Source organism: Canis lupus, chromosome 18, assembly GCF_003254725.2.
Source record: "Canis lupus dingo isolate Sandy chromosome 18, ASM325472v2, whole genome shotgun sequence".
Lineage (NCBI taxonomy): Eukaryota > Metazoa > Chordata > Mammalia > Carnivora > Canidae > Canis > Canis lupus.
Genome location: NC_064260.1, coordinates 39,302,570 through 39,590,927, shown reverse-complemented (window position 1 = coordinate 39,590,927; position 288,358 = coordinate 39,302,570). Strand labels below are relative to the sequence as shown.

Here is a 288,358-nt window from a genome sequence, read left to right as displayed (position 1 = left end):
TATTAAGAATGAATGCATTATATATTTTTATGTATACGGATGCTAAGAAATACTGTATTAAAAAATCCCAGATGAAAAGGATCTCACTATGGCAATATATATGTAAATAACTCTCACTAATCCAAAACTCAAGCCTAGGGGTCTTGACTGAGGAATTCCACTAAGTTTCTGGGAAAATGAGTTATATACATTTTCTTCCAGAATATTGAATTAAATACTCAATTCAATTTAATTGAAGTAAATACTCAACACTGAGTGGCACTTCCCCCAATATCAAATGCAAAAGCATCATAAGTAAACAACAGAGAAATAAATATCAGTCATGAACGCTTACTCAAAAATTGTAATAAGAATTTAAAAAATGGAATCTAGCAGTATGTAAAAGCAATGATGCACCATATTAGGCTTGCCCCAGAAACATACAGATGATTTAACATTTAAAAATAAAATCACCGTATTAAAAACTAAAATAAGGTGCACCTGGGTGGCTCATTGACAGAAAATGAAATTACGGTGTGCCTGGGTGGCTCATTGGTTAAGTGCCTGCCTTCAGCTCAGATCATCATCCCAGGGTCCTGGGATCAAGCCCTCTGCTCAATGGGGAGTCTGCTTCTCCCCCTCCCTCTGCCCGTCCCCCTGCTATGTGTACTCTCTCTCTCTCTCAAATAAATAAATAAAATATTATTTTTTAAAAAGAAAGAAAACTAAATTGCCATCTTAAAAAAGCCCTCCTTATCAGAAGGAAAAAAAAAATTCTCAGCACCATAGATTTGAGACTAAGCCAAAAGAAACCTATACAAACAGAGCTTATTAAAATAACTCTTATCTGTCTTTAGTTTCACCAAATATTTTAGTTACTTTTCTACAATTGTCACTCTTTCTTCAACCTAGTATATAAACACTTAGGCCTAGCCAATTCTTTGGGTCCATGTTCTTGGGAGGACTCCCACATATATGTAAAAAATGACAAAATAAAATCTATATGCTTTTGTCCTGTTAATCTCTTGTGTCAGTTTAAATCGCAGGCCTAAGTGTAAACATTAAGACAGTAAACGAGGATTTTTTTTTCTTCCCCTTCAATTTTATTGAAGTTTTATTTGTGATGGCCCCAAACTGGAAACAAATGAAATATTCATCCAATTGAGAATGGACTGTAGGGTATCCAAGGAAGTGAATGCCACTAGCAATGAAAAATAATGAATTATTGGTACATCCCAAAATGGGGATAATCTCAAAATAATTCTGCTGAGTAAAGGATGCCAGAACAACAACAACAACAACAAAAGACTAATTAATTTATAATTACATTACAGGGGCTGGCGGGGTGCCGGAGCAGGAAGGGTCTGCGCCGGCTGCCGGGACTGTATTAGGAATTTTGGAAGCACTGCCAACATGTCTGATGTTCAGGAAGCCACTAACCAACTCCTGGATGTGAGCCTTCATGAGCACCAGAAGTCTATACCAGTTACAGGAAGTGGTCCCAGAAGTGAGTCTCAGCACCTCCAAGTCACTATTGGAGCCACTGTGCCTACTGGTTTTGAGCAAACAGCTGCAGATGAAGTGAGAGAGAAATTGGGGTCATCATGCAAAATCAGCAAAGACCGGGGCAAGATATATTTTGACATTTCAGTGGAAAGTCTGGCTCAGGTTCATTGTCTGAGATCAGTTGATAACTTATTTGTGGTCGTTAAGGAATTTAAAGATTACCCGTTCAAAGAAACAAAGGAAGAAGTTCTAAAGGATTTTGAAGAATTGGCTGGGAAGCTTCCATGGTCAGACCCTTTAAAAGTATGGAAAATTAATACCAGCTTCAAGAAAAAAAAAACAAAACGCAAAAAGATAAATCAGAATTCAAGTAAAGAGAAGACTAATAATGGACAAGGAGACAAAACAGACGAGAGAGATGATAAAAAAGGATTCATTAACAATACCTTAGATTCCCATATCTTAGACTATTATGAAAATCCAGCCATCAAAGAAGAGGTCTCAACATTAGTAGGTGATGATTTGGCATCTTGTAAAGATGAGAAGGATGAAAGCTCAAAAGAAGAAACTCAACCTGAATTGTTGAAGTTTAGGGTCACGTGCAACAGGGCAGGAGAGAAACACTGCTTTTCCTCAAATGAGGCCGCAAGAGATTTTGGAGGTGCTATTCAAGATTACTTTAAGTGGAAGGCTGACATGACCAACTTTGATGTGGAGGTTCTTTTGAACATCCATGATAAAGAAATTGTTGTGGGCATTGCATTGACAGAAGAGAGTCTCCACCGAAGAAATATTACACATTTTGGACCTACAACTCTTAGATCTACTCTTGCCTATGGGATGCTCAGGCTCTGTGCTCCTCAACCTACTGATATAATAGTTGATCCAATGTGTGGAACAGGAACAATACCAATAGAGGGGGCTACTGAATGGTCTAACTGTTATCATATTGCTGGTGATAATAATCCGTTGGCTGTGAATAGAGCAGCAAATAACATCTCATCTTTATTGACCAAGAGCCAAATTAAAGAAGGCAAAGTGTCCTGGGGCTTGCCCATAGATGCTGTTCAGTGGGATATCTGCAATCTGCCATTGAGAACTGGCTCTGTGGACATTATTGTAACAGACATGCCATTTGGAAAAAGGATGGGCTCCAAAAAGAGAAACTGGAACCTTTATCCAGCTTGCCTACGGGAGATGAGCCGTGTCTGTAGACCAGGGACAGGCCGAGCTGCACTACTTACTCAGGACAAGAAATGCTTTGCCAAGGCATTATCTGGAATGGGACATGTTTGGCGGAAGATACATACTGTCTGGGTGAATATAGGGGGTCTTCACGCAGCAGTTTATCTTCTGAAACGTACACCTCAAGCTTTTATTCATCCTTCAGAACAAGATGGGGAAAGAACTCCTTGGTGATGCAAATAATGAAGACGGTTAATGGTATCTGTACCTCCCAACACAGGGAATGTCAGCATGATGAACTTGGTTTAAGAGAAAAATAGTGTTAATAAAATTGCAGCTTGCAGTTTAAAAAAAAAAAAAAATTACATTACAAAAAAATCTAAAAATGCAACATCACCGATAGTTAAACAAAGCCGACCAATAGGATTTCCCAGAAAGTGCAAGAAAAGGACATAAGATATGTACAACTTGGGAAGAAAATAATGCCACCATTCTTACATGCAAGTGATATGTCATCTAATAGAAAATTTCCACAAATCTGAAAAACGAAAGTGTAAAACAAAAATGTGAGTTTGGCAAGGTGACATGATACATGATTAACAAACAAATATCGTTCTATATATACATATAGAAATGAAATTTTAAAAATTCATAATCCCCTACATATACTGAAATATGTAGGTAGAAGCAAGCAAATAATGTACAGGAACTGTAGGCAGAAAAGTACAAAATAGTGATTGAAGAAATCAGAAAGGATCTGAACAAACTAATAAACATATTGAGTTCATTGAAAGACTCAATACACTCAGAATATCAATTCTTTATGAACTGATCTATAGATTTAGTGCAAACCCAGCAAATTTTTGTAAAGGCAACTTTATACTGAAATTTACATGAAAGTTCAAGAAACTAGTAGAGATAAAACACATTTTAAAGTGTAGCATAATGAGGAACGAAATGAAAAGTGATAGTAACTAACTTCTGTCCCTGAAGGAAAAGTAAAAACAATTTGAGCAACAAATCAAGGAAGTAGCACCTTGAATTTGCATAATGTAGTGTTATAATTCCCTAAAAAGTTTAAAATACTGTAATAGGACAGTGTTTAAACACTTCTACACTACACCATTCCTTTGAGAAGACCACTTTGGAAATGCAGATTCTTGATGAGTGTCCTATAGATAGGATATTTTAATCAAGAGCCCCTTGTGCTACAAGAGGAAAGTTAACCAAGAGAAAAAAAAATAAGAAAAAAGGAAGGAAGGAAGGAAGGAAGAGAGGGGGGTAAGGAAGAGAGGGAGAAAAAGCAGAGGGAGGAAGAGGGGCAAGGAAGGAGGGAAGGAGGAAGAGAGGAGGGGAGTAAGGATGGAAGTCAGGAAGGAATTCAGGAAGTCAAAAAGAAAAATGAAAGAAAAGACAGTAAATGCAATTTTCTTGGACAATTATAGCACAACCTCCAGACATTTTGTTACGCTCCGAAATACTTTAGGGATAATCAGCAAATTGCTTGGAATCTCCTCAGGGAGAGTCTCAAAAGGTGAAAAGAAATCCATAAATTGTTCTCACTATGCCATGTAAGAAACACATGCGGGAGTCAAGACAGGCTTCATTACAGGTAAAATGATAGAATATTTCATGGGTGATCTTATGTTACAACACCAACAATGATCAAGTGACATAAGCAAAGTTCTGCTTTAATTCAATTGCAAACCTCTAGCAAAAAGTTGCCATTTATGATTTAGTTTTGGGGTATTTTTTTGTGTTTAGTGTTTGGTTTTGTTCCTTTTTATTACTCCATAATGTCTCAGCAGGAATAGGACACCTAACCTTTCCTATTCACATTATCCTTTTTTTTTTTCTATTATTTTCATCTGGATCGACAGACTAAATATTCAAAAACATCTTTGAAGTATCATCATGTTATTGCTTGCAAGCTATTCATTTTATATAAATAATTTCATCTCCAATGCAGGCCAAAACTGAGAGCAAATGAAGCATAACTAAACAGATATTCATTTTTTTTAATTGGCAAAATTAAGAAGTGGCCAGTATTCAGTCTTGCATTTTGATGTCCTTCCAAATTCTTAGTTATTTAGTGACTCCATGCTCTTTTTGTGTGAACTTCTCAATATAATTTAAGATTTAATGATTATTTAAATAAAAATATACGTATGATTCTTTCCAGATCACTTGTTGAGACAAAAGGGGAATTCTATTTCACACTAGGATGTGAAAAGCATTATTTGGATATTAGCAGAATTTTAAGTACACAGTTTTATGGTAATGGTACAGTGTTCAGTATGTTCTTCAATTTTAGTTAGGATCCGATAAGAAGCAGATATAATTATCTAAAAGAATGTAGCTTTAAAAAAATAACAATTGATTTTCAACAAAGATGTTAAACAGTGAAAAAGCAATTTGGTTCTTCCCTGGAACTCTAAAGCTCAGAGGAAAAAAGAAATAGATGTTTGCTTTTCCTTATCTAACGGGAAAATTGGAACTTATCAGTATGATTTTTCGCAGCTTTTCATATTTGCAAAAAAAAAAAAAAACCCAAAAAACAGAAAACAAGGTTTATACCACTTCTTGTTGCATTTGCTAAAGACAAGCTTTAAAAATATTTTATTTATTTATTCATGAGAGACACACAGAGAGAGGCAGAGACATAGGCAGAGGGAGAAGCAGGCTCCTCACAGGAAGCCTGGTGTGGGACTTGATCCCCTAACTGGGATCACACCCTGAGCTAAAGGCCGACGTTCAACTGCTGAGCCACCCAGGTGTCCCTGAAGATACTTTTCTAAAATTACTATCTACTGATACACTTTTCCATCTTTCTAATATAAGAAAGTTGCATGCATCAAGGCAGGGTAGGTGATCAGGAGGTCACAACATTAGAAGCAGTATTTTAAGTGAGTTAAATGAAAATTTTATGTAATCACTCTTATATTTAATATATTAAATTATATATTTCTATTTTTTTGTGGCACAGAGACTGCTGTGACTATGTAATGTAAGTATATTGTAATGTCCCTATTATCTCCTAATGTAACCATGAGTTTTCATTGTAACCAGTATCACTTCTATTTCTTTTTTTCTTAAGGAAGGGTTCATGCTTGGATATTTTAAATTTAATAATTCTCTTGCCTTAATCTGCCATCCGCTTCTTAGTGGTATAATCTGTATATTATTAGGGATAGTCAGATATATTTTTATTTGATCATAATCTATATCTGCATTCTGTATTATATTATAGTTTGGAGAAGTTCCTGTGGCCCTTAAGTATAGAAGAATTTAAAGTAATATCAAGAATCCATGAATATCTCATCTTTAGTATATTTTATTTCACCTCTATAGTATTGTCTAATATAGTGACTTTAAATGGTTTTTAAAGTACAGTACCCAAAGGAATTTTTAAATGAATCTTTATCATATTCATATACATACGAAAGCAATGCCAGTGACTGCTCATTCTCCCAATTTCTTAAAATATTTTATTTATTTATTTGAGAGAGAGAGAGAGAGAGAGAGAGAGAGCAGGAGCTAGGGGAGGGGCAGGGGGAAAAGGACAACCAGACTCCACATTAAGCCAGGAGCTGGACGGGGGGCTTGATCTCAGAACCCTCTGATCCAAACACTTAACCAATGGAGCCACCCTCATTCTCCCAATTTGCCCAGACTTCCTCATTCTCTCCTGGGTTATTGCATGATGAAGTGTATTAGATTTGTCACATACACGTTAGTACATGTCAATTATAATGAAAATGCCCCTAGGGAAAATTAATGTTCTAAGAAAAGTCATATCCAAATAAACTTATAGTATTTAAAAAAAATAGTTAAGAATATTAAAAGATAAATAATTAAAAGAATAGCATGTTGATGGTTCAAGTTAGTTATGGAAAAGGGGTCAGGGGTAGCACCTGCATTAAGTTGCATTCCATCTTACTTGACCTATTCCTTACCTGTTCATCATCATAACCTGAATAAAGAAGTTATGTCACAGTCCGTAAGAATTTACATACAAATATGTAAATAAATCTGCATTGAGCTAAGTTACTATCACCATTAAACCAAAAAACAAAAACAAAAAATCCATTATATACATGATTTCCAGGCATGCTGAATCATTTGACCTTCATTCATCTCTCTTAATCGCCCTATGTAAGGAAGTATTGTTTTGTATATGAGAATAAAGAGATTCAGATAAGTAAATTATTGGCCCAAAGTGACCCTCATATATGCCATAAATAAAGGTATAACAGAGACTATATCTACATAAATATATCTTATATATTTATGCAATAAAGATGAATGATTCTCAACTGCAATCTGTGATAGTTTTCTTATTAATTCACTTGTGCAATATCTGTCAGGTGTGTCAACTGTTTCAGTCTATATCACCTGTGGGTGTAAAAGATTTTACAGGACTATGTGCTGAAGTAGTGTATATTTTTGGACTCTGTGGCTTTAATTTTTTTGTAGTCATTACATAATTGTATAATACAATTTATTATATATTGAAATATGTATTAAGTCATATTATTAAATGCAATTTATAAGTGTCACTGTGTAATTGCAATTACACAAATGACTAATAGAAAACTTTAAGATATGACACAGTATAGTTTATGTATTATACCCAAATTTTTAAATGTTTTGATTTTTAAAAATTTTTCCTATATACATATTTATGTCTATATCTGTATCTTTATTTACATACATAGATGTGTCTACCTATGTATTCATTTCTCTCTCTCTCTCTCTTCGTCTAGATTATTTATCTATCAATACCATCTTGGTTTCTCAAACTTGGCACGATTGATATTTTGGACTGAATATTGGGTCTGGTAGGATGTTTAGAAACATAACTGACCTCTAACCATCATAAACCAGTAGAACCCCACCTCCTGGTTGTAACAACTAAAATGTCTTCTAGACATTGATAAAGTGTTATCTGGTTAGTAAAATCACTTCCAGTTGAGAACCACTGACTATTTTTGTTTATGATATTAGTCTTTGTGGGAGAGGAGTTTATGTTCAAATATCTGAAATTGGAAAGTTTGGATGTATTTTATTTATACTAGATTTGCATACTAAAAATCATTCAGGTGATAATACATGAAATCTGTTGACCATGTGGATGTCTTTATCCAGAATAGGTGTCCTGATAAACTTGCATGGAAACTCAAAATCTAACAGTGCTCAATGAGTTCATTCTCATGGGAATCACAGACAAACCTGAGCTGCAGGCTCCACTATTTGGGCTCTTCCTCATCATCTATTTGATCTCAGTGGTGGCCAATCTGGGCATGATCATCCTCACCAAGGTGGACACCAGACTACAAACACCCATGTACTTCTTCCTCAGACACCTGGCCTTCACTGATCTTGGTTATTCAACAACTGTGGGACCCAAAATGTTAGTAAATTTTGTTGTGGATCAAAATACAATCTCTTATTATTTTTGTGCTGTACAACTAGCCTTCTTTCTTGTGTTCATTGTTAGTGAACTTTTTATTCTAACAGCTATGTCCTACGACCGCTACGTGGCCATCTGCAACCCTCTGCTCTACCCCATCATCATGTCACAAAGGGTGTGTCAGGTGCTGGTGGCAATCCCTTATCTCTACAGCACATTTGTGTCTCTTATAGTCACCATAAAGATTTTTAATTTATCCTTCTGTGGCTACAATGTCATCAGTCATTTCTACTGTGACAGTCTCCCCTTATTGTCTTTGCTCTGCTCAAATACACATGAAACTGAAATGATTATTCTTATCTTAGCTGGTTTTGATTTGATTTCATCCCTTCTGGTAGTTCTTGTGTCTTACCTACTGATCCTAGTAGCCATCATCAAGATGAACTCAGCTGAGGGTAGGCTCAAGGCTTTTTCCACCTGTGGTTCCCACCTGACAGTGGCCACAGTGTTCTATGGGACTTTGATATTTATGTATGTGCAACCTGAGTCCAGTCATTCCTTTGACACTGATAAAGTGGCGTCCATATTTTACACCCTCGTTATCCCCATGCTGAATCCCTTGATCTATAGCTTGAGGAACAAAGATGTAAAATATGCAAGACAAAGGATGTGGAAAAAAATATGTAATATCTTTTCTTAAAATTCACTGTCTGAATATGATTCCTATAAACTAGGTTATGGACTTGAATTTTTGTTCCATGTGCCTTCAAGGAAAATAGCAAACACAAATGAGTTCAACACATATTATATATTTATAAATTGTCTTATGTATGCTAAGTACTTCTAACTGCTGTATATTGATTTGTCAACAAAATAGCAAAAAGATGCCTTTCTATAAGAATTGCCTTTCTTCAGAGAGAAAGGTGGGTGGAATACATAAATCAAGTAAATATTGTAGTACAGTGGAATGTGTTAGATGGATACACACACACACACACACACCACACACACACACACACACACACACACACACACAAAGCTGTCAAGGATTCTGGTGTTTTTCCTCACCTATTGGAATAAAATTGCAGTCTCCTTTTATGTGTGTGTGTGAATGTGTAAATCCTTTCCTTCTGTTTTAGCCTTCATACTCTTCCTGGTATGTCTTAGAAGTATAGTTAATACTGGTTGTTTCTGTGATACCTAATGATTAAAGTCATATTAGCTTGTTCAAACACCCTTATTATAAGCATTGAGATCATATATTTTCCTCATCAATGTATGAGTCTATTGGCTGAACATACTTTGTAATCCAGCAATCTGATTGGCATCTGGTTTGTCTCCAAAAAGTCCATTTTGTTGATATCAGAGGATATTCAAATTAGGGTAATATTCTAAGGACTCCCCAGTTTGTGCTTTTTCCTCAACTAGTTGCTCTTTCTTTAAAAAAAAAATTATTTATTTATTTGAAGGGCAGAGGAACAGAGGGAGAGAATCTTCAAGCAGACTCTCCACTAAGCATGGAAGCAGATGTGGGGCTTGATCTCATGACCCATGAGATCATGACCTGAGCCAAAACAAAAAGTCATATGCTTAACCCATTGAGCCATCCAGGTAATCTTGTTCTTTTTTAATAACTGGTTCTTTGGTTTGGGATATTATAATATTTCCTTAGCTTTTCAAAAATGAGTAATTATCTGTGTTTAAAAATTATGTCCCAGTTGTTTTTGTATCTTGGGTAAGAGAACTATTTTACAATGCATTAATTGCATTGCCTCTCTTTCCTCAGATTGAGGTTTCCAAATATTTATCAATATTGATTGTATACTACATTTTAATTGACTGTCATCTTTTAATTGCATCAATTGATTGTCCTTCTTATGGGAAGCCAAGGAAAATAATCCTGTTGTCTGCACTATGCCACATTTCTAAGGCAAATGAGGACTGATACGTGGTAAAGACATACTGATCTTGCCTTTTGTGCATAGGTGCTCTATGTCACTCCACATTTTCCCATGTACTTTTTTATTTTTTGTTTCCCCTTTGCTTATTTTTATTCTTGATAGTTCTGGGATTTTACCAACATTATTTATAATTCATAATATTTGCTTTGTTCACCATCATGCAATAAAATTCTCTGTTTAGCCAATGAACATTTAGTAAAAGGAATTCATTTGAATATAATATTAAAAGTGCATGATGCAAAGTAACCAAGATGCCCTTCAGTTGGCGTATGGGTCAATAAACTAGGAGACATCCAGACAATGAAATAGTATTCAGCAGTAAAAAGAAAGGAGCTACCAAGCCATGAAAAGATATGGTGCATACAGTCTAATTCCAACTATGCTACACTCTGAAAAAGGAAAAACTATGGGGATAATACAAAGACCAGTGGTTGGCAGCAGTTAGAGAAGAGGAGGGGATGAATGGAGGAACGAAGAAAATTTTTAGGGTATTAAAATACTTTGTGTGAAATGAAAATGGTGGACACAAGTCATTATATATTTGTCCGAAGCAATAGGAAGTACAACTCCGAGGAGGAACACTGATGTAAATGATGGAGTTTCAGTGAAAATGATGTAACAGTGTAGGTTCATCGATTGTAACAAATCTACCACTCTAGTGGGGAATGTGAATAATGAAAAGTGGGGGCTATGCATTGGTTGGGGCAGAGAACACATGGAAAATCTCTTTACCTTCTTCTTAAATTTGCAGTGAACCTAAAACTTCCTAAAAAAATAAACTCTCAAAATAAGAAAAAAAATGATATAGTGTTGTGTAAGTATAAATATTATCAAACTGTTGATGTATTAAAAAGAATCTTTGTGATGGTCATAAAGACTACTAGGTAATAATATCTCATTTTTGGGTACCATATGACAGGCATCCTTCACGTCTGGATTAATCTTCCTCACAACAGCTATCTGAGATTTTTAAAATTTAAATTTTAAAAAATTAAAAAATTTAATTTTTAATATAAAATGGTGATTCAGAGAGGTTAACTTGTCAGAGCACACACCAATGCATTAGGTATTAGAACTAGGTTTCAAAACCAGGTGATCTAGTTCATACTTGGGACCTCATGCCCTTAAGAAATACCCTATATTGTCTCTTAATGTCATTTTTATGCTGCACTGATGTCATCCCGGAGATGACAGAGAGTCAAATTTCACTTTGGCAGACTGTCAGATTAGAAGAGGAGGAACAACAGATTCATAAAATAGTGAAAGTTGTGTATGTCTGCACCAAAAAAGAATTTGAGGAAGATAAAATTAGTTAATTAAAAATAAATAAATTGACTCACAGTAATGAACTAATCAGGCACTTTATATGAGTGATTTCACACTCAAACAGAACGCCATAACAAAGAGAATGCAGGACAAAGCCTGAATAAATCTGTAATAAATTGGAGGAGGGACAAGAAATATCATTAAGTTGTCAGAAACATCCAAAAAATAAACAAACAAGGTGGTTTCTATTTCAAGAAATGATTTCTGTTCTAAGATGTTTGGCTACCTTTGAGAAATGAAGGGTAAGGAGAAGCAGAATTCCCAAAAATGCCAAAAATCTATTGCTAATGATTTGTAGTAAGAATTCTGCTGAGAACACCATAAGAGATAGATATTCTTTCCTCTCAAAAAAAACATAGACCTGTAAGGGGAATATTTATTCCCATCACCCTCTGCTCCTTAAGCTTTGCAGAAATTTCTTCTGAGCTTCAGCAATTTGGGAAATTAACTTAAGGACGTAAGAATATATTTACTCTGATACTGTTGTACTGTGGAGCTGGTGAAAGCCATGAAGCTCAACAGTCCATAACTTTAAAACAAAACAAAACAAAACAACAACAACAAAAAAAGTGAAGCCCTTTTTGTTGAGCCAATATTTATTGAGTGACCCATTACATGCATGACACAGTGGCGAAAAGCAGAGCATCACATGCCATTATGAAGGTTGGCCACTATGTTATTTTAGAGTGTACAATTTATTTAGGCTAAGATGTGAAAAGCACCTCCCCAAAGAAGAGCAATATATTGAATATTGCCCTGATTCATGTAAGCGTCCAAAGGCTGCCCACCAGAGTGATTACACAAGTAAAAAGAACAAGTTATAATTCTATCAACCTCATAAAAAACTTTATTAATCAACCTATAGGTTGTCATTGAAAGAAAGAGCTCCTGAAAATATGAGAGAGAATACAGATTGATAAGGTTAGGTATGAAAGTTAAGGTATTTATTTAGATAAATATTTATATATTTAGAGTAAGGAATGATCTGTGATTCATCAAATATTTAATAACCCACAATAATCATAATATTCCCAGATGTCAAATTGCATCTGCTTATGATTTCTTAATTAGAGAAGGGCACCATTGGGAAAGAAGAAGGCTATGGGAAATGCCAACCGGTACCACATACATCTCAGAATTCCCTGGAGAAAAAGGAACTATTGGAGAGCTGAATAGAAATGCTGTGAGGTAGAGAAGTCCCAGAAGTCATGTTACCCGAGGAAAGAAATATCATTAAGTTGTCAGAAACATCCAAAAAATAAACAAACAAGGTGGTTTCTATTTCAAGAAATGATTTCTGTTCTAAGAGCTACCTTTGAGAAATGAAGGGTAAGGAGAAGCAGGCTATTGCTAATGATTTGTAGTAAGAATTCTGCTGAACACCATAAGAGATAGAACATAGACCTGTATATTTATTCCCATCACCCTCTGCTCCTTAAGCTTTGCAGAAATTTCTTCTGAGCTTCAGCAATTTGGGAAATTAACTTAAGGACGTAAGAATATATTTACTCTGATACTGTTGTACTGTGGAGCTGGTGAAAGCCATGAAGCTCAACAGTCCATAACTTTTGAAGAGCCAATATTTATTGAGTGACCCATTACATGCATGACACAGTGGCGAAAAGCAGAGCATCACATGCCATTATGAAGGTTGGCCACTATGTTATTTTAGAGTGTACAATTTATTTAGGCTAAGATGTGAAAAGCACCTAGCAATATATTGAATATTGCCCTGATTCATGTAAGCGTCCAAAGGCTGCCCACCAGAGTGATTACACAAGTAAAAGAACAAGTTATAATTCTATCAACCTCATAAAAAACTTTATTAATCAACCTATAGGTGTCATTGAAAGAAAGAGCTCCTGAAAATATGAGAGAGAATACAGATTGATAAGGTTAGGTATGAAAGTTAAGGTATTTATTTAGATAAATATTTATATATTTAGAGTAAGGAATGATCTGTGATTCATCAAATATTTAATAACCCACAATAATCATAATATTCCCAGATGTCATATTGCATCTGCTTATGATTTCTTAATTAGAGAAGGGCACCATTGGGAAAGAAGAAGGCTATGGGAAATGCCAACCGGTACCACATATATCTCAGAATTCCCTGGAGAAAAAGGAACTATTGGAGAGCTGAATAGAAATGCTGTGAGGTAGAGAAGTCCCAGAAGTCATGTTACCCGAGGAAGTCTATTCAAATTTCTAGGATGTGTGAGTGATACATCCTAGAACTATTAAGGCACGCCTTCCCATTCCTTACTGTGTCATATTTGAGTAGAAGTTATTGTTATATTTATAGTCTTTATTGTCTCCTTGATGATAAGGATTAAAATATTTTGTATGATCATCTCTAAATCCCAACAAACTTACATGGCATAATTCATGAAAGAATAGCAAGACATGGTCAGAGGGATCTGCCTATTTATATAATTCATAGCTCAATATATTGCTCTATAACTTCAGATAATAGAAATCAATTAACCATAGAGTAGAAAAAGGAAAAATTCAGTTTTTATTCTGCATAGAGAATATTGGCATTTTAAAAACTTACTTCTTCATAGAATTTTCCCTTGGCCATCACAGTGCATGCACATTGATTCCATAGAAATTATAGACTTATTTCCAAAACAGTGATTTAGAAAGGCATCTTTCAGAGCTTTATTTTTTTCAAAGTCATTAAACTTCACATATTTTTGTCTAGCCATAAAGAACTTAATACCTATTAAATAAATGTGGTTTCTCTCTCTTGGAGGGTGAATTATATAGATTAACCTCCTGATTTCATATCTACTAATAGTCACATAAGTTGACTTTTTTTCCCGTTGCTGTTTATTTTTATAGCAGTTTTATTGAGATATAGTTTAGAAGCGATATCATTCACCCATTATGAGTGTACAATTCAATGATTACAGTATATTCATAGAATTGTACAACCAACACCACAATCAATTTTAGGAAATTTTCATTACCCCAGAAAGAGATCTTGTGTCTCCTAGTAGTTAGTCCTCATTTCCTGTCAACACCTCCAAACCCCAGCCTCATGCAACAATTTCTTTCCTACCTCTATGATTTCATCCATCGGGACATTTCATGGAAACGTACTTATACAATATTTGTACCTTCGTGTCTGGTGTCTTTAACAGATCTGAAACATGAACATTTTTATATTATAAGACATTGGATTTTATTTTATTTTTTAGAGAGACAGAGAGAGTGTGTGGAGGGAGAGAAGCAGAGGGAGAGAGAGAGAGAATCTTGAACATGGAGCCCAACACAGGACCCTGAGATCAAGACCTGAGCCAAAACCAAGAGTCCAAGACAAATAAAAGGAACAAGGTATGACTCAGGAATGTCTATTAACCACATGAAAAGACACTTCATGAATCAACCATTGAAAGAGCTACTGAAAACCAGAGGTGTCAACAGAAACCAAGTCGGGAATCTGTACTGCTTTCTCCATGTGGCAGTCATGAGGCAGTTCCCTCTTCCCTCCTGCTGGCACATTGTCAAAGAAAGCCAGTTAAACAGACAATATAAAATATAATCCAAGGGCTCCTGGATGGTTTAGTCAGTTAAGCCTTGAGCAAATGCTATTGGAATATTGGTGCTAATACACTTGCTTGATGCAGAGTTGCCACAAACTTTCCATTTGTAAAAAAACAACAAAAAACGAAAAACAACATCTGTGAAGTGCAATAAAGTAAAGCACAATAAAATGAGTTATGCATGTATTCTGTATATATATTGACATGCATTATTAATAATATTATAATTATGATGACTTATTTTATTGTTGGAAGTCATTTTATGGCATTAGCCATAAATATTTTAAATTGATTCCTATCCATATCATATATATTCCAAATCTATTTGTAAATACAGTCATTTTACAACTGTATTTTTATCACAGGAATGTCTAAAACTGCCTTTTCCATTTCACATAGAGAAATTTTTGTTGATCAATTGAATATGCTTGGCCTGTGCATTATAAACCAGCTACAGTAAAATCACTTGAATATTTCTTCAACTGACTCACAGGATTTGAGAATCCCAGATTGTGTCTACTGACCTTAACAGTTCAAAAATACAGAAAAAAAATGTATTTAATTCAATTTAGTTTAATGTTAATGCAAACATGTTTCCCTCAAATTTATTTCTGTTTGCTAATGGTAAAGGTTGGCATTATTAAAAGAAGGAAAACTAACAAGTCACTGAGTACTTACAGAATTAAGGCAATAAGTTTGTGTTAGCTTACATAGTCTGATTTTTAAATGTATTCAATGGAATTTTTGTAAATGATAAGTTTTCAGTGTATGTTCTTGGCATTTTTTGTTTTAGATCTTGAACAAGAGGGACACCTGAGTGGCTCAGTGGTTGATTGTCTGCCTTTGGTTCAGGTTATGATCCTGGTGTCCTGGGATCAAATTCTGCATCAAGCTCCCCATAAGGAGTCTGCTTCCCCTCTGCCTATGTCTCTGCCTCTCTTTCTGTGTCTCTCATGAAGAAATAAATAAATCCTTAAAATAATAATAATAATAAATCTTGAACAGGAGACTTAAAAGGAAAGAAGGTCTTGAATTTTACTGCAAAATTACTCTTTAAGAAATTACTCTTTAAGAACTAGAACTGAAACATTTGAAGTAGAAATCTTGAAGCTCCTGTTATACTCTCAAAAGTACTCAGAGGGCAACCTTGCTCCCTCTTCAGAGATTAAGACCTAGAAAAGCAGGAAATACGGATCAAATAACAAGTGTTTGAAAAAGCTGAGGTGGAATGATTCTATACCCAAACTCCAGTGTGTGTGTGTGTGTGTGTGTGTGTGTGTGTGTAGTTTTCCCACATTTTTATCCACAGTTAAATCTTTATGTAATTTTCAGCCAGAACATTACATCCTAGTGGTCAGAACTGAAGGCTTCTGACATTGCCCAGGCAGCCTGAGAGATCTCCCTCTTCAGTCCAATTCTGTTGATGTTAGTGGTAAGAAATGTCCACTTACAATTCAACTCAACCCAAGACCAGGTGTTACTTGTGCTTCTGACCAACTGAGTCCAAACTAGAGGTTTCAGTGACCCCATTCCTTGCCTTGATACATTTGCTATAGCAACTCTCAGAACTCAGGTAACCAGTTTACTCACTAGATTACTGGTATATTACAAAGAATGTCAAAGGATACAAATCAACAGCCAGATGAAGAGCTACAAAGAGTAAGATCCAGAAGAATGGAGCTTCTGTCTTCATTGAATTTTAGGCCTGGCTGGGACAGTCACTTTGGAAGTGTTCTGGTTCACCAATCTTGAAGGTTTCTAAACACATTCCTTTTGAGTATTTATGGAGGCTTCATTGCACAGCAAGATTACTTAAATCGCTGGCCATTGATAATTGATTTGATCTCCAGCCCCTCTTCCATCCCCAGAAATCAGGTGGTAGAACTGAAATCTTCATCCATGTATTCAAGGTCATTCCTCGGGCAACAGCCCCCAACCTGAGGTACTTCCAAAAGTTACCTCATTGACATCTTTTTTTCTCTTACCACTTGCCAAATTCCAAGAATTTTTGAAGCTCTGTGCCAGATGTTGGATAAAGACCAAATATATATTTCTTGTTACAAGTCACAATACCACAATCACTCTTTAGATTAAAATATAAGCCAACAAAGGTAAAAGTCAGCTATACAATTATATCTATATTCTGGGAATTTTGAGAAAAAAATTATTTTTTAGTAACTACTCTATTTTTATGTTCTTAATTGCAAGTGTTATTATACAATTATTTTCTCTAAATCATGGAAAAATAGAAATATAATACTGTATTTTGCATTGATTCAATGATTTACATCCTAGAATAGAGGATCTATATGATAGGTTACTGTTTTTGTGATACAACTATATGAATTAAATAGCTTGCCTTTTCCGCTTACCTCCATATATGACAAATAAGTGTGTAGAATGAAAAGATCTATACAATCTTTAAAAGCTTTAACATTCATGAAATTGACAGAAGTAAGAACTGACTGGCAGACACTGTTGTAGGGTTAGCAGGGACTTGAAATTAACAAGGGAAATGTGTCATTTCGATGGCCCTTTTGACAGCATCCTTTACTCTTTGTTCCTCAGACTGTAAATAAGTGGGTTTAACATGGGAATCACTAGTGTATAGAACACAGACACCACCTTCTCCTGCTCCACAGAATACTGGGAACTTGGCTGGATGTAGCTAAAGCTTAAAGTACCATAGAATATGGTCACAGCAGTCAGGTGGGAGGCACACGTGGAGAAGGCTTTCTGTCTGCCTGTTGCTGAGCGGATCCTCAGAATAGCAACAGCAATAAACACGTAGGAAATGATCACAATCAAGAAGGTGGCCATGGCAATGACTCCAGAGAAAGTTAAGAGCAACAATTCATTCATGGTAGTATCAGAACATGATAGCTTTAGGAGTGAGGGAATATCACAGAAGAAGTGGCTGACAACATTGGACCCACAGAAGGACAGTCTGCCTAAACTTACTGTGTGTGTCAATGAGTTAATCATTCCACCTATGAATGACCCAATGACCAACCCTACACATGTTCTCTTAGACATGGCTACACTGTAAAGCAAAGAGTTGACAATGGCCACATAACGGTCATATGCCATCACTGACAACAAGAAGCCTTCTGTGGTAATAAACACCCCAAAAAACAAATGTTGCACAATGCAGGCAGAGAATGAGATGGTTTCCTTCACAACCAAGAAGCTGTTCAGCATTTTCGGTGCAATAACAGATGAATAGCAGGCATCCACAAATGAAAGGCAGCTGAGGAAAAAATACATGGGTGTGTGGAGCTTGGGAGTTATTTGGATTATGAAGATCATACCCAGATTCCCCAGCAAGGTAATCGCATAAATCACCAAGAACAACACAAAAAGTATAATTTTCAGGTCAAGGTGGTCTGTCAGTCCCAAAAGAATAAATTCAGTTACAGCTGTGAAATTCTTTGGCCATTTGGTAATTCCTTGTCTTGAAATCTGAGATGGAAAAATAAGGAGATTAGAAGGGACAGGACAATCTGGTATTTATTAAAGACAAATACAAACATGTATAGAGTTGTGCCCTTGAATAAATCATTATTTTGCTGAACCTAAGTCACTTCATTTATTTATTTGTTTTTAAATATTTTATTTATTTGAGAGAGAGTGAGCATGAGCGGGGGCAAGGGTCAGAGGGAAAGGGACAAGCAGACTTCCCGCTAAGCAGGGAGCCTTATGTGGGGTTCTATCCCAGAACCCAGATATCATGACCTGAGCCCAAGGCAGATGCTTAACCAACTGAGCCACCCATGCACCTCAAAGTCTCCTCATTTATAATAGTAGAAGCTTGATTAGATTCTTGACTTTATTTCAGGGCTACTTATGATTCTATCCCACAAGGAAATATGTGAAAAAGCACCGATGCTCTCAAAAGTTTCAGTTGTCTTCATCATACCTCTATAGGAAGTTGATACCAGCATGAGGAACGATAATGGCAAGTGAAGGGAATTTGCAAAGTTCAATTTAAGCTCTGTTTTCAACTCTTCATTTTTAGATATAAAAGGAGTAAATTACAAGAAGTTCTAAAATCAGTTGTCCTGTTAACTATTTAGTTAACCCACACCAGCACTATGATATAACCAGAGAACTGGCAAAGATTATAAGGCAGGGGTTTACCTTCAAGATGATGCCATGCTCTTGACCTTCAAGATGATGCTCTTAAATTGCATCTCTGGATCTCCTAAATGGGATCTCTGGCCTATTCTGATGCCTCTTGATGAGTAGCACAGATGGAATCATCTTCTCTGAGATCCAGAGCACTGAAAACTACATCTTGCCTAAATAGAACAGTTAGAAGATTTCATAAGCTATCTGAGGCCCAAATGAATAAATTATGTTATTTCTGTTATTAACTTGTCATTATACAAATGCTTACCTACAGATAATGTGTGTAATATTCAATGTACTTAATTACTTGCTATATACATGTATATATAAATATAGGTCTAATTTTATATAAGTTCTCGTACACAATATATAGAGAAAGGATAAAATGTAAAATGTATGTAGCCATGATCATCTATCACTCTCTGGAGCACTTTTTTCATTTCCTCTATATAATGATAAATGTATATGAACATTATGGTTTTCTAAATCCAATTTCCATTAGTTTGGTTATATATACATTTTATTCAGCTTGTATTGTGTTTCTGTAAGAATTAATATATCTGTAATAGAATAGAACTCTCTCCCATATTCTACATTTAATAGTTAAGAGTGTGGGATGCCTGGTTGGCTCAGCGTTGAGTGTCTGCCTTCAGCCCAGGGCGTGATCCTGGTCCTGGGATCCAGTCCCACATCAGGCTCCTTGTGAGGAGCCTGCTTCTCTCTCAGCCTGTGTCTCTGCCTCTCTCTCTGTGATTCTCATGAATAAATAAATAAAATCTTAAAAAAAAAAGACTTAAGAGTGTATTTTTAGAAGTAAAATAATAAAATTTGGCTTATCTATATTCTATTGACTTATTTTAATTAATATATTTTAGGTAGTACAAAAGAGAAGTGGTTAACATTAACCCAATGATTTACATATGTTGCTATCACATACTGACTTACTGACTTGGGCAGACTCATTTATCTTCTTTCAGACTGTATACAATTACACCTATATCACATGATTACTGAAAAAAATAAGAGATATTACAAGCAAAATGCTATATATTTTAGGCGTATAAATACTCAAATTATAGATAAGATAGTAAGATATAATAGAAAGATAGATGATAGAGATAGATGCATGGATAGGTAATAGGTGATAGATAAGTAAGTAGATAAGAAATATATTGATAGGTAATCGCTATGTGAGATTTTTTAAAGGAAGATGTGGATGAATATAAATCATGAAAAAAAGTACTTTAGTCAACCAATTTACCTTTCCCCCATTTTAAATCTCTTGTTTATTTATTTAAAATGTATTTAAATGTAAATGCAATTGAATGATTTATTTCCTTTGATAAATTACTACCCCATAAATTTTCACAATTTCTCATATGCTAATTAAAAACTACCAAAACACTTACCAAATACATGCAAATAATGTTAACCCCAGACTTTTCAAAACTGAATATAACATTTGTCCATCATATTCTGAACTATCTTATGCAGTAGCTATTCATGTGACTATTTGCATAGAAACTGAAATTGAACAAAATTTCAATTCTGTGATCTATTCCCCATTCAAATGCTCAATATCTATATATGACTAGTAATCATTATCCTGGACAGAACAAATTATAGAAATGTCTATCACTGCAGAAAGTTGTATTGGTTAGAGTTATGTAACTATCCGACTCATCTTTTCGGAACACCAGTTGAAAAACATTTCCTCAAGGAAGGATTATGTATTGTACACAGGTTTTGTTGTAAACATAGAAATGGCATTTCCAAATGGAATTTAGAAATTCAATTATATCATGTTTTCAGGGATGCCATCCTCTGCAAAATTTAAGGTGATATTAAAGTAGAATGGGATGATAGGATGTGGAGTTAGATGAAATGACCTCTAACACTTTTAACACTCATATGATTCTATTAGATTTAAAACAAATTTTCTGACTAATCAGCTCAATATGAGGAAATTTAAATAAAAAAAGAAAAAAATTACAAAATAAATTGAACTTACCAAAAAAAATATTTTAAACCTTTAGCTTTAAAACTTCATTCCCTTTCCCTGGCTTTCCACTCTTTCTTTAGTCAAAAACAATTGAAGTTAATGATTATATGATATACAGAGCTATTACATTAATAGTATGTATCTGAAGATAACCCTAAGTAAAGTAATCGAAATCAAATCTTATCTATTAATGAACAACAAACAGAATAGCAAACTAATAAATAGTTTTAACATATTTCATTCTTTTCCTCTAAGAGGACAACTTTGGATACAAGTGTGAATATATGTATATATACACTTTACATGGGCCTCTAAGGAGCTCTAGTATTGCTTCCACATTATAGCATAACTGATGAAACCTTAGGAAACACGGTTTCTCAAGGGACTTTACATTTTCCTATGATTCATATATCTCCCTAACGTGCATAATTAACTAAAATGCTATAAAGAACTTAAGGAAATATCAAACAAAAGATGGGGAGATTTTTGAAAATCAGTAAAATATAATAGGAACAATAATGAATATAATCAGTTCAATAAAAAAGTGAATTAACTAAGTGATAAATAGATGTTTCTAGACTTGTTACAAACTTCATAAATACAAACTGTATTTAAGATGAGGAAACTGACAAATGTTACTGCTTTAAAAGCAACACATACACACACTAAACAAGCAAATTCTGATGGTGATAAAACACCTATCTCTATTTTCAATCTAACATGCAGAATGGGTTGGGAAAAATCTTGCTAGAAATCCAGTTTAGAGTTAGTGCTTATGATGTAGGGAGGATATTGGTGATCAGAGCCAACAGTTAAGAAATAATTCTTAAGATGTTTTTGGTGCAAAGAGGTGGTTTTATTAAAACAGGACCCTTGGACAGGAAGAACTGTACTGAGATCATGAGGAGTGGCTGATTATATTTTCTAGTGGGGAGGGGGTTAAGGACAGGTGTTTTGGAAAAAATGTTTTCAGGACCTTGAGAGGGCTAGCTATTGTTAGGAAAAGATCATTTATTACCGGTTAGTAAAAACTCAGTCCTGAGACCTTTCAGAGGTAGATCAGTTGATTATATCCTTAGAAGATGATTGCTAACATATATCTTGGGGGAATAGAGATAAAGGAAGTTTCCAGAGGAATCTTTTTATGTTAAAGTAGACTTATGGGATCATGGGGCATTGGGATAATGTTAAACTAAGACTACCTTTTGCCCTTAGCAAAGTATTAACATCAAGGCAGCTGAGCTCCCAGAGGAAGGTTACTCTGTTTGTTTCAAGAGTTTGTCAATGAACTATAGGTAGTAAGGAAATTTTGTTTCTTTTGCCTTTGCTTCCCACATCACTTACACTCATCAAACTAATATTTACTGTTGGATGATATATTCTAGGCATTACACAGTAGAAATAAGGGGTTATAAAAAATAATGAAATACTCATTTTTAAAAAGTTTGGAGAATAAATACCATCCCAAAGACACTTGCATCAGAATGTATAGAAATCTGGAAAATCTGGGAAAAAAGTGGATAATGATCATGGAGGATAATGAGAAGGATGTTAAAAATCAGACTGATAAGGGATAATTGCTAGCATGTGTTTCCTGAGGGCTCTTGTCAATCTGTGTAACTGGAATCTTGGATTTTAATAACTCTGCTCCTGAAAACAACTGGCAAATAGGACAACACATATGTAACAAATGTTTTCAGATATTTGACGAATGGCAGTTCAGGACTATGATCTGAGACAGAAAGGGCAAGTTTACTAATTTCTGACATGGGGCAGTGATTGGGGCACATGGAGGACACATTAGTCAAGTTGAAGTGAAAGCACAAAATCAGATCAGGAAGGGCTGAGGTGCCCAGAATGTGCAAGCTGAGTACTGAGGCTCAGTACTGAGTGCGAAGACCTAAGAAAAGTGATTAAGATGTTAGCATGGAATTTGAGACTTTGAATGACTCTAAAGTATACGTATTAAGGTGAGACCCCATAAGCCCAGATCAGGAGCAACTACCAGGGATCTGTATGATGAAAACTAGTGATTCACCCAGGGTGGGATACATTCAAATTCTGTCAAGCCTTAGTGAGGAAGCTGAATATCTCAGGCTTCCAGTGGAGACAGCAAAAGAGAGAACTTGCCCCAGAGGAAAGGATTCCCTATACTTCTAACAGAGCTCAATATTAAGTCTCAAAACGATTAAGTAGATTTGCAAGTAAATAAAAGTAAATAAACTCCCTGCCAAAATAAAACAACACTGTTTAAAGAAAGATTTAAAAATTTCCCACTCAACTGTAGAATGTTTGTTGTTTAGCATCCAAAGTTCTATTTCTGGGATCCCTGGGTGGCGCAGCGGTTTGGCGCCTGCCTTTGGCCCAGGGCGTGATCCTGGAGACCCGGGATCGAATCCCACGTCGGCTCCCAGTGCATGGAGACTGCTTCTCCCTCTGCCTATGTCTCTGCCTCTCTCTCTCTCTCTCTGTGACTATCATAAATAAATAAAAATTTTAAAAAAAGAACATAAACATCTTTAAAAAAAAAAACAAAGTTCTATTTCTCAGCAGGTTGAAGAAGTAGGAAAATGGTATTCATAATCCCAGGAAAAACAAATCATCAGTACTAGACCTAGGAATAACAGATATAGTAGAATTAGCAGAAAGGGACTTTAAAACAGTTGCAAATATTTGCAAGAATTTAAATGCAAATATGTACATTAAAAAGAGAAACAGGAATTATGATTGAGAGCCTGAATGAGTTTCTATGGGCAGGAGGTACTATTAGACATGAATAGTTTGTGTTCACTTTTTTAACAGCAGACTAGACACTGCAGTAAAAGAACTAGTGAATTTGAAAACAGGACAATAGATCTTACCCTTAATGAGATTGCACTAAACATCTAAGGTTGGTGGAAATATCCAAGGTTGATTGGATCTGAGCTCAGGAAACACTGTAGTTGAGCCAGTCATTATAGTAACTCATTGCATTACAATAATTGTTACAGATTTGCCATATGAAAGGACAAGGCATGTATATCAGTCATTTAAAGATGAGGGTTTTAATATCAAATCTTCTACTTGTCAACTGTGCGACTTTGAGCAAATCATCTAAGCTTGGTGTCCTCTGAATATAAGAATAGTAATATCTAACTTACTGAAGTTAAATGATATATTTTAACCCAGTGGCCACTAATATATTTGTATGTGAATAATAAATTCAAAGAAAAATCCTTTCTGATTATGATACTATTTTCAAATTTATCCATGATTTTTGGAACTATTCCAATTTTACTGGGATAAGGCCATGTCAAAGTATTTTCCATTGTTACTGTAATCATTGACTGTGCAAATGAGTGCATTTATATCACGTAAGTCTCTGTGGAACTGTACAGAGCATTTATGTTGTTTTGTTCCTTTCCTTAAATTGTCCCTTACAGTTTTTCACTAGGGAATATGTAGGATGTCCTGGATAATTAGTAGGAAACACAAAGCAATTTTTAAAAATCTCTCAGATGATTTGGGCATCATCATCTGAATGAATTACATATGGCTTTCTCAGGGAGCATCATAAGGAGAAGAGAAGCATAAATTCTCCCAACCCAAAGAAAAAATAAAAGTAATCTAGAAGAAGAAAACCCAATTGTTGAACGGTGAGTGTATAAGACTTGTTCATTTTGATTATCACCTGGGTGTTGGTAATTTCCCATGATTCCTGGCTTCTGACAATGGATGCTATTATGGTCTGTGACAGCTGATTCTTCTTACTACACCACAAAAATTCATTATATTTTTTTTAATTGGAGTTTTCCTGGAATGGAATGGTCTTTTGGGGGCTCTAAATTCTATGAATTGGAACACCTGGGTGGCTCAGAGATTGAGCATCTGCCTTTGGCTCAGGTCATGATCCTGAAGTCCTGGGATCGAGTGCTGCATCAGGCTCCCCGCAGGAAACCTGCCTCTCCCTCTGCCTATGTCTCTGCCTCTCTCTGTGTGTGTATCTCATGAATAAATAAACAAAATCTTTTTAAAAAATTATATGAATTGACTAGATATCATAGATCCATTTGCTTTGTGATAATCAACAGTGGAATTTGGATATTAGAAGTGAGGAGGACGTTATCTGAAAAAAAGCATCACTGGTCTCATCAATTAGAAACTATTAAGGTTAGGATTTCTAAGTAAAATACAGAATGCCAAGTTACAAATGACTTTCAGATAAACAACAAATAATTTTTAGTATATGTCTTATGTGGTTTAATAATTCTCTTTCAGATAAATATATCCAGAGAAATATTTGAAAAAGAATATTTTAAGATATATATTTCCCATGCAGTATTTTATAAACTACATATAATTTTAATATAAGGACTCACAGTCATGAGCTTGTAGATATTTTAAGTTGTTCATTTGTTTTCTCAACTAGATGCTTACTACTTGTTCATTTGTGCAGAATGGGCTTTACAAACTGATTGAGTAGCCTGGCAAAATATAGAATGACTTCTAAGAGTTATGGAGAAAGCTCAGAACCTCATATAACTCCTTACTAATATTACCATGTCTAAAGATTGAAAAGTCATCCCTTTGCATATGTTTTATATACTGCCTTCTCTAATGGAAGTATTTAAAACATTTACATCATGATGTTCAAAACTCTCCAGAAATCCACTTCAACATAAGAAGAATGGACAGGGCATTAATATCTATTTAAAATCTTGATAGTAATTCTTTTGATAAATACTCAGAAGTAGGGTTCCTAGATCACATGGAGAATTACTAATCAACAGGTATAAAGTTCCAGTTAACACAAGATGAATAAGATGTAGAGATGTGTTATACAACATTGTGCCTATAGTTAGCAATACTCTATTGTACATTTAAACACCTTTTAATGAGGTAGATCTCTTGTGAAATATTCTTACCATAATAAAATAAAAATTAATATGAAAAAAAGAATAGGCAGGGTAAAAGAATCCAGAAGTCTTCAGAGGGAGGTAATAACTGATACCGAAAAGGGAAATGAAATCAACAAACACTAGAATAATTATTAGCAATACATTAAAGACTTCAAAGTGTTAGGACCAGTACTGGGATTCTGAATCCCTTTGTTGGCTCAGGGCATTTTTCATTCTGCAGGAATATCCATCCTAGCATCTCCTGCAACACTTGGTGCTTATTTGTGAAAAACAAAATGCCCTGAAAGGAAGGTGGGACCCAATGGAAAAACAGCAGACAATATCTGTCAAAATGGGGTAGAAGTGGCTCACCAATCTCCAGTATTCCCTCACTTCTCCGTCCCCATTCCTGGAATCAAATTGGCTCACTTGACACTAAAAACTAGCAGATTCTGAGAGTTCTGACAACTGCCACCAAGTAGCTTCAGGCTCTAGCTGACCTTGTGGTAGGCTCCCGGGAGTTCCCTTTGATTGGCAGAAGTGTGTACATTGACTCATTCGGACTGACCGTTGTGCAGGCTAAAGCTAGACATCTCATTACATTATAGTAATTCTATTCTTTTTATCTGTTCAACTCCAATTATTTCTCTAGTGGAAAGTCATGCTTACAGAGTTCCATGTGTTCACTGAGAAACTGAGTGTGAAAGGAAGGAATCCAGGTGGGTTAAGCTAAAGCAGTTTCACTGTCTTCAATCACTTTGTTTTATTGACTTCCTGTGTAAATTTTATGAAATGATAAAGGAAAGACAGCACTGAAAGTTTTGCAAATGACAGTGCTATACTCACACTATACCATTTTACAGTTCAAGAAATAAGCTAATAAGTGCTCAAATAAATATGTTAAATGCTTCATCATATCCACAGTGGAAGGATTAATCTATGCATATAAATAATCATAGTAGAGGAAATATAGTATATAAAATTCAATATTCAAAATTCCTGAATATTGATATAAACTGTATATTTTAGCAGGAAGGGATCCCAGTCTGTTTTGTTTTTTTTTTTTTTAAGATTTATTTATTGGAGTGCCTGGGTGGCTCAGGCAGTTAAATGTTTGCCTTTGGCTCAGGTCATGATCCCAATCATGATCCCAGGGTCCTGGGATAGAGCCCTACCTCTTGGCTCCCTGCTCAGAGGGGAGCATGCTTCTCTCTCTTCCTCTGCCCCTTGCCCCACTCATGCACATATGTGTGTTCACTCTATCTCAGTCAAATAAATAGATAAAATAATTAAAAAAAAAAAACACCTTATTTGGTATGCCTGGGTGGCTCAGTGGTTGAGTGCCTGCCTTCAGCTCAGGGTGTGATCCCAGAGTTGTGGGATGGAGTGCCACATCGGGTCCCTGCATGGAGCCTGCTTCTCCTTCTGCCTATGTCTCTGCCTCTCTGTGTCTCTCATGAATAAATAAACAAATAAATCTTTAAAAAATAAAAAAAGAATAAAATTAAAAAGACTTATTTATTTATTTGACGAGGGGGGATGAGCAGAGAAAGAAGGAGAGAGAGTCTTAAGCAGACCCCTGCTGAGCCCAGAGCCTGACACTGGGCCAGATTTCATGACCCCGAGATGACAACCTAAACCAAAACTGAGAGTCAGATGCTTAATCAAATTCACCACCGGGCACCCCAGGAATGGATCCAAATCTTCTGCATTTTGAAGCTTATAGTAATTTGAGATTTTGTTTTATTTTTTTTAAAAGGAAATAAAAATGATACATGTAAGTTGTAATATAAATGTAAATATTTACTTAGAGTGGAAAAGTAATCTTAAAAGTTTAGTTGTAAACAAATCAATAGTCAAAAGCATCATAAAATCTATCAATATGCTTTTATTAATGAAATTCTATATATATCTCAGTCTTTTGGGTGGTAGAGGTGTTCTTAGAAGCTGTTCTTACACCAGAATGGATAACACTATTCTGTGATAAATATCGTTGATTTTTGAAACATATAGATATACTCACTAACCATCAAATAAAGTATTATTTACTCAATCTCCCCTTAAATGGATCCCACAAATTCCTGCAGACATGCCAATGCAACTTGATATTAGCTGAAGTATGATGTAGCAGAGGTTGGAATGGAGAGAGAAAGTGGGCTTAATTGACCAAGGCAAAAATATTTTACATTTTTAACTTTTATAAAGGTATATCACTTTATTAGTCATTGTTAAGTCCCCACCCAGGGGAAAATGCTACTGAGGAAACTTAAATCTCAAACTTCATTAGCTCCATATTACTTCTGCTTCTTTCTTTAAGAATATCAAAATGTCACTGGAATTCTCATACAAAATTGGAAGTGTATTAAAGAAAAATTGTGATATAATTGCGTAGATGAAATAGTCAAATAAATCTATATCAGTGTTATTTTAAAATCGGTGGGTATAAAAATATATAAATAAATAAACAAATAAAATCGGTGGGTATGCTGACTCTATTTAGAGTTTAATCATCCATATCAGTGCATGGGTTTCATATGGATCCTTCCTGCTGAGAAGTAAAAGATTCTATCATTTATTTTAGTTCGAAATCAGATGTGGGATTTATTTTTCTATCCCTATTACAAAGAAAAATCTACATTCTGTCTACAAATATTATAATTTGTTTAAATGATACTACATGAAAGCTGATAGCAACCTGTTTCTTCCCAGAATAGCTAACTGGACTCAATGGGTAAACAGAACCTAACGTCAGTGACTGAGTTCATTCTGATGGGAGTCACACGGCAGCCTGAGCTTCAAGTTCCTCTTTTTGGGGTCTTCCTCATCATCTACATGATCACAGTGGTGGGAAATTTGGGCATGATCACCTTGATCCAGGTGGACTCCCGCCTCCACACACCTATGTATTTTTTTATCAAACACCTGGCTTTCATTGACCTTGGTAATTCTACTGTCATCTGTCCCAAGATGCTGGTAAATTTTGTTGTGGACCAAAATATCATTTCTTATTATGCATGTGCCACACAGTTGGCTTTCTTCCTTATGTTCATTATCAGTGAATTTTTCATCTTGTCAGCTATGGCCTATGACCGCTATTTGGCCATCTGTAACCCTTTGCTCTACAACGTTATTATGTCCCAGAGACTTTGCTACATGCTGGTGGGCATTCCATACCTTTACAGTACCTTTCAGGCTCTACTGTTCACTATTAAGATTTTCACACTGACCTTCTGTGGATCTAATGTTATCAATCATTTCTATTGTGATGATGTTCCCTTGTTACTTATACTCTGCTCAAATGCACAAGAAATAGGATTGTTGATCATACTATTTTCAGCATTGAATTTGATCTCTTCTCTCCTGGTAGTCCTAGTGTCCTACATACTAATTCTGACATGCATATTTCAAATCCATTCTACAGAGAGCAGGAAAAAAGCTTTCTCCACATGTGGTTCTCATCTGACAGTGGTAGTTGTATTCTATGGGTCTCTGCTATTTATGTACATGCAGCCCAAATCTGCCCATTCTTTTGAAACTGACAAAATGGCCTCCGTATTTTACACTTTAGTGATCCCCATGCTTAACCCCTTAATCTACAGCCTAAGGAACAAAGAGGTAAAAAATGCTTTCCGCAGGTTCTTTAATAATCAATGCAAACTTCGTATCTAATATTCTATGGAATATTGTTCTAATAAACTATGATAAAGGCAAATGTCACTTAATAATCTATCTAATCAATATAATTACATACTTTGTGGCTCCAGAACAAAGACAATGCACAAATTGTTTCTCTTAGATTTAGCCAATATATTTATATATATTTAGTTTGGATCTTAATTAAATGAACTTACCCAAAACATTCTTTGCCTTTGGTTCAAAGTTTCTTTTAGTTATCCCATTGGACCTCACATTTGTCCCACTGAAAATCTTTATTAAATACAGCATCAGTAAACCAAGTGTGTATTTGTTTCTGTCAGTTTTGTTGTTGTTGTATTTATTTTTATTTTTTGGTTGGGAGGATGTAGGTATCTTCTGAATCTTGTTTTCACTGCATTTTCTGAACCCACAACAAGGTATAAACAAAGTGAGTCTCCTGCAGATAATGTATAGTGGTATCATAATATTTTAATCCATTCTGTCAATCCCTACCTTTGGATAATTTAACTTATTTACATTTAAAGTAATTACATTAAAAGGTCTTCTTGAGTTTGTGGCTCAACACTAACTTAGGCATGCCTACAGTGAAAAACCACAAGGTGGTTAAAAGAAGAAGCATGGAATTGTAAACTGAACAATTCCAGAGTTCACACAGGGCACGAAGACATGAGAAAACTAGAGTGTAGAGCCCATGTTCAACACGCAAGCATCCAATAGAAGTCTCAGAGGTAAAAGCTGCTTTAGATTCCTACTCACATAGTTTGAAAATAAGTCTCAAAAAGTCAGGTAATCCTTGTTTATAACATTATTAACATTGTTTAACATGGTTTATAACTTAATAATATCTTAGGAAGACAAAAAAATTATACTACTCATTAATATAAAATTCACAATATTCAGTATCCAATCACAAATACTGCACATATATGAAGGCAGAAATAAATGACCTCACCAGGAGATGATTTAAATAGGTCCTGAAATGACAGTGATGATAGAATTATTAGGCAAGGATTTAAAACATATTATAAATATGTCTAATATACTGAATGATTGGATAAAAGCACTCACATTTTGAGGACACAAATAAAACATTTTTAAATGACCAAATGGAACTTCTATAAATAAAAATACAATATTAGGTGCAAACAAATATATATTGGATGAGAGTAACAGGAGCTGAAAAAAAATGACAACTATACTTTTTTTTTACTTTAATAATATATTTTATTTAACCCTATATTTCCAAAATACAATTTCAATATATAATTGAATGGAAAATATTAACAAAATAGTTTCCATTTTCTTTCTTTTTGTGCTAAGTCTTCAAAATTGAATACTTTACACTTAGAGAACATTCCAGTTTTCACAGGAACATTTAGTTTTCAGGGGAAATCCTTAATCTGTATTTTGATCTTATAAAATTTATAGTTGAGGAGCACCTGAGTGGCTCAGTTTGTTAAGTGTCCAATTCTTGATTTTGGCTCAGGTTGTGATCTCAGGATCATGAGTTCAAGCCCCACTTTGGGCTCTGCACTCAGCAGGGAGTCTGCTTGAGATTCTCTCTCTCTCCCTCCCCTCTGCACTTCCCCCACTCACATGCCTGCTCTTTCTCTCCCAAATAAATAAATAAATCTTAAAAATAAATAAATAACAAAATTTATAGTTGAAAAGGAGATTCACATACCTAAGATGCTTCGAACATACTAAAATTTTTCTCAATTACTGAGGAAATTATTACTTTTTAAGTTTAGAGTAATTAAAAGAAAATAAAATATCAGGTCCTCAGAAGCACTAGTTACATATGGCTAATAGCTACTATACTGAAAAGAGCCTCTTTCTAGATTAGCATTCTGTGAGTGGAAATTCTATATGTATTAAAATGAAGAGAATGAATACAAACATTTCAGGTGAACCTACCTAGTAAGAGTGGAATTAAATGATTTATTGAGAATGACAGATCACAATTAGGGTAATGGGGGCACAGGAGGGTCAGTGCCAGTCCAGCCTCCAACTCTAGTAGGAGCCTGATGGGTTTGCCCTCATATCAAGGGACAGGGAGCTCCCTCACTCCAACATGGTATCTCAGCATAACATGGACTATGGTTGAAGAGTATGATTACTGGCTCCACTTGTCCCATTGATTGTGTCTTCTCTTAACTCTGTCATCCTAACTTCTATTCCCAGTTCCCCAAAAAATCTGAGTGTAGAGAGCAAAATGTACTCTCTCATGTCAAGCAGGAGCCTTTGTCAAGCAAGGGCCTGTGTCAAGCAATGATGCAAGCAGTTAAGGTACTGCACCTAGGAGATATCACCAGGACCAGCATCAGCTGACACCCCAGTGGTTAAGTGACAACTACACTTAAATATATCACAATAGAGGCTATCCCAATGAAGCCAGAGAGAAAACAAAAGTTGGATAAATACTATGAAAATAGTCGAAGTGATCTGTAGAACAGTAACAAGCTGCACACTATATATTTAAATGTAGGTCCAAGTAGAAAAAAAAAAAAAAAGAGTATGTGAAGCAGAAACCCCACTGCAAGAAATGTTGGCTGCAGATTTTTTTCCAAATTAATTTAAAACAACAATGATATGTATATGTTTATATATAAGTATATATATATATGTACGTATACACACACACATATATGATATAAAAGTTAAAATTATTCTAAGCAGGAAATTATACCAATATCACATTCAAATTTGATAGAGAAATCCTTAAACCAATGATAGAGAAATCCTTGATAAACCAATGATAGAGAAATCCTTAAAAAGAGATAGAGAGGGGATCCCTGGGTGGCGCAGTGGTTTGGCACCTGCCTTTGGCCCAGGGCGCGATCCTGGAGACCCGGGATCGAATCCCACGTCGGGGTCCCGATGCATGGAGCCTGCTTCTCCCTCTGCCTGTGTCTCTGCCTCTCTCTCTCTGTGTGACTATCATAAAAAAAAAATTAAAAAGAGATAGAGATTGTCAGCCCTGGCAGCTCAGAGGTTTAGCTCTGCCTTCGGCCCAGGGCTGATCCTGGGGTCCTGTGATTGAGTCCTGGGAGGGCTTCCTGCATGGAGCCTGCTTCTCCCTCCACCTGTGTTTCTGCCTCTCTCCTGTCTCTCTCTCTCTTTCTGTCTCTCATGAATTAATTAATGTATAAAATCTTTAAAAAAAAGAGAGAGAGATGAAAGATATTTTGTGAACAAAGAAAAGATTTACCACTGATACACTGGCAGCAACAATACAAATCATAAAACATTGTCTTATATCAATTTATTGTCCAGTAAAAGTATCTTTGGATAATGGATGCTGTATAACCAAAATTGCATAATCTATTTCTAGAAAGTCATTCTTTCATTTACTCATGGATTTTGTGTGTATGTGTGTATGTGTGTGCTTGTGTATGTGAGAGAAATATACCCATATGTGCATGATATTGTATAACTAAGATGCTAACTGAAGCATATTTATGATTTCCAGGGTCTAGTGATACTGTACAATTTATTTATTCAGTTAGACACAGGCACAAAATACTTTTTAATTTTTCTCAATGGGACCTTCTAAGAATTAACAGACTCATGATACTCTCCCTCAAGTAATTACATGCATTTTTTTTTATTCTGGGGTCAGATTAAAATTTTAACAAAATGAGTCTCAAGGGGGTAGGAAAGTGTTTAAATACATCCTGCAGCAACCAGTGAAGATTAAAACAAAAGTCATAGTAGATTCTCTAGTAAGGTAAGTAGAAAACACTGCCCTTTGAAAATGTCAGTGTATAGCTTAAGCTGGTTATCGTCAAAGTCTCAATGGGCACTATGCTCTGCAAAACTTTCTTCCTTTGCAATAGACTTTTCTGTCAGTAATAGGATTCGTGTATAGGAGAGACCTGTTCTGTACTCTCTGGTACTCTGAGCTGTGCTTCTCAAACCACCTTTGTTTTCATATAACTTACTGCCTCTGTTCTCTATTTTAACAGGAATCTTTGTGTATCCTTATTTACCTTATTTTATTCCTGTTCCACTTTTCATTTCCTATTGACTCAGGGTGACCTTAATAGAGAGAAAGACTGTTATTATCTATATGAGAATATATTCTGAAGACAGAATAACTTTTTTGAATTTTGACTCCACTACTTACTGAGTAACCTTGGTTAAGTCATTTTTTTTTTTTTTACTTTCAAATGGATATGGTCATACTCTATACTTCCTAGAGGTATTGTGTGCATCATATGAGTTAATGTATGTAAATTGCTCAGACAAGTGTCCAGCACATAGTGAATTCTCTATCAACGCTTCATATTTATCCAAATTCTTTTCACCAAGCCTCTTTAGATTAATTTCCATGAAGAATTAATAAAAAATTGGAATGGCCAAATCCTTTTAGTACAAAAGCAATGTATGTTTGGAAGAACATTAGAAAAAGTGATTCAGGGGCATCTGAGTGGCTCAGTTGGTTAACTGTCTGCCTTTGGCTCAGGTCATGATCTTAGGGGTCCTAGGATTGAGCCCTGTATTGGACTTCCTGCTGAGCAGGAAACCTGCATCTCCCTCTCCTGCTGCTCCTGCTCTCTGTCACTATCTCTGTCTCTCTCAAATAAATAAATAAAATCTTTAAAAAGAAAATAAAATGTGATTTAATAGGCAAAAATACCAATATGGCAAATGTGTACAAAATATTAATAACAAATTTCTGAGATTAACAAATCACACCACTAGTTTTTTTACTGGGTAAATGAACTGAGCAACATTACGGTGAGAATATTGAAATATATATTTAAAGTCAGAGTTTTCCTGAATACCACCTTATGCATCACTCCACCAACCATTAGAAAGTTTTTTTTTTAATATCTTCCCACATTAAACAGGTATGATCATTGTCAATAAGGTAAGGTTTATGGTTTCAGTGTAGATATTTGTTCTCTTTGCTTCAAAATTTTAAAAAGCTGACCTATAATACATCTTTTGATATACTTAAAACATCTGTGGGTCCAAAAAACAGGTCACTGTATCAAAACAATCATTTAAAAGTATTTTTCCACTTTGAAGAATACTTGAGCAAAGTTTCCATCACTGCATGCTGTGTGTAGGTCTCATTCTATCACAGGGGTGTCATCAGCTAGGAATATCAGTGGGCCCATGCTACTCTTGGTCTCAGAGGGCTTGGAGGACCTGGATTTCTGCCTTTATTGGGATCAAGGGTGAAAGGTCTAGAGTTTTGTTAGTTTACTCTTTATTGGTGCATTTTAAAATAGGAACAGGAATTAAAGCTTGGGAAGAGAAATGCAGGGTCTCTCCAATAGTCAGCTCTCTAGGTCACCCAGGGCTTTCCAAAATATACAGAGACCTCATGGGCAGAGTGGCCTGACTCTTTACCTAATTGTGTAGCTAGCAATATGCTTATTTGAGATGGATGTTTTTGAAATTGATGCATTGGCAATGAAAAGCTTAATCTCAGGGATTTATATTACAATCAAAAAAGCTGATTGTCAGGCATTAACACTACAATGTGAGTGTAGATGTTTGTAGTTTGAGCCTAATGGTAAGAGGAGTCTCCATTTACATTTTATGATAAAGTATATCTGTATCTGGGTGCCAGGTGGCTCAGTCAGCTAACTGTCTGATGCTTAATTTTGGCTCAAATCATGATCTCAGGGTCCTGGGATTGAGCCCAGCATGGGGATCCACATTCAGTGCACAAAGTCTGCTTTAGATTCATTCTCTCTCTCTCTCAATCTCTCTCTCTCTCTCTCTCTCTCTCTCCTCCCTTAAAAATAAATAAATAAATAAATAAATTCTTAAAAAAAGCATATTTGTATTTCATGCATAATATTTTAAATTCTCTTAGAAGATAGCATCCCCAATATAATATAGTGCTTTTATACCTTACACAGCTTACCAAGATGAACCATATGGATAAACAGAATTATACTGCAGTGAGTGAGGTGACTGAATTTATTCTCATGGGAATCACCAAAAACCCTCAACTTCAAGCACCCCTCTTTGGAATCTTCTTCATCATATACTTGGTCACGGTGACAGGCAATCTGGGCATAATTATCTTGACCCATTTGGACTCCAGGCTACAGACTCCGATGTACTTTTTCCTTAGACATTTGTCAATTACTGATCTTGGTTACTCTACTGTCATTGGCCCAAAAATGATGGTAAATTTTGTGGTGCACAAAAATACAATCTCCTACCATTGGTGTGCCACCCAGCTGGCAGTCTTTGAGATTTTCATCATCACTGAACTGTTTATTCTTTCAGCAATGGCCTATGATCGCTATGTAGCCATCTGCAAACCTCTTTTGTATGCGGTCATCATGGCAGAGAAGGTACGTTGGGCGCTGGTCCTTGTTCCCTATCTCTACAGCATATTTGTGTCTCTTTTTCTTACAATTAAGTTATTTAAACTGTCCTTCTGTGGATCTAACATTATCAGTTATTTTTACTGTGACTGCCTTCCTCTCATATCCCTGCTCTGTTCTGACACACATGAGTTAGAATTGATCATTTTAATTTTTTCAGGCTGTAATTTGCTCTCTTCTCTCTTGATTGTTCTTGTATCCTATATATTTATTCTTGTGGCCATTATCAGAATGAACTCAACTGAAGGGAGATACAAAGCCTTCTCCACCTGTAGCTCCCATCTGACAGTGGTGACTGTGTTCTATGGGACATTACTCTTTATTTACCTGCAACCCAAATCCAGCCATACATTTGATATTGATAAAATGGCTTCTGTGTTTTATACTCTGGTGATCCCTATGCTGAATCCATTGATCTACAGCTTAAGGAACAAAGAAGTAAAAGGTGCTCTGAAGAGAACTTTAACCAATGGGTGCAAAATCCCCACTTAGTCTCTTCCTTTTCAGTTGCAAAGTTAGATCCAAAAATCTTTCTTTAATACTCCATTAGTCCAACTATAGCATCAAAAGGGAGGCAATGTTTTACCTGAGTGTTTATTTCATTTTCTGGATAAAATAGTTCCTCTTGTATCTCCCTATACTCTTCTCCACTTCAGTTGAATAAATGAATAAATATTGTAGACAGATAGTTTAACTCTCAAGTGATATTAAAGGTCATATTGGAGCCTATAAGCAAATCATATTGAATTTGGGCTTGTAGAGGTTAAAAAGAAAAAAACCTTAGTCAAAATTGAATAGAATTAATCAGAGTAATGTATATTTTATAGCAGTCACTTCATATTAACAATAAATAAGATTGTATCATGAAGAATGTGTAGGCTAGCCAGGAGGCAAGTAAGTAAGTAAATGTGTGATTATAACAGAACTTGAACAAATTGTTTCAAGAATCTAGGCTAAATGGGAAATAAAGTATATTACCTCAGAATGAAATGTTCAATTGGATTGAGTTTATATTTTCTACCTCAAGGATACAGTGGTCATTTGGGAAGATTTTTTCATTAAGAGCATGAGAAAAATATTGACTGATTATGCATCCCTCTGGACAGATCCTCAAACTATATAGCTAACTTTGATTTATGACAGCCTGATGATAAGCTGATTTATGATTGCCAAAATCAAGATAAAGGAATTATTGGTCATCTATCAGAATGACATCAACATTTTGAAAAATCTATAGCAGTAATAGCAAAGATTAAAGATAAATGAGACATTAATGTCTATTTCTTCTCCTCCATCAGACTGTATATACAGTGACAATATTTTGCATGGACTATTGCTAACACAAGGCTTCATTCACATTGTGCACTCACTCAGCAAATGAATGGATTCTTAATATCTTAGTCTTCTCCTTGTTGTTTAATGGGCATTTTTTAGATTTTAAAAATATATACACTACCTCAATAGTGTATGTTTCAATTTCCTTAGAAATTCAAAGTTGAAACTGGGGAATTAAGTCAAATATAAACTGTGGCCTCCATGTCCCAAATTCATGTATATTACTTATTTTTTTTCCCTTCTTGTATTGTAGTATATTTTTTTTTTGTGTATTGTAGTATATTAACAGAGTTGATCTTAAGTGTTCTCACCGCAAATAGAAAAATTAACTATGTAAGGTGATAGATATGTTAATTACCCTGATTGTGGTAATCATTTCATAATGATAATTTTGTAACATACACATATATCATTGTTGTACACCTTAATTATATCCATTTTTATTTAGCAATTGTAACCTCAATAAAGCTTTTTTTATTTTTAAAAGTCAAAATTAAACATGACTACAATAAAACATAAATGAAACACAATAAAAGAAATAGAAAGTTGTATTCTCTGATCATATCAATTTTGTTTACCATGTTGGTTTGGGATTCTGTCCTAAGCATATGTTATTATGAATACATTTTATTTTCTAGAATAACCTTTTATATTATACTACACAGTCCTTTTTAGTCATATATGTTTTTCTTTCCCAAATTCTATTATTTCCGTTGCTATCCACAAACCAAAAGTAAAGTCAAATAATATTAATAGCATTCTTCTATATCATCCATTATAAAAGGGCTTTACAGAAATAATAATGCACCATACCCCTGCAACTTATTTTTCTTACTTGAGAATTTATCATTAGCATCATTCTTGGTCAATAAACATTAGATATCATTTTTAACATAAGCCTACAAATATGTGGTATCCATCAATCACTATGTTTGCCATCCCTTGATTGATAGACACTTAATTGTTTGCCTCTTTTTATTTCTGTGGGGTATCCATCAATCACTCTGTATGTGCCATCCCTTGATTAATGGGCACTTGATTGCTTGCAGCTTTTTATTTCTTTCACCATTATTAAAACAAGAGCATAATAAACAGCTTTATACTTATGACATATATACTCTTGCTTTTTATTTCTAAAATAAATGTAAGAGTTCTTTCACATTCCAATGATATATTGGTAGATGTTTTATAAACATACATAAATATTTGAAATAAAAAAGAAAATACAGAAGAAAAGTGTTATGCATTGTAATTTTTCCCAAGTAGTATTTTTATTCTATTATTTCTTAAGAAGGGACATTAATATTTAGTGACATATCATTTTCATTGTGCAATTGTATAATGAAGTTGCAAAATGTCAACAATAGATGATTGTACGCATCAGCTGACAATCAGGTGATTATTATAAGCAGATGATATCATGAGCTATTTGAAAGTTTAGATGCGACATGAATGGTTCTAAAATATTACCGTCTTTTCTACAGGAAACTTATCATGTTCTTGACTTCATTGGATACAGCCTTTGTCCTTAATCACCATGAAGTACATATTCTCATCATAATTATAATGATAAATAGTTTAGAAATAATGCTATCAACCTACACGAAAAACCTTTAGTATTTGTATACTCTCAAACCTTTTCCCAGAGTTAGAACTTTTAGTTTTCCTCAGTGTATTTTCAGTGCATATCTAATTAATGGTTTCATGCATTCAATATTTTAGCTTGGAAATTGGGATTTATTTAAATCAATTATTAAATGACAATAATTACAAGGCCCTAATGAATCAATTGAAAAACTCACCCTCCAATTATTTTGAAAAGTCCTTGAGATTAATTTCCTACATGGACTGCACATTGATTTCTTGAATCCCTTTCCTATTACTTTGGTTTTCAAAAAACAGCACAATATACCACTTCTTGAAGGGATTTTCTCAAACACTTCAAATTTCTCAGTGTAACAGAAAGCCATTAATTCTAGCTTTAACAAGCTGGGGAGAGTTGATGGAAAAAGAAGAATGTGGGGCACCTAGGTGGCTCATAAGTTACGTTCCTGAATCTTGATTTCAGCTGAGGTTGTGATTCAGGGTAATGAGATCAAGTCCCACATCAGGCTCTGTATTAAGTGTGGAGCCTACCTAAGATTCTCTCTCTCTCTCCCTCTGTCCCTCTCTCTATGCTCTCTCTCTCCCTCTTTCTCTTAAAAAAAAAATACCTCTCTTAATACGTCATCCTAAGCATCCAATTGGTTCATCTTTTAACTTACCATCATAGGGTTGAGACCAAAGTACAGCTTCTAACAGGACTCAGTGTTAAGGTAGGGATCAGATTTTAATATGAAAATAGTTTAGTAACTGCTACCAAATGTGATTCTTTTCAGAGTAGAAAGTTCTAAGCCTAACCTCATGATATACAAATTAGGTACCTCATGTCTGGCTTTAAGTCTGCTTCTATACAGCACAGAAAAGATCCGGAATAGCTAAAACAATTTTTAAAAAGGAACAAATTGGGAACATACAATATTGACTGAATGACCAACTATAGGGGCACCTGGGTGACTCAGTGGTTGAGCGTTTGGCTCAGGTTGTGATCTGAGGAGAGACTGGGGAGACTGCCTCTCACCCCGCCTATGTCTCTGCCTCTCTCTCTGTGTTTCTCATGAATAAATAATTTTTTTTAAAAGAAAAGACAACTATAAACCTAAATCTAGAGAATAGAGAACCCCAAACACATGGACATATGTATGTTCAATTATCAGCTAAGAAGCTAAAGAAATTTAATAAGATTTATATATATCTTCCACAAATTAATAACAAGAGTCAAATAAACTAATAAAAATGGAGAAAAGGATCAGAAAAGACAGTGTGCAGAAGATGTATGAAAGGTCGATACACATGTCAAAAGACCAACATCGTTAGTCACCCAGGAAATGAAATTAAATAACTATGAGCTACCACTTGTCACCCATTAGCATGGATAAAATTTAAAATACTAGATTGCCAAGGGCAAAGAATCATATCATCTGCTATGTTCAGTTCCTGAAATCATCACACATTGCTGATTGGAGTGTACAGAGGAACTTCACTTTGGAAGACAGTCTTGCAGTTTTAAGTAAAGTTAAATATGTCACTACCATATGTCCCAAGAATTGCCCTCCTCAATGCTTACCCAAGAGGAATGAAAAGATGTCCAGAAAAATATATGTGTGTATATTAATGCCACGGATTACTTTAGTTATGACAGCACAAAATGGAAATGTTTCAGCTGTCCATCAATAGATAAAAAAACAATTGTAGTAAATACATAGAATGGGGTCTGACTCACCAGTAAAATGGTCTAAGTTGTCCATGAATTCAACAGAGTGAATAAATTTCAATAGCATTAAATCAACAAAACAAACCAGACACAAACATACTATCTTATTCCATTTACATGAAGTTCCAAAACAGGAAAAATGAATCTATGAAAAATCATAACAATTGTGGCTTAAGATATAGAGTGAGACAATTTGCTGCAAAGACACACAGAAGAACATTTTACAGTAATGAAATATATTCTTATTGGTAGTAACTCTGGAGATGTTATTTTTCACATGTTGCCCATACATACTTGGCATTTTATTTTATCCGAGTTACAATTTTAAAATATATATTTTTTGAGATTTTATTCATGAGAGACACAGAGAGAGAGGCAGAGACACAGGTAGGTAAAGGGAGAAGCAGGCTCCTGGAGGGGAGCCCGATGCAGAACTCGTCCCAGGATCCCAGGATCATGCCCTGAGCCAAAGGTTATGCTCAACCACTGAGCCACCCAGGCTTCCCTTAATTCATTTATATTTATATTTTATTTTTTAAAAATATATTGTTTAAAAAAGCAGTTGTAATATGGCCTTTTTTTTCTTTTTTTAAAAGTTTTTATTTAAATTCCACTCAGTTAACTGCAATGTAGCATTAGCTTCAGGTATAAAATTTCATGATTCATCATTTACATATGACATACATTGCCCATCTCAGCAAGTGCCCTCCTTAATTCCCATCACCTATTTAACCTATCTCCCCAATATCTACCCTCTGGTAACCATCAGTATGTTCTCTATAGTTAAGAATGTGTTTCTTGGGCAGCCCCAGTGGCTCAGCAGTTTAGCGCTGCCTTCAGCCCAGGGCCTGACCCCGGAGACCCGGATCGAGTCCGGCATCGAGTCCCGCGCTGGGCTCCCTGCATGGAGCCTGCTTCTCCCTTTGCCTGTGTCTCTGCCTCTCTCTCTTTCTCTCTCTCTGTATCTCTCATGAATAAGTAAATAAATTCTTTTTTTTTTTTTAATTTTTATTTATTTATGATAGGCACACAGTGAGAGAGAGAGAGGCAGAGACACAGGCAGAGGGAGAAGCAGGCTCCATGCACCGGGAGCCTGACGTGGGATTCGATCCCGGGTCTCCAGGATCGCGCCCTGGGCCAAAGGCAGGCGCTAAACCGCTGCGCCACCCAGGGATCCCTAAGTAAATAAATTCTTTAAAAAAAAAGTGTGTTTCTTGGTTTGTCTCTCTCATTTCTCCCCATATTCTTTAATTCTTAAATTCCACATACAAGTGAAATTATATGATATTTATCTTTCTTTGACTTATTTCATTTAGTTCAATAACCTCTAGTTCCATCCATGTTGTTGCAAATGGCAAAATTTCATCTTTTTTGATGGCTGAGTAATATCCTATTATATAGGAGCATTTGGGTGGCTCAGTCGGTTAAGCATCTGTCTTAGCTCAGGTCATAATCCCAGGGTCCTGGGATCAAGCCCCGTGCTGATCAGGGAGTCTGCTTCTCCCTCTCCCTCTACCCCTCCCCTCCACTTATGCTCTTTCTCACACACATACACACACACACACTCTCTCTCTCTCTCTCTCAACTAAATCAGTAAAATCTCTAAAAAAAAAAAAATTCAATTATATATACCATACCTTCTTTATCCATTCATCAGTCAGTGAACTTTTAGGCTCTTTCTATAAATTGGCTATTATTGATAATACTGCTATAAACGTTAGTGTGCATATCTGTCTTCAATTTAGTATTTTTGCATCCTTTTTTTTAAAGAATTTATTTATTCATTCATGAGAGACATATGGAGAGAGCCAGAGACACAGGCAGAGAGACACAGGCAGAGAGACAAGCCGGCTCCATGCAGGGAGCCTGATATGGGACTCGATCCCTGGACTCCAAGATCATGCTCTGGGCCAAAGGCAGGCGCTAAACTGCTGAGCCATCCAGGGATTCCCCTATATCCTTTAAGTAAATACTTAGTCTTGCAATTGCTGGATCATAGGGTAGTTCTATTTTTAACTTTTAAGATACCTCTATACTGCTCTATGATGGCCTAAAAAAAAAAAAAAAAAAAAAGATTTCTTTCTTTATTTGAGAGAATGTAGGTGAGGAAGGGGGTAGGAGAAAGAGAATCCCAAGGAGACTTCCCTCTGAATGCACAGCTCAATGCAGGGCTTGATCCCACAATCCAAAGATCATGGCCTGAGCTGAAATCATGAGTCAGAGCTTTACCAACTGAGCCACCCAGGCAACCCTGATATGGCTTTTTAAATATTATTTTTTATTTGTTTCTCAGCAGCTTTTGAATTTCTATACAACCTATATAAAGTTTTAAAGACTATATGTAATAAAAAGACTATATGTAAAATTATATAATACATTTTATTACATTAAAATTACATCATAAGTACGTATTTTTATAATATATTTAATAAGTTTTCAAATTATTTAGTTTCTAGTATTTCATCATACTAATAACATACTCATGAAGATTTTTATATATTTTAATAACTTGAATTACTTTTGTAGAACAGGTTTTTAGATGGATGTTTTCTACCTACTGAAGTTTTGCATGTTTGCAACTTTTTTGGACCTAAGACAAGATGTTTAGAATAATTATGTTCCTCAGTTCATGATACTTTATCATCATTGGTCAAGGCAAAGACTTACACTTTTCTTAAGTGAATTTTTCATTTTTCATTCCAATTTTTTATGTGTCACACCAAAATTCATATGTTGAAGGCTTAAGCATTAATGCTCAGTATATCAGAATATGACTGTATTTGGAGATAGAACCTTTAAAGAGGTAATTCAGTTAAAACGGCTTATTAAGATGGGCCCTGATCCAATATAACTGGTGTCCTTATAAGAAGAGGATATTAGGACACCCAGAGAACCAGGCATGTATCTAGACCCAACAACTACTATGTGAAGACATAGCAAGAAGGTGGCCATCCCCAAGCCAGAAGAATCCTCAGAAGAAACTAAACCTGCCCACTCAGTGATCTTGGGCATTTAGGCTCCAGAATTGAGAAGATATATTTCTATTGTTTAAGCCACCTGGTCTGTGGTATTTTGTTATGCAGCTCTAGCAAACTCTACATTGTTCATCTTTATTTCTTTATTCAGTTCCCTCTACCACCACCAAGTAATCATCCTGATGTATTTAATGTGAGTCTGTTTTTCTTTTGTTCTCACAGGACAGTTTCCTTTCTATACAATCCTGTTAGTCATTAGTCATTGAATATTTTGTGTATATATACAAATATGTATATGTATATATATACATATATATACACAGACACTAAATATAGATATTTAAACACTAAATATATATATATTATACACATTTATATTATAAATATGTTTATACATTATATATATACATATGTATATAAAATATTCAGTATTTAAAATATTTATGGGGGCAACAGGAAACTTATGGACATGACTCAGGGGCTTCTTTTTAAATACTATGTTTGACTCTTCTCTAGTAGTTTTATTCTACCTTTCTCACCTGAAATATAATTAAGATTAAAATAATAATCTTATTAAAAAATAATAATAATCTTATTGCCTGGGGATTGTTTTTGGAGAACACATCCTCCTTTTAACATTCACTTCACCCTATTCCCTGAAATAATGATTATGCTAATTGTATTCTTTGAAGTAAAAGCAAAGGAAAAAGAAAAACGATGGCATAATAGAAATACCATTTCTAGATAGAGTTTGTTTTAACTTCACTGCTAGACCATTGGTTTCTACCTCTTTAATATTGCATTTTTGCAATAATGAATTCCTAAATGCAGATGAGTTACTTTGGCAGATATATCTTAATCACCATGTCCCCAAGAGGTCAGGGAATTGGACTTGCTTCAATTCAAAAAGACTCAAGAGGCATCTTGTTGAATTCCTAGGCGGAGATCCTGATAATGAGCCATTCCCAAATGGTATCTTCTCCAAGGATGCCAAAGGCAATTTGTCAATCCTAGAATCACCTGTGCTTCAGAGTTGGGTATTTTATTGAACCCCATTTACAGATTCTCACTAAAAGCCTGAAGCAGATTCTGCATTAGAGGTGGGTGGAAAATATTTATCTTATTTTTGAGTAATGGCCTTTGAAAGATCAAAGATAATTCCTCAAACTGAGATGTTTCATTTTTATTTTAGAAGGCACTCCACACTACATATAATCAAATAGTACAATACTTAATCTGTTTCCAAGATTTGTAACTTTGGGAAGGAATATGTGCTGGTAAATATAATCCAGCTATTTGTGTTTCCAAATTAGAACTGGAATCATTATGACTTATGTACTTAAATTATATCACTACCAAAACAATGAATTCTTGCTAAGTTTATTTACATCAGTTTTTATTTCTGCAATATTAACTAAAGTGAAAACTGTGTGTTTCATAGGACGATCTGTGAAAAAAAAAAAAAGACTAGATACACAACTACCCAAACTCCAAATGGTGTTCCTTTTTGAGGATATAACAAATTTTCTCAAGAAAATTTCCATTAAATCTGATAATACAAAGGCAAAAATACATATAGAAGCATAATAGGTAATCAGTGTAATAATAGAACATATTTAGATAAGCCATTTATCTTACAGTAAAATAAATCTGCCAACATATTAGCTGAGAGATCTCAAAAAAAAATTCCTATTTGAATAAAGACGCTGCATAACAAGGAGCCAGGCGCTAAGAAACTGCAAACCCAACATTCCTGGTTTAATAGGACAGAACCTCTATAACATTCTCAAGGAGAAAATAAAACACAGGAAGAAAATGTTCATTTGCTGAGTAGCCCTTAATTCACATGACCCAAAATAAGACATTCTAAAATAAATTTACTTTTTTTAAAGATGTATTTATTATGAGAGAGAGAGAGAGCAGAGGTAGAGGCAAAGGGAAAACATCCCAAGCAGACACCCCACTGAGTGTCTTGCTGGACCTGGGGCTCCATCTCATGACCTTGAGATTATGATCTGCGCTAAAATCAAGTTGGACAATTAACCAACTGAACCACACAGGTGCCTCCAAAATAAAGTTACTTTTTAAAAAATTCTGTGTCATAATTTTTTAATACAAGAAAATTCAAAATACATGGAAACTATTACCATGTATACATAAAGACTGTTATTATTACTCATTAACCATTATAAATTGGTACTCATTTAAATGGGAATCAATATTGAACCTATTTTTTACCCTCCCGGTTATTCTTTAGTATTCAATAGAAGATTTAAAATGTCTAGGGTATGATCAGAAATGACATTCTTAAATATTCTAAAATTCAAGTTTGTTAGCTTCATTTGACACTGTATTCATTTTTACTTTCTGATCACATGGGGCCCGTGCTACAAAGGATGAGCAAACTTCATTCAGATAACATGTCACCTCTCACATGCAAAGAATGGAGTAATCTCAGAGGAATCAAAATGAGTAAGGACACAGAGGACCAGAGATGAAAATTTATGTTCAGTGAGGGCCGATAGGATAGTATGACCAGAAAGTTGGTATGGGCCTAATTGTGGAATGCACTGAAAATAAGGCTAAAGCATCTTTGAATTATTACTTTAAAAATAAATCAGATTACATACTTTAGTTACTAAAAAGCTTTAATGACCACCATTTGTCTACCAGATAATCTGAGAGAATTATGATATGGAAAGCAAGAAGGATGCAAGAGTCAATGTTGATGTTGATGAAAGCTTGACCTCAGCAGCCCCAGTGGCTCAGTGGTTAAGCGCCGCCTTCAGCCCAGGGAGCAATCCTGGAGACCCAGGATCAAGTACCAATGTCAGGCTCCCTGCATGGAGCCTGCTTCTCCCTCTGCCTGTATCTCTGCCTCTCTCTCTCTCTCTCTCTCTCTCTCTCTCTCTCATGAATAAATAAATAAAACCTTAAAAAAATTAAAAAAAAAAAGCTTGACCTAAGGAAGCAGAAGAGAAGGATGTTTAGGCTGGGAAAGTATGTATGGAAATTGGCCAATAATGCATACGGAATTTTGAATTGAAAGAGAAAATTAGAAGATGAATGGGATGTTTGTCTTTTAAAATCTTTTTTAAAAAGATTTTATTTATTTATACATAAAAAACACACAGAGAAAGGCAGAGACATAGGCAGTGGGAGAAGCAGGCTCCCTGCAAGGAGCCTGATGCAGAACTTAATCCTGGGACTCTGGGATCACGTCCTGAGCCAAAGGCAGACACTCAGGTGCCCCTAAAATGGTTGCTTTTTAAGCATTTATTATTGCCCTTTAATATACAGCATATAACCAGCAACACATCAAATTTTAGCAGAAATAGAGGAGTTGATATAATTTAGAAGCATTCTTTCTTGCTTATAGTTGATAAGTGGGCAAGGAAGACAATGGAGAGCCTGAAAGCTGCAGACAAAATATTAAAAGTTGCAAACAGAGAAGATAAGATCAGAAAGAGACATGGGGATGGGGGAACACAGAAGCAATATCCTACAGGGTAGTGTTTGGCAATAAAAGGAAAGCTAGAATTGTGAAACAGAGTGTTGTCCTCCAGTAGAAAGGGTGAAGATTAAGGAACATATTAGAAGTTTCTGTTACAAATTTTTTAAAAATCTTTCAATGGATGAAAAAAAAAATATGCTATCATCATCTGGGTTGACATTTCTGTAAAACTAACCAGACCAGTGTGCTCCAGACTTAAACGTTAGATCATTTAAATTTCTGAAAAGCACCTAAAGCTCACTATGTTCAAAATACCACTCTAGGGATCCCTGGTGGCTCAGAGGTTTAGTGTATGCCTTTGGCCCAGGGTGTATCCTGGAGTCCTGGGATAGTCCCATGTCGGGCTCCCTGCATGGAGCCTGCTTTTCCCTCTGCCTGTTTCTCTGCCCCCTCTCTCTCTCTCTCTCTCTCTCTCTGTGTCTCTCATGAATAAATAAATAAAATCTTTAAAAAATGTATCACTCTAATCACTCTGTCTTAATGTCTAATGTCTAATCACATTCTCTAATATTCAAAAATGTCATGGCTATCAATCTGATTGCAAAAAAAAAAAAATCACAGAATGTTTCCTTTTTAAAAAGTCTTTTAAATATTTTATTTATTTGAGAGAAAGAGAGCAAGCTTGAACAAGGGCAAGTGGCAGAGGGAGGGGGATCAGCAGATTCCCCATTGAGCAGGGAGCTCAATGTGGGGCTTATCCCAGGACCCTGGGATCATGACCTCAGTCAAAGGCAGACACTTAACTGACTCAGCCACCCAGACGCCCTGACAAAATGTTTCTTTATCTGGCCCCATCTGTCATTCCTTTATATTTCTCTCATACAATACATAATATGAATTATGTTAAAGATACCATCTTGTTTCTGCTCCCAACTTAAATTTACTTCCTTCCTTCTACCTCCAGCTTCTCCCCTTGAACTCAAGTCAACATTATTTATCTTCCTCAGGAATCCTATAACAATGGCTTGACTCATTTAAAAAAAAAAAAAAAAAAAAAACTTCTATTCATGTCTAACTCACTTCCTATCTGTAACTCATTATCTTCACAATACTAAGGGTTCTTATTTCAGATTTAAAGTTGATCATCTCATTCACCTACCTTAAAACTTCCCAATGATTTACAATTCTCTTAGAATAAATCCCAAATATTTATTGTAACCTATACAATCTGATTCTACTACCTCTCCACTTTCTCATTACCATTAGTCACCCCGGCCTCTGTTAAGTTCCTCTTTAAAAACAAATAAAAACCTAAAGTCTTTTCTTTCCCTGAGCAACACCTTCAAGAAATACATTCCCACCTGGAATCTAGGAACATTTTTTCCTGTGATTTATGAAATAATTAGCTCATTCTCATGCTTTAGGTTTGAGTTCAAATGTGACCCTCTCAGAAAGGCCTTCCCCTAACATCTCATGTGACATAATCATCCCAGTTTATCCTAATGTATCTTTTTCACTCAATTTATTTATTGTTCTCATTACAACCTGCAATCGTCTCATCTGTAAGTTCCATTACCAGTCTTCTCTCTTTTCCTTATTGTTGGAATAAAAAACTCATAAGCTGAGGGGCAAATAATTTATCTGAAGCTTGAACATATTCTCTGGCACAAGTAGAAAATCAGCAAATGCTTGGTAAATAAATAAGTAAGAAGATAAACTCAAAAAAAAAAAAAAAAAAGAAGAAGAAGATAGACTCAAACCAAGATAGGAATGATGATGTAGTAAATTCTCAGCATAGTTAGAAGTTGTTTCAGTTTTGTTCCTTTAATTCTTTCTCTATTGTTGCTTCACTCTTTTTCCTCACTGCAGAATAGATTTTTTTTTTCTATTCCATCCTATTTTAGGAAAGAAAATGTCAGCAGCCTAAGCTTTAACAGTTCAGGCATTTATGATCTATAGTCTTTAAAAAAAAACACTTACTTGAGGTATGGTTGACATACAAAAAGCTGTATACATGTTTGATGGGTACAATTTGATGAGTTTGGAGATACATCAGTGAAATCATCACCACAACGTATTATAAATATATCCATCATCTCCAAATGTTTCCTCCTACCCACTTTTATGATGATGATTATGATGATGGTGATGATGATAATGATGATGATAATGATGTGTATATGCATAGTTAAAGTTTGCTAAAGGGTAGATGTTATGTTAAATGATATAGTCTTAATGCTCTAGAATTTAATTCCAGGTCTTTAGATAAGAGATCATCATAGGACTTCTTTGGGCCAGGTACCCACTACTGGAACTATCAGTTGTGATTAGGAAGGGATTCTAATTGGACTTAGTTAAGAACATATGACCATCCTTGAAACAAACATATCCAGGAGAATATTCAGTCATGTTATAATAGCATGTTGATTCTTTGACAAATATATGCAATGAAATTATCACAGAAGCTCTATAGTGTAAGGAAGTTTATCATTACGGTAGTGAAAAATATCAAAATGGGGAAAATATACCAAGTAAAAGATCAACTAAAAATGAAGGCCAGATATATTAACATTTAATAAATAGTTATAAAATTTTATAATTTTTAAAAATATTCCACTTATTTATTCATGAGAGACACACACACACAGAGATAGAGAGAGAGAGAGGCAGAGACAGGCAGAGGGGGAAGCAGGCCCCATGCAGGGAGCCTGATGTGGGACTTGATCCCAGGTCTCCAGGATCACACCCTGGGCTGAAGGTGGCGCTAAACTGCTGAGCCACCCAGGGATCCCCCAAATTTTATAAATTTAAAGTAGCTTTTAAAAATAAACATAGTGGGATGCCTGGGTGGCTCAGCAATTGAGCATCTGCCTTTGGCTCAGGACTTGATCCCAGGGCCACCACCTCGGGCTCCCTGCAGGGAGCCTGCTTCTCCCTATGCTTATGTCCCTGCTTCTCCATATATATATCTTTCATGAATAAGTGAATAACATCTTTTAAAAAGAATAAAAATAGACATAGTAGAAAGAATAGTAGGAATCTTGTAACTTGTGGGACAATAAGGAAAAGTTATGATAGGGAAGATAAAGAAAGTGGTATCCAATAAGGCATAGTGGGTTGTTTTACAAAAGTTTGTAAATTTCACAGATCTCATTTTTCTGAAAGCTGGAAAGAAAATTAGTCATCTGAAAAATAAAAGACATGTCTCCATGTATTTTTGTCTGGGTTAATAAAATGGAAAATGAGAAAAAGCAGGTAACAGACATGAATGGTAGAAATTATTAATTCAATTTCCATCAAATAAAAGTTATAGAAAGATAGGATAAAGAAAATGGGGCAGGATAGAGAATAGAATCATCTAATCTTCAGAAAAAAAGCAACAAGTCCCAGGTTAGGAAATCACAAGCAGACAATTGGATTATTTGGAGCCATATAATTCCTCAAGCTTTTCTCACACTCAAGAGACATGATATGAATATTGAATCATGGCTTCAAATTTTTGCAAACTAATAAGATTCTCACGATTTTAATAAGACTGTGAGGAAGTAAATCCTCAAATAATGCATGATGCTGGATCATCTATTTATTTTGCTATACTTGCCTTTTCTCTCTTCCAAATGATCACAAAGTTTAATTTGCTAGTCCTCATGCCTTGATTTTAATAACTGAGTTGGATTAATACATGATTCCAGGAAATCTCACCTAAAGAATATGCCTTCTAGTGACCTTCCCAGAAAATAATTCCTCAAAGTTTGTAACCACTTCTTTTCCTCTCCAAACAGATGACTATTCAAACCCTTAGATGGCTCCTGGAAATTTCACACAGATCACTGAGTTTGTTCTCGTGGGAGTCTCAGACCGCCCAGACCTCCAGATGCCACTCTTCTTTGTTTTCCTGGTGATCTATGGGCTCACGGTGGCAGGGAACCTGGGCATCATCACCCTCACCAGTGTTGACTCGCAGCTTCAAACGCCCATGTACTTCTTCCTCAGGCACTTGGCTATCATCAATCTTGGCGATTCTACTGTCATTTCCCCTAAGATGCTCTTCAATTTTTTAGTAAAAGAGAAAACCACTTTGTACTATGAATGTGCCACCCAACTGGGAGGATTCTTGGTTTTCATTGTAGCTGAGGTATTCACCTTAGCTGTGATGGCCTATGACCGCTATGTGGCCATTTGCAACCCCCTGCTCTACATGGTGGTGGTATCTCCACAGATTTGCCTTTTCTTGGTGTCCCTCACATACCTCTACAGTTTTTCCACAGCACTTGTAGTTTCATCTTGTATATTTTCTCTGTCTTATTGCTCTTCCAATGTAATCAATCATTTTTTCTGTGATATTGTCCCTCTGTTAACATTGTCCTGCTCAGATACTTACCTTCCAGAGACAATAGTATTTATATCTGCAGCTACAAATTTGGTTTTATCCTTGATTATAGTTCTAGTATCCTATTTCAACATTGTTTTGTCCATTCTAAGGATGCATTCATCAGAAGGAAGGAAAAAAGCCTTTTCCACATGTGCTTCACATATGATGGCAGTCACAGTTTTCTACGGAACACTACTATTCATGTATTTGCAGCCTCAAACTAACTACTCATTGGATACTGATAAAATTGCTTCTGTATTTTATACCCTGGTGATCCCCATGTTGAATCCCATGATCTACAGCCTGCGGAATAAGGATGTGAAGGCTGCCTTACAGAGATTTCTGAAAAACTCATGCTGATCTTTTAAATCAATGTAATTTTAGATGGTTAAGTTAGGGTACCATATGTCAGAGAAGGCAAACATTAGGGAGCAAACTTATAGGTGTACAAGTAATTCTAGGAATTAAAAGGAGCTAGAATTTGGGAAGCATTGAATTAAAAGGTAAACTGAAGTTCTTGGAAATAAAGGTTAATGCAGAAACAAGCATTATTCACTAACTTTGTTCATAGATACTCAATTTGAAAGAAATATTTCCATTGGTTGGAAGATGTGTAAGTTAAAAAATTAAATAACTTTGAACAGAGCAATAAAATATGGCTGAGAGAAGTAAGTTGATCTTTCTTATCCTTGGGCTTCTTTTTCACTTTCTGACTGGTTATGTTGAGGTATAGTGGATCACTACATCTTGAGGAACTGTAATTACGGATTGCTAAAATCCTCTTCACAGCCAAGTTAGTAAAATTAAACTGAAAATTATATTTAAAATAAAACTCCCTAATTCTTTCTTAATCATTGATATTTTCATGTTGATTCATAAATATACTGGGTTCTGTAAGATTTCTCTTTCTCTTTACTCTAAATAACAGCCTTTTGTATTGTGTGTAATATATATACTGTCTTATGATATCATTAGACATTCCAGGAATCATGCTTGTGAGAATTCCTATGTCATTAGAGGGAAATGTTAATTGTTTTTATAAGTATTTTTGTTATGTCTTCTGATAGTTCTTGATCAGTGCGTGTACACCAAAAACTGTTGTATAATTTTGGGGAATGGAGGTAACCAGACTATATCTCAGTCCTATTCAGCATCACCAGATAAAGGTCAATAAGTCCATATTTTAATTAACTCTATGGGTGATTCTGACATTTGGCCTTATGAATGAGTCTTGACAAATAATCAAAGAACTACACTGGAAGAAATAAGAAAATACCTCAATTCACTGCACTTTGCTTTATTACATTTTGCAGATATTGCAGTTTTTAGAAAGTTTGTGGCAACCCTGCATTGAGCAAGTCTATTAGCACCCTTTTTCCAACGGCTTTTGCTCATTTTGTGTCTCTGGCACATTTTGGTCATTCTCACAATATTTCAAACTTTCCTTCCTTTCAAGATTTTGTTTAAACTCTAGTTAATTAACATATATTGTGGTATTAGTTTCAGCGGTAGAATTCACTAATTCATCACTTGCATATAACACCCAGTACCCATTACATCAGTGCCCTTCTTAATGCCTATCACCAATTTACCACATCCCTCCAGCAACCCTCAGTTTGTTCCCTATAGTTGAATCTCTTATTCTTTGCCTTCCTCTCTGTTTTTGCTTACTTTATTTTTCCTTCCCTTCCCCTATATTCATCTGTTAAACTTTTTTGATGGTGAACTGTGATCAGTGATAATGACCATCTGAAAGCTCAGTTGACGGTTAACATATTTTAGCAATAAAGTTGTCATTTAAAAAATTAAGGTATGTATATTTTTAGACATACTACTATTGCACTCTTAGTAGATTACAGTATAGTGTAAACATAACATTTATATGACTTAGGAAACCAAAAAAAAAAAATTCAGTTGATTTGCTTTATTGTGAAACTTTTTTTTATTACAGTCGTCTGGAACCTAAGTCCCAATATCTTGGAGATATGACTGAATATGGAAAATCAAATTAACATTTTATGGGTATCTTCACTTTAGTTATAAATGAATTTCAATGTTGAAGAGTTCCTTGAAGTCACTAAACTTTTAGTCATAATAATTATGATATAAGAAAAAAATATAATACTACAAAATTAGATTCATAGACATGAAAACATTACAATTGAATTATTCCCCAAAATCGGGCAGCCCTGGTGGCTCAGCGGTTTAGTGCCGCCTGCAGCCCAGGGTGTGATCCTGGAGACCTGGGATTGAGTCCCACGTCATGCTCCCTGTGTGGTGCCTGCTTCTCCCTCTGCCTGTGTCTCTGCCTCTCTCTCTCTCTCTGTCTCTATGAATAATTAAAATAAAATCTTTTTTTTAAAAAAAAGAATTATTCCCAAAAATCCTTTTTAAAATATCCCCTACTAATTTCCCTACTAACTTAGTTAAATTAATTCTAAAATCCCCTATTTAGGTACAAGAAATATGAGGCATCCCAGAGAAATGTTTTCTTTAATCAGTTGCACTAATATTGTGACAAAGCTATTAGTTGATACTTTGCATTGTCTTGTCTTTTCTTTTCTTTAGTTTATTATAAAATTCTTGACTAATGGTCGTAGTTTTAGAATGGACAGCTAGAGCAGATGTCTCTATACATATTATATATATATATATATATATATATATATATATATATATATATAAGCAAGGAGTCCATATAGTCCTTTGGAATCTTCTTATTACCCTGAACTTAGGTATGGGAACTTAAAGATCTATTAAATAATAGGAAAGAACAAAATTATGTAGAGTCTTTTAGTACACAACCACGGTTAATCAATATTAAAATATTGATATATTGATCTAATGTTACAAGACAGAAATCCTTAATGTACTACAATTATTTGTCTGAGCAGCCAAGTTCTGCTCACTGGGCATGATCTTTATTACACATGTATTCATAGACACTGCTCTATAAATCATGTTTGTGATGAGACATGAGTGGGGGAAATGTATGCTTAGGAGGAACTAATCATGAGTTATATATAGATGCTTATACTGGTTGCTACAAGTCTGAATAGAAAGCATTGAAATGACATTCAACAAGACCATCATGTGAAGTATATACAGGCTTCATTGAATAAAGTTTATAAACTCCCATAGAAAGTATAGTGTTGGTTTTCCATGGCCCTCTATAAAATTTTAATTATTTAACCTGATACGTTATTTTAAGATAAAACATGAAAAAGAGTTGAGGTTTCAAATTTAATTTCTGGACTCTTTAAATATTTCTGATTTATTAGTAAGAGTTTCCTTTTAATTAAATTTAAGTTTGAATGGCTTCTTCAGAACCAATACTGGTACTCCTAAGGATTTTGTTTGTTTTTGTGTTATGTGTTGCACTATACATAATGGTCAGACATTTCGATACCAAACTGCAAGTCCTGGCATTTTATAACAAGGCACAAGCAGAGACAGGATATCTAGCCATTAGTGCCAGATGTGTTCCCCAATCCAGGGGGGAGGGGAAGAGACACAGTAAATATTCAAAAAAGAATTATTTAATATATAGAACATACAATTCAAACATACACAATTCCTTAGCTTGATCCCTAGCTTTATCTTTACCTAGTTTGGTCATCATTTACACAATGTAAGCAGGTTGTAATTTTAAAGCATTGCTATATTTTCTCCTTCAAAGTGTCCTGTTTATACATCATGAAAAAAAAAGATTTTATCCGTTTCTTTATTCTATTGTAGCCCAGTATTATAGTTAGTTTTTATTAGAAGAAAAGTAAGGGGAACATTTTAAATTCATAACCAGTATATAAAACTCACATCCATGCTTCTTTCCCCACACATTGAATTGACAATATATATCTTGTACATCATCTAGGTCAGAATGACCAGGATACAAGCTAATGCCCAGCGCTTTTACCAAATTCCTTGTACATATAGTATTAAGGGGTAAGTCCTTCGAGGAATTAGATAAATATTTCATAGGAAGTTATAAGAATTTTAAAAAGGTAATTCATACCTGTCTTTAAAAGCCAATTTCAAAGACTGACCCTAATAATCTACTATAACCAAAATATTTTTTTCAAAAGTTGACTAATCATAATATTTTAAGATTTAGGAGAACCATAGAGCAATAGCATTATACTAAATGCAGAACTATACATATGCAGTTCTTCAAAAACAGAGATCCCAGTTGAACACGGACTGTAATTTTTCTGATAATCTTATTTGCATCATGCTCTGCGATAAGACCCTTTGGGACAGAGACACTAACAAATACATGCAGTCAGCTGCTATTCAGAGCTGTAATGAAGAGAAATAGGAGCACATACTACCCAGGTAGGTGAGGAGAGCAGATTTCAAAATGGTGGACTTTGACATATTGACATGTAATACTATCCCTATAGTAGCTCAAGACAAGAATTTTAAAAATTAAATAGAGTATAATACAATTGACTAGATAAGAAAAAGTTTGGAGTACATTTTGTAAGAGAAAAGTAAACAGTGCTTTCTCTTTTTTTTACATTAGTTATATATATTCATATATTTCTTTTTAGATTTAAAAATATATTTTTACATATACATATTTAGTTTTAGATTAGATATTTATTTCTTATGTATATTTTATTTCACATATATAATTTATCTTTAGATCAAATAAAATACAAATTCCAGTTTAGAATGTCTGAGGAAATTTGGAAAAATCAGGGCATGATTTACCAGATTATAATCTGTGAGACCTGTGTTTCTGCATTTACAATAACTAGAGACCTTACTTAAGATTAGCAGGGAGCATATTGGACAAAGGCCACCAATGTGGCCTTAGAAATGTTTTCTAAATTAATGATTATAAGAAAAAGGGGAAGAGATATTCAAATATAATTATGATATTAATCTTAAATTAGTTAACCCAACATTACTATTTAATTTTTCATTACCTAATATTTAGAAGGGACTGCATCAGGAAATGACAAAAAAAACCAGCAAGGCGCTCAACTGTAAGTTTCTAACTAACACCCAGCAGGGGAAGAGGTATGGAAACAGACAGTTGTTATACATGTGGCAAAAGCTACAAGTGAATTATGCCTAATGTGATTCTATAGCAAAAAATGAAATATGTTGACATGGAAAGTAGCTCTTCAGTGAATAGATGTTGTTTCAACAGGCTTTAATGATAAATGAATTTCCCTTCATCCATTTTGCTTGTAGAGAAGACTACTAGAAACAGCACGAACAAAATGGAGAAGCATGGAAGGGCATATTGGTATTGACAAGTGGAGATCAGTTCTATTAACTGGACCAATGGATATCCATTCATGGTAGAGAGTATTGAATAGAATTGGGATTATAAAAATATTCAGAGGGACACCTGGGTGGCTCAGCAGTTGAGCATCTCCCTCGGCCCAGGGCGGGATCCCGAGTCATGGGATCAAGTCCCACATCCAGCTCCTTGCATGGAGCCTTCTTCTCCCTCTGCCTGTGTCTCTGCCTCTCTTTCTGTCTGTCATGAATAAATAAATTAAAAATAAATAAAATAAATAAAATAAAAGATTCAGAGATGAGACTGTAAAAAGTTGCATATAGTTTTAAATATAATTATCCACATTTTGTTTTTAATACAAAGTAAAATGATTTGTATGTACAAATGTCAGAGTTTTTATTTTGGAAGTGGAGCGAAAGCAATTGAGAAAAAAAAGAGACCAAAAAAAGGAAATTTGGATAAAGCTTTTCTATCTTTCCAGTCTGTTCTACTTCCTATTCTTTGGCTGCTCTGTCTTCAGACAGCAGTGCCTAGAAATCAACGGTTTTCAACATACATTATTGAAAGAGAGAATGAGTGAATTAATACAGGCTTATAAGGTAGTGGCAGTGAACATATTCAAGAGAAGGAGAAAAAGAGAGTACAGTCTTACTTATAGATCAGAGTAGGAGATGTTGCTTAGGTCTGTAGGTAAGTTGCTTATCTACTGAGGTTGGTGAAAATGGTGATGGTGTTTCTTTTTTTTTTTTTTTTTTTTTTTAAATTTTATTTATTTATGATAGTCACATAGAGAGAGAGAGAGAGAGAGAGGCAGAGACATAGGCAGAGGGAGAAGCAGGCTCCATGCACCGGGAGCCTGACGTGGGATTCGATCCGGGGTCTCCAGGATCGCGCCCTGGGCCAAAGGCAGGCGCCAAACCGCTGCGCCACCCAGGGATCCCGTGTTTGTTATGTCAGAATGCAACTTTTTTGAAACTGTGTTGTAACTAGGACTAGATTGTGATTTAATTTTTAGAATCTTAACCAGGAATATTTTGACTAATTAGAACAGATTCTTGTAGAACAGAAAAGAGTGTGAAAGACGAGTGAATGCTGGGTAATGAGAGTATTATTCTAGATCTATTTATATACTCCATGCCATCATGTAACTAATATTTATTTCTGTGGTTTGTGGGACAAAAAGTTTGAGTCTGAAAACATGTAGTCTAAAGAAGGGTCTTGGTCTGAGCAGATCAATAAATAAAAAGTTTATTTTATTTGTTTTTCCTTTCTCCTTTTTTTAAAAACAAATTTGCTTCAAATTAGCTTTCATTTTTTTTAAAGATTTTATTTATTTACTCATGAGAATACAGAGAGAGAGAGAGAGAGAGAAGAAACAGGCGGAGAGACAAAGGCAGAGGGAGAAGCAGGCTCCATGCAGGGAGCCTGACGTGGGACTCGATCCTCTGTCTCCAGGATCACACCCGGGGCTGTAGGCGGCGCTAAACCGCTGAGCCACCGGGGCATGCCCGATTTTCATTTTAATATGCGAATTCGATATTTGGAATGAATGAATTGCTAAGTTTTTATCTCAATTTCCATGTTGCTATAATTATATATTAAAACTCCATCCACATTAAAGTTTCAGAAGGGAAGATACAACTTATTTAGGATAAAATTAAAGTAAATAAATATTCCTTGAAAGTTATTGCTTAACACACAATGTTTCCCAATAAACATACTGACTAAACCAAACAAAAAAATAACTAAAATGTGGTTTTGGGTCTATTGAAGAATAGTTGTGAGAGCTATGAAACAACTATTTGTAAATTCTGAAGAAAATTTGAAGAAACATGAGATTTTATTTTATTTGCATATTTATTCCCATTGTAATTTCTGGAGTTATAAAAAAAAATTTGTTTTCATTTCTCAGGATTAAGGGTGGGAAAGAAAGAGACAGAGAGATAAAAAAAGGGATAGATAAAATGAAGAGAGATGACTTTTGACATTAATAATAAGAATATGGTTCTATAATTTTTATGCTTTCTTAAAATAAATTTCAATAAATTTTATTTAGGTACTCAATAATTCAATTACTAAAGTCAATCGCTAGTGCCAAGAACTATTTGTTGTATTCCTCTGATTTAGATAATGTCATTATCTGCCTTTTATAGACCACTAAAGATTAAATATCTAGTGATTAAAAATTAGCAGAATTATATGGATATATACATAGAGAGATCTAAATTGGTTAGCTCCATGGGCAACACACATAACACTTTCTATTTCAAAGTAATAAATCATATTAATTATAAGTCCTTCAAAAAAAGAAAAAAGAAATTCAGGTAAAATGAATAAGAAAAATAAATAGAGATCTATCTTAAAGCAAGAAAATGAAAATTAATACATAAAACATAATTCAACTCTATATTTCCTTAATAAAAGGTAAACCAGTTAAATATAATTGATCTATAAAGAGACTTAAATTTCCAAAACTCTTGGAAAGCAAGTATCAATTTATAATATATTATAATTTATAATATATAACTTATTATATAATACCATGTAATATGTAATATATTACATGCATTATATTATGTCAACATAGATTATATTGAATATATTTTATAATATATTATAAAATTTATGAGGGTCCATTCTCTTTGGTCATGCTACAGAGATAAAGATGTTTATCTTTATGCAATGATAGCAAGCAAAATTTAAAATAATAATGAGATAAGGACTCCTGAGTCAAAATAATATGGGTATGAAACCCAACTAACTACTCAGACCATCTGTCTGCTTTTGTTTCAGGTGTTAACTGTTTTAATTTCCTCTTCCTCATCTATAAGGTGGGCATAATAAGATGGTTTTTACAATAAAGGTTTAGTGAGATCAAATGAGGCCAATAAACACCTCATTATACCTTTCATACTTACCCATTTTCAGTATATAAATCATAAACATAACTATGAAGATTATTCTGCAACCTAGAAGGGACTTTTAGTGATAAATTATTAAAGTAAAATAGAAAATACAACGTTTTTGCCAGGATTGGGACAATGCAGATTTATGTCTGCACAGATATAATGACAGATCTGTCAGGGTGATGTCACTGCAGAAGATTTATCTTCCCTTATGTTACTAATGTTAAGTTTTTTCCAGAAAAACAATAGCTTAAACATTTTAATAAGTCACATTATAGTTTTAAATAGCTTAATCCACAAGACCTTTGAACAGAAACCAAGTCCATGTGGACTGTTCCACTGACTCATCTTTAAATATACAATGGATTTGAGAGAAGAGAAATAGGGTGTTTCCACATACAACTCTTCCTGTTCTCCATCTCATCCCCAGAAACTCAAAATGCTAACAACCTTTATATTAGCAACAAAACCTCTTTACAAGATATTAAAGTATAAAAATACTACTTATAGGAATGACAACTTGAATTTAACTCTTTTCTCTACTTCCCTGTGCAGATGCCTTTAAGAGATATGGCTCAGATAAATTGTACCCACGTACAGGAGTTTATTCTCATGGGCCTCACAGATCGAAAGGAGTTGAAGATGCCCTTCTTTGTGGTTTTCTTGTCTATCTACTTCTTGACAGTAGTAGGCAATCTAGGTTTGATCCTAGTCATTAGAACAGATTCAAGACTTACTAACACACCGATGTACTTCTTTCTTAGCAACCTAGCTTTTGTTGATTTCTGTTATGCTTCTGTCATTACACCCAAAATGCTTGGCAATTTCTTGTACAAACAAAATGTTATCTCCTTCAATGCATGTGCTGCTCAGTTAGGCTGTTTCCTCACTTTCATGGTATCTGAGTGCTTGCTACTGGCATCCATGGCCTATGACCGATACGTGGCCATTTGTAACCCTCTCCTCTACATGGTTGTAATGTCCCCAGGAATCCGCATTCAGCTTGTAGCTGTTCCCTACAGCTATAGCTTTCTTATGGCACTATTTCATACCATCCTCACTTTTCGCCTCTCCTATTGTCATTCCAATATCATCAATCATTTCTATTGTGATGACATGCCTCTCCTTAGGCTAACCTGTTCAGACACTCACTCCAAACAGCTGTGGATCTTGGCCTGTGCTGGGATCACATTCATTTCCTCTGTTCTGATTGTCTTCGTCTCCTATATGTACATTATTTCTGCCATCCTGAGGATGCGCTCAGCTGAGGGCAGGCGCAAGGCTTTCTCCACATGTGGCTCTCACATGCTGGCAGTCACCATCTTCTATGGGACCCTCATCTTTATGTACTTACAGCCGAGCTCAAACCATTCCCTAGACACAGACAAAATGGCCTCAGTCTTCTACACAGTGATCATTCCCATGTTGAACCCCTTGATCTACAGCCTCAGGAATAAAGATGTAAAAGATGCCCTGAAAAAAGCCATCCTTAATAGAAACCAAGCTTTGTGTTTATGAAATTCTGAAAACATGAGTTGAATAAATAAAACTAGAATTTCCTTCATGATCTGATTGTTTTCTTTTTTAAAAAAGCTTGTAGAGTGCCTTGATTTTAGTTGGTGGCCAATAAACATTTGTTCACTGTAAAATAAAATCATACTCTGAATTCTTTGTAAACAAGTGTGACTTAAAATTAAAATTTATATGTAGAAAGTACCAGAGGAATTTATATCATGTTATTTCTCAAATGAAACTATATATATATATGTACCACTGTAAGCCAGTGATATCAACTGGGATTGATTTTCATTTGGTAATGTATGGAAGTATCATTGATTTTGACCATGACAAGGTGGCATAAAGGAAGACCATTTGTGCCTAGAAGCTCAAGGCTAGGGATGCTGCTACATCACCTACAATGCACTGGAGGGTATGAGTGGGAAATATCAGTGAGGGAGACAGAACATGGGAGACTCCTAACTCTGGGAAACGAACAAGGGGTAGTGGAAAGGGAGGTGGGCAGGAGGATAGGGTGACTGGGTGCCGGGCCTAATTTAAGATGGTATTGTAATGTTTATACACTACATCATCTGTATAATTTGGCAGAAAACAATGTATCTTTGATAATAAATGTATCTTGAGACATTAAAACTGTTTGATATTTGTCACTCTTTCTCAGCATGCAGAGTCTTTCTTGAGTGTTTTGTTTCCAGTACTTCTTATCACAAAATAGGCTCAGATGTTTAAAACAAAACTTTGGAAAAATAAAAGTCTGAACAATTTTTAGGATGTTCAGTAAGGTCTAGTTATATTTTATTCCTAGCCACAAATCAGGGATCTTTTTTCCCCTAGAAAAAGGAAGACAAATGATAGATGTCAATGAACCTGACTCCTCATAGTACCACAAGTAGAATTACTTTTGGAAATCCGTTGTTTCCCTCTCATTGATAAAATGATGGGATTGTGCTATGTATATGGCTTTAATTTGTTTTCCTTTACAGAGTTATTTAGCTAACAAATGAATTCTTAATATTAATAATAATTACAGCAATAATATTTATAGCTACTCTGGTTGAATAGGATAGTAGGCATAAAGATTGGCCCTACTGTTCTTCTTCTTCTTCTTTTTTTTTAAAGATTTTATTTATTTATTCATGACAGACACAGAGAGAGAGAGGCAGAGACATAGGCAGAGGGAGAAGCAGGCTTCATGCAGGGAGCCTGACATGGGACTCAATCCCAGGGTCCAGGATCAGGACCTGGGCTGAAGGAGGTACTAAACCGCTGAGCCACTGGGGCTGCCACCTATTGTCGTTGTTGTTGTTGTTGTTGTTGTTCTTCTTCTTCTAATTTCTTTTTATTGGAGTTCAATTTGCCAACATATAGCATAACACCAGTGCTCATCCCATCAAGTGCCCCCCTCAGTGCCCGTCACCCCTACTGTTCTTCTTAACACAGTTTCCAGACATCTTCCTTCAGGTGACTCAACAACACTTGAGTCATCTCTTCAGAATCAGAGTACTATTTAAAGCACTGCCTGAAAGCTCTGGGTCTAAATATAGTCTATAGTCCCCTGGAGCCCATAATCCTCTGATTTTCACTTTCTCACAGGCATCTCAAAAGTTCAACTTTGCCAATAGAAGTCTCTCTAACCAGTGCTGCACCTAACCCCTGTCTGCAGCTCCTCCAGTCCTTGCAACAACCATGTCCACTTGTATCTCCAATTGTAAACAGTTTTATTAGCTGCAGCAGCACTCATGAGGATCTACAATTCACCAAGCGTGAATTCAGTGTGGTTACATCATACATTTACAAGTTAGCAGAAAATGCACTATCTTGGGAAAAGAGTAATAATTCCCAAATCTCTTCCACCCCCAACCAAAGAAACCTTTTGTAATGAGGAAAATTATTTTGTTTCCACAAAGATGCTACTTTTGTCACCTCAAGCTTCCATTAGAAAGTTGATAAACTGGATGGCTTACTCATCAGAAATCTATTTTTTCATAGTTCTAGAAACTGTAAACTCTACGATCAATCTTCTGATTAGTTTGGTTCCTGGTGGGAACTTTCTTTCAGGCTTGTAGGTGGCCATTATCTCACTGGTTGTTCACATAACCCCCCCTTTTTTGCACATGTAGGGGGATGAGGAAGTACTCTGGTGTCTCTTCGTACAAGGGCAAAAATTTCATCGTGAAGACCCCACACTCATGATCTTATCTAACCCTAATTACCTTCTAAAGGCCCCATCTCCAAGTACTCTCACATTGGGGGTTATGGCTTCAGTGTAGGAATGGAGGGTGGAGGGCAATACAATTTAGTCCACAGCAGATACATCTTTCCCCCAATGAATATTAAAAACCATATTCTCCTGCACACACTTGCTATGGTCTTGGATGGACTAATTAAACAATGTAGAAGAGTGCTCTTTAGATCAAATCATCAAGAAAACGAAGTAATAACTGATAGACACAAGCTGAAAGAAGAAAGAAATGCTTTGTGAGCATTTCAAAGAGTAAGCCAAAGGAAGAGTATCATGTGTTACAATATTCAGGAATAAATTTTTGAGAGAATTAGCTATTCAGTGCTTTGAAAGATAAGTTGTAAGAAGGGTCACAGGACAAATCTTACCTTCCTTTCAAAAATAAGTTCAAACCTTTTCACTAAGCAACAGCAACAATATAAGCACTTAACACAGCTATAAATAGATAAAAGCATTTCAAAAATTAGAGAATTTTAGGGAAATAATTTCACACTGAAGAAAGAGCTATAAACCATAAAACTAGAGACTCTTGTTTATTCATCTCCATCCTTGGGATTCCTAAGGGGTGTGGACTGTGATTTTTCTGATAATCTACTTGCATCATACTCCTAATGTAAGATCCCTTGGGATAGAGTCATTGATAAAACCCTGCAGTCTGTTGCTGCCCAAACTCACCTGGAGAAGAAATAGGAACACTCTCTACCCAGGTAGTTTTGAAGATTATCTTTAAAATTGAGATCAAAATTAGTATTTTTAAAATGATCTAGAATAGAATGAACTGAATTTCAGAATAAAATATTTTAGGTGGTATTTTCTGAAATAAAGGTAAAGACTCTTCTAATTTTATTTCAGTTATGTACATGTACCATTATATAAAATGTATTTCTTATTAATTTGAAATTTAAAAAGATGAGATCTCCAAAATAATGTCTATTAGAACATTTGGAAAAATTAAGCACTTAATGGACTAACTTATATCAAAAATGCCTTTTCCTTTTTTGTGAAAGCTACTCATTTTACCCATAATAAGAGGTGAGCACATTAAAATCAAGTTATCAATATCTCTTTAATATATTTGATATAAGTAAATAGCATAAAATTATAAGAAAGGGAAATAAATATTGAAATATTATTAGGAAAACTCACATTTGATACCCACTACCAAGCATTGAGAAAGGACTATTTTAGAAAGTGAATGAAGTCTCAATCTATTAAGAAAAGATATTGAAAAATGAATGGATAAAGAAGATGTGGTCTATGTATACAATGGAATATTACTCAGCCATTAAAAACGATGAATACACACCATTTGCTTCGACGTGGATGGAACTGGAGGGTATTATGCTGAGTGAAATAAGTCAATCGGAGAAGAACAAACATTATATGGTCTCATTCATTTGGGGAATATAAATAATAGTGAAAGGGAATAGAGGGGAAGGGAGAAGAATGGGTAGGAAATATCAGAAAGGGAGACAGAACATGAAGACTCCTAACTCTGGGAAACTAACTAGGGGTGGTGGAAGGGGAGGAGGGCGGGGGGTGGGGGTGAATGGGTGACGGGCACTGGGGGGGGGGCACTTGATGGGATGAGCACTGGGTGTTATGCTATATGTTGGAAAATTGAACTCCAATAAAAAAAATTATAAAAAAAAAGAAGAAAAGATATATAGATGGGCAGCCCCGGTTGGTGCAGCAGTTTAGCACCGCCTGCAGCCTGGGGTGTGATCCTGGAGACCCGGGATCCAGTCCCACATCGGGCTCCCTGCATGGAGCCTGCTTCTCCCTCTGCCTATGTCTCTGCCTCTCTAAATAAATAAATAAATAAATAAATAAATAAATATATATATATATATTTTTTTTTTAAAGAAAAGATAAATAGAAAAAATAGAAAAGATATATCAAAACAAGACAGTTGCCAGAAATGGGAGATAATATGCAAATAAGTTATATATAAAATGTTTCTGGAGCACAAAAAGGAAAACTTGTGGGTCACACAGCATGGAAATTAGAAATCAGAGAAGTCTTTACAGGAGAAGTGGGATTTGGATAGACCTTGAAGGATAAATGGGAATTTTCCTTCCAGCTCTCCATCCAGCATTCACCTAGTAGATACGAGCATGTATGGAAAGGACATATGGAAGTAAGGAAGACTATAAGGGGATGTTGTTAACTGAAAACTGAAACCCAATCATTCTGATTAGATTACATGTGCTTCCTGTAACAGAGAGAAGACATATGAGTGGAATTTGAATATAATATAACATGGGTTACATGGTAACAGATCATATATAATATGCCTTCAAAGATATTTGCATAGATATGTATACCCTCCTTTCAAGATAAGATGAAATGCATACTGAAGTTCTTATAGCTGCCAAACAGTGAAGCCTTCCTCAGCATCTTGGAATTAGAAAACATTTCTTTTTTTTTAGAAAACATTTCTAATCAAATAGTTGCTTAATTACTTCAGAATGGAATTTAAGTATTTGTAGGATCACTAGTTAAACTTTTAAAAGCTTTAATGATCTACTCATTCCAAGTAATGGTAGTTGGCAGCTATGATCAATATCATCAAAGAGATTATCTTCATCCCCATATCAAGTGGTAACATTCACACACACAATTTTAAAATGTACTTTTGATTTCCGTATTTAGCTTTATGAGGAATATTTACCTTCTCTTGATGTATTCTTTCATCTGTTTCCTGACATAGCAAAATATATTAATTAAGCTATATATCTCGCTTTTGTTAATTATTCTTTGCTAAGACTATATTTGAGGATCTAAAATTTTAAGACACTCTTTTCCATCTTTAATTTGAAAGACATATTGCATGTAAAATTTTATGGCTGTCTCCATCTAACAGTTAACGATTTTCTGTTTTTCTTGTTCAATAACCTCTAAGTTTGAAGACCTGAAGGTAGTGCACCCTGACCCACAAGCACTGTCTACCCTGTTGCCAATGAATTTTCAAAGTGATTACACTGCTTCTCTGTACATCTACCTTTTATGTATCAGAGGAAGAATTTTTAACATAATATTTTCTATTTTAAAATCTATTTGTGGGGCCTCTGGGTGGCTCAGCGGTTGAGTGTCTGCCTTTGGCTCAGGTGGTGATCCCGGGACCTGGGATCAAGTCCCATATTGGGCTCCCTGCAAGGAGCCTATTTCTTCCACCGCCTATGTCTCTGCCCCTCTCTTTCTGTGCCTCTCATGAATAAATAAATAAATCTTTAAAAATAAAATAAAATAATAAAATAAAATCCATTTGTATCGGCCCTGGCCTGGGGATAAATACTTTCCTTTTAATATTCACAGTCCTTTTACACATAAAATAGCATCATTTATAGATTAGAAACAGAGGAACAAACTGAATTTTTGCCATCCTAAAGTTTATGTGATTAGAGAGTGAAAAAGCCAAATTCTATTTTTTTGAAAGATCTATTTATCTGAGAGAGGCTAGGGGGTGGATAGAAGGAGAGAGAATCCTGAAGTTGACTCCCCCACTGAGCACAGAGCCCCATGCTGGCTAGATTGCAAGACCCCGCAATCATGACCTGTGCAGAAATCAAGAGTCAGCCACTTCACCAACTGAATCACCCAGGCACCCTAACAAAGCCAAATTCTAATACAGGTCCTCCAATTTTAAGAGTTTCTTCTATTATTCTTCTTGACTTAAATCTCAACAAAATACCATCTTTCAATAGTTATCTGTCATTAGAAGAGCAACTATTCATTATAAAAATGCTAAATGAGCTAGAAGCTCCAGGGCATCTTCTTTCTTTCTCAGAGATGTAATAAATTGGATGAGCCCCAATGGAAATTTTACACTTACTCCTTCAGAAGATTACCCACGTTTTGAATTTCATCGAACAAGCCAAGAAAGTTTGAACGCTTTGAAAAGGGACACAATTGCTAGTACACTGCATTGCCATGATTGAAACTTTAGTCTCATATTTTTGTAACATTGTGATGTAATGATTTATAAGAAGTATTTATTTTTCAGATAGATTTGGTCTTTGTTCACAGTTCTGAAAAGGCTTCAGAGAGATGAAGGTTGAATAGGTGTCTTGTTATATTAAAGGCATAATTTTTGGACTCCATCCTAGAGTGGGGGCCTGGGCTTTGAACCAGCCAATGACCAATGACTTAAACCAGTCAGGACTATGTAATGAAGTCTCCATAAAGGAGACTGGGTTCTGAGAGTTTGGGTGGGGGAGGAGAGGGAGCTATACATTACATTTGATTTAATTAAGCTAGACCTAATTCTCCTCTCTTCATCCAGATACACCAAAGACATGGCCCAGAGAAATTGCACCCAAGTGACAGAATTTATTCTCATGGGCCTCACAGATCGTCAGGAGTTGAAGATGCCCCTCTTTGTGGCTTTCTTATCTATCTACCTCTTCACAGTAGTAGGTAACCTGGGTTTGATCCTAGTCATTAGAACAGACTCAAGACTCAACACACCAATGTACTTCTTTCTTAGCAACCTAGCTTTTGTTGATTTCTGTTATGCTTCTGTCATTACACCCAAAATGCTTGGCAATTTCTTGTACAAACAAAATGTTATCTCCTTCAATGCATGTGCTGCTCAATTAGGCTGTTTCCTGGCCTTCATGACTGCTGAGTGCTTGCTACTGGCATCCATGGCCTATGACCGATACGTGGCCATTTGTAACCCTCTCCTCTACATGGTTGTAATGTCCCCAGGAATCTGCATTCAGCTTGTAGCTGTTCCCTACAGCTATAGCTTCCTGGTTGCACTATTTCATACCATCCTCACTTTTCGCCTCTCCTATTGTCATTCCAATATCATCAATCATTTCTATTGTGATGACATGCCTCTCCTTAGGCTAACCTGTTCAGACACTCACTCCAAACAGCTGTGGATCTTTGCCTGTGCTGGGATCATGTTCATTTCTTCCCTTTTGATTGTCTTCGTCTCCTATACATACATTATTTCTGCCATCCTGAGGATGCGCTCAGCCGAGGGCAGGCGCAAGGCTTTCTCCACATGTGGCTCTCACATGCTGGCAGTCACCATCTTCTATGGGACCCTCATCTTTATGTACTTACAGCCGAGCTCAAACCATTCCCTAGACACAGACAAAATGGCCTCAGTCTTCTACACAGTGATCATTCCCATGTTGAACCCTCTTATCTACAGCCTCAGGAATAAGGAGGTGAAAGATGCCTTGAAGAAAGTTATCATCAGTAGAAACCAGGCTTTTATGTTCATGAAATTAAAGAAGTGACTTGAATAAATATAAACAGACTTTTCTTTACAGTCTGGTTTTTCCTCTTAAAAAACTATCAGATGCCTATTTTTAATATGTGATTTCTGTTATATTTGTTCACTGCATACAATTTATCTTTGATCCATAGGAAATTATTGAGTTTCCCAATTCTCAAATAAAAAAAATTGCATAAAAAGCCATTAATTTGGTACATAACTAGTTATAGGCAGAACATGGACAAAAGTTCAGACTCTGCCTCTCCAAATTTCCAGTTCAGAATTCTCTAGCTATATTAACAATATGCCGTCTGAAAAGCAAAGATGCATAGTGTAAATACTCTTTTCCTGATATGCTAATTTCTTGGGAAAATATGACAATATAAAACTGTTCCATATTGTAATTTAACAAACCACCTTTATTAAAAAGAATAGTGCTACATCCTAACTTTACTCTGTGACTGACTTAACACAACTTTCTACTGACCTGGAAGTCTGGCTTGGTCCCAAAAGGCTAAGTAAACTGCTTTTTGTAAGCCTATGAGATCTCATATAGTTTTTCCAATTAACTAAAATAAAAAAAAAAAAATAATAAAGTAATTTAGGGTTAGTATCCCAAGGGGATCATCCATTCCAAATTAACTCAAAACAATGGAAACATCATAGAACATTTTGCCAGTAGTAAGGATCATAAGTTATACTAGGCAAAACTTGGGTAAGTCAATCCTTATTAATCAAGGTATAGCTTAAACACAACGAACCCATTGCACAATGTAGCTTATGTATAGGCTTTCACTAGTTTCTCAATTAAATGAGGACAATGATACTCATTTTGGAGCCTTCTTCAAGATGAAACAACATGAGAAGGGTCATAGGAAATGATGGATACCCATATATCAGGTTCCTTCCTTCAATTAGCCTAAAGACCTGAGTTCTAATCCCAGATGTTCTGATGAACTTGAGGAGCAACTTATAAATAAAGATTACTATACACAATTGATAATTCTGTTACAAACAAATATACATACATGTATATTTATAGATTTTATGATCCCTATATGAAGATATTATATGAAATATAATATAATGATATATAATATAGGTATATATAGATATGTAGATACGTATGCATATGTTTCAAATAAATGCAAAGATCTTCTTACAATTTTAAATTACATGGAAAATGGTTTTGAATTTGCAACTCATGCATATTATTAAATTTGTTTTTCAATCTAGGGGTCCCATAAATGCTTAATGACCAAAGACTAAGATGCTATTAATAGCCAGAGAGAGAAGATCATATTTAAACTTGCTTCAGGTCAGGGTTCTCTTTATCTTACTGTACGTTTTGATAGATCATAGAGACTCAGGGCTGGCTACTCTGATTTATGATTCTCAAAAGTATCTTTCCATTAAACACATTTACCTACTATTTGAACATTTCAGGCCTGTTTTCTGACAAAACTCCTTCAGCAGATCATGAGTCTGGAAGCTATATACCAAAAGCTTATTATCAACGTCCTTGAATTCACCATTTCCTGTTTGGGCAGGCTGGTGCATTCACTGTCCCACAGCTGTACCATTAAAAAGCATGGATTCCTTGGAGTCTAAAAGCCTGAGTATAAAATCTGGGTCCAACTTTGACTGAATCAAAGATCCTAGACAATTTATTCCACTTACAAATTATTCCTCAGTTTCTTCAGCAGTAAGAAGGTAAAAACAATATCATCTGATGAATCTATGGTCATAGGATTTAAAATGGCAATGGATTAAAAAACACATTTCAGAGTAAAAGACTTTTTAAATTGACAATTTGTGGGATGCCTGTGTGACTCAGCAATTGTCTGCCTGCAGCTCAGGGTGTAATCCTGGAATCCCCGGATGGAGTCCCACATCTGGCTCCCTGCATGTAGCCTGCTTTTCCCTCTGCCTATGTCTCTGTGTGTCTTTCATGAATAAATAAATAAAATCTTTAAATAAATAAATTGACATTTTTAGATATCTTACTCTTAATTTTAAATGCTGAACATTTAGGAAATTACTCAAAGTAAGATTTAAGAACTTCAGATTAGAACTGAAGATTTGCTACATAATTTTAATATAAGAGAAAAAAGTTGTCATGATTTTTGCTTCAGACTTGGTGATTTTTAAAATTGGTTTTGTCCTCTTTGAGAATCGTTTTTAATTTGTTAACAAATTAGTCCACTTTTGTCACATATCACAATGAACTATTGCCCCCCAAAAATGTGGAATCATGAAGTCATTTTTAGTGGTAAATGATTAGGAACACTTCAAACACCATATGGGCACCAGATAAGCACAAAATATAGGAATAACCAATATGAAAAATTAATTTGTCAGTATTCATAGATGTGGATGCATGGTAACATGAAAATGTACATGTGAAATTGCAATGGAGGTTTTGAAGCTGAGTAGAATGCAAAAGTATAAAGGATGATTTCAATGAGTAGGAAGGGAGGAAGGGCCATAATAGCACCTCATAGGTGTAACTTATAGGTCATAATATGATGTCCATATACAGAAATCATTTAACAATATATAATCTGTTTAGCATGCTGCTCTTTTCAATATGATATACTGGGAAGATTTTAGAATATTAATAACTGTAAACATATTTAAGCTTTTGATCAGCTACTTAATATTGTACTGAGATGTACAATAGCTGAATAACTATCAGAATATTTTTAGACAACGTTCATTTTTTTGGTAAGTAAAAATGAAACCACTCATATACTTGCCTACTTTTTTGCCTCGCATTAAAATCATTGTATCAATAGCAGGACTAACTTAAACAATTTTGATGCTTACTATTACATCGGCTTCCAGGAAGATGAAGACACATCTCACCTCCGTTGGATGTGTAAGGTTATATTTGTTTTCCTACACCTTTACCAATTGTGGGCATTATCATTCTTTTAATTTGATCAATCTAATGAACAACTTATTGTTAGCTGATCCTTTCTATTTTATAAAATGAACTTTTTCTCTTTGAAATTAATCAGTATATTGGGGAGAGATATTTATAATTATAAATACAAATATATTGTGAAGAGAGACTTATCATTGATTTTAAGTTTTCTCTAGCATATGGTATAATGTAATATTTCATATTATTTTGCTTATAATACTAAGCTACTTTGTGTAACTACTATCAGTGCTTCTCCTAATAGCTTGAAAAAGGTATAGTCTGTGTTTATTCCCAACTCCATGTTCATGGCTTCAAGTTTGTAGCTTGAAATCAGTGGTGGTGGGAATATTTACACCATAGAAATCAGAAAATCAATAGATGCTATAAATAAGCATTTTCTTTGAAAGCGGTTAATAAAGTTCACAGTATATTAACTGTGTCTGTTCTGTCACAGATTCTCACTTTATTTTACATTCTGTAGTTTATAATATAGTTTACTATTTGTAAACATAAATAAATCTCCATTATACTATAAGAAATGTCTAGGCTGTTCTTGCAAGTTTATTTAGTATAGATTTACCCAGCATGCATTATATATCTGAATAAACTTATACATTTTTCTTCTTTCCTAAATACCATTCCACTAAGAAATAATATGAAACTATAAGTTCATGCAGCTTTAACATAAACAACAGGAACATATAGGGTCAACATTTTGCTAAGTTAAATATTAAATTAAACCCTACGTTTTAAATTTATTATCTTAAATGGAATCCTAAAAATTTTATTTTCACATTTCTTTGAAGTTACATTTTTACCATAACATCATTTTCATTATATTGACTTGTGACAGAAGAGTTTTCCACAATTGTAACAAATCTAATATTTTTCCACTGAATGTATTGGTGCAGATATAATATCATATACTTTATAAATAATATTTAACCCTTCCTTTATTGCATTGACTAGCCCACTAAGAGTAATATTTAGTGAGACTCATGGTTGTTTTAATTCTCAGTTGAGTTGAAATGTTCAGTATTTAATCTTAATATATTACTCTGAAATGTGCTCCCATTTCTTTTATCACTGAAATATTTTTCTGCTAATACGTAATACTAGGTTTTTTCATTGTATATAGGAGATTCCACATTTTAATTCAAGACATTCTGTCTTCTTCATCAATCCACCAGACCACTGAGCATGTTGGAATTTCTTCCTGGAGCAATTCCCTTAAAACAAAAGCAGGCAGTATTGAAACCTGAGAATGGCTCATAGGACCAGTGAGGATTATCTTTTCAATAAGGTCACCATAAAATAAGTGTGAGTTAAATTCTTAATCCAAGAAGTAGAAGATTATCCAGCATAGCATAGATATTCTAGAGAAAACAATATGAAATGCTTCTACATATCTTCCATGGCTGAAGGCAATAATTCAGAAATAACTGAGTTCAACCTCTTGGGACTCACACAACATAGCTTCAAACCCTTCCTTTCAGGGTCTATTGATCTACTTAATTAGCGTCACAGGTAATCTTGGGTTAATTATGCTAATTCATATCAATTCTCAGCCAATACCCACCTATGTATTTTTTCCTCAGCATCCTACTTTTTTTCCTGGATTTTTGCTAGACCTCTTCTATTTCCCCTAACACCCTGGTGAACCGTCTCCAAGAAATTAAGAGATATCCTTACCTGCTTGTGCCACTCACTTGTGTTACTTTATCATGTTTGTGGTTTATGAAGTGTATTTGCTCTCCATCATGGCATATGATAGGTATGTCGCCATTTGCAACCCTTCACCACTATCATTAACAGAAGGGTCTGTATTCAAATGGTGGTTAGTTCATATTTGTATGGCTTTTCTGTGGGTTTCCTACAGGCAGTCCTTACATTCCACTTATCTTTCTGTAATTCAAATATAATAAATCACTTCTACTGTGATGATGTTCCCCTGGTTGGTCCGGGGTGCTGTAAAACCCATTACAAAGATACCAAAGAACTAGTATTGTTCACACTTACTGTTTAAATACCCTTTGTTCTCTTATTATTATCTCCATCTCTTACATATTCATTCTATTTGCCATTCTGAAGATTAATTCATCTGATGGTAGGCAAAAAGCATTTTCTACTTGTGCCTCCCCTCTGACTTCCTTCACTATATTTTATAGCACAATCATCTTCATGTATATGCAGCCAAAAACAAGCCATTCTCTAGATACTGACAAGACAGCTTCTGTTTTCTAATATTGTAGTAATCCCCATGCTAAATCCTTTAATGTACAGCCTGAGGAACCAGGAAGTAAAAAATGTTTTGAAAAGAATTATGGAAGGGGTGCCTCGGTGGTTCAGTCAGCTAAGCATCTGCCTTTGGCTCTGGTTGTAATCCTAGGGTCCTGGGATGGAGCTCCACATCAGGCTTCCTGCTCAGAGGGGAGCCTGCCTCTCCCTCTTCTTTTGTCTGTGCCTCCCCCTGCTTGTACTCTCTCTCTGTCAAATAAATAATTAAAATCTTTTTAAAAAGGATTATAGAAAAGGTATCTTCTACTATAAAATAGATGATCTATGGTCTAACTGAATATCCTCAGAGTTGGCATGCAAAAGCCATAGTCTGATTTCTGGCCACCTCATTGTCAGATGCAGGTAGATTCTACTGTGCTGGCATCATCAATACTATGTACTCCTGGAACTGATTTTCCCAACAGTTCATCAAGCTACTATAAGTGCATGCTGGTGATCTATAAAGAAGGAAGCCATTGATGAAATAAAATTCAAGAATGTTTTCAATAAGACCTGTTGCTAGAAGACACAATTCTCATTAATGTAAAAAATGAGCTGACAAATTTCCTCAATTTGTTTACACTTGATCTTAACCAAAAGGCTGAGAAATGATCCTTTCATTTTTAACGCTCATTCTGTAAACATTTTTTAATAACATAATTGGAGAAATGAGTCAGACATTCTGTTAAATGCTGAAATATTCCAAAAGTTCATTTTGATCCCCAAATCCTATTTACGTGATCTAAATTCTGGACATCTCATTTATTTTTAAATGACAATTAACTCATCGATATCCGTCCTTTATTGATTGATTCAACCACAAATTATTAAAAGTATCATTTCACCAACAATTTATAAGCTTTTTCTTTTAGAAGCTTAGATCTCAAAAAATCCAGATTTGTATGCAAAGGGAAAGGGGAAATACCATCTAGCTGACAGTCTCCTTCAACTTAAATATAAAACATTGAGAGATATCAATTCTCATGAGGATTTCAAAACACAAAAATTTGTCTAGGTGAGGGGAAATAGATACTGTAATGTACTGCTGATAGAAAAATCATGTAATGCCTATGGAGAGATATGTGGCAATATCTAGCAAAATTACTACAGTCAACAATCCCTCTTCTAAGTGTGGGACCCAGGAAATTTAACAAAAATCCCCTACCCCTGGACAAGCAGAGCAGGACTCACTCCATTTTGTGCTGTACCTGCCTTGTGCCGACCTGCTTAGGGCACTGCCCCACCCTAGTCAAGCCCAGGGCACACCCTAATGGGAAATCGGCTCAGTGATAGGCCAGTTCAAATGGATACTTTAGGGTAAAATGTAATTCAATCAGCCACCTGCGAGTGGACCAGCATGACTGTGCAACTTTCTGCGTATCCCATTGGCCCCTGGCCCCTGTAAAGTTGCTCAGCCTCTTAGTCTCGCGGTTGAAGTCCCTGCTCCGCTGTGTCGGGTATACTTGGACCCAGGCTCGAGCTTGTAAATAAACCCTCCTGTGTTTGCATCGATGTCAGCTCCTCAGTGGTTTCTTGGATTTGCAATCTCGGGCACAACACTAAGAAACTATCCCAAATAAATACTAGCACAAGATGCAAAAGAACACATGTGCAAAGTTATTTACTGGGATATTATTTATATTAGCAACTTATTGGTACCCAAATATCCAATGGTAAGGACAGCTATTCCAGAAATGAGGATGATTTCTAGGTGTGCTACATGATGAACATGAGAATATACTATTAAATCAGAAAAATATTAAAAAGAAATATCAATATATTACTGAAATGAAAAAAGTATATTTCATATGAAAGAAGGAAAGGAGATTATTAAATATTAAAGATTAAAGGAGATTATTATATTTTTATATATAAAAATATGTATAATAAATATATATTACATATATATATGGCACCTGAGTGGCTCAGTCAGTTAAGCATCTACGTCTTGACTTTGGCTCGGTCACGATCTCAGGGTCATAAAATCAAGCCCCCTGTAGGGCTCCACACTTAGCATGGAGATTAAGATTGTCTCTTTTCCTCTCCCTCTGCCGCTCCCCAGCCTCTCTTTCTCTCTCTTTCTCGCTCTCTCTCAAAAAAAAAAAAAAAAGATATGTGCATGTATTTTATTACATCTGGTTAAAAAAAAATAAAAAACTACATTGAAAGGACAAGTCAAAATGAACAAAAGCAGTTTCCTGTAGGGAAGACAGGGAATGAAGTGAGTGCTGACAGATATGGAACACCACCATCTTATTTTGAAAATATTTTGCCATGCATTTTGGTTTTAGAGGCATATTAAAATTTTAAGGAATTAAAGAACAAAAGTAAATCGAAAGTGAGAAAAAAAAAAGAGACCTTTATGTTAGAAACCTTCTAGTGCATCTCATTTTATTCAAAATAAAAGGCAAAGGCTTTACATTGACCCACAAAGTTCTGAGTGATGCACTCATGTAAACTCTCAGACTTCATCTCCTTTTCTTTCCTTTGCTTTGCTATGACCTCCTCATCCCTAAGATAACAGCTGTATTTCCTTTACAGGTATTTCTTTGTTTGTTTATCAAATGGAAAAAGCATTTTATAAATATTTTTTCAAGGAAGATGAGTGAAAGGTCAATAGGTATATGAAAAGATGTTCAACATCATTAGTCATGAGGAAAATGCAAATCAAAACCAAAAGGAGATATTACTTCAGACCTCATCCGTTTTCTATTCTGTGTAGATGGTGCTGAGGCTAAACAGCACAGTAGTTCAATGCTATGGACACCATTTGTTTTCATTGAAAGCAAATTTAGATAGACAGGTTCATTCACTTCTGAGAATTGACTACAAGGTAGTTCTTGTTGCCCTGTGATTTGTATGCATTTAGTTTCCTAGAGACCAAAGAGAATAATGAACATTCTTTTAAATTCATCTTTGCTTTTGGACTGTAATGTCAATCATGACAACAGTTTGAGACATTAATCTCAGTCAAAAGATTTCAATGTTTCTAATCAGGAAATTGGTTTTTGTTCAATGGTTTTCAAAAACTGCTGTTAAATACAAGGCTCAGGACCTACACGTTTATTTTAAATAAATTCATAATTTTAATATGAAACCAATGTGACAAAAGGTAAAGCAGATATAGCAAATAATCAAAGTGGAAATAGCAATTACTCAAACTGTTTTCCCAAAAGAGATCATTAAAATGTTCTTCTACCCTAGATTCTTCCATTAAGTAATAGCCCAGGTGATCTATCACTTCAAAGGAAATAATTTGGTCCCCAAACACTAAACATCAAATAACTGCTTGTTTTTTGAATACGTATAATTATATTGCTATCCAATGCTTGTTAAAAATAATGGAATACCCAAAAAAATTTTCTTGAGGGACCACACACACAATATGAGGTTGTCTCCAAATACCCAGATAATTTTAAATGTTACTGGATTCATGGAGATCCCTTTCAGGAGCACTAGACCAGACTACTCAGGGGATTGTGGCAGAACTCAATAACAGTGTATTGAATATTGAAAGATATCAGATCATAGGGAAAATATATCTGGACTTACATATCTATAACTTTATTCACTTAATTATTGAACTGATAGTTATTGACCATCTTCTTGGTATTAGATACTATGAAAGGTAGGTGATTAAATTGGGTATAAAATACAAATATTATTTCTTAGAAATAACATGTTTAAATTTAGAATGTGCTACAGACATATTAACCATTGGTTGCCATATAGTGTAGCAAGTGCTATGTTGAAAGAATTAATGTCTGCAAAAATGTATATAAGAGGACCACTTAATCTGCCATGAGAGGCCAGGAAAGCCTCCAAAAGGAAATGGTACAACAGAGCACAGAAAGTGTAGTAGAAGAGAAGTAAAAAAAAAAAAAAAAAAAAGGAATACAAAGGGAAAGTGTTCTGGGCAAAGATAATAATGTGTATAAAATTGTGGCTTACATTCAAATCACTATGGTAGTTTGGAATACCTGTGATATAAATACTATATGAAGAAAATCACAAGAAACCAGCCTGTTCTGAGATGAAGGAATTAGATTTTCAAGAGTTATGTCAGCCTTATTAAAGACCTTAGAATTCTATCTGGGGAGCTAAAGGAAGACATTGAAGGATTATATCACAAGAACATAAAAATGAAGACTGGTCTATAAAAGTTCATATAAGCTAAAATGTGAGGAACAGAAAGACCTAAGAAAGACTGGAAGCAAAAATAAAATTAGGGGTCAGTTATAGTAAAATGATTGAGAAAATGGGGGTAGATGCCTGTTCCAAGATGCGTAGCTAAAAATGCTAAAGGGGAGAGAGAAAAAATAAAATAGTAAGTAAGATAAAGTTTCCAAGGAGATGCTAATCAAAATTTAAGTGAAGGAAGTATTTTTTATATTTTACTATGTTTTATCTGTCTTGACCATCTGTGTCCTGATCATGTGAAGTAATATGAGACAATGTCGTGATAAAGGAAAATCAAGTTAACTTACCCTCTGCTGTGCTTAAGAAAGGAAAGGGAATGATTTCAATTCTGCAAGCTTTCATACATTCAGAATCCAGCCTGGGTTTATGGAAATGTTCTATAAAATGTAGTTGTTCTAAACGTTCCTTCTATTCTAGTCACTTTGGGTCATTTATATACTTGAAGAAAGAAGGCAAAATAATGTCTCCTAATCATTGAAAGCTATTTTACAATGTGGAAAATCATTCCCTGGTGTGCTTTTTGCCGAAAGACAAGCCAGAAAAATCACAGTCCTATTTTTCCTTAATATTAATATTATGTGTGTATTGAAAAAAAAAAAAAAACTAGAGAGAAGTAAAAAGAAGAAAATTGTAAAAATTATACCAAATAGGATGCCTATAAATAAATAGTGCTAATATTTTTATTCTGACTTCCCTTTTATATTTTCTCCACTTGATTTCAGTAATCTTTAATATTCTGACAAAATGATGAAATTATAGCAATTTTATGAGATACACTTACAACTTAAATCATTTTGAGATACGCTGTAAAAGCCACTTAGATTCTTAATGTTCCTTTTTATTTATTTATATTTAAAGAAAAATACAGCACAGGCTTTGCTATAGTATTGATTATAAAATTTTAATCAAAATACTCTCTTTCTTCTTTTACAGCTTCCTAGTGGATTTTATATCATGGAACTTCTGTCTGGACCAAATCCTTTCACGTTGAAAGCATAAGTGAAATCCACACACAATTCAAAGTGCTTATCCAGATTCTGCTTTGGCTGAATTTAACATAACACCTTGGTTCGCCAGGGCTATCTTCTCACATTGGATTGATCATTTATTCCTTACAGAGTAACGATTATTCAGGGTGTGTCCTCTAAAAGAGTTCATTGTAGATTTGTCGTTTATTGTTTATTGTCTATTGCCCATCTTTCATGGCAAAAGGCAATCACTCAGCAGTCACTGAGTTTATTCTCTTGGGCCTCACAGATAATCCGGAGATTCAGGCCGTTCTTTTCTGTGTATTCCTATTGATATACTTAGTTACTGTCTTGGGTAATCTTGGTTTGATTGTGCTCATCCAAATCAGTCCTCAACTTCACACCCCCATGTATTTTTTCCTCTGTCATCTGGCTTTTGTTGATTTTTATGGTACCTCTGCCATCACTCCAAACACACTGGTGAACTCTCTACGTGAAATTAAAAGTATGCCATTTTATGCATGTGCCACTCAAGTATGTTGCTTTATCACATTTTCAGTTTGGGAATTACTAATGCTCTCTGTCATGGCCTATGACCGGTATGTGGCCATCTGTAGCCCTCTACTCTACATCATTCTCATGTCCAAGAAACTCTGCATCCAGTTGGTCACTAGTTCTTATATTTATGGATTCACTGTGGGGCTCATACAAACAATGGTTACATTCCACATGTCTTTCTGTGATTCCAATGTGGTCAACCAGTTCTACTGTGATGATGTTCCCTTGATTGCTCTGGCCTGCTCTGACACTCAAGTCAAAGAATTGATGTTGCTCATCATTGCTGGGTTCAATGTCTTCTGCTCTCTTATCATTGTTCTTATATCCTATGGGTTCATTGTCTTTGCCATCTTAAAGATCCATTCTGCTGCAGGAAGACAAAAAGCCTTTTCCACCTGTGCTTCTCACCTGTTTTCTATTACTATGTATTATGGGACCCTCAGTTTTATGTACCTGCGCCCCAAGTCAAGCCACTCACTGGATAAAGACAAATTTGCCTCAGTATTCTATGCAGTGGTGATTCCCATGCTAAACCCGTTAATTTACAGCTTGAGGAATCAGGAGGTAAAAAATGCCTTCAAGAAAATATTTGAAAAGGTATATTCTAGTAATCAATAATGAGTTGTGTTATTCCTAAAAAAAAAAATGCTGAATATTAGGAATGTTTCAATGAAGGCTTGTACATGGTACAGTGCCAGTAAATGTAGAAATGTTTGTTCTCTGAAGCTCAGTTCTCTGATCTCTAGTTCCTTAAAAAAATAGGTGTTTTCTTGGTTTTCTTACACATTACTCATTCAATGATTGAATTCTAAAAAAGAGATAAAACCAACCATTCTGTTTTTCCATGAGACCCTTCACAATAGAGACAAAGAACAAAGCACCTTAAAATTGTAACTTTATCTTACTTCACTGTAATGTTTAGAATTTTAGGTGGTCTTGTGACACATCAACTATACAGATGTTATTGAAAATACCAGCTATGATTTTCTTCCGTAGTTGAACTGAAGTAAAAAATAACAAGATGGTTGTTTGAAGGGTTTTGGTTTTAAAATGCCTGAAAAGTGACCTTTCTCTTTACTTTAAATGTCCCTATTGATATGGTTAAACATTTTTTAGAAGACTTTATTTTTGTAGAGCACTTCTAAGTTTACCACAAAACTGAGAGAAAGATACAGAAACTTCTCACAGATTCCTAGTGCCACACCTGCACAGACACCCCCACTCCATTATCAACATCTTTCAGCAGAAAGGTACATTTGTCACAATGGATGAAACTATATTGACATATTATAATCATCCAAAGTCCATAGTTCACCTTAGGTTTCACTCTTGGTGCTGTACATTGTATGGGTTGGGACAAATGTACAATGACTTGTATCCATCATTATGATATTTATTATACAGAGTATTTTTATTGCCTTAAAAATCCTCTGTGCTTTGTTTATTCATCTGTCCTCTACTGCTCCCACCCCTGACAACTGCTAATCTTTTTTATTGTCTCTGCGGTTTTGTCTTTTCTAGAATGTCATAGAGTTAGAATCATATAGTATGCAGCCTTTTCAAATGGGCCTTTTTTTCACTTGGTGATAATTGGTGTTTCCTCCATACTTTTCATGGCTTGATAGTTTTTTTTTGTTGTTGTTGTTGTTGTTTTTTTTTTTTACTACTGAAAACCTTCTACTGTCTGAATGTACCATACTTTATTTACCCATTCCCCCACCAAATGACAGCTGCTTCCAAGTTTTGGTAATTAGGAATAAAGCTGCTATAAACATCAGTGTGCTTATTTCTGTGTGGATAAAAGTTCTGCATTCCTTTGGTTAAATATCAATGAACACAACTGCTGGATCATATGGCAATAGTGTGTTTAGTTTTGTAAGCAATGCCAAATTCTCTTGGCTCAATATTTTAATATGACTTTTCAAGCATTTCCCCTTCTATATTTCCCTCACATTCACCCAGGCCTTTGGCTGCACTAGTTACTCCTGAATGGAGTGACACAAACCTTATGCCACTTAGTTACTGAGAATCTAATTACCGTGTCCTTCTTAATGTGTACTTTTTGCAGTTGCCCATTGGCACTGACATTATCACTGGGCATAGAAGTTCTAAAGATGCTTTGTGAATTCCTCTGTTCCAGATATAGTTTTCCTGGCCCAATTGTGTGTTGGTACCCCTATCTTCTTATGTTAATTAGAATTGACTACCTTAGCCAGCACACCAATTCATTCCTGGCCTGCTGCTCCATTGGCATAAAGTTGTCACAGATTGCAGCTTGTTAAAAGAGTTATTGAGACCCTGGTGGAAATATTTGCCTTCTGAAACCCCAAAACTATAACCCAGAATAGACTAATATTGTAGGAAGAGGAAATAAAAATTCAGAAATTGGGTCACAGAATGTAATTACAAGAAGGGCCAATCCTAAAACCACTTCTTCATTCCTAGACCCATGATTGTATGCTATTGAAGACACCATAACCTATATTGTCATTGGTTTGTAACCTACAGTGTATCATGGAGGACTGTGCTCTGCTTAGCTGAGCTGTCAATATGCCATTCGGATTTCTTGTCAAGCCAGCTGATTGTTGGTAACAAGATATGACTTTTACTTGTCAATTATACTCAAAAAACATAAAATGTCCATTTGGGCTTTTATCATATTGATATTTCACAAAGCATAATATAAGTTTATCATATTGATAGAATCTTGCTAATCACACCTGATGAACTGTAAGTGGCAAGATCTCTTGATGCTTTCATAACATATAGGAGTCAAAATTTTGGAGGAAAAACCTGAAAATATTCAGAGTACAGTAGTTTCCTAAGTACATTTTCTTTAAGTTAATATGGAGAAAATTTGGCCCAAAGGAATGATGCACACTGATTCATAGACAGTGATAAATACTGTTGGACAGTTGGCAAAGGGACTGAGAGTAACAAATCTCCAAAAATATGGCATTCTAGGGGAAAGGATTTTAGATGAATTTGTAGGAGTGGGTACAAAACAGGCTGATATAATTTTTTTTTTTACTACTAAAAGGTAACTATAGTAAAGGGTTTGCAATAATGAGGAGGCCTAAAGAACCTATCATATAGAGAGAAGCCACCTACTCTTCTCTCTTGCAATCCCAGGACTATCTGTGACACCAAGCAGAGTAGCCACAATGTTAGGAATGAAGCCTATGAATGCATCCAATAACATGGGCTGCCTTCTACTACTACCAACATTGGGTGTCCAATCTGTTAGAAGCAGGAACCTCTGCTGAGTCCTAAATACGCCATCATTCTTTTGAGAGACAAGTCAGAAACACTGTGGTAAGTCAATTATATCAAACTACCTCAGTATTGAAGGACACAGCAATTTGTTCATACTGAAATCAATAGATTGAAGGAAGGAGTACTTCCTTCCCACAGCTTAAAAGATACCTAATTCACTGGAATGGTAAATAACAGAGTATTGTTTCAGAAGAAGTATATTTTACAACAGCAAAAGTTTGATATGACCATGGCATATAATGAATAATAATAATTATTAAGCTTGTGTGGTGTGCATTATCTCCATTTTATAAACAACTGAATTTTAAAAATAATAGTGACTTGTTCAAGAACACATAGCTTGTATGTGGCAAAGTTAAGATTTGGGGTCAAATGCTTCTGAGTTCAAAATTCATGGGTTTTAATACTCTCAGACATTGACTAATAATGATTCAATGTGCCATATTTTTTGTAAGTTCATTTTATTTAAGTGCCTTGAGGCAGATTTGGGAAAATCATAGTTGTGGTAGATTATTACCACATAGTCCACACAAATCCCTATGTCTATATTCACACACTTACATAGTTACCTTTCTTATGGACTCTGGTCCTTTGACTTAAAATGCTCACAAGTGATGCTACACTGTAATTTCTAAGGCTTGACTCTTTCTCTGTGGGAATGCTAAATTTTAGAGCCCAAACACCATACTGTTGGAAGCCCAAACTAGACACCTGGAAGTGTCACTTGCATAAAAGAAAATATTCCAGCTGGCAGCCTCACCAAGTGTCAGTTGTGATCAAAATTATCTTGGGCCATGCATCCATCCTACTGCCCAACCGCTACCACAGGGGAAGGATTGTCTAGTTAGCACACAGAGTCACGAGATAACAAATCATGGTTTCTTTAGGCCATCTAGGTTTGGGGTGTTTTCTTGTATTGCAATAGATAGTTGAAACAATAATAATCACAGAAAGAATTGAAATTTTTAAAGATTAAATTAGTTCTGGGGTGCCTGGGTGGTTCAGTTAGTTAAGCAGCCAACTGTTGATTTCAACTCAATCACAATTTCACAGTCATGAGAGGGAGCCCCGCATCAGGCTCCACATTGGTATTGGTTATGAAAACTGTTAAGATTCTATCCCTCCTTCTCCATCTGTCCCTCCCCTACCTCTCCTTCTCCAAAAAAAAATAAATAATAAATAAAATAATAATAATAATAATATAATAAAATAAATTTGTTCTAAGTATAAATCCTAAAAATAGATTTTATGATTTTGACAGAAGGAAAAAGTTGAAAATATCTTTCTAAAACAAGAAATGAACATATTCTCAGAGGCTCATAGCTGTGTACATGCTGATAGATGTTTCTCAAGTCTCTGAAGAAAGAGACTTGAGTATAATTACTAAAGATTAGTTTTAAAAACTGCAAAAAAATACAAAATAAAAATAAAATGCAGAATATTAAAATGCAAAAGTATGGTGGCTTCTGTAGAATTTATGTTTTAGATTTTTGTTGCTGTTTTAATTCTGTTGGGTATAATGGGCTATAAAAACTCAATAAAGCAATATTCCTAGGATAAAATATTTACATGTAATAAGACAATTGTTATTTTTTCTTTTATAAAAATAAACAATTGTCTATGATTTTTCTATGTATCTTTCTATGAATCACTCTAAACATATATGTGTATGTGGAATAGAGAGAAACAGAGTCTGCTAAAGAGTTTGAAGAGGAGTGTTCCCTTTCTCTGCGGTTAGCTTGCCTTAAATGCTTTCCAAAAGGCTTCAGGAAACAAAATGAAGTTCATTTTAAGTCATGTTCCTCTTTGACCAGAAGTTTCTTTTTTTTTTTTTTTTTTTTTTTTTTTTTTTTTTTCGAAGTGAGTGGTTTTTTTTTTTGACCAGAAGTTCCAAACAATTAATCAGATTAAATTAAATGTACCTCCAGGTGCATAAGAAATTCATGGTTTAACTATCATTTGCCTACAGCTCAACAGATACTAACTTTCAGATGTAGGGTTGGATCTTTGGTGCAATTTAAATCAATATTTGATAGCCTTGCAAAGTTCAACAGCAAGCTAATGAACTTTGATTGAATGCATATTGTTACCTATTACTAAAATGTGAAATTTAGTAAAATTCATACTGAAAGAAAAAAACTAAATAAAATATACTTAAATATTGTGTGAGTTTTTTTCCCATGTGTTAAAATAATCTTTGTGTTACTTATTAGTTCTTTATTATAACTGGGCTCAGCACAGTAATATGAAATTTCAAATGATTATTCCTTGACTGTTAAGCAAATAGTATCCCAAAAGATTAACCTTAACATAATTGTTCATGCTTGTGAAACATCATCACCTTGTTTTGTTTTTCCAGAAATTGCTTAAACTGATGTAATACAAAGAAAATGTATTTAAAATGTAGAGGGATCAACAAATAATACAAAATATACTTCCTGTACTTTAGTAATGTTAAGTATTCACAGAATTTACCTCAAGTATGTTGGACTCTTTTCGTTTATAATGTGGGTCACTAAAAGGAAGTATGTAGTGGGGGAAAAATATCAAGGTAATTGAGGTAGTAAAAAAGGGTCTGAAGTAATACAAACTTTGTGTTTATTTTTTCCATTATTCTACTATTATGTTGGGACCATCTATGAATTGCTGAGTCCTACAAGATATTAGAGGGAAAAAATGGGAAAATATAAAACTATCTTTGTTTTCTAGGAATTTGACATTTAGAGCAGGTTACAAACAAATTAACAGAAGAATGAATTGTTGGATTAAACACTTGAGAAGTAATGAAACACATCTAGAAAAAAAGGGAAATTTCACCTGAGATCTGAAGGATAAATAGAAAGATTATAGCCAACTAGAGGACAGAGGAGTACTCTGACCCAACTGTGTACAAAATCCATAGTCACATCTGAGAAACGAATAGTCTGCTACATGGCTGGAACACAGAGATTACATGTCAGAAATTACACTCAAGACAGTACTGCACAGAAAGAGTGCAAGACTTCTGGATAAAATAAATGTTAGAGGGCAATAATCCGGAAATTTTTGAGAGTCCTAAACAAATAAAAGAATATAGAAGGTGTTAGAACTAGACAGATTTTTTAAACAAGTTAAATAATTAGTAGTGTTCAATAATGCATTGCTTATTGATGGAAGTTACATATATGAATAATTTTTTCTTGGTTTCTTATGTGGATAACTGGTTAAGAAACAACACCATACACTAAGTTAGAAAAAACATGCATATGAGCAGGATAGGGTGAGCCTTGGATTGCTGAATTTTCTTTTGAACATATTAAATTTAGGTGCATTGGGAATACCTAAATGAAGTTGTCTGGGAACCTATTAAATATATATACCTGGAGTTCAGAGGAGAAATCTGACCTGGAAACTTCAATTTTTGTATCACCAGCATATAAATGATAATTTTCCCTATAGCATTAGATGAGCACTCTCAGGAGAAATGTGAAAAAAATGACATGAGTTGGCTGAGGAAAGAACTGCAGAGTAATAGTCTATTTAAAGCATAAACAAGGGAAGAAGAGCCATCAAGGAATAAAAGTACACAGAAAGATAGGAAAACCCAAAGATTCTAGTAACTTGGAAACAAAACCAAACCCAACCCAATGGTTATCATGAGGAAAGCTGATGTCAAAGATGTCTGATGTTACCAAGATGCCATAAAAAGATGTCCTCACTGTCTTTGGGAATAAGAAGAGCATTGTTGAACCTGGAATGAGTTGTTGCATTGCCATTATGCTGAGAACAGATTTCAGAATACAGTTGATTGATATATCAACGTGAAGGATGAAGTAATGACTTTTCCAGGATGTTTAGTACTGCAGGGATAAAGAAAAGAGCTTAATGGAAGGTAAAGGAAAAGAAGTCAGAAGTCACTGGTGAGGCTTTTTGCATATTTTAAGATTGGTGGGAAAGACTGAATTGATAGAGGAAGAAGAAATGGAAGACACAAAAGTTTGGGAACAAAAATATAAATTTAGAAAGAGAATAACAGCCCCACTCCCCAAATAGTGGAAAGGCTAGATGTGAAAGAAGGCAGTTTTGCATGACTGGTGACAGGAAGTTGAGAAATGTTCTATTATATGGCCATAAGTCTCCCTGTGAGGTCAGAACTGTTAACTATTGATAGTAAGGGGATGGTACAGGAGTGTGAAGGCATCCAAAGTGTGTGAAATGACTGCAGGCAGACTGAGATACAAACAGTGTTTTGCAAAAGAGCAGGTCAAGTAAGTGACTACTTGATTTTAAATGTAATACATTTTTTACATGTATTACATGTACAAATGTATTACAAATGCATTTTAATAATTCACTTTTGCCTAAATAGTGTTCTTGGTAGTTCAGGAACAATCACAAAGACAGGAATATTTCAAAATACCCAAATTTTGGTATATCTGGGAGGAAATAGGGACAGAAAATTTGGATGCAGTTAAGAGTCATTGTAGTAACCCATCACAGAGTAAGAGTTGAATAAAGGAGTTGCCAATAGATTCAGGATAATGAGTAAAGTTAAAGAAATGGTGACATGTATCCATAAAGGAAAAGTTGTAGTGGTCATAACTGATGTGAAAAAAAAAGGGTAGAAAGCTGTGATCATAAGATAATGTTTTGATTTTGGATGTTTAGCATTAATCCAGTTCGAGATAAAATAATTTTCAAAATGGAACCATGACAGTAGGATGCTCAAGTAGAATGGTGGTGAGAGCACTGATATCAAGATCAAGAATCTGGGAAGCCATATTTTTAAATATGTGAGGTGTATGGGCATGGACAACAACTTTGTGGCAGAGGTACAGTGACATTAGTACCTGAGTCTTCAAGGAGTAAGAGGGAGGGACCCGAACACGGACCCGAATACGTATGATAACAATAAATATAGTTAACACAAGTGCAAGACATAATAATAAAGGACACTGCTCCAAACATGAACAATGCCTTATCTTACCTGCCAGATTTGAAATACGTGGATAGTTTCATTCAGATGGAGTGACCTGGAAAAAAGTAGGTTTTCGAGGGGGACCCAAATTTTGGTTTAAGGAAAGGAAAATAAAATGATTGAAGATGTGGGAGAGTTTTGTAATATCAGAGTAAGAGCTACCCACACTCCAATACATCAGAGAACTATCCATGCTAGAAAGAATAAGAGCTGGGAGAGAAAGATATGAGATCACAGCTTGTGAGGCAATGGAAGAACTCTTCAAAGTACTGTCTAAAGAATAACCACCTGGGGCACCTGGGTGGCTCAGATGGTTAAGTGTGGGACTCTTGATTTTGGTTCAGGTCATGATCTCAGGGTTCTGAGATCAAGTCTGGTGCTGGATCCACACTGGGCATGGAGCCTGCTTAAGATTCTCTCTCTCTCTCCCCCTGTGCCACACCATCCCCCACCCCAGGAGCATGCACTATCTCTCTCTTTCAAACAATATTAATAATAATCATAATAACCTCTTGCAGTTATCAGCATGTTGGGATTGCACACAGGTGCCTGCTGAGTAAGCCTCAATTTGAGCAGTTAATACTATTAAGAGCTAATATGTATTTATTTAACATGTAGTATAAGCTAGGCATTGTTCTAAATAATTGACATGGGCAAACTGATAAATCCCCTTTCCAAACTTGCCTTGATCTCTGGTTAATGGGGGAAATTTTTGCTTCTCTGAAAGGAGATCCTTTCTTTACGAACTGAGGCTAGAAATTAAGGACCAATTAGTGAGACATTCTGTTTTACCCTAGCTAATTGCAAACCGTGGAGAGGGCTTATGCTCTCATGCTCAGTTTCCATATCTGAAAATGAAGATGATAGCTTTATTGCCAATATAGAGTGCATGGATGTAAAAATACTATGAGGTGAAATAGTGAAAATCAAATATACCTCTCTCTTCTCCAGATCATAAAAGCTATTCCATTTTAATTAGTTGGAAACCAGTTTGTATTTCTATAAAATTATCCTACAATTTTTCTTCTGCTGTCCATTTGGGCATGGAATATATATGATAAATGATAAATATATATGATATATGCATTTGAAGATATATGATAAATGAATATTCTGAACTATTTAATGTATCTTAATGCTGTTTATGCCTATTTCAATAAAAGCAAGGCTATCCATATTTCTGAGGATTTTTTCACCCGTTAATTCACAAATACTACATGACATTGTAGGAAAACTAGAAATAATAGTAAGAGAACAACATAAAAATTATACTGAATATTTGGTATAGAGGTCATAGGTAAGCAAAATTTTGTATATGACTTTTCATATTACCTTTTCTGGCATCAATTTTTTTGAATTTTTGTTTCCTGATGATTAAAAATTTCAAAGGAATTAGTATGATTTTATTTAATCTATTTCAACAATTTAAAAATATTTTATCTATTTCACATAATGCTCAATCTTTATTTTCCTCTATTAAAAATAGTTATGACATAGATCATTCAATTATGTAATAATTTAAATAAAATACCGTCTTTCTGTTTTTACAAATCCACCCAGAGTTTTATCTTTTTGAATTGCTGCCTAGGACAAATGACTTCATTTTGAAGCCAGAACTAACATGAAGATTCTGTGAATGTGTTCAAGATCGGATCATGGTGGGTCAGAACCAGCTCCTAACCTCTGCTTGATTATTGCCAATGGAGACAAGAATATTCAGAACATATGCCCTGGAGGATTAAAAAAAAAAAACAAAACTTTAAAATCTATTCCATGGCCAGAGGCAATCATTCAGTAGTATCTGAGTTTATCCTCTTGGGGCTCACTGATAATCCAGAGCTTCAAGCCATTCTCTTTGGTATATTCCTAGTCATCTATTTAGCTAGTGTCATGGGTAATCTCGGTATGATTGTGCTCATCCAAGTCAGCCCTCAGCTTCACACACCCATGTACTTTTTTCTCAACCACCTGGCTTTTGTTGATTTTTGTTTTACTTCATCTGTCACCCCAAACACCTTGGTGAATTTTCTGTGTGATGTGAAAAGTATAACATTTTATGCATGTGCTCTTCAGGTGTGCTGCTTCATCACATTTGTAGTTTGTGAACTGTATTTGCTTGCAGTCATGGCCTATGATCGGTATGTGGCCATCTGCAACCCTCTACTGTACATCATTCTCATGCCTAGAAAGCTCTGTAATCAAATGATTGCTAGCACATATGCTTATGGATTCACAGTGAGTCTCATACAGACAGTGGCAACATTCCACTTGTCTTTTTGTGGCTCCAACGTGATCAATCACTTTTATTGTGATGATGTTCCCTTGGTTGCTCTGGCCTGCTCTGACACTCACCTCAAAGAGCTGATGTTGTTCATCATTGCTGGATTCAATACCCTCTGCTCTCTACTACTTGTAATAATTTCTTATATCTTCATCTTCTTTACCATCCTAAGGATCCATTCTACTGAAGGAAGACAGAAAGCCTTTTATACGTGTGCTTCCCACCTAACCTCCATCACAATATTTTATGGGACAATCATTTTTATGTATCTACTGCCCAAGTCAAGCCATTCTCTGAACAGAGATAAATTTGCTTCAGTGTTTTATGTGGTAGTGATTCCCATGTTAAACCCACTGATCTACAGCTTGAGAAATCAGGAGGTAAAAAATGCACTGAAAAGAATTATAGCAAAGTTGTGTTTGGCTGTCAAATAACTGAAAAAGCATTGGACCGGAAGGGATCAGAGGACTTTGAGCTGTGTCTTACCTAGAGTTACAATGCTGATAAATGATAGGTTTGAATTCCTCACTTTCAGAGCTCAAGTTCAATCAATCAGGATATGTCTTACCCACTGTTCCATTTGTGATTCCATAGGAAAAGCATTCTATAACTTTTAAGTTATTGAATTGTAAAAGGAGAAAGAAAAGAGTGAAAGAGTGAGAGCCAGAGAGAGCTGGGGGGGCAGGGGCAGAATTCTAAGCCTGCTTGACCATGACATCTTCTCCAAAATCAAAGGAACAGAGTATGGGGGAATAGTGGCTTTATTTGGATTCTGTGTCATATTGAAAAAAATGGGTTGTACTGAAATAGATCAACATCTGGTATCTTGTATTTCAAGTTGCTGCATAGATAATCTGGAAAACACGTCAAAGTTAATAGCAAGGAATTTTGGTTTAACACTATAGATAATTTCCCTAATACTTTCTGCATTTAGCTAAGAAATAGCACCAACAGAGCAACCTTGACATTACTTAGTGACACTGATCTTGTACCATTTGAGTTTAGTGAAGTCACTTTACATGATTATAATTCACTGCCTATTTAATATAAGTATGTAGTTAGGAATGTGGACTCTTTATTCCCACAGTTTGGCAATTATCTTAGCTTTTCCAAGAACTGTTGCCCTTGGTAAATTATTTTACATTTGTGTATCTTGGTTTCCTAATTGCAAAAAGAGTGCTTATGGAGTGCTTATGTGGATTAAATAAGACTTTAAATATAAAGGCATCCCCAGAGCGCCTGGCTCAGTCGATTAAGCGTCTGATTTTGGCTCAGGTCATGGTCTTGCTGTCCTGGGATTGAGCTCAGTGTCAGGCTCTCCTCAGCAGGGAGTCTCTGTGCCCCTCTCCCTCTGTCCCTCCCCCTCCTCATGGCTTTCTCTCTCTCTCTTTCTCTCTGAAAGAAAGAAAGAAAGAAGAAAGAAAGAAAGAAAGAAAGAAAGAAAGAAAATCTTTAAAGACAAAGGGCATTGCATGGTTCCCAACACAGCAAACATTTCATAAGTGTCACTATTATACTTCATTATTAACATTGTTATTGTATCAATGATCCCTTTTATTAGGTTTTAGATTTTACAAAATAGTTGGCAACATGACATGCTTCATTTCAAAGTCAACAAAGTGAAAATATAAAAGCTAAGAAATGATTTTATTGTGATCTTTAAAACAATTCAATTCTTTCAAATTTTCTATTGTATCATGTATTTATGAAGATATTTTAAATTGAAATTTTTAGGCTCCTTCACTCCTGCTATTAAAATAAGCATCTCTTTTCTTGAAGAAAGAATTAAGCTACTTTTGTTACCTTTAGCAATGAATAGACAAATAAATAATGAATTTATTTAGTTTGAAACTTTTCAAAGTAAAAGTAGCGCTAACACCGATTTTTTTTTTAAATCTCTAACACCTATTTCACCCATCTTCCCACTCATATTCCCTCTGGTAACCATCAATTTGTTCTATAGTGAAAGGGTCTGTTGTTTGTTTCGTCTCCCTTTTTCTTTTTTTGTTTTCTTTCTTAAATTCCATATGAGCGAAATCATATTCTGTTTGTCTTTCTATTGAATGTTTTTCCATGTGTCAGGTGCTTACAGAAGTGCTCTAGTTTAGTTACATTAACTAATTTCTCAGTTAATTTTCCTAGCACCCTACTTGAGACAGGTATCTAAAAACAAACAAATAAAAAATCAAAACAGTTTATGTAATTCATTAACACAATGCACATCTAATAATTGGGGGGGACAAGATTTGTGGTCAAGTTTGTCCAACTATGAAGTTTCATTTTTTAATGGCTATCTTCTATTTCCAACTACAGTTATACAATGTTGGGATTTTTAAAATACTGATTTCCAACTACAGTTATACAATGTTGGGATTTTTAAAATACTGAATGGTGATTCACAAAAATGTCACCTAAAGTCCAGATTTAAATTAAAATTTCACAAGTTTAAGAAATAATTGGAAAGATATATGAGCCTTAGTCTGGCACAGAAAATATATCTCCCCTGTTGTTCATAAACTGGAAAAAAGAGTAGAGAGAAAGGTCATCACATATGGAGCTGAAGACTTCCTGCCTTATCATCCCTTTGCCTACCAGTGATGTTAGCTTCAAATGTTTCTTAGAATCTCCCATCTCTCTGAAAAGTCAGATTATTAACAGTTTCCATAAAGCCTAGCCATATTTCACTTCCACACTTTGATGTCACAAAAATAGGTTTGCTATTGCGAACTTGCCTTGGTTTAGAACCTATGGATCTTAGCAAGTGGAAGCACAATTTTCTTGTCTATAAATTGAGACTTTAAAGGAGTTCCTGGGTGGGTCAGTGGATTAAGCATCTGCCTTCAGCTCAGGTCCTGATCCCAGGATCCCGGGATCAAGCCCTGTGTCTGGCTCGTTGTTCAGTGGGGAGTCTGCTTCTCCCTCTGCCCCTCCCCATACTGCTCCTTTCTCTCTCTCTCTCTACCTCTCTCTCTCTCTCTCTCAAATAAATAAATAAATAGATAAATAGATAAATAAATAAATAAATAAATAAAATCTTTTAAAAATAAAAATGAATGAATTGAGACTTTTAGGAAGTTATCTTGAATAATCCTCAATCTGTATGAATACATACATAATAAAATGCCGATACCCTATGTTTAGTTTAATTGTTTAGTGACCAAATTTAGTGCCAAAAAGAAGTCCTGAGCAGGGAACGAGTCTATAAATATATAATCACTAGTGGTTCTTCTTCATAGATTAAATTCTAATATTATTGTTTTGAGGTCAAAAAATATAGAAAAAAAATGGGTTCCTCTGAACTAATACATAAATAAGAAATATAATTGAGAGTATGAGGGAGTTAGAAGTAAGTATTACAAAAAATGTACATTATATTTATCAGACGACTTACATTCTACATATATTCCTGAAAATCTTGTGCCTCTAAAACAATTGAACTATTTTAATTAAAGCATGTTTTTAAGGAATTTTAACTTTGTACAGGTTTAAATTATTCTTTTGGAAGGTAAAATAGGTAAAAGACCACTTAATTTCTCGACCTTGTAAATCCAATTTTCACATATCAAACTTCAATGTGTGTGACTTATTTCTTAGTATGGATAAGAATATTAAAGGAGTTTATAAATGCTGAACACATAGAATTAGGCCAAACAACAGTGAACACATAATAAATGTCATCTATTTTTACTTGTATTATTCTTAATATTATTGTGTTAGTGCAAAAATTTTAGAACTGAGCAATGGTTTTTTGTTCAAATAAAACAAGTTATACATAAACAGCACAGTTCTTCTTAGGACAAGTAAGTCTTCAATCAACAAACTGAAAAAAAAAAGTGAAGAGTAGTCAAATTAAAGAAAATCTTTTTTTAAAGATTTTATTTATTTGATACACACACACACACACACACACACACACATACACGCAGAGGGAGCACAAGCAGGGAAAAGGGCAAATGGAGAAGCAGTCTCCCCGCAGACCAGGAAGCCCTATGTAGGGCTCCATCCTACATGGATGGACCCTGGGATCATGGCTTAAGCCAAAAGCAGATATTTAACTGACTAAGCCACCCAGACACCCCCAAAATAAGAAAATCTAATAGAAAATCTAAAACTTTTAGTATCAATATAACAAGACAATTGTTTGGATTTTTATTCAATGTAAACCACTAATCAGTTATAGTTACAAAAAAATATCCTTTATCTATAGGAACATGTCTTCAGGGATGGTCCATGTCACTGATGATGATAATAAAGCTGGTACTTACCAACCCCAAATTAGGTACCAATGATTGTACCATGGTCCTCACATATATTGCTAAGTGCTCATACACTAGTTTGAGAGATGAGTATTTTCCTTATTTTATAAGCAACTGGAGCTTTATATGCCACAAAAGTAGGAGTAACAAGCCTCACGTTTGGGGCCAAACCTTCTGAAATGAGTCATGTTCTTCACTAACTTTGAACACAGCCAAGATGGATTATATGCTTTTAATTTTTTTAATCAGCTCCTTAATTCTATATCCCTTCACAAAAACACCAGAGAGACGACAGAAGGAAGGGTCAAAACACAAACATTTTATTTAAATACGCCTGGAGACAAAATGGAGAATGTTATTTTTTTAAAGTTTTTAAAGTATGCTCTCTACCCAGCATGGAGGCCAATTCAGAGCCTGAACTCATGACCCTGAGATTGAGATCCTGAGATCAAGACCTACACTGATATCAAGAGTCAGATGTTTAACCAACTGAGCCACCCAGATGCTCTGATTTCAATATTTTGACTTAGAGGATGAGCCTAGGCACCTAGAGCAGTTGTTGGAGTATAGTCTTGGAGGCTGCACAGACCTGTGTGCATCTGCCCAACAAGAAACTAAATAATAAGTCTGTCAAGTGCACTTTAATTTCTTAGTCCACATCCCAGAGAAAAGCCAGGTTTGCCTTAAGAAGTGACTACTAAAAGGAAGGAATTACAATTGTATTAAAAAATGAAAATGTCATTTCAATTAGCACTTAAGCATTGTGTGTAACGATTATGTGAAACGGAAAGAAGTGTCAAGACTTATAGGTCCGAATTTCCTCACCTGCTGAAAGAGACTGGCTAAGATGTTTTTAATGTGCTTTGTATGTGATATATGAGAATGTGTGTATCTATTCATATAAACATACATCTACCAGGAAGAGTGTAGTGAATAGAAACACCACACTTCTCCATCAAACCTATTTTAAAAATATAAGAATCCATTCAACTCACATGATTCTCACAGCACCTCTAGCAGCAAGTCTGAGTTATTTACAAATTAAAAACAGAAGAGGAAATAGTCACCTGCATTACAAACCTCAAACTATACTCTAGATAATTACTGAAACTATCATAATTTCCTTCTAAAATGTTAAAATAATAAGATAACATTAAAAGCTAATTTAATTGCTTTTTATGAAACATAAAAATTATAAGATCTTATAAATTGCTATTTTTGTCAAATTTCATGTCTCAAACCTACAAGGGCAATCGAATAAATAGCAGGCATAGATAGATAACATTATAACTTAAGATCATTTCTATTTGAACAAATGTATAAGTACGTTGAACTCATTCATTCATTTAATAACACAATTTCTTATAAACAAATGTCTTCCCACTATATTTAAAAATCTGATAATGACACATTTAAGATTAGATTATCTATGTTGTAATACCTTTATTAACATCTATTGTCAAGGAAGCAAAATTCAGATAGACTTAAATTTACATTAAGAATTGTCGCATTATTAGTTACGTGAACTTAGGCATTTTATACATAATTGAGGCCCACAGGTAAAGTCTTAGACATTTCTTAGGCTTATTTGATTGTGTTAACTAGGACTTGATACTACTTGATTGCCTGGAAGGTAGTAGAAACCTAACCAAACTTTGTTCCTCTTTCTTCAAGACTGATAAGCCTTTCAGAACTCAATGAATTTACCTTTAATTATATACAACAAACAACACTTATATAGTAAAAACATACATAGCACTTATCACAGGATGTTGTTGTAAGAATTTCATAATATTGACTTGTTTCATCTTTAAAACAAACCAATGAATTCAGTCCTTTTACTTTCCAGAATTAGAGACAGAGTCATAATTTTTTTTTTAGTATTTTTTAAAGTATTTTTTAAGTCAATAGTCCAAGGTGGCTAATAAATGTAGAGCATGGCATTCAAACTCAGGCAGCCCTACTTCCAGAGTAGTAAGTTCTTACAAAAACATTCTGCTTCCTTTGCTTGAGATACACAGATGTGTGTTTGAGGGTGTACTTGACCATAATTTCAGTGGTCTATAAAGGCTGCAATGGTCTGAATGGGATTCTTTGAATCACACTGACTTCCAGACCCAGGCCTGGGTTCTTGTAGAAAAGGTCAAGGTCTGCTGAAGTGCAGTTATATTTTCAATCCATTAGGAAAGAATAAAAGAAGTGTCATCAGGAAGAAGTGGGATTTATTTACCTTCTTGCATATTATAAAGTATTTATTATCATTATTTTCTTAATTTTAACAGATTTAAGGTTTCACAACCTTTATCCAAGGCTTTCTTTGAGGCATCTTTCACCTCTTTGTTCCTTAGACTATAGATCAGGGGGTTCAACATTGGGATCACCACTGTGTAAAATACAGATGCCATTTTGTCTGTGTCCAAGGAGTGATTTGATTTGGGCTGTAGGTACATAAAGATCAAGGTTCCATAAAAAATAGTGACAGCCACCATATGGGAGCCACAGGTGGAAATGGCCTTGCGTCGCCCCTGGGTAGAGCGGATCCTTAGAATGGCCGCAATGATAAAGATGTAGGAGGTGAGGACAATGGAAGAGGAACATATCATATCAAAACCAGCAAAGGCAAAGATCAGAATTTCCTTCATGTGTGTGTCTGAGCAGGACAGAGCCAAGAGAGGGAGGTCATCACAGTAGAAGTGGTTAATTACATTGGGGCCACAGTAACTTAGACGGAAGGTGATAATGGTATGGAACAGGGCAACCAGAAAGCTGTATATATATGGAACTGCCACTAATTGAATGCATAGTCTTCTTGACATCAGGGTTGAATAGTGTAGGGGACTACAGATAGCTACATAGCGATCATAAGCCATAGAAGCCAAAAGGAAACACTCAGTGATCATGAAGGTGAGAAAACAGCCCAGTTGTGTTGCACAAGCATGGAAAGGAATAATGTTGAGTTCCACAACAAAATTCACCATCATCTTTGGTGTGATAGCAGAAGAATAGCAAAGGTCAACAAAGGCCAAGTGACTGAGAAAATAGTACATAGGTGTGTGGAGTCGAGAGTCAATCCTGATTAAAGTTATCAACCCCAGGTTTCCCACCACTGTGACCAGATAGATGATGAAAAACACCACAAAGCATGGGGCCTGGAGCTCTGGCCGGTCTGTAATTCCCTTGAGAATGAACTCAGTGACATAGGTGATATTGACATCAGCCATTTATTTTAGTGAATTTTGCTGCAAGCTGAAGAATACCAATGACACGTCTCATGGCTCCTGCCAATGTTGGCAAAAGGTGATCACTGCTGTCTTCTTGCCTTGAACCATGTTGTTTTGTGGACAAAAAGTACACCTTAGCTCTCTGATGACATGCATTCTTATCTCAGAGAGCGAAGTCCCACACTCTCAGAATAGCCTTCTTGAACATTATTTTGTTTTATAATTTTAGAGAATATGGAAGGCTGCTGGTTAAAATTTCAGTACTACCTGAAAAAAAAACACTTGAGACAACTAACACTAATATTTCAGCATTTTTGCTGCCACCATCTCTTCCTTTTACTTATAAATATGGCAGGACAGAAATATGTAACTCATAAATGAAGCTATATTAATATTTCCCTTCTTCAATTTATTTGCATGCTCCCACAGCCTTAATAAATATGAAACTAATCTACTATGACTTACTTACTTTCCTATATCCTCTCCTCTACATATAGAATATGTACTTGAAGCTGTAAAAGCTAAAAGAAAATTAATCAGAAATATGAAAAAAACAGGATTTTATTTGCATAGGAATTAGACTTATGATTTTTTCCAATTCAAAATTCACCATTTTAAAGTTTGCTGTCCAAAGAATTAAAATTTATTAAGTAGTTTATCAGATAACTTATTATTTTAAACTACAGGTAGATAAACTTCTTTCCCCCATAAACATGTTAATATATTCCAAGCGATTAAAAATATCCAAAACACTTACTCTAGTAGGTTTCATTTTTAGTAACAAATCCTAAGGAAATAATTAGTTGCAAGCAAAATTTTATGGAAATATGTATGGGAAGGTGGAGTTCTTGAAGCATGCTTCAGAATAATTGTAGTTATTTACTATTATGTGGAATATTTATGTGCCACATTACTGGTAGAAAAACAAAGTTTACAATGGAGTTGCATATAAAGGTGGAGCCTGGATTCCAAACTCAAGTTACTTTTACATCACCTAGAAACAAAATTGCCTACAAGTATTTGTTAGAGTGCCCATAAAATAAGGCATTTATGGTTTTGCATCTACCTTACAACTCTCTGGATTATTTTACCAATTCCTCTAATTTTTTAAAAGTAAATTTTTCTCGTAGCATCCATTTAGTTGCTGTAGGCTGTTCTAAAAGCAACCACCGTCTCAAAGTCTTACTAATTATTCCATCATTTCCACATCTCTGTCAATTTCGAGGGGAAATCATCAAAATCATTGACATATTTCACCTAAAGATTTATCTCATAAGCACTATTGTTTCTTGCTTCATTGCATCCCTCCTAAAGTAAATTCTGACTCACGCTTAACTGCACATTGGAATCACCTATAGAGTTTTTAACATCTCCATGCCTAGGCAACCCCTACCAATTTAATCAGAACATCTGGGCAGCACCTAGGCATCAGTATTTGTAAAGCCCCGCCAGGGGGTTCCAATATACAGACATATTTGGGAATAAGTAGCCTAAAGAACAAATTCATAAGAATAACAGGCAGAGATCAGCCATACTTTCAAACTTACTTTTATTTTTCTTTTGAGTTGTTTTTTTTTTTTTTTGCCTGATCTTGGGTTGAATTAGTTTGAGTACCTATGACTCCACCATGCCAGTGGAATTCAAATTGGAGTCTGGCTATTTCTACTCATGTAAAAAGACTCACCAATGGTTATGTAGACAAGAATAGTTTGAAGAAAATTAATTTTCAATTCCTCCATTTTTTTATCTCCTCCTTTCTGAAAATCATTTGCCTGAGAAAGCACCTGTGCTCTTGGCTTTTTGTTTATTGTTTTTGTCTTCCCTTTTCAAAACCCACACTTCTCACAGTTTACAAATGCAAGGCATATCTCTCATTTATCTGGAATCATGTTATGATTCCTTGCTCCAACATTTGGGCATTTACATAATTCCTTTCATGTGACCCCATAAATATACCCCCAACTCATTAATAAGATAAATTTCAAATTAAATCTGTATTGAATAATTATTCATCAACATTGTAAATATATAGGTTATTTTAATCATTTAATTGTGATTATAACTCAAATAGAAATATTTTATTACTATAACATATAAAAGCTATAGAATATTTCACTACAAGAATAAAATTCCAAACTGTGTGTATGTGTGTATTTGTGTTTTAGAGGAATAAGGCAAAATAACCAAGGAAATAGTTTTCACAAAGAAATATTATATTAAGTTTACTTTTTCTTTTGGTGGAAATTGAATGGACAAATGAATTCAAGGAGAAAGAAAAAAATTCCCTATACTATCTAATTTTACAAAGGAGTCTCTGTACTTTCAAAAGACATGGTAACTATTGATTACCATAATATTACACTATTTTTGATACATTCAACTCTAGGTATATATGTGTATGTGTGTATGTATACATATATATATACGTATAATTCATATATATATGAAAGTCAATATTTATAACATGAAAAATTACATCTATGTACCTATTTAAAGTAGTGACAAAAAGTTTTAGATGTTTACTTAACTATGTATAATGAGGCAAATACTTGTTATTTTCAGCTATTTGAATACCAAAATTAATTAGTAATTATCATTTTTAGTCTTTCTGGTAGTTGGATACTGTTTTTCAAATTGAGCCACTTCATTTATTTGGTTCTTCATCAGTCTTTGTAGATTCCATTTTGCCCATCGAGGTTCTCAAAACACAGTTGCAGAGCACATTAAAGCTCTCTTTTATACTAATTCTTAAAGGCTTTGTCTTGCTTATTAAAGATTAGGGACATATCTCTGATGTGTCTACATACTTTGGCAATTAACTCAATGGCAAAGCTTTGCACAGCAAAAGAGTTCAATAATCAGGGAAGAAAGAAATAGAGAGGTTTCATTGGGAAACCTCTTCTGTCCTATCCACTGCTCTATTAGTCATTTCCTGATTTACTCACTGCCTGGTCTTATCCAGTCCTGCTCCCTGCTTTATAAGGGTCTGTGTGGCTTTTCTAAGCCAAGCATCCTTCATTCCAAGACTTTACCAAGCTTGGTTACTTACCCAGAGCTTACCAGCTTGCACAGGCACACGAAGCATCACTAGGACACTAGGTGTACAGGTGTACTGATGTGTAAATGTTGTGACTTCTTCAGCTATCAGATGCTCCCTCTGTGTTTCCCAAAATACATGCCAATGACATGACATGACATTAAAAAGGTTTAGGAAGCACTACTGTGAGTATGATTGCCTTAAATCCTTTCTTGAGGCCAAGCACCTCTTCTGAGAAGAAGCCATATTAGAAAAATGAAATCCAGTGGATTTCTGGACTCAAACATTACAGTGAGTATCAATTCTTTATGTAAGAGAGAAATGTTTACAATACCTTTGGTGTTTCCAAAGGCCAAAGATAGAAAAATACTGTACCAGCATTTAAGTGTAGAACCATTCTTGGTCACCCATTCTCATAAGGGAATTTTAGACAGAAAAGCCCACCTGCCCTTAAATTTCTTCTCCATTGAGAAATATAATATAATAACTAGTTTTTGTGGGTACTACTGTAGGACAGAGGGTGATTTTAGATTATCTAGCTAACTCAATATGAAGTCATTTATCGAGTGTGTGTGTGAGAGAGAGACAGACAGAGAAGGGAGGGGAGAGAAGGAAGAATAGGGAACTGGAGACGAAGAAAGAAACAGACATCCTTTAGAAACTACTGAAAACCAAAGAGTGTGAAAATAAACAGTATGAAAATAAGAAATGCAGTTAGGGTTTTTATAGCTTCTAAAAGCCAGACTAATTCCATCAAGAACCACAACTCATCAATGGAGAGAGATTTCTAATGGGAAGCCTGGCTACAGGTAGAGCATGGGTGATTCACTCCATATACAAACTCCATGACTCACCTGTTTAGAGATGAGCTTGGCTCACAGTGAGCTCATTCTGAAGTTGTTTGGGTGATTTATTAGCTCCTAGATCCCTTTGGGTTTAAGCTTGAATGTCTGGAGATATCCAAAAGCTGTAATATTTCCTTTCTTATGTTTCTCAAGTTAAGATGAGTTGAACAAATTATATTGGGAAGGTTAAAAAAATCTTTTAATTATCTGTATTCCTGAAGGAATCATACTTTAAGTATACCAATCAGACAATTTCCATAAAGGCAAAAAGTATACTATACTACTAGAAACAATGTGAAAAGATTATAAACCTTAGTTCATCAAAAAAATTCAAGCTTTGTGAAAGGAAAACTTAAATCTGTGTAACTAACTTATGAGACCTTGGACAATGTCCATATTCTTTTTAAACCTCAATTGTAAAGCCAAATAAATATGACTTTGCATTTAAAAAAATACGTATGTGATGGACTCATTAACTCTATAAGTAAGTTTAAGAAGGATTCAGAAGATGTTTGCTTTAAAAAGTAAGAGGAAACAATAAATAAAGCCTAAATAATCCAGAAACCTACCTGAAAACCAGAATTGCTTCTGCCCAGTAGCAGATTCTATCTTGGTGAATTTATAAACAAGGAAAATGTGCTATTAATGGTAAAAGTCCAGTTTCACACAAAATTTCAAGCTGGAAAACCGTTTTCAAGTGTAATACTTATCATATATTAGTAGATACATGTATGTGCATAAAACAAAACTCACAGCAGAAGCTAAAATTCCTAGAAATTTTGTCTATTGCTTCCCATATCTCCCATTCTTTTGCTCTTTCCAATTCGGCTTTTTCCTCCACCACTGAAGCCAGTTCTTTATAGCTTGTCTATCATCCTACTGATAAATACAATGAATGCATTTCAGATCTTTGTCAAATTTTCTCTGAAATCTGGAAATGTTGTATATTGTCTTACCTTGTCATTGACAAATCACACTTTTTTATAGTTTTATTTCTTTTCTTAATTATGGTAAAAACACTTCACATGAGATTGCACCCCTTAACAATTTTTTAAGTGCACAATACAGCACAGTTAACTACAGACAAAGTGTTGTACATCAGAGCTCTAGAACTTATTCATCTTATATAATGGACCTTTTCTATCCATTGACAAACAACTCTCATTTCCTCCATTCCCCAGTCCCTAGAAACCACCATTATGCTCTTTCTATAAGTCTGATTCTGTTAGAAACCTCATTTAAGTAGAATAATGCAGTATTCATCCTTCTGTAGCTGTCTTACTTCACTTAGTGTAATATCCTCATGTTATCATATTTGGCAGAGTTTCATTCTTTTTCAAGGCTGAATTATATTCTATTGTAGGTATATGCCACATTTTCTTTACTCATCACCCATCAATGGGTGTTTAAGTTGTTGCCACATTGTGGGTATTGGGAATAATGGTGCAAGGAACATGGGGATGCCAGATATCTCTATTAGTTCTTGATTTCAATCCTTTTGGATATATATCCAGAAGTGAGGGTGATGAAGGATATGGCAGTTCTATTTTCATTTCTTTGAAAAACCTCTATAATGTTTTCTATAGCAGCTATACCATGTTATATCTTATCAATCTTGTACAAGGCAATTTCTCCACAACCTTACCAACACTAACCCTTGTTTTCAATTTCTCAAGGCCTTACAACAAATTATTTGCATCATCCTCAATCTAAACATTTGAGGTCATTTAATTTAACATGATCATTTAAACAGATGAGGAAACTAAGGCTCCTTGCCCTTAAATAATTTTCTGCTTCCTCCTGTGAATAAATAAAAGGGCATCACTGTCTTCACTATCAGTAATATCCACAAATACTTATCTTATTTAGAGTCACTCGTATTGTTCCAGGCACTTTATGTATGTGTGTGTGCCTAATTTTTATATATTTACATGAGATATATTTTATAAATATATATTTATATATATTATATGTAATTATATATCCATTTAATTTTCACAATTGTATTATTATTCTTAGTTTCAAAGGAAGAAAGTAGAGATTGGACACCTTGCTCAAGGTCATCTACTGGGTAGGTGGAAGAACCATACTTTGACCCCAGAGATAATTGGCACTTCTCTTCCTTTCTCTGCTCTAAGCATAAACATACTGACTAAATCTTCCAGGCATGCATGAGAGCTGGATCCAACTGAATGCAGCCAAAATGAAGTTGTGACAAGAGGCTTGATGGCACCTAGAAAGGGAGGTCAATGCACTTTGTCCCTGTCCCTACTCAATCCTTGCTTTGGCACCATGTCTCAAACAGCAGATGCAACTCTCTCTCTGGCTCCCTTCAGTCAGCTTCTCATCCACAGCCTTGCTCCCCTTGGGCTCCTACATCTCTCTATGTCCCTTCAGACCTAGAGGTGGCAATAAAATTGCACTGTTGTTAGGATTTAGGTGCCTCACTATGCTTTGCTTGTTCACATCTCTTCATTTGATTTATGGAGGTTTATTCTCAGTAATCTGACCAATAATTCTCAAATTCCATTGAAACTCGTCTCATTTTTTTTTGTTGTTTTTGAAAATTAAATGCTTTGGAAATTTGTTAGGGAGTAAAATCATTTCTATTTATTTAAGTGAGGGGGGGCATTCCAAGATTTTTGGATAAATGAAACACTCAAGCCAGGATTTAAAGAATGGACAAGATTACTATTCTTAGAAATGAGGAAATGATCTGTAAAATGCAGAGATCTTTACTCTCAGCTTAAAATATTAACTCTTTACATTTTATCCATGTGATCAAAATAATATATCTTAAGGGAGATACGTGTGGATATGAGGAAGAAAGAAATATCTCTTGACAACTGTCAGGTAGGATCTGGTCTGACACTAAAAAAGCTAAGCTATAGTAACATCAATATTATTTATACTAAATTTTTTAAACGATTTATTTATTTACTTATGATAGACAGAGAGAGAGAGAGAGAGAGAGAGAGAGAGGCAGAGACACAGGAGGAGGGAGAAGCAGGCTCCATGCCAGGAGCCCGACATGGGACTTGATCCTGGGACTCCAGGATCGTGCCCTGGGCCAAAGGCAGGTGCCAAACCGCTGAGCCACCCAGGGATCCTATTTATACTAAATTATAATCTGTAATATCAATAATTTCACAGAGTATCAACATGAGAAAAGGTTACTTGGTAATGGTAATGAAGCAATATAAAAACAGGGTCACTCAGTAATAATGTTGGAAATCTAGACAAAATCAAGAGTAGTGACTAAACCACAAAAATGATCAAATATCTTCACCTGGTGAATATAAGGAACTATTGCTTCTTTGCCAATTAAAACTTTAGCCCGACTCCAATTTGTCCATGTTCTCAATAAAAACCATTAACATATCAAATCATAAAAATTCAGCTACTCCATGACAGCATCTAATCCAGAGTGTAACCATGAGTTCTTGAATTCTATCCCAGATAGCCTCAGAGGATAAAATCCCATATCAAGATTGAGCCCCCTTACTGAGATGTGCCTGTTTCCCATGGTGCTCAACCTTTCTTGTTGAACCAAGCAACAATAACACAACTGACCGGAGGTTGTTCCTGGTGGTCTTTGCCTGGAGAACACTGACAAATGAAATGGTGCAAATTCTGGGATTTATTTCAAAATAACATTTGGGGGCTGATAGATGAAGAAGTATAGATAAAATATATTTGACCATTAATGTAGACACTGAAGCTGGAAAATTATTATTGAGGTAGGGATTATTATATGAAAACTTCTCATTCTGTATATGTTTGAAAATAAAAATGTCCCTAATAAAAAGGTTTATTAATAGTAATTCATTTACTAAAAGGATTTTAAAAAGTTTTAAAATTTGTATGTAGTCATATTAGTTGAGGAGTTAAAATATCAGTACATCTATTAAAGTATTGTTGCAGAAGCCAGCAAGTCTATACAAAGGAAAAATAAAATACATAAATTTTTTGAAAAAATAAATAAAAACATGTTTCACAAATAATGTGATCAATAAAACCCAAATCACAATGAACTGGAATAATAAAATTTCATCAGAAATGGCACTCTTACTAGAAATGTCAAAAAACACAATGGGGTGAGCACCTAGGTAGTGCATAGGTTGTGTGTCTGACACTTGGTTTCGGCTCAGGTCATTATCTGAGGGTCATGAGATTAAGCCCTGTGTCAGGCTCTATGCTCAGCATGGAGTCTACATAAGACTGTCTCTCCCTCTTCCCCTGCCCCTCCTCTGCTAAAATAAATAAATAAATCTTTAAAAAAACAAACTGGGAAAAATTTATTAACAATATTGTGAAATCTATTATATATGTGTGTATTGATCAAAGACATACAGTAAAAATATTTGAATAAAAAATTACTAAGGAAATACAATCATTGGCTTAGAAATAATAATGTACTTTTTTTTTTTAAAGATTTCATTTATTTATTTATAAGAGATACAGACAGACAGAGCATGAGCAGGGGGTGAAAAACAGAGGGAAAGGAAAAAGGACCAGGACCCAGGGACCCCAGGATCACCACCAGAGCCCGGGGCAGATGCTCAACTCACTGAGCCATCCAGGTGCCCCAATAATCTACTATGTTGTTTCTTTTCTTTTAGATCATTTTATTCAAATTATTCTATAATTTACTAAAAAATCCTTAAAATGTTTTATTTATTTTATTTATCAGGTAGCTCAGAGTCTAATGAGAGAGATGGGAAATGCATATTATAATATAGCATGAGAAATATAACAATGACATAAGGAAGACACAGAGTATCCTGAGAAATGATCAGTCAACATTCTTCCCCCTTTGGGGGATCAAGTGAAGAGAAAATTCTGTGAATTTAGTGAGAATTTTATGAAGATCTTAACTTTTGATCTTGAACTAAGAAGATGAGAGCAAATTAGCCTTTGAAAAGAGGAAAAGCTGTGGGAAAGTATTTCAGTGACACAGAATATGCAAAGACAAGATGTACAGCCACGTTGAAGGAGAAGAATTTTGTGGTGGATGTAGAAGGAAAAAGCAGGAGAAATTAGAAAAGACAGGACAATGGACACAGAACATTGTAGATCATACAAATGAGTTTTGCCTAAACCCCGTAAGAGAATGAAATATTAGAAACGCCCCCTATGCAAGAGAGATATATCAGATGCATTTCAGGATCTCCCTCAAACAAGATACTGGCTTAATATTATGGAATCAATCAATTTGAAAGAGACCTGTATGTAAAAACATAACAATTTGTGGAATTCAAAATGGAAAAAAATTACATGTTGCAGCTGTTATGTATGCCTTGAAGAGAGAATTTAGAGGTGTGATTAATAGTGTACTATTCCTTGGGCATGATATGGAGTTCATTGTTAGAATAAGATTCTTGTTTGGGGGAGAATAAGAATCGCTTTTTCATTGATATGTATGTAGACCTTTTTAGTATCTTGCCCAGCACATAATAAGCAACCAAAAGATTTTAGTCACTGTTATTATGATCATTAATATTCTACTCATAATCATTATATCATCAATTTGCAGTTTGCAGACTAATTTAATATCCATTGTGGATTGAATCTTCAAAATATCCCTGTGCTGTAGGTAGTAGTTTCATTCTTAATTGAGGCTCAGAATTTATGGCCTTCCCAAGAGCACATGGGTAGATAGAAGGGCCTGCGTGCAAACCTAGATCTGGCTTCACATCCCTGTCCCTTCCCACTACACTATTTTATCTCCCAAAAGAAGTAGTCCAAGGTAGAGGAAATAGCCATCCCCAAGGAATCAGAAGATTATCTCCACACACTCAAACTTTACTCCAGATTCATTAATCCTAAACTGAAAATTTATGTTTGCTGAGATTGGTTTCAGTTAATATGTCCCAATGAAAAAACTGAAAAACCAGTCATTTTAATAAGGTCCCTTGAAACTGATTAGCAAGTAGCCTACTTGAAGCAATTACAGTAGAGAATTCTGTTTGCAATGAAGAGTTTTATAACAAGACACAGAGAGATAGTTTCATCATCAATACTGGAGTAAACTCTGACTTCAGTTTTTCTTAATGACTTTGATTATTTAATTAAAATCACCAAATGAAGAATGGCAGTGACAGAAGCTGGCATTTTTCTTAATTTCTCAGATATTCTGAACCTTTGGATCCCGATTAAAAGTGGAAAAGCTAACTAACTGCTTTCATGTTATATAGTAAGGAGGGCAATAGTCACTCTGGAACTTTTAAATTCTATGCCAAGATACTGCATATTCAGCAGTACCAAATAATTTGGAAAAAATAATCAGTAATGAAAATCTTTCAAATTCAGTGTCAAACTACTGCTTTTTCACAATTACAACTTTGACATTTGGTATGACCAGAAAGCCAAGCTAGAATGCATTGAAGGAGAATAATGGATATTTAATCCTTTAATGAACCAAGAAAGCCAAAAGAGCCAGCTGGGTAAAAGCCTACTCAAGAGAGACAGAGAGACAGAGAGACAGAGAGACAGAGAGACAGAGAGAGAGACAGAGAGAGAGAGAAGATAGAAATATTAAATAGCATATATACTAGCAACGTAACATGGCATATGCCACCTGCGCACAGTAGGCATGCAGGTGATGGTCTCTGAGCTGCAATAATTAGGTGAAATATTGATTTCTGCAAACCTTCTAAATATAGATTATAAGCTAAACTATGATAAAATGCCTATGACCATGTCTGATCATTTTCTAGAAGCAGGACAGTACATAAATCTCCTCACAATGCAAACATCATATTGAAAGGTATCGAACTGTCACTCCATGGGAAAACAAAACAAAACAAAACAAAACAAAACAAAAAAACTTGTTTGAAGGAACAAATCAAATTTGTACTTTAGCAGTAACAGAGAAATAATCACATAAGTATGTGTATTTAAATAAAAACTGAAGAAATACAAACAAAAGACATATGCAGGGAATTATTCATTCAGTGTCAAATTGGGTAATGAAAGAAAAAAGTCTCATGTCAATTGAATTAGGAATTAAAAGTACAAAGCAAAAATAACAAAATAGAAGATTAATTTTAGCTGCTTATTCTGTAGTTCCTAACACAAACTGGCACTCAGTAAATTACTGTTGAACAATAAAAGAATATTTCAGAAAATTTTTGGCAACTTGGCCCCAAGAAGTGGCAAGCTTGATTTTTTTTTCAAATTTTTTATTTAAATTCTAGTTAGTCAACATACAGTGAGATACTGGTTTCAGGAGTAATTTAGTGATTCATCAGTTACATTCAACACCAAGTGCTCATCACAGTGTCTCCTCCTTAATGCCCATCCCCAACCCACCTTCCTTCATCACCTCTGTTTGTTCTCTATCTTTAAGAGTCTCTTATGGTCTGTTTCCCAATCTCTCTTTCTTTTTTCATCTCTCCCATGTGTTCATCTGTTTTGTGTATTAATTTCCACACATAAGTGAGATCACATGATATTTGTCTTTCTTTGACCTACTTCACTTAGCATAATACACTTCATAACAAATGGCAAGGTTTCATTTTTTTTGATGACTGAGTAGTTTCCATTGTTTATATATGCCACAACTTCTTTATCCCTTCGTCAGTTGATAGACATTTGGGCTCTCTTCATAGTTTGACTATTGTTGATAATGCTGCTATAAACATTGAGGTGCATGTACCCCTTCAAATCTGTATTTTTGTATCCTTTGGGCAAATACCTAGTAGTGCAATTGTTAGATTATAACCTTATTATTTTAAACTGGTGTTTCCTCTTTATCATATTTACTTAATCATTGGTAAAATATACATTCCTGATATTTAAATGTTATTATTTAGAATATAAATGACAAAGTTACATTTTTATCAATAATTAAACATCCATAAAAGAGAAACACCTTTTTTATTTTTTTATTTTTTTAATAAATTAATTTTTTATTGGTGTTCAATTTGCCAACATACAGAATAACACCCAGTGCTCATCCCAGTCAAGTGTCCCCCTCAGTGCCCGTCACCCACTCACCCCAACCCCCACCCACCTCCCTTTCCACCACCTGTAGTTCATTTCCCAGAGTTAGGAGTCTTTATGTTCTGTCTCCCTTTCTGATATTTCCCACACATTTCTTCTCCCTTCCCTTCTATTCCCTTTCACTATTATTTATATTCTCCAAATGAATGAGAACATACAGTTTGTCCTTCTCGGATTGATTTACTTCACTCAGCATAATACCCTCCAGTTCCATCCACGTTGAAGCAAATGGTGGGTATTCATCGTTTCTAACGGCTGAGGAATATTCCATTGTATACATAGACCACATCTTCTTTATCCATTCATCTTTCGATGGACACCGAGGCTCCTTCCACAGTTTGGCTATTGTGGACATTGCTGCTAGAAACATCGGGGTGCAGGTGTCCCGGCTTGAAACACCTTTTTTAAAGAACAGACTTGGCAAAGTGTTATACACACACACACACACACACACACACACACATATATATATGTCTCTGTATATATAATGCATAATATTAATGCAGAAAAAATGCAGTACTGTTGGGAGTCAAATTTGTTGAGTCTTCAGTTAGTACCAGGAACTACAGTTAAAGAGACCTGAACCTCTACTCATACAATGGATAACAAAGAGATAAACAAACCAAGTAAAAATAATGTATAGTGAAAAATGATATTGAGTTAAAAAAAAGTAAATTGAGGAAAGTTGGTAGTAGTGGTAGCAATCAATACTTATATAGTATATATGCTAATCCAAATATGATTCTAGGTTTTTTTCACACTTAGGGAAAGAGAGAGAGACAGAGAGAATCTTAAGTAGGCTCCGCACTCAGCTCAGAGCTCAATGCAGGGCTCGATCTCACAACTCTGAGATCATGACCTGAGCCAAAATCAATTAACTGACTGAGCCACACAAGCACCCCTAGATCTTTTTACATTTAAACTCATTTAATCGTCAAAGTAGCACTTGAGGCAATTACTATTATTATCTTTGTTTTGTTTATTTATTTATTTATTTATTAAATTTTTATTTATTTATGATAGTCACACAGAGAGAGAGAGAGAGGCAGTGATATAGGCAGAGGGAGAAGCAGGCTCCATGCACCGGGAGCCCGACGTGGGATTCGATTCCGGGTCTCCAGGATCGCGCCCTGGGCCAAACGCAGGCTCCAAACCGCTGCGCCACCCAGGGATCCCTTATTTATTTATTTTTAATTTAAATTCAATTAGCCAACATATAGTACATCATTAGTTTCAGATGTAGTGTTCAATAATTCATCAGCTGCATATAACACCTAGTGCTCATCACATCACATGTCCTCCTTAATGCTCCAGTCACCCAATTACCCATCCCCCCACCTACTTCCCCTCCAAGAACCCTGTTTGTTTTCTATAATTAAGTCTCTCCTGACTTTCCTCCCTCTCTGATGTCTTCACATTCAGTTTCCCCTTCCTTCTCCTATGATCCTCTGCGCTATTTCTTAAATCCCACTTATGAGTGAAACCACGTGATAATTGTCTTTCTCTTCTTGACTTATTTCACTCAGCACTATTTTTGTTTGAAAGATGATGAAAACAAGACTCAGGATGCTACATAACCAAGTATTTTAATGGCAGAGTCAAAGTTTAGACCCAGATAATCTGGTTCCAGTGTTTTCACATTTCACCATTGTGAAAGTGTCCAGAGGTGAAGGAGTAAGGTATCTAAGTAAGAGAATTCTAGGTACAGTAACAAAAACAAATACCTAAGGCTAGTATGCCCTGGAGTATCTGAAGTCAGTGCAGAGAGAAGGATAGGAAGGGAATATAGGGATGAAGATTGAGGTCAAAAAGCCAACAATGGCCAGATCATTCCAAGTCTTGCCAGCCCTTGTAAGAATTTTAGATTTTACTCTGTGGCTCAGCGGTTTAGCGCCTGCCTTTGGCCCAAGGCATGATCCTGGAGACCCCGGATCGAGTCCCACATCAGGCTCCCTGCATGGAGCCTGCTTCTCCCTCTGCTTGTGTCTCTGCCTCTCTCTCTCTTTCTCTGTGTGTGCGTGTGTGTGTGTCTCTCATGAAAAAATAAATAAAAATATTTAGGTTTTACTCTGGGTATAACTGGCAACCATTGCAGGATTTCAAGTCAGAGACTGAAAGTATCTGGTTTATTTTTTTAAAAAAATAATTACCTTGTGTTAAAAATTAACTGTGGAGGGAAAGGATAATGGATGAGAACCCAGACTGGCAGCATCAGTGGGAAAAGGTGGTAGCTGGATGCTGCAGACATTGAAGGTACCATCAACTCGAATTCCTACCAGATTGAGTTAGAATATGAGCAAGAGGAGTCAAGGGTCACTCTATGGATTTTGCCTGGAGCAACCATAGTTTCCATGTGCTAAGATAAGAAGAGCTAGAGAGGAGCAGACTTAAGATAGAATTTGGTTTTGGACAATAAATCTGAGATGCTTGGTACACAGCCAAGTAAAGATGTCTAAGATGTTGAATATGGGAATCTTGAATTCAGAGGAGTGTAGTGGGAGGAAGAGTTACATTGGGAGTAACTGATACATAGACACTGTTCAATGGTGTAAGACCAAGTGAAATGGACAAGTAAAAGCAGATTTGTAGATAAAAATAGACAAACTGAGAAAGCACTGAGCTTGAGACTCACCAACACTTAGAGGTGAAGGCAATGAACAGTAACCCATAAAACTGAAAAGGAATATCCAGTAGGAAAATCAAGAGGACGTAGGAATCCAAGTGAATAAAGCTAATCTAAGACTCGTTAATTTGGCAAATATTGTTGATAAGTGTTAATTAACACAGTCTTGTTAAAGGGATTTTTGAGAGAATAATGGGTGTAAAAATCTACTGGAATAAGTTCGAGAGAAGTAGGAGAACATAAGTTGCAGACAACATGTAAACACAAATAGCTTTCTAAGGAACATTGCTAGAAAAAAAATAGCAATGAGTAAAGAATTTTAAATTAGACATACCCTGCTATTCAACATTACCATTTTTTAGTGTTCTATACTAAAAGTACTGAACATTTGAAATAAATTTTGAATAAAATTTTAAATAATTTAAAAAATCACAAAATGTCAAATAGGAACTTTTATAGATATACTAGAAAACATGCTGTGGGAAGAAATTTTAATAGTATCTAAAATCCTAACATATTGCTGGTGAAAATATGGTAATTAAATATAGCAATATATCATGTACTCTATGAGCCCAATTTAATGAAAGATATAAAAATATAAAAGGAAAAAAAAAAACAAAAGTCTCCCTAAACTTAAAGACATCTGGGTGGCTCAGTGGTTTCAGCATCTGCCTTTGGCCCAGGGTGTGATCAAGTCCACATTGGGCTCCTTGCATGGAGTCTGCTTCTCTCTCTGCCTATGTCTCTGCCTTTCTCTCTCTCTGGGTCTCTCATGAATAAATAAACAAAATCTTAAAAAAAAAAAAAAAACTCCCTAAACTTAAAGAACATTACCTTTGTAGATTATATATGTTTATATGTGACATATATTTATTTTTATATTTGCACTTATATCCTCTTACATATAAAATTTTATAATCAGCATAAATATATATATGTCATTTATATTCTGTAAAAGATTTGTTTTACAAAACAAAGGAAACATAAAAAAGGCTTTAATAGGTTTCTAAAACTCCAAGGTGTTTAGTATAATCAGAAGCTAGCTGATTTTTTGAATTATTTTAATAAATAAAATGATATTTTTAAATTATAAATTAATAAGAAAGAGATGGATTATTTAATTAAGCAACATCAAGGCAATTAGCTATTTAGACAAATTGTTTGGTTCTTGCCTCAAGTCAAACAAATTAATGCCATATGACTTTATTTTCTTTTTTTTTAATTTATTTTTTATTGGTGTTCAATTTACTAACATACAGAATAACCCCCAGTACCTGTCACCCATTCACTCCCACCCCCCACCCTCCTCCCCTTCTACCACCCCTAGTTCGTTTCCCAGAATTAGCAGTCTTTATGCTCTCTCTCCCTTTCTGATATTTCCCACACATTTCTTCTCCCTTCCCTTATATATCCTTTCACTATTATTTATATTCCCCAAATGAATGAGAACATATAATGTTTGTCCTTCTCCGATTGACTTACTTCACTCAGCATAATACCCTCCAGTTCCATCCACGTTGAAGCAAATGGTGGGTATTTGTCATTTCTAATAGCTGAGTAATATTCCATTGTATACATAAACCACATCTTCTTTATCCATTCATCTTTCGATGGACACCGAGGCTCCTTCCACAGTTTGGCTATCGTGGCCATTGCTGCTATAAACATCGGGGTGCAGGTGTCCTGGCGTTTCATTGCATCTGTATCTTTGGGGTAAATCCCCAACAGTGCAATTGCTGGGTTGTAGGGCAGGTCTATTTTTAACTGTTTGAGGACCCTCCACACAGTTTTCCAGAGTGGCTGCACCAGTTCACATTCCCACCAACAGTGTAAGAGGGTTCCCTTTTCTCCACATCCTCTCCAACATTTGTGGTTTCCTGCCTTGTTAATTTGCCCCATTCTCACTGGTGTGAGGTGGTATCTCATTGTGGTTTTGATTTGTATTTCCCTGATGGCAAGTGATGCAGAGCATTTTCTCATGTGCATGTTGGCCATGTCTATGTCTTCCTCTGTGAGATTTCTCTTCATGTCTTTTGCCCATTTCATGATTGGATTGTTTGTTTCTTTGGTGTTGAGTTTAATAAGTTCTTTATAGATCTTGGAAACTAGCCCTTTATCTGATATGTCATTTGCAAATATCTTCTCCCATTCTTTGGTTGTCTTTGAGTTTTGTTGACTGTATCCTTTGCTGTGCAAAAGCTTCTTATCTTGATGAAGTCCCAATAGTTCATTTTTGCTTTTGTTTCTTTTGCCTTCGTGAATGTATCTTGCAAGAAGTTACTGTGGCCGAGTTCAAAAAGGGTGTTGCCTGTGTTCTTCTCTAGGATTTTGATGGAATCTTGTCTCACATTTAGATCTTTCATCCATTTTGAGTTTATCTTTGTGTATGGTGAAAGAGAGTGGTCTAGTTTCATTCTTCTGCATGTGGATGTCCAATTTTCCCAGCACCATTTATTGAAGAGACTGTCTTTCTTCCAATGGATAGTCTTTCCTCCTTTATCGAATATTAGTTGACCATAAAGTTCAGGGTCCACTTCTGGGTTCTCTATTCTGTTCCACTGATCTATGTGTCTGTTTTTGTGCCAGTACCACACTGTCTTGATTACCACAGCTTTGTAGTACAACCTGAAATCTTATTTTCTTTTTAAGACTTTATTTATAGGGTAGCCTGGGTGGCTCAGCAGTTTAGCGCCACCTTCAGCCCAGAGCCTGATCCTGGAGACCAGGGATGGAGTCCCACGTCAGGCCCCCTGCATGGAGCCTGCTTCTCCCTCTGCCTGTGTCTCTGCCTCTCATAAATAAATAAATAAAATCTTAAAAAAAAAATAAACTTTCTAACATCTAGGCATAAAACACACTAGGCTAGATGACAAAACAAATGATTGAATCAGAATCCCTCTAACAAGGTCACCGGGACAGGAAGGGACAATTATAAGCAAACGATGATAATACATTGGAAATGGTTGTGACATCTTGATTAGTTGTCATTTGGTTTTGTTTTTCTTTGTTTTGTTTATACAAATTGGATTTGATATACATAACCAAAGACTAGTGATTTCATGGTGATATCATTCTAATTTGAATACAACCTAATGTTAATTTTGTTTTATGGACTTTTTGTAATTATAACTCTTTAATCACAGTTGTGCCCTGGAGGGTCAGTGACCCTAGGGCAGTCACATCTGGGGAACACTGAGAATTAATAATTCCTTAAGGAATAAAGACTTCATTGTATAAAGGCCTATATTATGCATTCACATACCCTAACTATCTGTGAGTCATTGGAAGGAGGCCCCTGCGAAAACATTCAGGGGAAGATTTCTTCCACAAGCAGGTAGGTTAAACAGGTACAGTTGGTCATTTCCACAGACCTCCTTCCCCAAGTTACCCAGTTTTCCCCATTAATAAGAAAGTAGAAAAAAAAAAAAAAGAAAAGAAAGTAGATGACCCTGTCTGGCTCTGCTCCAACTGGATGAAGCTGAAATCTATACACAAGAATGAATTAACCCTCCTACCATTTCCAAAACAGTCCTCCAGCATTTGTATATGTAAGTAGCCTTTCTCTCAGGATAAAATCTTGAGTTCAGGGATATGTATTTAAAAGATATTCATAAGCAAAAGTAATATATAAAAAGGGGAGCTGATTTTTCAAACTCTGAAACAGATGAAAGTATGGGCTTTGCATTTTTTTCTTTTTTTAAAATAGATGTACAAGGGAAGAAAATGAGCCTGATTCCAGTATGCATGCAAAGAAAAATAACCTAATACCAAAACTGTCAAGTCTCAAACATCCAAAGTGGGGGTCCCTGGGTGGCTCAGGGGTTGACCTGCTGCCTTTGGCCCAGGGAGGGATCTTGGAGACCCAGGATCAAGTCCCGCGACGGGCTCCTTGCATGGAGCCTGCTTCTTCCTCTGCCTGTGTCTCTGCCTCTTTCTCTCTGTATCTCTCATGAATAAATAAATATTTTTTAAAAAATTCAAAGCGATCCCATTAGCACTTTCTCATTTCCCCTTTAGTTTTAAACCCAGAATAGTGAACTATAACCAATAGCTGTGGTAAGATGCCAGTTTAAGGAGACAAGCAAATTCCAAAATTCTATTTGGACACACCTCTCACAAGGTGAGCTTTGGCTCCATGGAGAAAGTGAATGAGAGAGTAAATTGTTTTCATGTCAGGTTTTATGTATTTGAGAATATATGTATCTTTGTGTATATACACATATGCGTATATGTACATCCATATACACCACATATGTATGTCTGTATGAATGCATGTATGTGAGCAGCCCGGGTGGCTCAGCGGTTTAGTGCTGCCTTCAGCCCAAGGCCTGATCCAGGAGACCCAGGATCGAGTCCCACATCAGGCTCCCTGCATGGAGCCTGCTTCTCCCTCTGCCTGTGTCTCTGCCTCTCTCTCTCTCTCTCTCTCTGTGTGTGTGTGTGTGTCTCTCATGAATAAATAAATAAAATCTTTTTAAAAAATGAATGCATGTATGTGTTTGCATATATATATATATATATACACATATATACATGCATGCATATGTTTTATTTATTTTTGGAGAATGCTCTAGGTACCGTTTACAGTGTTAAGATGAATCAATAAAGGAAGAAGAGAAAATTTAAAAGATGATTTTTCTGACCACTTAGACAAAACTGTTTCCCTTTGGGTAATACCTTTGGGGAGGAAAGGAGATTATCCTTTCTATTTGACACGTTGTATGTATTATGGATATGATACAGTGAGAATTTCTTATTGCTTACTTTCCTCCCAAAATTAAAGTTAGCTGTCACAATTTCAGATGTGGAAAGAGGCATATAACTCCCAATAACCACACCATATAGGTTGTCATAAGCATAGGCAAGTTATGTACAGAGATATAAGATAAATTCTGATGGTGGAGGTGAGAAGGCACTGAGGATCAAGGATCTTTTTTTATTTTTTATTTTTTTAGATTTTATGTGTTTCAATGAGAGACACACAGAGAGAGGCAGAGAGAGAGGCAGAGGAGAAGCAGGCTCCATGCAAGGCTCCTGATGTGGGACTCCACCCCAGGACTCCGGGGATCACATCCTGATCCGAAGGCAGGCGCTAAACCGCTGAGCCACGCAGGTGGCCTGAGGATCAAGGATCTAAGGAGGCTTTGTGAATATGGTGGCAACTGGAGAAAGATATGGCTTTGTATGTCCCATGAATATAGAATCCAATAAGAAGTGACTTTAATCAACCAAAGGAAGACTATCCATACTCTGGGCTATCCTGTTTGTCTGCTTCCTCCTCCTACCTAGTTACCTAAGTTGCATAATGACGGGCAGCTCAGATCCCTAAGCTGGACCTAGAGGCAATACTGATATATTCATACTTGTGGACATAAAGGTCATTGCTTTAACAATGAAAACTTTACAAACATCAGATGACAGAAGTGTTGCTTGCCAAAAACTATTCTTTCTCTTGACAAGGAGATTGCCACCTTTTAAAAGTATGCTGTTATTTCACTGAAAATTTACCAGAGATGGTGAAAAACATCTCTAATTACAAATGTTGGAAATAGTTAAAATAGAATTCCATAAATACTTTAATCCAAAGAATTATACTTTTATTTATTTTTTTCATATTTTATTTATTCATTCATAAATGAGAGAGAATCAGAGACACAGGCAGAGGGAGAAGCAGGCTCCATGCAGGGAGCCTGACGCGGGACTCGATCCCAGGTCTCCAGGATCACACCCTGGGCTGAAGTCGCTGAGCCACCTGGGCTGCCCAAATGATACTTTTAAAAATATATATATTCTAACCTTACTCACAAGTATATTTTTAAAAAATTTTTAGAACACAGTATTTGACAATGAATTAACATGCACACTTCAAAATTTACCTGACCCACAAGTGGAAAGAACATTTACCGGCCCGTTTTTTTTCCCCATAAAATATCCTGATTAGCTTCTCCCATTGAGCATCCTGCTTAACTTTTCATTTAGCATAATGCATATTTATTAAAATAGAGAAAATAGCTATTTAAAAAATATGTAGTAATATATTAAGGTCTTGCTCCATCAAGAAGAAAATAAGAGCTGACACGTTGTGTTTCGGCGACAGGCAGACAGACGACAGGCAGACGTAAAAGAAGAAAATAAGGGAGCAGGAAATTTTAAAAAATTGATTTCTTCTCCTTATCTAAATAAATAAAATAAAACTATAATTTCTGAAGCTAACAGTTGATGCCTGTGACAATTCCCTGACCTAATAATTTGTCTCTGGCTCTGTCTTGTCTTTTTTCAGCAATTAAGGGACTGGAATAAATGGCTGAAAGGAATAGCACCAAGGTGACAGAATTCATTCTTTTGGGTTTTTCCGTCCACAGAGAGATTGAAATCATTCTCTTTCTGCTCATTTCAGTGGTCTACACTCTAACATTGGTAGGGAACCTAGGGATGATTTCTTTAATCCGATTGGATTCTCGACTTCACACACCCATGTACTTTTTTCTCAGTAATCTGGCCTTTATAGACCTCTGTTACTCCTCATCGATAGCCCCCAAGTTCCTGGAGACCCTCCTGACCAAGCACAGGTCTATATCTTTCTATGCATGTGCAACACAGCTGGGCTTTTTCTTGAACTTCCTGATTTCTGAGATGTTCCTTCTTGCAGTAATGGCTTATGACCGTTATGTGGCCATCTGCAATCCTCTTCTCTACATGATGATCATGTCTCGAAAGGTGTGTATGCAGCTGGTGATAGGCCCCTACTTATACAGCTTTTCTGTTGCTTTGCTCCACACAGTTGTTACTTTCCAACTGATGTATTGTGGCCCCAATATCATCAATCACTTCTATTGTGACGATGTTCCTTTGATGGCACTTGCCTGCTCGGACACCAGCCTCAAAGAAATCTTGATTTTCATCTTTGCTGGATTCAACATGATCAGCTCTTTGACCACTGTTCTTATTTCTTACTTATACATTGTGGCCACCATCTTGAAAATCCAGTCTACAGAAGGGAGGTGCAAAGCTTTCTCGACTTGTGCTTCTCATTTGACTGCTGTGACTATATTCTATGGGACATTGATCTTCATGTATCTGCAGCCAAAATCAAACCACTCCCTTGACACAGACAAAATGGCCTCTGTATTTTACACAATAGTAATTCCTATGCTAAACCCCATTATCTATAGCTTGAGGAACCAAGAGGTAAAAAATGCCTTAAGAAAAGCAACTGACAAGTGTTATGTCCTGTTTCTAACAAACCTAAAAAAATGACTTGGAACAATGTCTCATTTGAAGCAATGCCATATGTAGATATATTGTTTTATAATCTTAATATTAGAATTTTTGATGGAGTAAATTCATTTTTACCATTCTTTATATGAGTAAAATTATTTTGTCCATGAGTTCTATTCCTCATGTAGTTTATAATAAGATGAAATGTTTAAAGGTGTAGAATTTAGACTTTTAACAAATTGCTAGTGTTTAGGTATATGACTATGATAGCCCTGACCTGGATAGCTCCTATTCAATTGATAATAAGAATCAACTGCTTCTTTCCAAAGTGTTTCTGTTTCATATATGAGTAAAAGAGAGAGGAGGGGGCAGGGAAGCTGGTGAAGTAAGTTTCTTGTCCAATTCCATGTCATTTCATAGCCTGCCCCCAACTGTACCTGGTCTGCAAACCATCACTCCTTACTCTGCCTCTGACCTTAGCTCGATTCACTACTGGCCACTCCCTAGTATTACACAATTATCATATCCTTTGAGAAGATACCATTTTTCAATATGCAGATCGAGAATCAGGATTACCTTTTGGAAAGCTCAACTTCCCTTTATTACTCTGTCAATGCAAAAATGTAGACCTATCCCTAAAGTCCCTCAGGGAAGCTGTTCTTTCCAAAGTTCCTTTGAAGTTTGGAGATATGAGGACTTTACAAAGGTCTGGGAGACAGGCAAGGATAGCTTAAAAACATATGATAATTATGGTTGCTATCACATTCCAAGAATATAGCTCCATATTGCAATGATTATAAAACAAAATAATCCAAAATCCACTTAAACTTTCAACTGTAATGTAATAGATTTATTTTTCACTCATAAATTCAAATGTTCAATGTCTACTGTGCAGCTGATATTGTGAGCCAAAGCAAACACATTCCTGCCTGATAGGGCTGAACAGTCTGATAGAGAAGGAAGATATCAATCAAATTATTACAAAAACATACTTTTAATTTTCATAGGAGTTAGTAACACTCAGAGAGAATTAAAGGGTCAGAAAAGGATTATTAAGGCAAGTAATGTGCCACCAAAGCAAAAATTCCAGTAGCATGAACTACTAGCCAGAAATCTCAAAAGTCTTTCAAGTGGGAGAGCATTGCATTAGGCCCCAAGGAGAACAAGGGTATGTATGCAATAAGGTGGTACCAGTAGGAAAAACAAATATCCTGAGCCTATTGAAAAAGAAAAGGACAGATTCTCAGTCCTGATTCTTTTTGATGAAGCCCACCAGCTGCTGGTGCAAATACAGAACAAATATCTCCAGTACAAATACCCCTTCTATTTTGCTAGTCTGCCAATATGATGTGATATGCCTGGGGTTGGCTCAGACATAGGGTTTAGGATTTCAGTCTGGCAAACTCAAGTCTTAGGAGAGGGTTTGATGAATTTATCTTCTACAGTATATCCCTCTCAGTGTCTAATACAAACCCTGTAATTACTCTGAATGGTGGTGGAGGAGTTGAGTGAATGAATTTATAAGGAGACAAAAGGAACACAGTGCAGACTGCTTTCCTGTTTACGAGGACCCTGTCCCCTCTGAGAATCTCCTCCCTCACAGAGGTGGAATGTGGCATCTGTCATTGCACTAGAAGCCCTCTCTAAAAACACAGTACATTGGGGTGATCACATGACTGAGAATAAGCGAATCAGATGTCATTCAAGGGAATTTGTTATTGTAACCCTGTAAGTCCAATGGGTCTCATCTGATCACTTAATCTTAGGTTAAGTGAATGCTGGAGCTGAGGTTTCCATTTAAGACTTCCCCATGCACTGAGAAACACTGTCTGTAGAGAAGGAAAAATAAGAAATCCGAACAAGAAATCTTTTAAGGCCCAATTACTGGTTTCTTGTGAACCTGGTTATGCTCTGTGCCCTTGAGTTTCATAAAATACCACTGTAATTGTAGTATTTAAAAACTAAAACTGAACCACATATTTTTATTTTTATTAAGCCAATTTGAGTGGTTTCTGTGGCTTTGAAGTAAAACAACATTTTTTTGTAAGTCTTAATTTCTAAAAAAAAAAAAAAAAAAAAAAGTCTTAATTTCTAACCTTGGGAGTTTCCTGGGTGAAATCTGAGACTGGCTTCCTTACACAAGGGCAGAGAGACCATAGAGGCAGAGAACTCCAGATTGGATGATGGCAATTTCATAAGCAATGAAACTTACATGTGAAGCTTGTCTCAGGTGGCCATAAGATATGCAAATCTCCACAAGTACATACTAGAATCTTAAAAGTTTATACAGAAGCCTTCACAGGGTTCAGTCACATATATATCCAGACGGTCTTCAACAATACCTGCTCTCCAAAGCTACAATCTTGAAATGACTCCTACTGTGGGAGTACATTCCAAGGATACAGGGAGGAGTAAGGAACCTCTGATTGCCCTAGTCCAGTTTGAGGGTCAAAGGCAGTCATGTCCTCTCAATGACCTCATTCAACAGTAAGACAAGTTGAAGGTGAATGGATTCTAAATAACTCCGTCTGCTGATCTATAAAACTATGCTGTTATGACCTATGTATTGTGGTAGGTGTTAGAATCAATGTGGTGATAGAGCCAATACATTTTGTTCATTCAAATAATTAAGTTATAAACAATTAACAGTGAACAAAAAAAATGAAGTTCATCATCAAATGAAGCCATACTAACTGTATTGCCAGGGTGACATATGATTGCTTACCTACCATGAGCTGATTCTTCTTTTTATTCTCTCTGTCATCCTTGTTTTCATCTCAAGAGCCTCATGATCCAAACCCAGGCATGACCAAAAAACAAAATCTGTCTCGGCATCTTAGTTAAATAGAAGCTAGTTCTGGAATCTTGAGGTCTTAAGTTCAAACCTAAGTTTTACCACTTCCAGCTAAGTGACATTGGCTAATATCTCTGGCTCCTCAAAAACATGTCCTAGTGGTGATAAAAAGATGAAAAGTGGCTTTAACATTTTTAAATTCTGAATACATGGTGCTTATGAAGCTTGGAAACTTCTAAAGCTGATTACTTTCTAGTAACTTTTGGCACCCACTTTTGGCACCCACTATCAAAATCATGTCTACAGGTAAATCTTGTGACATAAAGTACAATTCATTGAACAGTTTGGGAAGCATATTGGATAACTGAGTTCTCTTCAATGTTGTTTGAATATTATATAACTAACATTCACCAGTGGTATAATGACAGAGACTTTCACAACAGACCTTACTGGATTTTGTCTCGCTCAAACCATATAATAGTTTAGACATTGCAGAAATTATGACTCTGAAAAAAAATAAGACAAGGGGATTTATAAAAACCCTATTGGAAGTAGTACCTGATAGACAGTACCCCCCAAGAAGTTGTCATGTGCATTATACAATATAATATATGCACAGTAACTATATATATATATATATAGAGAGAGAGAGAGAGAGAGAGAGAGAGGTGTGTGACTGTGGACATCAGTTATGTTTTCTGAGTTTTAGACTATTACGCCTTATGACTTTGCCTCATCGACACATCACGTTTATTATTTGTTTTACATATTTTTCTTAAATTAATTCATAATTTTATCTAAATAAATCGGAAAACTGAACTTTAGATGACAACCACTGCAAATGAGAAAGAGCCTCATAAATAAACAGAAAGTAACAAAAATTAATAAATTTCTTGATGTTAAAGGAGTGAATTCTTGTGACAAAGGAGTCTCCTGTCCTCATCATAATGAAAAAAATGAACATTATGAATTTTCTGATATATAAAATCTGACCTTTGGCTGCCAGACTTCGTCCTATTAAAACTTTGGTTGATGAGATTTCAAATTATGGTCAGATACAAGATTCTTCTCACTAACATTACATTCTTTGGTTCTGTATTTAGGAGTTTTTATCAAGGGTTATACCAGAATCCAAACTATGGAGTAGAGTTAGAGTTATTAAACTGCTTCCCAAAGTAGGAACATGGTTAATTATCAAACAACACACACTGAGGATAGAACATATGATTGTATTGAGACTTGGGTGGAAGATTCGGAACGCAAATCTGTTTTCAGAAGCCCATGAGGGTATGAACATTACAGAACAATTTTTTGGTTAATCAATGGCCATCAACATCCTGAAGGTCATGAAAAAGACATGAATTCTCTCTCTTTTCCTTATGAAATTTTAGATTTCATATGAAACCAATATGGAGGACCATGCATATAGAGAAAATAGCCTAGGAAATCATGCTGAATTCTGACAAACTCACCTCTAAATCAACATTTATTAATATCAGACTTATTTATGCATTCCTCCGATGTTTACACTTAACACAATTTTATGTACACTGTGAATGACAATAATATGTCAGTTTTGATAATATAGTTGTATGTGTAGAATAAAGCAGTCCTAGCAATTAGAGTCCATTCCTGGGGTAAAGCATCATTAGATTGGACCTTTTTATGTACCTAAGAGCTGCCTTTAGAAAATCTTTGCTATGTTAGGACTTTTATGCCTCAACATTTATAATAGGTAGCAACATATCAAAAAAATATTTTCTTCAGCATCACTACCCCAAGTTTGCTTTGGCAATTGCTTTGTTGACTGCCTCTTTCACATCCTTGTTCCGCAGACTGTAGATCATGGGATTCAGCATGGGGATCACTGTGGTATAAAACACAGCCACCATTTTTCCCTGCTCCACAGACTCTTCAGTGGGACGCCTGAGATACATGAATATGAGAGTCCCATAAAACATGGTAACAGCTGTCAAGTGGGACCCACATGTGGAGAATGCCTTCCTCCTGCCATCAGCGGAGCGCATGCGTAGCACAGCGACTACAATGAGGGTGTAGGAGATGAGGACCACAGAGAGAGAGTATGTGAAGTTAATTCCAGCAATAACAATCATCGTGTATTCTTTGATGTGGACCCCCCCACAGGCAATCTTGATGAGAGGAGGGTCTGCACAGTAGAAATGGTTGATTTCAAAGTTTCCACAGAAATACAAGCCATATGTCCATAGTGTACATATTAGACTAACAGAGAACCCATAGACATAAGGCACAGAGATAAGCCGAACACAGACGGTCCTGGACATTTTACTGCCATAAAGCAGAGGGTTGCAGATGGCCATGTAGCGATCAAAAGCCATCACTGCCAAGATATAAACCTCCACGTGCACAAGGGCAATGAAAAAGTAGCACTGCACCAAACACCCTACGTAGGAAATGGTTTTTGTCCCTGATAACAAGTTTTCCAGCATTTTGGGGGTAACATTGGAAGAGAACCACACATCCACGAAAGACAGATGACTCAAGAAAAAGTACATAGGGCTCTGAAGCTGAGGACTGATGCTGATCAAAATGATCATGCCAATGTTCCCTAACAGAGTGATCATGTAAACTACCAGGAATACCACAAAAAAGAGAACTTGAAACTCCTGACGACTGGTCAAGCCCAGAAGAATAAATTCCGTCACATCTGTGAAATTTGGCATTGCCTTAACATAGAGCCAGTCTGTAGTACCTATGGGGAAATAAAACACATGAATGGATCTGTTTTATTCTTGAAACTTTTGAGCCACATTTATCCTTATTCTAATTAAAATAATTAAAAATCAATGCAATTTTGCCCCATGTCCATGATTAGAATATATAGGCTTCATTGTTTCCTTTAGTAGGTCTTATAGGTATTAGTTACCATAAATATATATTGGTTTTTTTATCAGTAAAATAGACAACTCTGTACATTGTTATCATGTATTATTAATATTGGACATTTACATTTTGACAGATTATTACACTAATGTTAAAAATCCCAAGACACAAATATGAATCATATCAGACTAAAAGTCAGGGAATGGCTAAATTCTCTCCAATTTATGGACTTACATAAGTTGATGTTACAATCTAGTTTTTACATATTTGCCCTACCTGTTGTCAGCATATGCCATTATATGCCTTGAACATATGAAACCATTAACCATATTTTATTCCGTTTAGCTAAACATTATGCTTGTCTGTATGCTGCACCCACTATCAAAATCATGTCTACAGGTAAATCTTGTGACATAAAGTTTAGGTGACATGTTATTTCAGATTCCACTGGTTTTCAAAATCAATCAGTTCTACACCTTCTTATTCATGTTCACACTTAATGTTCTCTCAAGGAAAAGGTTTCTAAATAATATTTTCCCTATTTACTACACTTTACCAGCTTTTTTCCTTCAAGAAGTAAAAACTTTCCATAAATTCTTAAGGTTGTATCTGTAGGATTAGCACCATCTTAGGGAGTTGAGCTCCCCATAGTAAAAGTGTTTAAAGGATATATTACTCTCTTATCAATGGGCCTTTGTTTATAACTGCTTACCTTAATTGATTTACAAACACCAAAGCTAACCATATGGCAGATATATTTGTTATATCTAGAAGTTCTTTTGGTTTGTTTCTTCAAGAGAGGAAGAGAGGGGTTGGGGGAGGCAGAGAGAGACAATCCGAAGAAAGCACTACACCCAGCACAGACCCTGACAAAGGGCTCGATCCCACAACCCTGAGATCAAGACCTGACCTGAAATCAAGAGTCAGATGCTTAACCTACTGAGCCACTCAGGCACCCCTATATCTAGAAGTATTCTAAATTCTGGATATTGACAGTGAAGAAGATGTGGAAGATTCTGGCTTGCATCATAGTCTATTTTCATTGAAAAGGGTCCAAACATAAAAATGAGATACTTTAGGAAGTGGACTGACTATGACAAAACTACAACATGCTAGGAGGATAAGAGGAGATAGAGTATAGACAGAGTGATCCAAGACTTTTTGGAGGAGGGTACTTCTGAATGAGTGAGTGAGTGAAACAGCCAACTGTGTAAACATATGAAGGATGAAGGGCATGGAATGCAAAAGCTCAAAAGGAGAAATATTAGCTTCTTATGGTAAAAAAGAGTGTTGCTGGAGTCATCCCATAATATATTAAAAAAATATGCGAGCTCTGTGATTATATCATGGCCCCCTGCAATTAGTAGCAGGAAGAATTCAGGAAGTGAATTAATCTCTATGAACTATTTTCTTACCCTGAAAAATGTTTAATAGTGGATTAAATATGCTATTAATTGGGCATGTAATATAATAGGCATCAAAGTTTTAATTCTAATACAAGTTTCCTCTTACAATAGATTTCCATGATTGTAAACTCATCGTTTGGCTCCTTTCAAGGGTGGAGATACTGAGTCAGATGACAGTTGCAATCTGGCGTGGGAATAGAGCTAAGGGCAGGGAGTTCCCTATGTAAAAACTCATGATCTCACTTGATGAACCCATGATTCTCCAATTAATGAATTTGACTTGGATTAATGGTACTACTTTATTGTTTCAGGTATAAAACAATATAAATATATTTTATAAAAATGCAAAAGTTGAAAAAGCATCAAGATCTAAGAAACATAAACTAATACTACTCCAAATTTTTTTTTATTCCCTGTGGGAGTGTGCATTTCCTTTCCTCTACACATAATCATTAGCTCTGTGGTAGCAGAGTTTGTCTCATTCATCTTGGGAACTCTTTAAATTGCCTAGCTTGGATGTGAAGTATAACTGATACTCAGGAATATTCACAGTTAGGACTCTTTTTAAAGTGCTGTGATCTCTAGGTCAGCTCTATATAACACATAATATTTCATAAACCTCTCTAAGACAGATTTTTCTAATGACACAGTCTCAGCTTTATAATATCAGTAAGAATAGCTTTCACTTAGTGCTTACCGAACCTTTTGCATGAATATGTCCTAGGAAACAGGTTCTGTTAGCATCATTACTTTGCAATGAGGAAACCAAAACATGGGACTAAGTATCATTACCACTGATATAGTAACCTCAACTCCATTCACATATATTTTAAAACAACAATGTGGGCATTGCAAATATCAATGATATTTGCAGAGAAGAGTGAGAAGGATAAAAAACAAGGATAAAACTTTATAAATCTTCATTGTAACGAGCTCATTCTTATGATGTTTTGAAAGGTTAGAGAATTCCCCAGTAATATCATATATTCTCCAGTAATACAATATCATAAAATAAAGCACTGTGATTACATATGTCTACAAAGTCTCAGTCTTATCTTCAAATGGATAAAAGTGAAAAGATTTGACTGCATTAATCTGTATTGCAAAGAGTATACAATTTGCAGACCTACCTTCAGCAGAGGAGGTCATCACATGACAAAGGCTCACTATTTATAATAGAATTTTGAACACTAAGAACATTGAAAACATCTCCCCAGGGAACTACCCAGGTAATTATGAAAGGAATAATGATTCAACTGCCAAAAACATCTCAGGGGTAAGAGAAGTTAAAGACTCTTCATTAGAAGGGTAACCCTTATAGTAAAATTAAGAAGTCAAAATTCTTGATAACATGGTGTAATCTCTCCCACCTTCATATGGTTCTGTTTTCTTTGATTCACACTTAGCAGTTATGCATCTTGGGAAAATATTCTCGGTTTGCAGCATGATAAGGAGAGATTTTATGTTGGAGATGCTTAAATATGATGAGGGTGACGGGTGTAGAAATAAATGTAACAATAAGATTTATTTTTCAAAGTATTTTACAAAAAACTCCAAATTCTCGCCAAAAGGCAAAATTGCTTTAGGTTCTACCAAAGAAGCTAGATTCATAGAAATTTTGAGCCTGGAGAGACCTTGGAGAGCAGTGACAACAAACTAAAAATTTACTGGATGAATAACAAAAAACAATTTATCCAAGGTGATCCACAAATTAATTTGAAATTTGATGAACTCAAACAAAGAACATGATGTCTTCATTCTTCAAGTAACACTAACTATCAAAAAAGTAAATAGAAATAGCTTTTGGAGGGGAAAAAAAGATAGAAAGAGAAAGGTAACAAAGATCCAAATCCACCTACTAGCCCACTACTAGTATTAAAATGTTTTAAAGTCATACTTTGAAATTTATTAGTTATCAACAACTAACTGGCATATCAAGAGTTCTCCAATAAACAGCGAATAAACAGTTATCTTGACAAAGTTACTTTTAACTAACCCCAAAAGTAACATGGAGTTAAATCTTAAAGTCTTTCGGGGGTTTAAGCACTGCAACTATAGGCACAATGTTACAGTACTATATTTAATCTCAATTAGCAATTTGTTTAAATGCAAATAGTCTTAAAATGGTCCTGATGACATGCATTTTTCTGTGTTAAATGAGTTCATATGTATTTCTGGCTCCCCTTGAGGAAAATGAAAAGTCAAAAATGGATACAGAAGAATGTTTATTCTCATATTACATCAATGTCATTTTGTATTTACATCTTTGCAGATAAATCTGTAATTACATAAATGGTGTTGTAGTTGTGTATTCTCTACAGCAAAACAGCAGGGTATTAATGTATGTATACATGTATATATTGATAGAGACTTTAAGAAGTCCATATTTTAAAGTTGTTCCTCAGGCTCATATCTCATGAAATGAAGTATTGGAGACACCAAATTATGTTCACATTATCATGATGGGACACATAATCATTAGCATCAAATAGACCACCTTAAACACTTTATGTCTTTCAAATACAAAAATCATTTAAAAATATTTAACTACTATATCTTAGTCACATGTGTGCAAAATATTCCACATGAATATACTAATTTATATTATTTAGTAAGTGGAATCAAGAGAGCTGTGTTTTCAAAATTATGCATCCATTCACTGACTCTGCCCACTCTTTGGTCCACTGAAGATACTGTGGCAGAGGCAAGTCTGATCACTGGTCAGCTAGGGATTGGGACATGGCAGTTCCTGGAATCTGTAACAGAGAGATGCATACCATGTGGTATCTCTCTTAAACACTAAAAAAGTTGAAAAGGGATTACATGCAAGAGGATAGCTATTTTCAATATAGCATTCTCTAAAAAGACCCACCTTCATATTGAAGAAAAAGCATTTGTTTCCACAAAATCTCACAACCATTACCAAGACCACCAATATTATGTTGTCATACTAGAAAACTAAGTGAAAATTAAATTTCTTATTTTTGCCTCAATTTATTCTCCACATAGGCAAATCGATAAGCATTTCCCATGCTCATCCATTGCATTTTTTACTAAGAAAAACAGTCATAATTTAAGACCTATATTTGAACAATTTCATTAGTGTACCTGTGAATATTGTCTCCAATAACTTTTTCAACTAATTAATTTATTGAGTTTTAATTAATCCACACTACTCACGTCAATAGGGATAGATTTATCACTTTTTCTCTAAGTTTGAGTCTCACTATTTTACAAAACCTGTAGCTTTTATAAAAAGTCTCTCAGTGATGTACTGAACCACAACCTGTTGTCAAATGCTTATGAAACACAGAAAACAATATTAACTGAATTTTATTTTATTTTGTTAAACATGTTCTGCTGATCACTTTGCTCATGGCTTCTTTCACATCTTTGTTCCTCAGACTGTAGATCATGGGATTCAGCATGGGAATCACTGTGGTATAAAACACAGCCACCATTTTCCCCTGCTCCACAGACTCCTCTGTGGGACGTCTGAGATACATGAATATGAGAGTCCCATAAAATATGACGACAGCTGTCAAGTGGGACCCACAGGTGGAAAAGGCCTTCCGCCTCCCTTGCGCCGAGTGCATCCGTAGAATGGCAAGGAGAATGAACAGATAAGAAATGGTCACTACAGTCAGGGAATATGTGAAATTAATACCTGCAAGTATGATCATAGTGTATTCTTTTACAAAGGTCCCAGCACATGCCATTTTGATGAGAGGTGGGTCTGCACAGTAGAAGTGGTTGATCTCAATATTCCCACAAAAGGACAAGCCATATGTCCACAGGGTTGCTGCCAGACTAGTCAGAAAACCATATACGTAAGGGAAGGAAATCAGCCGAATACACACAGCCCTAGACATTTTGCTGCCATACAGCAGGGGCTTCCCAATTGCCATGTACCTATCAAAGGCCATCACAGCAAGAATGAAAATTTCCACATGGACAAGGGCAATGAAGAAGAAACACTGTACCAAACAGCCAGCATAAGAAATCGTTTTTGTCTCAGATAACAGATTTTCCAGCATTTTGGGGGTCACGTTGGAAGAAAACCACACATCCACAAATGACAAATGGCTGAGAAAAAAGTACATGGGGCTGTTAAGCTGTGGACTGACCTTAATCAACACAATCATGCCAACATTGCCCACCACCGTGACAATGTAGACTGCAAGAAAAATGGCAAAGAGGAGAACTTGCCATTCCTGACGACTGGTGAGTCCCAAGAGAATGAATTCTGTCACATCGGTGAAATTGAGCATTTTCTCAATTCAGAGTCAACACGGGTTAGCAATCTCAGTGATGGCTAGAAAGAAATAATTTAAAAGTCAAGAATCGGTTTATTAATTTAACTCTTTACCCACGTCTCTTTCATCTTTCTTTATTCACTCTCCGTGACTGCACTCTGCTGTTCTCACGGCACATCTCTCCTGAGCACTTGCCATGGAGCAGGCTCTCTGAAAGCTACTGAGGTGCCCTAGCATGCCAGTTATACTAAATATTGTGATTGAAGCATACGAGTACTAAATATTGTGCTCAGCCAAAATTCCAAGACTATTTCATTTTTTAAAGATTTTTTTTATTTCAGAGACACACACACACAGAGAAAGACCCTATGTGAGGAGGGGCAGAGGTAGAGGAAGAGAGTAATTCATCAAGGAGCTTCCCCTTGGGCATGGAGCCAGAAGAAAGGTTCGATCCAAGGACCCTAAGACCATGACCTGAGTCAAAATGAAGAACCAGCTGCTTAACTGACTGAGCCACTCAGGCGCCCTTCCAAGACTATTTCTTAAACATCTCTTTTTTCCATGTTTGGTAGTTTCATATTTTACGATATTTACAGTTCTATTTTGACCCATAGCATAAATGATTTTTTACCTTATAACTTTTTCATTATAAGCATATTGTCAATAATTAGGGATGGAAGCCATTTAATCAAATAATTCACCAGACCTAAGTGTCTGAGAAAATATTACTTTTAATCTCACCTAATCCTTGCACTCATTTAAATTGACACTGCTGGGGATTTACCCCAAAGATGTAGTTGCAATGAAATGCCGGGACACCTGCACCCCGATGTTTCTAGCAGCAATGTCCACAATAGCCAAACTGTGGAAGGAGCCTCGGTGTCCATCGAAAGATGGATGGATAAAGTAGATGTGGAGTATGTATACAATGGAATATTCCTCAGCCATTAGAAATGACAAATACCCACCATTTGCTTCAACGTGGATGGAACTGGAGGGTATGATGCTGAGTGAAATGAGACAATTGGAGAAGGACAAACATTATATGGACTCATTCATTTGGGGAATATAAATAATAGTGAAAGGGAATAGAAGGGAAGGGAGAAGAAATGGGTAGGAAATATCAGAAAGGGAGACAGAACATAAAGAACTCTGGGAATTCCTAACTCTGGGAATCAAACTAGGGGTGGTGGAAGAGGAGGAGGGCGGGAGGTGGGGGTGAATGGGTGACGGGCACTGAGGGGGGCACTTGACAGGATGAGCACTGGGTGTTATTCTGTATGTTGGCAAATTGAACACCAATAAAAAATAAATTTATTATTAAAATAGATAGATAGATAGATAAATAAATAAATAATAATAAATAAATAAATAAATAATAAATAAATAAATAAATAAATAAATTGAACAGGGACAAACTTACCACATGGTCATCAAAGCCAAGTAGAAAGGAGTAAACTACTTGTACACATCCATATAATCATACATATTCCCTAGATGTGGACTCTTTTGCATAGCTAACATATAATTATAATCTACTAAACATTATTGACTCTTATATTCTAGAGTTTAAACATATGTAAAATAAAGAGATTAAAGTCACCATTTATAGTGGTAATTAAAATTTCTAAAACTGTAATATATTTTTACAGATTTATAGGAGAATCAAAAAGTGGGGAATGATTCACTCTACTTTGAGGATCCAGTGGAGCTCTGGGAAAGTTTCTTGGATATTTTGCACACTTCTTTTCTTTCTTTTTTTTTAAGATTTTATTTATTTATTTATGAGAGACACACACAGAGTGAGAGGCAGAGACACAGGCAGAGGGAGACTCAGGTTCCCTGTGGGGACCCTGATGTGAAACTCGATCTCAGGACCCCAGGATCACGACCTGAGCTGGAGGCAGAGACCCAATCACTGAGCCAGCAGGCATCCCAGCAAGGACTGGTTTTATACTTGTTTTGCTTCTCTTTAATTTCTCTATGCCTTAATGTGATGTTACTGTAACAATAATACCCACTTCATTGTTTAGTTAGGAGTATGAAGAGATCTTACACATTCACACATAATAAATACACTGGGCAATTATTATTAAATGCACTCTTGCAAATTATAGTTTCCATTAATAGTTTGTAATAATCAAATAATCAAATCTCTATAGAAAATCTCTCTTTTTCTCTCTCTCTTTTTCTCCTTCCTTCCCATTTCTCTGTCTCTACCATGTGCACAAATACGCACCTACACACGCAGATATGTGTGGAATAAATAAAGGTAATTACAAAGAATAAGAGAAAATAAAATCTAAGATGCAAATTTAATCTGACAAATCAGATACATTTTTATACCAACCTGATAATGAAGAGAAATATTCCCAGTAAGAATGCAGAAGTGAAAAGCAAATGCTACATAAGATATGATAAACAGGGCAGCCCTGGTGGCTTAGCTGTTTAGCGCCTCCTTCTGCCTGGAGCATGATCCTGGAGATCAGGGATGGAGTCCCCTCGGGCTTCCTGCATGGAACCTGCTTCTAACCTCTGCCTCTGCTGTGTCTCTGCCTCTCTCTCTCTGTGTCTCATGAATAAATAAATAAGATCTTAAAAAATCTGATAAACAATGTTTACGAGACAAGAGAGAACCTGAAAGTCCACAAGAGAAGTTTCCCTTAAATGGTTGCCTTAGAGAAATTAAAAAAAAAAAAAAAGAAGAACCAATTAAGAAGTATTCTCTACGAACAACCCTAGGGGCAAGTAGCTCTCTAGAGGAAGAGAATTTTGTATTAATAGCAGATTTTTACAATTTTGCTATTCCTCAAACTCAAGTTATTTTTAAAGTGTCTTGGGATCAAATAACACAATTGGCTTTGGGTTTGCATCACGTTAAACTTGGTGATGATGTCACTCAATCTGCATGAGGCAATCTTGTGTGCTGCAGTCCACAGTCTTGTGCCACTGGGCTTTTTCAGTGAAAGATGAAATAAGTTATCATTCCCTACAACGAAAACTATAGCATATCAAAGCATAAAAAACATATCTGCATCACATCATTTTATGCAAGGGAAAATAAGAAAATTAATAATAGCAACAGTAAAGCATATATTAGATTTAGCATGTGCTAATTTAACTTAATTCTCATAACTACATCTTGAGATCATTACTATAAATATTTACAGACAAAAAACTTAGAGCCCAGAGAGTTTCAACAACTTCTCAAGGTTACACTTCTAATCAATCAGGGACTGGATTTCTGAATCCAGGCATTTGTTCCAGTTTGGACTGCTATTCATCTCATCCTATTACCCAAAAGTAAATATTAATTGTGAGGATAAAAATTTCAATTTTTGATCCACAATGACTCAGAGTTTACAATACTGATATTACAGTGATGATCACAACAGAAATGGATTCTTCTCACATGGAACTTAATGTACAGTGAGACAACACTCTTAGAGTAATTAGAAAAATAATTGCTTCTGTGCAAAAGAAAAATGTATTCTCCAACAGAGAAATAGATAAAAGGCGCAAAAAAGAATTGAAATAATTCAAATGCCCGAGGAGTGTGTTGTAATCTTGGACTTCACTAATACTCAAGAATATTTAAACTTTATTTTTTTTCACTTTGCTAGTTTTTTATTTATTTATTTTTTAATAATAAATTTATTTTTATTGGTGTTCACTTTGCCAACATACAGAATAACACCCAGTGTTCATCCCATCAAGTGCCCCCCTCAGTGTCCGTCACCCATTCACCCCCACCCCCCACCCTCCTCCCCTTCCACCACCCCTAGTTCGATTCCCAGAGTTAAGAGTCTTTATGTTCTGTCTCCCTTTCTGATATTTCCTACCCATTTCTTCTCCCTTCCCTTCTATTCCCTTTCACTATTATTTATATTCCCCAAATGAATGAGACCATACAATGTTTGTCCTTCTCCAACTGACTTACTTCACTCAGCATAATACCTTCCAGTTCTATCCACGTCGAAGCAAATGGTGGGTATTTGTCATTTCTAATGGCTGAGGAATATTCCATTGTATACATAGACCACAGCTTCTTCATCCATTCATCTTTCGATGGACACCGAGGCTCCTTCCACAGTTTGGCTATTGTGGACATTGCTGCTAGAAACATCGGGGTGCAGGTGTCTCGGCGTTTCATTGCATCTGTATCTTTGGGGTAAATCCCCAGCAGTGCAATTGCTGCGTCGCAGGGCAGGTCTATTTTTAACTCTTTGAGGAACCTCCACACAGTTTTCCAGAGTGGCTGCACCAGTTCCCATTCCCACCCACAGTGTAAGAGGGTTCCCTTTCCTCTGCATCCTCTCCAACATTTAAACTTTAATAATAAGGAAAATTACTGGCTTTCAGGTAGACTAAGTTTTATACTGTCTGCCAAGATACAGCTATGTTGGGAAAGGATTTCTGCTGTTGAAGATGTAGGTAATTTGAAGTTATAAAATTAAAATTAAATGTAGTGAAACTGGAAATAATGTAGTACAATAACAGAGCCCACAATATTAAACCATATAATATTATAAATGATATCATCATGTTGGTTATTTTATGTGACAATTACAAAAAAATATTCCCAAAGAAAATTCCTAAGAACTCCTGGAAAGTACAATCAAGTTGACTACTCTGAAACACACACACACACAACACATAAATATACATACACACATATGTACACTTGTGTAACATATACGTATATGTGTATGCAGATAAACACATACAGTGCATGCATAAATCTGCTTTCTTTGTGAAAAACATAGCCTTATCTTTTAATGTTCTTATAAACTATTGGTAAACAAAGAAAATGAACAGGACTTAAATCCTGAAAAGGCAGATTACAGATTTTGAGCATTCACAATGAAATTTAACATTTTGTGCCTTTAAATCCTTCTTATCCTTCATATAAAAGCAATTTGAAGCTAAGGCAATAGTATTATAGAAAAACAGGGATGCCTGGGTGGCTCAGCAGTTTGGCAAATGCCTTTGGCCCGAGGTGTGATCCTGGAGTCCCAGGATCGAGTCCCACGTCAGGCTCCTTGCATGGAGCCTGCTTCTCCCTCTGCCTGTCTCTCTCTCTCTCTCTCTCATAAATAAATAAATAAAATCTTAAAAAAAAGAAAAACAAAGGATAGAGCATAAAGAGCATGTGTTACTTATGAATGATGATGTGTTCATTTCAAAGTCAGATATGAAACAAGGTACATAGAAATGTGCTACAACTACTAAGGGTTCTGCTACTAACTGCCACCAAACACAACTGTACTTTTTAAAAAGCATAAAAGAACAAACTTATCTACATCTCCTCCAATTTTCTAAAGATAACTTATCAAAATATATTTATGAAAAAAAATTCCAAGTTCCAAAACATCACTGAGATTCTGTGATCACCTTCTGATAGTTATTGTAGTAAAAGACATAAAATGGATCTTAGATGGATACCATAGGACATCAAGTATGTTCACATACAAATGAAGTTTATTGAATTAACTACTATATATTTGGAAGGTAAACACTCATCCAAGATACAGTTATATCAATTCCCACTGCTTACACATATTTTATATCATATTTTACATAAAATATTCCATTCTCAGCTGTACTGTCTCCAGTTATAACAATGCCTCATGGTGAAATCATATTCAATGGAACCATTTTAAAATAATAACATGTAATCTCAAACCAACATCTATTCTAGATTCAAGAAGACACCATTACAGTGTTTTAAAATCATACCCAAAACACTGATGTGTTAAATATTCAAAAGCAAGGAGCAAACATTCCCAGTCACAAAATAACCTACTGAACTTGACGTTATGTGGAAGGGAAAGAGTGGATGCTATTGTCAGCACAAGTCATCATCTCAGAGCTCATAGGCCAAGAAAGTCAGGTCTACAAAATACTTCCCTTACCTTCGTGCCACTACTCCTTTCTCATTTATGTATTCCCTGTCACTTTATTGAAAACATAAGTAACAACTCTTCTCAGAATAATTTGAAAAAAAATGGTAAATTTACACTCTCCTTCAAACTATGGTGTCATCATACATTTGAAGTTTCTATTTTACTTAGTTAAAAAAGTTCTACTGACTGCTCTGCTCATGGCCTCCTTTACATCTTTGTTCCTGAGACTGTAGATCATGGGGTTCAACATAGGAATTACTGTGGTGTAAAACACAGCCACCATCTTGCCCTGTTCCACAGACTCTTCTGTCGGACTTCTGAGATACATGAAGAAGAGGGTTCCATAGAATATGGTGACAGCTGTCAAGTGGGAGCCACATGTGGAAAAGGCTTTCTTTCTTCCTTCTGCTGAGCGCATCCTTAGGATGGCGATGAGGATGAAAATGTAGGAGATGATAATGACTAGTAGAGAATAAGAGAAGTTGAGCCCTGCCAATGTGCGCATGGTGTATTCTTTGATGAAGGTCCCTGCACAGGCCATTTTGATGAGAGCTGGATCTGCACAGTAGAAGTGGTTGATCTCTACGTTCCCACAAAAGTATAGACCATGGGTCCACAGTGTGGAGATCAGACTAATGAAGAAGCCATATATGTAAGGAAAAGAGATCAGTCGAATACAGATGGTCCTTGACATTCGGCTGCTGTAGAGCAGAGGGTTGCCAATCGCCATGTATCTGTCAAAGGCCATTACGGCAAGGATGAACACCTCCACGTGGACAAAGGCAATGAAGAAAAAACACTGCACTATACAGCCAGTGTAGGAAATGGTTTTGATCTCAGCCACCAGATTTTCTAACATCTTCGGTGTGACATTAGAGGAGAACCACACATCGGCAAAAGATAAGTGGCTGAGGAAGAAGTACATGGGACTGTTGAGCTGGGGACTGATCCTGATTAGAATGATCATGCCAATGTTCCCGACCAGCGTGATAGTGTAGACCAGTAAGAACACCGCAAAGAAAAGGACTTGCAGTTCAGGACGACTGGTTAATCCCAAAAGAATGAATTCTGTTACATCAGTAAAATTGAGCATTTTCTTAAATCTGATCCAGAGGAAGATGCATGTTATCTAACCAAATAAACAGAAATCAGAAAATACACCGACCAAATAGAGCCATTCATCATATATAATGACATTTCCTAATCAATTCTTTCAATTCCTCAGCTAGTTTTCTTTTTGTTTTTCCTCTATTCTTTCTCATACATATTTTCTTAGCAGTATCTCTTTCTTTCATACATGTAATTCTACATAAACTTTTTTACAGAAAAAAATAGGAAAATAATATTTCACAAATACCCTGACAGAACTTGCAATAGTTATTCTTGTCTACACAAAAATTTCAGAAGGTAGGCAGCCAGGTTGGCTCAGTCAGTTAAGCATCTGACTCCTGAATCTGACTCAGATCATGATCTCTGGGTCTTGAGATCAAGCCCTGCATTGGGGTCCACAATGGGAGTGGAGCCTGCTCTAGATTCTCTTTCACTTTGCGCCTTCCTGACTCTGTCTCTTAAAAAAAAAAAATTAAAAAGGAGAATGTTCTTGCTGTCTCTTGAAAAGGAAAGACCTTTTACCACCAGCCCCACATTTTAAAAAGTGCATATGTTTTAATTATTCAATAGATTTATAGAGTTTCAAAGGTCTTTAATACATTATAAATTTATTCAAAACCACAAAGAAATGCTATTTCATCATTAGAAAGTTCAATATCCATTTATGAAACTTGCCTATTGAACTGTTTATCATAAAAATGATTAAATAAAAAAAATTAAAAATGATTAAATAAAACTATATAAAATGGTATAGTGCAAACCAATTATTCTTATGCAAAAAAGGAAAAATCTTTTAAAGCATCACATTGAATTAGAGAGTTTTAAAACTTTTAAAAAATCTTTTAAACTTTAAAGTTTAAAAGTTTAACATCTTGAAATTTGACTATTGAGAACTGAATCATTGCCTGCCATTTGTCCACATTGTAAACAAGTCCAATAAAAATAAATTCAAGCATCATTTCCTCTTGTTAGACTATTCTTCTCCCTTGGTCTTGAAGCATTAACAGATTCTATGGCAGTCCATTTCTTCCTTTCTTTCTGTCTTAGAACTTTGTATAAAATAATAACAATGAAACAGTGAGGGCTTATTATATTCTTCTATCGATATTTAAGTTTACATCAATGACATTTCTAAAACATAAGGACATTTTTGAGGGGTTGTGAAGAAGGTTCTTTTTAGTTTTGGGCAGTATCAAATAAAATGGCTAGATTTGTGGAATCTGGATACCATTTAGCACATTCAATATTCTACTCACAATCTACTATTTATGAGTCAAGAGATTGCAAAACTGATCATTGGTTATTTATAAATCATGTTGTATGTGCCAGCAAAGCACAAGTTAGAAAAGCATCATCATCATCACTTTTATATTTATTGATTCACTTCTTCATTTATATAGTTAATATTTCCACCAAAAAAATCACTGGTTTCTCTTATCCATCATAAGTTCTTATGTCCAACTCATTTCTTGTCAAAAAGACACCTAACTGTTCTTACCTATTATCATCTGAGATCTGGCCTGCTTTCTTTATTCCTCAGGATTTATCTCTTAGTTTTCCCACTATCTCTGTGCCTCCCACTGCTCATCTTCTGGTAGAAATTTATGTGATAGATAACAGATGGAAATGGGAAAATCAAGACATGGCTTTCATCCTTCTCTAGACTATTGGTAGTGACTGAGGCAAAGAGATAGAGATCGCAGTATAGGTCCTCTCTGCCAAAATAGTCCATTCAGAGAGGTGTTACTTCATCTAATCATGGATTTGAAAAAAGAGAAAAGAAGACATTGTCAACTCATTTGAGATCCTCTTTGCTCTGAGGGGTCTACATAATTCATTTGCTTTCTTCTGAATAATTTACCATTCTCCACATATTTAGGCAAGAAATCTTTTTATGTTTTCAGTCTACTCTATCTAAGCACCCCTTTAGAAACATTTTGTACAAGTTCATTGGTTTTAGATGATTAATAAACTATATGAGTAATATGTAACAAGAGTATTTTTAACTGCTTCCTTTTCACTCATGGCAAATGTGCTCAAGACATAGAAGAAAAAGATAAATGATATTAGGAAGTGAGGAATGATTCAGTGAATAAGTCACGCCTAATAAGCTGAATCTCTAGCTCCAAGAAGGTCTCAATTTTAGTAGCTGTTTCATGACAAATTTGGATAGGGGAGCAAAATGAATTTCAAATTCTCAATACTAAGGACATCCATCTACGTCTGTGACCAGCTCAGTCTGTGGTGAGATATCTGTAGCGTGAGTAAATGACATCCAGTTTGCCCAGAAATTTCTTGGTTTAGGAATGAAAGTTTTGCATCCTTGGAAACACCTCCATCTTAGGCAAACAGAAAATTGTTACCCTTGGAAATGTGTGGGCTCATAATGAACCTGCCAGGATCTTACAGATGTACTCAGAGTGCTGTTTATAACAAGGCAGAGGACAACAGAGAAATCCCATTCAGAGTGAAATTGTTCTCCCAGGCTATCTCCATGTTCAAACTCCAAAAGTCAAGCAGGTATGTAGAAGGAAGGGACAGAAAAGGACCAGTGAGTTCTAAGCAGTACAGGATCATTTATTAACATCTTCAGGGTAAGTGGGTTTGTAATCTTTGTGCCTGAACATACTGTTGATTTGAGCACAAATGGTAGAACTGTGTCAAAGTTTTATTCAATGACTGTACATGCATATGAGAGAGAGAGGAAGGTAGGACACAGACAGACACAGAGTAAAGTGAGAGAAATGGAAAATGACACTTGTACTAGCAGAGAAATGTCTTTATTAGAGAAAACAGAAATAGAATTATCTATCACTTAGCATGGGGAGGAGTCCTACTATTTGTTGGGTGAGATGGGACATACTTCTGCCATTGAATGATTGCAGTTCTTGGAGTAGGGCATCAGGCCAAAGGCCCCAACTACAACTGATGTGCATTGTTGTAGTGAAGCTTCTCATGCCACTTCCTGAAAACCCTTCCCAAGAACATTATCTTCCTGCACAGAATTACAAGGTCACCTGGAAGGCTAACACTTCAGAGGGATTCCATAAAAACACAACACTGTCCTTGTGCATGAACCTACCTGTGCATGAACCTACCTGTACGTGAAAGAATGTTCTCAGAAACATCTCATCTGTCATTATCAATGGATAGGTAATTCAGAAGGATTTATAAGGGTTGAATTTCCCACTATGGGGATCTCTCACTGGAGGGTATAGACAGAAACCTGAAGAGTTCATTAAAATGCTACACATTGCATCATCTATAATGGGAAATGAATCTCAAGAGCAAAATTACTCTCAGCAGGATTACAATTTTTAAAGTAAACAAAAGAAAATGGCTAGAAGAACTTGAGAGTTTACTTTATTCCCCTTTTAAAATGTTTTGTCTGTATCCTGGTGACTGTGTTATGTTTCTTTGTGCTTGAGGAGAGTCCTAGTTTCCTATGTGATATTAATCATGTCTGTATGACATAGTCTTCAAGTAATCTGTACTTCATGAGTTCAATTCTGTGTATTAATAAAGTTCCTTCCATTTTCAGGAAGGATACAACTGTAAAAAAAATTGGAGACTAAAGGATGATACTTGTCATTTGTCATATTCACCTGTTGATGAGCCTCAAGTGAGCTTCTTGCCTGAAAAAAAATTAATTCATTTCTCTAAGACTCAACTAAATTCCCAGATTAGGGATGATAATTTTTAATTGTGTAACACTGTAAAAAAAAAAAAAAAAAAAGGAATTCTTTGGGCAGCCTGGGTGGCTCAGCAGTAGTTTAGCACGACCTTTGGCCCAGGATGTGATCCAGATCAAGTCCCATGTAGGGTTTTCTGTATGGAGCCTGCTTCTCCCTCTGCCTGTGTTTCTGCCTCTCTCTTTCTCTCTCTCTCTCTCTCTCTCTCTCGCTGTGTCTCTCATGAATAAATAAAATCTTTAAAAAAAAGGAATTCCTTGATAAATACTTTTTATCAACAGAAGATGATTTCTAGTAGCTTTCCTCTTCCAGTTTATGGTTTCTACCCATTTAGAAGAGAAAATAAATTAAGACATACACTTTTCATTTTTATTTCTTTAATTTAGAGAATTGTTTGCAGGTGTGGTGGGAATAATTTTTAGTTCTCAATATCTATGTTGTAAGGCATGAAATTATATTCCTCCAATTGAGATTCATGAATATTATGAGGTTCTGTCTTTTAAAGTGGAAAACATTTAAGTCAATTCATTCCTGTCCCTAATAACCATGGTACTGCACGTAAGTTCTACAAGATAAATATACTACAAGGCTTTTGGAAAACACAACAATTCTTGAACGTCATATCAGCATCTATACACATTGACATGCATTCACTTGTTTATGTATCCATTTACTATGTGCCTAAATGCAGTTATAATTAAAAAATAATTATAGTAATACCTGCTCTCAGGGAGATGATATTCTATTGATATATTCTCATTCTTATCTGATGACTCTTCCTTATTTAGACCTCAGCAAATGGGCACCTGGGTAGTCAGTCAGACAAGTGGCCAACTCTTGATTTCAGCACAGGTGATAATCTCAGAGTCCTGCCATTGAGCTCCCATTGGGCTCCACACTCAGCGAGGAAACTGTTTTATATTCTCCTTTTCCCTTTGCCCTCTCAGAATTCTCTCTTTTTCTTTCTGAATAATATAATTAATTGATTAATTAATTAATTAAAATTAACCCTTCATTTGCCAATTTTATCTGCTTTTTTGGCCCTTTAAGAAATTGTGAACAATCTAGAGCTACCGCACTATGCAAGACCACAGAAGTTCTGGGAAGACTGAAGCCATTCCTCCCTAAACATACACTGTAATCATTGTTGGTTGAGGAATTTGTTGCTTCTAACTGTTCAACTGGAACAGAGAAACAGGCTATCCTAGTACTTGGATTCTACACGTCTATCAGAATGTGCGTTATATCCTCCCTCAATCCCCTAAATCCTGTGCAGAGAAGTTGGACAAAGGACAGAGATTCCTTTATTTCCTAGGGAACACACCCTGAAAACTTCTAGTTTGCCTTTTGTCTCTCTCCTTCCTCCAAATTAGAATGTTTTCCTGGATGTTTTAATTAACTCCATTTTCACATTTACTATTTCTTTCCGAATCCTCCCTTCCTCTTCTAATATGTATACGTAACATATAATTGTATATTATTAACCATGATTACCTGACTAGAGTGCTTAATGAGATAAGCTAGAAAGCAAGAATGTTTGAAGCATGTGTAAGTCAACGAGTTTTCAGCTAAGTCATAAATTTTAAGGGTAGAGAATGTGTGCAGGAAACTTGGAGCTGGAGCAGAAAAGTCCAGTCAGTGTTCCATAAACTGATCTTTGCTGACTCAACACAACAATAATTTTAAAAAAGAAAAACCTTAATGAAGCAAACTACTACTACCCACTCTGCCTAACCTAAGGGACTATTGGCCACACATCACATGGCAGCAACCAAAGTGCAGACATGAACGCAAACTGGTGCAGTGTGTTAGCTTGTCAACTCTGACGATGCACAGTGCTGTCCAGTAAATAAGGGAACCACTTTTCTGGCATCAACTTCTCCCATCGTTTCTCCTGTTTACTACACTCCAGGCACATGGCTTTTCCTTCTGTGACTTCAACATGCCAGGCATCATCCTGAAACTTTGTACTCACTAGTGATTCTCCTGCTTATAACTCCCAAAGATCTCCTTGTGTTTGACTTCTTCTGGTCCATGAGGCTTTGAAGTCAATGTTTCATTTTCTCCAAGATTCCTTTCCAAGTCACTGACACATTGGCACAATCCTCACTTCTGATGCTGTCAAGTCATTGTCTCCCAGACTGCCTGGCTTTCCCTTCTTCATAGCACTTACCAACGCCTGAAATATTTTGTTATCTGTTTGTGTGCCTGCTGCAATATCTCCACCTCCACACATAATAAAGCACTTTTTCTCTCTTGTGTACTACTTAATCTCTAATTTGTAGCATTTTGCCCAGTAATAAGTTGAATGGATGAACAACTTAAACCAAGAGTAGCAATCACTATCTCCAGATAACAGCTCTGCAACATATTAGAGAGCAACCAGTGCAGTATTCAACATGAGAACAGAATGTCCCTAAGGACAAAATGTATGAATTATAGATCACCTATCATTCTGTCTCTGTAAAAGGTACTTTATAGTTCTGTGTATGCTTGGCAAAAAAGAATAATTTTTTAAAAAGCAAAAGTAAAAACAACCAGTAACTCTGAAAATCAAATAAATGAACGATGAGAGAATTGCATTCATAGTATTACTCATAGTGTTGGTAATAAGTATTAGCAATGTTCATAGTGCTACTCATATCATTATTCAGGTATTACTAATGATATATTTAGAGTTGTTCTAGCAAATGTCAATTAAAAAATTCAAATATGAGACCCCTGGGTGGCACAGCGGTTTGGCACCTGCCTTTGGCCCAGGGCGCGATCCTGGAGACCCGGGATCGAATCCCACGTCAGGCTCCCAGTGCATGGAGGCCTGCTTCTCCCTCTGCCTGTGTCTCTGCCTCTCTCTCTCTGTAACTATCATAAATAAATAAAAATTTAAAAAAAAATTCAAATATGACCATATTAGAAACTTGAGGACAAAGCACTAGTGATTCTTGGATATGAATGTAGGGATTGGTAAAAAAAAAAAAAAAAAAAAAATTAATACATTATTTTTAGTAAAAAGATGCCAATCAATCATGCATATATTTGAAAGTAAATAAATAGACATATAAGCTTCTAATTTAAAATGATTTAAGTGAGAAAGACAGCAATAAGAATGTGTTACCTATGGGGAGATAAGATGAGGGGAAAGGGAGACCCGAGTGTATATAAGCCTGTAGTACTATTCAACCTTTAAAACAACATATGCACTTTACATTAGTAATTTTATAATTGCAAAAATATATTTTAACTGAAAACATGCATATATATGCAGAAACAAAAAACTACAAACACAAAATCTCAAATACGATTTTTTGAGAGTTGTGGTGTTTGATTTCTCTATTATATGGATTCATATGTTTGAATTTTATATAACTAAATCGTGTAAGTCAGAAGAGGGTACTTGATGCCATGGAAATAAGCAACTCAACATATGGTAGTACCTTGTAAAAAGAAAGGCACTTGTCATCCATTCTTCACTTCTAGTGTGAGTTGGTGCATGGCATTTTCCCACATGTCCTCACTCAAGAATGCATCTTATAATTTGAATTTTGAATATTGCTGGTCACCAGGGCAAGGCAAAAACAAAACAAAACAAACAAACAAAAAAAAAAACACTGAACAATTTCTCACCAACAATTAAATGCTCAACTGAGAAGTGACACATATGAATACTAATCTACCTCATTATCCAAAAAACAATCACACCCTTCCATCTAAACCCAGAACAGAAGAAATGTAATACTACCATGTGCACAAAAGACAAAGAAAGAAAATAAATACTGAGTAAAACGAATGACAAGTACAAATGTAAACTTTTGTAATGAAAATTTTACTTCTGTTTGTATCTTTAAAAAATTATTAAAAGTTTAAAAAATGTAATGTTCCTCTTTGATGTACCATATTTCTCATTCCACTCTGTAACTGGGAAAAGATTTAGAAATATTTGGGGACCAAAACAATAGTGATAGCTTTTAAGAAAACCTTTTGTTTCCTAACAACTCTTTGGTTAATGCTTCTTTCACATCTTTATTCCTAAGGCTATAAATCATGGGGTTCAGCATGGGGATTACCGTTGTATAAAATACAGCTACCATTTTTCCCTGTTCCACAGATTCCTTTGAGGGGCGTCTGAGATACATGAAGAAAAGAGTTGCATAGAATATGGTGACAGCTGTCAGATGGGAGCCACAGGTAGAGAAAGCTTTATGCCTGCCTTCTGTTGAACGAATCTTCAGGATAGCAGGAACAATATAAAGGTAGGAAATCAGGATGATGAGCAGAGAAAAGGAAAGGTTACATCCTGCCACAACAAACATTGACAGCTCTTTGTTGTAAGTGTCAGAACAAGCCAGCTTAATCAGTGGTGGGTCAGCACAGTAGAAGTGGTTAATTTCATTGGGGCCACAGAAGACTAGGTTGTAGGTCCACATGGTCTCCATGAGGCCAGTGAGTGCTCCGTACACATAAGGCCCCGTGATGAGGGATGTGCACACACTCTTGGACATCTTGCTGCCATAAAGCAGAGGGTTGCAGATGGCCATGTACCGATCAAAAGCCATCACAGCCAGGATGTAGATCTCCACGTGCACCAAGGTGATAAAGAAGTAACACTGCACCAGACAAGCAGGGTAGGAAATGGTTTTCTTCTCTGATAAGAAAACCTCCAGCATCTTGGGAGTCACGTTGGAAGAGAAGCACAGATCCACAAAGGATAAGTGGCTCAGGAAAAAGTACATGGGCTTGTGGAGCTGAGCATTGACCTGGATGAGTACAATCATGCCAAGATTCCCTGCGAGGGTGACCAAGTAAATGGCCAGAAACAGCAGGAAGAGGACGATCTGCAACTCCAGGCGACTGGTCAGTCCGAGGAGAATGAACTCAGTCACTGAGGTGAAGTTTCTTCTCATAATTTCCTTCAATGGGAAATGAGAGCAATGGATTCGTATAGAAATTTTTTTAAGGGAAAAAAAACTATCATATTTTCTTAGAACATCATTTAGGGGCAGCCGGATGGCTCAGAGGTTTAGTGCCACCTTCAGTCTAGGGTGTGATCCTAGAGTCCTGGGATCAAGTCCCACGGCAAGCTCCCTGCATAGAGCCTGCTTCTCCCTCTGCCTGTGTCTCTGCCTCTGTGTGTGTCTCATGAATAAATAAATAAAATCATTAAAAAATAATAAGGTATCTTAAAAAAAGAACATCATTTAGGTTTTTTTCTCTACACTTTCTTCTTTCCTTTTCTATGACTTTTGCCCCAGGAGTCACTAGAAATAATGGTTTAATTGAAACAGTGTCCAGCTAAACGTTATCAAACACAAACCTCTGAGTTCCAGTCTCTAATGTGCTTTAAGTCTTTTTCTTTGCTAATTACCCCTTTTATTTTTCTTTATCTATTTATCTTTTTGGGTTTTGTCAGGACATTTCTTTCCCATCTGCATTTCTACTTTGTCTATTTTCAATATTTTACTTAACCTCACATCAGTTTTTTTCATCTCATATTTTGCCAGTCAATGCCAACAAACAGATATTCACCACTGAAAATGAATTTACCAGATAATTTAATTAGAAGTTGAGAATCTTGTACCAGAAGTTCTTTTTCTGATAACAATGATTTCTTCCAGACTATGCCACATAAACTCCTTAGGTTCTTTGTTAAAGGGAACCCACTGATAAATTAAAAGATACATCTTAATTCATTCTTTGTGAGATATAAGAAATTAGTATTTCCTAGATTAGAATGACTAGATGCTATTTGGGAGAAAAATGGAAGAAAAGAAATCTTTGAAAAATTGAGTGATTAGAAATATTTTACCATGTATGGAGGTGATATAATGCACAGGAAAGCTTTCAAAAAGTCTTTTAACACATTTCCAGTCAATTCGATACATTTAGAGAAGCTAATTTTTCAGTCCATCAGACCTGAGTTAGGTGATAGAAATGACTTGGCCAAGAATGTTTGTCTACACTTAAGAAAACAAATAAAAGAGCAAAGTGATAGCTCAGAGCCATAGACGGATTTGACAGAGCCTGGGCTAGAAGCGGTACTTCCCCTATATCCATGTTGATGCTTGTTTCTCGGAGCCAGAAAGAAAGAAAAAGCAAAACTAAAGTAAACAAAACAACACAACCACAAAACTTCCCTTCTCTTTGTTTATTCTCAAATTAGATTTTCTACAATCAAAGAGTAGGTTCTAGGCAAGAGAATGTGATGAAAGAGAAATGTGCAATTTTTACCCATCCCTTTATAACATAGACTTGCCCTTCCCTTTCTTCTTTCTGCCTCTACTGGCAGTTCAAATGGACATAGTGCAGAGCTATCCAGGAACATGTGGATACAATGGCAGAAAAATGAGTGAATAAGTCATAACTACTAAAATCATGGCAGTGCTCAACGGACATACCAGCTCAGAATTTTATGTGAATGAGAATTGAACTTCTAATTTAATCATTATCTTGTGTTGCTCTTGAAGGAATTGAAATCATTATCTAACTAATACAAACCTCTAGAATCAATGTCCAAGATTACTGTAAGTCTCTGTAGAGCTTGCTCTGGTCTTCAGATTTGTATTCACAACTGCTTCTTTCTTATAGGTATTTAAGAACCAGGCAATCTAGAATCTGCACTCCTGGTGGACCAAGCTTAGTTAAATCTGTGACAATCACAAACCCTTTAGGAGTTGTAAACATCATTCATTACTAGTTGGATCCAAATTCATTCAAAAAATTCCCCCCTCCATCATTAAAAATAACTAATATTAAGCTATAATCAGAAAAGAAATATTGATCCCCAGGAAAAGGTAGATGTAATCTTGAATTTTATTTTCCACTCAAAAACAAGATTCCTCTTGAAAAAAAAAGAAAGTTTTATCTACATAAGATAAAACTATATAAAGAGATAATTATTAGCTAGAATTTAATTAATTCCTGAGAGGTTATGCCCAAGACCAAGTTATGACTTTAAAATTGTGATGACAGTGTTTAAATAATCACAAGCCTCTTGAGACCTTTTAAAATTGCCATAAACCTCCTATCTATCCATTCCATGTTCACACACACACACACACACACACACACACACTGCAGCTCTATCAAATGCAGATGAAAGATATTTAATACAAAAATATTTTAAAATAAAATGTAAGCATTAGTCATATTTACTCTTTAAGTTCTCCCCCTGCTCCCTAACCACGAAGGATTTTTCCAGGGGCTATTTTACAGCATTCAATCCCCAGCTTCACAGCACATGTCTGGTTTCTCTCATTTCTTCCCCATTCAAATTCCTCAGCTCTATCTCTTCTCTCCTGGAAAGACCTCAAGGACTCCATATTATCCTGAACAATGAAAATGCAAAATGATTATTTGGGAGTATCTGGGTGGTGCAGCCAGTTGAGTATCAGACTCTTGATTTCAACTAGGGTCATGATGTCAGGGTCGTAAGATCAAGCCCCACATTGGGCTCCATGCTCAGCACGAAATCTGCTTGAGATTCTCTCTCTGCCCCTCTGCCCTGCACTTTTTCTCTATTAAATAAATAAATCCAAAAAATGAAGAATAAAAGTGCTTATATAAATAAAGTCTATCTTTTTCTCATTTTCTACCAGAGAACACTGAAACATCATGTTGCATCCTGTATGTGTTCATGCCCTTTTCTTCCCTCCTGCTTTCCTAAAAATGATCCACTAAGGTATCTTTATGCTTTGCAAAATTTTAAAAATTATTTTGTGCTTAAATGTTCCCATTAGCCTTAATACTGATGTTCATCACACAGGTTTTACAACTGGGCAGATTTCATCTGAAAAACTTATGACAGACATCTTCATCTTTATGAGCCTGGGTTTTCTCATGTTTAAAATGTTCCTGCAGAATTGTTCTCTGAGGATTTTACAACTTAAAATGTATATAAATATCTTGCCGTGTGTGAAGCATATAAAACTATCACAAGAAAATTTTAGTGTCTACCTACCTTTTATTTAATATTTAGAAAAAAATCCCCAATTAGGCGTGTTGGTATTTGTCATATGACCAGCTGCTCTAGTTTTTGTCCAGGTAGCCATTTACCCATTTCTCACCATGCACTTATTCCTACTAAATAAGATATTGATAGGATTCTGAGTATAAATAGCAACATTTTGGCTCATTCCTAACACCCAAAATAAAGAGCCCTACCTATAAAGAAGTCAGAAAACTAGTACGCCTTCAAAAATAAGTGAGGGAGATTGTTGCTTGTGTTTATAAGGATGACTATTTTTCCCTATAATATTAAAAAAAAAACAAAAAAAAAACAAAAACAAAATAAGATGAAGCAATCAATTCTGCCAATTAAAAGTTTCCTGAAGACAACTCAAAGATTAGTGACATGGGAGCTAGGAATGGTGTAAGCTTCTCTTCTCTGTCTTATTTCTCTCGGTAATGGCCTTCGTCACTGCTTACCATGCATTGTTGGGCCCATTCTCGTCACTGCCTTCAAGCCTCAGTAGAACAAGCTGCATTCTAAAGAAAGCCAGTTACTCATTAATTTACCTTTCCACCAATGCAGTACAAGCATATGCTACCATATGGTATTATGGCATCGATTATACATTCATTTGATAAAAAGGGGTTTTTTAGCCCCTTTTTTGGGTTGTTTTATATTGTGGAGGTTTTTTTTTTTTCTTTTTTAGAAAAGCCCAAAGGTAATGAATGTAATTGGAGACTCCTACATTATGCACATGATTGATAGCGCTTCCCATTCCTTACTTTTCTAGGCCACAATGTCCTCTGTATAGCTCTTGAACTTCTTAGTGGTTAAATATTTTTCATATATTTGATTAATAAAGTAACTGTCATTAAATTTGACATGCTGAACTTTTTTCATGTAAGATTTCATCAAAAACTCATTTAAAAAAATGTCGGGTTAATATTATTAGACCCATTTTACAGTTGAAGGAAGTGAACCTTAGAAAAGATAATTACTTTTCTCAAAATCAAAGCTACTAAGTGACCTGGGTGAGATGAGAAATCAGATTTGACTATAATTCTCCTGCCTTTCTAACATTAATGGCTTCCCTCACAGTTCATCTTGTTTCATGAGGTGGATGAAACATCATCTCACTTCACAAAGTGATTAAACATCTACAACAATGCATCAAAAATGTCCATACTTTCTAGGTTCTTGGAGGCAATTTCTAATAAATCTATTACATTTGGCTAGAGAGAGAACCAGGTAAAGTGGGTTTAGTTCCACAAAGTTTACACAGGTTAGTCCTTTAGTGCTAAGCAAGTTATCCTCTTTTGACTTCATCTTTAAAATGCATGACTGTCAGGGTCCTAGTATTAAGTCCCACTTCTGCCTCTGCATTCAATGGGGGGTCTGCTTGTCCCTCTCCCTCTGCCTTCCCCCATTTCATTCTCTCTCTCTCTCAAATAAATAAAATCTTTAAAAAAATAAAATGCATGAGTGTCTACTACAGTATATCTTATATCTTAGGTCACTTCTAATTCAAATACTTCGCCCTTTTAATATCTTAATATTAGGGACACCTGAGTGGCTCAGTGGTTGAGCATCTGCCTTTGGCTCAGGTCATGGTCCCAGGGTCCTGGGATCAAGTTCTTCATTGGATTTCCCCAGGGAGCCTGCTTCTCCCTCTGCCTATGTCTCTGCCTGTTTCTCTGTGTCTCTCATGAATGAATAGGTAAGTCTTTTTTTTAAATATTAATAAAATTGAGAAAATAAAATATGAATAGCTTGCCTTATTGGAAGTTTAAGATAAACAACTTTTTTTTTCTGAGAGCTTTGTGGAACTCAGCTTTTGTTCAGCAATGTGGGGGACAAACGGAGAATTACCCCCATGTACTTTGGGACCTTGATAACAGGAAATTGGGCAGCACAATAGTATATGTGTAAACAAATGGGGTGATAGAAAGATAGCAAGAACATAGGAACAGGTAAATTAACGATTAATGATCAAAATTTGAATATGTGTCTATGAAAGTTTATCCCAAGATGGAAGGAAAGAGCTAGAAATTTTGGTTTAGGAAGAAAACTCTCATTTGCTGGATTAATAATGATAATGTCCAGTTATGTAGTCTCTATCTACCTTGGTTAAAACAAGATTGTTACTCTTCACAGAATTCTTGTCTCTCAGCCACATGCTGAATCATGACTGGAAGTTCATATCACTACTCAGGTTAAGAAGTGTTCATGGTTCCTCATCTATACCAAATTAAATCTAAGGATCTTAGCAAAGCATTCTTCTCTCCTCATCTGATTCAGTTTAGTATTTAGCCACATATTTTCTCACTTTCTTATCCATGATTGGTGTCCCAGGTGCAACCAAGTTATTCTCCAGTTGTTTCCTTCATCAGGAAATGCCTTTTCCCCATCCTCTGCCCTTTGAAGTTCTACTCAGCTTTCAAAACTCAGCGCAGTGCTTACTTCCTCTGGGAAACCTACTTTGAAAGCCTTAAGCAAAATTAATACTTTTCTTTCTCTGTCCCCAGAAAACAATTTAAACAAATACTTCAACTCTTTCTCTTATCCAAGCAAGTCTTATGGTAAAATAGTGATGGAAGTTTCTCCATAAATATTACTCTTCATAAGCAGTGGGTATATATTTAATCATTTTTAAAACCTACTGTGCTTTGTCCTCAATAGGCTTTTTATAATCTTATTTTGAGCTGTGTTAAATTAACATATGACCACAAATATACAAAGATACTTCTATCAGTAGAAATGTAAAGCAAGAGGTAACTTGTCCTCAGCATAGTCTTGCCTGCATGAAAAGGCTACCAATGTCATTAAATGGAGCAAGTCTTCTAGGGAAAAGTAATCCAATTTATTATAATAGATCTTCCAACCCAATATCATTAGAATAAGTAATGATTTTAAGTGCTTTACAGTCCCAGGGATCCTGGATGGCTCAGTCAGTTGAGTATCCAACTCTTGATTTCAGCTCAGTCATGATCTCAGGGTCCTGGGATTGAGTCCCAAGGTGGGCTCCATGCTCAGTATGAAGTCTGGTTGAGAATTCTCTCTCCCCCTCTGTCCCTCCATGCTTGCATCCTCTCTCTATGTATAAAATAATGAATAAATTTTTTTTAATTGTATTACAATCCCCAAATCAATGGCTACTTCCACATGCATTCTGATTTCCTAAGTTCATTCATTAGAGAATCACATCATTTCTTAAGTGCTCCTTAAAACTCAAGAAAATTAATTCAACACTGAAATCACAATTGGACACCTACTTGCAGGATATGAGACAGATAGGATTTATAAAAGAGAGGAATCAGGTTTCTAAGCCAAAGATTTACAATATGTCACTTACCTAGCTATTATTCTTCACTCTTGGTTAGATATTATTTGGAAATTTATTCTACAATATTTTTATTCTGTTGTTTAATATCTGGCACCTGGGTAACTCAATCAGTTAAACATCTAACTCTTGATTTTGGCTCAGGCCATGAACTCAGGGTCATAAGATTGAGCCCTATGTTGGGGTCTGTGCTGAGCATGGAGTCTACTTAAGATTCTCTCTCTCCCTCTCCCTCCCCCCCTTCCCTTGCTCATGCTCTCTCTCTCAAAAATAAATAAATAAATAAATAAATAAATAAATAAATAAATAAACACAGAAAGAAAGAAATTGCCATCCCTCAAAAAAGGCAAACAAAAAACATTTTATATTACATAATAAAAGCACAATTAATATAAGCCTTTCAAATTATTCATATAGTGATTCTTCATGCTGTGAATAAAAAAGTGGTTTATGTAGTAATTCAACTTTAGATTTCCTTATCTTTTCAAATATTACATTCTTTTTCTTTCTCTTTATTTGGTGGTTCGAGAGAAGAGTCAATATATGAGAGACTTTTAAGTTTGCTACTGATTTTTTTCTTTTTTTTAAAGATTTTATTTATTTATTCATGAGAAACACAGAGAGAGAGAGAGAGAGAGAAAATGAGAGAGAGAGAGAATGGCAGAGACACAGGCAGAGGGAGAAGCAGGCTCCATGCAAGGAGCCTGATGTGAGACTCGATCTCGGGACTCCAGTATTACTCCCTGGGCGGAAGCCAGGTGCGAAACCGCTGAGCCACCCAAGGATTCCACTACTGATATTTTCAAGGAGGTACCATTGCCCAGCTATATTTGTAAGATAGGATTCAAAAGCAGAGAGGTTTATATGGTTTACAGTGACTAGAAAGATTGAAAGTTTGTAAAAGTGAAAACTTGAGACTCTCTCATATACTGCTAAGCATGTTCTGGAGTTCCCATTTGGTCTATGGTAAACTATAATTTTTACCATTATAGTGAAGTGGCAAGATGTGATGATAATATTCCATATTGCCAGTACTTGAGGAAACAACTGTGATGTTACACAAATCTATATGAAACTGATAATACAGGCAATGGAAGCCATTTAAGTATAGAACACTTTGAACCTGGTATTGTGACCACATGGAAAGCAAATGGTTATATGGAAGTGATTGTCACAGACAGCATCAGAGACAAAACATTGAGTTAACAGGAAAATGATCATGCTACACTGGAAATAAATTGATCAAGGAAATGAGCTTTTCAAATAAAAAGTTAGCCAGAATGTGTAGGATTGACAGATCAGTGAAGAAATAGTATGAGGATGTGATCCACAGAGTTAGGCTCAAGATTTCCACTAGAAAGAGAATATAAGTTACTAGAGGTGAGAAAAAGAAGAAAAGCTGCCACACTGGACAACTGGTCAACTCCAGGAAGCTAAATTCCTTCTCTCTGGTCTGATTTATCCTAAACATCACCAGATGAATTCTTCTGTTGAAGAAAATAAAAACAGACCAATTTTCATGAGTAAATCATACAAAATTAAGATTCCGTCAGTATGTGTCATATGTTTCCTGATTCTCATCATATTATACAACTATTATAATTTCCAGTTTGTAAGAATTCTCTAATATCTATAATCTATCAATCTATCATCTATCTATCATCTATCTATCTTCTCTATCACCTTTCTGGCTTTTAAGGGAGCACAGACCATTTACCAAGTTAAGCAACAGAGAAATAATTGCTTTCAAATTTTATATCTGACCTATGGCATTTACAAGATGGGAAGCACAGGCATTAATTAATTAACCAAAACTATAAGGGCATTATATCTAAATAATTATAAATATAGCAACAGTAAAATACAGAAACCTATGACAGGAAATCAAATCTCAAATAGGTGAAGTAACTTTCTAGTTAATAATAAAAACCAGTTCACTTTTATTGAGTGAATACTATGTATCAGGAATTATGCTAAGTACTTTATGGGTACTTTTTAAATGTTTCTATTTGAGTATGGTTGACACACAGTGTCACCTTAGTTTCAGGTGTATAATGTATTCATTAAACCATTTTTCTACCCAGCTTCCCTATGAGAAAGTACTATATATACTTATCTTACAGAGGCAAAAACTGAGGCAGAGTGAGGTTAAGTAACTTTCTCAATAAATCTGATCCCAGAGTTTATGTTCATAAATATTAATTTTGCTGATAAATGATGGAGTCAGGATCTAACTACAAAGCTCATCTTATTGAACAAATTCAATTTGTTTATACATTATAAAATAAGATGTTTTCTCACAGTAGATTGTATTATTTGGTGTGCAGTCAGCTGTCAAATACCTGATCAACAATATTTTTGGAATAGATAAAATGATAGTTCTACTCATTCTGTGGCTTCTCTCTTCATAGTATAGTGAAAAAAGTATATCATAGTATGTAAAAATAAAATCTTTAAAAAGGGCAGAGCAGGAGAGTAGCTCCTGGGTGCCCTGACAGTAGATCTTGTGACTCTTGATCTCAGGTTTGTAAGTTCAAGACCCATGTTGGGTGTAGAGGTTACTTAAAAATAAAAATGTTTTGAATGTATATCATAGTAGGAAAAAGAAACAATAAATATTGAAGCCAGACACATTTGGACATCTTCTCATGGCTAAGTAATTATAGGTAAGCAATCAATCTGTGAGTTTTTTCTCATCTTCAAAATGGGGAATGACAATTCTGTAATCATAATATTGGTGGGCAGATTAAGTGAAACAATATATATTAAAACAGTGCTTGAACTTTGGTGACTGTTGTTATTTCCTTCCCTCCCTGTCATTATCTGTGTGTATGAGTGTGAGAATCTAAACATTTTTCAGATGTCTAGTGCTCCAAGGAAATATATGATACATGAATGTTAGCCTTACAGACAGGCTTATCATTCCCCAGAATATTTGTTTATTTTTTTAAGTACACATGATCAGATTTCCTCAAAAAAATGACCAATTAGATTCATGATCTTTTAGATAGGTGGGAAGAAAAGCATAAAAATTCTTACAGTTATTAAATGTTGCTTAAGGATGTGTGATAAATATTCTCTATTTTCTCATAGATTCTTCCAACATCACATTTATTAATTTGTTCAATAAACAGGACCTTCAAAATTAACTTTAAAAGAAGAGCAAGAATTGAGGAGTCTGTTCTTAAAATTCCTCATGGAAGGTTTTTGCATTAATAAATAAATACTATGATTTTTACGTAAGTATCCAGGGTCTACTGAGATAAATCATTAGTACAAAAAGCATGAGTACATACTTACTCTAAGTCCAGCACAGTGCAATATGAACTAAAAAATAGACTGTGTGATGATATAATTTCAGGCAGCCAACTAATTCATGAAAGCACTTGGTGAAATCCCTCTTTTATCTTAAACTTTTGCAATGTGACCATACCTATGGCTTCATATTGCTAATACTAGTCATAAATGTCAATGACATTATGGGTCACTGGTACTTCTGAGCAAAATTTTTTTTTAATTTTTATTTATTTATAATAGTCACACAGAGAGAGAGAGAGGCAGAGACACAGGCAGAGGGAGAAGCAGGCTCCATGCACTGGGAGCCCGATGTGGGATTCGATCCCGGGTCTCCAGGATCGCCCCTGGGCCAAAGGCAGGTGCTAAACCGCTGTGCCACCCAGGGATCCCTCTGAGCAATATTTTTAGCATATTACTTAAATACTTCCAGATGACCAGATGACCTCATTCATTGGTTCATTCAAAGACATTCTCTTACATAGAGGCAAAACTTCAAGCACTTCATTTACGTTTGAAATGGAGGTTCATTTAATTTTCTTTCTATGCTGTCATCATCACTGAAGCTTCATTTAGTGCCAAGCTAGTCTGTAAAGATAGAGACACAGACACTGAAATCAGAAAATCGAAGAAACAAGGGAGCTGGTTTTATAAAATTGATTGTGTGTGTGTGCATAGACAGTAATAGACTCCTAGATATTTGTTTAAGTAGAATCCAACACGCTATTTGTTGAATGTTAAAATTTACAAAACTAGTGATTTGTCTAGTTGTGTGTTTTAGCAGTATTCACAGACAATCTGACTTTCAAAATAAGGATAAAGAACAGCATCTAGTAATAGAAAGGTTGAAGCCATTATTGGGGATAATAGAGAATTAATAAATATAAAAATGTTACCTTGTAGAAAATATTGAACAGAAGCAAGCTCTCAAGTAGGAAAGAAGCTTTGAAATACAAGTGAGAGAAGCATGTCCATGGGAGGAGTGACTAATTACAGTTCTGTGGCTTTTCTGATTTCTTGGGAAGTAACACGTACATATGTGATCACGAATCAGTTCTAATGGTTATTTCATTCAGATGCTGCTTGGTCTGACATCACATTGTACAAGTAGCTATGAGTATTCTGGAGCGTGCACACAAAGGATGAACAAGTTCTTGTCTCATACAATCACATAAGACCAACTTCAACTTATTCAGAATGCATTCTTTCCTCTGCTGCATGAGCACTTCTGTTTTCTTATATTACCAACACTTAACAAATTATATTGATTTTTCTCTTTACAGTTTCATGAACTCTACAAAACTATACAATCCTAGAACTCCTTGAGGAATCCTTGGTACTTGAGCAGTACTTAGCTTATTATAGATGCTCGGTAAACATTCAACTCTGCCTATGCTTTATATCTGCAATATCACCTGAAATGTTAACGCCTTTAAAAACCAACTTGTCTTTTGCATTCTTTAGCAGTAAAATATTTACAAACAAGTCAGTGTGTTTATTCTGAAATTAGATATATAGTAATTAATTGTGGCAAGGGAGAGTTTTTGCAGATAAAATTTGAATTATGGTACAAATAGAAAATATCTGTCCCATCCTGAAAAATAGATTAACAGGCAATGATGAAAGGAAGACATGAAAACCACAGAGCCCAGGAGGCTGGCATGTCTTTGATAAACTCTACAGAGTCACAACTTCTTTTGAGGCAAGACATATGATCTTTGAGAGACATTTGTTGCCTGCTTTAGGAGTTAATATCTAAAAACTAACTACAAGTTTTTATGTACTGTTATGGCAGAAGGAGGAAAGTGTCTTATTGAAAGTGTTTCTCACAAGTGGGGAGGAATAAATGGGCATCAGGCATGGGCATGGAGCAGGTCATCATGGCTTCCTTCTCCCAGAGCTGACAGCAAGTCTCGATCAGCAGTTTTGGTCATATTATTCTATACCACAGGACTGAAGCCCCTGCATAACAAATGCTATGCTACAGAATTACAAACTATTAAAAGTTAGCTCATGACAATCAATGTGTATATTGACAAATTTGTGTGTGTGAGTACATATATAGCTATACATTGGTTCATAGATATAGAGAAATTTTCCAAAAGTGTAAGAAACTGTTAATAATGATAACTTTGAAAGGAGACAATGGAAGATCAGAATGGGAGAAAGAAAAAGGGGAAAATCTTTTACTTTATACTCTTCTATAGAGACTGGATGTTTTACTATAAGCATGTATAATTTCAGTAGTATGAAAATAACACATGATGTTATAAGTGTAAAAGTGGGTAAAAGAAGAGAAATTATCCACCATATCTACATATCTAACCTCCAACCCCTTACACACTCAATGCACAATCACACATCACCTATAGAAATATATATCTCTTGTACCTATGTCTTGAATGTTTTGTCCTTAGATTATAGCTTTTCATTATAAATTTAAAATTGACTTTATTGTAAATGTAGTTAAAATTGGATCCAGTTCTTGTAAATATATCTTTTATTTAATTTATAAAGAAAGATAGATTGTAATTTTATTTCAAAAGTACATTTCTTTTGATCAATTTCCAAAAAGCTTGTTTCACATTCTTGTTCCTCAGACTATAAATGATAGGATTCAACATAGGGCTTACAAAAGTGTAGAAAACAGCAATAATTTTAGACTGCTCCACTGACTTGTCCGTGGGAGGTCTCACATACATACAGAACAGAGTCCCATAAAACACAGTCACTGCCACCAGATGGGATCCACAGGTGGAAAAGGCTTTGTGCCTCCCTTCAGCAGAATGCATCTTCAGGATGGCAATGAGAATAAAGATGTAGGAGATGAGGATTATGAGGAGGGAGTTGGAGAGGTTAAATCCTGCTACCACAAACATGGATGTCTCCTTAATGAAAGTGTCAGAGCAGGAGAGCTGGATGAGGGGAGGGTCAGCGCAATAGAAGTGATTAATAATATTGGAGCCACAGAAGGTCAAGCGGTAGGTCCACATGGTTTCCATCAGGCCACTAAGGAACCCATAGACATATGGACCAACAATCAGGCAAATACAGACTCCTCTGGACATCTTGCTGCTGTAAAGCAAAGGGTTACAGATGGCCATGTACCTATCATAAGCCATTACAGCCAGCATGTAATATTCTGTAATCACCATGGCAATAAAAAAATAACACTGGACTAAACAAGCAGCATAGGAAATGGTTTTCTTCTCTGATAAGAAATTCACCAACATCTTGGGAGTCACATTAGTGGAATAGCACAAGTCCAAGCAGGACAAACTGGCAAGAAAGAAGTACATAGGAGTGTGGAGGCGTGAGTCTATCTTAATCAAGACCAACATCCCAAGGTTCCCACACACAGTGATCAAGTAGATCAGCAGGAACAGCACAAAAAGGATGGGCTGAAGCTCTGGACGATCTGTTAATCCCAAGAGAACAAATTCAGTCACCAGGGTGGAATTTCCTCTGACCATTTTCTTAGCTGTCAGCATTGTTCACTTAGATGAATTGAAATAAAGTAAGAAGTGAGAAGTCCATCATATATTTCTTCTCTTTTCTCTCATTTACCTTTCTCACCCTTTCAATTATTCCTCACACATAGCTGTGATCAGTGTCTGTGATTGCAGAAGCTGAGATTTTTAAGAAGATTGGGGCCCCGATTAGTTAGGTGTATGATGTGTAGATGATTCCCAAAAGAACAGCTCCTGTGACACCAGCTTGTTTTTGAATGGGAGATTATGACCCAAAGTTTGTCTAAAAATGGATTGAACCACACCACCTGTCACTTAGAGTTCACTATAAAATCATGGGCTTCATCATTGAGCCCAAGAATGGTGCCAGACAAAATGGTGACATGAGTTTGAAAACACTTCTGCAGGCAACAGTGTATGCATATTTAGAAGTTCAACTTTTAAGACTTGCACTCAGGGATCCCGGGGTGGCTCAGCGGTTTAGCGCCTGCCTTGGGCTCAGGGAGTGATCCTGGAGACCCAGGATGGGCTCCACGCATGGAGCCTGCTTCTCCCTCTGCCTGTGTCTCTGCCTCTTTCTGTGTGTGTGTGTCTCTCATGAATAAATAAATAAAATCTAAAAAAAAAAAAAAAAAGACTTGCACTCCTTACTGGCTGTCTTTAGAAGGCCCCAAATTTTCGGGGTTTGAAGGAAATTTTCAGGAGTCTGTTTCACTGTTATATCATTAAAACATAGGGAACTGTGGTATTGCTATGCAAATAGACCAAAAATAACCATCCCAAATTTGAAAATAACAAGTCCTGTGTAAATTACTGATGAAGGAATTTTCATTCAGAAGCATTTGTATGAATAAAGAAGAGGAGACACAAGTTGGGGAAAAGAGAAGTGGCCAAAGCTTAGATTACAGTTTTGTTTGTTTATCCATTTTTTTATTTATTTCAGAAAGCATTTAAAGGGTTTATAGCATATTTGGCTGTAAGTTTGTGCTACTGATGAACACAAATTTGACTTTAAACTTTCTAGCAGTGTTATGTAAATAGCTCAACCTTCTTCACCACAGAATTGCAAAGTCCGGAAATTATAAAACAAAAACTAATTAAGAGACAATTATTCTTAGCACAGAGTTCAGATGATACTAATTATGATGATAAAAGGATTATACTTTTAGATAAAATTATCAATTCATTATAATATCAATTATAACAAAAGAATAAAATGAGAAATTATTTTTCCAGGAGTCTGGAGAATATATTCTATCATGGATTCTCAATGTCGTCTTGTGTTATTTTATAAGTGATAGACTAAGATAAGGGATCAAAGCTCAAATGACGGTGGGAGCCATTTGGATAATAAGAATGAATGATGTGGGCTGGGTGTAAGGGTGAACAGAAGTGAACCGAAAAACCAGCAGCCACTCAGGCCAGTGGAGTTTTTACTATACAGTAACACGGTCCCCATGTTCCAAGATGTTAAGAGCTTCCAAATTTAAACAGGTATCAGAATTCATTATTTAATGTGAAACCTACCATACAAAATGTTGGAAAATAATTCCACTTATAAACCTCTCTTTAACCAGAGCATAACAAAAGAAGTCTGTAGGCCTGATGCACTGAGATGAAAATAATAATTTCATTTAATGCCAATGTCATCTACTATATTTCTAGTATCTAAGCTGTTCCTGGAGATTGAAGCAAGTACCCTCAAAAGTTAGCTAATTTGGGCAGCCCCGGTGGTGCAGCGGTTTAACGCCGCCTGCAGCCTGGGGTGTGATCCTGGAGACCCAGGATTGAGTCCCGTGTGGGACTTCCTGCGTGGAGCCTGCTTCTCCCTCTGCCTGTGTCTCTGCCTCTCTGTGTCTCTATGAATAAATAAATTTTAAAAATCTTTAAAAAAAGCTAATTTGACTCAGTAATGCTTCCAGGATGTTGTATAATTTAGTCTTTATAGTAAGAGAACCTTTACGCACAAACAGCATTGAACAGTACATGTGTACAAGCCACTTTCCTAGGGAATTAAGGTAGCTGGTAACAGTACTTGTCTTGAGAGCACTGACTGGTATCTTCATGGTCAAGGAGGCATGTGAAGAAAAATTGAGGTTATAATTGATAAATTCAACAAGTATTTGAACAAAGTAACAATTGTGTTCTGAAATCTGGATTATCATCAAAGAATAACTTTTAACTTGTAGGATAACTAAGAATTTTCTAGAACGACAAGAGTAGAGATGGCTTTCAGATACTGTGAATAGTACATTCAGAGACGGGAGGCTGTCAAGGGAAATCAAAGATATTCCACATAGATGCAAGGATAGGTCTTCTCTTGTGCCAAATAAAATATTTAAGGAGTGATAAGCAGCCAAACCAAAGTCCCTATCCCAAGCCAAGAAGTGTGGTCCCTCCTGAAAGCTGTCAGGTAGCAGCATATCTTTGAGATATTTATCTGAGAGTGTGTGTGTCTATCTGCACTACACCTAAGTTATGGTAATGGATTTGAACCAATATTCCCTGTTAATTCGAAATGAAAGTAATTTGCAGGGCTTAAATCTACAACCTCAGCCTTTGAGAAGAAAATACAGTAATTTGAGAATCGGGATTTGTATAAATAGCAAAATTGCTCTTTCCTCACAAGGTGGATGAGTCCATTTGGAAAATATTTACCTTAGTAATACATGTAATTCTTCCATTTTGATGGCATAAGAGACTCCTCTAATCTTTAAATCTGTACAACTATGCCCTAAATACTAGCACCTGCTCGGCCATCATATTACGTTTAATAACTAATAAAGGAAACAAAAGTATAAAAGAGAGATAAGAATTTAATTTGCTTTCTTCTAACTCCTTTAAATAGGTTCAGCAACCATGTTCTACAATTTAGGAAGAAAGACTACATTTTGGTTATAGTACTTCTTTCCATGCACATAGGCTCTTCAGTTTTACAAAGCAATGATGCTATTCTATTTTATTTTACCTTTAGAAGAACCCTGTAACTAATACAGAGCAAGTACAGTTAGGAAAGGGGCACCCATACTTCTTAAGCTTGCTGGCATCTGAGTTTTTAGATTAGTATTCTCAAAACTGTGTCTAGCAGAACAACTGGATATCAGGCAACAAAATAGATCTATGGTAAAATTAAGTTTGAGAGAAGCTGAGTTTTGAAAAAGAAAAGGGAAAAATGGGTTTCTGTTGTGCAGGGAGTCTCAGATGAGCACCAGAGATTGCTAGAATCTTCGTACCTCAGTAGCAAAACAAAATACAGGGAGGTAAGATCTCTTCTGCACTACTGAAAAATCACTTTCTTTCAGTAGTGCCACTGGTAGGATGCTAAAGCACTTTTGAATTTATTGACTAATGGTCTCAGAAAAACTGGAGAAAATACTGACCATGGAAGAGGAACTCTGGAAATGGGAAGGAATAGAAACAGGCAGAAAAAAATCTAAGAGTTCCTAGGGAAATAGAATGCAATGTGACTTCAGAGCTCTGCATATCAATCATAGGTGGGCACAGGTCTTTTCTACTCCCAAACATATAATCTGTATAGCTGGACCCTAAATACTCATACCTGTTTGCACATCATACCATATCAAACAAATAATAATGGTTGCTTATTGTCTACTTGAGTAAGTCATATGGTAAATTACCACAGTTGTGGATATAACATGAAATAAACTCCAACTATTTTAAATACTCATAAAATTTGCATATATTTTAACTTTTCTGGGTTGAAATTGCTACATGTTCTTTTAAAATCATGCCTCCTTAGTTGCTCTTCTTTCCTTTTTATAGTCCTATCTTGCTGTCCATGACTCTGTTTCCCAAACCAATCTAATTGAGTTTCTTGCTGAGAACATGATTCTAAATATCTTAAAAAGAGAGAGAGAGAGAGAGAGAGAGAGAGAGATGTGATCTGAAATGTGTATATGAAAAATACTCTGGCAAATTTTAAATATTTCTGGTAGATCCTTATGATAAATTGCTCCATTAGAACTAAAGTCTTTTTTCCAGTAGAAGCAAGTATCTGAATGACTTTTGAATACTCACTAGAAATTCACCTGAATATTATTTCTATTTCTATAAGCAAAAGATTGTAGAGCTTGCACTTCTGGGCTCATGTTTAATGACAGTGGGAACTGCCTTAAATAACTTCCTATTTAAATATACTGCACCTAGCATGCCCCATAGTTGGAAATATTGTTCATTTATTTGATATTTATTCAAAAAGTAGCAAAATTTATCCTCCATAACTCTTATTTTCTAACTATTATTTCAATATAGAATGACAAGTAATTCATACTGAATTATTGGAGGGATTGCTCATGCATATTTTGCTGCCCGTATGAGAAATATCACACTGAAAAATAATTAAATTTCAATGAGGTAAGAAACCAGGCACCATCCTAAACAAAGATCTCCTTATGAGATTGGCATCCAATTTCAAACTTCTGGGTAATTAGAAGTAGTATAAGTGGTGAGTTTTTAATTGTATTTTATGTCAAACAATATAATGAAAATAAAACTTAACATAAGATTTCACTGGCTCAATAATGTCAAATTGCTTTTCTCTGGATTGGAATGATCATAGATAAAAAAGATAATAGACCACCCAGATTTTTTCATGCAAATGAAGTTGATTCACAAGGATATTGATTTGCATATGTATTTATTTTTTATTACATAAAAATTCAAGAAAACAAAACATTACTTTGTAATTTAGTAGGGATTATTAAGCAAAAAAATAGGTGCCATATATGTTAAATTGGTAAACATGATAAATATATGATAAAAATGTGGAGTTCCAATAATTTCCTATTCTTCCCACTCAAAATCAGAGGGCAAAGTTCAGTTCTATAAGTTATCGCTGGTTCCGGACACCTTGCTTATTGAAATGTTCATTTGGGGAAGAGTTTGCCCTTTTTAGGGTCCAGTTAAAAAGCAAATGTTCAAGGTAGCAGGATAACATTGAACTGCTGTTATATTTACTAACTATTCCATGTGCATAAGGTCACCATTTTGACATCCTATAAAATGGATTCAGTGGGAAATTAGGAGATATCGAAGCCAAGGAAAGGACCACAACAGAAAATAGAAATAAGGATTGTAGGGTCAGTAATCCAATATACACACAACCTCAATGGGTCATAAAGACATAGATAAGTCTGCAAGAATAGCTGGGAGAATAATGATATTTTAAGGTAAGAAATGAAGAAACAGGTAAACAAGTCCTGTAGTTGGTGGAGCCATGCAACTCATGAGAATATTAATTTCCCATGAAAAGCACCTTGTCACCTCTGCCATAGTGAACTCCAGTATCTTCCCCTCTCAATTTTCCATTCCAAAGTCTCACAAATGTAAAAGGAGTGTACATTACCTGTTACAAAAAAATGAACCTAAAATATAAATCATGTTACACATGATGGCTTAGTACCAACCAATGGTTATCAGTAAAAACTCTTTTGAGTCTTCAGTTAGAAAACAATCTTTTTACCTTGATATAGTGACTTTCTGTGGATTTCAGGACTTTGACTAAATAATTGCTACAAAGCCCATTATTTATAACATTCTGATTCAGCATTTATATAGCTACATATCCTTCACTCATGATGAGCCGTGTAACTCTTAGTTAATACTAAACTTGCCTCAAAAGTTTCTCTTCTAGATAATTTAAAAGAGATTTACAAAGTTCTCTAAGAGTTTTATATTTTCTAGAATGGGTATAATAATTCCTGCTTCTATCTCTTTTCAATTATTTGGGGGTGGGCTATTCTTTCAACAGATATCATTCTTAAAAATTTTGAGATTATCAGGAGCTTCCTCTAATATGGTTATTCAATGTGTCTTAAATTGTTGAAGGGATGGAGAGAATGCTATTTATAAAGTAAAATGATAAATATAAATACATAATTCCAATGAAACTTTAATGTTTTCTGGTGACCAATCTCAATAAAAATAGATACCAGTTCATTTTTAACTAACCAAGAAATTGAGCTAACATTCAAAGCTGCTTTTGTTGTCACCTAACTCCCACTGAAGAAGATCCAAAACTGAAACAGAAAGAGAAAGTGCAACTATAGAAGTCAGATTGTCATTCCTACCTGATCCCGGGAAAGACTCTTTCAGAGACACTAGTGGTCCAAGTGATGAGTTTCTGGGAATGATTTATACCCAAATTGTAATTTAAAGCTCTTATTCCTAAAATATTTTTAACATACCCTGAAGACATGATTACAATATAATAAAAGAGAAAACTCTAGGGAAGTAATTTATGTAAACTCCCACTAACTAGAGTCTTGGGATTTCCACAATGTGATTGCATCAGTTTGTAATCATTTTCTGAAGATTATTTATTATTTATTTATTTATTTATTTATCAAAGAGAAAAGCATTCAGTGGAGGAGGGGCAAAGAGAGAGGCAGAGAGAGAATCTTGAGCAGATTCCCCACTGAATGCACAGCTCATCATGGAGCTCGATCTCATAACCCTGAGATCATGACCTGAGCCAAAATCAAGAATTGGGCACTTAACCAACCCAGGTGCCCCCAATTTGTTATCACTTTGAGCTGATTGCTTTGAGTGATCGGAAGTTTATTCTCATGGAATTTTTTCATTATGTATCATCATTTTTTCTAGTCAGATAAATAAGACAGTTAATAAAGATATAAAATAATGACATAATTCATGGGATTTATGTTTTTGTGATTTTCCCTTGTCTGAACTGTGTTTTGTCCACACAGTTGCTATTGAATGAGTTTTAAAATTTTTAAATTGACAAGTTATGCACTAATTGCAATATCATGAAGTTCTTCTAAAAATCAGTATTCTGACATTGTATAGCTTGCATTCTAGCCTGGAAGCAAATGATGAGAGCTGAGTAGCAACTTCCTCCATTAAAGGGCAAGTGCTCTATGATTTACTGAAGACCTCTAAATTTATTATTATCATCCAATCTCCCAACCCAACCTCACAACCTTATTTAATTTTTTGTCCCTATAATTGAATATAGTATGAAATGCACAAAAAAAATTAGTTACAAAGTAGAATAGGAACATAGTGCAGAAAATGATTGCTTCTGCCTACAAACATCTAGCAAGGTAACTCATACGTGATGACTTTATATCCATGGTGCCTTAATCAGGTGAGGAAGAAAGAGAAAGGCATCTCTCACATAGGAATGTGGAAATTCATATTTTTTTATTGTACTTGAATCTATTCCATATGAACTTACATCAGGTTAGTGGAAGAATCTTCCTTTGCCCTTGAAATCACTCTTTCATTAAGACTGATACTTAAGACAGTCTGAAACTTAATGAAACAGCCCAGATTCTAATAACAGATGGATAGATATATATATTGCATTAAATTTTTTAAATGTAATCCTGTTCAATAATAGAAGATATACCAAATTATGGATCCATTGAACAACTGAATGATTCTCAAAGATATTTTGCTAAGTCAAAGAATATACACACGAAAGACCATATATGGTTTGATTCCATTTATATGAAAGGTAGTTAGGAAAGCACATTATGATTACCAAAAGCTGAGTATGCAGTGAAGTAACTGTCAGTGAAGGAATAAAAAGGAAATTTTAGAAGTTATGAAATGTTCTATATCTCAAATGTAGTGGCAGTTATATGGATGTATACATTTGTCAGAACACATTGAATTGTATTTAAAATGGACATATTTTATTGCATGTAAATTACACAGTAATAAAGTAATATTTTTAAAAACCTATAATATTTTATTATTATCAAATAAAAGTAAGTTAAGGATAAAAGAAGTTAAGTTAGTTGCCCAAAGGACACATATCAAACTTTAAAAGCAAGATTCAAATTCAATTGTACCCATTATCAATCATAATACACTGTCTCCGCAGGGGTTGGTTGTTTGTGAAGATAAATATGTATCCATTAATAGTATAAAAGATTAATTTTATGATCATCTCAACAGATGCAGAAAAAGCATTTTAAAAAATTTAACATCCTATCATAAAAACTCTGAACAAATTGGGTACAGAAAGAGCATACATGAATATAATAAAGGCTATATATGATAAGCCCACAGCTAATATCATATTCAATGGTGAAAATTTGAAAGCCTCCCTCTACCGTCAAAAACAAGACAAGGGTGGCCACTATCACCACTCTTCTTCGACATAAAACTGGAAGCCCAAACTAGAACAATTAGGAAGAAAAAAAGCATCCACTATCAGAAAGAAAGAAGTAAAATTGTCTTTGCAGATGATATGACCTTATACACAGAAAATCCTAAAGACACTATTAAGCAACTCTTAGAACTAATAAATGAATTCAGTAAGTTTATGCAGAATGCAAAATCAACATCCAAAAATAAGTGGCATTTTTAGGGATGCCTAGGTGGCTCAGTGGTTGAGCATCTGCTTTTGGTTCAGGGTGTGATCCCAGGGCCCTGGAATTGAGTCCCATATCAGGATCCCCGCAGGGAGTCTACTTCTCCCTCTGCCTATGCCTCTGCCTCTCGCTGTGTGTCTCTCGTGAATAAATAAAATCTTTAAAAAAACATTTTTAAAAAATAAGTGACATTTTTATATACTAACAATGAACTATTTGAGAAAGAAATCAAGAAAAAAATCCCTTTTAAAATAACACCAAGAAAAATAAAATACTTAGGAATAAATTTAACCAAAACATTAAAAATCCATACACTAAAAACAGCAAGTCTTTGATGAAAGAAATTGAAGAAGACATAAATATAAAGATATCAACTGTTTATGGATTCAAAGAACTTTAAAATTGTTAAAATTTCCATACTCAACAACAAAAACAAAAAATTTCCATACTCCCCAAAGCTGTCTGTGAATTCAATGCCATTCCAATAAAAAGAAATATATCCAATGACATGTTCACAGAAACAAAGCAAATAGTCTTAAAATTCATATGAAATCACAAAACACCTCAAATAGCCAAAGCAAACATGATAAAGGACAAAGCCAGAAACATCACACTTCCTGATTTCAAATTATTTTATTACAAAGCTATAGTAATGAAAACAGTATGGTACTGGCATAAAACAAAACAACAACAAAAAAAGAAAAATCAGATACATAAACCAATGAAACAGAATTGAAAGCCTAAAATAAGCCATGAATATATGGTCAACTAGTATCTGACAAGGAAGTTAAAATACTCAATTTGGAAAGGATAGTCTCTTCAGTGAGTGATGATGGACCAGTGAAACTGGACCACATGCAGAACAATTATTTTGGACCTCTATCTTATACCACACACAAAGACACAAATTAACTTGAAATGAATTAAGAACTTAAGTATAAGACCTGCCATAGGAAAAAAGTTCCTTGACATTGGTCTTGGCAATGGTGTTTTTTGTATATGACATCAAAAGCACAAGTAACAAAAGGAAAATTAGACCACAACTAACTTAAAAGTTTCTGCACAGCACAAAAGACACTCAACAAAATGAAAAGACTATCTGTGGATTGGGAGAAAATATTTGCAAACAATATATCCAAAAAGAGTTTAACATTCAAAAAATATAAAGAACTTATACAACTCAATACAAAAATAATAACTAATCAAGAAGTAGGTAAAGGACCTGAACAAATTTTTCCCAAGAAAACATGCAAATGGTCAACAGGTAATGAAAAGGTGCACAACACCGCCAAACATCAGAGAAATGCACATGAAAGTCACAGTGAGATATAACTTCACAACTATTAGATTAGCTATTATCAAAAAGACAAGGGATAAGTGCTGAAGAGGATGTGGAGAAAAAGAACCCATGTGCATTTGCTGAAGGGAATGTAAATTGGTACAGTCAATGTGGAAACTGTAGAGAGCTTCCTCAAAAATCAAAGATAGAACTACCATGTGATCCAGTAAGCCCCTTTTCTGGGGATATATTCAGAGGAAATGAAATCAAAATCTTGAAGAAATAGCTGCACCTCACATTCATTGCAGTGTTACAATAGTCAAGACATGGAAACAAATGTCCACTTGCAGGTGAAAGAATAAAGATGATGTGGTGTAGATACATAATGGAATATTATCCCATCATTAAAAAGCGGAAATTGACATTTGAGTTACCATTGGATGAGCCTTGAAGTCATTAGGCTAAGTGAAATAAGAGAAACTAAGACTATATAATCTAACTTTTATGTGGAATCTAAAAAAATCAGACTCATAGAAACAAAATACAATGTTGGTTGGCAGGGCTTGGGATATGAGAAATGGGGAGATATTGGTCAAAGGCAAGCAAGCCTTCAGTTATAAGATGAATAAGTTCTGAGGGATCTAATGTACAATATGGTGACTACAGTTAATCCTGTACTGCATACTGGAAAGTGCTAAGAGAGTAGATTTTTAATGTTTTTGCCACTACCACCACACACACACACACACACACAAATCATGTTTGTGTGAAACAATAGATGTGTTAACTAATAGTCTTGTGATAATCATTTCACAACATATACATGTATCAAATCATCAAATTCTATACCTTAAGCTTATAAATGTTATATGTCAATTACATCTCAATAAAGCTGAGAAAAAAAGACACTAGACTTAGTAAATTTCCAACATTAAAATCATAAGGCATATGTTCTCTCACAACAGAACTAAATTACAAATAAATAGCAATGACAAACCTTTTAATTTTCCAAATATATGGTAATTACGCATAGTCTTCTAAATAGCCCAGGGGTTAAAGAAGAAAGCACTGGGAAAAAGAGAAAACTCTGCAAACTGAATGTAAAAAATACCAAATTTGGTGGTTTTCAGCTAAAGCGGTGTTTAGGTAAAATGTATAATCATTTTTATGAGAAAAGAAGTAAAACTCAAATCAATGATCAAAACTTTCACTTAAAAATGTAGAAAAGGGGATAAAAGATAATGCCAAGTAATTCTCAATTTTTAAAATCCAAGTGACACAGAAAGTATTCTTTCTTTTCTTAGACTTGAGTGTGTAGATTCAGGCTTGCATATCAGAAGAAGTTGGTCCCTGTAGTTCAGAGGCCACAGACAGGATCCATAAACTCAGAACTAGAGAAAAAAAAATATCACTCTATTCATCTCTTCCCATTCCCATACTGACCACCATAAAAGCATATTCACAAGAAACAGGAACCACTATCATGACTTATGATTTTTGGTTTTATTTAGTAACTCAGAGACATACAGAAGAATGTATTTCAAAAAAGACTCCTAGTCTCAAAAGATAGATGGGAATAAGAATAGAATAAATCCAAGGAATTGAGCTGAGAGTATCTTTAGCCTGTTAATCATTGTAAACAATCAGAACACAGGAATGTTCCATGCCACATCAAGTGGGAATTTTCACTTAGAACACTGCTCCTCAAATTTAATGTGCTTACAACTCACTTATGATTTGATTTAAACCCAGAATTGGATATAGTGGATCTAAGTGCAGAATGTGGTGCTAAATTTCTAACAAACCCCAAGATAATGCTGTTGCTGCTGCTCAGTGGATCGCTTGTTGAGAGATTAGATTAATAAGTGAAGGTCATTTTTTTCCCAGACCTGAGACTTTTAGATGAGATATTTGAGAATATTCATAGAGAATATAAAAATACATCATCAGAATGCAAAGATATTTGAGCCAAAGGTTTAGTTATGATTTATTGGAAACTGGAGGCAGTCTCATCTTAATGATCATATTTCTTCTGAGGACATTCTTCAAGGCTTGCTTTACATCTTTGTTCCGCAGACTGTATATCAGTGGATTAAGCACTGGACTCACAAAGTGTAGAAGACTGCTATGATTTTGGATTCCTCGACAGTCTTATCTGTTGGTGGTCTTACATACATGCAGAAGAGCGTCCCATAAAATAAGGTCACAGCCATCATGTGGGAACCACAGGTGGAGAATGCCTTCTGTCTTCCCTCTGCTGATTTGATCCGGAGGATGGCAGCAATAATGAAAGCATAGGATACCAGGATGATGCTGAGGGAGTTGGAGAGGTTGAAGCCAGCTGATATGAGCATGGCATGCTCTTTGACATAAGTATCAGAGCAAGAAAGCTTAATCAGTGGCGGGTCAGCACAGTAGAAGTGGTTGATGACATTGGATCTACAGAAGTTCAAGCGAAAGGTCAGGATAGCCTGCAAGAGCCCATCTGAGAATCCATAGACATAAGGAAATGTGGCCAAGCCGATGCAGACACGCCTGGACATTTTCATACTATAATGTAGAGGGTTACATATGGCCACATAGCGGTCATAGGCCATTGCTGCCAGCATGTAAAACTCAGTGAGGAGAAGTGCAATGAAAATGTAACACTGCGTAAAGCAGCCAGCAAAACTGATGGTCTTCTTCTCTGATAAAAAATTAGTCAACATCTGCGGGGTTGCATTTGAGGTGTAGCACAAGTCTACAAAGGCCAAATTAGTGAGGAAGAAGTACATGGGTTTGTGAAGGCGGGAGTCCAGCCTGATTAATACCATCATGCCCAGGTTGCCCAAGAGGGTGACGAGGTACACACCCAGAAACAGCACAAAGAGGAGAGGTTGGAGCTCAGGACGATCTGTGAGCCCCAGGAGAATGAATTCTCTTATTGCACTGTCATTTGTGATGGACATTTTCTGAGAGTTTGGACCTGCACTGGAAACAATAGAAATAACGCAGACAGGGAGGTATAAATCATATTACTGACTATTGAAATAATTTTTCTCAATTCTTCCATGTGTCTTTCAAAATGAATACTACCATAAACAGACTTTGTACTCCTACTAATCCATTATTTAATTTGTCTTTGTACTGAATTGCCATTATATTTCTCTATTTAGATACCTACAGTTACACCTATAGCTATACCTATAGGTAACTATACTTACACCTATTCTTATATCCATACATACAACTGAGCTACATATCGTTTCTCCCTGCAATATTTTTTGCCTCTCAAATTCTCCCTATGCTATTAGGCTCAGTAGGCTTTATGATTCCAGCACACATTCATTCTGTAGCACATTACATCTCCATAATGTGTCTACTTTCCACTCCTTGTATATTCCATCCTCAGGGGCAAGGACAAAGTCTAGCTCATTATTGCCCTGTGACTTCTCTTTTTTTTTTTAAGATTGTATTTATTTAGAGAGAGGAGGGTGGCATGGAGGGTGGCAGGCGGGGTAGGGGCCAGAGGGAGAGAGAGAGAATCTCAAGTAGAGCTCATGCTGAGCACAGAGCTCAATGAGGGGCTTAATTTCATAATACTGAGATCATGACATGAGCTGAAATACAGAGTCAGATGCTCTACCGATTGAGCCACCCAAATGCCTTGTGTACTCTGACTTCTAAGTACATATTTATGTAAAATTTTAAAAAGAAAAGAAAAAAATAGGGTAAGCATGAAAAAGTGACTACTTACAAGTATTTTAATCATCTCTGTATCCCCATGGAGCTTGTCATGATGTTATTTCCTGAGGAGAATTAAGAGCTTTGTGAATTTTAATGTACAAAGAAATTGCTTGGAAACCTTAACCAAGAAAAGTCACAAAAAGTTTGCTTAAGAACCTTTTATGTGGGATGTGGAGATCTTCATATGTAACAATCATCCAGGAGGTTATAAAGCAGATGTCCCCAGATTCACAATTTTAAAAGGCACAGTCACAGTGGTCTAATAAACTTAAGGAAAATAAATGAACAAAGAATCACCAGATCAAATGAATTCTCACTCAGTATTTTGTGAACAGTCTACAGCAAAGACGTAATGTGTCAATAAAAAAACAAGGTTTGCATAGTTAGTACTTAAGTTGTTAATCACAACTTGTATCTATCTAGAGGTATGGCAATCCCTATGGCTTTTTAGCTCTCCTTTACATCATAATTAGTGCTTAAGTTTCTCTTCCTTTCTCTCAAATGCTATTTTTTCCCTTTCTCTCATATTCAATTTTTTAAAACCTGTCCAATTCTTATCTTATTTCAAAATGAGTCACTGACACTTAGTTTAGTCTAAGTTTTAGAGAGCCAATGACAATGTCTTTTTGCACTTTATCTCCTTTACCCAGAAGAGTAAGTACTTTACATTTGTTGAATATGCCAATAACAGTTACTGATAATGAGCAATGATCCTCATCCATGAGTTACTTCATTTCCTCATTTGTAAATGGGAATGATTACATCTGTTCTGCTTGCTTGTAATGTCATTGTGGACATCAAACAAGATGTTCATAAAATAAGTGTTTATTGATACTCAACATATCATGTGATTAGGCCCTATAGATACCAAAATGAATAGACTCTTCAAAAATCCCTGCCCTTCAGGCATTCACATCTAGTGGACAGAGACACAGAGTAGTGAAAGTAAATAAATGGTGATTCAAACAGCTGTGTTATAGAGAAAAATTAGGAAAATGGAGTTTTATGGAGAGGGCATTCAACTTTTAAATAGTAACATCACTGAAATATTCATGAAAAGGTGACTTTTTTTAGCAACAAACTGAAGGAGGATGAGAACAAGCAAGAAGCTTATTTTAAGAACAGTATTCTAGGAATAATAAAGAACAGAGGCAAAGGCAGCATATGTGATCTTTGGAACTGCTAGAGATGTGTGTACACGTATGGGTTTCATGCAGAGGAGTGCAAAAGTCCCAGCTTAGATATTCCCTAAAATGTAAATGACTCCCTTCTTTGAAAGCCTGATTCATCTCTACTTATGAGTTTCCTACCAAGAATAGCAATGACCTTCACTGCAGAACAGGAGTCAGTGGAGAGTTGTAGCTCCTCTTCCAGAAGTGCCTAGCAGAAAATTACCTTTGAAAAGCCTATTTCTTTAAGTGACATCAGCAGGATGGCTTAGGAGATAATTTTATATTCATTTGCACCCAGAAAACCCCAGAAAGAGTGTAGATGGTTTTCCCAGGACAGAGAAAAGATCAGGATGTGAGAATTTCGGATTTATAAAAGATACTGTAGGAAATTGGACTTAGGGGATCATTTGCAGAAAAACTCATTTGTTGCATGTCACTTAATGACCACCTTTGGGATCTGAAATGGTCTTGACTCGTGACCTCAGTGACTTGTGTGGAATCCAGAAATATCCACTTGAAAGTAGAGCAAAAGTTCTGCTAAGTGAAGGAAGGCACAAAAAAAAAAAAAAAAAAAAAAAAAGATGATGAAGAACATGTGTTTGAAGAGAAAGAACATTACAGATGACCCAGCTGCCCACATCAGGCCAGAGTAAAAGCTAAGCATCTTCTGAACAATGGGTTCTGGGTTTAGTAGATTACAACCAGACAAAGCCTCTAACTAATGAGGAAAGAAAAAGCAAAGTAGTTTCAAAAGGACAGCACAAAGCTGCAAATGGTAAAACCTGGAACTAGGATTAACTATATAATAAACAAGGTTGAGTACAAAATAAGAGAGTAAGTTATCCATGTTCCAAACATATTAAGCATTTCAAGATGGTGACAGCAGGGCATGAAAACTAGCTTAACACTGTTGGAAGCAGGGTGATGTCAACTGCACCAGGTGCATACCTAAGAATCCAGGTGCTCCTAGAGCACAGGGGCTGTACAGGGACTAAGAGACAACAATGGGGATATAGAAAGAGAGCACCTCTGTGAAAACAAGAAGTAAAAAAAAGGATAAAAGAAAAAAAAAAACTCAGACAAAGATTCAGCCTCAGTGAGAATATGCCAGAGGGCAACTCTGCTCAATGGGCCAGCTATCTAGATGAATTTTGTAGCGCATTCAATTACAAGTGAATGAGAAAAAGACTATTTAAGATTAAGGAAAAACTCTTAGCAACAATTTATTGAAAGAAAGCTCCTTAAGTTTCTTTTTTTTTTTTAAATACAAACCTCATTAAAAATCGAATGAAACCATTGAAACTATGGAACCAAAACCACGATAAATGCACAAACTCAAAATCTTGCCAAAATATAAATAGATAGGTGAAAGATAGATGATAGATAAATAGATAGGTAGATACACAGATAGTTAATAGATTGATGATAGAGAGATAGATGATAGATAATAGATAAATGATAGATAGATAGACAGATAAGAGATAAGAGATAGATGATAGATAAATAGAAAGGCCTCACAGATTGCCTGGCTCCAACTATAAGAAATCTTCTGCTAGAGGAAGCTTCAACCCATACCTGAAAATGTCCTTGTTTTTTTCCATAGCAAGTAGAAATTTCCCCTTTCTTGGTTCTTTTGTACTAGTGACAGATCAGTAAAATATTATCCAGGGAGATCAATGGAAATCTCAAAAGCCTGTTGTCAGGGAAATTCATTGAGGTTCAAACTCAGAAGCTGAGAACAAGAGGCATTGCATAGGCATATTTCAAGCAAACACAGTGCAAATCGGTGTACCTAGTTTAAGACTTTTTTTGCGGTCCCTTCCTGACTAAAAATGAAGAACATAAAAACACAGTGACTTACTTCTGGTTCTAAAATGTACCTATTTTCTCACCTCTGGTTAAGGACGTTCACTGAGGCCTTTCTAAGCTGTAAATGTAGCTGCATTTATACCAGGATGTGGGAGGTAAGGACAGGTCTTCAAGCAAATCTCAGAAGAATTTGAGAATAGCAGCGATGAGTGTTACATGGGGAATCATGCCTCTGGGATTAATTGGGACACTCTCAGATCAGAAAGCTAATCACATGCCTCAGTCTTACAGTCCCTAATTTCAAATTTCCTATTTACCCTAAGACCTCTGGGGAAGGCACACAAAAGAGATTCAACTTCAAATTTGGATGATAGGTTGATTTTTTTTTTCATTTTGTTCTTTCACTCTAAAACTATGTCTTCTCCTAAAATCCAGAGCTCTCAGAATGTCCCCTCTGATGAACGTCAAAGTCTTGGGGAACGTGAGTCACAGGTAGAATGGTGAAACACACAGGTCGTTGTCAAATGCTTTGGTGAGTACTTCCTAGGTGTGGACAACTTTCCAGTAGATAATTCCATGTCCTCAAAATAACCCAAGAGGCAGGGACTCCATCGTGAACATTTGACTAAAGAGACAGAGGTTCCACTAAAGCACCAGTGATGGACTAAAACCCCCAGTGCCATAGAGCTGCTAAGTGGCAGGGTAGACTTCCATGCCTGTCTTCATGTCCCAAGTGGACTCCATCTTCAATTGTATGTAGCTGTCATGCCTCAACCTGCAGTCACACTTTGTCCTTCTGTCCATCACTGGCTTTAAATATTCCCTGAGCTTCCTCTCCACTCAGCTCCTTCCTCATTCCCCCCAGATTCAAGTTGTTCTGCCCATAGGAAAGGCTCAAATACATGTCTTCCCAAAAGAGGCTTTCTCTGTACCCCCTGAACCAAGACCTTAGTGCTCTGGGCACCCTGCCCCCATCCCAGTCTAATACACCCTGTTTAATTACCTGCCAATGTCTCTCTTGCCACCACGACATTGAAAGCCCATCTGGGCCAGGACCGTGATCTCAGCATGTAGCCTAGGCCCTGGAAGATGATAGTTGATCAACAGATACTTTTGGAATAATGTAAGGAGTGTGCAGTGTGTACCTAATTCTGTGAAGACTCAACAAGTCTTGGTTATCCCCTCCCAGGTAACTTTGCATTTTATGGAACATACTTCTTTCTCTCATAAAAATGAAATCTGTAGGGAGATGAAATGGAGTAAGTGACTAATTTGGGTAAGAAACCACAGGAAAGAAATCAGAATGAGGGGAATTAATTATAGGCTTTAGGCATTGGACATGTAATATGTGCCAGATTTAGACTTAGCACTTTGCAAGCATGAGTCCAGTAATTTTTCACACAACTCCATGGGGCTTTAGTACTATTATCTTCATTTTACAGATGGGAAACTGAGGCTTATAAAGATTAAGTAACTTTCCTGGGCAGAAGCAAATTATAAATTGGGAGCCTGAGATTCAAACAGGCCAGTCAGTAGGGTTTGATATTGCGTTGTTGATAGTTTCACCAAGAAATGTGACAAGCTCAACTGTGCTAACTTTCTCCAGGTTCTCTGGCATTCATTCATTTGTTCATTCATTCATTCACTCATTCATCCACAGGGTTAAAAACATTCAGGGATAATTTTGTATTTACCACTGTACTGTCAATGTAGAGAATATAAGAGAAAGTGAAAAGATTTGTGTCCTTAAACAGTTTGTTTCATGGTCGGTGGAATGAGGTATGCATATTTAAAATTTCATGGTCATGTTTTCAATGAGTAGAATTTGTGAAATCATTTTGGAAAGTGGTAGAGATAGAGCCTGCAATGAGCTAATCATAATGAAAAGGGCATAATAATAGTTTATTTATTCAATATATATCTATTGAGAATGATCTATATTCTAGGTTTGAGAAAAATACTGGCTTTAATATTTTAAATTGCCCACAATAGTGAGGAAAACCAGATATGAACCTTGTCTTGTGGAGTCGACAATCTGGAGATGACACAATTGTGAATTAATCACACAAATATACAGATTTTAACTCAGAGTTGTGAAAAGTCCCGTACATTAAAGATTCATGATACTGTGAGAACATAGAAGATAGGGCTTACTCAAAGAAATTAGCCACAGATCCACCAAAGATGGAGCAGGAAAAAATAGCTAATACCAACAAAGACAAAAATTGAAACTTTTAGTTTTTAACACCAAATTTAAAATGGGAAGAAAATTTACCTACACAGAAATAACAGATAATCTAGTAATACAATCTTTTCAAGAACAAATTATTACAGGCCAGAAAATTAAATATTTTCTACATGTTGAAAGAAAATATCAATCTATCTAAAGCCATACCCAAATGAATTCCTCCTTGAGAGTTAAAAATTAAATTGAGACAGTTTTAGAAAAGTAAAAACGGAGTTTCTCTCATAGGAACTGTCATTAAGGACTAATAAATAAGAGTATAAATCATGTAGGTGAAAACTTGACCCAAGATGAAAACTGGATGCAAAGAGAACAGTAGTGAGTCATTGACAAAAACGCTAATATTAAAGGAACATTAATAATATGCAACAAAATTATAATTACAGTCATATGTGACATAATATTGCAACAGTTTATTTTTAAGTTATAATTTATTATCAATCATATATCATATACTTCATGACACCATATAAGATAGAAGCAGCAGTACCCACAATTAAAATACTTCATAATCCTTTTATTATTGCACGCCAATATTAGTAATGAAGACTTAGGTAAATCATCTATACAAATTTAAAGAAATTTATTAAAAATAGAAAATACAGGGGATCCATGGGTGGCTCAGCGGTTTGGCGCCTGCCTTCGGCCCAGGGCGCGATCTTGGAGTCCCGGGATCGAGTCCCCTGTCGGGCTCCTGGTATGGAGCCTGCTTCTCCCTCTGCCTGTGTCTCTGCCTCTCTCTCTCTGTGTCTATCATGAATAAATAAATAAAATCTTTAAAAAAAATAGAAAATACAATGTATAATAACCAAACAAAAAGTAGACTCAAAAACTAAAAATGAGTTTAAAGAATGCAATTTAATTCATGGCAGGAGAGGGAGAAAACCATAGAGAAAATGCATTCAAGGACAAAATAAATTGTTAAAAAATATTCCTAAATATGTTTCTCCACAATAAAATATGAAACTCAAGTTTAAAAGGACTCAGGGCCTCAAAGTCAAGGGTAGAAATGTACATAATAGGTATCAAGTAACCAAAAACAATTTAAAAAATACCACTGAAGATACATGAATAGCAGGAAAAATACACTTTTAGATTTTACTCCGCAAAGTTGAGAAAGTACATAATGATAAAAGTGGTAAAACTAGCTTGTTAATTGACATAAGATAATAAAAGGAAAAAATTATAAACATAAACAAAATCATAACCATATCTCTCAGTTTTTAGAAACAAAATATTAAATCATTTGTAGGGATATGAAAATCTTTTTAAAAAATCAATAGGATTGACCTTGACCTCATAGAAACCTGCTCTGCTCAGCTCCTGTATCTTCTGAGAGTGTTTTTGACACCATTGACTTCCAGAACTAGTAGTCTCAGGAGAAAAAGCTGAAGGTGAACAGTAGGGTACCATGACATGGATGGATGTACAAATTGCTCAGTGGGATTGGACCACTTCTAATGCCTGAAGAGGGAAAAACATAACACTCCACTTTTGTTGCTATTTTCCCTGTGAACTCTTACATCTGCATGTGGCAGATTCAGGTTTGGGAATCAGACCAGCCGGGGAAGAAAGAAAGGATGAGCAAGGCATGCACAACTGATGACAAATTGCAACACATGCTAACCCCCCTGGGTAAAGAAGCCCTGTGATGGCAAGTACCAAACAAAAGGGCTGACACAGAGCTCAGTACAGACTACGAATAGCTTTTTTTTTCTTGTTCATTCTCGTAGCCACACCTTGGCCCAATAAAGTGGTATCATGTGCCTTCTGGGAAGATAATAGGCCTGAAATCTGGAAAATAAAGTATTTCTATACGTCTTAATTGTATCTTCTCTCAGAGACGCTTCAAGAAAATTCTCCAGTGTTCAAACTTCCAGAAAAGGGGTGGTAAAACTATTTTTATAAATATAGTCTACTACATCAAGGAAAGAATTGACAGATTGGTCCTACAAGATAGAACCAGAAACAGACTGATACAAATATGAAAGCTTGATACATGACAGAATTTTCACTCAAATCTTAATGAGAGGGATCCCTGGGTGGTGCAGCGGTTTGGCGCCTGCCTTTGGCCCAGGGCGCGATCCTGGAGACCCGGGATCGAATCCCACATCGGGCTCCTGGTGCATGGAGCCTGCTTCTCCCTCTGCCTGTGTCTCTGCCTCTCTGTGTGTGTGTGTGTGTGTGACTGTCATAAATAAATAAAAAATTTTTAAAAAAAGAAATATAAACATTTAAAAAAAATCTTAATGAGAAATGTATGGAGTCTTTTTTAAAAAAATAGAAAACTTATTACTTTCATTAAAGATCAGAATTAAAGACTGTTTGCAACATTTATAATACCAGCAAAAATAAAGACTTAAAGATGAAATATTTCAAAGCGTTGAAAGAAAATACAAGAGAATATCTTTACAATAGGAAAAAGTTATTTCAACAAGACATACAAAGCACAACCATAAAGGAACATTAAAATTGGAAGTCCGTTAAAATGAAAAATTTCTATCCCCCCAAGTGTGTCTGGCACAAAGTGAAGTACAAGCTACAAACAGGTTGAAGCACCGACATTGCAGGTATCATTAAAAGGTCAGTACCTAGTAGACAATATGAAAGCAGCTACTGCAAATGTATGGAATAAAGATAAAACAACCCACCTGAACAAAGAACAAAGAATATACACATACAACTAAAAAAAAGGAAAAGAAAGAAAACTCTGCCATTAGCATCAGAGCACTTAAAAACACTTCACATCCCTTATGAAGCCATTTTACACTGATCAGATTGGAAGACATTTTGAAGCCTAGCAATATATAGTATTGGCAAGAATATGGAGTGAAGACCAATCTCACACAGCGTTTGCAGGCAAGCACATTGGTAGAGCAATTTGACAATATCTCCTAAATTTAAGATGCTCTATTCTTATGAACCAGAAATTACCCTCCAGGAAATGTACATGAGAGGATCTCTTGAACTGGTACACACTGAGAATTTCAGAGGAAAACGCATTGCCACATTTTCATATTATCCAGGAATAAGAAAAATGTATTCATCTATCAATAATTCAACGAAGAGATAGACTGTGGTATATTTATATGGTACGTAGACTATCTCAGTGTAAATTGATGCTACATAATTCAGCATGGATGAATCTAACAATATTTCATGAAAATAGAATAAGTTGCAGAAAGATAGCATGTTTTGATTTATAACAAGTCTTAAATATGCCAAAATAACATTATGTGATTTTGTGGATACATAAAGACCAGCAAATATTAGGACTCTATATAGAGATAAGAAACACTAAATTCTATGAGACTTGAGTACAGGCAGTGAAGAGAGGAATAGAATCAGGCAGGGAGGACTCAGTTTGAGACTATCTGATTATGTGAAATGTCTGAAGCAAACTGGCATGGGTGAACACTTAATAATGATCACTTATGCTTGCACAGTTTTTTACATTATTTTCTATTTTTTAGCATGTGTTGGAAATGGTTCCTAATGAAAAATTAACAAGTGAAACCAGAAAACCAGTTTTATGATGGGGGTGGATATTAATTTTTAAAAAATTCTAAGGAAAATATGCCATTCCATCAAAACCCTTATGAATGAGGATTCCATCAAACCAGTATTATCACTATAAAGATATTTTTTAGAATAATCTTAGATACCTAAGGATCCTAATTACTACATGATCTATTTTGCCTATAAAGGCAAAAAGAAACAAGAAAAATAATGCTTACCTGCTATGGTTGAGAAGTTTCTGGAATTTAGTTTGAAAATTATTAAGCACTACAAATATCAAACGGATGATTATGGACATAGCATCATTTGGTATATCTGTCTTTTGCCTTTTGTTGTTTGTTGATTTATAGAGCAATAGCAATGACTTCAATCTTGTCTTTAATTTCTATGAATGTTTATTATTATTATTATTATTGTTACTATTATTCACTGAGATGACACTTTAAATGCTAGCAAATATTTTGATATCTTCTTCTAAGTCTATTGGCAAATTATGGAAGGCAAAAAATATACAATGACAGAAAGTGACATGCTAATTTTAAATGCTCATCAAATGGCCAGATAATGAGATATACATACTACATACCTGTGGCCAAAGTGTCTACTTAATTTAACAATTTCCTTTGGAAAACTTTCCTGATTGCATTTTTAACATCTTTGTTCCGCAGGCTATAAATAAAAGGGTTTAACATAGGACTCACAAAGATATAAAACACGGCAACAATTTTGCTCTGTTCTACAGATGTCTCAGAAGGAGGTCTCAGGTACATGCAGAACAGAGTCCCATAAAAGATGGTGACAGCCGTCAAATGGGACCCACAGGTGGAGAAGGCTTTGCGCCTGCCCTCAGCAGAGTGGATGCGCAGAATGGTGGAGAAAATGAAAATGTATGAGATGAGAATGATGGCTAGAGAACAGGTGAGATTGAAACCAGCCACCACAAACATGGCAGTTTCTTTGACATAAGTATCTGAGCAGGCAAGGACTATGAGAGGTGGGTCTGCACAGTAAAAGTGGTTGATTTCATTGGGTCCACAGAAGGAGAGGCGAAGCATCAGGATGGTCTGTGCCAGACCATTCACAAAGCCATAAATATAAGGGGTGGCAACGAGAGAGAAGCAGACACACCTGGACATCTTGCTGCCATACAACAGGGGTTTGCAGATGGCCACGTAGCGGTCATAGGCCATCACTGTGAGCATATAATAATCGGTGATCACCAGGGCAATGAAAAAGTGGAATTGCAGAAGGCAACCCAGGAAGGAAATGGCTTTTCTCTCGGATAAGAAATGAACCAGCATCTGTGGAGAGACATTGGTGGTATAACAGAGGTCCACAAAAGAGAGATGACTGAGGAAGAAGTACATCGGAGTGTGAAGTTTTGAGTCACTTCTGATTAACAAAATCATGCTAACATTGCCAAGCACTGTGATAAGGTAGATGACTAGGAAGACCACAAAAAGGACAGGCTGCAACTCAGCTCGATCTGTCAGTCCCAGGAGAATAAACTCAGTCACTGCTGTGTAGTTGTTCTTTAACATTGTGTGTGCATGGCTTCAAATGAGGGCTAAAAGAAGGGAAATAAACGTTTCATCATGTCATCTGATAAGTCTTCTCTAAAACTTTAAAAATTTGCAACATAAAAAAATAGCTTAGTCAATGCAATTGATTTTTTAAATACCTAAATTAGTAGAGAGCTCCTTTTATAAAGGCAGTAATATTTTAAATGCTTTCCTGAAAGTCTTCACATTGAAAAGACTTTACCTTATCTGCAAGATTTATTACATTAGTGCACTTAAAATGTCCTTAAATGTTGCTTTTTGGTGGGGGGACATGGAAATCCTTGCTTTCTCAATGTATTTTTGATGTGGTATATAAATCATCATCTGTTTTGCACAACTGAATCAAATGATACATGTCCCTGTAGAACTGGGTTTTGTCCTCTTGCCCCTCTTGACTAAAGATCATTTCAAGCATTTATTCCCACTCAGCAATGCATGTCCTTCCCTTTATGTGTCCTCTGCTCAGGTGGTCCTTATATCACCAAATCTTACTTAACTTTAAGACTCAGCATCGGATCTCCTTTGTATTGTTTATTATGCCAAAAATCAGTGCCAAAATTTGGTTCATGAGGCACAAAAGTCAATTATATTTTTAGTATTAAAAATAATAATGTAGAGTATATAAACTGTACATATATATACACACACATATATATACACACATGCAGACATATCTATGTATAAGATATACACATACATATATATCAGTGGTATCAATGGTTCATCAGAAGAGAAATTAGGGAAAACATGCATTAAAAGGCTCCCAGGCATGGGGGAGGAGAAAATAATGAAAAAAAGATTAACAAACATATCCACACTTTATAATACTTCTAACTCTACCTCCTTTTAACTCTCACCAAAATTAAAAAATATTCTATAACATAAACTCGGAGTTTTACAATACATGTAAATATTCTTGCTGAAATAATAATATTGATCATACAACTGAGACAAGACATAAAATAACTCAAGTGCATTTCCCCACATGTCTGTAGGTTGAAAGTACCATAAAGACCATCCTGGAAAACCTAAACCATCCTTCACTAACACACACCCAGGTGTGGAATGTTACACTACTTCTTACTAAGAGTTATGGGGCCAAGGCAGGACAGGGATCATTGTAAGGTACTTTGTAAATATCTCCAACATTCTTGTCCATTGTGTTGTCCATTGTTTTGTCCACGTGTAGTCCCATGTACGTTACTCTGCACATGTGGATTTTGGACTTAAAGATCAGGATAATAAAATAAAACAAAAATAAAATCACCTAAATCAATGTAATCATAATTATTTTGTTGTTTTGAATACTCTTCAGTGCTGGGGTGGTATTTTAATAAATATTCGCTTATTAACACGTAAATCAAGTGTCAAAATAATTAATGTCTCTTATTTGTTACTGTAGGGTTAATGATGCAATGCAAACTTTAACACTTTAGATAATTTAACTGAGTATTTTGTGGCAATAACTTTCTTTCAATGAAACAAAACATAACATCCTACGTGATTTGAACAAAGAAAAACTCAGAGAGGAGTATTTGTAGGGAGACAGATGTGGTTCTGGGGACACGTGAGGCTTTGCTTTCTTAACATTCACCCTCACCCTGAAATTTTCTCATATAGATGCTTGCTGGAACTATACGGGCACCCAAAGATTGTAGATGGTTGGTCTTTATTTCAAGAAGACTTATATCTCCTAGTGGGTGGTCATAATTCAGTTTAAAGTGGAAAAGATTGAGTGAAGGCATCTTCATGAAATGCATTTTTAATTAACTTTAAATAATTAATGTAGATCATAAACCTAAGAGTGGCCGACTCTCTGTGAAGGGGTACAGAGCATTATACAATAGGACGCTTATAACTATAAAGAGTAGCATCATTAACTTGGAAGGAATCAGATAGATTGTTAACACCACTCCCTAATTTTCTTCATGAAATAAGAGAAAGTATTCATAGCTAGGGTTTGACAGTCATCAAGGTCAACAGATATTGGAAGTCCTCAGTGAGACCTCCTCACCAGAAAGCCCACATGTCCAATTCCTAGCTATGGGAATTGATCAAGTTACCCATCTCTCTGTGTCTAAATTTCCTCATGCATAAAATTTGGTTATGAGGGATTTAAATTCAGGTAAATTAAATGAGGGATTTAATTCAGGTAAAATTTTAAAACATGTCTGACATGTAGGAAGCACTTAATAAGTTGTAGCTATTATTATAATGAGTGGAAGATCCAGGTCTAGCCTAAAATAATCCTCAACATTGAGGTACCTGGGTGGGTCAGTCAGCTCAGTGTCTGCCTTTTGTTCAGGTCATAGTCTCAGGATCCTGGAATTGAGCCACACTTTGGACTCTCTGCTCCCTGGAGAGTCTCCTTCTCTCTCTCTCTCTGTCCTTCCAGCTCACCACTCCTGCTGGCTCTCTCAAATAAGTAAATAAAATATTTTTAAAAATAAAACTACGACTCAACATCAAAGTGTGAGTCTCAGGGACAAGAGTTTATCTAATCATTACCTATAGCCTCAGTGGCACCTAGAACAATGCTTTCCCAAATGGAGCCAGTCGATCATTATATATGGAATGAATGTCTTCTCCGGTCAGTTTTGTTTCCATTTGAAGCACTACTCTACTGAACATGTATAAATACTTGTACTTTTAGAAGATCACTAAAATTTAGATCAAGGCATTTGCTAATTCATCATAATATGTTTCAGCCCATAATTTTATTTGTGTTGATTAAAAGATTTATTTCTTCATTCCAAGCTATATTTTCATAAAACCAAATCCTACCTCTGCAAGAAGCCTGATTTCCCAATGATAGCATGGATAGAAGAACCTGAGGAGTTTATAACAGATTTGTCATATAGGGACCAAATCCCCATGGTTTAATTATTCCTAGCAGCAAGTCATTCAGACTATGTACAGCCACTATCTTATTCTCTTGCAAATCCTAAGTTTGTCGAGGACTTAATTTGGGCCTGTTCCCCAGTATCAACAGGGAATCAAATCTCCTGAGAATCATAAAAGAATGGGATCCATCATTTATTTTAGTTATGGGTGAATATCTTTTTATTTTTTGACAGGGGGAGTAATAGGTTCTCTTGTTTACAACATATAAAGTAGAATGGTACCTAATATACAGAGAAAGATTTGGAGTCTAGAATGCCATTGGTAGATTGACTAACTTCTGTTGAACATGGGCGAGTTATTTACTAATTCTGAGCCTTGTGCTTTACCACTATTATTATTTTTGAGATAGAGAGAGAGAGAGAGAGAGAGAGTTAGAGGTTTGGGGCAGAAAGAGAAGCAGAGATAGAATCTCAAGTAGGCTCCACGCTCAGCAGGGATCCCAAGACTGGGCTCCATTATAGGACACTGAGATCATGACCTGGTCCAGAATCAAGAGCCAGATGTTAAACCAACTGCGCCACCAGCTTTATCTTTTTAATAGGAATAAGAACACATGGCTATATGTGTACTATGGGAACATTATGGATATACCAGTAATATAAAAATGTTTGCTGGTGATTCTCCCTTTGTCACCTCACCCCACCCAGGCTTTTTGCCTTTTCTTCTCTTTCTCCTTTGTCCCCCTCAAGTTGAACCCTTATGGATCACACCAATAGAGCTCCTTGGGTGTCCAGTTTCAGGTGAGTTTGGCCAATGCCAGAAATCAGCAGGGTATCAGAGGTAGGAGAAAGAGAAAAAGAACTCTATTTACTTCCCATTCTCTCCCAGATGCACAATGAAGGTGCTAGAATGGCTGCATCCTTCCAAGCAAAACTCCTCCTGAGCTGTGTGTTGGGAAAGAAGGTGGCCAGGGACTTGCTTCCTGCTTCTAGCTCTCTTTGGGTGGTGGTTGTGGTCACTGCATGCTCATTTCAGAACAGGGGATGGGCTCTACTTTCTGCTGCTAGCTTCCAGATGCTTCAACTTCTTTGATCAATTTCTGTAGCTTTGCCTGTATTCTGTGTCCTTTCACTAAATTCTCATCAGGTAAAGAGTCTGAGTGAAATGTTGTTTCACACAGCATACTGTGTCCCTAACATAGGCCTGAGCAGTATGCGGTAGTTCTTCATACTGTTGCAATGGAAGTAGTAGCCGCAAGAATGATTATTCATTTTGTTATAGTTTGGGGATAGATCTGGGTTTTGAAGATTCTGGCCTGGAGCTCAAAAAAGACCATTGAGTTACCCTCTTTCTGGATCCTGAATCAACTGAGGACTACACATAGGAGTCAGCTATTGTTCATAGCAGCATTGTTGCAGGTAGAGTTGGATTTGACAATGTGGTTTAAACATGCTTTTCTGTTCCTTCCTTCTGAATTGAAGTCACCAAGCATAACTCTTGGTCCTTCTTTTCCTTTCCAGAGCCATGGCCAGTCACCACACCTGATTGATCGAGTTGAGACATGTTCATGAATCACATAGAGAATTAGATGACTTGTATTGTCTGCGTGGCAGCAGCAAAAATCCTTTCCATAATCTCACCCATCTCCCCTCACCCTACTTAGATAAGTGTGTGAGGGAAGTAGTAAGAGGAATTCAAAAAGTCCTTTAAAACTTTTCCCCAAAGTCATTTAGAAATCTCTGCCTCGAGACGTCTGGGTGGCTCAGCAGTTAGGCACCTGCCTTCGGCTCAGGTCGTGATCCAGGACCTGGGTCGAGTACCACATAAGGCTCCCTGCAGGGAGCCTGCTTCTCCCTCTGCCTATGTCTCTTAGTCTATGTCCCTCTGAATAAATAAATAAATCTTAAAAAAAAAAAAAAAGAAATCTCTGCCTCAATCCTTGTTACCACAATGGACACCCCTTTCATCTGTTTATGCATACCAGGAAAACTTTGTCCCTGACTATTATTCCCTCTTAGTTTCATTCTTTCCCAGAGACTAATATCATTTTCATGACTTAAAAAAAATTCTGCCTTAAATTTTTGTGATTTTTAAGAATCCATTTATTTCATAGAACATATTGAGTGAATACTACATGAAAGGATTTAAGTGCTAAAATCCATAGAATCTCACCAATCACAAAATATTCCATATGGAAGTTATTTTAGAGATAATTAAGCCAAAGCACATGTAAGTGGTTAAGTCAGTTGAGTGTCAGATCTTTGGTTTTGGCTCAAGTTATGATCTCATGGGTCTTGAGATCACTCTCAGTGGGGAGTCTGCTTGAAGATTCTCTCCCTCTGCCCTTCCTCTTTCTCAAATAAATAAATAATTCTTTAAAAAAAGACTAATTAAGCCAAGTGTTTCATCTTACATAGGGGTAAGCTAAGGCTGAGAATAGAAAGTTAAATGCTCAAAGTCACTTGGTAAATTAATGGATGGTTTCATATCCATATGGCTAGTTGTCTCTAGTTGCTAGTTTTCAGAAACCACTAAAGATAGCATTTAGATTATCTCTAGCTATTGCAAAATTTACATTTTTCTTTAGCATCGATACTTTCATATTTTGTCATTCCTTCTTAAATTGTTAGTCATACTTAGTACAACTAAAATAACTGATATCCATTAATACTGCTCTATTCTTTATATATACACATGGTTGACACATATAACGTACATAAATGGGACACAATGTTACATTAGTTTCAGGTGTACAACATACTGATTTGACAGCTCTTATATATTATGCTATAAATAATATGTATATGCTATCCTAATCCCAAGTGTAGCTACCATCTGTCACCATAAAGCACTATTACAGTATCATTGACTATATTCCCTATGATATACCTTTTATGACCATGATTTATTCATTCCAAAACTGGAATCCTGTATCTCCTACATCCTTTCCTCCATTTGTCCCTCTCCTACTCATTTCTCCACTGGCTACCATGAGTTTGTATTTAAGGATCTGTTTCTGCTTCTTGTTTATTAATTTCTTTTGCTTTTTGTTTTTTTTTTAGATTCCACATATAAGTGAAATCATATGGTATTTATCTTTTACTATCTGGCTTATTTCACTTAGCATAACAACCTCGAGGTCGATCTATGTTGTCACAAATGGCTAAGTAATATTCTATTGTATACTTATATGTTTTTTCTTTATCTATTCATCTATGAAGACTTGAGTTGCTTCCATATATTGGCTATTTTAAACAATGCTGCAACAAACATAGGTGTCCATATATGTTTTAGAATTAGTGTTTTTCTTCTCTTTGGGTAAATACCAAGTAGTGAAATCACTGGATTATACAATATTTCTATCTTAATTTTTGAGGAACCTCTGTACTATCCTCCACAGTGACAGCACCAATTATTAATCCACAGTGAATGAGTGTTGCTTTTACTCCACATCTTTGCCAACACTTTTTTCTTATCTTTTGGATTCTAGCCACCCTGATGGATATTAGGGGACATCTCATTGTGGTTTTGATTTGCATTTCCCTGAAAGGTAGTGATGTTGAGCATCTTCATATACCTGTTGGTCCTCTGGGGATATAAAAGAGGATGGAAAACACCCAACTCTGCAAAATGAGGAGAGAAAAAAAGAAAATGTGAAGGAGAAAAAAATCACAAAACAATGATAGAGCCCTGGTAAAAATATGCTAGAGGATAACACAGGTCAAAGGTTAGCTGCCTAGGTGAATTTTGTAGCCCATTCAATTATGAGTGAATGAGAAGACTTTTGTTTCCAAAATAAAGGAAGAAAAGTTAATAAAAACTTTTAGCAAGAATTCATTGTAAGAATGGTCTTTCAGCTTATTTTTTATATGAATTCAATGAAAAAACTAATGAAAATAATAATGTTAAGACAAGATAAATGAATCCACTCAATCTTACCAAAAAAACATAAGGGGATCATAGATCTAGCTCTCACTCTAAGGACTTCATTTAGGGTAAGCTCTATCCCATGCCTTAAAATGTCCTTGCATTTCACTATGTTAGTTAGGATAATTATTGTTTGCCTTTCTTAGTTCTTTTGCACCCATGAAATGTCTATAAAATATGTTCCAGGGAGATCAATGGAAAACTCAAAAAGCCTGTTGTCAGGGAAATTCATTGAGGTTCAAACTCAGAAGCTGAGAACAAGAGGCATTGCATGGGCATATTTCAAGCAAACAGGGTGTAAATTGGTGTGCCTCAGTTTAAGACTTTCTTACAGTCCCTTCCTGTCTAAAAATGAAGAACATAAAAATGTTCTAACTTCAATGACTAACTTCTGGTTCTAAAATGCACCTATTTTCTCACCTCTGATTAAGGAAGTTCACTGAGGCCCTTCTAAGCTGTAAATGTAGCTGCATTTATACCAGGATGTGGGAAGTAGGGACAGGTCTTCAAGCAAATCTCAGAACTTGAGAATAGTAGTGATGAGTGTTACGTTAGGGAATCATGCCTCTGAGATTAATTGGGACACTCTCAGATCAGAAAGCTAATCACATGCCTCAATCTTATAGTCCCTAATTTCAAATTCCCTATTTACCCTAAGACCTCTGGGGAAGGCACACAAAAGAGATTCAACTTCAAATTTGGATGATAGGCTGATTTTTTTTCTCATTTTGTTCTTTCACTCTAAAACTATGTCTTCTCCTAAAATCCAGAGCTCTCAGAATGTCCCCTCGGATGAACGTCAAAGTCTTGGGGAAAGTGAGTCACAGGTAGAATGGTGAAACACAGGTGGTTGTCAAATGCCTTGGTGAGTACTTCCTAGATGTGGACAACTCTCAAGTAGATAATTCCATGTCCTCAAAATAACCCAAGAGGCAGGGACTCCATCGTGAACATTTGACTAAAGAGACAGAGGTTCCACTAAAGCGCCAGTGATGGACTAACACCCCTAGTACCATAGAGCTGCTAAGTGGCAGGGTAGACTTCCATGCTTGTCTTCATGTCCCAAGTGGACTCCATCTTCAATTGTATGTAGCTGTCATGCCTCAACCTGCAGTCACACTTTGTCCTTCTGTCCATACATAGCTGGCTTTAAATATTCTCTGAGCTTCCTCTCCACTCAGCATCTTCCTCATTCCCCCCAGATTCAAGTTGTTCTGCCCATAGGAAAGGCTCAAATACATGTCTTCCCAAAAGAGGCTTTCTCTGTCCCCCCTGAACCAAGACCTTAGTGCTCCGGGCACCCTGCCCCTATCCCAGTCTAACACACCCTGTTTAATTACCTGCCAATGTCTCTCTTGCCACCACGACATTGAAAGCCCATCTGGGCCAGGACCGTGATCTCAGCATGTAGCCTAGGCTTCCCACCAACCTGGAAGATGATAGTTGATCAACAGATACTTTTGGAATAATGTAAGGAGTGTGCAGTGTGTACCTAATTCTTTGAAGACGCAACAAGTTTTGGTTATCCCCTCCCAGGTAACTTTGCATTTTATGGAGCATACTTCTTTCTCTCATAAAAATGAAATCTGTAGGGAGATGAAATGGAGTAAGTGACTAATTTGGGTAAGAAACCACAGGAAAGAAATCAGAATGAGGGGAATTAATCATAGGCTTTAGGCATTGGACATGTAATATGTGCCAGGTATTAGGCTTAGCACTTTGCAAGCATGAATCCAGTAATTTTTCACACAACTCCATGGGGCATTAGTACTATTATCTTCATTTTACAGATGGGAAACTGAGGCTTAGAAAGATTAAGTAACTTTCCCTGGCCAAGGCAAATTACAAATTATGAGTCTGGGATTCAAACAGGCCAGTCGATAGTCCTTGATATCATGTTGTTGGACAAGCTCACATTGTGCTTAACTTTCCCCAGATTCACTGGCATTCATTCATTTGTTCATTCACTCATTCAGTCATTCATCCACAGGGTTAAAATTATCCAAGGAAAATTTTGTATTTACCACTGTACTGTCAATGTAGAGAATATAAGATAAAGTGTAAAGATTTGTGTTCTTAAACAGTTTCTGTATCATGGTGGGATGGATAAAGCAGGGATATATAAAGTGTCACAGTTGTGTTTTCAATAGGTAAGAATTCATTAAGATAATGGTGGAAAGTAAGGCAGAGGAGAGTTTACCATCAAGTTGTAATGCAAATGATATAATGAGAGTTTGTTCATCCAGATTTATTAAGAATCACTTATATTCCCCACATATTTGGGGAATATGCTGAATTTAAGATAATGAGTAAGGGCCAGCTGGATGACAAGCATCCTACTTTTAGTTTTGGCTGAGGTCATGATCTCAGGGTCCTGAGATTGAGCCCAGTGTAGGGCTCCATGCTCAGTGAAGAGTCTGCTTAAGGATTCTTTCCCTCTCCTGTTTCCTCTCGCCCTACTCAAGCACTATATCTCTAAAATAAATAATTTTGAGTGGCTCAGTAGTTGAGCGTCTGCCTTCAGCTTAGGTAGTAATCCTGGGTCCAGCGATCGAGTCCCACATCAAGCTCCCTGCAAGGAGCCCACTTCACCATCTATGTCTCTGCCTCTCTCTTTGTGCCTCTCTTGAATAAATAAATAAAAATATTTTAAAAACTAACTAAATAAATAGATAATCTTGAAAAATAAATAAAGTAAAAATGAGCAAAAGCAGACAAGGACCTTGCAAGGACTGACAATCTGGAGATGATAAAATCATTAATCAAAGTTATTTAATTCATTCAAGGAAAAGGGAGGAAAAGATAAATAACATATTTTAGAAATAAAAAAGTTGTTAGAAAATAGATCTAAGTATGTATATTCACAATAAATTATGAAACTCAGTAATTAAAGGACTAAGAACCTGAAAGCAAAAAGGTAAAAATACATATAATGGGCAACAATTAACAAAAACAATGAAAAATACTGCTGGAGAAATATGAATATAGACAAAAACACTTCAAATCTTAATCACCAAAGATGGGATAGAAAATGCAAAATGCTAAAAGGGATAATGCTAGTTCATTACTGTACATGATTTAATAAAAGAGGAAAAAATACAAAGGAGAAAAAAATCCATAAACATCTCTCTCGTTTTTTATATATGAAGCAATTAAACATTTGTAGGCATTCTGAAGATATATGTAAAAATTAACTAGATTGACTTAGAATTCATAGAATTTTGCTGTGCTCAGCCTATCTCTTCTGAGAGTGTTTTTTGACATCATTGACTTCCAGAACTAGTAGTCTCAGAAGAAAAAGCTGAAGGTGAACAGTAGGGTACCATGACATGGATGGATGTACAAATTGCTCAGTGGGATTGGACCACTTCTAATGCCTGAAGAGGGAAAAACATAACACTCCACTTTTGTTGCTATTTTCCCTGTGAACTCTTACATCTGCATGTGGCAGATTCAGGTTTGGGAATCAGACCAGCCGGGGAAGAAAGAAAAGATGAGCAAGGCATGCACAACTGATGACAAATTGCAACACATGCTAACCCCCCTGGGTAAAGAAGCCCTGTGATGGCAAGTACCAAACAAAAGGGCTGACACAGAGCTCAGTACAGACTACGAATAGCTTTTTTTTTCTTGTTCATTCTCGTAGCCACACCTCTGGCCCAATGATGTGGTATCATGTGCCTTCTGGGAAGATAACAGGCCTGAAATCTGGAGAATAAAGTATTTCTATACGTCTTAATTGTATCTTCTCTCAGAGATGCTTCAAGAAAATTCTCCAGTGTTCAAACTTCCAGAAAAGGGGTGGTAAAACTATTTTTATAAATATAGTCTACTACATCAAGGAAAGAATTGACAGATTGGTCCTACAAGAGAGAACCAGAAACAGACTGATACAAATATGAAAGCTTGATACATGACAGAATTTTCACTCAAATCTTAACGAGAAATGTATGGAGTCTTTTTTAAAAAATATAAAACAACTTTCTTTCACTAAAGATCAGAATTAAAGACTGTTTTGCAACATTTATAACACCAGCAAAAATAAAGACTTAAACATGAAATGTTTCAAAGCATTGAAAGAAAATACAAGAGAATATCTTTATAATAGGAAAAAGTTGTTTCAACAAGACATACAAAGCACAACCATAAAGGAACATTAAAATTGGAAGTCCGTTAAAATGAAAAATTTCTATCCCACCAAGTGTGTCTGGCACAAAGTGAAGTACAAGCTACAAACAGGTTGAAGCATCAACATTGCAGATATCATTAAAAGGTTAGTACCTAGTAGACAATATGAAAGCAGCTACTGCAAATGTATGGAATAAAGATAAAACAACCCACCTGAACAAAGAATATACACATACAACTAAAAAAAAGGAAAAGAAAGAAAACTCTGCCATTAGCATCAGAGCACTTAAAAACACTTCACATCCCTTATGAAGCCATTTTACACTGATCAGATTAGAAGACATTTTGAAGCCTAGCAATATATAGTATTGGCAAGAACATGGAGTGAAGACCAATCTCACACAGCGTTTGCAGGAAAGCACTTTGGTAGAGCAATTTGGCAATATCTCCTAAATTTAAAGATGCTCTTTTCTTATGAACCAGAAATTACCTTCCAAGGAGTGTACATGAGAGGATCTCTTGAACTGGTACATACTGAAAGTTTCAAAGGAAAATGTCTTCCTAGATTTTCATATTATCCAGGAACAAGAAAAATCATTAACAGAATGGATAGAGCATCTGTGATATATTTATATACTGATCTAGACTATCTGAGTGAAAAAGATGCTACGTAATTCAGCATGGATGAATCTAACAATATTTCAGGAAAATAGAATAACTTACAGTAGAGCATGATTTCATTTATAACAAGTTTAAATATACCAAAATAATTTTATGTAATTCTGTGGATACATAAAGACCAGCAAATATTAGAACCCTACTTAGGGATTAAAAAAATACAAAACATTAAATTCAATGAGAGTTTAGTGCAGGCAAAGGAAAGAAGAACATAGTCAGGGAGGGCTCAATTTGAAAATATTTGATTATGTCAAGTGTCTGAAGCAAAATTGGCATAGGTGAAGACAATAATGATTAGCTTGCTTGCATAAGTTGTCTTTACATTATTTTCTATTTCTTAATATAAAATGGAAATAGTTCATAATGACACATTTAAAATGACCACTAAATCACTTTTATTATGGGAATGAATATTGATATAAAAACAATCTATAAGGAAAGTTGTCATTCTATCAAAAGTCTTATGAATGAGGATATCATTGGAACAGATTTATTGTTCTAAATGTTGTTTAGAGCAAAATCTGAGATACACAAAGACAATCATTGTTATGTGATTTCTATGAAGAGAAAAAGGGAAATAAAATTTTCACCTATGGTGATTGAGAAGGTTCTGGATATTAATTTGGAAATTGTTAAAAACTAAAATCTCAAATAGTCATTGACATAGCATCATTTGGTAACTCTGTCTTTTATAACTACTTGTATGAGTAAGATGGATGGAATTTTCTGTTCTTTTTTATACTCATGGAGCAAAAAGAATGCCTTCTGGTTTTGTCCTTAAATTTCTAAGAGTTTTTTTTTTTTAATTTACTGAGATGGAACTATCACTATTAGCAAATAATTTGATAACTTCTCTCAAGTTCCATATGTGATTAACAAAAGATAAAAGACAAGTCATGACAGAGTGACTCCCTAATTTTAAATATGCTCATTAGTTGGTCAGATAATATGATACACTACCTACCTGTGGCCAAAGTGTCTACTTAATTTAACAATTTCCTTTGGAAAACTTTCCTGATTGCATTTTTAACATCTTTGTTCCGCAGGCTATAAATAAAAGGGTTTAACATAGGACTCACAAAGATATAAAACACGGCAACAATTTTGCTCTGTTCTACAGATGTCTCAGAAGGGGGTCTTAGGTGCATGCAGAACAGAGTCCCATAAAAGATGGTGACAGCCGTCAAATGGGACCCACAGGTGGAGAAGGCTTTGCGCCTGCCCTCAGCAGAGTGGATGCGCAGAATGGTGGAGAAAATGAAAATGTATGAGATGAGAATGATGGCTAGAGAACAGGTGAGATTGAAACCAGCCACCACAAACATGGCAGTTTCTTTGACATAAGTATCTGAGCAGGCAAGGACTATGAGAGGTGGGTCTGCACAGTAAAAGTGGTTGATTTCATTGGGTCCACAGAAGGAGAGGCGAAGCATCAGGATGGTCTGTGCCAGACCATTCACAAAGCCATAAATATAAGGGGTGGCAACGAGAGAGAAGCAGACACACCTGGACATCTTGCTGCCATACAACAGGGGTTTGCAGATGGCCACGTAGCGGTCATAGGCCATCACTGTGAGCATATAATAATCGGTGATCACCAGGGCAATGAAAAAGTGGAATTGCAGAAGGCAACCCAGGAAGGAAATGGCTTTTCTCTCGGATAAGAAATGAACCAGCATCTGTGGAGCGACACTGGTGGTATAACAGAGGTCCACAAAAGAGAGATGACTGAGGAAGAAGTACATTGGAGTGTGAAGTTTTGAGTCACTTCTGATTAACAAAATCATGCTAACATTGCCAAGCACTGTGATAAGGTAGATGACTAGGAAGACCACAAAAAGGACAGGCTGTAACTCAGCTTGATCTGTCAGTCCCAGGAGAATAAACTCAGTCACTGCTGTGTAGTTGTTCTTTAACATTGTGTGTGCGTGGCTTCAAATGAGGGCTAAAAGAAGGGAAATGAAAATGCATGTCTCTTGTCACATATCTGTTACCCCCATCATGTCATCTGATAAGTCTTCCCCAAAACTTGTAAACATTTGTGACATTAAAAATAGCTTAGTCAGTATGCAATTGATATTTTAACATCTACATTAGGGCAGCTCAGGTGGCTCAGCGGTTTAGCGCCACCTTCTGCCCAGGGTGTGATCCTGGAAACCCGGGATCGAGTCCTAAATCAGGCTCCCTGCATGGAGCCTGCTTCTCCCTCTGCCTGTGTCTCTGCCTCCCTCTCTCTCTGTGTCTCTTACGAATAAATAAATAAAATCTTTAAAAAAAAATCTACATTAATATACAGCTCCTTTTATAAAGGCAGTAATATTTTAAATGCTTTCCTGAAAGTCTTCACATTGAAAAGACTTTACCTTATCTGCAAGATTTAGTACATTAGTTCACTTACAATTTCCTTAAACGTTGCTTTTTTTTGTGGGGGGGGGGGGGAGTGGCAATCTTTTGTTTCTTAGTATATTTTTGATGTGGTATATAAATCATCATCTGTTTTGCACAACTGAATCGAATGATGCATATACCTGTAGAACGAGGTTTTGTCCTCCTGCCCCTCTCGACTCAAGATCATTTCAAGCATTTTTCCCACTCTGCAATGCATGTCCTTCCCTTTATGTGTCTTCTGCTCAGGTGGTCCTCATAGCACCAAATCTTACTTAACTTTTAAGATATGATATGCATATGCATATGATTTCCTTTGTTTTGTTTATTAATGCCAAATATCAGGGCCAAAATTTGGTTCATGTGGCACAAAAGTCAATTATGTTTCTGGTATAAAAAAAGATACATATATAGTACATAAATATATATGTATGTATCTATAAGATAGATACATACATACATATGTATTTGTGATCCCCTTCCTTGGAGGAGAGATTAGGGAAGACATGTATTAAAAGGCTCCCTGGTATGGGGGAGGAGAAAATAATGAAGAAAAGATTAACAAGCATATTCACACTTTACAATACTTTTATTGTAACTCTACCTCTTTTTTACTTTTACAAAAATTAAGAAAAAATATATAACCTAAATTATATTTAAGATTTTCAATATATGTAAATGATACTACTGGAATAATAATCATATTAATCATACAACTGAGACAAGACATAAGATACCCTCAAGTGCATCTCCCCAGTTGTCTGTAGGATAAAAATACCATAAAGACCATTGTGGAAAACCTACACCATCCTTCAGTAACAAACCCAGGTATGGCAATATTATGTTGCCTTCTACTAATAGGTACAAAGCCAAGGAAGGACGAGGGTCACTTTGTAAGGCATTTTGTAAATGCCTCCACCTTCTCGTGCATTGCATTATCCAATTCTACACATGTGGACTTTGGACTTATTTGTCCAGGATAATAAAATGCAAGACAAATCACCTAAATCAATGTAATCATAATTACTTTGTAAATTCTAACCTAACTTCTTAAGATTAGAGTAATTATCATAATAGACAAGTACTCTTTGATGCTGGGATGGCATTTGAATGAATATCTACTCACTGACATATAAATCAAGTGTCCATATAATTAAAGTGTCTATTTGTTACTGTGGGTTAATGATGCAATGCAAGCTTAAACATATCAGATAATTTAGCTGAGTACTTCATGACAACGACTTTCCTTTAATGAAACAAAACACAAAGTGCTACATGATTTCAACAAAAACTCAGAGACAGATATTTATAGGGAGACAGATGTGGCTCTGGGGACACACGAGGCTTTGCATTCTTGACATTCACCCTCACCCTGAGGCTCTCTCAAATAGATGCTTGTGGCACTATTCAGGCACCCAAAGATTGTAGAAGGTTGGTCTTTTTTTTTTTTTTTTTAAGAAGGCTGATGTCTCCTGATAGGTGGTCATCATTCAGTTAGAAGTGGAAAAGATTCAGTGAAGGCATCTCCATGAAATGCATTTTTAATTAACTTTATTTAAATAATTAATGTAGATCATAAACCTAAGAGTGGCTACTCTCTATGAAGGGGTAAGGAGCATTATACAATAGAATGCTTATAATTATGAAAAGTAGCATCATTACTTTGGAAGCTATTTAACACAACTCCCTAATTTTCTTCATGAAGTAAGAGAAAATATTCATAGCTAGGTTTTGAGAGTCATCAAAGTCAACAGATATTGAGAGTCCTCAGGGAGACCACCTCACCAGAAAACCCACATATCCAATTCCTAGCTATGGGGATTGACCAAGTTACTCATCTCTCTGTGTCTAAATTTCCTCATGCATAAAATTTGGTTCTCATAGCAACTCCTTTCTATGAGGTTTTTGTTTTTTTTTTTTTTTCAGATAAAACTTCAAATATGTCTGACGTGTAAAAAGTACTTAGGTTGTAGCTATTATTATATTGGGTACAAAATCCGGTCTCATCTTAAATAAGACAAAACCCAAAGTGTGATTCCAGGGATAAGAGTTTATCTAATCATTACCCATAGCCTCAGTGACACCTAGAACAATGCTTTCCCAAATGGAGCCAATCAATCATTATATATGGAATGAATATTCTCTCTGGTCAGTTTTGTTTTCATTTGAACTACTACTCTACTGAACATTTATAAATACTTGTACTTTTAGAAGATCACTAAAATTTAAATCAAGGGGTTTGTTAATTCATCATGCTTCAGCCCATAATTTTTTTTTGTTGTTGAGTAAAAGATTTATTTCCTCCTTCCAAGATATATTTTCACAATACCACAACCTACCTCTGCAAGAAGTGTGATTTCCCAATGATAGTGTGAATAGAAAGACCTGAGGATTTTATAACAGAATTGTCATATAGGGATCAAATCCCTATGGTTTAATTATTTCTAGCAGCAAGTCATTCAGACTATGTACAGCCACTATCTTATTCTCTTGCAAATCCTAACTAAGCTCACTGAGAATATGATTTGGATACACTACCAACAGGGAATCAAATCTCCTGAGAATCATAAAGCAATGGGATTCATCATTTATTTTAAGTTATGGTTGAATATCTTACTATTTTTTGACTGGGGGAGTACTACAACATGTAAAGTAGAATGATACCTGGTATATAGAGTGGTTTTGGAATCTGGAATGCCATTGGTAGATCGACTCATTTCTGTTGAGCTTGGACAAGTTATTTATTAATTCTGAGCTTTGTGCTTTGACTTTTTAACAGAACAATAACATATAACTATGTATATACCATGGGAACATTATGGATATACAGGTAATGTAGATGTGCTTGCTGGTAATTCTTACCTCACCCCTTTTGTCTTTTCTTCTCTTTCTCCCTTTACCCCCTCAAGTTAAACCCTTATGGATCACACCAATAGAGCTCCTTGGGTGTCCAGATTCAGGTGAGTTTGGCCAATGCCAGAAATCAGCAGGATATCAGAGGTGGGAGAAAGAGAAAAAGAGCTCTATTTACTTCCCATTTTCTCCCAGATGCACAATGGAGGTGCTAGAATGGCTGCATCCTTCCAAGCAAAACTCCTCCTGAGCTGTGTGTTGGGAAAGAGGGTGGCCAGGGACTTGCTTCCTGCTTCTAGCTCTCTTTGGGTGGTGGTTGTGGTCACTGCATGCTTATTTCAGAACAGAGGATGGGCTCTATTTTCTGCTGCTAGCTTCCAGATGCTGCAACTTCTTTGATCAATTTCTGTAGTTTTGCCTATATTCTGTGTCCTTTCACTAAATTCTCTCCAGGTAAACAGTCTGAGTAAAATGTTGTTTTATGCTGTGTCCCTAACACAGGCCTGAGCAGTATGTGGTAGTTCTTCAATACTGTTGCAATGGAAGTAGTAGCAGCAAGAATGATTATTCATTTTGTTATAGTTTTGGGATAGATCTGGGTTTTGAAGATTCTGGCCTGGAGCTCAAAAAAGACCATTGAGTTACCCTCTTTCTGGATCCTGAATCAACTGAGGACTACACATAGGAGTCAGCTATTGTTCATAGCAGCATTGTTGCAGGTAGAATTGGATTTAACAATGTGGCTTAAACATGCTTTTCTGTTCCTTCCTTCTGAAATGAAGTCACCTAGCACAACTCTTGGTCCCTCTTTACCTTTCCAGAGTTATGGCCAGTCACCACACCTGATTGAGTTGAGACATGTTCATGAATCACATAGAGAATTGGATGCCTTGTATTGTCTGTGTGGCAGCAGCAAAAAATCCTTTCCATAATCTCACCCATTTCCACTCACCCTACTTAGATAAGTGTGTGTGGGATGTAGTAAGAGGAATCCAAAAAGTCCTTTAAAACTTTTCCTCCAAAACATTTAGAAACCTCTGTCTTAATCCTTATTACCACAGTTGACACATTCTTTCATCTGTTTATGCATTCCAGAAACATCTGGTTATTCTTGACTTTCTGCTTTCATTCCCATTCCCTTCAAAGATTATCTTCTTGACTTCTATTTTTTTTTTTTAAGATTTTATTTATTTATCTGAGAGAGACACAGAGAGAAAGCATGAGTGGAGAGAAGGGGAAGCAGACTCCCTGCTGACCAGGCAGCCCAAAGCAGGGCTTCATCTGTAAGAAATAAATTATATCTATATTACAGGGATATTGTAGGTATTAAATAGAGTTTACTTTTTCTTGGTAATGAAGAAGGATGTTCATTTTTAAATGCTTAGCACACTACTGGCTGGTACCTAGAAATACTCAAGAAATGAGAGTAGCTGCCATCATAACTGAGTTGTAAATTTGCATGCTCCACCAACAGATAATGTAAAGTAAATGTGAAAAAAATGTAACTTTAAAAATTCTCTGTATTGTTTAGTTTTTCCTTTGGAAACAATTCTGCTGAGCAGATATGTGGCAAAACAAGATTCAAAGTATTTTTTTTATAGTGAATCTGCTAGAAAACCAAATAACCATATTTGTCTAGAGTCAATTTATGAAAATCCAGAGATAATTTCAACTATCAAAGCATGTATACAGAGTGTATAATGTTGACATTGATTGTAAAAAACATCTGCAAGGTCATGAACAATAGGTCAATTATCATAAGAATGATGAGCAATTCAAATTTCTAAAATGAATACAATGGTCATCTTAAATGAGGAAACACAATCTTTTATCCAGATATTATAACAATTTCTTTTTACCAACATATTTTATGAAGGATTTGATGGTAGCATGGATTTAGAACTATTAAAAAATATAAGGGATAATTATATTATACTAGAGCTTCTACCCATCTCAACAAATCAACTAGACAGAAAAACATTTTCAGAATGACAAAGAGTATATATTGAGTTTTTGTTTGTTTGTTTGTCAATTTGTTTAACTAGCAGGATTTCTGCCCACCTGACAAGTAAAGGTCTTTTATTTACTCTTTGTATGTTTATAGCAACTTATATATACATATTTTGCATATTTCTCTTATATTTTCAGAAGAAAATTTAATGATAAAATATCTTTGTCATATTACCGAAGTCCTTATTTCAAGATATAATTACATATCACATAGACTTGTAATGTATGACTTTTAAGAGGAGCTTTGGACTTAAACCATCAAAATTTAAATAAACTCTTTGATTGATCTTTCACTTTAGATGAATGCCTAGTCTTTCAAATTTTAATCTTTTTTCCCTTTTATGACTTATGAGGCCCTTTATCGCTAGAGTCTTATCACTGATTTGAATCCATTATGCTTGTGCTTCCCTTTGGCCTTTTTTGGCCTCTAATCTACATGATTGCTTTGCTGGACTCCACCAGGAAAAGTGCATCTTGCACTCTTTAATCTTTCTTGGCCAGAAACAGCCTTCTATGTCTTCCCAGCTGACCCAGCTGCACCTTGGCTCTTGAGGAAACTATAGGCCCCCACTTAGGATCTGCTTCTTAGATTCTTTCAGACATGGCCTGAGAATGCTGCTATGTAGTACTCAGCCTCACTGATGCAACACTCCTCAGGTTCATCTCTTAAATATTTTTGTACTCCCCTACAAGGGGATGCAGAAAATTTGAAATTTGGGTGCTGCCCATGCCCCATGGAAACCAAAGAATCTGTGGAAACATTAAGTCAAGTCCAAGGAGCAACCATTTAAGTAAGCTAATCCCAAAGCCTACTTTTCCTTGGCTACCTGACATGTTGATTCAGAAAAAAAGCCCACAGCAAGGAGATCAGGAGAGCCAGTCTGAGAGTGAACTCCTAAGGCCCTAAATCTTTTCTTTTTCTTTTTCTTCTCTTTCACTTTCTTTTTATTTTTTTTTAATTCACTCATTAGTATGCCTATGCTAAAGGACCAGGCTTTGGCTCTTTACTTTCTCTCCATGATAATCTACATCTTTTGATGTCAAGCATTAATGGCAGATGAACTTCAGAGGAGGAAAATCAGCTCAATCATATGAAAGATACAATATTATTTTTGTTATTCATAATGGTATTATTATGAACCTGGTCCAGAACTACTAGGACTTTCTCTCCTTTCAAATTCTAACATAGTTAAGACCCAAAGAGGAAATATTATATGAGTATAATATTATATATCAGGAATTAAAAACTAAACATATTGTTTAAGTGTCCACACTAACAAGTCTGAACCAGTTTCATTCAAACTAACCTTTCCATGAGACCTGAGAGTCTAAAAATGTATTCCCTGCAACTTGCAATTTAATTCACAAGAAGAAATGATCTTAGATTACTAAATGAAAATGAAATAAGCTGCTGTTTACATGGAAGGCCACCAAGTCACAACCATCTGCATAGTTTTGTTGTTTGAGTATTCATCAGTAATTCTTCACCAAACATCAATTGTGCACCCAAAATGCTGTATAGATCTCTCCAGGAGATGGCAAATGAAATTGACAAGAATTATGTCCCCAGAGCACTGCCTGTCCTGTAAAAGAAATAGGGAGGTTATAAAAGGAGACAAATACCACAAGAGAGACAGAGAAAACCAGCAATGGCATCTCCAAGGGGAAATACTATCCCAGCTGAGAATATGATGAGTAGAGTCATGGCAGAGAGATTTTCATTATGAAGAATGCAATACCTTTTTACTTAGCCTAGAATGAATCTCCCTATCAAAATTGATACCCCCTGTTTTTCACATTTAATAAAAGATACTGCATGCATCTAAAGATTAACCCATAATTTAAGATCCCATCCATTAAGAAATTACTTCTGTCTTTTGTAAACATCCCCAGAGGGAATCCTAAGGATGTCCCATAGGTGATTTCCTGATGAATGTTTCAGGGATGAGTCATCCATAGTTAATCATTCAGGTATAAATCCTTCCACTTTGGGGACCTTCCAGGAGGCTTGGAAATTACTATCCCTCCACAGGTAAGTCTGACAGTTCTGAAAATCAAGAACTTCTAATACCTTTTATTTGATTTTTTACCATCTTCTCTTTTTAATGTAAAATGGAATTATTAGGGGCACCTGGGTGGCTCAGTGGTTGAGCTTTGGCCTTTGGCTAAGGTCATGATCTCAGGATCCTGGGATAGAGTCACGCAGGAAGCCTGCTTCACCCTGCCTTTGTTTCTGTCTCTCTCTGTGTGTCTCTCATGAATAAAATAATAAAAATCTTTTTAAAAAATAAAAAATAAAATAAAATGGAATTATTAGTGATTATAAGAATTGCCACATTAAGACAAAACTATAGGCAGGCAGACTCAGACTCTTTCTGACAAAGACAGATTATGACTGGTAGTATATTAAATCAAGCCTTGCAACCATCCCAAACTTAGTTACAAATCCATTTCACAATACAGCTAAGATTTAGATAAGCTTATATGTTGAGCTTTAGCCAATCCTTGGATTTCAAAAAATCTGTACATCACACTTCCCTTTTAACTTTTCCACCTCCAAGCCTAGAGCCTTAGAATTTGGCACAAGAAAATACATTCCCACTCCATATGTCTCTAACAATTTCACTGTACTTTTTATTTATTAAGAGAAAAATTTAAAAGGGATTTGGGTAAATGAGTGATAGATAAGGGTGAGAAAGAAAAAAATAAATGTGAATATCTCCCCATCCTCATTTGAAAGGGCTTCTCATAGACTTTTCCAATTCAAGTTTGCACTGAAATATAATGGCACTGCTATAATAGGATGATTAAAACAGGTTTACATTGTTTTGTTCAAGGGGAATACACTTTTCATTACTCTGTTTCTTCTTTTTTTAATTTTTTTTTTCCTTAAGTAAACTCCATGCCCAACATGGAACTGAAACTCACAACCCTGAGATCAAGAGTCACATGTTCCACCAACTGAATCAGCCAAATGTTCCTTCTTTACTGTGTTTCTGTCCCTTTACAATATTGCAATAGATTTTAATGACTTTTCAGCTGAAGCATCCCATTTAGATAAAGTTCTCAGAAAAGATTCCTAAAGGCTTGAAGCTTTTTGCTTTGTTTTGTTTTCTTCCCCCTACATTATTCATAGACCTTTAATTCCTACCTACACTAAGCATAATTGTGATTCTTTTTGATAATTCTGTTATTTGAACTATAATGATTTTATACATTTAATAATTATCTTCTTTTGGATTATCCTTATTCTTCCCCTTTTCTCACTAAACTTTCCCTTGGAATGAGAGAAGCACTGAATGATGAGAAGTGGGCGAGGGTCTCCTAACAACTTGGAATGCACCCACCTGATGGAGGCCCATGGCACAGTGGGCTATGCTGTGTGACATGTGACTGAAAACTTTTTGATGGCCATTTAACATGACCTGCATGGCATTTTTTTAGGTTGTATTTATTTATTCATGAGAGACACAGAGAGAGAAGTAGAGACATAGGCAGAGGAAGAAGCAGGCTCAGCAAGGGGAGCCTGATAAAGACTTGATCCCAGGATCCTGAGCCAATCAGGTGGCATTTTTAAAACACTGAACACTTTAGTGAGTATAAGAACACATGAGTTCTTCTCTTCTACTCTTTCACTTCAGGTCATAATTTGAGATAAAACTATATCAAATTTACTTCTGTAGAAGGTGTTTTTCCATGTGTATCCCCAAAACAAAATCCTAGACTGTGTGTAGTAAATGATAGGATGGCATGATCATTAATAAGAAAGCTTACTTCTTTTTCCTTTTATTTCTGAATGCAAGAAAATTTGACATAGGGTCATAGAGACTCTTAGAAAGATTCTCTTTCTTCATGCCCAAAAAAACAACAGAATGCCATCAAGCCTAAGTCAGAGGATGGGATGTTTCCTTCTTCAAACTAATGGGGAAATATTTTGTCTGTCTGCATTGATGACAGCAAGTTCTATACTTAGGGAAACTGTGGTAATACCTAAGTATCCTCTGTAAGGGGAAGGTGTAAATTCTCAAAGGATTAAACCATATGATAAACCTTTTTATTTAGTTTAAACAAATCATATCAACTGTCTCATTCAGTACTTCAATCCTGACTGTGCATTAAAATCATGTGGAAAGCTTGTTCAAAAATTTGTCAATGTGTGTACCCCACCTGAGCTGAGCTGTGACCCAAGTATCAGTGTTTTCAAAACTTCCACATTAGAACCCAATGTGAAGCCAAAGTTGATAACCACTAATCTGAGTGTTGTATATGTCAATATATTATTTTAATAAGAAACAGAGTTAGTCTTTAAAAGGTATAAACTTTTACTATCCTTCTGGCCTTAAAAAATTATAGGTAACTCATTTTTTCCTGAGTCCTGAGTAAACTTCCATCTAACAATCCAACTTGCAAATTTTAATTGTCAATATTCAAAGCTTTAAGTCAGGTACCATTATCACTAGCTCATGTTATAAAAACAAATCTATAATTGTACTTTCTCCTGTACATTGTTTAATGGCAGCTAAAATTTTTGTAGTAACTCAGACTCCACTGGTACATTAGGGAGATGAGAAATCTACACATCATGAAAAAAATCAGCTGATGTGAGTTGGCAAAGTTTCCTCTTTGATTCCTCCATTTGTTCAACTAATTATTATTGTGTTTCTACTGATTCAGGCATTGGCTGGTTCTAGGGATAGGGCACACACAAAGTTCTTGCCCTCCTGTGGTTAACCTTTAAATGGAGGAGAGACAACAAAATATGTAACTAAAAATTATTTATATAAATAAAAATTTCATAAGTTATAAATGAGCAAAAATAGGTCGTGGGCAATGATTAAAGAGCTAGGGAATGAAGCTTAACTTGAGAGGTCTAAATGAAGTGATGAAATGAGTCACTCAAATGCCTTGTAGAACTTTCAAGGCAGAGACATCAGTATATGTAAAGGTCCCAAGGTAAGATTGTGTTCAACATGTTCAGAAAACACTAGAAGGACAATGTGGCCTGAGAAAAAGGACTGGAGAGAGACTTTTATATTAGACCTAATGATAGCAGAGGAACTGCTGACAAATTATTCTAAGATTCAATGTGTAATCTTTTGAAGGTAGAGCAAAAAAGGCTTCCTAATAGTTAAATACCAGGTTTGAAGTCAAGGGTATGAGATAAAATGAAATATGAATATTGTATATAAAAAATAAAATAAATTGGGATACTGTGAGATAAAAAGAGACCATGAGATCAAAGGGGATATTAGGTGAAAAACATTACAGACCATAAGTGACTGGTTTGGAACAAAGGAGATAAGATGGACAGATATCAAAGAAGCAGGAGAAGTGCATTGCTATAGGAGAATAAGGAAGAAATTAGAAAGAAAGTGAATATCAGTAAATAAGGATGAAATTAGGAAGAAACTGAACACCAATAAATACACAACAGGCTCCCAAGAATATATGTGACTCCAATTACAAAAGATTGTAGACAACCAGTCTACAGAGAGTCACCCCTTCTTCCCATTCCTTGATGAAGCATTTATGTCATAACCAGATTATGGCAGTAGTCATGTTTGAGTGCCAAAAATTCTGATCCTATAGTCTAATTAGGGACACCAATGAGTCAAGTTGAATTCCATATGTGCTAGGCAAGGAAAGGTGAGAGTGACAAAGCAGCCAGCATGGCAGATGCATGGACTTCAAATATATTGTCCATTTCTCCAGCACCACCAACCACCTTATAGCAACTACTGAAAATCTTCCACCAACTGGAGGAAGTAACAACCTATTTAAACCTCTCTTTTCAAAGCCAGTTTGTGTTATGCCCATTTACTTTTACTTTGTCTATTCTTGAAATGCTTACAATTTATTTCTGTTTTTATATTTGACAAATTATTCCCTTATTAGAGTAAATGAAGATGGACATATTTCTCCCACACAACAGCACTGAAGCAACTGAGTTCATCCTGCTGGGACTGACCAGCCAACAAGAGCTGCAACCCATCCTTTTTGTGGTGTTTCTACTGATTTACATCATCACCCTGACAGGAAACTTTGGATTGATTGCATTAATCAGATTCACTCCCCGGCTGCAAACACCCATGTACTTTTTCCTCACCCACTTAGCATGCGTGGATATTTTTTATTCTACTAATGTCTCTCCTCAGATGCTTGTTAATTTCCTCTCTGAGAAGAAAACTATTTCCTACACAGGGTGTCTGGCCCAGTGTTTTGTTTTTGTGACTCTGCTCCTTACTGAGTATTACATGCTTGGTGCCATGGCCTATGACAGGTACATGGCAATCTGCCATCCGCTGCATTACAACAGCAGAATGTCCAGGCCACTTTGCATCTGCCTTGTCACTTTTCCCTACCTCTGGGGTTCTATGGTGGGCACAATGCAAGTAATATTGACCTCTCGCTTGTCCTTTTGTGGACCTAACATCATCAATCATTTCTACTGTGCTGACCCACCTCTCCTCATGCTGACGTGTTCTGACACTTACATAAAGCAGACTGCACTATTTGTGTCTGCGGGGATTAACCTCACTGGTTCCCTACTCATCATCCTCATCTCTTATGTTTTCATTTTTATCACCATTATGAGGATCCATTCCAGTGAAGGGCAATGCAAAGCCTTCTCCACCTGTGGCTCTCACCTGACCGCTGTCACCATGTTCTATGGGTCCCTATTCTGCATGTATCTGAGACCAGCAAATGAGCAGTCTGTTGAACAAGGGAAAATTGTGGCAGTGGTCTGTATCTTTGTGAGTCCCATGTTGAACCCATTTATCTACAGCCTGAGGAACAAAGATGTGAAGCAGGCTTTGAGAATAGTATTTACGAGGAAACTTGGTACAGTGGAGAAAATGTCTATTTTGACAGTCTCCCAATGAAAAAAAATCTCAGAAACAATCAAAAAGCAACTCATGTTGGTTGTATCTGAATGCAATTCTCTGAAGTAACAGTAACATTTTTTTGTGTATGCATAGTTTAGGACAAAATGAGAATCCTAATGGAAACAACAAATGGGACCATTGTATGGAACTAATGACTGATAGGAAGCACAACAACAGAAGTCAGCTGATTATAATTAAGAAGGGCCATGTGTTTAGTTTCACTCAAGAACTGACTTCCAGTTGATTGGTAGGCAGAGAAGTTCTTCCTTTCATGACCTATTGTTCATAGGTCAACAATATTTATCATCACTGAGCTATTCTTACTAGCAAAGCGAGGTGCTTTGCAATATATTTTCTGAATATGAAAATGATTTACATCCAGAGGCACCTAGGTGGCTCAGTGATTGAGCATCTGCCTTTGGTTCAGGTTGTGATCAGGGTCCTGGGATTGAGTCCCACATCAGGCTCCCCAGAGGGAGCCTACTTCTCCTTCTCTCTCTGCCTATGTCTCTGCCTCTCTCTGTGTATCTCTCATTCATAAATAAATAAAATCATAAAAAATGATTTACATCCATATATTACATAGTTTATTTTTAATGAAAGCTGATTATCTTCTCAAAAACGCTCAAAGCTCTAATTTCAGATATTTGTTCTCAATACTTTTTTGGTGCATTGTTATGTCTACTAATCTTGAGTTGAAAACCATCTGTGTTTTATTATTTTCACAAATAACCTAACTTTTTACATTTTAATTACCCAAATTATTTCTTTCATTAGTTTCCCTAAATCAAAACAGATATCTATATGAATGGGAGATACCCATTCTAGATATAGAATTTTCATTGCTTACAAGGTTTTTATGATTTTGTTCTGACAATATTGACAATTATTTGCTCTATAATGCTGCATGTTACCTTTTAGTTTGTGTCTACCTATAAACTATTTTAAAATAACAGTTGCTTTAGAGATGCCTGGGTGGCTGTCAGTGAAGTGTCTGATTCATTTCAGCTCAGGGTATGAGCTCAGGTCATAAGATGGAGTCCCTCTGTGCTCAGCATGGAGTCTGCTTAAGATTCTCCCCTTCCTCTGACCCCATCGCCCCCCCACACACACACTTGCACTCTCTCTCTCTCAAATAAATAAATTAATCAAAAAATAAAATATATGCCTTTTCTAAGAGTTTCAGTTGATACAACAAAGAAATAAACAATCTTAAATGATGTCTTAATATTTTTCTAATATTAATAAAGGCAGAGTGAAATGGTCACTCTCAAACACAACTAGTCCTAAATGTAAATAGTTAATGCTTCCTGGAGAAAATTTACCAATAGAAAAAATTAACCAAAGCTTTAAAATTGTTCAGAGCATTTAATTCAGCAATTCCCCAACCTAAGGAAACAATTAAGTATGTTCATAGAACATAATAATAATATAACAATAATAGGGTACATTATTATGTAATAATCATAACAGTAATAGGGTACAACAATATGATGGAATAATGGCTTACAAGACAAAGTATGTAAAAATAAAGTGCACCATTTTTAATAAGAGATTATAAGTAACTTTTGCTTTTATTCCAAAATTGAAGAATCCTTCAGTATTTTTCAATTTGCTTTTCTACAGTTGATATGTAATATTTTTGCAACCAAGTTCAAGGATGATTTAATTTTGTGTATAATACTACTTTAATATAAAAAAATAAAATAAAATAACAAAGAAAAAGTGATGTTGACTATAAATAGTCTGTATGAAAATATAAATATTATACTATCAAGTGAAAAATCAGTGTTTAAACTCATAAATGGTAAATGATTCAAATTTTGTTTCATGAATTATAAGAATATGCATACATATCAATTCATTGAGAAAAATATAACAAAATACAAATAGAAGTTGTCCATTGATTTAGGACATATCACCAACAAAATGTTACTCCATCACATCTGTTTACATTTTTATATATGTATAATAAACATGTTTGATAGAATCAGCCTTATTCAATCAACCAAGACATGAAAATGAAGCCTAACCGCAGGTCATTTAGGTTATGTTCTGGAAAATCATATAAATACATACAATAAATCAATGAATTGATTTCACATAAGTTTTTAGTACTGTGGTCTTAGTTAAAATAATAGCACACGATATTAGAATACCAAACATTTAAGGCAATTTAAACAAAGTTTTTTAAAAACAAAGTTTAACATATATTTCAAAATGCAGCTATCTTCTTGACTAATAATGCATAGGTGAATTATGGAACTCTTCATATAATCTTGTTTGCTATAATTTGCAAAATAGAAATTTTGTGAGTTACTGTAACAGCCTTGTCTATAGACTAATGAGTCACAGACACTTTTATGAACCAAAGTAAACATCGGATGTTCTCCTCCAAAAACACAAAGATACATCTCTCATTTATATACTGTTTCAAGACATTCTTAGGTTTACAAAGCCAATCGAAAGACTCTATTAACTCTGAATAAATTAGATCTAAGTCAGAACCACTACATTAAAAATATACATAGATTGCTATTATACCAAACTTATAAACAGGTGTTGGCAGTTTATTTTAAAAATTGAGGAGCATAAGTAGTATCTACAATAAGACAAAAACAGGGATCCCTGGGTGACTCAGCAGTTTAGCGCCTGCCTTCGGCCCAGGATGTGATCCTGGAGTCCTAGGATCGAGTCCCACATCGGACTCCCTGCACGGAGCCTGCTTGTCTCTCTCTCTCCCTCTCCCTCTCTCTCTCTCTCTCATGAATAAATAAATAAATAATTAAAAAAAAATAAGACAAAAACTTTCTCAGGATGTCTACAATATTGGTTGGGAAAATTTTATAGAATGCTTAAACCTAGGAGAGATTGATATATTTAAAATTTCCCTAAGGTGATTCCAGTGATTACTCAGGCACCAGAACCATTATTCTATACCATTCATTGAAGAATAAATTATTTCACAATTTTTTGAAGTATAAAATTAATCATTCTATTTTGAAAATCATTATGATTTTCTCTCTCTCTCTCTCTCATGAATAAATAAATAAATAATTAAAAAAAAAATAAGACAAAAACTTTCTCAGGATGTCTACAATATTGGTTGGGAAAATTTTATAGAATGCTTAAACCTAGGAGAGATTGATATATTTAAAATTTCCCTAAGGTGATTCCAGTGATTACTCAGGCACCAGAACCATTATTCTATACCATTCATTGAAGAATAAATTATTTCACAATTTTTTGAAGTATAAAATTAATCATTCTATTTTGAAAATCATTATGACTCTGTGGACAGCATAATTCAGAAAGTTGGATTTCCAGTATTCTTATCATACTGAATTAATTCTAATACTTACTCCCAAGTAAGTAAAGATGCTAAAATATTTTATGGAATTATTGGATACCACCCAATTTATATGTGCAGATTTTTTTGCTACAGAAAATATTGTTTAACTTCAACATTGCAGTTTTTATTAAAATGATTTATTTGAAGCTATTAATTTTGAGAGGAATTTGCTAATGTCATTGTGAGTTTATGAAGAGACTATATCATGACTAGAGAGTAGTAGATTTGCCCTGTGATGGGATTCACTATGTTATTACAAACGTTAAATAATTACAATGAACAGATGCCTACACTGCAATTTTATGAAAAATATTTCCCTGAATGATTTGCTGCATAGCATGGATCACATCCTTGTTCCTTAGACTATAAATCAATGGGTTCAACATTGGGCTTAAAAATGTATAAAAGACAGCAATTATTTTAGACTCCTCTATAGACTTCTCAGATGGACTCCTTAAGTACATGCAGAAGAGGGTGCCATAAAACAAAGTGACTGTTGTCAAGTGGGAAGCACAAGTAGAAAAGGCTTTGTGCCTGCCTTCAGCAGAACGGATCCTCAAGATGGCTACAATAATGAAAAGGTAGGATAGCACAATGATGAAGAGAGAGCTTGACAGAGTCAAGCCAGCTACTACCAGCATCGCCATCTTTTTGACATGGGTGTCAGAGCAGGCCAACAGGATAAGAGGAGGATCTGCACAGTAGAAGTGGTTGATTTCAAGGGAGTCACAGAAGGACAAGTGAAAAGTCAACAGTGTCTGGGAGAGTCCATTAAGGTAACCACAAGTATAAGAGATCACCACTAGGGAGATGCAAATGTTCTTGGACATTCTGGTACTGTAATGTAGAGGGCTACAGATGGCTACATAGCGATCCAATGCCATTGAAGCAAGGATGTAAAACTCAGTGATCACCAGGGCAATGAAGAGAAGACACTGCGTGAAGCATCCAGCATAGGAGATGGTCTTCTGGTCTGAGAGGAAATTGTACAGCATGTTTGGAGTGATATTGGAAGAATAGCAGATGTCTACAAAGGAGAGGTGGCTAAGGAAGAAGTACATGGGAGTTTGCAGGTGGGAATTGGTCCCGATCAGTACAATCATGCACAGATTCCCTGCCAGTGTGACTAGATAGATCACCAGAAACACCCCAAACAGGATCTTCTCTAGTACTGGGTCGTCTGTGAGTCCCAGGAGAATGAATCCCGTCACTGAAGTGTGGTTCGAGGAAGACATTTTCTTATTCCTTGAAAACTGAGAGTAGCAGAGAAGGTGAGGGATCCTGTCTAATCCAGATTCTGCATTTATTCCATCCATTTTTATCATTTACTCATTGATATATTCAGCTACTGAGACATTTCCCTATTCAAAAATCATATCAATATATCTGCATAAATATTTTTATTCTGTATCTCTTCATTATCTCTCATTTATATTGCAAACACACATACACACACATATTTTCTCATATTTGTGTGTATACCTATATATTCATACATATGCATATTGTACATTAAGTAATAATAATACATATTTAATATATATACATATTTATACATTTATACCTGTGTTCTTGAGGAACTACATATTTGATATTTTTTCACACCTTAAAAAAAGCCAAAGGAAAGAAATTCAGATATGAAAAGCCACAGATAATTGGCATCATCCAAGTGGACAAAAACGTAATTTGGATATTTAGGGTCCCACTAACTAGGGTATGTTATTGTTTCAGATATATTATACAAGATAAATCTTCAGGACACTATTTTACTTGAAAACCATAGTAATCTGGCTTAATTTCATTCAGAAACATTTAGGGTAGCCAGGGTGGCTCAGCAGTTTAGCGCCGCCTTCAACGCAGGGTGTGATTTAGGAGACCCTGAATCGAGTCCCATGTCGGGCTCCCTGCGTGGAGCCTGCGTCTCCCTCTGCCTGTGTCTTTGCCTCTCTCTTTCTCTGTGTCTCTCATGAATAAATAAATAAAATCTTAAAAAAAATAAACACTTATTTAGTGAAACTTACATCTGGCATTTAGGCTAAGAGGTCAGAAAAAAAGAATTCTTTCTGTTCTGTAGATTCACACATTTATTTATTCATTTACACTGAAAAGGCTGATTTTTTTTCTGTTCTACGTTCTGTGGTTACAGCAGTGAACAAACTATCCAACTCATGGAGCAGTAAGAGACAGAACAGATTTAAACACATAGGCAAAGATATATATCATTATGTCAGTTAGAAACAAGTGCTATGAAGAAAAATGAAGAGGAGATGCATTTAGATACAATATTTTTCCACATCATTGAGATACTAATGTCCACAGAAAAGCCTATAATATATTTTTGGTGAGCAAATGTAGAAAGTGACCTACCTGTAAAGAGTTGGCTTACCAATTTTTGTAAAAGCAAAGTGGGCAGATATATAATGTATTTCTTAGGTATATTCCATAGAGTATTTAAGAAATAATTAAAAAAAAAAAAAACAGTTAAAAAAAGTCTTTGCTCCTCTGGGGCATAACCGTAATTTGATGGTCTGGGAACTGGATTCTCCTTTGAGGCCAGTATTCCCGTCTAACCTGTACATATATTACTTAGTCCTGTATGTGAAATCTTTAGCATGATTAAAAAATGTAGCTGTCAGTTTTAATACTATAAAAGATAAAATAAGGGAGATAAGTTTTGTTTTTTTTAATGTAGTAAAGTGGGAATTCCAATTAGAAAGACTGTTTTTCCATGTAAACACTGAGGTGGCATGATGTAATGAGAGTGCAGAAGAGGAAGGTAGAGTAGGTGAGAGATTTGAGGAGCACAAAGACCAGGCAAACCATAGATTAGGAGAAATATTCACATCAAGTAATTCTATTTTATTTTATTTTTTTATTTTATTTTATTTTATTTTATTTTATTTTATTTTATATTTTATTTATACATACTTTTTTTTATTGGAGTACGATTGCCAAATAATTCTAACAAAGGATTTACATTCAGAATTTGTGCACAACTTCCACAACTCAGGGATGAAGATATAACCAGCCCAATTAAAAAAAAAATCTGAAGTGAACAGACATTTCATAAAAGATATATGAGCAGCCAATAATGACAGGAAAAGAATGTCAACATCTACGATTGTCAAATAAATGCAAATTATGAATACAGGTAGGTATCACTTCACACAACCTCAATGGCAGGAATTTAAAAGATCGGCGGTGACTTCCTGGGAAGATGATGCAGTAGGAGAGTCCTTGGCTCTCCTCAACCCATGGACACATCTAGATCATGGCCTTATCAGTGTGAATAACCCAGAAAATGACTGGTAGAATCAACTCTCCACAGCTAAATGTAGAGAACAGGTCCCATCAGAGAGTCTAGGAAGGGTGGAAAATACAGTCCAGAGCTAAGTGGACCTGTTAAACCGGCCGTAGGATAGAGGAACATGGCAGACATGGAGAGGGGGGAGGAGCAGCCCGCCATATGAGCCACCTCAGATACACAGGATCCACATGTGGAATATGAATCCGCATAACATTTGGCTTCAAAAATCTGAGGGTCTCTCTTCATGACTTCTTACAGTCAGGGGCACTTACCCCTGGAACTTTAAAAATCAGTGGGTTCAGCTCTGGGAGGGTTGGAAGAAAAGAAGAAACTGAGTCCCCACCTTTAAAGAGACAGTAAAACAAACAGCTCTGCTGAGATACAGCATAGAAGCAGCAATATGAAAATTGCCTGGGTTATAAGGGAAGATTTATTTACTAATCTCAGAGCATTTGCTAGAGGAACAGGGATATTTGGGAGACTTCTCCACAAACAAAAGAGCTGGCAGGCACCACTTGTTCCCTAACACACCCAGCCTAGATACATGAACACCTATGGGGACCAGTGCAGCAAGAACCTTCTCCATTAGCTTGCTAACAATGCCCCTACTCCCATACTCTGCTGCAGGTGAGCATCGGCATTCTGGCCTGGGCAGGAAGTTTCCCAGGTGCCTTCAGGTCCTCTCCTGTAGTGGACTGGCTCAGACTTTGCTAGCCCCAAGTACCCTACCCTCACATTCTCCTGTGAACTTCCCCACTCTAATATGCCCTTGGCCAGAGTCCATCCAAGGTGGTGCCACAAGCCTAGCAGTGTGCAAAAGGCCTGACAGGGGCCATCACCACTCCAAAATGACTCCTGCCCCTGGGAGAGGGCAAGATAATGATATATACCAGTCTGACTACAGCTCCAGCAATGATCTGGGGATAGATATTGGGTCTAACCACAGGCTCTGCCCACCAATGAAAGCTTCTCAGGGACAACACAGATAAAGTGCTACCCAAGTACATAAAGCAACTAGTAACAGACATAAAGGAAGTAATTGATAGTTATACAATAATAGTAGTACAATACAATTATCCCACTTACATTAATGAGTAGATCGTCCGAACAGAAAATAAACAAGGAAATAATGGCTTTGAATTACACACTAGGACAGATGGATTTAACAAATATACTCAGATGTTTCCATCCAAAAACAGCAGAATACACAATCTTTTCAAGTGCACATGGAACATTTTCTAGAATAGATCATATGTCAGACCACAAAATAAGCTTCAATAAATTCAAAGAGATTGAAGTCATACCATGCATCTCGTCTGACCACATCTCTATGAAACTAGAAATCATCCACAAGAAAAAATCTGGAAAGAATACATACACATGAGGTTAAATAACATGCTACTAAACAGTGAATGAGTCAACCAAGAAATCAGAAAGGAAATAAAAAAATATATGGAGATGAATGAAAATGGAAACACAACAGTCCAAAATCTCTGAGATGCAGCAAACACTACTCTGAGGGAATTTTATAGCAAAACAGGCCTATATAAAGAAGCAAGAGAAATCTCAAATAAACAACCTAACTTACACCTAAAGGAGCTAGAAAAAGAAGAACAAATAAAACTCAAAACAAGTAGTAGGAAGGAAATAGTAAAGATCAAAGCAGAAATAAATGATATAGAAACTAAAAAAAAAAAAAAATAGATCAATGAAACCAGGAGCTGGTTCATTAAAAAGATCAACAAAATTGATAAGCCTTTTTAGCCAGACTCATCAAAAGAGAAAGAGAGACAGCGATAACTCAAATAAACAAAATCATAAATAAAAGAGGAGAAACAGGGACTCCTGGGTAGCTCAGCAGTTGAGCTAAGCAGTTGACCATCCAGTCCAATAACTTGTAGAATAGTTTGACCTCTGCCTTTTTCTACTTTTATTTCTAACTACTAATAAACACAAATCCTTTAATTTTATATCCTAGGATCTGAATCATACTGGAAATATCCAGGGTTTTTGTTTGTTTTCTTGCTTATAAAAGAGATAATTGTTCATCATAGAAAACTGATACAAAAATATACAAAGAACAAGGTTTACTTGTCCTTACTCCCAGTATAACAAAGTTATCATAATGTGTGTACCAATGCATGCTTTTTTCATAAAAATTATACAAAATCATTTGTCCTGTCCTTAACTGGTAACTTATTCATTTTAGTGTCTGTAGAACATTCTAATTTAAAAATCAGTCACGTGAGATTCAAACTCTCCTTTATGACCACAGCCAACACTCTCTTGCAAAGGCTCTGGTTACAGCCAGCTCCTGCTCTGTCAGGAGCATTGGCTTGTGCCTGTTACTGAATGCAGACTGTAATGGCAATTGAGATTCATGCAAAGCAGAGCACATTCAAATGCAGCACAAGTTTCAATTAAAACAATCCTATGCCAAGTGAGGGCAACCTGCATCCCATAGACCACTCCTTTCTTTTTTCTCAATTATAAACAAACATTACAATGAAAATCTTCACTCAAGTGTTTTATTATGGCTTTGGTACATTCTTAAAATTGGAAACCTGACTAAAATTATACAAATATTTTTTAAGACTCCTAAAACCTGGTTTTAGGAGATCCTGGTTGAAGGTCTGCCTTTGGCCAAGGTCATGATCCAGGGGTCCTCGGATCCAGTCCTGCAATGGGGTGGGGGATAAGCTTCCAGTTTAGCTGGAAGTCTGCTTCTCTCCATCTCCCTCTGCCCCTCACCTCCCTATCTCCCTGCCATGTCTCTCTCAAATGGGTAAATAAAATCTTAAAAAAAAAAAATGCTCCTGAAATCATAATGTTAAATTGATTTCCAGAAAAACATCGTTTTCTCAACACCCATAATGTAGAACATGCTAATCTTTCGAACTCAAATATAAATACACAAAAGTATCTTATTTCAAATATTTTTGTTTGAAATTATCACTATTTATTGGTGACTGATTTTTGCCTTAGGTTTACTTATAGTCATTTAGGACAAAGATCCCTTGAACTACAAATTATGTAAGACTAACCTGATAAATACTGGAAGGATAAACCACTGGTATAATGGTAAGTTGGATGGAGTTCTGATAGTAGCATTTGCCAGTTTCATTCTTGTAAATACTGCCACCCTGGCCATATTGCAAACCTGAATATTTAAGAATTAGCTCTCTGGAGTCAGCTCCAACTCATCATAAAGAAAACCTATCTAAACAAAACTGATAAGTTTTCCAATTCTCCATGCTATTTGAATGGTAGAGTGCCTATAAAAAAAGGTAAACATCAGTTCCAGTACCTTAACGTATTGTTGCATTTTAGGTACAAAGTTGGAAAGTTGGCAACTGGAGCTCTTATTTCATATTATTTTTACTCATTAATTTTAGCATTTTTATCAATTTTCTATACATAGCCTTCAGTATTTATGTAGACTATGACAATGTTTCAGTACTTTGAATCATATCTTGTTTACCACTTTATCTTATCTGGGACAAATACTTTCCAAAATATAATATGCTCCTTAATTTTAGGTAGTTTTATCGTCATATTCAAGTAACTCTTCCATTATGAATTCCTCTACTCCAAATGACCTCAGAAATATTTCCTTCTGATTATTTAAAAGCTTAATATTTATTTTAATTAAAATCAACATAGGTTTTTTTTCCTTTCAGCATTTTATTTTTTTTGTTTTTTAAGATTTTATTTATTTATGGGGATCCCTGGGTGGCTCAGCGGTTTAGCGCCTGCCTTTGGCCCAGGGTGCGATCCTGGAGTCCCGGGATCGAGTCCCACATCGGGCTCCCAGCATGGAGCCTGCATCTCCCTCCTACTGTGTCTCTGTCTCTCTTTCTGTCTGTGTCTGTCATAAATAAATAAATAAATCTTTAAAAAAAAAGATTTTATTTATTTATTCATAGAGACTGACAGAGAAAGAGGCAGGCTCTAAACCACTGAGCCACCCAGGGATCCCCCCTCCTTTCAGCATTTTAAATGACACACAATTGAGGATTATTGTGGGCACATCAGTCTTTTGGAGGACAGTTGCTGACAAAGGACAATTTAGTTGGGAATAAAAGTCTGTATTTAGATATCTTTGCTAAAAAATAGTCTTGCGTTATGGACACTGGTTTGGTGCAAAAATAAATGTGTAAAAATGTTAACAAATATGCCAAAGTTAAATGTTTTGCTCCTCATTTATAAGCCACACGATTTCTTTGCCTTTCTGGAAAAAAATTTTAACCTACCCATAGCCTTTCATCCAGAAAGAGACCTCTCTATGGCCATGATTCCATCAGATGTGGGGACCAAGTTATAAAAATACTAAGACTAAAATATCTTTCCATATTTTTCAAATAATTTATAAGGAATATGTATTGTAAATATAACCATATTTGATTTTCATATGTACATGTCCCTCTGCTATTCAGATTGAGCCACAATATGCATAATTTCTGGGTTAAAAATTTTAGATAGAAGCATTTTATTTGCATTATTCTACTATAAATTTAAAAGATAGTACTGATGGGATTTATCAGAAATTAACACTTTCAAAAAATCTATATTAATTATGTGAATTTGGTTTGAAACATATGTATAAACTGGTCAAAGGAGTAGAATTGGCCAGAAATAGATCCACTTAGTGTACAATAAAAGTGATGTCACAAAACAAGGAAAAACAAAGGGTAGTTTAATACCTAGTAGGAAAAACATGGTTTAAAAATGTAAGGAAAGGAGTTACAAACAATATTATAAAGTAAAACAGAATTTTATCCAGAATAATTCAAGACACTGCTATAAAATATGGTAATAAAAATATAATACAGATACCTCTTTATTTAAATTTAAGGTGGAGAAAAGCTACAAAACCAAAAAATGAACAAATTTTTTCTAAATAAAAACGTTAATATTCTTCATGTGAGGAATCATCAGAAATAAAATAAAAGGGAATCAGAAAACTGATGTATTCCCTTTACTTGCTAAATATATATTTCAAATACTCCTCTGTTAAAATAAAACAGATTCCTTTCCTAAGAATTTCTATTGAGATAGAAAGAAGGAAATACCCTTAGTGGATATTTCCTAATATTAATAACAGTACAGTGAGGGATCCCTGGGTGGCGCAGCGGTTTAGCGCCTGCCTTTGGCCCAGGGCGCGATCCTGGAGACCCGGGATCGAATCCCATATCGGGCTCCTGGTGCATGGAGCCTGCTTCTCCCTCTGCCTATGTCTCTGCCTCTCTCTCTCTCTCTCTCTCTGTGTGTGACTATCAAAAATAAATAAAAATTAAAAAAAAAAAAAATAACAGTACAGTGAGATGTTTACTCTCAAACATGACTAGTAATAAATATAAATGGCTGATACTTTCTAGAGAAAAATTTATCTGTAGAAAACTTAGAGCTTTAAAAATGTTCAAAATATTTAATTCAACAATTACACTTCTAAGACTAATCCTAAAAAACAGAGGATATGTACATAAAGATATCAGTCAGTCTAAAAAAAAAAGATATCAGTCAGTCTTAAAAATAATAGGATTCATAGATATGATGGAATTATGGTTTGCAAGATAAACCAAATGGAAGAAAATACACTAAAATGTTGAAAGCAGCTATCTCTAGATAAAAGATCATAGGTAAATTTTGCCTTTATTCCATAAATATTTCAGTACTTTTCATTATTTATTTATTTTAGAGAAAGAAAGGAAGAGAGAGCACAAGCAGGAGGGGCAGAGGAAGAGGAAGAGAGACAGAGAATCTCATTCAGACTTCTGCTGAGTGCAGAGCCTAACACTGGGCTCAATCTCATGACCCTGAGATCATGACCTGAGTTGAAAACAAGAGCTGGACACTTAACTAACTATGCCACTCAGGTGCTCCAGATATTTCAGTATTTTCCAATTTGCTTTTCTATGATCAACATGTTATTCTCATAATTAAGTTCAAGGATAATTTAATTACTATAAAGTATTAAAATTAATTAAAAATGTGTTCACCAAAATTATTTAGTCTATATGAAACACAAACATTACATTATCAAGTGAAAATCAACATTCATATTTGCATTTGGCATATGATTCCAATTTTGTTTTATGAATCATCATAATACACATGCATATAAAATCACTGAGAAGAAATATGGAAAAACATAAACATAAATTATCCATTGGTTAGGATATCACTGATGCAAGTTATTTCTTAACATCTGTCTGTATTTTCCAGTTATTCATAATGGACATATGTGCTTTTTATAATCTGGAAAATATATTCATAAAACACAGTCTAAATATATCTACCATATATCAAAATTGTCTGCTTTACATAAAACAGTAAGATAATTCTACTTTGCACACAAATTATCATGTTTACCTAAAATGTCAGAGGAATTCAACAGTTCATGTTACACCCTCTTCACAATCACCAACATTTCACGTGGAGCAGTAACCTCATCCCCTCATTATCCCCAACACAGTCCACCCCCAGCACTAAGTTTAACCACAGTGAGTTGAAAGAGAAAATGGATCCAACGGATTTACCTTTTTGCTACTTAGTGGCTGAATAACTATAGAAAGTTATTTAATCTCTCTGTGCTTAAGACTCCAAATGTTATAAATGAAGATAATAAGTTTCTCACAAATTTAAGTATAAGAATTAAAGTAAATATTGATGGGATGCCTAAATGGCTCAGTCAGTTAAGTGTCAAACTCTGGATTTCAGCTCAGGTCATGATCTCAGGTTTGTGGGATTAAGTCCCACATTGGGCTCCATGCTGGGCGTGGAACCTGAAGATTCTTTCTCCCCCTCTGTCCTTCCCACTGTTCAAGCTCTCCTTCTTTAAATAAATAAATAAATAGATAGATGATAGATAGATAGATAATAAATAAATAAATAAAGATTTAAAAGTGACTATTAATTATACTTGAGTGACACAGGGTTTTTTGTGCATATTTATTTGTGTTGTATCCTATCTCTAAAGAATTTCTGAGGTGGCCTTTACTATTTATTCAATCTAAATAAATAGATTAAAAAGAAAGACTACAAATAGGTCAACCATTTGGTTTAAAAGACTTGCCAAGATTGAGTTTAAAGATTGGTTCCTGGAAGCCACAGTAGTTCTCAGAACTATAAAATAAAAGGAAGCATATGATTATTGAGACAAAATACAAAGTGCTTTTACAATGAATCTCAAATACATTTTTCAATTAAGAATCTAAATCTGGATATCAGCACCTTTTGATTGTAGATATGGGAATGCAACTCCTTGCTGAATGAACAAGACAGTTTATTATGACTTAAAGGAATGACCCACAAACTATATGATGATGATCTTAAAAAGAAATTGGAACAGGGCCTCTATTAGAGGTAGGACTTCTCTGTTATTTATTTCTAATCACCATGTTATTACAGACAACTAGTCATTTCAAATTAACAGAGACCCAAATTTCAATTGTATGAAAGAGATTTCCCTTAATCATTTGCTGCATAGCATGGATCACATCCTTGTTCCTTAGACTATAAATCAATGGGTTCAACATTGGGCTTAAAAACGTATAAAAGACAGCAATTATTTTGGACTCCTCTACAGACTTCTCAGATGGACTCCTTAAGTACATGCAGAAGAGGGTGCCATAAAATAAGGTGACTATTGTCAAGTGGGAAGCACAAGTAGAAAAGGCTTTGTGCCTGCCTTCAGCAGAACGGATCCTCAAGATGGCTACAATAATGAAAAAGTAGGATAGCACAATGATGAAGAGAGAGCTTGACAGAGTCAAGCCAGCTACTACCAGCATCGCCATCTTTTTGACATGGGTGTCAGAGCAGGCCAACAGGATAAGAGGAGGATCTGCACAGTAGAAGTGGTTGATTTCAAGGGAGTCACAGAAGGACAAGTGAAAAGTCAACAGTGTCTGGGAGAGTCCATTAAGGTAACCACAAGTATAAGAGATCACCACTAGGGAGATGCAAATGTTCTTGGACATTCTGGTACTGTAATGAAGAGGGCTACAGATGGCTACATAGCGATCCAATGCCATTGAAGCAAGGATGTAAAACTCAGTGATCACCAGGGCAATGAAGAGAAGACACTGCGTGAAGCATCCAGCATAGGAGATGGTCTTCTGGTCTGAGAGGAAATTGTACAGCATGTTTGGAGTGATATTGGAAGAATAGCAAATGTCTACAAAGGAGAGGTGGCTAAGGAAGAAGTACATGGGAGTTTGCAGGTGGGAATTGGTCCCGATCAGCACAATCATGCACAGATTCCCTGCCAGCGTGACTAGATAGATCACCAGAAACACCCCAAACAGGATCTTCTCTAGTACTGGGTCATCTGTGAGTCCCAAGAGAATGAATCCCGTCACTGAAGTGTGGTTCGAGGAAGACATTTTCTTATTCCTTGAAAACTGAGAGTAGCAGAGAAGGTGAGGGATCCTGTCTAATCCAGATTCTGCATTTATTCCATCCATTTTTATCATTTACTCATTCATATATTACTAGGAAATCTCTCATCTCTTTTAACAAACTCATCATAACATCTACATAAATATTTTTGTCCTGTATCTCTGTTATCTCTTTCTCTTTCTCTCTCTCACTCTTGCTCTTGTTCTCACTTGTGTGTGTGTGTGTGTGTGTGTGTGTGTGTGTGTGTGTGTAGAATCGCATTTATTCTTGCCTTCTTGGAGGACTCCATATTTGGGTTTTGTTTTGTTTTTTTTTTCAAATTTTGTAAAAAGAAAAGTATGGGAGTTTAAAGCAGATAGGAAAAGCAGCAGGTCATTGGTATAATTCAAATGGAAAAATGAAGGAAGTTGGATTTTGAGGGTCCCTCCAGATCTGGTATCTTTCAGATACAAAATAACAGAAATATTTAGTACAACATTTTCACCTGATATCCATAGTGGTCTGTCTTAATTTTATTCAGAAGCCATTGAATTAGTAAATTTACCTCTTGCTAAATGACTAAGAAGTACTGAAGAATCATTCTCTCTGCTTAGTGAATTTACTCACTCATTCACATATACATATACATGTACATGTACACTGAGAACATTTTTTCCGTTCTAAGTTCTGGCTTTACAGCATTGAACAAATTCCCCATCCTCATGAATCATATATTGTAGGAGAAGGAACAGATATTACCACATAGACAAAGCTATAGAATGTGATGTCAGTTAGAAGCCAGTACTATGAAGAAAAATGAAGGTAGGATGCTTTTAGATAAACATTCGGAGAAGGTTCTTTGAAGAAAGTCTAATTTCAACAGTAAATAAAGAAACCAAGTAGGAGAAGAATATGGAGTTTTTTGTTTCCATTTTTTAGCAACTAACACATACATGAACATATTTGTTTTGGAAAGCACAGATGATGTTTTTATGTGGCCTTAGCTTCCAGCTGGAGCCACCATCTCTCAATACTTTATGAAAATAAGGTATGACTGGAAGACAATGCACCTCAAGAACTATACCTAAAGCTATTTTTATTTAGTTTTCACATATACATGAGAAGGGCTTGCATATAATTGATTTTTTAGAGAAGTTATAAAATATTAACATATCAATAGAAAAATCAAGTACATTTGATGAAATTAATTTTGTCCACATTGGTAGCATATTCATCTTCATACAAAAGAACAAATATATTCTTAGTGAAGAAATGTAGAAAATGACCTACCTGTGAAAGTTGACTACTGTATTTTGTCAAAACAAGGTGGAAACATTTATAATGTATTTCTCCAGCACATTCTCTAGAGTATTTTAGAAATAATTCTGAATAACTCATCAAAATAGTCTTTGTTCCTCAAGGGCACAACCTTAATTTGGTGCTTTGAGACCCTAGCTTCTCCTTTGAGGCCAAAAATCTATCTATGTACCCCGCTTGGTATTGAGTGTGTGAGATCTTTAGCAACAATAGTGAAATTATCCATCACCTTTAACACCATGGAAGAAGAAAAATAAGAGTATATAAGTTTTGTATTTATACTGTATGTTGGCAAATCGAACTCAAATAACAAAATATACAAAAAAAAGTTGTTTTTTTGTATGGTAAAATGAGAAAATTCTCATCAGAAGGCTTCATTGTTTCTCTGTAGATACTGAGGTTAGGTCATCCACTGAGAGTGAGGGGAAGAAAGGTGAAGTCAGTGAGAGATTTGAGGAGCAGAAAGAATGTACAAAGCAGAAGACCAATGAAAAGAAGTAAAAGTAGAAGTCAGGGATGAGGACCCTTTAACAGTGGACACCATGGATTTATATTGGAACCAATCTGCCCCATTGAGTTAATTTCATCAACATGCTAACAATCAAAGATGAGTCTGAGAGCCAGGATCATTCATAAAATTGATGATTCATAAAACTGGTGATTTAGAAGGATGATCAAAAGTAGACTAAAGAATATTTGAACATTGGCACTGCATTTGTTAGAGAATGAAAGAATCTAGAGATGCTTTCACTAGTCTGTATCTTCTAGGGAACAGATATTTCCAAGTCAAAGTGTAGGTTATTCAAGAAAAGAGAGACATCTGATTCTGTTAGATGTCTAAATGGTGGTGTTAACCTTAAAAATAAACATTGCCAGTTATTTTGACAGCAAAAAAAAAAAAAAATGAGTTAGGAGGGGAATAAAAGAGAATTACAATCCAGGACAAATTGTGGCAAAATTTTAGACAAATCGAAGGAACAAAGGAGAACTGCACTTTTTAAGGAGAAAAGGGGTATGTTGGGAAGGGTATTAGTACTAAAAGTCCATTGGAGGAAACGGAGTTCAGTGTGATGGCTTTTCATTGATGGAGCTGTTGCTGGGGTGGGGATTGAGGGAGCTGTGGATGAAGACAGCCTCTGTTCCTCAGGCTGTAGTAGTAGAGTAGTATCCACGTGCAAGGTCAAGTCCATGTAAGTTCACACCTGACTCTTCCTGTTGGGTCTGCAACTGACTACAGTATTAGAATGTGAGAGCTCTCCCTATGGAAACCTCCCAACTCCGTTGTAGTGAAGTTTCCCGTTAATAATTTTCATAGTGGGTTATGCTATGAGAAATTAGACATGGAGTAAAAGCTGCATATCAACATCAAAATGTAGATTGTTATCAACTCACCACATTTGAGATTTGAATGTGACCATATTATTTTCAGAATGAAGTGGAAAGATTTCTCTCTCAATTTTTCTCTCATTCTTATCCTGATTCCTTGCACAGATCACATAATAAAATTTAAACAGTGAAACCTACTGTTTAATTATTCCCATGAAATAAGTTTCTTGTAGGATTATAAAGCTCATTGTAGGATGGTAGAGCCCTTACTTCCTGACCATTTACTGTGGAGATTCCTTGTTTTACATAAAAAGAGTTGGGCAGCCTGGGTGGCTCAGGGGTTTAGCACTGCCTTCAGCCCAGGGTGTGATCCTGGAGACCAGGATTGAGTCCCATGTCAGGTTCCCTGCATGGAGCCTGCTTCTCCCTCTGCCTGTGTCTCTGCCTCGTGTGTGTGTGTGTGTGTGTGTGTGTGTGTGTGTGTGTGTGTGTCTCATGAATAAATAAATAAAATCTTTAAAAAAAAAAAGGATTGAAGATTTAAAGACACTTCTTTAAACATAATGCTAGCTTTTCATTTGAAGAAAACTTGTCCCAAAGTACCTGAACATGTATGTATTTAAGTATTTCCTAATATACTATAATATATGCATTGGAATAAGCATAGGATTTACAAAAAGACTTTTCCAATAGGACTAGCTCAATAGTAACTGAATAGGCAAAACGCAGTGAATTAGTTCTTTGAGCTCTGGAAGAGCAAAGTGTCTGGACTTTTCAGTATGGGATAGCTTCATCAGAAGTCCACACATAAAAAGTCAATATTCATAAGAACAAAAAAGTCTATATTCTTTTGTTTATATAGCAATGGATAAAGATAAGACTTTACCTAGATATATGATAATAATTCAAAGAAGAATTTTATGCATTCTTATTTTCCCAGAAAGTCTTCAGAGGACTCTGCTTAAATTATACTTGAAGACCTGAATTCCTTAGTTAATATCACCCTGCTTCAGTTGCAATAACCAATTGATCTGTCTGCTAAAAAGACACAGATACACAAATGTCACGACAGGTAGTAGAAAATATCATCCTGACATTGTTTGTTACTTACATTTTTGTGATTATTCAATTGGCTGTCTTTTTAAAAGTTACAGCAGGTCAAGGACACCTAGGTGGCTCAGTCTGTTGAGTGATCAACTCTTGGTTTTGGCCTGGGTCATGATCTTGTGGCCCTGACATCAAGCCCTGTGTGGGTCTCTGTGGGGAGTCTCCTTAAGATTCTCTACCTCTGCCCCTCCCCTCACTCTCTTTCTTTCTCTGGGATAAATAAGTAAATCTTTTTTCAAAAACATTTACAGCAGGTCCTACATTTTACTGGAAGTTCTAATCTATATAATAAAGTTATGCAGATATGACAGGATAAAATAAAATTATGCTATTCACAGATCATAGGACAGTTTACATACGATCTCCTTTGGAAGGTCATATTACACATAAATCATTTATATTATTATGCAAAAACCTATTGTAACCAAACTAACATGAATTACAGATAGAGATTATATCCGATGGAATTGTCATACACAAAAAACTTTATTTGCAGCAAATGAGATCGTGAAGAATAACTTCCAAAGACTCCCTGAAAGGAGGTGAGCTGGTTCTTTCCATTTAGGGCTTAGAGTGAATATTCAAAAAGAGGAACTTGAGATACCTGAGTGGCTCATTGGCTTAGATCAGGGTTATCAATCTTAAAAAAAAAAAAACAGAGGAACTTGTCATTGCATGTAAAGCCATACACTTGTGCTGGGAGGTTTAAAAAACATGCCTAGACACCATTGAATGTTATATTAGAAGCATGGGCTCTTCCTAGGGCAGAGACTTTAATATAATGAAGCAGAAGAAACTGCCTGACAAAGGGAAGGGCCATGTCCCTGCTCTAAGAGCCGGTATAACCAGGATGGAGTCTTGGGCTTGATATTTCAGCTAAGAAATTCAGAGCCTTGCTTGTTCATGGACTGGAAGTGAAACCCCTATAGAAAGGTAAAGTTGGATGAGAATGAAGATGAACATACTTGTCTTTCAGGAAAGCTTGACTTTAAACTGAAATTTTTCCTTTCCTCCTTCTTGAAGCCGGCCCTTCCCCTTCACTTGCTTTTCTGTAGAATCTTTTTTTTTTTTTTATTGGAGTTCAATTTGCCAACATATAGCATAACACCCAGGGCTCATCCTGTCAAGTGTCCCCCTCAGTGCCCGTCACCCAGTCACCCCCACCCCTCGCCCACCTCCCTTTCCACCACCCCTTGTTCTTTTCCCAGAGTTAGGAGTCTTTCAGGTTCTGTCTCCCTTTCTGATATTTCCCACTCATTTTTTTCTCATTTCCCCTTTATTCCCTTTCACTATTTTTTATATTCCCCAAATGAATGAGAACATATAATGTTTGTCCTTCTCCGATTGACTTATTTCACTCAGCATAATACCCTCCAGTTCCATCCACGTCAAAGCAAATGGTGGGTATTTGTCATTTCTAATGGATGAGGAATATTCCATTGTATCCATAGACCACATCTTCTTTATCCATTCATCTTTCGATGGACACCGAGGCTCCTTCCACAGTTTGGCTATTGTGGCCATTGCTGCTAGAAATATCGGGGTGCAGGTGTCCCAGTGTTTCATTGCATCTGTATCTTTGGGGTAAATCTCCAGCAGTGCAATTGCTGGGTCGTAGGGCAGATCTATTTTTAACTCTTTGAAGAACCTCCACACAGTTTTCCAGAGTGGCTGCACCAGTTCACATTCCCACCAACAGTGCAAGAGGGTTCCCCTTTCTCCACATCCTCTCCAACATTTGTGGTTTCCTGCCTTGTTAATTTTCCCCATTCTCACTGGTGTGAGGTGGTATCTCATTGTGGTTTTGATTTGTATTTCCCTGATGGCAAGTGATGCGGAGCATTTTCTCATGTGCTTGTTGGCCATGTCTATGTCTTCGTCTGTCAGATTTCTGTTCATGTCTTTTGCCCATTTCATGATTGGATTGTTTGATTCTTGGGTATTGAGTTCAATAAGTTTTTTATAGATCTTGGAAACTAGCCCTTTATCTGATATGTCATTTGCAAATATCTTCTCCCATTCTGTAGGTTGTCTTTTAGTTTTGTTGACTGTATCCTTTGCTGTGCAAAAGCTTCTTATCTTGATGAAGTCTTAATAGTTCATTTTTGCTTTTGTTTCTCTTGCCTTCATGGATGTATCTTGCAAGAAGTTACTGTGGCCGAGTTCAAAAAGGGTGTTGCCTGTGTTCTCCTCTAGGATTTTGATGGAATCTTGTCTCACATTTAGATCTTTCATCCATTTTGAGTTTATCTTTGTGTATGGTGCAAGAGAGTGGTCTAGTTCCATTCTTCTGCATGTGGATGTCCAATTTTCCCAGCACCAACTATTGAAGACACTGTATTTTTTCCAATGGATAGTCTTTTCTCCTTTATCGAATATTAGTTGACCATAGAGTTGAGGGTCCACTTCTGGGTTCTCTATTCTGTTCCATTGATCTATGTGTCTGTTTTTGTGCCAGTACCACCCTGTCTTGATGACCACAGCTTTATAGTACAATCTGACATCTGGCATTGTGATGCCCCCAGCTATGGTTTTCTTTTTTAATATTCCCCTGGCTATTTGGGGTCTTTTCTGATTCCACACTAATCTTAAGATGATTTCTTCCAACTCTTTGAAGAAAGTCCATGGTACTTTGATAGGGTTTGCATTGAATGTGTTAATTGCCCTGGGTAGCATTGACATTTTCACAATATTAATTCTTCCGATCTATAAGCATGAAATATTTTTCCATCTCTTTGTGTCTTCCTCAATTTCTTTCAGAAGTGTTCTATAGTTTTGAGGGTATAGATCCTTTACCTCTTTGGTTAGGTTTATTCCTAGGTATCTTATGCTTTTGGTTGCAATTGTAAATGGGATTGACTCCTTAATTTCTCTTTCTTCAGTCTCATTGTTAGTGTATAGAAATGCCACTGATTTCTGGGCATTGATTTTGTATCCTGCCACGCTACCAAATTGCTGTATGAGTTCTAGCAATCTTGGGGTGGAGTCTTTGGGGTTTTCTATGTACAGTATCATGTCATCTGTGAAAAGGGAGAGTTTACTTCTTCTTTGCCAATTTGAATGCCTTTTATTTCTTCTTGTTGCCTGATTGCTGAGGCTAGGACTTCTAGTACTATGTTGAATAGCAATGGTGAGAGTAGGAACTCGGTATGGATGTTGACACCTCGCTGACTTCAATGTACACTGAGTAACAACACCCACACGGCCTGTATTTTCCTATAAAACTCCTCAGCCTTTTACAGCCCCCTGCCCCCCACCCTACCCTTAACCGCCTGCTAGCTTGCAGTGTTGGGAGGCATTACCCTTCTGCAGCCTCCTTTGCCTGGCAAAATAATAAACTATCCTCCTTCTTTTTCCCCAAAATGTCTTCTAGTTACATATTTTGGTTCCAGAACACAGAAGTTTTTGACAACAGAACCAAATGAATTCCCTGAGAAAACAAGCTTTAAATTTTCTACTGGTTTTAACCTCATTAACCCTATGGGGCATGGTTTCAGTTCTGCCAAAACAGCTCAAGAATGTGGGATCCCTGGGTGGCCCAGGGGTTTGGCGCCTGCCTTTGGCCCAGGGCGCGATCCTGGAGACCCGGGATCGAATCCCACGTCGGGCTCCCGGTGCATGGAGCCTGCTTCTCCCTCTGCCTGTGTCTCTGCCTCTCTCTCTTTCTCTCTCTGTGACTATCATAAATAAATAAACATTTAAAAAAAATTTTAAAAAGAATGTACTTTAGGTCACTCTTGACCATTGACACAGCACTGGGAATTTTACCATTGATTTATTATGTCTGATGTAGTTAGGCTATTTCCTGGCTAGGTAGACATTATTAGTTTCTGCATTCCCTTTGCTTCCTTAAAATCCTTAACTATTGAGGTTTTTGCATTTCTTGGTAATTTTTTTTTAAGATTTTTATTTGTTTATTCATGAGAGACTCACAGAGAGAGGCAGAGACATAGGCAGAGACAGAGGGAGAAGCAGGTTCCATGCAGGGAGTCTGATGGGGGGCTCGATCCCAGGACTCCAGGATCACACCTTAGGCTGAAGGCAGGGGCTCAACAGCTGAGCAACCTGGGTGTCCCACATTTCTTTGTAATTCTATCACTTCCTTGGATGTCCTTGCAGAAGTCTGCTCCAGTTAGTAGACCCTTAGGGCACAGATCATGGAAAATAGCTGGGGACCTAAAATGACTTCTCCTAAAATGACTATGTCTCATCTTTCATTTTCTGGAAGCTACTAACTCTTTCTGCATACACTGCCATAACTGAAATTAAAAAAAAAAATAAGTATTATTGGATGCCTGGGTGGCTCAGTGGTTTAACCCCTGCCTTTGGCCCAGGGCATGATCCTGGAGTCCTGGGATCAAATCCCACATCAGGCTCCTTGCATGGAGCCTGCTTCTCCCTCTGCCTGTATCTATGCCTCCCTCTCTTTCTGTGTCTCTCATGAATAAGTAAATAAAATCTTTTTAAAATTTAAGTATTATCTTAAGTATAATATTAAGTATAACATCAAATGCATACACTACTTAGAAATGAATATAATAAAACTATGCAAGAGATTGGATCTGAAAACCACAAAACATTGCAGAGAGAAATTAAAGACCTAAATAGTGAAGAGACTGAGATATATCACTTGTGGATTGGAATATTTGATATTGTTAAGTTGTCAATTCTTCCTGAATTGATCAATAATTTTAATGCCAGTCCACTCAACATTTCAGCAGGCTTATCTTTTCAAAAATTGAAAACTGATTCTAAAATACATAGATAAATATTTTTTAAAAAGACTTAAATTAGCCAAAGAAAGCCATTTGGAGAGTGAAGAAAAATTATTAAATGATCTAGCCTACCTAATTTTAAGAGTTAATAGGAAGTGATAGTACTGAAACGATGTATAGATCTGAGGATAACAAATAGATTAATTGCACAGAATAGAGAATCCAGAAGTATACTCACCCATATTAACTCAGTGGATCTTTAAACAAAGTTACAGAGTTATAGCAAAAGGGAATGCCACTGGAAAAATTAATCTCTAGAAAAATTTAACTTCAAGCTCTGTATCACATCTGTCATGAGCATGCTATGAAGGCGCACACACGATTTGTGTCTTTCCACAATGTCAGGTTTATTTAATCATAAAGCAAAGTTAAATAACAATTATAAAGCAGGTTCAGAGACCAAATTCAACGACATTTCCCCATGGTTAAACTTGGCTTCTTATACAGCACACAGAACAGACAAACCACACAACATACAAGATAACAGAAGAGTGTAGGAAGTTGGCTAGAACCAAACGTGAGATCAGTCTGTGAGTCTCAGTGTGGTCCAGGTCAGCTCTGGGCACTTCCTGACTATTCTGTTCAAGCAAGGGAGGATTTCAGATCTGTTTGGAGATCAGTTGGGCAGAGCTTTCTGTAGTGGCTGCTTTTTTTAAGTGCTCAGACATAGAGAGGTCACGTCTGAAGATTCTGACAGCTGCCCAAATCCACTCTTTTTTAAAAAAATTTAATCAGCTGCAGGTCCCCACAGACCTCCTCTGGTTCTGCTCATTATCAGTTTTTGGGGTGTCAGCTGATGCTGGTCCAGGCTGTGTCATCTAGCTGCAGTACCTTTAGTTGCTTGCATCATTGTTTGACATAGGCCCCTGCTTTACAAAGGCTCCTGCTTCACATGAGAGATTCCATTTGCTCACTACAACATCATACCCCAAAATTCCAATACTAACATGTATGGATCACAGGACTAAATGTAAACACTAAATCTACAAGTCCTCTAGGGGCAAAAATAAAAGAATGTCTTCATGATTTTAAAAAATTGACCAAAAAATTGACCAAAAGTTTCTCAGGGTGTACAGAAAAATCATTCATTGTGAAACAAATATATAAACTTTATGGGAACAAATCTCTTTTTTTGTGTGTATGCGTGATCACAGGTATTAGTTTTTAATACTATTAACTGAGCCACTTTCACCCCTAGTATGAAAGAGAAGTCCTTACATGGCAATGTATCTGTAAAAATTATGTGACCAAATTTCAAAACATGCACTCTTCAAAAATAATGTTAAAATAATGAAAAGGTGAGTCACAGACTAGAAAAAATATTCATATAGAGTAATTCTGATAAAGACTTGCATTCAGAATACATAAAGATCTTCCATAACTTACTGATCAAAATGAAACAACAAAATGTAAGAGACACTTCATAAAAGAAGATACAAGAATGGTCAAAAACCACGTGAAAATCATTTCAATATCCGTAATTGTCAAAGAAATGTAAATTATAACTACCAAAGGAAAACACTTCATACCCAACCTCCACAGCAAGAACTTAGCCGATTGTGACAAAAGGAAACAACTAGAATTCTCATAATATACCACTTGATGGAATGTAAAATAGTTTTTAACGACTTTAGAAGTTTTATAAGTTTATAAAATTTTACAAATTTTATAAGAAATAACCAGTTTATTTTGTAAGAAGTTATACCTTCTTACAAAACTATGACCCAGCAATTCTACTCTTAAGCATTTATCCAAGACAAAAGAAGACACATGTCCTTCAAGAAACTCAAATATATACTGGCAGATGCATAGATTGTGGTATGTCCATATTACGGAAATAAAAATGAACATACTAGTCGTACACATAAATGAATCTCAGAAACATTATGGGGGAGGTATTAACTTCCTGAATGGTAGAGTAGTGACCTCCTCAAAACTGCTCCTCCAAGAACACTGGCAAAAGGTATCTAAGTCAACTTTTTCAGAAGTTTTAATCAAAACTTAAATTAAGCAAAGCTTACAGCAATCCTGAGAGTGTTTATTCCATAAAAATTGCAGGGAATTCTGCTAAGAATGGTGAGCTTTGTGGCACATTCTACTTGCTCTATTCCCACATCCTCTCCTTAGTTACATAGTAATCTTGAAAACTGGAATTGAGATTACCTGGCTATGCACATTGGTCAGACTGCATTGAGCTTTACATTTAAAATTTCTGCACTTTATAAGGAGTAAATTTGCCTTCCTAAATATGACTTAATAGTAAATTTTGCTTTCTTCAGAGTAAAACATATCAAATGATTTACTGTTATTTCTAGGGTACCATGTTATAAGGGCTCTTTTATACTATAGATTATATACTATAGATTAACATGCAGAGCAAAAAGTTTAAGCACTGAGAACTAAAGTTCCCCTCAAACCTGGTCTTTACTAGAAATTTTTTAAACAATGACGTCAAGAGTAGAACCCAGAAAGCTCTCCAGTTTATCTATTCATTCTTCTCTTGTCTTTATTTATCTATTGTCACTGAAGCCTGGGAGGAAAAGGGGTGAGTGAGGATGAAAAGGAGAGAAGGAGGAGAAGTAGCTAAATGAAGAACTCTTAGTAGTGAATAAGGGTCGTCAAGGCAACTACTTCTGGGATTTCTCTACACAATAGGGGCTCAAAGAGTTTTTACACAGCCTGCTGGGACCATTTACTTCTCAAAATCCTGTCATCACGAATCCCATATTCTTAGAGAATCAAGTACATTGAATGATTAGTATAATAAAGGAAGATGATATTTATGTGTTGGGCAATCTAACAAAACCAGAAAGGAAAACACACATGAAACCCTCAAAACTAGGAACTATGGAAAAACCAAAAGAGCAAGAGCTGCATTTTACAAGTGTTAGCCTAAAAGTCATACTTCTCTACTACCTTGTGGCTAGTAGTTGTTTTTTTTTTTTTTTTTTTTTTTCTTGATCCTGTACCCTAGAAGGAGAGCCTGGCTGCTAGTCTAATCCAAATATTTGTGTCTAACTATCATAAACATACTAAGAAGCCTCTGACTTCTGGTATCTATCTTTAAATATATTAGAATAAGTAGGCAGTCAGCAGGCTAGGAAAGCCAAAATGTAGCGACTTTAGTACTGTTATTGAGGGGACCCTGATCATTTCATTATGAGAAAAAGAAGCTCAAATCAATCACTTTCAATATAACAATACTGTTCAGCACTGCAGTGCAGTGTGCTTTTAAAAACACTGCACACACTTATATTTTTCTATTAGCAGAATTCTACATGCTGTGATAGGCAGGGTTGAAAATATGTAGGAATCCACAAATTGTATCATGTGGGAAAAAATCTAACCCATCTACTTATAAAGTTAACACTGGTTTTAACATTCCTGTTGAGTTGTAAACAGCATAAAGTGCCAGTGTCTAAACTAAGAGTCTATAAGTGAGCAGTGAGTAGGCAAGGAATTTAATTTTACTGAGCAAATGTGTAGTGGACTGCAGTAGCTATTATAAAGCAAGATTTCTTCTGGTATTTCATGACTCCACCCTCACCACCGACATACACACAAGTACACAAATACATACATACCCCACAACCATATACATGATGAATACCTGAGACTTTTTAGGCAATGCTGTCCTTTCTAAAGAGATGCAGACTTGCCTCTAATGCAATTGTCCCAAAAGTATGTAAAATTGAGGCTGCCAGGTGAAAAGTCTATGAAACAGAATGAGTGAATTTATAATATGAGAGAGGAAATGAAAGACAGAGAAAGAGAAAGAAAGAGAGACCGTGAACGACTTCATGGCACTAAGAACTCCAAGCCTACGATGGTTTGAATTAACTTGTGTTCCTTCACTGGATACTCTATTGCTATATTGAAATCACATTTACTTTATGTAATATGAAAGACGTAGGATACTGAAATATCATGTTTATTAAAATGTTTAATTTCAAAGAAGGCAAGACAAATAAAACATTATCCAACAAAGCATCCAACCAGCTACCAAAGAACTTCCTTTCTAACATTAACTTTCTGAAATAATGATTCTTGACAACTTTTAGTTCCAGGTGCCAGAGGCAATATTTTGTCTTCCATCACCCTATGCCCTCAATTGGAATGATTTCTTTCTTAATTTAAAAACTTTTAGTAATGGCCTGCTTATAAAGGCATGGAGATGTTCAGGTTGACATAAAGAGGTTTCTTTTCTTAAGGATGTCTTAATCAATGTTTTTTTTTTAAGATTTATTTATTTATTTGAGAGCAAGAGCAGATAGAAGGAGGGGCAGAGGGAGAGAGAGAATCCTCAAGCAGACTCCCTGCTGCATGTGGAGCCTGATGTAGGTCTCAATTTCATGACCCTGAGATCATAACCTGAGCCAAAACCAAGAGTTGGTAGGTTAGCCAACTGAACCACCCATGTGCCTCTAGTTTATGTATATTACACTGTATTTTTATAATTAGTTTCTCTAACAAACAACTTGATTAAAGCTGTAATATTTATAGAATCACTGGAATAGGCATGTTTAAATATGTAGCTTGGAAAGAAAGATGGAGGGTCAGGGCAATCAAAAGGAGGTAATATTTATGCTGTCTTGAAATATGAAGAGCTCTCCAGAAAAAGAATGATAAGAGGAAACCATTGAATAAGACAGAAAAATGTGTTTTTGATATGCAGTATCTGAAATGAAGAATAAAGGAAGATAAAATGATAAGATTTGGAATCAATTTCTTATCAAAAACTCTAAGCTATAATGAAAGCAAAATGAGTTTTTAGTCTCTTTTAAATGGCTACTTTTCTATTATTATGACAGTCTTTCCATGAAATATACTAGCATCACACTTAGTATACTTTACCCAGTTCCAACCAGTTTAAAGCACTACCTGCTTACATGTCAATGGTCACTGTAAAGAAAATCCAGTCCTACTGGGGAGATATTCCATCAAGAAAATACCAGTCAAACCAACTTAAAGCTTTAAACATGCCCCAGTGAAATTGCAGCCAGCAGTAAAATAAATATGTATGGTTATTTGCTAAGGTATTAGGGAAAACCTACTTATCTTGCCCTGGCTCTTTAAGCTTAAACTTCTTACTCATTTAAAAATCAAACACATGACACTTTATCTACAGGAGTTATAAAGAATACCTCTTTTCTAAGCTCAGAAACCTCCATTCTATGGAGCCTTGGTGTTCTTGTTCTGTGATACCCCCTATATTTACCTTGTGGTTTGTTCCCATTATTCCCTCACATCAAGATTACTTGTCCAGATTAGAAATGTTTGACTCTGAGGGGGCCTGGGTGGCTCAGTCAGTTAAGCATCCAACCCTTCGTTTCAGCTCAGGTTGTATTCACAGGGTCAGGTGATTGAGCCCCGCATCAGCTCCATGCTCAGTGTTGAGTCCACTTGAGATCCTCTCTCCCTGTCCCTTTGCCCCTCCCATTCATGTGCTTGCACTCACGCTGTCTCTCACTCACTTTCTAAAAATAAATAATTCTTAAAAAAAAAAAGAAATATTTTATTCCAGCATCTCTGTCAGGATTAAGTTCTGATTTTTTTTCTGGTTCACTGGGGCTAAGAAGCAGTCTCTAAGCCTTTTGGGTCCTCTGGACAAGTTCTGACTCAGCCTACTCTTAATTACTTGTTCTCTGGCAGTTATATACACCACTATTCAATCATGAAACCATCAAATGGGGAAAAAATGGAATCATTCCTCCTGCTCCAGTCTTTCTCTATCTCACCTACTTTTATACTGGTGTTTTATGCCTCTGAACAGGGAGTTGAAATGTGATATCTGATTATTTTCAAGCATATAGGTTCTGTGGAATTTATACAGAGTGACCATATTCTCCAGGATGCAGAGACCGTTAGTCTAATTCCACTATCAAAAACAACAACAAAACTCATGACATGAAAAAAAGGAGTCAGGGTGAATGAAGGTTGATTTGGTCATTTTTATGTTCCCTCAGAGTCCTAAAATCCCATACTTTGTTGATTCTAAGTACAGAGGTAAAAACAAGTTGTTTTAAAAATTTTACCTAAGGAAGCTTTGACCTCCTTGTTTCTCAGACTATAGATGAGAGGATTTAACATAGGGATGACCACTGTATAAAACACAGATACCACTTTGTCCTGGTCCATTGAGTAGCTGGAGCTGGGGCGCAGATACATAAACAGAATTGTACCAAAGAAGATGGTAACCACCATCAAGTGGGAAGCACAGGTGGAAAAGGCTTTGTGCCTCCCTTCAGCAGAATGGATCCTCAAAATGGCAATGAGTATGTACAGATAAGAAATGAGAATAATCAAGAGGCAGCTCAGTTCATTAAAACTGGCAAAAGCAAAAATGACAACTTCATTGATATGTGTATCAGAACAAGAGAGTTTCAGGAGGGGTGGAGTGTCACAGAAAAAGTGGTTGATGACATTTGAACTGCAGAAAGACAGCCGAAAGGTGAAGCCAGTGTGAATGGCAGCATTCAGAAAGCCTGCAAGATACGTGGCCAACACCAGAAGGACATTAAGATGGGGAGACATAATAACTGCATAAAGAAGAGGCTTGCAGATGGCCACATAACGGTCATAAGCCATCACGGCCAACAGGAAGCCCTCAATGCCGGCAAAGGAACCAAAAAAGAAGAATTGAGTGGCACATCCATTAAATGAAATGACTGGGTTCTCCACCCAGAAATTCACTAGCATATTAGGGGCAATGACAGAAGAATAACAGAAATCAACAAGGGATAAGTTACTGAGGAAAAAATACATTGGAGTATGGAGATGTGAGTCAATCTTGATTAATAGGATCATGCCAAGATTTCCAAATACAGTGATCATATAGACGACCAGAAACACCATAAAAAGAAGGCACAGTAGTTCTGGATGATCCCCGAATCCCACAAGAATAAATTCAGTCACTGTTGTATGGTTGCTCATATCTTTGTCTCAGAATAGATGATTCATTTGCTAGGATAAGAAAGAAACCAAGGAAATACATTGTATAAAGAAAAAAAAATACCAGGAAAATAAAATAGTTCAATCTTATAAGTAAGATTAACTCTAAAATGCCCTGAGGATATGTGTATTAAACCTCTTTATTTTCCTATTGCAGTGAAAAAATTCCTTGAGTAAACAGAGTAACCTATTTTATTTAAAACTAATGTGTGTGTGTATGTGTGTGTGTGTGTGTGTGTGTGTGAAGTCTTTGATCGTTGACCCTATTTATCCATAGCCTATCTTAACTCTCAACTTTTTTCTCCTCCTCCCTTGGTCTTACTGCCTTCACCTCCTATGATCCAATTCCTTGCATTCATCTTGGCAATAAAACATACAATACAGTTGAATACCTTTGCTTGTATACAGTTCTACTTTTCCTATTTTCTCTCAAGTCCACTCTGACCAGGTTTCCACCCCAGCACTCCATGGAAACATCTCTTACCTAAAGCATCATGGATTTTTACATTGTCAATTTCTGTGGTCAATTCTCATTCCTCATCCTTTTGACCTATCAATAACATTTGACAGAATTGACTTCTTACTGCTCCTTGAAAGACTTTCTTATCTGATCTTCCAGAACTCCAGACTTCAAGTTTTCCTCCTACAGTTGCGTTACTCTTTCAAGTCTCTGCTTACTCCTTCTTTTCTCTATGACTCTTAAGGTTGAAGTACCTCAGTCCTTGGTCTACCTCTTTTTCCTATTTATACTCTACTCTGGTGACTATTCAATTCTGTAAATTTAATTATCATCTATATACTTAAAACTCCTTAATTTATATCTCTAGCCCTGACCTCTTTTCCAAATTTCAGACTTATAATTTAACTGCTTACTCACAATCTCCACAATACTATCAAATAGCAACTCAGAATGACCCAAAGCTGAATTCTTCATGCCCTCCCTAATTTGCACCAAACATAGCATTCCTTATCTCATGTTAATGACAACTCTATACTTTCATTTGCTTAGATGACATTAAATAAACAAATAAATATTCAAGATATTAATCTCTTCTCTTTCTTATATACTATATAACCAGTTAATCAGAAATTATGTTGGTTCTACCTTCAAAATATCCATATCAACTACTTCCTATCGTCTCTATTCCTATCAAGACCCAAGACGACACTACCTTTCACCTAGATTACTGTAACAGTCTTTCACTGATCTATCTTTAAAGTCAGCTAAATTCCTACCCTATAAAAAAAAAAACTATTTTAAAATTTTGTAAAGCTCTACTTTACACATACATATACAAACATACTTACATTATATATGGAATTCTTGCTACAAAAAAATTAATTAAATTTCCCTACTTTGCACATACACACACACACATATATACATGGATAAACATGTATATATACATTCATATATATAAGTGTCTGTATAAAATTCTCATTTGTTATTAGTCATCTTAAATTTCTGTTGCCTAAAAACAAAATCCAAATTAGTTTAGTTGGTAACATTAAATTTAGTATTTCAGACATATCCTAATTGAGATGTTTAATTACTTGATCTTTTTTGGGTCCTCTTGGAATCTTTCTATGTCTGAACACTTTAAGATCAACTAAATAATCTTACCTTTGTTCTTAAGAAATATTCGCCAATAATGGTTATTAGTTTAGTTTTGCTTTACTGCTTTTTGGAGGAATACAAGTTTTCTGTCTTACAATGTGAAATTTATAGCTATGATGAAGATGGAAGTGGCATAAGAGATCCAGTTATGACAGCATTAAGACAGGATTAATTCAACAGAGAAAATGCTGCTTCTGAATCTGAAGCAGTCAGCCTTATTCAGTGTGTGATGACTCTCTTGAGACTGCAAAACACTAAAAATCTAAAACTTGAAATGTGCTAATCCAGAATTAAAGCATGCACTTATTTTCCACTGAAATAATTGAACTACTTTCTCCCCAGTGAACCACTTATACCCTGGAGGGTAACTTTGGCATTTAGAGAAGTACAAAAATTATTTCATGGAGTCTCAAGACCATGAAATAATGAGACTCCATTGAGCATAACATTGAATTAAATGGTACAGGATTGATGCCTCAAACTTCAGAATTCCACTTACAATGTAATCCCTATTCATTTCTACTAGAATATAGCTCTCAATGTATTAATTAATTAATTAATTTAACACATATTTAGTGGACTTGTATTATGGAGCATACAAGTATTCTTGATACTGGGAGAGTAGCCAAAAAATTGATCTTATTCATTCCTTCATGCAGCTTGCATTCTGAAGTTAGGCTTAGATGGCTCTTGTAGAATGGTAGGAAAAAGTAAAGCCCAAAACTGATTTGTGAACTACCAGGCTTTTCTGATCAGTTACTTCGTCCCAAACACCCTCCTGATTGCAATTCATTTCCTTCTTTCATTTGCTCACATTGGTCCATATATATGTTGTTCCCTTATTATTCCTTGAAGAAACCAGAGAGAATCTTGCCTCAGGGCATTTATATTTATTGTAAGTATACCTAGAACGCTCTTCCACAGATAGTCAGATGGTATTATCTTTATTTAAGCCTTTCTCAAATGTTATTCCCGCAGAAAGCTCTTCTCTGATGCCACCGTTCCCTATTCTATCTCCTGCTTTATTATTCTTCAAAACACCACTCATACCCAGGTCAAACACACACACACACACACACACACACACACACACACCACTTTACAATTCTATGCACTCATGCATGAACATTTGTAATAGACAATATAGTCTTCCTCACTTGAATATAAGTTAGAGAAGATCAAAAGCTTATTTTCTTTACCTGCTAAATCTCCAGTACATGTTACATACTAGTTTTTCTCTTAACAGTTTACCAGTTTTATTGAAGTTTTTGTATGCCCAAACTCAACAAATTATATACATTAAATGTATGCAGAGTTTTGCGTATCTATAAGTAATCCTTGGATGGATTCTGAGTAAAAATATAAAGGGCATCTATTTTCTTATTCTAAGTATAAACTAAGAATATATAACAGAAGACACAATTTGTAGCTTAACATGGAAAAGGATATTTTAAGCTCAATGACACATAGGTGTGATACTAAGATACAGATCCTCCTTATAGTACAAAAGGTGTGATCATTCTATAGATGTTTGAGTATGATAATTAAGTTGGAAAAGCTAATTTTATAGTCATTTCATGTATTCAGAGTCACTAGATGCCAGATTCAATGTATGAATCTGGAACACAAGTGAGAGGTCAGGGGTAGACACGTGAATTTTGGAATCATTGCAGACTTCTTAGATCACCTAAGAAGTGGGTACAGATGGAGAACAAATGTATCACAAACTAATGTGGAGAATTAAGTCTTTAGCTCCAAGATTTGGATGTTAGCATGAGGAAGAGGAAAAGCTATCATAGTTACCTGGGAAGAAGCGGTAGTGGAAAAAGGAAAATCAGAAGATTGAAGTCATACAGAAATCTAAAAATATGTGGGTTTTGGGTAAGGTGAAGGAATTATTGATGGTAAATCCTCTTGAGATACCAAGTACAAGTATGATAGAAGAGCAATCTTTAGAGGCAATAATGTTAAGCATTCATGTGTCCATGAGAAGATTGGGTTCAATGGAGAAGTGGCACAGAAATACAATTGGAACATGTAATGGGATCTGAGGAAGTAGGGACAAGGACCAGAAGTAGTTCTTTTGAAAAGGTTCATTGTAAAGAGAGCAGAGACATAAGCTGGTGACTGACAGGACTTTCAGCCAAAGAAATTATTAAGAGGGTGATACTAGATGATGTTTATAAACAAATGAGAACACACCAGTAGAGTTTGAGAAACCAGTCCTTGGGTAGAGTACAGATACAATTTCTGAAGTGAAATTCATGGAACCCTCCAAAGATATTCAGATGTAAACCTTGGCGGGAGGGTGAGGTGGTCTTACTTAGAGCATGAGAAGCACTGATGTTCTCTCTCAGGGTCTGCAGTGGATAGTGGGATGGAAAGCAATAGGGAGTAGATATTTACCTGATTCCAAATCATGCTTCCTTTGACATGCCATCTCATTAAAGAAGGCCATTTCCCCATTGCTCCTACATTGACAGTTCCCTGCCCCACCACAGTGAACAAGAGATAGATAATTTGCTTTCAGTAAATGTTTATTAAAAACTACCCCTGGGAAGGGTAAAGGTTAAAAGTTAAAGTACATTCACTACTCTCATAATATTCCAGTTAATTTACAAAATCAGTAAAATAATACCTCATTATTGCTGTAGTACCCATATTAGAAGCCCTGATAAGATTCTTTCTTGTATCTTGTTTGTTATTCTTGATATCTGTGTGAGTAGAGTAGTATTATTATTTATGACAGATGCTGTTCATACCACCCAGATTTGTTTTGCGGGGTTAAAGCATTTATTTTCTCAGCTTCCAAGTGCAATGTCAACTGACACTTCACAGCTGATTTCCACTCTGGGAATTGGCCCTGCTGAAAGGAATTACCATGTCCAAGTGGGTGAGCCATTTTCAAAACTGGTCATTATGAAAGTATAAACACTTGATCTTTATTTTTTTTTTCACAATCTGGGCAATCTCTGAAGGATCATCTTGGCCACAGAGCTCCAAGTGGAATCACATGACTACTCTATTGTAACTTCATCACTGTTCAACTTCTATCTACTCAGCTCTGCTTCCCTCATTCCTTTCTAGCCTTCTAGGTATTGTTCCTGGGAATGTTCTCCACTACAATTCCTGGCATGTATACAAATATCTGTCTGAGTCTATTTGCCCAGATCCGAGATGATAGATAGATGATAGGTAGATGATAGATAGATGGCAGATAGATGATAGATGATAGATAGATAGATAGATAGATAGATAGATAGATAGATAGATGATAGATAGATAATAGATAATAGATAGAATGTCAGATCAAGAAAAGATAAATATTGAAATTGGAACTTAAACCCAGTCAGTCATATCCAAATATTTTGATACTTTACTAAGCACTAACCTCCCCTACTATGTTTTTTCATCATGTAAGCCTATGGATAAACATTTAAGACACCAGAATATTTAGAGGGATGCCCCATTTTAACCAATTTGCTTTAATACACACACACACCAAAAGACATGAACAGAAATCTCACAGAGGAAGACATAGACATGGCCAACATGCATATGAGAAAATGCTCTGCATCACTTGCCATCAGGGAAATACAAATCAAAACCACAATGAGATACCACCTCACACCAGTGAGAATGGGGAAAATTAACAAGGCAGGAAACAACAAATGTTGGAGAGGATGCGGAGAAAAGGGAACCCTCATACACTGTTGGTGGGAATGTGAACTGGTGCAGCCACTCTGGAAAACTGTGTGGAGGTTCCTCAAACAGTTAAAAATAGACCTGCCCTACGACCCAGCAATTGCACTGTTGGGGATTTACCCCAAAGATACAGATGCAATGAAACGCCGGGACACCTGCACCCCGATGTTTATAGCAGCAATGGCCACGATAGCCAAACTGTGGAAGGAGCCTCGGTGTCCATCGAAAGATGAATGGATAAAGAAGATGTGGTTTATGTATACAATGGAATATTACTCAGCTATTAGAAATGACAAATACCCACCATTTGCTTCAACGTGGATGGAACTGGAGGGTATTATGCTGAGTGAAGTAAGCCAGTCGGAGAAGGACAAACATTATATGTTCTCATTCATTTGGGGAATATAAATAATAGTGAAAGGGAATATAAGGGAAGGGGGAAGAAATGTGTGGGAAATATCAGAAAGGGAGACAGAACGTAAAGACTGCTAACTCTGGGAATCGAACTAGGGGTGATAGAAGGGGAAGAGGGCAGGGGGTGGGAGTGAATGGGTGATGGGCACTGGGGGTTATTCTGTATGTTAGTAAATTGAACACCAATAAAAAATAAATTAAAAAATAAAAAAAATTTTAAAATAAATAAATAAATAAATAAAAATAAAAAAAATACACACACACACACACACACACACAGAACTAAAGTAACCAGACAATAAAATTTATATGAAAACATATTTTCTTCTGCATAACAGGATGATATGTAACATGGTTTTACAGTAGGTGTTTCTGTAAAATCTTCTTTAAGGCCCCTTTCACATCCTTATTTTTCAAACTGTAGATGAGGGGATTTAGCATAGGGATCACTACTGTATAAAAGACAGAGACAATCTTGTCCTGTTCCATTGAATAGCTAGATGTAGGGCGCAAATACATGAAGAGAATTGTCCCAAAGAATATGGTGACAGCCATGAGGTGGGAGGCACAGGTGGAGAAGGCTTTGTGTCTGCTTTCTAAAGAAGGCATTCTCAAGATGGCAATGAGGATACACAGGTAGGAAATGAGAACAATCATAACACAACTGATGACATTAAAGCTGGAGAAAGCCATGATCACAATGCCATTGATGCGAGTGTCAGAGCAAGAGAGTTTGAGCAGGGGTGGGGTGTCACAGTAGAAATGGTTGATCCTATTAGAGCCACAAAAGGACAATCTGAAAGTCATTCCTGTGTGTATGGCTGCATTCCCAAAGCCTGCTAAGAAAGAGGTAGCTATTAGTAAGAAGCAAATTTTCCCAGACATGAGAACTGAGTATCGCAGAGGGTTCCAAATGGCTGCATAGCGGTCATATGCCATCGTGGCCAACAGAAAGCATTCAGTCCCCAAGAAGGAGCCAAAGAAGTAGAACTGAGCAGCACATCCATTAAAAGAAATGGCTTTATTCTTGGCCATGAGGTTTACCAGCATCTTAGGAGTGACAGAAGAAGAGTAAGATGCATCAACAAAAGACAGGCTACTGAGAAAGAAGTACATGGGGGTGTGGAGACAGGGGTCAATCTTAATTAACACAATCATCCCCAAATTACCCACCAAGGTTGCCATATAAATAAACAGAAACAATCCAAAGAGGACAATTTGTAGATCTGAGTTGTCTGAGAGTCCTAAGAGGATAAATTCTGTCATTTCTGTTTGATTTCTGCCTTGGACTTCTTTCATGTATCTGATCATTTCAGCTGCAATAAGAAAGAGAATGGAACTGACATTTGGTCAGGTGAATACATGAGAGAGCCATAAACATCTTTTCCTGAACATATATACATAAGAATTCTAGATGTGTTTTGGACATGATGTTAAGTCAAAAGACATCAAAAGACTATGCTAAGTTCTAGGTGTACTACTGCCTACTAACTAATGACCTTGAGATGAGTGACTTGATATATCCATTAACTAAGAGTACTTCTAGCTTTAACCATTTATTGGATAATTATAGTAACTTATCTCTCTTCATTATTTATGATAAATTAATTGATATATTAATATATACTGTCTGGCAAACTTCTGAAGAAAGATGGCAAATGAATTCAGGCCACTGCCTATTCTTGAGCAGTATAATGGAATGAGTTAAAAATAGTGAAAGTTAGTAAAAATTAGTCAAAAGTATCAAACAACAAGAAAAGAGTTGTATTTTCTGGAGATGGGGGAACTTTAAAACTCGATATTCCAAGGAAAAAAACAGAGGAACATCACATGCAACTAGAATGGTTGCAAACCTGCTGGAATTTCCCAGTATCAGCATCTACAGGGGGCAGAAATCTGTTAAATATTGAGAACTTTGAATAATTCCCTCCAATATTTAGAGAATTTGATTTCAAGAATGAGGTGAAAGGAACAGAATAAGCCACAGCAGGGAGAACTTCTACCTAACACTCAGATTTACAAGATCACACCAGACCTGAAAACAGCAGCAGCAACATATGGAATATTCCAGTCACAATACTGAATTGGGGGAACAACACATTGCCAGGTCATCTAAATGGAAATAAGATTCATCCCATGTAAAATATAAAAAAGCCAAATACAGGACAAAAGAAAGGAAGGAAGGAAAGAAGGGAAGGGAAGGGAAGGGAAGGGAAGGGAAGGGAAGGGAAGGGAAGGGAAGGGAAGGGAAAGGGAAAGGGGAAGGAGGAAGGAAGGAGAGGGAGATGGAGCAAGAGAGGAAAGGAAAAATGAAAACCCAGTCTTGAGTTTTCAAGTAAAGTTTAGGTAACAGCTTCAGTGGAATTCTTCCCCACTTGAAATCAAATCCTCTATCCCCTCTAAGACCTCGGGCTATTGAACAATAAATAAGACTGACTTGGGCTAGCTGTCCAGTCATAGCTCAAAGTGTTAAATCTTGTATCATTCTCAGCAGGAAGTTATCTTATACTATCTAAAATTAAAATACAGGACCAAAGTGACTTAATATCTGTGCTAACACTGGAGATCATGGATCTCTTGAGCACAGTTGGAGACAGATGTACAGCCCCGGTCCTCTTCCTTGGAATAACCTTGTTATTTGAATTTCAAAGAACAGCATCTCCAGAAGGAAATAAAAAAGAAGGAATGGATCTTTTTCTCTCATCTTCAATCAGAAACTTTCCCTGAGAAGATTATTCTATCAGCAATAGTGAAAAACAAATAAAATGCAGTACACATTGTGTGTGTGTGTGTATGTGCGTACTAGAGATACAAAGAAAGGTAACGATGAATTAAGTACTAAAATATGTTGAAGATCCTCTATGCTCTGCAGGCACCGTGTTAAGTATTTTTCCTGCAATATTTTATTTAAATTTTATGAGATAGGCAGTATTATAATCTTCATTTTGCACATGAGAAATAGGAGGAACAAAAGATCTGTGACTCTTCCAGAGTTATAGAATTAACCTAATGGAATCTAATTTATACCCAGCTAATGCAATACTCATTCTCTTTGCATTTGAGATCATTGAGAATGGACCCCTTGATAACAAATGTGAGCACTAATACACAGAATAATTGATATTGTAATTACCAGGATTTCATCTATATGCTAGAATACATTTAGTTACATTAAAAAAAAATCTATAGATCTCCTGGACAGAAAATATAATTGCAGTTGCTGAAAATTATCTTTCTTAGAATTTCCATTCGATTAATTTGCATTATTAGCAAAATACCATTTGTTTTACATCTGGTGCTATGAATTACATGCTACCATCTCCCCTCTACCCTGGAAAATAGACTCTCACTATAATCCCTTTGCTAAGATTTTGCAGTCATTAGTCCAGAGATTCTTAACAAAGGTTTTCAATTCCTAGGCATTTATGAAAACAATAGCAAGATTTCCTGAGAATTTCTGGCATTTAAATAGGCCTTCAAATCATATTATTTACTGCTGCTTATATTTCTCTTAATGGCTTACAAATCTTATAACAAGAAAAACGGACAATTTAACATACCTTCTTAGTCTCAGTGCTCTTAGAGCTTTGAGTATATAGGTATTTGAAGAAAGGTACAGCGTTGTGGATTTTTCTTCAGGTCATTAAATTACTTGGGCAGAACCCTTTATATATTTTCCTGACCTTTCTTGACTGCTTGACTTCTATTTGGTCCTTTTGCTTGTTTTTGTATAATGCTTAAAATCACCCAAAACAAAACACACATCAAACTTTCTTCTCAGAGAAGGCATTCATCAATTCTCCTAGGTCAAGTAGTAGACATAGTTAGAATGGATTTAAGGCATCACCCATTAGAGATAAGACAACTGAAACCCTTTACACCTTCCCTATCAAAAGAGAGTTACTTTGCATTCTTTCTTACTTTTCCTTGAAAATAAGAATCCTATTTTGTTATATGAAGGTAAAACAGATTTTAAAATATGCAGTATATCACTGCAGTGCAGCTTCTAATGTTTGCAATTAATTCCAATTGTAGAGTCTCTGGATCAGACTGTGGAGTAAGCATTCTGAATTATTTTAAATAGGATATTTTTCTTATTCTTTAGTGTCTGGGGATTGTATCCCTCATGTCATTTCATTTTAATCTACTTGTTTTTCCCCCCAAAGCTAAGGAAATCTCATGTCCTCTTCACATTTCTCTCCTTTGCCCTAGGGACACCTGGGCCCCGTGGAAAATGAATTTCCAGTTCCACATTTCTAGCCCTGGCTAAATATCCCTCTTCTGTCTCCCCCAAATAGCTGGTGCTCTGGTTCCCTTGAGAGCATTGAAATAATCCACAAAATAGCAGGTTGTCTCTATATCCACCTTCTGGAAAGACTTTTTATACATGTAAGAAGCTATGTTACTTGGATCATGGCTAAAGGCTGATAGAAGGAAACACACAGAGGTAGTTATGGAGCAAGAAATCTCAAAGAGCTTCAGAATAAGAAGAAACTCATTTCTAATCTTAGCCTGAGTGTCATTCAAGGAGGTACTAGATGCTGCTCTATATCCCTGCCACCAGGATGGGGACCATCAGAAATTAGGCTACAATGAGATCTCCATGGAGAACTGAGCACTTACACTGGATACTGGAATGTGAAGTTAGTGCCGTAAAAGATAACCCACTGACAGGTTGCAATGAGCTTTTCATGAAGAACCATGATAACCCTAAAGCCCAGAAAGAAGGCAACAAGCATTAATGATCAACTGATAGAGACTATACCAACTTGTAAAGATGACCTCCTCTTTAGAGAAGCTTATATATTAATATGAATTGTGACCCAGCTGGTGATCTCCCCAGTCATAATTAGAAGAGAATACGGCTAAACAATAATAACAACTAATATTAACTGAGCATATACCATCTGCTGAGTGTCCTCCTAAATACATGCATTTTTGGATTCCTATTAAGCATCTCTATCACAGATAAGTAAACTAGGGCCTCGAGAAGTTATTTTTCCAAATAGTTAATGCATACCAAAACTGGGACTCAAACACAGTTTTTTCTTGCTCCAGAATGAGCATTGTTGACCATTTTGTGTTACCGCAGCCCAAAAGTAGCAAAGAGTTTGTGAAAAATATCCTTCTGTGTTAAATATAAATAACACATAAACTACAATAATGACTAATGACTTATTTGACATCCCCTGTATAAGACTGATTAATCAGGAGTAATGTTTATGGTATTTGTGATGGCTAATTTTAAATCCCAATTTGACTGAGCTAAGGGATGACCAAATAGCTTATAAAACATTATCTCTGGATGTGTCTGTGAGAGTGTCTAAAGAAGAGATTAGCATGTGAATCAGTAGAGTGAGTAAGGAAGACCTCCCTAACCAGTGTGGGTGGGCATCATCCAATCCAATTCCTTAGGGGCCTGAATTTTTGCTCTCTTTGCTTGAGCTGAGACAGCCATCTTCTCCTGCCTGAAACATCAGTGTTCCTGGATTTCAGGCTTTCAGACTCAGACTAGAACTTTACCCTACTCCACACTGCCACCTCATTTTCAGGCTTTTTGACTGAATGACATCACTGGCTTTCCTGGTTCTTCATCTTGTAGATAGCTGCTCTTGGGACTTCTGAACCTTCACATCCACATGAACCTATTCACCTCTCATCTAGATATACATATTCATCTCCTATTGGACCTGCTTCTCTGGAGAACCCTGCCTAATACAGACATCTTGGTTGTGTTGGTTGCTAAGAAAAGAGTGCATCAGAAGTATTAGAAGTGGAAAGGTGGAAGAGTTGGATGTCTAACTTAGTAAACTATACCACCCCTTAATTGAGAATTATTATTTAATACCAGAGGCCTAGATTTCAAAAAGGTCTCAATGGAGGTAGTGTTTTTCCTCTGGGGACATTACAAAAATTGATGGTTTTCACAGTGAAGAGGGTACACTATAGAATCTAGTGGGTAAGGGGGCAAGGATGCTAAAAACCCGCAAAGTGCAGTACAATCCTAACAACAAAGCACTCTCCATGTTCCATGATATTCAAGTATATTTCAAGTATAAAATAAAGAATAAATGAATGAATGCTAAAGTATTTTATTGTAAATGATTTTCTTTTCATTTCTTCTCTTTAAATTATGTGTGTAGGTAAATTAAATTATCTCCGAATGTCATTTCAGGAACATAGAGGGAGCAATATAAAATACTTGCTATAAAAATATGTCATTTCAAAAAAAATGTCATTTCGTTTCTGAAAAAATACCTATCCACTGTCCCAGGGGATGGTTACATACCACTCACTAGCCACCAAGAGTTTCATCCAAATAGATTCTACATCAACTGGCAAAGCCAAGAGAAATTCTCTTGTTAAGCTTTGGAGGCTCATTTCATTTTAACTAAAGATTTATTTGGACAGCATAAGATGCTGCCACATTCTGACACACCGTACATAAAAATATTACTTCTACTAGTACTACTACTACTATACTATCAATTTTAAAAATAGAAAATTTAGTAAATTAGTAAAATGTAAAATCAATCTGATAACCTCATATAAACAAACAAATCTCCAATTAGAAAATTTATATGGAAGAGAAGATCCCCACTTTTGATTGCCAAACATAAAAGCTTTATGTATAAACCAAGTAAGAAATGTTCAAAACTTCGGTGAAGAAAGGGAGTAACAGAAAGATACAGAATAGACTTGAACAGGTATGAAGACATATACACTATCTGATAGCAAGACTTGATGGCATAAACGTGGCAATTCTTCCTAAGTTAACTTATAAATTTAATGTACTCCCAATAATAATATCCTCAGATTTGTTTCCCAAATAAGTAGAGCTTATCATTGAAAACTGTATTATTGATGGATAAATTGTATAGAATGGTGAAGGAACAAGGGAATAGAATAGAAAAATACAAAAATAGACAATATAAAACAAAATGAACGTTCAATTCAAAACAGTGGGGAAAGGATAATTTTTTTGAATAAATGTTGAGACAAATGGATATCCCCAAGGTTATTTATTGCTGCATTTTTTTCTTCTAATAGTAAAAGATCAGAATCAATTCAAATGTCTATCAATAGGATACTTGATAGGCAGAGGCACCTCCACACAATGGATTATTATGCAGTTGGAGAAAAGTTTGACTTGACGATAAATATTATAAATAAGTGAGTATGTCAATATTATTAAGAATTAACTATTCACCATAAAATAAGATTTAAGAATACAGATTTTTTTAAAAAGTTAGGGGGATCCCTGGTTGGCTCAGCGGTGTAGCGCATGCCTTTGGCCCAGGGCGCAATCCCCGAGTCTCAGGATCGAGTCCCATGTCGGGCTCCCAGCACGGAGCCTGCTTCTCCCTCTGCCTGTGTCTCTGCCTCTCTCTCCTCTCTTTGTGACTATCATGAATAAATAAATAAAATCTTTAAAAAAATAAATTTAATTTAAAAAATAAAAAAAAAAGTTAGATATAAATAAATAAATAAGTCCACTACCTGCTGCCTACAAGAGCTCACTTCAGGTTTAATGGCTAAAAAGTGAATGAATGGGCTGAAAGGTGAAAGAATGGGAAAAGATATTACAAAAGCATTTTTTTAATTAGCTTTTTTGGTGTTATTTTTGCATCTCTTCTTTTAGGATGAAAATTTGTCTCAAGTCAAATAGCATTCCCAAATTAAGCAGCTTTTTAAAAAATACCATGTAGGTAGTGAGAATCTTACAACTCCTCATTTCCCTTTTTCTTCATGCGATGGGAAGCTAAAACAATTCATACGTCATCTCTCATATGCATCTCATGTACTTGTATGCAACCCTTATGCCAGACTCTCTCAGATTCAAGTCTGGTTTGAAGATGGCTAATCCATATAATATGGAAGGTATCACCCTCTGTGAAAGGACTTTCAGGCATCAACAAACAGATCTTTCTACATTACCATCAAAATCACACCCAGCAGGGAGCTTTTAGGGGCTGGAAAAACAGTGCATGTGGCTTTTCTTGACTCAATCACCACCACTCCCTGGAGTGGCAGAAAAGAATTCCCTTGTGTTTCCCTCTTTTATCATTAAGGTTCAAGGAGGAGAGAGTGAAATTCCTTAGGGGTGACAGTTCCTCAGCTCTTCCAGTCTCCCATGAGTGCAGATATCACTTCATCTCTTTTCCTCTGAGGATAACCTGTGACTCTGAAACTTGATAAAACTTCCTGCACACAGGAGCAAAGGTGGGTGATCAAGGAGCTCAGGCACAGCTACCTGAGTGAGTCACCATCTTCGGATTCTCCTCAGAATGTTTGTTCATTATAACTCATCAAGCGAAGAGGAGATAATCAACCTCTCACCAACAGGTAGAAAACAAGTCCGGGCAAAGGTCAGCCTTGGGACAGACAGAGAGAGATGATCCATTAAGAGTAGAATATGATCCTGCTCCCTGCTCCTTTGAGCATGGCTTTGCTTGGCTTCAGGTCCATGCCATTTTCAAATTTCAAAAGAAGACATGGACTATGGATTTGGCTTTTACACACCTCATGATTAGTAGGAACTCAGAATATGTCAGAATTGGAAAGTTACGTTGAGTTTGAACTCTTCACCTTATTCATTTCACAGATAAAGAAGCTGCATCTAATGCAGCAATTCATCAAGCTCAAACAACTACTTAGTGGCAAAAACAGGACAATAACCAGGATTCCAGATTTTACTCCAGAATTCTTTTCAAATAAACATGCAAAAATAGCTGATGCATAGAAATCTAGACTACATTTGGTCTGTATTTGCTTCCATAAGACAATACTTTTGCTGGTCTTTTTAAATAAACATGAAAAAGTAGCTGATGCATGGAAATCTAAAATACATTTGGTCTATATTTGCTTCCATAAGACAATACTTTGGCTGGTCTTTTTAATATTAGGGTTTATTAACTATGGAATATACTTACTTATTCATTACACTATCATTTCTTCAAGAGTCAGATCGGTTGAAGTTTAGTTACATGAGACTAAAAATCTATATATAAAGGTTTTCTTTTATCTTTTGAATTAATAGCCTCATCTCTACTCAATTTATCATTTAATAGAAGTACTGTGGAATTAAAATCACATCTTCACTAAAAATTAAAGCAGTCCATGATAGATCACATGTATGGATTAAGCATTGGAACTTTTTTTCTGGGAGTCGTAAGCACACAATCATCTACTGAATTAAATCTTACACAATTACACTTGCACTGGCACAATTGCCAAATGCATTAAGCACTTAGCACATGACAGTCACTGAATTTAGCACCAGATGATAGATGATAGACAGATAGAATATACATCATATTCTAAGCAATTTTTTGCAGAGATTTATTAAGATAGGCATTAATCTCATCCATAAGTGAAAAGCTGAGACTCTAAAAAAAAAAAGTAGTATGCTAGGGATCCCTGGGTGGCGCAGCGGTTTGGCGCCTGCCTTTGGCCCAGGGCGTGATCCTGGAGACCCAGGATCGAATCCCACATCGGGCTCCCAGTGCATGGAGCCTGCTTCTCCCTCTGCCTGTGTCTCTGCGCCTCTCTCTCTCTCTCTGTGACTATCATAAATAAATTAAAAAAAAATTTAAAAAAAAAGGTAGTATGCTAGAAATCAAAAGTAGTAGGTGGAAAAGCCTGGATTTGTCTGTCCACTATAAGCAAGAATGAGCAGGGTGCTTTATAATTGGTAAAACCCCTTCTCACACACTTCCTCTTTTAACTGGAATTTTGAATCTATAAGGGAGGAAAGAATGATTTTCTGATCCCATTTTCTAGTTGACTGAAGTGAATTGGTCAGCACATGCCCAGCTGCAGGTCAGCCCTGAGCCCTGTGCTGTGTTCCGAGCAGGTGTCTCTCACTCCTGAAACTACTGCAGCCTGGCATCACCCTGCACTTGCAAGTGGATGTTTGGGTCTGTCTCCTACTCTACAAAATTGAGGTAAGACGAAATGAATCCTCCCAGTTGCAATGATAGAAATATTTTTCCTTTTGCTAAAGTCAAAGAACAAGCTAAGTGAGAGGACTGAGATAGACCTCTCATATTCTTTTTGTGATGGTTTATTTTCCTATTTTTATGTGAAGTAGTGAGAGAAAAAATTGAACACAGTGCTATATATGAAATCAGTAGTCCCAGATTCAAGTGCTAGTTCTGCACCCAACACACTGTGTGACTTTACAGGTCCCCTCAGCCTGGTTTTATTTCCTCATTAATATAACCTGTGAAGTGATATATGCATCCACGTAAAGTGACCATGAGAGGAACCAAAGTAGGGACAAGTACTTTGTTGTTGCTGTTTTTTAACAGCTTTATTAAGCTATAGCTGACATACAATAAATCAAATATATTTAAAGTAAAAAAAAAAAAAATATATATATATATATATATATATATATATATATATATCCATGGAACTATCATCACAATCAATATAGGCAATGAATCTGTCACCTCAAAAACTTTCCTCATGCCCCTTGGTAATCCTTCCCTCCTATACCTCCCCACACACACCTCCACCCAGGCAATCATTGATTGATTGTCACTATGGATTAGCTTGCAGTTTCTAGATTTTTAGAAATGGAATCACATAAGGTATACTCTTTTATCTACATGTTTCTCATGTAGATAAGAAACATGGTTATTCTCATGTTTTCTCTCAACCTGGTTATTTTGTGATTCATCCATCATGTTGCCTGGATCAATAGTTTCTTTCTTTTCATTGTTGAGTAGTCATCTATTTTATGCACATACTAATATTTGTTTACCTTATTACTTATGGATGGGCTTTCGGGTTGTTCCCAGGTTCAGTCTTTTGGGGGAAGAATGACTGGATCATACAATAGATATGTGTATGTTTAATTTTGTACCTGCCATGATATTTTCCAAAGTACTTGGACTGTTTTACATTCCTAGCAGCAGTCCACTGATGAAATGTCCACTTCCTCCACTTCCTTGTCAACAATTAATATGGTTCATCTTTTTAAATTTTAATCATTCCAATAGATGTGTAGTAATATCCTATTGTGGCTTTAATTTGTGTATCCCTAATACAAATGATTTGAGCATTTTCATGCATTTAGTTGCCATCCATCTATCTTCTTTGGTGAAGAAGGGGCACTTCTTTGGTGAAGTGCCCCTTCAAGTCTGGCCCATTCCTTCTGGGTTACTTGTTTTCTCATTAATGAATTTTAAAGTTCTTTCATATTATAGTTACAAATTCTTTATGAGAAATATGTTTTTCAAACAATTTCTCCAAGATTTATCTTTTCATTCTGTTTCCTAATTTACTGAATGTATGAAATGATGCACACATTCACAACCTATTAAGAATGAGTCAAAAAGTATTTTATAAACTATACACTCTCAGACAAATACATGGTACTGATTATTCATTATTATTAAACCCCTCATTGATGCAGTTGATTATATTTTTTGCAGAAACTGAAAGACGAAGGCACTATTTTCAACCACCCCAGGATTTAAGATAGCCTGTTATGAATGTCCACATCCCCACGAAAGAGACATTATACTACTCTGCTTTCTTGTCTTTCTTAAGCAGTAAATCAGTTAGAGGAGATACAGTCTGACTTCTCCCTCAAATTTAATAGAGAAAGCTACCTCTTTCTAAATTACTGCATGTTTTAGCTTGTTTGATGTGGTGTGGTGTGGTTTTGCCCACTTCCTTGCTACAGCTCTTCAGTGGAGTGGATATGCATCCAATCACAAAGAAAAAAGCTAATAATGCATGCTGCTGTCTGACCACAGAGTTGGATAATGCTTTCTCTATTCCTCCTGAGTGAAGGATCCTGAATCTTAACTCTAACTGAGCTACACAACAACCTGTTGGCTAAGCAAAAGAATTGTCCAAAGACAGCTGTGTTTTCATCCCGATTATGCCTCATGCCAAATCCTGAGTACTTCTAAATATTAGGGAAGCCAAAGGACTAATTCTGGGTCCATGCATGTCAAGCAAGGCAGGAAAAAGAAAATTCAAGTGCAAAAATAAAGAGATTTAACCTTCATTAAATCACATATACACAGAAGACAATAAAGTGAAATGAACCCTAGAGTCAGAAAGACCCAGCTCCACTGCTTGCTGGCTACTGACTTTATTGAAATTATTTAATATCTAGCCTTATTCTTTTCAAGTATAAAATAGAGATAACAGTGGTACTTATTTCACAAACTATTGTGAGGATGCAATTATGTAATATGTAGAAGTAAGTTCTGGCATATGATTAATAGTATCTCCTGGCTTTTTTTTTAAGATTTATTTATTTATTCAGAGAGAGACAGAGAGGCAGAGACACAGGCAGAGGGAGAAGCAGGCTCCATGCAGGAAGCCCAACGTGGGACTGGATCCCGGGTCTCCAGGATCACACCCTGGGCTGCAGGAGGCGCTAAACCGCTGAGCCACCAGGGCTGCCCTATCTCCTGGCTTTTTAAAAATTATTATTACTCACTGCCTTTTCTAATATTGCTCACCTTCTGCTCCAGATATTTTGCTTTCCGTGTGTGAGTGTGTGTGTGTGTGTGTGTGTGTGTGTGTGTGTGTGTTATGGGTAATAATTTGAGATCCCTGGGTTTTTCAGTTTTCTTTTTGTGCCTACCTACAAAGAAAGTTAGTGCTTATTCATTATCTGTGTCCATATTTGCTTTGTTTTAGACAGAAGGAAGGGATGCTCAAAACTGTCCTTCATTAATAATTAATAGGGCAGATAATGGCACAGATCATGTCAAACATTTGGTAGCATGTGATAAATTACCTCAGAGCACCAAGGTCTATGGAGGAGCAGAATTTGCCATCCCCAAGATGCTAACATCTTCTATTTTGACTGGGCACCTGGAGAAGACATGCACCCATCACTTCTATTAAAGTCATTTGAGTTACCCTATGGGTCACAGAATCTGATTTCTGGGAAGATTTTTAAAACTCACTTCAAACAATAAACCAAATCCAGGCACACATAAAGTTAAAAAGATGGATAAAGAAAACCACTCAGTGGTGACGGAGTTTATCTTTATGGGCATCACTCAGGACCGTCAGCTGCAGATCATCTTCTTTGTGATTTTCCTCCTGGTCTACCTAGTCAATGTAGTGGGGAACATTGGTATGATCATCTTGATCATAGCAGATACTCAGCTTCACACACCCATGTACTTTTTCCTCTGCAACCTCTCTTTTGTTGACCTGGGCTACTCCTCAGCCATTGCCCCCAGGATGCTGGCTGACTTCTTAACAGAGCGCAAAGTCATCTCCTTCTCTAGCTGTGCCACCCAGTTTGCGTTCTTTGTAGGTTTTGTAGATGCTGAGTGCTATGTCCTGGCCGCCATGGCCTATGACCGTTTCGTGGCCATCTGCCGACCCCTCCACTATGGCACTCTCATGTCCAAGCGAGTCTGCTTGGCCCTCATGCTGGGCTCTTACCTGGCCGGCCTGGTGAGTTTAGTGGCCCATACTTCCCTCACCTTCAGTTTGAGCTACTGTGGTTCCAATATTATCAACCACTTCTTCTGTGAAATCCCACCACTCTTAGCCCTCTCTTGTTCAGATACCTACATCAGTGAGATCTTGCTGTTTAGCCTGTGTGGCTTCATTGAATTCAGCACCATTCTTATCATCTTCATCTCCTATGCTTTCATACTCATCGCAATCATCAGAATGCGCTCAGCAGAAGGCCGCCTTAAGGCTTTCTCCACCTGTGGGTCTCACCTCACTGGCGTCACCCTTTTTTATGGCACAGTCATGTTTATGTACCTGAGGCCAACATCCAGCTACTCCCTGGACCAAGACAAGTGGGCCTCTGTGTTCTACACTATTATCATCCCCATGCTGAATCCCTTGATCTACAGTTTACGGAACAAGGATGTGAAAGCTGCTTTCAAAAAACTAATTGGAAAAAAACCTCAAGAATAACAAAATATGAAGATTTCTTATCACTACAGGTAATTGATAGAGATATAAGGGTGGTGGTAGGAGATAGGAAATGCTACTTTCCTAATAAACGCTACTGAAGCTACTATCTACTTGTATCAATCTTTAATTCTGTAGGGTTTTCTATAACCCTTAATACTCTGAAATGAAGGAAATATAAGTTACTATTTTTGAAAGGCATGCTGAGCAAGATGCATCTGTTTTTTTACTTGACTTTGGCTCACTCATTGCTTAGAAATGGAGACACAACTTGAATAGGGGACTATTTATTTAATAGTCAATTACTCTAAAGCATATTTTTTCAGGGTTATGAGGAATTAACAGATCCAAACATTGAAAATTTCTCTACATTAAAAACAATTCAGAGAAAATGTAGTTAAATATGTGGGGAATGGAACTGGTATGAGAGATGGCTTAACTCAGCCTAGGAGCTACCCATTCATATACTCAGCAAAAACTTTTAAGTGCCAGATATATGCCAGGTTCTGGAGGATACAAACATAAGAAGTGCATTTGCCAATGAGGAGTTTATTTTGCTTCCAGTTACTGTATTATCTCTCTGATACTATTACCATCAATAACTAAATAATGGGCTATGAAAACCTCAAGAATAAGAGCTGCAGACTTAGGTTCTGCTGCTAACTGGGTATGTGAGTTTTGACAAGACCCTTCTCTTTGGTGTCCTCAGTTTTCCCTTCAGTCTAGTGGTTGGTTTCACCTGGATCTCTTGGGTCTCCTCTGCCTAATATTTACATATTGTTAACTTCACATATTGACATCATTTTAGCTTTCAGGGAAGCCCAGGGACTCTGGGATCCTAAGAGACATACAATTTCTGAGGCTAATTTTAGCAAGATTGTAATGTCTACAGGATTAGTGTCCTATTCCCATCCCAAATCCCCTATGTCTTCTCTCTCTCTCTTCTGATATAAGTTTAGTTTAGCCCTAGCCTTATCCTAGGGTGCTGGGAATCTTCATGATTTCCACCATCCATCATCACTGGGCCCTTATCCAAGAATAGTTTCATTAACCCTGAGGTATCAATGACTGACAATAGAAGAGACCTAACTCCTCTCTGCACATCTCAAAGCTACAAATCTTGAATCAAAAAACAAGTGCATCAGGTATCAACAGCAAGTAAAGGGGGCAGCCTGAGATCAGAGGATAGCTAAGTTTTTCTCAGATATGCTAAAATTCTATCACACCATCAGTTTCTAACACTTCCAAACAATAATGTTCCTATCTCCCACAGCCACCCCAAGGGCAATATAATTATCCTAAAGCATGTAGTATCCCCATTGATCATGAAAAGCACCAGAGTTTTAGGGATAAAAGACCTAGGATTTACTAGGCTTTTTAATGGGTATCATTGTACATGAATTAAAATTAACCTGATGCAAATATACACAGCCATATCATGAACTTCTAAAAACATATTTCCGATGTCACATTATGAAGAAAGTACAGCAACTATGGACAGGTATAGAACTGGCAGTCCAGAAAGAGTCCAGAGATTTAGCCTTCAGTTTCTTTTTTAAAATAATCTAATGTGAAAATCCACATGATGTGTGAAAAATAATAGATATTTTCTATCTCATTAACTACAAACCAAGTATACATTATAATTAAAAGACTAGTTGCCTTAGAATCAGGAAGAACTTTGAGTCCCATTTCTGCATTTCTACTCAGTGATGTCCCTGCTGGAGGATTACTTTTTTTTTTTTTAATTTGTTGTATTCAGTCAAAGTTAATGATAGAATCAAAAAGTGATCCAAGAGCTATGCTTTCTACTCTAATGGCAAATATTCAAAGAATCCCTCATGTAAGTTCTATTATTTTCTTGCTCTGACTAATGGCAAGTTACCTAATCTCTATCAGACTGTTTCTTCATCTATTAAATGAGAATAATAATGCTTACCTTCTAGCATTTTTCAAAGGATATGCTGTAATCTCTGTAAAGAATCCATCACATAAAAGATAATTAATAAACTTTAGTTGCTTCTATTTTTCCTTCATTTATATCTTAGATATCTATAATTCTGCTATTGATGTGATGCAGTATAATGAGGAAACTGTTTTTTTCTCATGTAATTGATAGTGAAAGTACACATATCAATCTATAATAGTGAGAGGAAAATGGATAGAAGTTGGGTCAACTTAGTGTTCATCCTACTCCCAGCAATAATGATGTCAGATAAATACCCTCGGGTCTCTGCAGCTCAATCTCTTCATCAATAAAGTGAGAATGAGTATTTACACCTTCTCAATTCTATTAGTTTGCTCAAATAAGTAATAAATAAATAAATGCCTTATGTTTGGAAAGGCCTGAATTATCTTCCATACATTAACTACTTTGCCCAGTGATAAAACCATAGCAAAGGTAAATATATCAATCATGTTCTCTAGAATAGACTATAAAAGTCACATGAGTAGGTATTTTCTCTAACCAACAAAGACTTGGCACTCATTCTACTGGGAACTTTGAAAAGCAAAGATTGATGTAAAAGTGATTAAGAGGGGAGATGTCAGAGTGAGATAAAGCTGAGATTAAATTCTTCTGCTGCTGCTTTCAAGCGATGTGACTTCAGTTGAGATTTTTTTTTAAAACAATCTGTGCTTAACACCTGGTGGACAATATGTAAATTACATATATATCCTGGCTTCATGGAATTGGCATACATAAAGAAATAAAATAAATGCAAATGTCTTGTGCTACAGGAGGAAAACTACCAAGAGAAGTGCAGACAATATGCTATAGGGATTCACACTTGAAAAACAACATTTCTTCCTGGGAGATTAAGGAATTTTCATGGAGAAGGGAGCATGTGAGTTATTTTGGGAAGCAGGGCCCAGAAATTAAAGAGAGAAGCAAATGAAGTGGGGAATGGCAGAAGAAGAAAAAAAAAAAAACATAGTAAAGAAAGGCAAAGAGCTTGGAAACCAGGGGACATTTCCACAGGTTATTTTGCCTGGGTGTCTGTTAGGATTGGTGGTAAAGCTGAAATGTAGGTCAAGACTGCACACTAATTTAGGAAATGGCAATTTATTGCTTGGAGAGTAGGAAGCTTGTCATTTGTGATTCAAGAGAAGGTTCTTCTTTGTTCCTTGACATTCTGTCCCTTATCCATCAGCAGACCAACCTTTGGGGAAGCCAGTATAACAACATGGCCTTTATATTGGTAAATTCAAGTTGATTCTGGCAACTTCAGAAAGGTTTGGTGACATAAGATGGCATGTTCTTCTTAATGGAGCTTGGATGAAACTCATAGTTGGTTTTATAGCTGGTCTTCTCCCAGGGGAGGAATCCAAGCTGAAGTCTCTGCCTTCAAACTCTGCCTTAGAGAGAACACCTGGATCACAAGGATCTGAGATTTCTCATCTGCCCCATAATTATCCTTCTCCCTTAACTCAGGAGTTATGACATGACCAAAGTCCTTTGCTTAGCATTCCAGGCCCTCCCCCTTAAACTACCTCTCTGATATTCCTTCCTGCTATCTTTGAGCAACAGATTCTCCAGCAAAACCATTTCTTTAATGGTCCTCCAATTTTTCTACCTATGTATCCTTCTAAATCCCCTCCCCTCTCTCCTCTGTGCTTCCTTAATAGTCCCAGCTGCATATCTCAGGACATCCAAATTCTTCTCTTCCTTCAAGGACCAGCTCAAACATTACTCCTTGAAATGCCCTGTATCTGAGCTATTAGACTGGGAAAAAAAAAAAATACCACTCTTCTGAACAGCAGCCTTTAATTTATAATTTCCTTATGGATGTGTGTGTAGATATTATAGTTATGCACATGCATGTGCAAATGTGTCTAAGGCAGACACTATAAAAGATGTACCTGAATTGCCCCATACCAATAATGAGGTTAGGATGGACACTGAAGGAACAGCATGCTTATGAAAAGAAAGGTGTGAACTGGAGGGTATTATGCTGAGTGAAATAAGTCAATCAGAGAAGGACAATCATCATATGGTTTCACTCATACATGGAATAAAAGAAATAGTGAAAGGGATTATAAGAGAAAGGAGGGGAACTAAATGGGAAAAATTAGAGACAGAGACAAACCATGAGAGACTCTTAACTTGTAAACAAAGGGTTGTGGAAGGGAGGTGGGTGGTGGGGATGGGGTGACTGGGTGATGGGCACTGAAGAGGGCATTTGATGAAATTAGCACTGGTGTTATAATATATGTTGGCAAATTGAATTTAAATGTAAAAAATATTTTTTAAAAGGCATGAAATGAACCATTTGTTGGCTAGACTGCTTCTAACAGCTATATGCACTGTGAAAACGTGCAGCCACATGAGGGCTCTGGAAGCAGCTGTACTGGGATCTGTGTGTTTAACTCTGTTTGACTGAGTGTTAATGAGAAGAATAGGTTGCTGGAGTAAGGGTCCATGATAAAATCAACACTGTGAATGGCATCCACACATGACATCTGAAGATCTACATTTTCGGCTTCATCTTAACCATCTCCTTCCACATCCCACCTCCCAGAAGAAGTTCAACTCACATTGAACTCAAGGATATTGTGAAATCTCTCCCTTTGTATACTTTTGCTAATGACAGTCCTATGCCTCAAAAGCCACTAATCCACCTAGAAAACACTGTTTTATGTCTCAAATCAATCATCACTTCTGTAAATTATTCCTGGACTCACCCCTTCTAATCTGCAAAATGGCACCACTAATACCTACTCACGAAGTTGCAATGAGAACGAAAGATAGTCTAAATGTGGCCAGTTGTCCCTCCTGTGAAAGGCAGTTTTGTTTTTTCCTATTATCTTGAAGTAGGTATCAGTACTGCTACTTCTCACTCTTAAAAATGTCCTAGTTTAGGGGATCCCTGGGTGGCTCAGTGGTTTGGCGCCTGCCTTTGGCCCGGGGCACGATCCTGGAGTCTGGGAATCGAGTCCTGCGGCGAGCTCCCTGCATGGAGCCTGCTTCTCCCTCTGCCTGTGTTTCTGCCTCTCTCTCTGTCTCTCTCTCTCTCTCTGTCTATCGTGAATAAACAAATAAGTCTTTTTTAAAAAACGTCCTAGTTTAGATATTGAAATATAAGAAAAACCTAAGTAGTTTATTTAAGCACTTTGGGGTTTAATAAATGGTGGCTTTCCTCTGTGCTAGGTACATACTCCTTTAATATAAAAGCTTACTTGATAGACTGTGAAACATTAAGGTAGTCTCATTTTTTTGTCCTTAAGTCCTGGCATATCATAAGTGAGTAACAAATGCTCATTGAACAAATGAATGATCATGCCTTCCTGGACTAGAGAACTACCAGAACCTGGTCCCAACTCTGGGCCTCAGGTAACCTGCCAAAGATACACATAAGATCTTGAAATTCATAGGACAAAATTATTGGCCCTATATTTTAAGATGATGAAGCCAGAGTTACGAAAGTTTAAATGGTATGCGAATGTGCTCTTGGCTTATAATTAGTAGAGCTGGGATTGAAACAAATAAAAATATTTGTTAAAATAAAATAAAAATATTTTAATTTTTTTTAAGATCTTATTTATTCATAAGAGACACAGAGAGAGAGAGAGAGAGAGGCAGAGACACAGGCAGAGGGAGAAGCAGGCTGCATGCAGGGAGCCCTACATGGGACTCCATCCTGGGTCTCCAGGGTCACGCCCTGGGCCTAAGGCAGGCGCTAAACCGCTGAGCCACCCAGGGATCCCCGAAACAAAATTTTTAAATTTTTAACCTGGTGTTCCATAAAATAGGAAAGTGTGCAGCCTTAAAGAAAATGACAGGCATAATCAGAACTGGGGAACCCAAATAAAGGTCTGGTTTGCAGCTATATTAAGTTTTATGATTTGATTAAATTGATTATTAGGGATTTAGACAGGATTGTAGTGTGAAGCATCTGTTGAAAGGTTAACATTTGGGCAGCCCCGGTGGCTCAGCAGTTTAGCGCCGCCTTCAGCCTGGGGTGTGATCCTGGAAACCTGGGATCGAGTCCCACGTCGGGCTCCCTGCATGAAGCCTGCTTCTCCCTCTGCCTGTGTCTCTGCCTCTCTCTCTCTCTCTGTGTCTCTCATGAAATAATAGATAAATAAAATCTGAAAGAAAAAGAAGGAAGAAAGAAAGAAGAAAAAAGAAAGAAAGAAGAAAGAAAGAAAGAAAGAAAGAAAGAAAGAAAGAAAGAAAGAAAGGAAAGAAAGCAAGCTTCACATTTGCCTATGACCACAGTGAGCTGAATCTTTGCAAAATCACATGGACTGGATGAGTCACTATAACCTGAAGAAGCAAGGGAAAGAGGCAAGATAGGAGATAATATCAAAGAAATAAGTGACTTTCAGATCATGCTGAAAGAATAGTATCGAGGAAGAATGATCAGTTTCACCATGACTTTCTTCCCATTCAGTATTTTACAATCCTCATACTTCTTGACTGGAATTAATGTTTTTCATTTCGAGGGGAAAGATAACTCATTGAGAAAGCTGGTAACATGATCTATGACAAGAGTGTGCATTATATTCTGTATACCTAAAGTGACATTAAAACCTTTCAGCATCGCATTATTCTTAAAGTAAATCAATCAAATCCAAAAAGTGAAACAATAAAAACATTTCAGAAGAAATTCTGACAGATTTATGATATATAAATTCAATAATAAACTTATAATAAGTCTATTCCAGAGAGGACAGAAGTAGCCAAGATGTAGATAGAGACATGATTTATTGATACTTAAAGATGATCTAATCCGACAACAATCTCATTTTGTAAATGAAAAAAGTGAGGTTTACAGAAATGGAATGATTTCTGCATATTAATATAGCTAAATTAAAACCTGAAATTATAACTTTATTATCCTCATTCCAAATATAGTCTCTTATGCTACACAATAATACTGATTAATCAAGCACTGAGAGAATGTAGCTCATAGCAAAAGTTCATTTTCTAATATTTTGTTTACTCTAGGCTTTAGTTTTATTTCAATATGAACAAAGTACTAGTTAGTACATTTCCTAGATATGCTGTTATCTCGTTACTGTGATCCTAAAAAAAATGTAGGAAGGAAATAATTCAGTAAGACATTTGATGTTGTGAAGGACCAATAATTGCTGAGTTCACATTATTTGTGTTAATCTTAAAATTGTTATTTGTTCTAGCGATGATCGTAACATATAGGACATAGAATTATCAGTTAAAAGTCTTTAAGTGTTACATTTTCCTTTTCTGTCAAAAGAAGCAAGCCTAGAAAAAGAATAAAGCTTGCATGAAAAGGTCTAGTTGGATGGGAAACAAACTGAGGGTTACTGGGGTGGGGGAGAAGAAAGACAGGGTAACTGGGTGATAGGCGTTAAGGAGGGCATGTGATATGATGAGCAGTGGGTGTTATATGCAACTGATGAATCACTGAACTCTACCTCTGAAACTAGTAATACAGTATAGTTATAGAATTTAATTTAAATAAACTTATTTTTAAGTTCTAGCTGGGTGCTAAGATAGGGTATTGCGTTATTATTCTTCATTCACACAACTCCAAGTTACTGATGAAAACAAACTAGTCATAATGAATTGATTAGGTCAAGTAATTGGTCTAAATAAATATTTTTAGAAAAAACACAGAAAAATGTTCACTTTCATTTGTTTACATGTTCTGGCTATGTGTCTTCCCTGTAAGAATGGTTTTGCAATTTTTTCTGCATTTTTAACTAGTTCACTCATTTATAGAGCTGAAAGGTAAGATGGATTAGTCATTTTTGTGAAACAAAAAATAAACTTTCCATTTGTTGTAACTTCAGGCATTTTATGCCCCTTTTTCAAAACTAATTTAAAGCTTCTAAATCACAAATAGCTAACTAAATATGTATTTCTTATTTGATAATATCTGAGAGAATTTTAAATATTACTTTTCACTTTCAATTGTCCAGAAGAAAGTTAATTAGAAGTATGTGTTTCTAATCCTCATTCACATACTAAGCAAATATATTATGTATAAAGTCATTTCTTTATCAAGGAAAATATGCAAGAAAAGCACCCCACTATGTAATGAATTTGACTAGTTGGTTAGTGATTTTGCTTTTTACTTTTTAAATCAATTTTAAACCAGTGAAGTCCTCTTTACCTATTTCATCAGAGATGCTTCACTTAACTGATTGCGTATGACCTTCATATTTAGATGGAAGAAATAGTTGCATTTTAGTTGTTGAATATATGTGAAAGTGAGTTATACTCCTTTTATTTTATTTTAAATTGTAAAACAGCAAGTGAGAAAATTTTGGAAATAAGGTATCTAACTTAATAACATGTTAATCAAAAGCCATATTTAAGCTTATTAAGTATAATAATGCTAAATTATTTTTTCTATTCTCTTCATTCAAAAAAGTAATTCTTTTTTAGAGACACCACTGGTGCAAAGCTTCAAAACACAGGAAATATTCATTTTCACAAATTTGTGAGATCATATATATATGTACACACACATATATATATTCAGAATATATTATATATTCTGTCTACATAGTAATCAGAAAACCTTTCAAAAAGTAAGTTGTGTCATATCACCCTCCTTCATAATACTTACATTTTACTAAGAATAAATCTTTACTCCTTACTTCTGAGATAACTGCATGGTCTGACTGCTGTATGAAAATTAAATGAAGTAATATTTTGATAGATTTGTTACAATGCAGGGCTATATGTAAAGGGGTCAAAATTGGTCTCAGAGCTGGTTTCCCTGTAAACTACAAAATTAGGACAGATGTGAAATGTTACATCCAAAAACCTTTATCTGAAGTTCTTTATTTGAGTTAAAAATTCAGAATGTTTCTCTATATGAAGATGCTTTAGATCCTCCAGACAGTAGTAAGATATTTCATCTTAGTCATAATTTCGAACATTAATTTCAGTTAGTCTATGATTTTAGAGAACCAAGATTTCTCAGGGAGTAAGAAAATAGTCATGCAACAAAAGGAGTTGTTTTGACACATTAAAGCCATCATTTGTCTTTGGGGCAGATATGTTTCTTGTTGAGTTTGCAGCTAAATTTATGTGTCCTTTATGAATGGCAAGAGAAACATTGACTGTACAAGGTCTTATTTATTGTCTAATTTAATATTCAGAAGTCAGTTATCTTACTAACAGCTTAAGGGTCCCATTAAGACCCCTCATGTCCTCCGTTTTGCAATAGCTCTCCTTAAAGCTCCTTTCACATCCTGGTTCCTTAGGCTATAGATCAAGGGGTTGAGCATGGGTGTGATCACAGTGTAGAACACGGCAATGATCTTGCCCCCAGCCCTGGAGGACTTCGACTGGGGTCTCATGTATATGAAGATGGCAGTTCCATAGAATAAGGCCACCACTGTCAGATGGGAGACACAAGTGGACAGTGCCTTGTGCCTCCCAGAGGCTGACCGTATCCTGAGAACTGATAGAAGGATTCGGGCATAGGAAACAACAATGAGGAGAAAAGGGATGAAGACAATGATGATACTAAAGATAAAAACAACCAGCTCTGTAAATGAGGTGTCAGTGCAAGCTAACCTCAAGACAGAAGGAACCTCACAAAAAAAGTGATTCAGGACATTGGGCCCACAGTAGGGCAAACTCAAGGTGAGGACATTGATAACCATGGAACTCAGGAAGCTACTGGACCAAGAAATGGCTGCCAATTGGACACAGATGCTTTGGTTCATAATGACAATATAATGGAGAGGATGACAAATGGCTACATATCTGTCATAAGCCATGACCCCAAGGAGAACACATTCAATCATTCCAAAGGAAAGGGAGAAGTACATCTGAGTAGCACAGCTAGAGAAGGGGATGGTCTTTTTTCCCATCATGTTGGACAGCATTTGTGGGACATTGGTGGATGTGTAGCAGATGTCCAGAAAGGACAAATTAGTAAGGAAGAAGTACATGGGGGTTTGGAGACGAGGTTCTATCTGGATAATAGTGATAATTATAATATTCCCCACAACTGTTAATAAATAGAAGAACAAGAACATAATAAAAAGAATGAGCTGCATCTTTGGCTGAGATGACAGCCCCAAGAACACAAACTCAGTCACAGTGAAGTTTGTTTTTATCATATGCATTTTTCAGGCCACCTCCCTCTCACAGGATCATCTACCTGAAGACAAACATCAGATGTCCTATATCTATAAGCACAGTGTCAGAAAGTCAAGACATAAGTAAGAAAGATTTCAAGTAATCTTGATCTGAAATTATATCTTGAATATCTGAGATGTACTATAAATGGAAAGCTTTTCTTCTACTTTTGGAGGGCATATTCTCTTGATGAGATTAAGAATTTCACATTCAGGGATGCTTGGGTGGCTCAGCAGTTGAGTGTCTGTCTTAGGCTCAGGGCATGATCCCGGGGTTCTGGGATCTTGTCCCTCATGAGGCTCCCTGTGGGGAGCCTGCTTCTCCCTCTGCCTATGTCTCTGCCTCTCTCTCTATACCTCAGATGAATAAATAAATAAAAGCTTTTTTAAAAAAGTAATTTCACATTCAAACTGAGTTAAGCAGATATTCTTAACTTTTCTCCAAGAATATGCTCTTTTGGCTCTTCATAATCTTTCCAAAACCTATTTATTCTTCATTCTTCAAAGCTTTACTCATGGCTCATCTCTTTAAAAAGATCAGATTATGTCTTTGCTCCACATCTAACAACTGAGCAGCATGATGTAGAAATTAATTTAAAAAATAGTGAAAGGCACTACTCCATGTGCTAACCTAAGAATAAAAGCAGGAACAGCAGCCTGTGCTTGTTTTCTATCACTCTGATGCAATCTTCCCATGCTTGGACATCCTGATACCCTAAAGAACAAAGACTGCATACACCACCAAAAAAACCAGTCACAGGTCACAATAATGGCCAGTTCCACCAGCTTCACCATTTCCATACTGTGGGGTCTTGGAGAATTTCATCATACATAAAATGGGAATAATTGTTAGATTAATAGGGATAAATTTTTTGCAGATTAAATAAATAATGTATATAAAGAATTTAGGACAATGTCTACATGGAGGAAATAATGCATATAAAACATCTATTATTAATAGTTCTATTAATGTACAGTGAAGAGCTACATTTATCTAAAATTTGCTTCTCTAATAAAACCTATTTCAGAGAAATATTAATAAAAAGAATCCAGACAAGTTAAAGTTACCAGGTCTATTCATTGAGAACCTCTTAGCCCCCTCCCTGTGTCTACTTTAATAAATTTATTTATGCACCGACTTAGCATGTTCAGTTAACTGACTTGCAGCCATGAGCAGATTAAAAGCAGTGACTGAAGACTGATGTAGGGTAAGGAAGAGTCCTAGAGGTAGGCACCATTACAGCAGCCAGAGGAAGCTGCCAATCATTCATTTGCCCATTTGTTCATCCTTTTTTTTTTTTTTTTTGGTCTTCTTTCTTTTTTATTCTTTCTTTCAAAAATCTCTTTGTGATAATCTAGTATGTACCAGATGCTGGGTATATACTAGTAAACACAACAGGCATTTTCAATAGTCTCAGAGCTTATAACCCAGTGGAAAGTTGTGATGAAGGTAACAGTTCCATCCCTTGATAGCAAAGGGGATGTTATCAGGAAGACATTTAAGAACCAAATAGTTGCAGGTCATGAAAAAGACTACTTTATGCAACACATCCTTTCTCAAATAACATCGATTTGCATGTAATATATTTTAGAGGGCTTTCTTATGGGGTACCTGGGTGGCTTAGTTAGTTAAGTATCTGCCTTTGACTCAGGTCATGATCCCAGGGCTGTGGGATGGAGCCTCTTGTGGGACTCCCTACGCAGTGGGGAGTCTGCTTCTCCCTCTTCCCCTGCCCCTTCCCACCCCAACTCTTAAATAAATAAATAAAATATTTTTTAAAAATAAGGTGTTATCTTATATTTTGATTTAATCAGGGTTTTTCAAATCTAATAATGCAGTGAAATGATACAATTAAATTATCAACAATCTGCGGTCCAGGGATAAAGGAGTGATGGGCCTGGAAAGAGAGGGGAGAGGTTAGGTCACAGCCCTATTTTCTCTAGAAGCATCAGGAAAGGGAGTGAACAGAAGGATATAGAGCTCCTGTCAAGCCCTTCAAACAGCACTAACCAAGTTCTGCTGCAAATAAGAAATGTTTTGGTGATTTTAGCAGTGATTATAATGACAATAAATGATATCCACAATGAGTTTTTCAGTTGACAAGGTGGCATATAATCAGGAGATCACATCATTGGTAGTGAAATACACAGAATCCGCCACTGGAGAGCAAGAGGACATGTCTGGTTCCACTATGTGCCAGCACGGAATACTTTGCACAAATCACAACACCAACCTGTGCCCAACCATCCTCATCTGTACAGGGCAGGCAGAGTGGCTTCATCAGAAGTGATACACAGGATAAATGAGATAATGCACAAAAAGTACCTAAAACAGAGTCAGACATATACAGTAAAGGCTCAATATATGTTAACTATTATCATTATGATCCATGTGATATGAAGTGAACAGATCATAAATTATTGGCATTCCCCACCCACTCCCCTATAGGCCAGGGAGACTAAGTCTTTGAGACAGTAAACAACTTGTCCTAAATCACTGAATTACTGAATCTATATGCAAGCACCTGCAACATGTGTGTGTATATAGCTATTTCTACAGTAATAAAACCACAAATGCAATAGTCTTGGTCTTCTAGGCATGAATGTATGTGTAGAATTGTGTTCACATAAAGGAACGTAAATATATTGATTCAACATTTAAACACTCTATATTTTGAAGCCTCAATAGAGGAGGATATTCCCTTATTCCCGTAAATAAAAAGGTTGCCTCAAAGAACATTTTTAGTAACTTGATGGCTGCTGCTGAAAGTGAGTTAGAACCCATTCTGTTGTCAGTTTCCAGGTTACAAATTTGTTTCTGTTCCTATCAGAACACAGAGTTATAAATCCATTATAAGGATAAAAGGAATAAAGACACTTTTGTGGATAAATGTATCTCCCACAATAAGAGGCAAATTCACCAAATTAAATGCAAGTTGAAAAAGCCCTTAATGGATTATAATTACCTGTAAATTCTATACAGCCATTTCAATCAAGCAACCAACACCTAGTTAGCTGCACACTCTCCATCTTACCTCACAAGGCAAAAGCTACCATTGCCATATGCCTCTTCCAACCTGTCTGCCTGGAAAACTCATATTTGATTATTTAAATGTTCGAATTGTTTAATGTAAGCATACAAGCATCCTCTTGGAAGCTCTCCCTAATCTAATTCATCCAGACAGAATTAATCAGAATCCCTTCTGCTGAATCATTTCCATCCTTTGAACATACTCGATTACTGTACTTATATGTGTGTGTGTGTGTGTGTGTGTGTGTGTGTGTGTGTGTGAATGAAAAGTTATGAGTCTATCTCTTCAATTGACTTTGGCTTTCTAAGGATCCTTTCATGTTTATTTATGTTGTCCCATTCCTTAGAACATAATAAGCACTGTTAAACATTGATAAAAACTCAGATAAGCTGATTCTATGTCCTATTTTTCTGAAGTTTTAAACTCAGATTAAAAATAATTTCAACCTCATGGTAGCCATAATTTCAGTCAAAGAATATGGTCCTGCAAAATCATTTACTCTCTAATTGCTTCTTTTTCTAAAGAGCACTGTCTGGCTCAAAAAGCCATCTAATTCAGTATTGGCGGGGAGGTGGGTGGCAGGGAAGAGGGGAAATGATTAATGTCACTTCATGCCAAGAAGGTACTACGTGTGCTAACAAATTTTACACAAGCTCAGGTTACTCTGGCATCATATAGACACAGTATATCAGGCATCTTATGTATTCACAGAAAAATGACTCTTTTTTCTGTCTGCAAGTCACAGGAAACAATCTAATATATATTTTATACAAAACTAAAGAGTTCTAATGTTCCTTCATAAATTCAGGATGTTAAAAAGCTAAACCTTTAATCTTTGTAATCTAGATAATTTATAAACAACTGAATACGCTGTTTTCTCCAACTTGTAGTTAAATTGTTTATTAAGTTTGGTAAATAGATTTGATATATAGCAACGATATTTCTGGTCTTTGGTAATATCTCCTTTTTCCAGGATAAGTTTGCAAGGCACCCTCATGTAGGCATAAAAATCAACCTGAATATGAATTATATCTCCACCAGCTCTCTGCTGGGTCAGTTGGGTAAGTTTCTAAACTTTTCCAAGACTCTTTATCGCCTAGATTAAGTGGGAACTATATTAGTACCTAAGATTAAAGATTATTTAATTGGTTACATCAGAAAGTCCATGTAGCAGTTTTGGCAGAGTGAGAACTTAGGAAATTATAGCTCACAATGTTATATAAACGTCCGGTTTATTCAGTTTGCTCTAAATATACTTGTAGTCTGAGAGCAGAAAGACATAATTATATTGGAAGTTACTTACAACATCACTGTAGAAACTTTTAGAGCCTACACAAACTCATACAATCCCTACGTGTGTGTCATAATGCCATAATTTGTGATGTCTTTTCATTCATTATCAGTTCATCAATTAACAAGATTTATTGTTAAAAATTAATTTAAGGACTAAGAATCTTAAAAATTAAGAAGACTAAAGATAGCATCCTAATCCTGTTTCCTACCTCGTTAAGGAAAAACATTAGGAAAAGCTACCAGGAAGACTTTAAATATTTTTCCTATGAATCCATTACTGACTTTTGAAAATTATCCTAGAAAAGGAGTGATTGTTTTTTTTATAAAAGCAGAACTTGCAGTGTTTACAAATTGCACTATAGTTGATAATTTACCACTTACTGTGAATTAGTTTCACAAAGCCTTTTAAACAAACAGGGGGATTTACTTTTGATGCAGCATGGAAGAGAAGGAGGAAAATATGAAAGCAGGGGCTCCTGGGAGGCCATGCTCTGAGAGGAGGCCAACTCCACACATGGGTAAGAATGCCATGATGGCAAATATCATAACACAGGTTAACAAATTGGTATATTCAGCACAGGCAATCAGAAAACCCCTCCACCCCAGCGGCAAAATAAGCTTTCTCTATCAGAAAGAAAAAAATCCACAAAAAACAAAAAAAACAAAAACAAAAACAAAAACACTAACTGCTATATATTATATGACTTTCTTAGATCCTTTGCTAATAATAAATAACATTTTTACAACTCCAAAATATATTTTAAAGATCAGAGAAGCTATACAGCTTTCTCAGAGTATTTAACAGAACCATGATTGGACTTTAGTCTACTTAATTCTAAATTATTTTATTTAAATAACTGGTAGTTTTATTTTACTATTTCTTTTACATCTCAGTAGACAATTGCAATCATAAGCACAGCAGATAAAACATACCCTAAAGTGAAAGCAATGTATGGAAATAATACCTGTCCTCACCACATACTCATGTACACAAAAACCCATAAAAGGCAGCAGACGTAATATCCATGAGCAAAAACTCTAATTCCATGGAGATAAAAATAAATCTCTTTTTATTATAACCACAAATGAGATAGTACTATGATCCAACTCAGCCCTTTTATAGACAAAAAATAAAGATAATGAATACATACACAGTGCAATCCCTAAGTCATCTGAGTTTTCTCACTTTAGGAGCTTCGGCTGAACTTTGTAGATTCTTGAGGGATAATGTCCCAGATCAGTAATTAAAACTTAATTATTTGTTCTGAGGGATTCCTGGTTGAGGCATTTGTTGGTTGCACTCCCTCTTCTTCTTCCCCTGCATATGACCTTGTACCATGGTTAAAGTGACCCTTCCAAGTGACCTGGGTGTCCTCATCCTTCAGAATTGCCTAATACTGGTAATCATGAATATGAGTGTATTCATCACAAGAAGAGAAAAACCTAAGAAGCAGAGTTCAGAGACCAAACGCAGAGTCATTTCCCTGGAATCTATTGGAACTTAGAGATGATAATGATGCTAGTATGCTCTCAACTATGCACATAGCAAATTTTGAACCCTACATTCCTTTCTCCCAGATCATAGCAAACTCTGGAAGCATCTCCTATTGCATAGTAACAATACACAAACTATTTATAAGGGCACAGTAGAGCCAGCATGGGAACTTCCTAGATGTGACCTCAAACATACCACTTCATTTTCCTGCACCTCAGCTTATTTATCTTTAAAATGGACATAAAAATATCAGGTGCCTGGGTGGCTGGCTCAATAACTTGACTCTTGATTTTAGCTCAGGGTCATGATCTCAGGGTCAGGAGATCAGGCCCCATGTGGGGCACTGAGCATGGAGTGTGCTTAAGATTCTTTCTGTCCCTCTCCCTCCCCTCCTCTCACACTGTGCTCTCCCTCTCTCAAACAAACAAACAAACAAACAACAAACATTAAAATATCTAGATCACTATATCACTCCCTTTTTATGGAATTACAGGGAGGAAATGAAGAAAAAGAGGAAGAAAACAAAGAAAGAAGACAGAAAAGGAAGGAAGTAAAAAGTTAACATTAATTCAGTCCTCCCGGTGTATAAAGAGCCAGTTGAGTCAAAATCATGCTTCTACATAATGATATCGCTTCATCTGATAATTCTCAAATTTTGAACGGTTGTTGTAGTTTGTTTGGTTTTAATATCAATGCCCAGACCTATCCTGAATCAATTAAATCATAATCCTTGCCAATAGGATTCTGGTATAGGTATTTTTAAAAGTTATCCAGGTGAACTCTTAAAGCCTGATTTTCCACTATTTTTGCTGGAAAAAAAAGATATGCTTGTGGATTCACACAAAACTAAACCCAAAATATTCAACCTTTTAGGGAGTTCCATATTTTTACTTCTAATTTTTTCCCTACTATATTCAACTTTTAAGAACTGTTGGGTAAAAATAATGTAAAAAGTACTACATCCAAGACTTTTTGGAATGTCCAGTTCTACTTTGCTTTGATTAAACTGGAGACTCCCAGATTAGACCCTTACCAGGTGTCATCCCCTCAGAGTGCATTGACTCCGGAATTGTAATGGAAGCTACCCAGCACGTGAAGGAAAAACAACACATGGAACATATCTGTTACCATATATTTTCTTATTTGAGCCTCACAACTCCAGGAAACAGAGAGGACTCTGCTAGAATGAAATTCAGAAAAAGAAACCACTTTCCTAGGTTTGTGTAGTTCATAAGTGACAAGAAAAACACTTAAAGTTTTCTCACATTAATATGTACATTGCCTAGGGCCATGGTCAGCACAAAGACCTAATAAAAATTCTGGAGGTTTTTTGAAACCATATGGGATCCTATTGATGATATGATGACTGTCTATCTCGGGTCTCTATAGGACCCAAAGACTCCATCAAAAACTTGTTAGAACTAATAAGAAAATTTTTCAGTAAAGCTCCAAGTTAAAAAATCAATATACAAAAATCAGTTACATTTCTATACACTAACAATGAACTATCTGAAAGGGAAATTAAGAAAGCAAAGCAATCCCATTTACCATAGAATCAAAAAGAGTAAGATACTGAGGAATAAATTTAACAAGGACGTGAAAGCTCTCTACTCCAAAATCTAAAAGACATTGATGAAAGAAATTGAAGAAGACACAAATAAATGAAAAGATAGCCACTGTTTATGGATCAGAAAGAATTAGATCGTTAAAATGGTTAAAATGGTCCATATTACTGAAAGCAATCTTTAGGGATGCCTGGATGGCTCAGTAGTTAAGCATCTGTCTGTCTTTGGCTCAGGGCATGATCCCGGGGTCCTGGGATTGAGTCCCTAGCAGGCTCCCCAGAGGGAGCCTGCTTCTACCTCTGCCTATGTCTCTGCCTCTATCTCTGTGTCTCTCATGAATGAATAAATAAAATCTTTTTAAAAAAAAGCAATCTATAGATTCAGTGTAACATCTATCAAAACACTAATGGCATTTTCCCCAGAATTGTTTTTTAAAAATGTTTTTTAATGCATATGGAGCCATGAAAGACCATAAATAGCCAAAAAATAAACAAACAAACAAAAAACTTGAGCAAGAAGAACAATGTTGGTGGCATCGTACTTTCTGACTTTACAACATATTACAGAATACAATAATTGAAGAGTGTGGTACTGGAATTAAAACAGACATATACACCAATAGAATAGAATACAGAGCCCAGAAATAAACCCACGCATATATGGTCAACTCATTATCAACAAAGGTACAAAAAAACACACAACAGGGAAAGACAATCTCTTCAAAGGATGTTGAGAAAACTAAATATACACAGGCAGAGGAGTGAAATTAGACTTTTATCACAAACCTTATACAAAAAATCAGCTCAAAATGGATTAAAAACTTAAATGTAAGACCGGAAACTGTAAAGCTCTAGAAGAAAACATAGGGAAAGAGGCTTACCAACATTCTCCTTGCAGATTGGTTTCTGCAATCAGTGCCCTCCAGTGGACATCTGTGATAGATAGAGCATGAGTATCTTCACGCTGTCCTTTCCAAGAATTGCATCCATATACCTCTCTCAGACTTCCTTCTCACTAAATTTCCAGTCTTATTCTAAATCTCTGCTCAGTCAATCCACTAGTGACCATTCAAACAGTATAGTACCATCAAACAGATGCACTTCACTCCACCACTCTTTCTATGTTCAGAGGAGTCAACCCATTGTATCCTATTGTTCCCACGTTTGAGAACTTAATTTGTATCCTTAATACTACTACCCACCGAAGTATTTCTTAGAGGATAGCTCAGTCTATGTTTTAGACTGAGAAAATAAATAGTACCTGCCTGAAATATTCTGGAATATTCTAGAATACACAGATATGTCTGCAAATAAGAAAGACAGGAAAAAAAGGAACCAACTTAAAGGGTCCTGTGAAGTTGAAGTTGTGGAATTCTGAGCATCAAAGAAAAATTATGAAATAGCCAAAATAGTATAGTTTTTATTGCAACATGGTGAACCAATGAAAACCAAGGAGTTCAAGATACTCGAGAGAGAGAGAGAGAGAGAGAGAGAGAGAGAGAGAAGTGCATGTAGAGAATATAAGATAGCAATAAAGCAAAAGAAGGGGAAATATAACAGCTTATTTCATTTTGACTGGATTTTCAAGGGAAGCAATTTGATTAAATATTTAGCATAGAGAAATACATGAAGATTCAAATAAATACTGATATGTCCATGTTTTATTGGTTTAAACAGCAAACAATAATAAGTATAAAGAACTGTGTTTTCCAGACAATTCCAGTAAAATTAGGAGTTAAACAAGGATCAGAAAGGAATAATCAGTGCTGATGAATATGAATAATAATAATCAGTAGCAGATATCATACAAAATAAGCAAGTTGAGACAAAGGAGTTCTGATATTCTGAATTAGATAACAGATTTTATGTTTTTTTTAATGATTTATTTTTTATTGGTGTTCAATTTGCCAACATATAGAATAACACCCAGTGCTCATCACATCAAGTGCCCACCTCAGTGCCCGTCACTCAGTCACCCCCACCCCCCGCACACCTCTCCTTCCACCACCCCTAGTCCGTTTCCCAGAGTTAGGAGTCTTTCATGTTCTGTCTCTCTTAGTGATATTTCCCACTTTTTTTTTTTCTTCTTAGATAACAGATTTTAAATGAATAGTTAACTATGCCTACTCAATCTCTGATTTAACAGATGAATATTGAGTACACTTACTAATTAAAGCTATTATAAGGCTAAATTAGTCCTAAATAATTCTCATGTATTAAATTAATATTATAATAATAACATAAAAGGAGTTATTTAATGTTGGCTGAAGATTTGAAAAAAAATATTTTATTTTTTTTATAAATTTATTTCTTATTGGTGTTCAATTTGTCAACATATAGAATAACACCCATTGCTCATCCCATCAAGTGCCTCCCTCAGTGCCCATCACCCAGTCACCCCCACTCCCCACCCACCTCCCCTTCCACCACCCCTAGTTCATTTCCCAGAGTTAGGAGTCTTTCATGTTCTGTCTCCCTTAGTGATATTTCCCACTTTTTTTTTTCTTCTTAGATAACAGATTTTAAATGAATAGTTAACTATGCCTACTCAATCTCTGATTTAACAGATGAATATTGAGTACACTTACTAATTAAAGCTATTATAAGGCTAAATTATTCTTAAATAATTCTCATGTATTAAATTAATATTATAATAATAACATAAAAGGAGTTATTTAATGTTGGCTGAAGATTTGAAAAAAATATTTTATTTTATTTTTTTTATAAATTTATTTTTTATTGGTGTTCAGTTTGTCAACATATAGAATGACACCCAGTGCTCATCCCATCAAGTGCCCCCCTCAGTGCCCATCACCCAGTCACACCTACCCCACCCACCTCCCCTTCCACCACCCCTAGTTCGTCTCCCAGAGTTAGGAGTCTCTCATGTTCTGTCTCCTTTTCTGATATTTTCCACTCATGAAAAAATTATTTTAGAAGATACCATTTGGCAAAAATCCCACAAAATTTCTGTTTGAAAAGTCATATTAAAAGTTAAACAATTAAAAAGGAAACTTGATCATGTGACACGTTGCTCCTGTTTTATTGACTTTAGGAAATCCTCTATTTTCCAATTAAGAAACCACTGCCATCCTGAGAAGATATTTTTATTCATTTTTATCTTGTAAAGTTAATTCAACTCGAGGAAGGTCCAAATAACATGACTGAAACATGGGAAGATTATAAATAAACAAGTAATGCTCAGAAGTTAGCACACTAAATATAGACATCATGAAGAAATTAACTATGCCTATGGTATTGATGTTAACCACATATTTTGTCATCACTGCATTGGGAATATTTTCTTTTCAGTAAGTAAACCGTTCAAAAAATCAATCCTATTGAGTATGTATAGCATAAATTCCTAGAGTTCTTGAGGAAACAGTGAATTCCTGAATTTTTCATGGATGCACCTGGGATGATAAATTTGGCTTAATTAATCCTTACATTTCATTCTCCTTGGCTTTTCACTTTTAGAACCCATTCTCATACATGCTTCCCAGATTCATGATAAACAGATTGGTAAGATCCTATAAATTTCTTAGTATATAATTGTTCTAAGAGAAAGTCTTTGATTTCTTCATCTGTGTTAGATATTTAACTTTCACTACAGAGTTGGTGAGTGTGGTGAGGTTGGGTGTTGAGAATTACATGAGCTCATAAGGCAACTTCTTAAGTGCAGTCATTGGAAAAGTCCAGAGAAAAGCTATTTTCTTCAAGTAGGAGAAGTTAGGGATTACCTCTTCAAGCAGGGATTTTTATTTTTGGCTCTGTCCTTGTCTACCCAGTATCCCTATCCCATTGCTTTATGGTCCCAATTCTTCCCTCCATCAATTATTTTAGAGTGCCATAAAATCTCTGGCAATGTTTAGCATTTATGGCTGACCCTTGAACAACATGGGGGTTAGGGGCACTGACCCACACATAATTCAAAAGTCAGCATATAATTCCGGACTCCCCCAAAACTTACCTACTAATGGCCTACTGTTGACCAGAGCCTTAGTGATAGCATAAATAATAGATTCATACATATTTTATATGTTCTATGTATTCAATATTGTATTCTTATAATTAAGCTAGAGAAAAAAAAAGGTTATAAAGAAAGTCACAAGAAAAATACATTTCATTTATAGCACTTTTCTATATTTATTGAAAAAAATCTACATGTAAGTGGACCCACACAGTTGAACCCCATGTTATTCAAGGCTCAATGTTAGTAGTATTGCTTCTCTGCAATCCTCACAATCAGGCCCCAGCTTGGACCTCAACCATATCTTTCCTAAAGGATTGACGGAGAAGGGAAACTCCTTCAAACCTACAGTTGAGGCTTTCCAAATGCCCTTCCTGTTCACAGTCTGATAATATCATTTTCAGTTCAAAAGATCTCATGATTTTTCCAAACAATATTATTGTGATCACGATCAATGCTACAACCAATTGATTGTTCAGTGCTTTGCTCCTCAACTGCACTTCAAGCTGTGTCATTACTGGTGATGATTTAAATTATCATGATGCCATTACATTCCATGGCTTACCACTTCCCATTCCGGAGATTGTGATATATCTGCACATTTTTTTAATATGTGAGCAAATTAACCCCAGTGAGCCAGTTTAAAGATTTCATTCTAGGCTACTCCTAATATTAATTACTGTATCAGTCAGAATCCTGTCAGGAAACAGATGGCCCACTCAAATTGAAGAGAACTTAATAAAGGGACTATTTACAAAGATGTGAACAGAGCATTGAAAAGCCACAAAGGACAAACCAGTCCTCTGACAGAGCATCTTACTATACATGTAGATCTGAAGGGAGAAGAGGAGAGAGCAGTTATCAGAACCCAGAAAGAGAGGGAAAGGGAGAAATTTTGTGGTGAGGAAAACGGGATAAATGCTGTGGCATTAATCTAGGGGTTAATGTGGCCTTGGTTGGCTGTGCAGGAACAGAGTCTAGGAATACATATTCTATATCACTTTTTTCCTCCTTTTAGTTTCCTCCCCCAATGGCCAAGTTAACTGATACAATCTGTGCAGGATGTTTTCCTGGAGCAGAAAGCAAGGTGGCAAAGGATGTAGAAGGGCTAATGGAAGGTATCTTAGTACCCTACAGAAATATTATTACCCGTCTTGGTGGGTGTGAAGCCAAAAGACACAAGCAAGCTGAAGAGTAGCAAAAGGAAGGGTTTTACTTACACCAAGTAAAGGAGAACTGGGATCTTTCACAGAGCATTGTCTCCTGGAACACTAAAATGGAGTTTTAAGCTAAGGATGTGTGCATATTCACAAAGAGGCTTGTCCAGTGGGCAATTCAACACAACATTGGGTGTTGGTGACTTAAGGTGACTGAGTCCAGGTCAAAGTCACAAGAGCCAGCAAGGATCAGCATCATCAATTTTCTGGCTCCAGTTGCTTCAGTATCTGAGTGCTTAGAGGGATTTAGATCCTGCAAAGACAATTCAAAATATATATCAGGGCAATCTTCACTTTTGAATCAGCACTGGGAGTTTTACCACTGATTTATCGTCCTGGACATGATTAGATTATCTCCTGGCCTGATGACTGTTTGTTCTTACAATCTTCCACAAGATGGCCAGGGGCCTAAAATGACTTTTCTTAAGTTAAGGGAGCTACGTCTGACTTTCAGTTTCTGGGGACCTAACTCTTGCTGCTTACAAAGTCAGTACTTATGTGTTTACCAGTAGTCAAATGTATATATGTGAACTGTAAATATATGAATTTATGTATATAAGTCAATATAGAATGTGAAGGAAAATTATAGTTAAATACATCTATCATTGGGGAATCACAGTGTCTAAACAAAACCTTTCTGAGTCTTTATTAAATAAGGTTGGCCTGACTTTGTCAATGCATAGTGTTGTTTAATTGCCTTGTTTGCCATTCCCCAAAGCTACAAAACCATGAGGAATTCCATGGATATAAAGCCCTTGGGATTGTTAAATAACAAAAAATTGAACTGAGTAATTTAAAAGATCAAATTGGCTTTATTAAGTGATTCATAAATTGGGTAGCATCCACCTAGCAAGCAGAAAGGAGCTCTGTCAAGCTGTAGAAAAGGAAGAGTGTTTAAAGGGTAGAAAGGGGGTGGCAAAAGGAAGTTATTAGCAAAGAATACATTGTTCTGGGCCAGGTGATGTTCCTCAGGGGAATGGAAGGAATCTCTCTGGAGGAATATCTCACGAGGTAATTCCATGTTGACTAGTTAAAGGTTACCTTCTGGGGTGGAAGAGTGCAGTTGAAACTTCAGTTAGGTTAGCTGACATGGGCCTTAATTAACATAAGTGACTCCCATTATTTTGAGCCTGTGGTTTTCTTTTTAACAGGATCTACAAACAATTATAGAAGATTCTGGAATGAGCTGACTTGAATTTTAGAATGTTGGAATGAGATCTTGCACTGAATTTAAGTAAGTTATGGGATTTGGATATTACTGATGGCATAGAAATTAGGTTTTTTTCCCAGGACAGCTCAATAGCCGTTTACATTCTGTATATAGCAGGATGTAAACAGAAAGATCAAGCTTCTGAATCCCTGTCCTCAGCCCCAAGGCCCAGTGCTGTGTCTGGATGGACTACCCTGCAGTTGTGGCCACTTTCATTTCAAAGATATGGCTCCTCATAGCTCTTCAACATGAAAGAATTTGCTGCTCACGTGGAAACAACCTCCCTCGCAAATATACTCTATTTCAAATGCAATTATTATGCCTATAACAGTGGTCAGGCTGTTTATTCTTTAACTATTTGTCTCTGGTTTCTCGTGCACAGGCCTGTGACTAGCACAGAATACTCAGAGATTTCTGTTATTGCAAAGAATATAGAATAGCAAAGACGTCTTTGAAGGGTTAAATGCCATCATTGGCGCAGACAAGTATGTGGATTTGATTGAAACACTTCTCGAGAATTAGGGCCGTCCATCTATTCATCTATTCAGCAAATACTATTCATGCCTACTCTATGGCAGATACTGTTTTAAGCCCTGGCATCCAGCAGTGAACAAAACAAGCAACAGAACATGCCCTTCTTGCATTCACATCCTACTGGGAGGAGACAGGAAATAACATAGTCAATTATATGGTAACCCAGATGGTAAGTGCTCTGGAAAATAAAGCAAGGTAGGAGATAGAGAGTGCTAGGGGATGTGGAAGGGACACAACTTTGAAGAGGGTTATAAAGGAAGACCTTCCTGAGAAGGTGATATATTTCGGACAACTAAAGGAGATAAAATAATATTCTAAGCAGAATGAATAGCAAGTCCAAATACCTCACAAGTGAACATCCTCTGGTATACAAATGAAGTGTGTGTGTGTGTGTGTGTGTGTGTGTGTGTGTGTGTATACAGGAGAGTTCAGAGTTCCTGTGGAGACACATAGGCATCCCTAGGCAAAAGGTCCCCTGGGGTACAAATATTCCACTGCACTGTGAAGCTTTCCATTTTCCACCTATGCTGCCTCTCCCTAGGTTACCAATCATCTTTATGGGAGGATGGGTGAGTTAGGGCATGAGGTTTGGGAAGGTATGAGTCATTTGCCCCTTCTCTTCAAGATATCACTAGCAGCAAAAAAAAAAAAAAAAAAAAAAGCCTAAAAAGATGAAGGATCTTTGTCATGGCAGGAAAATGTTTAGGAGGAATTTGCTGTTGTAGAAAAGAGCTCAAAAGGTAGAGTCAGAGTCACTGAGTTTAGACTCAGCCATACACACTGATTTGCTTTACAATCCCCAGTCACCACTTTCATCTTTAGGAGGCCTGCTCTCTTCCTATTTTTCTGATCTTGAATCAGGCGTGGAGTGGAGTGTCTATCATTCATTATTCAGACTTGGAGCACATATTGATTTGAGGAGTGCTAACTGCCTCCCTAATACCATCAAAGTTTTGCCAAAGCCATTCACATTTCAAGCATTTTTTTAAGACTTATCTATTTTAGGGATCCCTAGGTGGCGCAGCGGTTTGGCGCCTGCCTTTGGCCCAGGGCGCAATCCTGGAGACCCGGGATCGAGTCCCACGTGGGGCTCCCAGTGCATGGAGCCTGCTTCTCCCTCTGCCTGTGTCTCTGCCTCTCTCTCTCTCTCTCTCTCTGTGACTATCATAAATAAATAAATAAATAAATAAATAAATAAATAAATAAATAAATAAATTTAAAAAGACTTATCTATTTTATAGAGAGAGAACAAGAACAGAGGGGGACAGCCGAGAGAGAGGGAGTTTTCAGCAGACTCCACGTTGAGCACAGAGCCCACTCGGGGCTTGATTTCAGGACCCTGAGATCATGACCTGAGCTGAAACCGAGTCAGAAGCCTAATGGACTGCACCACCCAGGCACCCTTAAAGTATTTTAATGTTGGTCAAGGTTAAACCATAGTCTTCAAAAACATTCTGAGTATGGCATTAAAGGCCCTGCACAATCTCATCTAACATCATTCCAACAAAAACACACTATATTCCAGATGCATCTGACAAACTTTGGACAGTTTTCTCACCCTCAATCCCATGTCTTGCCTCTATGCCTTGATGGTTCTAGTTTCTTTTTTCTTTGCCATAAATGTCTCTTCAAGCAAGATATGTATCTCTTCCTCCCGTGTAAAATCTCCCATGGCACACATACAATGCTTCCCTCATTGCCCTTGGCAAGCTCTCCACTCTGGCCCGCTTCCCACCATCAGGGATGATAGACAATTCTATCATAACCTGTGGTGCTTATTTGTTTATAAAGATTCTGTTTCGCCAAATAAACTACACCTTTCTTGAGATCAGATCTCATGCCTTAGTTCTCTCTCTTGTCTATAGTGCCTGGAAAAGCATCGAGAATATAGTAAATGCTAGATAGATATGTAGGTTTGGGAATAGATGATACCCTATGGGAGAACTGGTTTTGAATTTTGGCTCTAGAAGCCTCAAATTTTGTGACCCTGAACAACATATGTACAATTGTTTCTCTCAAATAGCTCATCTGTAAAATGGGACTAATAATCATACTTACTTCACAAGATTATTATGAAGGTTAAAATAAGGACTCTTTTAAAGCATTCAGCAGAGTGCCTGGGACATACTAAGAATTCAGTAAATGTTATTAGGATAATCAAGCTGCCTTGAGTTTAAATTCTGACTGCATTTACTTCCTTCTGAGCTTGACTTAGGAAAGTTAACTAAGTAGTCTGGATTTATTCTCTTATCTGTGATAGGAATTGCAATACCTATTCCACAGAGTTGTTTGACAATCAAATATAGTTTCCAGGAAAGTCTTTGGCAAAGAGTAGTTTCTCAAAATATCACAATAATTATTACTTTTAAAATCATTCTCTCTCTCTCTTTTTTTGTTTTTGTTTTGAGCAAGAAGAATCTCTCAAAGTTAATATGCTTTTTGGTTAATTGCCTTTTAGGCACTTTAAAAGCGAAGAACCCCTGAGGTACTTGAGGAATCAAATACACTGGGGATCCTGAACAAGTATAAGGTACTTGGATCCACAGTGTGGTCCTTTGTTGGCTGTGACTGTGAGTTTCAGGCAAGTGTCTTGGCCCTGGATGAGGTGAGTAGACCATTTCTGTGTTCATAATCAGGGTTGCCTGTAAATGTGAGACACAAGACTCTGCTAGATGATTTGAGTACTACTTAGAAGCATTTATCAGACCCCATATGTATAAGGTACTTATCTATGACAGCATCTGAATCTGTCAGCATTATTCTATTGGTTTTGAGTTAAGTTGTTATAACCAAAAAGAGAGAGACCCATGTATGGAGCCTATAAGCAACTCTTAACCTAATATCAAATATGAAAGGACATGACTTAGTGGTTAAATACCAGATCTCTGGAGTAAGACAGCACCTCTGCTAATTGTATACTTACTAGCTACTTATTAACACTGAATTTTGTCATCTGTAAAATTACTGCTATCAATCTTTCAGTATACCTGTCATGGAAGTTGTCCAGTGTTTCCCGCGGGAAACCCTTCATAGTTCTCATTGATCTGTGTTTTCAAGGATTTTGCTCAGTTGCACAATTGTTGTTATTGACTCATTTAAAACAAACAGCCCACAAAATCTCATAATAACCTACACATTAACATGAGATAAACATTGAAATGATATGTGTTTTCCATCAAAAACAGGTAGGGAAGGGTATATTGCTGAGACACAAAATTCAGTCCAGTCAAGTTGAAGATCCAATTGGCTTTATCTAGTGATTCATGAATCAAGCAAAAATCCATCAGGCAAATAGAAGGATTGGGAGCTGTACTGAATGGAATATTTTTGTAGGATGGACAGTGGAGCAAGGAAGTTATTAGCAAAAGAAAAGAGGGGATCCCTGGGTGGCTCAGAGGTTTGGATGTGAGGTGGTATATAATTGTGGTTTTGATTTACAGTTTCTTTTCTTAAGAATTTATTTATTTATTTGAGAGAGAGAGAGAGAGATAAGAGAGACACAGAGAGAGAGAGAAGGAGAGAGAAAGAAAGGAGGGGTGAAGGGCAGAGAGAAAGAGAGAATCCCAGACTCCCCGCTTAGCGAGGAGCTGGACATGGGCTTGATTCTACAAGTCTGATGTCATGACCTAAGCCAAAATCAGGAGCCAGATGCTGAACTAAGCCACCAGGCACCCCTTGATTTACACCTTCTTAATAACTAATGATGTTAAATGTCTTTCCAAGTGTTTATTGGCTATTTATCTTCTTTGCTTATCTTTTTATTAGTTTTATCTTCTTTGCTTATCTTTTTATGAGTTTCTTTTGTCTTTTCATTGTTGAATTGTAGTACTTCTTAAATTTTCTAGATGTATAAGTCTTTTATGATCAGATACAAGACATGCAAATATATCTTCCCATTCTCTGTGCTTTCTTTTTACTTTCTTGATGGTCTCCTTTGATGTACAATAATTTTCAAATATCATAAAGTCCAACTTAGATTTTTATTCTTGCTTGCTCTTGGTTTCTTATTTAAGAGACCATTGACTAACCCAAGTTCACAACAGTTTGCTCTGTTTTATCCAAGTGTTCTAGTTTTAGTTCTTATATGTATGTTAACGATCCATTTTGAATTAACTTTTGTGTATGGTGTGAAGTGGAGGTACAACGTCTTTCTTTTGATTGCGGATATCTCGTTCCAACAGCATTTGTTGAAAAGACTATTTTTTCCCTACTGGATTGTCTTGGCACCCTTGTCCAAAATCAGTTCACCATTATTTGTTTCCTATCGCCCTGGTAACAAATTACTTCACACGGAATGGCTTTCAGCAACAAAAATATCTTATCTTACATTTTGTAGAGAAAAAGCAGTCCAAAGTGGGTCCAGTTGGGATGAAATCAAGATGTTGGCAGGACTGTGTTCCTTACTGGAGGCTCCCACGGAGTATCATTTCCATGGCTCTTCCAGCTGCTACAGGTTGCTCACATTCTTTGGTTCATGGTCTGTCTTCTCCATCTTCAAAGTCAGCACCATTGTATCTATATGGCCACGCCTTCTTCTGACTCTCAACTCTTTTGCCTCTCTTTTCACTTTTAAGGACTCTTGTCATTATATTCAGCCTAGGTGATAATCCAGGACAATGCTTTTTTTTAAATTAATTAATTTGTAACAAGATATAATGTCCATTTATCCCTAATATGTGGAACATATCAGGATTTTATACAGAACAATGATTTCACTAAACCAAAGTAAAGGAGGAATTTATGTCCAGTTTTCCCTTTATTTAAAAAACTACATTAACTTGTAATATAAATGAGGATTCTCATCACTAAAAAATCTTTGATGTTGCTTTTTATTTCTAGTTGCATTTTTTTCATTTTTTTCCCTCTAGGGCAACTGTTGTTTAGATCTATCCATAAGCAATCATATCCACACCTTTATTCATGAAACAAATTGTGATCAGCTGCTCTTGTGAGATAGAGCATGATTTTATGTGTACAAAAACTTGTACATTATCCTCGTTTCAAAAATTTTTTTCTCTTTTTTGGGGATGGAGGAGATACGGCCCTAGTAAAAAAACAACATATAAAATAAAAATAAAAGATTATTTCTATCTACCATCACTTT

The 288,358-nt window shown here is 35.9% G+C and overlaps 25 protein-coding genes and 1 pseudogene across 27 annotated transcripts; 12 read left to right on the top strand and 14 right to left on the bottom strand.

Moving 5' to 3' along the window:
- Positions 1-1,317: 1,317 nt before the first annotated feature.
- LOC125752940 (tRNA (guanine(6)-N2)-methyltransferase THUMP3-like) lies at positions 1,318-3,025 on the top strand. 2 transcript variants are annotated; one of them, XM_049096615.1, is made up of 2 exons: positions 1,329-1,486; positions 1,648-3,025. In XM_049096615.1, exons 1-2 carry the CDS (start codon positions 1,442-1,444, stop codon positions 2,902-2,904), a joined length of 1,302 nt encoding a protein of 433 aa, XP_048952572.1. In that variant the 5' UTR covers positions 1,329-1,441; the 3' UTR covers positions 2,905-3,025. The 2 variants fall into 2 exon arrangements, with proteins under 2 accessions (XP_048952571.1, XP_048952572.1); XM_049096614.1 differs by having other exon boundaries at positions 1,318-3,024.
- Positions 3,026-7,841: 4,816 nt separating this feature from the next.
- Positions 7,842-8,783, top strand: LOC112663671 (olfactory receptor 8K3-like). Its single transcript, XM_025452744.3, has one exon. The coding sequence runs from the start codon at positions 7,842-7,844 to the stop codon at positions 8,781-8,783; it is 942 nt and encodes a 313-aa protein (XP_025308529.3).
- An 8,621-nt stretch (positions 8,784-17,404) lies between these two features.
- Positions 17,405-29,992, bottom strand: LOC112663674 (olfactory receptor 1052). The gene is made up of 3 exons (XM_035701990.2): positions 29,786-29,992; positions 19,065-19,225; positions 17,405-18,386 (listed from the first exon to the last, which is right to left on the bottom strand). Exon 3 carries the CDS (start codon positions 18,231-18,233, stop codon positions 17,475-17,477), a length of 759 nt encoding a protein of 252 aa, XP_035557883.2. The 5' UTR covers positions 18,234-18,386; positions 19,065-19,225; positions 29,786-29,992; the 3' UTR covers positions 17,405-17,474.
- Positions 28,662-29,603, top strand: LOC112663673 (olfactory receptor 8K5). The gene has a single exon (XM_025452747.3). The coding sequence runs from the start codon at positions 28,662-28,664 to the stop codon at positions 29,601-29,603; it is 942 nt and encodes a 313-aa protein (XP_025308532.3).
- Positions 29,993-35,482: 5,490 nt separating the features above from the next.
- On the top strand, positions 35,483-36,442 carry LOC112663672 (olfactory receptor 8K1). Its single transcript, XM_025452746.3, has one exon. It carries the CDS (start codon positions 35,483-35,485, stop codon positions 36,440-36,442), a length of 960 nt encoding a protein of 319 aa, XP_025308531.3.
- Positions 36,443-50,829: 14,387 nt separating this feature from the next.
- Positions 50,830-51,759, top strand: LOC112663675 (olfactory receptor 8J3-like). Its single transcript, XM_025452749.1, has one exon. The coding sequence runs from the start codon at positions 50,830-50,832 to the stop codon at positions 51,757-51,759; it is 930 nt and encodes a 309-aa protein (XP_025308534.1).
- An 8,373-nt stretch (positions 51,760-60,132) lies between these two features.
- On the top strand, positions 60,133-61,080 carry LOC112663141 (olfactory receptor 1044-like). Its single transcript, XM_025451719.3, has one exon. It carries the CDS (start codon positions 60,133-60,135, stop codon positions 61,078-61,080), a length of 948 nt encoding a protein of 315 aa, XP_025307504.1.
- A 6,540-nt stretch (positions 61,081-67,620) lies between these two features.
- LOC112663676 (olfactory receptor 1044) lies at positions 67,621-68,580 on the top strand. Its single transcript, XM_025452750.1, has one exon. The coding sequence runs from the start codon at positions 67,621-67,623 to the stop codon at positions 68,578-68,580; it is 960 nt and encodes a 319-aa protein (XP_025308535.1).
- A 4,321-nt stretch (positions 68,581-72,901) lies between these two features.
- On the top strand, positions 72,902-73,804 carry LOC112663677 (olfactory receptor 5AL1-like; annotated as a pseudogene).
- A 5,362-nt stretch (positions 73,805-79,166) lies between these two features.
- Positions 79,167-80,108, top strand: LOC112663678 (olfactory receptor 5AL1-like). Its single transcript, XM_025452751.3, has one exon. It carries the CDS (start codon positions 79,167-79,169, stop codon positions 80,106-80,108), a length of 942 nt encoding a protein of 313 aa, XP_025308536.3.
- Positions 80,109-89,478: 9,370 nt separating this feature from the next.
- On the top strand, positions 89,479-90,438 carry LOC112663679 (olfactory receptor 5AL1-like). Its single transcript, XM_025452753.3, has one exon. It carries the CDS (start codon positions 89,497-89,499, stop codon positions 90,436-90,438), a length of 942 nt encoding a protein of 313 aa, XP_025308538.3. The 5' UTR covers positions 89,479-89,496.
- Positions 90,439-96,521: 6,083 nt separating this feature from the next.
- LOC112663680 (olfactory receptor 1038) lies at positions 96,522-97,481 on the bottom strand. The gene has a single exon (XM_025452754.1). It carries the CDS (start codon positions 97,479-97,481, stop codon positions 96,522-96,524), a length of 960 nt encoding a protein of 319 aa, XP_025308539.1.
- Positions 97,482-118,293: 20,812 nt separating this feature from the next.
- On the top strand, positions 118,294-119,250 carry LOC112663681 (olfactory receptor 1038-like). Its single transcript, XM_025452755.3, has one exon. It carries the CDS (start codon positions 118,294-118,296, stop codon positions 119,248-119,250), a length of 957 nt encoding a protein of 318 aa, XP_025308540.3.
- Positions 119,251-123,777: 4,527 nt separating this feature from the next.
- On the bottom strand, positions 123,778-124,707 carry LOC112663142 (olfactory receptor 5M9). Its single transcript, XM_025451721.3, has one exon. The coding sequence runs from the start codon at positions 124,705-124,707 to the stop codon at positions 123,778-123,780; it is 930 nt and encodes a 309-aa protein (XP_025307506.2).
- A 4,904-nt stretch (positions 124,708-129,611) lies between these two features.
- Positions 129,612-274,670, bottom strand: LOC112663682 (olfactory receptor 5M3). 2 transcript variants are annotated; one of them, XM_035701877.2, is made up of 3 exons: positions 274,416-274,670; positions 271,174-271,265; positions 129,612-130,588 (listed from the first exon to the last, which is right to left on the bottom strand). In XM_035701877.2, the coding sequence occupies exon 3, from the start codon at positions 130,542-130,544 to the stop codon at positions 129,612-129,614; it is 933 nt and encodes a 310-aa protein (XP_035557770.1). In that variant the 5' UTR covers positions 130,545-130,588; positions 271,174-271,265; positions 274,416-274,670. The 2 variants fall into 2 exon arrangements, with proteins under 2 accessions (XP_035557770.1, XP_025308541.1); XM_025452756.1 differs by lacking the exons at positions 271,174-271,265; positions 274,416-274,670 and adding an exon at positions 133,267-133,275 and having other exon boundaries at positions 129,612-130,547.
- LOC112663683 (olfactory receptor 5M3-like) lies at positions 136,596-137,528 on the bottom strand. The gene has a single exon (XM_025452757.3). The coding sequence runs from the start codon at positions 137,526-137,528 to the stop codon at positions 136,596-136,598; it is 933 nt and encodes a 310-aa protein (XP_025308542.3).
- Positions 145,203-146,141, bottom strand: LOC112663143 (olfactory receptor 5M8). Its single transcript, XM_025451722.3, has one exon. The coding sequence runs from the start codon at positions 146,136-146,138 to the stop codon at positions 145,203-145,205; it is 936 nt and encodes a 311-aa protein (XP_025307507.1). The 5' UTR covers positions 146,139-146,141.
- On the bottom strand, positions 158,351-159,307 carry LOC112663684 (olfactory receptor 1030). The gene has a single exon (XM_025452758.3). The coding sequence runs from the start codon at positions 159,305-159,307 to the stop codon at positions 158,351-158,353; it is 957 nt and encodes a 318-aa protein (XP_025308543.3).
- LOC112663685 (olfactory receptor 5M11) lies at positions 170,907-182,943 on the bottom strand. The gene is given in 3 exon segments (XM_025452760.3): positions 170,907-171,045; positions 171,048-171,882; positions 182,344-182,943. Coding segments are annotated over 3 exon segments (1,569 nt in total). The 3' UTR covers positions 170,907-170,911.
- Positions 195,525-196,460, bottom strand: LOC112663686 (olfactory receptor 1030-like). Its single transcript, XM_025452761.3, has one exon. The coding sequence runs from the start codon at positions 196,458-196,460 to the stop codon at positions 195,525-195,527; it is 936 nt and encodes a 311-aa protein (XP_025308546.3).
- LOC112663144 (olfactory receptor 1019) lies at positions 207,696-258,853 on the top strand. Its single transcript, XM_025451723.3, has 2 exons — positions 207,696-208,295; positions 257,918-258,853. Exons 1-2 carry the CDS (start codon positions 207,696-207,698, stop codon positions 258,851-258,853), a joined length of 1,536 nt encoding a protein of 511 aa, XP_025307508.3.
- Positions 212,316-213,263, bottom strand: LOC112663688 (olfactory receptor 5M10). The gene has a single exon (XM_025452763.1). The coding sequence runs from the start codon at positions 213,261-213,263 to the stop codon at positions 212,316-212,318; it is 948 nt and encodes a 315-aa protein (XP_025308548.1).
- LOC112663570 (olfactory receptor 5M10-like) lies at positions 222,754-223,722 on the bottom strand. Its single transcript, XM_025452652.1, has one exon. It carries the CDS (start codon positions 223,720-223,722, stop codon positions 222,754-222,756), a length of 969 nt encoding a protein of 322 aa, XP_025308437.1.
- LOC112663083 (olfactory receptor 1020-like) lies at positions 237,758-239,175 on the bottom strand. The gene is made up of 2 exons (XM_025451673.1): positions 238,278-239,175; positions 237,758-237,885 (listed from the first exon to the last, which is right to left on the bottom strand). The coding sequence occupies exons 1-2, from the start codon at positions 239,173-239,175 to the stop codon at positions 237,758-237,760; spliced, it is 1,026 nt and encodes a 341-aa protein (XP_025307458.1).
- Positions 245,288-246,241, bottom strand: LOC112663687 (olfactory receptor 5AP2). Its single transcript, XM_025452762.3, has one exon. It carries the CDS (start codon positions 246,239-246,241, stop codon positions 245,288-245,290), a length of 954 nt encoding a protein of 317 aa, XP_025308547.3.
- On the bottom strand, positions 267,995-268,927 carry LOC112663689 (olfactory receptor 2G3-like). Its single transcript, XM_025452764.3, has one exon. It carries the CDS (start codon positions 268,925-268,927, stop codon positions 267,995-267,997), a length of 933 nt encoding a protein of 310 aa, XP_025308549.3.
- Positions 274,671-288,358: the final 13,688 nt, after the last annotated feature.

Excerpts from the sequence above, each read along its gene's own strand:
- LOC125752940 (XM_049096614.1), top strand. The coding sequence starts at position 1,393 with ATGTCTGATGTTCAGGAAGCCACTAACCAACTCCTGGATGTGAGCCTT.
- LOC112663671 (XM_025452744.3), top strand. The coding sequence starts at position 7,842 with ATGGAAACTCAAAATCTAACAGTGCTCAATGAGTTCATTCTCATGGGA.
- LOC112663674 (XM_035701990.2), bottom strand. The coding sequence starts at position 18,233 with ATGATCTTCATAATCCAAATAACTCCCAAGCTCCACACACCCATGTAT.
- LOC112663673 (XM_025452747.3), top strand. The coding sequence starts at position 28,662 with ATGGGTAAACAGAACCTAACGTCAGTGACTGAGTTCATTCTGATGGGA.
- LOC112663672 (XM_025452746.3), top strand. The coding sequence starts at position 35,483 with ATGAACCATATGGATAAACAGAATTATACTGCAGTGAGTGAGGTGACT.
- LOC112663675 (XM_025452749.1), top strand. The coding sequence starts at position 50,830 with ATGGCTCCTGGAAATTTCACACAGATCACTGAGTTTGTTCTCGTGGGA.
- LOC112663141 (XM_025451719.3), top strand. The coding sequence starts at position 60,133 with ATGGCTCAGATAAATTGTACCCACGTACAGGAGTTTATTCTCATGGGC.
- LOC112663676 (XM_025452750.1), top strand. The coding sequence starts at position 67,621 with ATGGCCCAGAGAAATTGCACCCAAGTGACAGAATTTATTCTCATGGGC.
- LOC112663678 (XM_025452751.3), top strand. The coding sequence starts at position 79,167 with ATGGCAAAAGGCAATCACTCAGCAGTCACTGAGTTTATTCTCTTGGGC.
- LOC112663679 (XM_025452753.3), top strand. The coding sequence starts at position 89,497 with ATGGCCAGAGGCAATCATTCAGTAGTATCTGAGTTTATCCTCTTGGGG.
- LOC112663680 (XM_025452754.1), bottom strand. The coding sequence starts at position 97,481 with ATGGCTGATGTCAATATCACCTATGTCACTGAGTTCATTCTCAAGGGA.
- LOC112663681 (XM_025452755.3), top strand. The coding sequence starts at position 118,294 with ATGGCTGAAAGGAATAGCACCAAGGTGACAGAATTCATTCTTTTGGGT.
- LOC112663142 (XM_025451721.3), bottom strand. The coding sequence starts at position 124,707 with ATGCCAAATTTCACAGATGTGACGGAATTTATTCTTCTGGGCTTGACC.
- LOC112663682 (XM_035701877.2), bottom strand. The coding sequence starts at position 130,544 with ATGCTCAATTTCACCGATGTGACAGAATTCATTCTCTTGGGACTCACC.
- LOC112663683 (XM_025452757.3), bottom strand. The coding sequence starts at position 137,528 with ATGCTCAATTTTACTGATGTAACAGAATTCATTCTTTTGGGATTAACC.
- LOC112663143 (XM_025451722.3), bottom strand. The coding sequence starts at position 146,138 with ATGAGAAGAAACTTCACCTCAGTGACTGAGTTCATTCTCCTCGGACTG.
- LOC112663684 (XM_025452758.3), bottom strand. The coding sequence starts at position 159,307 with ATGCTGACAGCTAAGAAAATGGTCAGAGGAAATTCCACCCTGGTGACT.
- LOC112663686 (XM_025452761.3), bottom strand. The coding sequence starts at position 196,460 with ATGTTAAAGAACAACTACACAGCAGTGACTGAGTTTATTCTCCTGGGA.
- LOC112663144 (XM_025451723.3), top strand. The coding sequence starts at position 207,696 with ATGGACATATTTCTCCCACACAACAGCACTGAAGCAACTGAGTTCATC. Across the intron at positions 208,296-257,917 it reads ACACTTACATAAAGCAGACT|ATGGATAAAGAAAACCACTC; the intron begins GCACTATTTGTG and ends AAAGTTAAAAAG.
- LOC112663688 (XM_025452763.1), bottom strand. The coding sequence starts at position 213,263 with ATGTCTTCCTCGAACCACACTTCAGTGACGGGATTCATTCTCCTGGGA.
- LOC112663570 (XM_025452652.1), bottom strand. The coding sequence starts at position 223,722 with ATGTCTTCCTCGAACCACACTTCAGTGACGGGATTCATTCTCTTGGGA.
- LOC112663083 (XM_025451673.1), bottom strand. The coding sequence starts at position 239,175 with ATGAGCAACCATACAACAGTGACTGAATTTATTCTTGTGGGATTCGGG. Across the intron at positions 237,886-238,277 it reads GGAGGTCAAAGCTTCCTTAG|AACAAGTAATTAAGAGTAGG; the intron begins GTAAAATTTTTA and ends TAACTGCCAGAG.
- LOC112663687 (XM_025452762.3), bottom strand. The coding sequence starts at position 246,241 with ATGATCAGATACATGAAAGAAGTCCAAGGCAGAAATCAAACAGAAATG.
- LOC112663689 (XM_025452764.3), bottom strand. The coding sequence starts at position 268,927 with ATGCATATGATAAAAACAAACTTCACTGTGACTGAGTTTGTGTTCTTG.